A 268,278-nucleotide genomic window follows, 5' to 3' on the forward strand; every position below is an offset into this window, starting at 1 on the left:
GGATGCCAATTTATCTGGACGTTTCAGCGACGAAATGGATGAGCGTATACACTTTCTTTGTAAAATAACTTTTTATAATTTGTACCCCACCCTGTGCGCCTTAGAAGCGGACTTTTAAGTTTGATACTTAAATTGTATTACGAAACATTTTTTTAAAAGCATCGAAAATATTTTTTGCAGATACTAAATGACTAAGTTATTTTTGTTGATGTTTCAAATATTAATTGAGACCTACTTATTTAATACTAAGCATGTTTTGATTTAGAATATTTTGTACAATTTGTCAAATGCCATACGGGGCAAAGGAAAATAGTGTATTCCATTTATTCATTTATCCATTTATAAAATCATTCACGCATTCATTAATGAATTAATTGATTTACCTTCGCCTGTTTTCTTACTCTATCACTATTTTACTCACTCATTCCTTTCTCGTTCATTAACTAATTTGCGTATACTGTTAGCCGATTACTTGTAGTAATGGAATGGAATGAGATTCAAACGGTGGGATTTAATGCACCGATTTCACCGTTCATTGTTTTGTGCTTGAACCACTATGCCAAAAGGTACATAAATGCACATGAGAACTAAAAGCTAAATTTACTGCTTTGAGCTGTATGCCACAGCATGCTAGATTAACTTATTGTTTAATTCCAATCAAAACGGAAGGACTTGTTTGGTAGAGAGAGAACACACAACATTAAAAAGAAAGAAAGAAAAGAAAACGGGATCGTTTATTGCACGCTTTCATTTAATTTATGTGAATCTTGTTGCTCCAAAATCCGGGAAATTAATATTTGAAGTAACAGCAAAAATTGTTCATTCGTCTGTTTATTTCAATTTAATATGCATAATTTCTATAAATGAGTTGCGGCAACAGCTTGAAGTAATTTTCTAATTCATGTTTGGTTTTGTTTTATTCATTCCAAGAGTAATGAGAAATATTTCTCGATTATTTTGTGTGTGCGTTTTTGTGCGAATTATGAGTTCTACTCATACGGTCCACTAAATAAATCAAAATTATTTGTAAACAATGACTAAAGTCATGTTTTCGTGAAATTTCTGCAGTTATACAATTCCACTCATTAGTATTTTAAATGTTTCTTGAAAACAAAATTTAAAATGATGTAAAAACATGGAAATACGTATGACGGTTTATTTTTTCTCGTTGCAGATTAAGAGCTCTGACGTGGTCAAATCCTACATCAGCCGGATACAGGCAGTCCAGCCTCTAATCAATGCTTACGTGGACGAGAGGTTTGAAGAAGCCCTGGAGGATGCCAGGCGAGTCGATGCACTAGTGAGTTCAGGGAGACTGACGGTCGAACAAATGGAGAAAGAGATGCCCTTCCTGGGGGTTCCTTTCTCTGCAAAAGAGGCTGTCTCTGTAGCTGGTAATTATTTTTGCTTACTCTTAACGATGTTTTTGCAAATTAATGTGGCCGGATGTTTTTTAGCCCTCGAATTTAACCCCTTCAGTCGGAATTATGAAATATTGGACCAAAAATGTTGATATTTGGTACACAGTGTACTATGGTAAAAAGTATCTTATACACAAAATTTTGAGTTTGTAGGAGAAAAATTATAAGAGTTATGGCACGTCCAATATTCCGGACTTATATTTTTGAAATCAATATTTCATGTACAAAAATGATAAAATACCGAACAAACTTCATTATAAAATGTTCTACAAACAATTATAAAACATAGTATAAGCGTTTGAAACGATTAATTAAAGATTATATATTTTTAAAAAAATCAGGAAAAAATCCTCGCTTTTCAGATGAAAATCCATGGTTGGAAAAATGAGCCACTCTCTATCTCTCAATCCTTATATGTCAGTGTTGTCAATCCCAAAACGAAAAATTATTTCAGAGATTATAATAAGTAGAATGTAAAGAGTCAACTACAAAAAACTAATTAAATCAATTATTAAATGATTAGCAGCTGTTTAAAGTGTATGTCCGGTATACCGGACACCAGGTCTGAAAGGGTTAAAGTTAATAACGTCAGATTCCATGTAATAGAATGAAAACAGCATTGACGCAAAATTGCTCAGTTGTGAATCTTGCCTCATCGAATGCAAAAATCAACAAACGCTTGTTGAAAGTTAGGAAAGACATTTTAATTAGGAACTGTTAGTTTGAACGTATACAGAGTGCACTTAAATAACTTGTATCGAAAATATGGAGCAAAAGTCCATTAAAAGGAGTGACTATCGTCACATCAAAGTATCGAAATTCTGCATTCATCGACGGTAATTCAGTAGCGACTGAACGTTTGATTCGAGTTCACGCTAGCGAGCGTTGAAGGGATGTTGCCATTCCAAATCAAATAATTTTCCACAGCATAGAGACACGTAGTAAATATCAAGATTGAGAAAATTGCTCGTCTCCATTGGCGAATGCGTAAACTAATTAGTCAAAACTGCTTCTTTCTAGTCGTCATCCCGGTAGCAGAAACAGCGCGCTGCTGCGACTCCCATCTCAGATTCTTGAAGAAGTCTAAAGACTGTGTCCGAATTGGAAAGATTTTTTTTTATTATTATTTCTGGACGACTCTGTGGAATTTAAAGTAGAAAAATACAGTTTAGAATGTATCAGGAAGAAAAAGTAAAAACAAAAAAGTTTTTACATCTGAACACAAGTCCGCAGTGATTGATAGGTCAAAAGCATACATGGTCCGACAAGTACCTACGCCTCAGTTAGCTAGTTTAGTTTGAAACTTCTTTCCATTATATTTTTTTCTATTTTTTTTTTCAATCACTCCTTAGTGATTTATAAAATAAGTGCTACCACTAACCTAATGCCGCTTTACGTATTATCTTGTAGACTATTTTTTGGTTTTTAATCAGTGTCAATGACTGCAGAAAAAACTTCTGTTACCGAGATTGCTACTTTATTTTTATTTTTATCTTTTTTAAATTTATTTATTTATTTAATTTATTTATATATTTATTTATTTATTTTTTGAAATTCAAAAAAAAAAAAAAAAAAGTAGCTTAACAACAAATTAGCTTTCAAATTGCTACTATAAAGAACAAAAAGTTAATATGAATTAAGGTTAATATACCTAATTAAAAGCGATAATGTTAATAAATCGGCACAGGTGGGGTTGTAAGAAGTGGTGTCCTAGTGGTAACTGATACTAATATTTTTATTCACTACATTTTTTTTTCTTCAGCCATCGCGGGGCGAGTGGCCACTGCTAGTGTTGATCTATACCGTGTAGCCAAAAACTTCAGGAAAAGTGAGAGTAGATGAGAAAGTCTGAAATAACACAAAACGAGTAACTCGTGGTAAACATTTATTGGACATAAGAAAGGCTCGAATTTCGGATATAAATCCAACCTAGTTAGTAAAGTTTTGAGACACAGAACTTTGTCAGTACCCATACTGTAGCTCAAAAGACATGTTAAAGGTTCCTTGAGTGTCCATTTGGCTTGTATGATCTCAGCTTAGATGAACTTCCAATAAAATTTACATCTTAAGAGCCAAGGCGTCTTCCTCTGCTGGAAAATGGGCGTCAAAATTCTTAAGTGCTGATAACGGCCGCCGAACTTAAGCTAAAGGAAAGAATGGTTGCCATTTCTTTAATATTGCACTGGGTCTAAAACTGGTGAAGAGTCAATAAGCAGCCTCATTGAAAACAGCATCATCATGCTGAAAGCGTACAACCACGCCATCAACAACCTCACACAAATTGTTGGAAAAGATAGATAATGTTTCGAACGTTGACTATCAGCTCCGCTTCACTAGTCACACGTCTTTGATACACGTGAGTTTCGAGGAAAACCCCACAAATAGAAGTTAATAAGATTCAAATTTAGTCCTTTGTCTGGGAAAGCGTCTGAAAAGGTAGACAAGACGGCTCGTATTTCAGGGAAATTAGTTTCAATATTCTAAAGATATTGCCGCACGTTCCAACATTCATTGGTCTTAGGATAACTTTGATTGTCATATGACAAAACGTTCTTAGAAGAGCTCTTGTATGTTATACTTATAAGTGGACCATCTCTTCTACCAAAGGATGGACAGTGAAGAAGCTTGCATAGATACGATGGCGAAACATGTTCAAAAAGTAGAACTAAGCATTGCCGTATTAGCATTCTCTCTATTTTTCATGGAGGTTGCAGTGGCCAAAAGCATTTTTGTGAAACATGTTCTAAACATGAGTTTCTCATTACTGGTACATAAACTAAATCGTGGATTGATTTGGAAACTGTATTTCACTTTACGCTATTAAAACATGGGTACTTACTTAATGGCGTGTGGTTTTAAACCATAAATAAAATATCTTTTTCATATCAAATTGTACTCTCTATTCCTGATCAAACGCACAACATTACAAGGTTCATTTCTTTCCGCGACATTTTTTTTATTATCAAGTTATTATTTAGATCAATGGTGCCTAACTTTTTTTTACCCGAGGGCTGCGCTTCATATTAAGATGAATCTTGAGAGAAAAATCACATATAACCTTTTAATATATTTGAATTTATTTTTCCAAGATATCATGTTAAATTATCATTACGACATGCTTATTTTTACAATATGAAATTTCGATCTGTCTTCCAGAAACTAATTTTGGACCATTTGACTCCTTTGCAGAATCATTCTAAATACTTGTTGAAGATCGGTTGTTTTGGAAATTTTCAGAATATATTTTTCGATTCGTGATATTGTGCAGAACAACGGGCCACATGAATAAGCTTTGCGGGATACACCTATGGCACGTGCGCAGTGGATTGGTCACCACTGATTTATAGGTAGTAGTTGATGTGATGAAGTTTGTTGACATTGCTGCTCCCCCTTCGGCCGAAAGAAAATGTCTTTCAAGAAAAAGTTGGGCTTTCAGATGACCATTTTGAAACTTAATCCATACAATTTAAAACAGCGTTTATCAACCTTTTTTGACCCATGGACCGGTAGAATTAGCGAAAAAATGCCGTGAGCTGGTGATTTTATTATCTTCTTTCTTTTTTTACAAAAGAAATGTATTTTTCTTTTTCTGTCGTTCTTAAGAAAATTAATAAATCTAAAAAAGAATAATGAACTGTTACATAACTTAAGTGCAAGAGTTTTCATCAAGTTTTAACTCACAATAATATTTAATCGTAAAGATTACTACTAATTATATTGTTAGTTCTACATAAGCGAATTAATCTTTGAGAAAAACCCCAAAATGTGTGCAAAGTGATTAAAAGATGAACGCATAAAATATCACATGAAATGACTTTTTTTTTTTTTTTTTTTTTTTTTGAGTAGGAAAAAATATTTTTGCACTGACAGGAGAAATTTTCGGTCACTGATCAAATTTGCCAGCGGGCTGGTGCCGGTCCGCTGGACAAGCGGTTGAGAATCGCTGATTTAGAGCATTCACGACGCAAGCAAAAATGCAAAGGGACTATGCAAATAGCGTTAAAAGTCTTAAAATGAAGTAGCTAAAGCTGTTTTTTTCCATCTAGCAAGAACACTTAGATTTTTCTTACGTACCCGATAAAACGGTTAAGTACTTTATTTGATGAAATTGCCTCTAATAAAAGTTTTATACGAAAAGTGAGCAATGGAAAAAATTTATATCGCTCATTTAGAAGAAGAGTGCCACGATACGAAGAAATGAAATTTTACAGCAGAAGCGTTTGAATTTGAACTCTTCAGGCAATTTGCATTAAGAAAAGTAAGCTTGCAGTGCTCAGCAGTGATTAATATTAAAACGAAAATCTGTCATCATTTTCCAAAGAAAAAGTCATTTGAAGGCCTATACGCGAAAAAAAAAGGAAAATTTAAAATTTCGTATTGTGTGTTTTTCAAACGAGCGCTATTTGAGGCAGTGAGAAGCCAAGGGATGCAAGTGGCAAAATTAAAAATTTGGATATAACCAGCACAAATGGTAGGTGAACCCCTCCTCTATCTTGGGGCAAGATGTAGTACAAAAAACCCTGGTAGGTTCCGGTATACAGCTTGATTTAGAAAAACATTTCAATGAAAGCCTACCTAGGATCTGATCTTTAAACGCGTTTGACTCGAAACTTGAAATAGTCCACTTGCATCCCTTTGCTTCTCAGTGCCTCATATGTAGTTTAACTTTCTATCAATTTTCCAATGCTAAGCTTTTCATAGCACAGCCACTTATCATGCATGACATTGCAAGCTCTAATAACAAAAATTTCAAGTTCATTGACATATTCCTTTTTTTTTTTTGAGCAATCACGATTGCTCATTGCTTTCACTTGAGCGTCCTTGATGTCTGGTTCCTTTTTCAGAATGGACCAGGGCCCTCTGCAGCTGCTCTGGTCCTAGCCTCCACTAGCAGCACTGTCCACCGGAATCCCCTCCTCCTAGGCGGTGGCGTCCATGTCCCGCATACACACACTCCTACATACACACACGTCTACACACAAAGTAGTCCTTACACACATACACACACGTAACCGCCCAGGAGGAGGGGCAGGCTTGGGAGGACATGAGCCGTTTCTAGGAAACAATAGCCTCCAATGAGTGGGGTCCTGTCGCAACTCGTGATTGCGAAAAACATAATTTGAACTCAAAGTGTCAGAATTCAAATTAGATATATATGTACACACACACATATATATATATATATATATATATATATTAATATTTTTTTAACTTTCAGGTTTGTGTGCAACGGGAGGAGCCGTGTTTCGTAAAGGAGCCCGTGCAGAAGGGGACTGTGATGTGGTGCGACTCATTCGCCAGTCGGGAGCCATTCCATTGGTAGTGACGAACACAAGCGAGATGTGCCTATGGTGGGAGACATACAATAAGCTCCACGGAAAGACCAGGAATCCATACGACACGACGAGAACGCCAGGAGGAAGTAGCGGTAAGTCCGTTTTCTCAATATGAAGCACCATCAGATGCAACAGAAATCATTTTTTGAATCAATTCAAACTGATGGATTACATTACAAATTTCAAATGGGTTCCTTTCCTCTTTGTGAAATCAATTGTTGAGACCCTTACTGTTATTTTAATCGTTAATTTACACTTTAGATTCAGAAGAGAAAACTCCGAAGTAAGAGTCTTTGTCGACAATTGATCAACAAAGCGAAGAACAAGCTATCGACTTAATGGAATCATTCATTGAAAAATGGAAAAAGATTACTTTTTTGAAAAAGGGTAGATTTTTCGAAACAAGGAAAAGCAATGTAGGAGTATGCAAAGAATAAAACATGTTTCTCAACATCATTGTTTTAAGATATAGTTGTGAATAGTGGCGGATTTACCATGTCGCAATTACGAGGAGATCTCCCAGACATAGAGGCCCCGAAGGGGATCATAATACCTGTTTCTCAAACTCTTATTTTAAAATTGATAGAGTAAAGAGCTCCCATACCGCCAATGACTGTAATAGACTAACTTAAGTGAGATCCTTCATACAAATAAATAGATTATTGCCTTAAATTAATCGTACGGAATTACTGCTTAAAATTCTTATGCATTGGAGAAGAAAAACTAAACGCTTTTTTTTTTCAATGTTTTGCTTCATTTTAATATTTACATTGAAATGTGAAATTAAAGTATCCTATCACCAAATGTACAGTATTATAGTAGAAATAATAAGTAGTAAAAAACGTGCGAAGTACGCTAATTGAATAAAGTAAAATAACTCATCTAATTTTAAATTTATACAAAAATTTAAAATTAGATGAGTTGATTACATTGAACAAAATAATAAAAAAGTGTAAATGTTCAATCAAAGTACAAATTAAAGCATAGCACCACCAAAGAGTAATGTCGAAGAAAATAAATTAAGTAAAAAATGAACCAAATACAGTGAAACCTGTGTAAGTTGACCACTTGCGGTGCACTACTTTATTGGTCAACTTAAACACGTGGTCAACTTACAGAGGTTGATTTATACGATAAAGGCTAATTCCGTGCCTGAAAAAGGCGGTCAACTTAGACAGGTGGTTAACTTACAAGGGTGGTCAACTACAGGTTTCACTTTACACAGAACAAGCCATGAAATAATAAGTGTAAAAGTTAAATTAAAAGTGTAAAATGAAAGGTCAAATTACGCATTAATTTCATTGAGTAAGTAATAAAACAAATGCTAAATTTTCGTTAAAATGTTAAATTAATCACTACACCGTGCTCTAAACCTTGAAACAAATATAAAATTTGAATAGAAAGGAAAAATAAATCGGGCAATAATAATCCAACTATATCGCATAAGTCACAAAACAAGGGTAAAATGTGCATGAAAAAAGCCAAACTATGTACATGAAAAAATTAAAACTTTAAGTTAAAGCATAACATCGCCAAATACATACTACTATGGAAGAAAATCAAATGAGGTGTCCCAAATTCTGCAATTGCATAGACGTAGCCGTGTGATACAAGTTTAAAATGTTTTAATAAAAATTGAAGTTAATCCCCAAAATCGTATGCCAAATGCATGGAATACGAAAACAAGTGCAAAAATTTCATAAGAATATAAGATAAATCGCCAATTTTCAATTTTGTCAAAATCAAAGACATTTTTGCAGAATTTGAGCATGCTGTCAGGAAATTTGTTTATACCCAAGTTTGGTCACAGTTAGATAGTCAGACAGAAGTAATATTTCAGGCAAAGGTCTACCATAATAAGTTAAAGTTTGCCAATGCCTTAATTTGTGGTGAAAATTTTGTGTTTAACGCAATACTGGTTTATCAACATCATATCAAAAAGTAAAATCTAGAATCAAAATCAAATAGGGGAGACCGGGGCAAGATGACGAGCCGGGCAAGATGACGAATGACTTAATTTTTCCGTTTTAAACTAGGTAACTGCATCAACTGCATGCTACTGGCTCTCCTATCCGCTATTCGTTCAGCAATAGTATAGAGACGCTGAAATCGCCATATTTGTGTTAGTTCTGAAGCTCTGATTGTTTACCGTTGACACGATATAACTTTTATGCATGTGTAAATAAGCTCTGCTGCATATACATATAGGATATATCGTGTCTCTTGAGTATTTATGAGTAACTTAGTTTAAATACTACCTATTACCATGAATAAATGTCAATTAATCGCATTTTGTTATGGCAATGGAGAAAAATCCGTTCAAACAGGCAGTCTGGGGTAAGATGACGAGCAGCAACACGGGGCAAGATGACGAGCTTGTCTATTGCCCGTGTTCCGGAATTTATTAAACTAACTATGTTGTTCACTTTATTAAATTCCTGCAAACGCTGTCTGTTTGTCCACGCGACCTTGCCCTTCTCCTCTGGGGCTAAAGGACGCATTGAATCAAGGTAGGTATCGTTCGAAAGCGGGTGACCAGGGGCTATTTATAAACTAGTTGACCAAATGACTAGTTGAATGAATGAAACCAAGCAAAGAATCTCCTGCTCTGCTGATTATTGACAATCATAAATCTCACATAGCTTTGCAGGCTATCTTATATTGCAGTGAAAAAACATTATCGTGGTTGGGTTGCCATTTCACATATCACATCATCTCTAGCTCCTGATGCGTCATTTTTCTGCCCATTAAAAACCTACTATAGCCAAGCATGTATCAACTTTATGGTCATTCATCAAGAACAAACTAACACAGAAAAAAAGTATTGGTGAGCTTTTGAGCACCCACTTCAAAGCAGCTACAATTGGAAATGCCGATAAAGAGTTTAAAGAATGAGGTATCGAATCTCATCATTTTCTTGTTTTTTAGCGGACTATGACGTTGTTGGCTCTGAAACTGAGAATAATAGTACTAATCCTCTGACCTTGGGAGTAAAAAACCAACATATAAGCCCTCCAGACGAAGCAGAAGTTATGGCAAATGCTGATTCCGATACACCAAAGAAGCATGTTAGTGTTTTTGATTTCAATGCATTTCCTAAAGCAACACAATGCGAAAAAACAAAAACTGAAGTTCAAACATTCTTACAAGCATACCCATCAAAGAAATGTCAAAACAAGAAAAAAATTTAAAAAAAAAAAAAAAAAAAAAACAGGGAAAAAAAGCTCGTGAAGCTAAAAAGGGAGTAAAAAAAGAAAAAAACCTCAGACCAAGTTCCTGTAGGCCCAAGTCTATTACTGTGGACCCGTATTCATGCTAAGCAATGCAGTTGCATCAAATTCAAAGAATAGTGTTCTAAGATGCCGTGCTTGGAAAGTGGAATTTTGAGACCCTCCAACAGAAGAATGGATCCACAGCTGTAAAAGCCAAGAGTGGTGACATGAGGAATGTTCCAATCATGAAAATGATATTTTTATTTGTGTCTATTGTTAGCTGCACAACATAACACTTGAACATTACGCTACAACGCATTACGCTTAATTTGATACTTAGTAAGATGTAAAAACAGTTATCATTTGTAAAACTAGGTAACATATTCAAAACATAAAATATATTCAACCTTTTTCAACGTTGTCATATTGCCCCTAGGTCAAAGTCATCTTGCCCCAGTACTGGGGCAAGATGACGATTTGTTAAGGTTATGAAAAAATAAAAATATCCTTCGTTATTTTTATTTGAAAAAATTAAATGGCAATATATTTAATACTACAAAGGACTACTCTAACAGCTCATGTAAAATTAATTTTACTATCCTTAAAAATAAATGAATAAACCACGAAAATTGTTAGCATAGTCATCTTGCCCCGGTCTCCCCTAAGCCTTTAATGTTCTTAAAAAATGTAAAAACTTACTAAATTAAGCACCCAGTTAAAAAGTGAACTAAAATTTAAAATTACCATTATTATAATTAAAATTAATCGTTAAGCCTTATTTAAGTCAGTTGCTACATGTGTAACTCTGGCCAAATTTCCTTTAGACCCTCTCCGTTTGATCTTATTTATTGCGAAAATGTTTGCCCTATTGGTCTTTTCTTCTTTTAGAAGTTTCAAATAAATAATTTACAACGATAGGAAGATTAAAGTGATCCTATGTTGAAAGGGGAAAATATTCTAGATGAGCAGTGTCAGTGAGAAAAGAGGTTATACTAAAGAGAGATTTCATATGCATGTTCAAAAGGATTAATAATCTCATGTCTAAGTTGAGAAGCGATTACTTCATTTATTTCCTCTCCAGATCAATCAAGCTCCCACTCTATGCTTTTACAACAGTCCAATAGATCTGTTTTTATTCGTTCATACTTCAAACATGTTCAAGAAGCCCATCGCGGAAGGCTACAGGTGGAGAAAATCATTATTCCATAGTATCAATTATCCTGCCACTATTTCTCTGTGTTTGATTAGATTTCTTGTCAAACTAGAGTCTTGTCAATCAGATAATACCCCACATTTCAAACGTCTTTTGTAGCAAATTTGTATATTGAAGTAGATAGAAGATGGTGTCTTTAATCTCTCTTCAAACTTTGACCTTTTGTCCTATTTTCTTTGCTGTACATCGATATATAAATCGAAATGTAATAGTAAGAGAAATAAAAGAAAGTTTCAAATTGTCGAATAAGATCGTATAAAGAGTGATGCATAGCAGTTCTCTTCCGTCATTAATTTTAATGATTGATCTTCAAGTGGCTATCGTCCATAAAATAGTTGTTACCTGTTTACATGACAAATTATAACTTTCTTCGATTCAGTTTACATTAAATTATTACTATGAGTGTTCTTTTTTTCTTCTTCTTTTATCTTTGACGTACGGTTTGAACGTCTGCTCCAATTTCGCTCGTGTGTGTCAAATTTTTTTTTATTTCTTATGTCCTATCCCGGATTTAATTTGCATGGGAGCTCACGGGAGCTAAACTCCTGCACATAATTTTTATTTTAGTGAAGTCTTAGATATTTGACGAAATTCTGGCCTAGTTGCGCATTAAAATAAGTTCCTAAGACTACACTGTCGTCCTGAGCTCAGAAGTCGTACCTGCACTTTTCAACAAAATTGAGTTATGGTCACCAGATGGTTCTTTGTGACGTACTTTACCTAAATATAACGTTACAATGTTCTATAGCGATTTAAGAATGGGAAATATTTTTGAAAATTTTCTGAAAACGTGACTTCTGAATCAAATATATGGAGGCGTAATATTTGAAAAAGCAGTTTCTTAAATTAAGCAAATATAAAGAGACGTAGTACTTGAAAAAGCAGTTTCTCAGTTTGAGCTTGACTGCAGATGCCACTTTTGTTCTTAGCAAGACAACATAGGGCAGCGTTTCTCTACCTTTTTTGACCGGTAAAGCTATTGAAAAAATTCGCGGACCGGTGAGGTGTTTTTTCTTCATTTTTTTCATTTAAAAAAGTCTTTCACTCGCGGACAGTTAAAAAAAGCGATTTTTTTCTCGAACCGGTGTGGTTTTTAATCTTTTGTTTTGTATTTATTTATTTTATATTTTATTTTTATATATCTATTTATTTATTTATTCATTTATTTTTATTAACGTATTTATTTATTTTTATTTATTTATGTATGTATTTATTTATTTATTTATTTTTGTTTATATATTTATTTATTTATTCATTTTATTTATTTATTTAAAAAAAGAAAGGCAATAAAAACTTTTGACTCAGGGTCTATTAAAAAAAATTGCCGAAGGCTGAGGTTATTTTCTTCTTACATACTAATAATAATAAATGAATAAGGAAATACACAAATTGAACTTTGCGTTTATCAAGGAACTGTCTCTAAAAATGTTTAAATGTTAAGATAAGTAATGATTTTGTAATAATCGTACATAAGTAATGAATTTTACCAAAAAAAAGCTTATAAAATTGCGAAAATTAATCACAAAATTCATGTAAAATGTCGTAAAGAATTATTATTACTGTTATTGTTTTCCCTTACTATTTGTTTTTTCCTTTTGAGTAGGAAAAATTTTTCAACATGGGCAAGGAAAAAATCTCTGAGAACCTGTCAGTTTTTTTCACGGACCGGTGCCGGTCTGGCGGCTGATATAGGGTTCCTACACTTCTTTTGTTATAAACCAAGCCCTGCTCCTGGTTTAAAAAAGTAAAATAAACAATTAAAAAAGACTTGAGTCATAATTATGCTTAATAACAACCAAGAAATGAGATTCATGTCAATGCCAAATGATTTGAAATTTTTTCTGAAAACATTACTTTTTGTATGGCTACTTCACCTCACTCTATCTGAATTTTTGATAAATACTAGCATTTCTTCTGACTCGAGACACTGGATGTTTTTTAAGAAAGTGCTTCTTTTACCGAAATAAGCTAAACTTCTAGTACGAAATCTATTTCAAAAATTTACGTTCTTCCGCACTTTTTTGTTAAATTAAGATGATCAATAAAACATTTTCTTATCGAGGAGAAAAATGTACAACAAATTTATTGCATAAATTGCATCATTCATTAATGTGATCTTATGAGATGTCCTCTTCGCCTTTTTTGGTTCACTTTACTTGTTAAAGTTTTTTTCCGAAAGAAAAAGAGAAAAAAATAAAACGGTATAAACGAAGGCTTAAAGTAATATTAAAATCTCTCTAAAAACAAACATATATTTTTAAAAATTGGTTTATAATAAGAAATTTTCAAACATGGGGAAATGAAAAAAATGTCGACGTTCGTTATAACGCCCCTATCATTGAGAAGTACCCTATTCGTCCGAACAAAATCGGTCGCTGTAGCGAGAGATCGCTAAAACGCTACTGTGCAAGATAGTTTTTTAGATGTAAAAAATACTGGACTAATGCTTCATTTTCAAAGAGAGTATAGAAACTAACATGATAAATAATTACGGATGCAAAATAAGTAACATTAAAATTAATTTAACACAACTTTGAAACAATGCTTTTTAGCTACAAAATACACTAAAAATAATTGTCAGAAATCAGTTATTTTTTAATTTAAAGATAATGATTTTCACTTCTGCTTTGATTGAGATTTCTTTTAAAAACATTAATTTTTATCTTTAGTATATTTAAACGTTGTGGAAGCTTTTTACTTTTTTTTTAATTATTCTGAAAAATTCTTCCTTAATTTTTATTGTTCGTCCACAGTTCTTGTCAATTGTTTGACCCTTTCATTATCAAAAAACTCTTTTGGATAGAAATGTTTTTTCAGAAGCACGAAATGGTTACTAATGCTAGTTTTGAATACTAGTTTTTAAAATTACAACTAAGTTGAAACTTAGTTTTGGATGTTACATTGAAATGAACAATTCAGTTCAGACGTTCTAATGGACGTTAAATTAACAAACGGGACTTCATGCATCGGTTGCTATAACGGAAGGGTCGCAGTAGCTGGAGGTCGTCTTGTAGAGCGTTGACTGTGGTCGATTCAAACAATAATGGACTTCTTGCTATTTATTTATTTATTTGTGTTTGTTTTGTTTTTAAATTGATACATATATACATATAGACAGGTCCATTTCGCTCACATGTATTTACTAAATTCAAACAGTTTTCTGTTGCATTTTAAACGGTTAAAAAACTTAACATTCGCATCCATAAAAAAATTCGAATCTTATATAAATACTGATTCAACAGACAGATTAGTTCAAAACAAAGTTTATTGGAGCGAACTCTTGGAGTAGAACAATTTTCAAACAACTCATTTTTATTTATTTAACTATTTTCAGAGCATTTTTAAACGTTCTTCGTAGCACTTAAAGAGAGAAATTGAAATATTTTCAGCTGCCAAAATAATAACGCTAAAACTGCTTTTCGGTGTCAAAAAAAAAAAAAAAATACTGACGTTGACGAAATTTTGATTTTGTTATTTCCTTTTTTTCCCCTCCCAGAAGTTGAGAAAAGAATCAATAAAATATTTAGAGTAGCCCTCAGCAATGCATTTGGAGCAGCATTGTAGAGGGTTGTAGAGGGTAAAAATCTCTGCAATGCTACTCCAAAACAGTTATTTTACTTTTTTGATAACTGCAAAAAAATTGAGACTCTTTGTTTGTTGAAACATATAAATTATTTTTCTTATGCTATCCAGAATTTGAAATGAAACGCAAGTTCCAAAGCAGCTGAAATACAGAACAATACGTTCCCCCTAGCGGAATTGAAAATCGAAGCTTTGCGCATACGATTTTTACACACATTTCTGAAATTTATTCGCAGGACTGAAATTTATTCATAGTTTTGTATTTTTTCATATTACATACTGGCTGCGCTGCCCGGCGTTGCACGGTCTACCTCGAAAATAAAAGTTGTACCAAGTGACGCATGGTCAACACTCTATCTTAAATAATAACTTTTAAAACAGTGAAAAATTTTCAGTCAACGTGTAGAAAAGAGTAATCTTATGACTTGAGTTTAAATTTATATCTCTTTGGGTGCTTTTGTAATTCCAAAATTCAGTCATTGTGTTATTAATACGCATTAAGTAATCAGTTTCACGGATTTCTAAGCGAAACCCCAACCCCTCATGGAGAAAGGAGTTCACCCTCCCCCACAGAGAGCAAAAAAAAAAAAAAAAAAACCTATATGAATTCCTGAGCGTCAAAGCACCTCTGTGCTAATTTGGCAAACTAACTGGACGTAAACTGGATTTGCATGAGGAAAACCCACCTATGACAATTCCTGAACATCAAAGAACCTCTGTGTCAAATTTCGCAAAGATCCGAAACCAACTATGGATTTATATAAGGAACACACACACACATACAACCATAAAGAAATAAACATCTATTTTTTTAAATATAAAAAATATACGGGGAGATTTATTAGGGAGAAAATTTAAAACCATCATCTGAAAGACAAAAACGTTTAGCAAAATGCATTTTAAAAATATTTAAAACCATCTTCCACTCCATCCTCAACTTCATACACCATGTAAAGGGCAAACTTTTATCGAAAAAAAAAACATCTTAAAAGAATTTAAAACAATCACCCGCTCTATCTTCATACATCATGCGAAGGACCAAAATGTTTAGAAAAAAAAAAGAATTTAAAACCATTTTCCGCTCTATTCTCAGTTTAATACAGTATCTGAAAGACAAAAACGTTTAGCAAAAAACCATTTTTCAAAGGATTTAAAACCATCCTTCTCTCCATCCTCAACTTCATTCACCGGCATCTGAGACGCTGGAGCAAAACGTGCGTCTCTGCACGTGTGTCCGAGTCATTTCATGGACATCCAAACGATCAGAGGAGCTTTCTTCTCACGTGACCGACTGACCTTCCTCTAAACGAGGAAGTCCACCAGGCGGAAGTCTCGCAGCTAACTGGGGACGCCTTTTCGGAACGAAATCGAAAGTGACCACGCTTTCTAGTTGTTACCGGTGTCTTCGTTTTCAGATAACAGGTCACGAGATTCAATTAGTCTTGTGGCGTGCAGGCATCTCACATAACTTCTGACTGGCATTGTTGTGTCAGACCAGCATGTTCTTTCATAAACCTGATGAATGTGGTTGAAATTATTACTTTGTACCTTTCCCTCAAGTAAGCGAGATGGACATTTAGATCTTTTAACCGGAAGAAGTCCTTTTTCACATGACATAAGGCATATTAAATTGATTTTGGAATTCAGGTCTGTGGAAGTAAACAAATGGAAACGGTAATCTTGTTCTTAATGATAGGCCACAATTTCTCATTATCCAAGCAGACAACGCAAAAATTTCGAACAATACTTCAGAAAAATACTAGTTATATTCTTCCATGTGGGAGTGGGGTTTTTTTTTTCCTTATTTCGTCTCTTATTATTTCATGTGTTGTAATTGTTACCAACTCTTATGTATTGTTTGTTCAAATGCAAGAATCGGTAACAATAATCGTGCTAACCGCAAAAGTCGTATCTGCAGCTGAGTGAGTTCAAAATGAAAAATTTTCGTTTAAAGGCTTGCACATCCACGTATTTGATTCAAATGCAATTTTTTCAGTTTCTTTCTTTTTTTTTTTTTTTTAATATTTCCCACTCAAAAATGACCATAAATTATTGTATCTAGGCGGAATATGTGACAAAGAACCAACAGATGATCGCAACTCAATTTTGATATAAAGTGCAAAAACAACGACTTCTTCGCTTAGAAAGGCAAAATAGTTCTGAATATTTTGAAAAGGGTTCACCTTTTGAGCTGTGACAACACCTTCCAACAACAATAATTACATGTCCTAACATGCAAGTAGATTGAAATGAGAGAAAGAGAATCTCAGCCGAACCTGACACGACTGCTACCAGAGGTCTATTGTACTAACTGCATGTAGATTGTCATGCTTGAATTGGAAAACGGCTGCAAAATATTTTTCTATAGCTTTTATAAACAATGCCGTAATGTGTTACGATAAATAATTTGTTTTTCTACCTTTTTGTTACCATTTGTTTAGATTACTAGCTGCGTATCCCGGTGTTGCACGAGCTACCTAAAAAATTAAAGAGATTCCCAGTTGAAGCTTTAGTAGTACTCTTACATCAGTTTCTAGCGCGTTAAGATATAAACAAATGCAGGTAATGCAGGATCTTTAAAATAAAATTCTAGACAAAAAAAGTTGTTTTAAGATTTGGATTGCAGACAAAAAACTGCGACCTTAAAACAATTATGTATTAGAATTTTGTTTTCTAACCCAGATGTTAAATGGCAACAGGAAAGAAATAAGAGTTCCTAAGAACGTGTTGTTAATTGAGGCAGTGAGAAGCAAAGGGATGCAAGTGGATTATTTCAAGTTTCGAGTAAAACGCGTTTAAAGATCCGATCCTAGGTAGGCTTTCATTGATTTTTTTTTCTAAATCATACTATGCAGCAGCACCTACCAGGGCTATTTGTACATCTCTTGCCCCAAGACAAGGGAGAGGTTCACCTACCATGTGTACTGGTTATCTCCAAATTTTTAATTTTGCCACATGCATCCCTTTGCTTCTCACTACCTCAATTAACAGAGATTGGTCTTATTGTTTTATTTGGAAAATTTCAAATCGGTCGGTACCTCATTCAGCTCTCGACTCGCAGCGATTCTTGAGAAGATCAAGCTTCAGACAGACGGACAGACAGCGAACAGATTTTAACAGTACGGATGTTGTTCGAAGATAGTTTATACTTATTTAAATATTAATATTGAGGATGATGATAGTGGCGTTGCGATGCATATAAGTAATATCATGCACTAGTGGCAGGCTCGGTGGGGGCAGGTTGTTTTCTCTGTACTGACATTGCACTAGTAAAGAAACAACTTTTACAGAGTTCAAATAACTACTTTGAAAATTGAGGAACAAATTGAGTCATCCAATTGAGAACTTTTTACTTGAAAATTTTCGAGAATGTATTAATGAAGTAGATACAAAACTGCATTCGAGATAACTATTAATTTGAAAACAAAAAGGGGAGATTACTATTTTATATTCATATCCCTTTAATAGAAAAAGTCTATTGTAGATAGAGAAGCAGGAAAATGAAAATTAAACACACAAAACAAAATTTCAAGAATCCACTATCTAAGAATTGTAACTACAGCAAAAGTGTAATTAAAATTGTAAAGAATAAATAAGCAAAACCAGTAAAATTATTGTAAAAATTGCTTTTCACTTTCAATGGAGAATTGATAGTGCCAACTGTAACACAAAAAATGTAATTATTATATATGAAATGAAAATTAAAGTAAATTTCTCGTTTACATAAAACCATTTTGAAGCAAATTTAATGCAAAATCCTCCTAAGCACTAGTGAAATGAATCTTTTAAATGACGAAAATAGTGACAAATCATTTTTATTTTTCATAATGGATATGCTGTTTCCTGGAAAAAAGATCAATGTTTATTAATTTTTAAGTTCAGTATTTTGGGGTTTAGTTCTGTTAGTTTTACTGCTTTTTGATTCGTGGTGTTTACAGTTAAAATAAGTTTATTTCGAATCTTTAAAAACCTCTGCAGTGATTTAAAATTTTAAGTGCGCAAACATTTTCCCCTAGAGTTAATACGTTGTTTTGTAGTTAAAATACAATAAGAAATCAACTTTTACAAATTATTTTATTATTTTATCCTTCATTGCATTTAATAGAATATTTTCTTAGAAATACGATAAATTTAGATTTATTGTAACGCTAAAAGTAAAAAGAACGAGCTGATGGGAGCATCACATGACTTCCTTTTACTCCAATTTATGTCATTTCCCCATTACTGGCAATTTTAAGGTGATTCAATAATTTACTCTCTAAATATCACCAACAGTGGCCAAATTAAAATCAGATTTTTTTTTAAAAAATCGCCGAATTTGTCTCCAAGTTTGCGGCAAAACTTGGCGACCAAAAGACTGGCGATATATTGCCAAGTGTCCGCCCAATTATAACACCACTTGAGTTTACATCGAAATTAACAATGATTTCCCCCCCCCCCAAAAAAAGAGGCAAAAGACCCCTTTAGAAACACCCGAATGCAACCATTAGGACTCTGCGTACCAAATTTCAACTTTCTAGGACTTACCGTTCTTGAGTTATGCGACATACATACGCACACACGACATCCGCACATACATACGTACATACAGACATCACGAGAAAATTCGTTGTAATTAACTCGGGAATCATCATTATGGATATTTCGCGTGTCTATACGTTCTTAGGCACTTATCCACGTGTGGTCGAGTCGAAAAAAAAAACTCAATATTCATTCGGGGGTGAATAAAATGGAAATTAAGGTCGATTTTTGAGTGAAATTTTTTTGCGAATACAATACTTCCTTTTTTGTAAAAGGAAATAAAAAAAAGGACTACTTGTAATATTTCAGCCCAGTAGAATTTCATAATTAGAAAAATGTATCTCATCACTTACTTTCAATGAAATTCCTAGCTCTTAATTGGCCAAAGGATACCGGAAATGTCTATTATTTAAAATTAATTTTCAGAATATTATTCAAACGATCCAAATAATTGATCACCTTACTTCTACACTAATTTGGTTTGTTTTACTCACAATGTGTTTTTATGTGAACTATTTGATGATTGATTCGAATGCACAACTACAGGAATCTGAAAACCGCAAAACGAAAAAAAAAAAGGTTGGAAGCGAGTTTTATGTGTTCTAGTTTCACACTTTCTCCGTAACCTAAATATTCGTAATATTTTCAGTTAAAAATTGCTTTTGCTCTGCAAAAAAATATAAATAAGTAATTAAATAAATAACCTTCGGAATGCAAGAATAAATTTCCAGTGAAATGGTAATTAAAACTTCAGTTACGTTATGTAGGTATAATTTCACCTAGTCAAAATGAAATTGACTAACAAAAGTAAAACACCGTTATTATAACAGGAATTTTTGCGGAATTATAGGAATTTAGGACATAAAAAGTTTCGCTTTCGTGTAAAATTCTCACGATTTCTTTTTCTCTGAAAAGATAAAAATAATAATAATAATTTTCGACAAAATAAGAAAGGAAAGTAATTGCAATGCAAAACGTAATTTTGTATAGATTTTATTTCGTATAAAACAAGTTTATGTTTCTCAAAGTGGATTTTTTAATGTAGAATGACCTTATTAGTAAATCACAGTGGATTTCTAAAAAATCCTTTTTTTATATATATAGAAAAAACGCGCTAATTTCAAAATTTTTCATATTTTCAAATTTTTGTGTTTAGACAAAATTTATGTAAAAAATTATAAACGTAATCACGATTGCTATATGCATTTACAAAGAAAATTACACTTAGTGCTGAACTTGAAAAAAAAATATTGCTTGCAGTAAACTTCCGATTAATTGCTGAATAAAGTACATACATGGTAACCAAGGAAAAGCAAATTTCACGAATACTCTGCTAAATAAGTAAAAAAAAGGCATTTGTATACACACTAGCTTAAAATAGATCAATAACAGTCACACATGAATTTAAGCGCTTGGTAAGGACGATAGCATTGCATTTAAAAAATGTATGTATAAGCTGAACAAGAAGTTCCTTCCAGAACTAAACGAGCCTACTTCCAAATATACCAACATCAACTTTCTAGTATCTAATCAATATTCTTAAAATTAGCTATGACTGCAAATTATGTCAAACATACTTTTTTAAATATTTTAGCTGATTTATACTTCGTTCCTTTGATGAAATATATGCGTAAAAAAGAAATAAGCGAACTAATAAAGTAGCAGCACACTTAAAGCAATGCAGTTAACATATTTTATCCGCAACAAAAATCTTTAATCGCTCTCAAAAAGGAAAAGAAAAAAGAATTAATTGTAAAAAGCCAATCGAAACTCATTCATTGCATCAAAAAAACCGTTTTTTTAAAATCTTTCTTCCGGGTAAAAATAAAGCGCCTCAGATGTTATTTTACTCTGTTGTCACAAAATAACTTTTAAAACAAATAATAAATATACTTAAGAAAATTATTAAAAAATAATAACTAACTCCATTTTTCCTTTTATTTCATGTTGCCAAAAATAGAATAAATAAATTAAAACCTTAGGATGAAAATTAAAACAAATCAAGACTAATTTATCAAAAGGGAACATATCCATTTTCTAAAAATGTTCAGGAGGTGAGAAAAACGAATTAGGGTAAGAGCAAAATAGTTTTATCAACTTCTCTGGGCACAGAATTGAGCCTGAAAGCACAGCTAATCATGGCCTAGAGTAAGGCGCCATTCAGTAATTGCGTAAGGGTCCCGAGGTGGGGTTGGAAAAATCTCTACATACCCTTACTTGGGGGTGGGGTCAAGCTCATTCTTATGTAATGTTTTCCAAGTCAATGTTTTATATCAGAAATCGTGCTTTCATGTGGTTTGGCAGAGATCATATTTCATTTTCGTCTGGAAGGTAAAATACGCATTAGGAGGAACTGTTTTTTATTTGTTTTACAAAGAATGAATAGTGTAAAATATAATAAAAGAATCGCACTCTGTATGGTTTTATTTTTAATTAGTATCGCACCATATACAAAAAAAATATCGAATATACATTTAGTCTAGATTCCAACTTTTTAATAAATACTTCTTTACACAAAGAGGTTTAATTTAATAATAGTGAATTTAATAACGATTCCAGTGATTTAAGATTCGTTACTTTATTATTTTGAAAAAAAAATGGAATCTTACGTAAGAATGGGGGGGGGATAAAAATCTTACGTACCCTTACATGAAGGGAGGGGTGGTCAAAAATTACCAAAATCATCCTTACGTAATTAATGAATCGCCCCTAAGAAATGTTTGTGTAAAAAAAGGGAGATATTGCCCTTTTAATTTTGGATATGTGCCCTTTCGAATGAAAACCTGAATTTTGAGAATTCCAATTTCACCTAAACCCTAATATTTCACCTTCTCATATTCTCTTATCGAAGTACATGAACCTAAAAGTAGTGGATTACAATTTGAGGATATCGGACATGTGTTCCTTTGGATCTAAGAGTCTTCGAATACATATTCTTTCAGGATATGTCCCCTTTTGTTCAAAATAAAACGTGCAGAGGACGGATTTGTTACCTTTTGATCAAAAAGCCACACTTTACTCTTAAATAAAATAGGATTTTCCACGTTTGAACTTCTCGAGAGTATATGATTTGATAAATGTCATCTGAAATATTTAGAAAATGTCATAAAATGATTTTTTTCTAAAAAGTGGATGCGTTCCCTTTTGACAAATTACTCCTCAAATGACATCAGCAAAGAGCAAACAATCAACTAAATACACATGAAGTTAGGTTATGCCAAAAACGTCTAGGAGAGGGAAATTTTTTCGAAGAAAACTGGTTTGATCACTTGTTTACATCACATCACACCCGAGAGTCCCCTGTTCCTATCACAGTAAGTCACTTGTTTACACTAGCGTCCCTTCATGCAGGGACGCTTTTTTCCACGTTAACAGCATGCAGATGCAGAAATCAAGTTTCAACTAGTCAGATTTCGGAGATCTTGAAAGGTTCGAAAGAAGGGGGGGGGGAAGAAAATATATTACTGTAATTAGATTTTGCACCTGTAAGTTGAAATGTGCACATTTTTCTACATTCACTAAATCATCGGCCATCATCATTCTATTTTATTTTATTTTATTTATGTATTTATTTAATTATTTTTTTAAGAGGGAAAGACCGAGATAAATCTCAAATTAAATAAACGGGAGTTTACTATACTTTAATTTGTAAATGCTGTAAACGAAACATGCAAAACAAAAACTTTTGATGCATATTTATTTTTTTGCGGTTGTAGATCATTTTCCAAAAACAATAATAGTAAACACCATTGATTAAGAAATTTCATTTTATTTTTGGGATATCAATATCTTCCAAAGTGGAGAACTCAAAGCAGAAGGCGCGGATTTGTTGCAAATTGCAATGGGACCCACGACCATAGGAGCCTCAAAGGAATTTCAAAACTGTCATATGGGGGCTCTCCATAAATATGTAGGGGAACACGGGGCAAAGTGAAATGGTGAAATATTTACTCTGCTTTTAACTCCACATATCTGGTATTATTTTAACTATATAGTACCATATGTAGTATATTCAAGTCCGAAAAAAATATCTCCGAAGATTAAAGAATTCGGTAATACAGGCAATTTTAAAAAATTGATACTCATATTGTAACATTTTGTTGTAAGTCAAAAATTATTTTTGTTACTATAAAATGATAATGTTTTTGTTATTAACATTTTAAATATTAATTGAGACCTCCTAATATTTAATTCAGTAAAAAATTAGTTAATATTGTGTTTATTTGTATTTTAAATAAATTGTACAATTAGTCAAGTACATACGGGGCAAAGTGAAATAGTTTGTTTCATTTACTCACTCAATCATTTAATATAAATCACTTACGGTTTCATTTATTAATTAATTCACGTACATTCCTTCATTTAAGAATTCGCTTATTTATTCATTCATTCATTTATTTTCTTATTCATTCATATTTTACTCGCTCATTTATTTTTCGTCATATATTAATTAATTTATTCATTTAATTATTCGCTTATTGTTTCTTCTTTTTTTTTTTCATTTCTTTATTCAACCTTTTATTTACTGATTCTTTTGATAAAAAGTATGTTTTATAATCGAATAGAAAATATTCCATTAGAAAAATATTTTATTTTTCACTTTACCCCATGAAAAAAAAAGTGAATTTTTCCACTTTTCTTTGAAGACTCAAATTTACTGCCAAAAATAAAAATTACGGTTTCAGCGCAAGTTTTATTACAAAATACAATGTTCTTTCTTTATGTACTGCGATTTTCAAAACAGATTTCCGATTTGAATATTTTGAAAAAACTTAGTTATCTTAACCATTTTACTTTGCCCCACATTTCCCTACCTCAGAGCCAGAAGGACGTAAGTCACGTTATCGTAATTTTCAGGACAGGGAAAAAACTTTTTTCATGCAAAGGATGGGAGACGCGCTCTTTCAATTGAGAAAAAAATTTAAAAGGATTTTGTTTTAAAAAATACGTTAACAGGCTTCTACATACATAGCATTGCACTAATAAAGGAAAAAGTTTTGAACTTACGTCTTCGTTAGTCTGGCTCTGAGGTACAGAAATGATGTCACACTTTTTTTTCAGCATTTTTGACCCCCATCCCCCCTTTGTCACAAAGTGTCACACTTCATCTTACTCTTCGTTGTCCCATGTCATGCTCTTTTTCGATATTTTTAACCCACATCCCCCGTTTGTCACAAAGTACACTTCACCTTACTCTTTGTTGTCACTTATCGCGCTGTATTTCATTGACATATTCTTATTAAAAAAATGAGTGATGTCGCACTTCTTGTTACTCCCTCCCTCCCCCTTGGCACATTTTCTCACCTCCCCCCCCCCTTAAAGCGTGACATCATTTGTAAACAGCTCCATTAGGATTGGCAATCTGTGTTTGAAACAAAGTTTCTGGAGGTCTTCCCCTCTCACTGCGCCTCTCGGAGTTCGACGCCATTTTCAGTTTACAATGATAGCGCCACCTACATGCCTTTGACTAATATTGTAACAATCGAGAAAATAAATTTAATGAGATAACAATCAAAATAATAAAAGAAATAAGCATAAATCTTAAATAGTTTTCCCTTTCAATAACTTTTCTTAATCTCTCTCTCTCTTTCTCTAAGTGTTAGATTTTATGAACAAACAATTTGTATTTTTATTCTAATTTACGACTCCTTCTTCCTATTCTTTCGGCTTACTACCAGTGAAGAGGCTTTCGTGTGTACCTGAAATTCAATTACAACGAGTAAACAAAACGTAACTACACAAAACTCATTCATCAGCCTTTACTTCTGAAACGTCCTTAATTTTCATGGTAATCCACTTATTTGAAATGATGCTCAATTAGCTTCGCAACCATTTACTTCTTCTCCTCAAAAGATATCAACATGCAAGCATTCGTGCTTGAATCCTTTGTTGTTAACAAGTGTCTTATTATGTAATTTTCAAAAGAGGGTTGCAAAATTACACTTTTGCCATTTTGCGTGTACAGCTCGGCTTGTCCGGCTGGAACAAATAGTTCACGAGTTGCGTCCGCGTGAATCTACCACGAGATTTTTCTTACCTGCGGGGCTCGAAACAAAAACAAATATTTACTCTTAGGTTAGAGCTCGCGGAAGTGCTCTTATTCAACTTCCCCAAACATGACCGACCCTTCTGGTCACTTTCTAGATGTGATATACGCTTTAATGTAGAGTAAACATTCGTGTTTCGAAGATGGTGGAACTTAAGTGCGAGAAGCAGTGGTGTAGTGCGAAAGACTATTTCCAAAGTAGGGTAAATGACTAATTGGCATGCCTTTTTTCTTTTCTTTTTTTTTTTTTTTTTTTTTTTTTAATTTGGGTTGTTGTTGAAGAGTGATGCTGCCGTTCTAGTTCGTGGAAAAAACTAATTCCCACGGTGTTACAAGTTTGAAATTATAACTGTGAAATTTTCATTTACTTTTAACTACGATTTATATATTTTTTGACATAAATTGCAATCAGTGGCGGCAATTCGGGGGGAGGGCAAGGGGGAAGGTATGATTCATTTATATTTTTTATTTTCCTATTCAGGAGTTCATTTATAAAAAAAATTTCCTATTTTGAAATCAAAACTAAAAATAATAATAATAAAAAAAGCAGAAATGTCTAAATTTTCAAAACATAATTATTTGTTTTCCTTGTACAGTGAAACTTGTGTATAACGATACTGTCTATAACAATATAACCTGTCTATAACATTTTTTTTTTTTTTTGGCCCCAGCAAAATATCAGCATGAATAATCAAACTGTCTATAAGGATAACCTGTCTATTACGATATTATTTTTAGGTCCCAACAGTATCGTTGTAGACAGGTTTTACTGTATATCTGGTAACGAAACATTATTTAGCACAAGTAGTAACTTTTAGTTCATGTATTCATTGTTAAGATGTTAGTAAATCACTTTTTTTACTTAAAAACAAGCCATACTTGTTCAATGAAATAATTACCAAGTGTTTGTGACGTTTAAAAATTTTTCAGGGTAAATAATGTAAGTCTAATTCATGTCTTAAGTGTTTCTTCGGGGAAAGTTGTTGTGTATAAAATTCAACAAAATCTTGAGAAAAACGTGAGTTAAGTTGCTGGATTTACATCAGTTGCCACTCATCTGCTCTCAAAACCAGTCCTAACAAAATTGTGTACTTTTCTCTCTCTCTCTCTCTCTCTGTACTTTTTTCCTCTCTCTCTCTTTTCTTTTTTTTTTTTTTTTTTTTTTTTTGCAGCCGCTAAGGAGCCATTTATTAATTGCGTAAGGATCCCGAGGGGGAGAAGGGGTTGGAAACATTTCTACATCAGGGGCGGATTTACAGTCCATTCAAGGGGGTGGCGGTTGAAAACCGTAAAAGCCATTCGTCCGTCATCCCCCCCCCCTAAACCCGTCATGTCGGGGGGGCAGGGAGTAAATTGCCCACCCCCTTTATCCTGTCTTTTAAATACTAATAGCCCCTCACAAACTTATCGCCCCCTTGAAGTGTCAAATCTCCCCTTGCGGGGGGGTGGGGGTGGAAACCACTGTTCTTAGTCGTAGCAATGCATTATCATATCAGTATAGTGTAGTCCATGGAAGAAAAATTTTGAAAGACACATATAGAAATACAAAAATTATTAAAGCTCGAAAAAAAAGGAGGGGGTCAAACCCCACAAAGTGGGTAACGCTGTCCATCCTCGACTACATTAACTGTCTGCGCTTAATTTAAAGCAAAATTTGTGGAATGTACTTGATTGAAATTAGTAGCGATTACCAGGGCTAATTCCTTCAATTCTATGTTATTGGTTTTAGAAAATGACGGTCACGGAGGGGGCGGTCGCCTCCGCCACTCCCCCCCCCCCAGTAAATTCGCCACGGCTCTACATACCCTTACTTTGGGGGTGGGGGGTCAGACCCATTCTTATGCAATATTTTCCAATTCGATATTTTACATTAGAAATCGCGCGTCAAATGATTTGGCAGAGATTATGTTCCATTTGCATCAGGAAGGTAAAAAACGTATTGGGATGAACTGTTTTTATTTTTTTACGAATAATGAATAATGTTGTTCTTGTTGTTATTGTTGTCGTATGCCAGCAAGGCTGGCAATCTATGGTGTGCTGCTTCACTTTTCCAACTTTACTGTAATTTGGAGTGAAGTTCGACTTCTACAGTACACACATGCCATAAGGACCCGTTTATGCAACCATTCACAGCATAACAACACATTCACACAAAGAAACGACAACAACAGGAGAGAGAAAGTACGTCCATGCCCGAGCCGGGATTCGAACCTGGACCTTCCTGTCGCAGTCTACTCTGACCACTAGACAAGGAAGGCAAAATGAATAGTGTAAAATATACTCAAAGAGTCGCACTGTGTATGGCATGCTTAATTTTTTATTAATATTGCTTCAAAACAAAAAGCAAAAATGTCGAAAAAACATTCAGTCTGAATTCCAACTTTTCAGTAAATATTTCTTTACACAAAAAGGTTTAATTTAATAATAGTGAATGTAATAACAATTCCAGTGATGAAACGATTCCAAGATTCGTTATTTTATTATCTTGAAAATCGAAATGGAATCTTACGTAAGAATAGAGGGAGGGGGTGAAAAATCTTACGTACCCTTACATGGGGGAAAGTGGGAGTCAGAAATTGCCAAAATCCTACTTAAGTAATTAATGAATGGCTTCTAAAAGTTCTATGGCTTTTAGTTGTCTTTTTTTTTTTTGCCTCCCCCCCCCCCCCTCCTTTCCAGTCCCAATCGCCGCCTCTGATTGGAATACACTGGTTTGATTTAAATACGGTGCCACTCGCTTAGTTACGGGCATGATAAAAACTATTTAGCAATGGTCATGCAAGATTAATTCAATTATTTTCAGGAAATATACAAAAACAAAAAGTATTTAACAATATTGAAATATATTTTTCTTATAAGTCAGTCAAATTTAAAATATCTTGACTTATCAATTCGAGCAACATTAAAATTCAAAAAATAGATAGCTGATAAATTGCTTTTGAAAGGTTCGTCTGAGCAACAATAACAAAAATAAATAAATAAAACAAATAGATCTATTCTGCTGCTACATTTTTTATTTATCTTCTGTCAAATTTAGCTTATGTTTTACTACTAATTCGCAACTTCAGAGCTCCAATACGCTACCTTGCGGTGATTAACAATGTTACCGAAAAAGATAAAACATTCCATTCCACGTATTTTCTTTCGGGTAAATTACAAGCTTCAGACAGTTTGTGGTGTAATGTAATATCAGAAGAATAGAAAAGAAAGCTTCCAACAAACACGATGAAAAATTACTGTCATTCACAAAGCGTTAAAGCAAGTTATAAGTTACGCATTTGTTTGTTTTACCTTTTTCATCCGCCATTAGACAGTGGCTGCAGCGCCCCCTATAGTTTATTGGAGTCGCGAATTCAAGACAATAATTTTGAGTAAGAATGACCAGAAATTAATTATGATTATATGTGCCGATAACTAAAATAATTACTTTTAGTAAACTGGATCTTAAATATCTTAATTAATGAGAAAACTATTAATATACGATAGAAAAAAAGGCTGAAGAATAAGTACGTAGCAATAAAACTGCGATCTGCTAAAAACAGCAATTTCAGGTCTTTAAGAAAGAAAATCTTCACAAACTTAAATGCAAAGAAAATTCAATATTAATGACTGAAAAGAATTATCACACTGGAAATAAAAACTAATTTTTGGAAAAATTGTGGTGGGAGTGTCCTTAAAAGATGCTATTTTGAGAATACACTGTTGGGGCTCCTGGAATATCGGTTACAAACTTGATATGAACAATGCAAAACAAACTTTCTAGCCATTTACCCTTCGCCAAACGAAGATTTAAAGTCGGTAATAATTGAATCGATGAGAGCAAAAACCACTTCAGTCACAAAAAGTCGAAAATTCGTTTTTCATGGAAACAAGCTCTGAGAGGCGAGATGGGTGTTCCGTGCAAAAACTACGAAACTCAGATTAGTAGTTTAAAAGATACGGGGCCTCTCTTTTGAACGTTGTTTTGCACAGATTTAGTAGCCGCAACTCAATTTTTCACCTTCCATTGTCATTACTAGCATATATTCCTGAATACTGTTAAGTTTTTTAAATTTCTGATTCCTTATGATTTGTAATTTTTCATAACGATATATGGTAAAAAATGGTCTATTGTAAGAACTTGATAATTTTTTGAATTCCTGTGTGTTGTAATGGTAAAGCAACTGTTATTTCTGATGCAATCATGAATAAATATAAACTTTAAATGCGTGATAATTTTTTCCCCCCCAAGTCTAAAAATCAGTTAAATGACCAGTTTAGTGCAAAAACAGCATAAGTCCAAATTACATTTAAAATTTTTCTGACCCCGGTTTTGATAGAAGCTGCGTAATTTTCGCATGTCAGCAATAAAAATGCATGTTGTGATAGAGGAAAAAATTGCTCGATTATTTAAAAATTTAGAGGAGTTGTGGCGTTTTTTCTCTCTCTTTAAAAACTTGAAATTCTTGACTTACGTAGTTTTTGCACTCACCGATTCAATTAGTTCTTTTTTTTTTTCACTTTTTTAGTTATATAAAAGGAAAACTCTGAACTCACAATTTTTATCGCATTTATTTTTCTTTACTGAGTAATCAAGAGTGTTTATTGATTTCAATTGGTCATGTCTTGTCGTTTCTCAATCTAATGTCTTTGTGATTGATAGATAATGAGTCGCGTGAAACAATACCTTTTTGAGTTTAGTATATTTTTAATCAATATTATTGTTACTTTGCAGACGATAAATATTTTCATATCTTTTTGTCGTTACACTTATTTATTATTTAATTTTTTCCGGCGATAAATCACTTCGCCTCTTATTGATTCTTTTTTTTTTTTTTTTTGAAGGGGGGGAAGAGCCTTTTTTTTTAATTGAATGCTCTTTATTTTGGCAAAGATTTTTTTATTTATTTTTAAACGCTTAGATACGGTAACTATGAAGGATTGTTATTTAAATCACATTTAACTTAAGAATTCCTTATCCCAAAGGAAATTAAATGAATTAATTTAGAGTATATGTTTCCTTTTCATTATGTCTCTTTCAAAAAAAAAAGATTTTTTTTTCATATTTCATTTTCTCAAAAATATCTGTTTAACATTACGATTGCGCATGTTTTTTACTACATAGTTGTTTTTTTTTATTTATTGTTAATTTTGTATTTATTTATTTATTGTACTATAATACAACATTTAAAATACTAAGATTTATAAGGTCTCATTTTATATGATATTTAGTTGAACAAAATATCTGAAAAGAGAAATAGAAATTAATGCAAAATTATTACTTTTAGAAACACCGAGTATACACTTGACTGCAATTCTTGACTTTTTAAACATTTTTAGTTAAATAAAGTTTCGAGTTGACTAAATGTTTAAACATCTGCAAGTTATTTATTATCTTACAGGCGAAAACACTCTCTAATATGGTCAAATTAATGAATTCTTAAACAACTTTCTTCGGTGATTTCAGTGAGATAAATGCATTCAGGGGCGCGCACAGAAATATTGGGTCCCGTCACAAATGACTTTTTCGCCCCCCCCCCTCATATTGTTTATTTCTATATTTCACGCCTAATTTTTAAAATATTGGGCCCCAATTCAGGCTCGGGCCCAAAGGTGTTCCTTCTCCCCCCCCCCCCTAGTACGCCCCTGAATGCACTCAAGCATTTAGGAGTTATATTTAGCTATGTACAGTTATTCATTTTTCTATTTAAGAGCGTTAGTCTTAGTTTCTGTTCTTTTTTGGAGAAAGAAAGAAATAAGTACTGTTTAACACAGTTGATACTAAAAAGCGTTCCCCCCCCCCCTTTTTTTTTCCTTAAAGAAGGAAGAAAAATTTTATTGTTTGTATTATTATTGTAATAATTATTTACTGTAAACGAAAAAAAATATGTTCTAGTTTACAAATCGGTGAAGATTATACTCTTATCTGCCTTTCACTCATTCCCAATTTTTGATTTTACTTCATGTCATCGTTCATGTCCTGTACCACACATTTATTAGAAAACAGAGAAAAAAAAATCCTTTTGGACAAGCTAACTATTCAGAAAATGTTGCCGCAGTTTTAGTTAGTAAAACCGATGCTTATAATTTTTTAAATCTTTGTTCAATAATGTTTTTTTAATTTTTATAATTTTGTTGTTTATTCGAGCAAAAACCAAACGTTAGTAGATTTTTAAAGGAAGTGCATAAAGTCTAGTGACAAATTGGAATAAAAAAGTGAACTTCTCTGCCAGAAGTGATGAAATTTTCAATGTCTTTTCATGTTACGAGGAAAACTGGAATGGAATTGAAAAGGAAAACAATTGCTGTTACACGTCCCCCCCCCCTCCCCAATCCCTCTCATCCCTCTCACATATCTTCTCAAGTTCATCCAAAAGGAAGTTTAGCTTTGCTTCCGGAATGTGGAAAAAAAAAACTTTTATGTCTTGACAGATTACGATTCACTTTTTATGCCTCCTGGGCAAAGCTGTCCTTATACGCAGAACACGCTCTTCAAGCACTATACTTCAAGCTATAGTGAATCTTGTTGAATGGCGTGATAAAGAAACTGTAGAATACATGATAAATTGAAGAGAATACGTGTGTCGTGGAAAATCTTCACTGGAATATTACGAGAATCGTTTGGGCTATGGGAAGGGATTTTGATAATTCCTTTTCTTTTCTAAAGGCAGCTCATTGACAGCATTCTTAGCTAGATCTCATACTTGAAGGGCTTTAATTACCGGTGTTATAACTTAAAAACCGCGAAAATTAGCATTTTTCCTCAATTTTGGGAGTGAAAACTTGCACAATTAAAAAGTCGAAACAATAAATCGATCGAAAGAAAGAAATTTGTTTGGAACATCCAAGTTATATAGAAGTCAAATATATTCCTCACATTTTCCATCTTTTCACGTTTATTTTCATTCCTTCAATTCATAGGAAATAAATTCGCCTGATCTATACTTTGAAATTCATTTTCAATCGTTGAACTAACATTTAAAATACTTTGGCAAAAGTCTTCGACAGATTCCGGTTTTTTACCGATGACAAATTTTCTGTCCAGTAACGGTACGAAACATTTGTTGCCATCAGAATATTCAACGTTTTTTGAAACTTTTTAACCATATTTTTTTTTCTTAATACAGTTATCCAATCTATTTATTCGGTACTCCACGTATACACTTTTTTTTGTCTTTGTATCCAAAAATTCGAACAGTGTCCCCAGTTTGGAACGTATTTGCAATTTTTCACATTTATAAATAAATAAGTTAAACCGGATTAGCTAACTGGAAAAAAATCTGTACAAATAAGTCAGAAGCACATATCCAAGAAGTATAACAAAAATTAAAATTCATGCTGCTCAAGTGACGTCGGTAAACAAAATTATTTCCATACATAAACACTTATAATTTGTCAGAATTTTCAAATTTATTAAATTTACTCAAAAGGCTGAAGCTTTGAAGTTTCTCACATAGCCTCAAAACGCAACCATCCATCTACCCTGTAACACCATTTATTTCTTACTGGTAGAACACTGGCAGGTGTGAAAGAACATAAAACAAAATTTGTCAAAATGTCCCAAGTTAAGGTATTGTACCAAGTATGTGCACTTGACCCTTTCTTGGGACAGTACCTTAACTTGGAACCTCGCGCTTTTGTTGCAAGGTAATAAATAAAATAATGGAGTTGTTTCCTTCAGTCAAAAGTAGTACTTTTTGTCACTGAAATTGATAGAATAAGCAGAAAAAATAACATGGACTCAGAAAATACTTTCATTTTCTCAACAGTCATTTTTTAATTATTTTTTTAAACTGTCTTATTCTTCAAACAAGGTGTGGTCTTTATGACGTCACAAATGATGCACTATGGCGCATCTTTCTACCGCATTTCCACGTTATGATAATCAAGAAGCGAATTACAATTGCGCTCTACGCTTGCTATCAACCCTATCGTTGCCAATACACGTGAGTAATGATGCGAATTAAATATTTTGGACCATGAATGGCAACACTGAATCGTATTTCATCATTTGTGATGTCATCCGCAGAAGCGTTAAACGAAGAAAGAACACCGATTTAAGTAATGTTTTTAAAATATTAAACTTAAAGAAATTATTTTAAAAATGGTCAGATTCCATGTTTTTAAGCATGCTCATTCAGAAAAAAAATACTTTTAAAATTTTGGAAACGACCTCATTGTTTATATCTTGAAAACAAAACACGATTTTATAGCAATATAAATTAAAAATTTTTAAAAAATCTTCGGATGTCAAGTCTAATCAGCAGCCATAGCAAGTCCCACAACTGAGGATAACTAAATGTTTTGAATGAACTTAAAACAATAGGAAGAAAATGATTGACCAAACAATGAAGTTGAATGTATAAAAAAAAAAAGAAAAACAGGCATGAATGCTCTCTATTTACATTTTTGCAAAACATTCTGCATCAATGACTAGTTACCGAGTATAAGTTTAAGGATGCCAAGCGCGATGCCAAGCACTCGCGCTTTTTTAATTTTTTTTTACATTAAAGGTTATTGTTTGATCATATATTTTACTCGTATTTTTTTACGCTCATTCAAAAAATTAAGTTATACTTAGTTATGAGACATCCGCTGACTATACTTTACATTCAAAGAACTTTTTTTACTGCAAAAGCGCGTGCTTAAAGTTTTTTAAGCTATCATTTTATTTCTTTCTTATCTACATAATTAAAAGAAATAGTTTTCTCCCCCCCCCCTTTTTTTCCTTTCTTTCTCTCTCTTTGTAATTTAAATAGTTATCAGGGAAAGATTATAACAATGTACTCCTGTTTCGTATTTTAGTTCTTCTTAACATTCTAACTAATTATTCTTTCTAAGCTTCATTCTATTTTTTTTTCCCTAAATTTGTTTCTTAAATAGTTTTTGTTCTATTTTTTCATTGAAAAATTGCAGCGCAGACAAGCAGCAAATTGTTTATCTGTTTTTTTCCCCTACTGTCATTTCATAGACGTTTTACCTCTTTCAAAGAGGGGGTGATTGATTTTTATCACTTACCTCTTACCGAATTTAAATATGCATGGTAGGAGGGAGGCTCAAACAGAATTTTTATCTAGAAAATAAAATGCAGAGATGTATCCAAGTAAGAGGGAGTTGAGTGAGGTCCCCGAACCTATTTCCTTCCGTTTTAGCCACCGAAAGTATCCTAAAACTTACGTTTTTAGGACTTCAATTTTGGAAAAATTGCGGGAGAATGTCTCGTCTGCTTAGGACTTGAATTTCGAAACATTGCCGCTTACAGAATCCCTCCAAGGGCGGTCATCCCCATCGCCCCGCCCTTGTGTCCGTCTTTGACATCAATTTTGTAAAAAAAAAACACTAAGAACGCATGTAATTGATACCTTTTTTTTTATTTTATTTTTTTATTTTTTTTGTTTTTCGAGCCATGGGTCCCTCAGTGGTATGGGTCTCTGCACTGCGGAGTCTGCTGGTACGTAGATCCGGTTCTGATTCAGAGTTGTTTTGAAATTCAAAAAGCTTGTGAGTTATCTCTCTCTATCTTTTTTTTTTTTTTTTCAAAAGAAAAAATAGCTTTCGACACTAAACTTTTTTTTTTTTTAGTTTTCATATTAAAAATTGTGGCGTCTGTAGTGATTTCAAAAAATTTAAAGTTTCGTAAAAGATTTAAATATTTTTTGCATCAGAAGTTAAACTTTTTTCTGATAAAATTTGTCCATTAATGGTACTTCGACAAAACTACCAGGTCAACGTCAATGCAATCGACTGTTAATGGTCTCAAGGAGCCGCTCTACTTGTTTTTCGCTACTGCTGCCATCTATTGCATTATTTCAAATATTTTCCGTATAGGGAAAATGTTTTTTTTTTTTTTTTTTTTTTTTTTTTGGTCCCTTTTGTTTTATTTAATACTTTTTCCTAAAAAAAAAAAAATCTACTTGAAATGGATTTAAAAACGCTGCTTGGTTTCCTGGTATGATTATGACGCCCCCCCCCCCTCATCACCTGACTGACGGGCCTGGTTCCAAACTACTTGACTGTAAAGTAAGACAGAACAACGTTAGAAGAAGCACAAATTTGCAAATTACAGCTGTTTTGTCTTATTTTACTGTTCAGCACAAAGGTATTTATCTTACTTCACTGTAGTTTTCAATTTCTGCGGGCTGGTTTTTAACTTCGGTAGCTTTTACAATGCACTGGCGCAGGAAAATCAGAATTAATAACCAAAGATGAAATATTTGAAATAAAATTGAAGAGTACATTTTTGGAGGGTGCACATTGCTCATTAGTAGTATTTGAATAGCATAAAATACTCTAATTCATGCGGTAACTTTTCTGGATTCGATACATCTATTTTTACGTACAGTTACACCAGCATCAAAAAAAAAAAAATTATACAGAGCCATTTGAGGAAGCATACTAGCTGAGATTAAGTTCATAGATCTAGAACTTGAGGGATCTTTACTCTTTCAGATTTTTTGAAGAAAGTGTCAAACCCATTCATTTTATTTATATCATGTTCTAAACCGCATTGGAATGTGATTTGAAACATTACTTGTGGTTTGGACTCGGAAATAAAATAAACAAAACTGTACCCACTTGTGACATTTCGGTCATTGAAAACACCATTTAAAGAAAACGCTAAGGCAACTATCTAAAAACAAAAATTCACTTTATTTGGATTCTACACACTAAAGGGCTCCCAAATTGCCCTTGCTATTCGAACTGCCACGAGGTGACCAACATCAACAAAAACAAAGCTATCGAATGCCACGAATCCACGATTCATTAACAAAAAGACAGCTAACTAAATTGAACCGACAGGTGGGAAATTTGCATATCGAAAAGCGCCCTCTGGCGCACAGGTATATTCGAGGATTTTTATGGAGATTTTCCACAACATTCAAACGAAAGATTTTGCACTTTAAAAAAATTGCACTATCTAAATTCGTTACTTCGTAGTATACTACAGAAATGAAATAATTTAATTCCGTAAAATTAATTATAAGCTTCTGATATGATCGGTGCAGTACTCACTGGACATACGAGTATAACTGAAAAAAAATAAATGAATTGATAAAACCTCGAATTTAGATGAAGGCAGTTAATTTAATGCAAATGTTTTAGAGTTCCCATTTAAAAATAACATTCATTTAAGTTACTTTATTTAAAAAAGGTTGTTTTGAATCGCATGAGAACAGAATAAAAGTAGAAAGTTTTAGTTTAAGTAAATCGTGACTGTAATAAGCATAATAACTTGAGCAGCTAGAATTTACCTGCTGAGGAGGAGGCGTTCATAACAGTCTCAAAATAGCAAGCTGAGCACCACAGACCTTAAACTACCTGAAGTTTTTACCTTTCATTTTACAAGCTTTTCAGCTCTCGCTGCTGTGCTAAATTAATTTTAGCTACCAGTTCGAAGGTAATCTCATCTTCAGTGAGAAGACATCGAACTCGAGCTTGGATATTGACTATTCCAAACTGATGAATCCATAACAAGGACGAAATTACAGTCCCTGGATGTCATAACCGAGCTGTCGGATATGCTTGTAAAAAGAAGTTGTCAGCGTCTATTGGCAACTGCTGCTATTTTTGCTTCGGTTTTTTTAACAACAGTTACTTCTCATTTTTCTGTTATCTTTATTGTATAGTTAGTTATCTTATGTAGGGGGAGCGAAAAAAATGGGATAAATTTTTTATTGCGAATTGGCAATGAATGACATCTTCTGTTCACTGTTTAGTTCCTGTTTATGAATGAGATACCTGATTTCGCCAATACCATCTAACTGCGTGAAGAAACGGCTAAATTTTTTATCGCCCATTCGTGATGAATGGAATATTTTCCCGCTTAATTTTAACAAAAGTACGCCTCATTTCGCTGCTGTCTATTTATTTTAATAATTCCTTTATGCGGTTCCCCAAAAATAGTTTATCTGTTATCTGTTAACATCTGTTTAATATTATATGTGGCGTTATTTATCTGTAAGCATTGACAACAGGAGGAATTCAATTTTATCAAATTATCCTGACAGGTAATAGTTAAAATGAGGGCAAATCAAAAAGTCTTTGCGCCAATTTTTTATTCGCCAAAAACAGGTACATATAGGTATTTACAAATATGCGTAGTGTACAACTTTCCTTGCATTATTTCTCCACATAGTCAGCGCACCGGTTCAGACATTTGTCCCATCGGAGCACTAAATTAGCTATCCCCTGTCGTAAATTCTTCCGGCTGCCTGTGGAACCACCGTCAGACCGCGTTCTTGGCTTCTTCGTCCCATGTGAATCTCTGTCCTGCCAAAAACATCTTCAGTGGAGCGAAAACGTGAAAATCACGAGGGCAAAGTCTGGACTGTAGGTGCCCCTGTGAATTGCTACGGACTTTTGCCCGTTGCTCCATACAAAACGAATAACACTTCGCTGCTCATAGGTTGTGGACGTATGAAGAACAACCGTCATCTTAAATGACTGATAGCAGCTCCGCTCTTCCGAGCAAAAAGCAAATACAGCTGATACGATTCAAGGAACTGTCACTGATGGGAATGTATATGTTTGCTTTGAATTCACAGCCTATTTTTGGCTTAAAAAAAAAAAATAGGCGAAAAGACTTTTTGATTTGCCGTAGTAATTTAAATGTTAGTACTTTATATAGATTGAAAACTATATCTATGCAATTACAATGTCTTCCCAGCTTTGATTAATCTATTATATAGAAACTGATATTATGCACTTGTACATATGTATGTATGCATACATGTATGTACATATAGGGTCAGCCTAACTCCTTAAGAACACAAGAGACCATCGAACCAGGTATCGATTGATTCGTAATTTTTCATATTAGTAATTTTTTAATTTTTGTGTTGCTAATTTACGCAATTGAACTGAAAAAAATGCCAAGGAGCATTTTCAAGTCTGGAATAAAGCAACCATCAGAAAAACTGACCATCAGAAAAACAGCAAACCTTAAAACATATTGGATCAAGATTGAAATAGAGGGCGGATCCAGAAATCTTTTTTGAAGGAGGCATCTGAGAGTAAAAAGTGGCTTTCTCTCGAAAATCCTTCAATCACAAAGTAATCAGAAGTTGTTTCTGTTACAGTGGCCGCCGCTTATATGAATCACGTTTGTTCTAAGCAGTTTTGATTCATTAAAGCGGCTGATTCAATAAAGCGGCAAGTTCAATAAAGCGGCAAGTTCAATAAAGCGGCAAGTTCAATAAAGCTGGATTCTGTTCTGTTTTTGTCGATTTGATTCATTAAAGCGGCTGATTCCATTAACCACTGATTCAATTAACCGGCGTTCACTGTATTAACTTTAAATGCCTTTTCAATTAATTTACTTTGAAGTGCAGACAATCATGTACCAATTCACTTCTAATAAAGACGTATGTTATACTAGCAAAAATACCCGGCGTTGCCTGGGTCAGTAATAATTATTAGAAAAAATCGTTACTTGCTTTTGTTTTCTGTTTTGAGTGAAAGAATTTAAAACACATCTTTTTGACGTGATTAAAAATCGAGTTTCTTCCTTACCCATAAAACTAAAATAGCAATAAGTATAAAGAACAAAGTAGTATTGATTTAGAAACGAATGCACTATATTTAAGCATATACAAATTTAAAAAACATGAAATTAATCTTCTCATATTTAAAAAGATTAATTTGTTGATACTTTTTTTTTAACATGGAGTCTAAAACCTTCTCTATATGGCTAATGAAGTACGAAGTGATTAAAAAAAAGTAGCTGCGCTCGTAATCCCCTTATACTTACTTTAGTTATTTCGGGAAATTTCAATCATTGTGGCTCTTGGTGCGATTTTACCGAATTTGCGAAAGTCGTTTCGGGTTACCTTCGATGATGCTCCCCCATTCTTTCCTTACTTTGTAAAACGATATGATATTAATTTTCGTTACAGAGATATCGTCGCCAGATGCTGAGATATTTTTGGTCACCATAAAATGGCGCTAAACAGTTTCATCCGAAATGTTACCAAAATAAGTAATACAATTTGGTGATTGTTTGAAATTGTGCAAAAAGGAAAATTAATGAAAGTTTTTGTGCTGCTTATGGATTTGCCTAATTTAGTTGCTGGATTATTTAACACAGTAAAAAAAGTCTTTTGAAAATTCTTTGATTGGCGATATTTTGTTTACATGGTGAAAGCTGAGAAACATTATGACGTAGTCTTCGGCTTCAAAAACAGCAACGTTGAAAAAACTGCCAAATGCATCAGCTACGGAAATCTTTCTGCAAAAATTTTGGCGATCTGCTGGTTGTTTGGATAATGAGTAAGTGTTCAATCAGCATAAATAATAATAAAAACCATTAATTACATTAAAGTTCCGTTTAAATGGAAAATCATCAGCCAAATCATGTATTATTTGCCAATCTTGTGCAAAAATCTTACTTCAAGATTTGACTTGAGAAAAGCCTTGAACAATCACGAAAAGCAAAGAAAGTCAACAATACAACAATTGTCGCTATCGACAGGGAGTTGAGATGATACACTAAATACTGTATTGAGTTGAGGAAAGCCTTCGAACATGGATCTAAAAAGCTCATAACTCGTTTTTTATTCTACTTAGAAATTTCGAACAGGTGCCATCTTCAGCAGAAAAATCAGAGCTTTCGATGGACATATAATGTAAATATGTGCAAGTATTTTTTCATCCCAATATTAGAGAATTTATACAAAATTGTGTTTTATTGCCCCCCTAAGGGGGTTTTGCCCCCCATAACGGGACGAAAACTACCCTATGTGTTATTCTGATGCATAAGCTATATTATTGTAAAGTTTCATCAAAATCCGTTCAGTAGTTTTTGCGTGAAAGAGTAACAAACATCCATCCATACATCCATACATCCATACAGACAAACTTTCGCACATATAATATTAGTAAGATATTTTTAAACATTTTAATTCATACCCTTGTAGTTATTTTTCAGGGGTGAACACTTAGGGGGACTTCGCCAATGGGGGGAGGTTGAGGACAAGGGCGCCCATATAGAGGGGTAAAGGGGGGCTCGAGCCCCCTTTGGAAATTAAAACTTCCTTGCTTTTAGTACTTTTTTCTTTGTAAAAATAAAAAAATATTTCTTCTCCAGCCATTAATGAATAAATAATTAAGAATGTCAAATTTTAATGACTCTAATATGTCCTGAAATCTGCCTCCAAGGGGAAAATATCCTGCTAAACTATAATCAAAATTTCTGAGCCCCCCCCCCCCCCCCATAATTTTGCATATTGGGTTGAGGGGTATTTTTCACTATGGGCGGGGGCTCTTGCTTTTTGGGGGTCTTTGCGATATTTAGAGGTGCACGCCTTTGATCTTGGGGGGAGGGGGCATCCCCCTGTATTTTTTGCGCATTTACTTCTTTTTTTTCCGCGCGAAAGTCTGAGAGTGTTTAGGAAACACCTTCTTCCCCCCTCTCAAACTGTAAGCCCAGCCTTAGACTTATTAGACTAGCGTCTTAAGAAGATCGATGCATATCAGTTCTTTTGTCATCAGTCTTCAAAAACTATTATTTAAGGTTGAAATCAAAACAAATGAATGAAAATAATTATCGGGGGAAAGCATTTTTAAAACCTTTTGGGAGGGGTACGTATCCCCCCCCCCCCATACTTACATAGGCTACTGATTTGATTGAATCAAAATGTGGCTAACTCCATCTATTTCTGGATTTTTGAAATCATTTCTTTTAACATATTTTTCTTTCCCCAACATGATCTCTTCCTTCGCTCTCATTTTGTTACTGCTGCCATCTATTGACGAATTTCTTACTGTTTTCAGAAAAAATGTACTTATTCCTGTTTGAACTAACTCTATTTCTCTACCACACAAGTTGATCATCAAATTCTTTCAAGATTTAAAAAAAAATTCAACTACAACCTGCATTGCATTACACGCAAATAATTTTCTCTTGCTTGATATGAACGATCATTTACGAAACGTAATCATTTTATTTGCACAGAATAAAATGTGCGAAACGTAGACTGCAAAACAATGGTAGTGATTCATTTTAATATGTATTTTTTACTGTTTATTATCATTTTACATCTTATTATAACTCCATTAAAAGGAAATGTTTCATGGGGAACGAGGTTCACTTATAAGCAATACAAAACAGCGTCGGATGGTCAATTTTTTCGGGAAGTGGGGTAAAGACTTCAAACCCACTTGCCAATTTTCCCCCTTGTCAACTCACCCCGACTATTTTCTTTCTGCTACTTTGCATTTCAATTTTTACAAAAATTTGAGTGAATTTATCCCTGAGACATTCGTTATATATCCCTTCAGTAAACTTACTGTTGCTCTGATGCGACGATACGCCATTTATTGCTTTGAAAGAAAGATACCAAAAGTTGCAAGTTCAAAAAATGCAATTTTAGGGTGGTTTTGATGGTGTCGGAGAAAGAAGGACAGGAAGTTGGTGGATAGGGGAAACTCCCCGCAAAATGTTTCGAAACTGAATTCTTAAAGCCACTGTTTTGCCAATCTTTGGTAGTGTTAAAGGGAAGAGAAAGCCAAAGGGTCAGAAAGGGAGTCAAGTCTGGTTCCTGGAAAATTTTGGAAAATGAAGACAAAAAATGCTATTTCAGGCCCTTCGTTAGGAGAAAGAAATTGTTAAGTTTTATTCCTTCCCGATTTATTTATTTATTTATTTTTATTATTATTTTTTTCACATTGGATGTCAATTTCAGGTTATATCAAGCGTTAGAGGTCGGGGGCTCTTCTGGAAAATTTCTCCAAATTGAAGTTTTCGTCGGAAATTTTTCGACATGGAAGCTTCTGGTGACGATAAGAAAAAAAGAAGTGGCGAAAGGTTCATGGCTCCCTGGAGAAATTGTTTTCAAAGCTGAAGTCAATTTTAAGCTACCTTTGAAGCGAAGGATTTGGGGCTTACTAGAGAAAATGTCTGAAAACGAGGTTTTAGGCTAACTCTGGTGATGTTAAGTGGGGGTATCAGGTCCCCTCTGGAGGAAATGTTTCGAAAATGAAGTTTTACAAGCGCGATTTTAGGTTATCTTCGGGAAAAATTGGTGAAAGGGGATCTAGGGGTCTTCTTCAGAAAAATTTTAAAATCCAAATCTTAAAGACACAATTTTAAGCTGCATTTGTTGGTAGCGTTAGGAAAGAGTATGGATGGCCCTCTACCAGAAAATTTTGGAAATTGATGCTTTAAAAACGCATTTTATGCCATGTTTTCTGACAGCAGGATAAGAGTCTGGTGTTGGAAGGAAGGGGGGGGGGTAGGCAACGCTACTTGGATGAAGCATACGGATTTTTATGAATTATTACCATATAGTATTACTTATTATTACTTATAAGCTATTATGCCTTTTACGCATTAACGTATTAATACTTTACGACAGATGGCAGCACTAGAGAAGTTTTAATTAAATTTAGAAATTACTTCTGTTCGAAGAAATTACTAATATTGCACTTTTTCAATGCATCTCAAATTGTGAAACTAAGTAATGCTGAAGCGACAGAAAAGTAATATCAAAAATTAATTTTTATCTTATATCAAAGAAAGCCGTCAGCTACTGACATGAAGAGATGATAGAGCCCAAGGTCGTGAGGTTATAGTATTTTCTACTCATTCCTTTATTTAAAAAAATGAGTTTTAAAAATTGACACAAATATTAATCATAGACTAATTTCTTTCATTTCATCAATTGATGACTATAATATTTATATTGCATGCTCAACAAGGCATTTACCAATATTCAAAAATAGTCCCATGCTGTTCAAGTTATGATATTCATATCTGGAGGGTGGAATTTGTCAAACATTCAGAAAACATTCAATCCAGGCACCATCATTGTTAAGGACGGTCCTAAATTTACCAACTACGGCAGGGCACATGAAAAGGCCTTCATCTCTCGCCCCTCTTTTCTGCAAATTCTTATGAAGCCGCTCTCATTCCGTTGGTGAGTTTGTTGCTGACGCTGCCATTTCTTTTTCTTTTTTTTTTTTAAATCGTTGAAAATGAATTTCAACAATAAAGCAACGGCTCTCGTTGTCACGAAAATTTAAGAAGGATATAACAGAGAGGGTGGGATCAAAAATACATCCTCATATATATAATACCCAATGATCGAGTAACGCTCCTGACGTCATCAACAATGAAACTTTCACTACGGCATGATTTGACAATATTTTTTGGTAATGTTTAAAATGCAGGGAAAGACTTTATTGTGATAAGGCTGAACTGGATCCGGTAACTTAACTGTTTTGTTGGTGAGACTATGGCCGTTCAGGGGAATGAAGAAAGGGAAAATTGGTCAACAATGATCACTATCCACTAGAGTGAGGGTTAAAATTTCAACCATCAAAATATCACCAAACGGGCAATTGCTTCGTTCAAATGTAGAAGCAATTTTCACCCATCATATCTTGACGGGCGATTTTCTAGTCAAGAATAAAAAAGTTTCAACAGATACTTAGATCTTCTGATACATCCAAGTGATATGTTTAATGACTTAGTTTATTCACTTTGCGAATTTTTTTTCAAATTTTAATGTTTCGTTTTGTCTTATTTAATGGATTGCTGGGTTTGAAAATTCATCAAATTTTAACTTTCAACAATATTGATTTTGGCAAAGTTTGAAGAGTAAATAATCTTTTTACGTGAAAACTTGTCATAAGTTTTGAGCTAAAATATTATTCGAAGCAAGAGTTCTCAAACTTTTCCGACTCGTGGCATCCTTTGCATCCTTTGAAAAATTAGAATTTTCTCATTGCACCCTAGTCCATCTCTCTCTCTCTCTCTCTCTCTCTCTCTCTCTCTCTCTCTCTCTCTCTCTCTCTCTCTCTCTCTCTCTCTCTCTCTCTCTCTCTCTCTCTCTCTCTCTCTCTCTCTCTCTCTCTCTCTTTTTTTTTTTTTTTTTTTTTTTTTGAGAGAGAGAGAGAAGCGCATAAGTGTGCCAAATAAGGTTACTCTCAGGTTCAAAAGCTATTTCTATGTTATCAAATAACAGAAAAAAAGCACGGTACACAGCGAGATTTATCTTTGTGAAATCGTCAACTGCATAAATTAGGCTTACAAAAATAATAATTAACTTTTTTTTATACTAGTAAACTACAGTGAAAAAATGTAGAAGCAAAACTTGCAGCAAAATAAGATCAGGAAGTGTTTACATCACTCTTCTATGCAAATTTATCAAAAATTGCTTGTTGATAATGCTTTATCATCAGTTTGGCTTTCTGATGACCATGAAGTCACAATCTAACGAACTTGTACTATGCTACATCAAAGAAAAAAAGGGGGGATAGCCTTATTGGTCTGTATGACCTTATTTGGCAAACCCATCCAACATATATACATCGCGGCACCACTCACCTCTTCCTACTGCACCCCAGGGTGCCACGGCACCCACTTCGAGAACCCCTGATTCAAAGGGGAAAACAGTGTAAATAAAACAAACTGTCAAGAAAATACCACTGAACGAGAGTAAAATGGTTACTAATTCTTACTTTAAATAAAACATAACATATAGCTATTTCAAGGCTACAATAGAGTCTCTTCATTCAGTACATAAATGTTCAACACATAGCAAAGAGTTGTGAGAGAATCTCACGACTTTCCTGTAGTAAGAACCTAGGTTCTCTCACGACTTTTTTTTTTTTTTTTTTTTTTTTTTTTTGTATGTATTGAGCATTTTTGTGCTGATAAAGACACCCCATTGTAGCCTTGAAATAGCTGCATGCTGTATTCAGTGGTCTACTGCGGGGTGTAACGCCCTGGCGAACTTTTGAAATTGTACCATTCCCCACAGGGCCGCTCCGATGGGAGGTCACGAGAGGCCTCCCAAAAAATGTCCTTGAGCAGAAAATTTTAATTGATTGAAATTCTTCCAGGGAAAACTCGTCGATTTTTTCTAGTACATCCAGAGGTTTTTTTCTTCCCCTTAATCAATTTTTTAAAAATGCAATACACACATTTTTTTTAAATAACTTTTTTTTTTCAAAAACTTTTTTTCCTTTTTGAAATTGGTCGAAATGCCGATACCAGACTGTTGCGCCCCTGGCGAGAGTCGCTCCTGCAAACCACTAGGTACGCTACTGGCTGTATTTTCTTGACAATTTGTGTTTTATTTATGTTGTTTTTTCCTTTACATCAAGAGATCGTTTTGTTTTGATCAGTTTGGCGAGACTTTTTGAAAATGTATTATAATTATTTCCCAAAATGTTTTGTAGTCTTTCGTTGTTCATAAAAAAAAGTACATATTGTTTTCCACTAAAATTTATTCTTCAACCTTAATACAATAAAATTTGCAAAAATCATAACTTTGAAATGATTTATGTGATACGTTGCATTAAGAATTGAAGTTTTAAAAGTTTTATTTAAAACTTATTTTCGTTACAACCTCACCTTAGGTTAATTGGGGGCTTAGTAAGGGGCCCCAAGAGCTGGAGTTAAAACTAAGAGCTTCGGGGGTGTGGTTGAATCCCAAACCTTCCTTACAGCGCCCCTGATAATAAGGAATAAATATATACATTTACTATGATTTGAAAACATATGTATAGTTGAGCCGTGGAGAGATGGCGAGTATGAACATGAAGCGGAGGCAGAACACTTCAATCTGCTCGAGAGAAATCGAGAGAATTGAGATTTGACTGCTTGCGAGCTCTTGCTATTCTTACTTATTACAAATTGAAGTAGCTTCCAGTTCATCGGCCATCTCTCTATGGCACAATCATACTAACCAGACTAAATTGCAGTAAAAAACATACTTATGTACTTTTTTCTATTTATTGGGAAGGACTCTAACAATGATTTTAGACCCAATACTTTCCATTTACATTTTGTATAAAAAAGAAGTTTGTAAACCTTCCTGCAAATGATATGTACTTCTTTATCAAAATCACTGATTAACAGTAACATTCATTATAACTAAAGCTCGGATTTTTAAGACCTAAAAATACATCTAAAAATGACCTTAAAATTATAAGCAGCGACTTTAAGATAATTTTAAGGTTCAATGTTCAGTAAAGTTTGAAACAAATGCAATCTTAAAATAACTAAACACTAAAGAAGAAAGAAAACTGTTTATTAATCCCTGCACTTTTTCTTTTTTGAATGATTTAAATGTACCTTTTAGTAAATTACAAGAAACTAGAATAAGAGCATTAAATGCATTGGAGTATTAAATGCTTTTCCATATTTTCATATGTATAAGAAAGTCTCCTTCTTGAAGTAAATGTTTTACTGGTGGAGAATAGGGATTCAACGCCTAGATGTAATTTTTCTCTCAGAAAATTGAATAGTACAGCTTAGTTGACATTTAATTAAGTTTTACTATGTCTTAGTTTTTCTAAAGAATTTTTGTCAGCAACATATGGTACTAAGAAAGTTGCAGGCAGTGGTGTAGTCGGAAAAAATATTTAGTGGACTCTCACTCCGTTTTGAAACCAGTTTACATTACATTTGCAATATTAAACCAAATATTGGGGGGAAGTGCACCCCCCCCCCCGAAATATTTGGCACTAGTTTGCAGGAGATATTGGGATTTGCAATGTAAAAAGAAGAGCTTTGATTTGAAGATCTCCTCCGCTCCTAAAAAATAAGCTATGGCTCCGGATGTACTACAGTTTCTACAATTTTACTATACATTTACGAATTCTTTTGAGTTTCAGATACTAATTTGCATTTTTTATTGCAACAAGAAGTTCCATCCAGAACTAAACGAGCCTACTTTCCCGTATACCAATGTCAACTTTCTAGTACCTAATTAATATTCTCAAAATTAACTAAAATCGCAACTTATTCCAAACATATTTAATATTTCAATCTTATTTCTAGAAATAAAATATGCCTCGTTTATCTGAAAAAAACTAGATACGTAAAAAATAAATAAAATAAAAAATAAAGTAATAGCACCTTTCAAACAAAGCAGCTAATGCATTTTTTTCCATAAAAAAAATCTTTAATCGCTTTTAAAAAGAAAAAAGAAAAAGAAAAATAACAAGCTAAAACAGTAAAAAAAAGTAACAAGTAAAAAAAATTGTTTGCATTTCCCCTGTTCCTAAAAAAAAAAAGGAAGTCGGAATCGAAGACTTTAAATTTCCAAGACTCGGAGTCAGTCATTTCCCCTCCGTGTCTAAATTTTTGCCAAAAATACGTAGTCGGAGTCGTGGAGTCGGAGTCCGACTAATTTTCGGGTACAGGAACCAGATTCGGAGTCGGCTGCCCTAAAAGTCCCGGGTCATCAAGAACTATTTCTAACAAAATTTGTTTAAAGTAAATCTGCCTATAAATTCTGGATAGTTTCGCCGTCTGCGCTAATGTTAAGGGACTTGAACTGTTCAAAATTGAAAGGAAAATTGCTCAAATCAAAAAGACAATTTCTATACATGTGTTCTTTAAAAACTTTTATCCTACACAGTTTGTTTGAAGCAAATTCGCATATCAGATGAGGATTTATGCCTTGAATTTCTCCACAAGCGCTAATGTTAAGTTTTTTTGAACTGTTCAATATTGAACGAAAAAATGTTCAAATCAAATAAAGAAATACGGGGAATGAGGTGCCTGTTCCGAGATCTTTCGAACAAAAAAAAATTGTTCGAGTCAGACTATTCACTCAAAAGGGGAACAGACAGACAGACATTACTCCCATCTCCATATCCTACTTTCTAATTTTTAATTATTCGATGTTTATTTAATTATTTTATTTATTGACTCTTTTTTTTTTTTCGCGATATTTCAAAGATGCATTAAGCCTTCTTACATGCTTTTTCTTCTTTGTCTGACTTTTACTGGGAAAGTTAGCTAAAAATGAATGTTTAAAAAAATAACTAATGACAGAATTTCAATAGTGTTCTGTTTTTTAGTCTTCCTCGGGACACTAAGTCGTGGGAGCTCCTCGCAATTGCAACATTGTAAATCCGTCACTTGTTTTCCTTGTGTTGTGGTAGTATTGCGTAAAGCTTTAACTTTCTCCAATGCTCTTTTTTTCCCATGAGTTGCGGCACTTCTGTTGCAGAGGAGCGATATGTAAATCGAAAAGACAGATTAAGTGTTTTTTAAATTCTCTGATTACTATATTACAGTCGAGCTCGCTTATAAGGAACCCTGATTTAACGAGAACCCGCATTTAGCAAGGAAATCTTAAAGATTTGGTTGGTACAATGTTAAGTCTATAGGAGCTAGGAGCATAACTCGTTTTCAACGAGCAAATCCCGCTTAAAGTGAGCAATATTTTTTGATTCATAAAATTTCTTTGGACTTTCAGCTCAGTTGATCCTATTTTGAAAAAAATCCAAGCATTCCGAAGTCAATTGAAAGTTAGTGATAAATCATAAACCCTGTGAACAAGGATATTGTAACTCAAGGATAGTTATTTTTGATTTGTGTACTGTATCAGTTGATGATCTTTTCCGATAGTATCAATACTCAACGTTGTTTCTGTGGTAGAGAATAGCATATGATACAGAAAACATATGTACAGGGATTAAAATAAATGAATTGCTTAATTACTAATATTTTTATCAATGAATACTTTTTATTTTATTTATTTATTTATTTTTATTTATTTATTTTTTATTTTATTTATTTATTTATTTATTTATTTATTTATTTTGAAGAATTGTTTTATGTTTAATAAATACAATAAAGGATTTAAACAAGCTTCCGAGGATATTGTAACTCAAATTCAAGCTAATTCTGACGAAAAAAAAGATTGAAAGCGACGAAGATAAACGACAAATGGGAAAAACTACAAAAGAAAGAAACCTCCACATACACTACTATAGCTTTTGATCTATAGAAATCATTTTCAAAATCAGGGGTGCAAATGACAATGGTTTTCGGGCGATGAGCACTCCTCGGACACAATAACACAAGAAAAGCAATAAGTCAGTTCAAAGCAAGATAGCCGAACTCTTTTGGTACTATACTGAAATTAGAAAAACAAATCATGCATGTCCTAGCTCTTAGGAGCTTTGAGTGAATTCGTTTTTTACGAGTACTCGGTAAAACGAGAAAATAACGCGCCATCGCTATAACCGAATTCGACTGTATTTTAATTTAGTTTAAAACATGCTTTTCGAGTTAACTTTTCTGAAGTTGAAAGTGAAAGTAAGAGAAACAAAAACATGTTTCTGCGAGAAGAAAACGAAAATTGATTACATTCTCATCCCTAATTTGTCGTGAATCATATTTTAAGACAAAACTAGGGTATCCTATCTTGCCCCAACGCCGTGACCAACATTTTTTTTTCCACCGAAATACGAACTTCACTATGTTTTGAAACTCCGAGCTTTTTTGGATTTGTTGTTTGCTTTTCCGCTAATAACACAACGCCACTTCCCCTTCGCCTTCTCTAAGCCCCCTTTTTCCCCCTTTTTGACCTACTTTTCAGTTATCTGAAAATTTTGTCGTGTCTCGCTTCCCGCAAGCGCTTATTACCTGTCTGCAAAGGCTCACAGTTTGGCGGGGCAGCTAAAACAAAACTCCCCGAAACCATTTTCTTCTTTTCTTCGTGCAGGGATGAGTTTTTCGACGAACAGAGGGGCAAACAATAGCACTTTCTTTTCTTTTTTTTTTAATTTGGAATGAAAAAGAAAAAAGGCGCTCTGTGAAATGATTGTGAAGTTCGTTATGGAGAAAAGGGATTTTTTTTTTTTAAATCCGAGATTTTCTTTTGATTCTATAAGTTGTGTTTATCGTAATGATCCAAATTATTTATCCCTTCATTTCTAACGAAAAAAAGGGAAGGAACCATTATTATTCTTCAGAATGCATATTCATGCGTAAATAGTATGAAATTAGTCGGAATTTCAACTAAACGGGGGGGGGGGGGGGGAGAGAAGTACACGAACTACTCTCAACATGTTTCTTGGAGGGGCACCCAAATTGTTCGGTTTCCGAACGTATAGTTTTTTATAAGGCTATGCGTGCAACAAGGGTAAACTCGACTGGTGGATGTGTGGGTGTTTTTTTTAACCATTTTTTTCTACATTTAACCCTTTTCATGACGAAGCGTTTAATTTTTCTATTTCTCCCTTCGTTTTCTAGTGCATGATAAAAAAAATAAAAATTTAAGCGAAGCACAAATTATAAAGAAGAGGCTGCGAGTAGTTATTTCAAGGGTGGCAATTTGGGGCTGTGGGGTTCTATTGTAGCCTTGAATTAGCTGTTCTCGGTAGTTTCTTGAAATTTGTGAGCTTCATTTGCGGCGGTGGAGGTGGGAGGGGGATATGCATTTTATTCATGTAATGCATTCATTTTACTTAATGAGCAAAACAATATCGCGGAAAAGCACTTCGTTTAAAAGCGCGTTTCTTGCATTGAGATAAAATGCAACGTTTGCCAATTTCCTTCATTATTTTTAAAAAAAAAATAGTATTTTCGCAACCTTCAAACTTTCATTTTTCTTGAAGAAAATTCCAGAGCGGAAATAAAGCACAGGATGTCGATTAAAAGAAATAAATAAATTTAAGCAAAAAAAAAGGAGGGGGGGGGGGGACTTTTTTGTATCTGAAAAATTTGATTTCAGAGTAAAACAGTCTCTGCGAGTACAACACATGAGTCTAAGATAATTCTTAGAGGTTGCAAGAAATCGTCATAACTGTTAAAGGGAAAAAAAATTTGAAAAAAAATAGAACCGACTTCAAAATTGCTCTAAAAAGTGAAAAATAATTTTATTCTTTAAACACCATCGATAATACTTTTAAACATAATTTTTGAAGTTGGCGCAAAAACAAAACGTAAAATCCAGTGTAACCATGCTTCGTCTTTTTCAGAAAAGCATCCAAAGTTACGAACGAAACAAACATATCTTATTCAAATATGCTGTCATCAATGCATAATGTATGTGATAGTGAAGAAACTGGGTCTGTTTAAATTTATAGTTGTAGTTAAGTTATGGCTGTGAATGATTTTATCTATCGTTTTTGCGCCAACTTCAAAAATTATGTTTAAAAGCATTATCGATGGTGTTTAAAGAATAAAATTATTTTTCACTTTTTAGAGCAATTTTGAAGTCGGTTCTTTTTTTTTTTTTTTTCAAAAAAAAATTTTTTTTATTCTTTTTAGTGTAAATGTAGGAATTTAAGAAATAGTAAGCAGTTACCATCACGAAACTTCACCTTATTTTTTTCATAAAAATGCTCCATACTAAAAAAAAAAAAAAACTATAAACACGCGTTAAACTTTAAGCGATTGGCACTGAAAACTTATCTTTATTCCTCTTTGAAATTCATGTGTAGTTAATTTAATTATAACCACTTAAGTATTACGTTTTCCCTAACTAGTTTACATTTCACAGCAGCTAAGTTGCTCATGATGCAATCCTGTATTTTCTTACTTATCCCCGATCATCTGTTATTGGCATATAGATGATAACGATAAAAATACTTCTGTAGTTGAGGCAAACCTAATGGTAGCATTGTGAATGCTAAGCAGATCCTAATCACTGCAACGCATCGCTTCCAAGTTAGGTTTATCCCCACTATGGTGCAATAGCACTGAAGAAGGGAAGATTTCAATAATTCACATAGGGTTACTATAAATCAGCAGGGTTACCAAAATAAAATAATTTACGCCAAAAATAAGACGACAGCGCCAGATTCCCGATTATCGAAATATCTCCCTAAAGAAACTTGATGCTTGCTTCAGAGAAGCCTTCATTCAACATTGTTGTTACAATTACTATTAATGTCGTAATTACTGTCGTATGGCACCAAACTTTCATGACAATGGGTTTTAAATTTAATCATTTAATAGGGAAATTGCATGAAATTTATTGTTTTTTGCCCATAACTTTTTTTCTAAAGGACAAATATGGTCAAACAAAGTAATGGGACCTAAGTTGAGCCATCCCCTATCCATTAAAAAAAGAATCATCAAAATCGGTTCAGTAGGTGAGACGCTGTGAGTGGACAAGAAAAAAACATACATACGGTATGAACTGATAACCGCCTCCTTTTTGAAGTCTGTTAAAAATGATAGTGAGTTTTGCTCCCATAGACTTAACATTATACCAATCAAGTCTTCCAGATTGCCTCACTAAATCCAGGTTATCATTAAATCAGAGATCATTATAAACGAGCTCAACTGTACTTAGATTTTTTAGAGTAACTTGTTTTTTGACTAGAATGAACCATATAACTAGTAGCACAGATAAAATAGTTACAGATAGGTGACACTACTAACTATAAAATATTTTACCGTTTCATTTTGTTTCACTATTTCACTTTGCCCTACATTCAACTTAAAAACAAACGATCTTATTCGCTATAACAAAGCGTTCTATCGCCAGGGCCGCCAATGGGGTGTTTCGCAAATTTCGAGATTGGACTTATAAAAATCCTAAGATCTAAGCAACAAATCCAAGATCATGTAGCTAATGATCCTTAAAATGTCTTTTTTTTTCTTTTGTAATTTTCTGTGTTGTAGTTGGTCAATTACAAAATTTATTTTTAAAATGGTAAGTTAAACAAAATGTAACATTGAGAGATCAATTTTACTCGTAGGTTACAGCAGACATATGTTTCGGCGTTTCAGGGAACGCCTTTTGTCGGATGTCTTTTCATCCATAAGCTCACTACGTTTTGAATTGAAAAAGGCGTTCCCTGAAACGCCGAAACATATGTCTGCAGTAATCTGCGAATTTGTGCTTTTTTGACGTTATTACTTTACGTTACTTTACTGTTCAGCACAAAGGTATTTATTTATCTTATCAATTTCACTGTTTGATAATTATTTCTTTGGAACAATATCTTCGAATGTGGTTCAAAATCATTTACTACAAAAAAAAATAAATAAATAAAGTTTTATTAATATCCTGACTGCCAGAGCAGGGAAGTTTTTTTTTTTTTTTTTTTTTAGTTTCTTTCCAACGCATTCTTTTTTATGTAGTCAAAGCATGTGCATTAAAGACACCTCTCTCCTAAATTGATAGATTGCTTGCTGAAAATTTATATTTTTGCAAAAATATTATGTTTTACAGTTAAATTATTTAATGTCTCTTTTCCATAAATTAAAACCCAAAAACCCAATAATAATAACAAAATCTTTCTCGCTGGATGTAATTTCCCATGTCTTAAACTTTTCCTGCCTAACTGTCTTCTACAGTATGTAAATTGTATCAGCATTTTTTTTTCTTTTTCTTTTTTTGCAGACGACGCTTTTACACAATTTTTTAAAGAAATTGTTTCAAATAAATTATTAGTGAGAGATTAAGTTTAATACTCTTTGTCTTTATTGTCTTTTTTTTTACTTAATCAGCTTTAAGCAATGAACCAAATATAACAGTAGCAATGACCAAAAAAAAGTGAATTAACTTTTGTCAATTAAAATAGTGAGTTAAACTAACTTTGGGTTTTTTGAAGATTTTCTAAACTCAATCTTATGTTGGTTATGCGAAAACTCCCATTGGAACCCTGGTTCTGATACCTTAAACAATTCAGTGAAAAGCAAAGGGATGCAAGCGGACTTTATAAAGTTTCAAGTAAACCACGTTTAAGTTTCGTTCAGAAGGTTGGTAAACTTACATTGAATGTTTTTCTAAATCATGCTGTATAGCACCACCTACCAGAGCTACTATCACCATCTCTTCCCCTAAAACAGAACAGGATTTCTCCTACCTTCTGTATTGATTATCTTCAATTTTTTAATTTTTACCCTTGCCTTTGCCTCTCACTGCTTTAAATGAGAGTGCACATCCATGTGTCAAAAGTTAGCTGTATTGAAATATCAGAAATACAAATTCAAAGCTCCACAGATTAATGTGCAATTTTTAATGAATTAAAATGACTAAAAGTCTAGAACCAGAAGTTAGCCATCCAAATCTCAGAAATAAACATTGTACATTAAAGAAGAAAAAGACTAAAAGAAACATGCCGAAGGAGCCGCATCAAAATTCGGGGCATGAACAGCTTTCTCTTGTACAGGTTTTTAAGGAAGAGAATTTTTTCGACTCTCCCTTTAGGGGCCCCTCGCATTCGAAAGCCCTCCCAGCAAACGGAGGGCGTCCTTGACACAAAAGCACAATTTTCCCGTTAAAATCACAGTTATCATAAGCCCTATTTCCCCATTTTTCTACATCAACTATCGTCCGAACCTGGTTGACCTTCTTCTGAAGCATAGACGAGTTTCCTGGTAGCTTTGCCCGGTTTTTTTTATCCAAGAACTGAACGTGAGGCATAATTTAATGAACTACCACTCCAAGTTCGAAATGCTAAAAGAGTAAAAAAGTAAGAGGGGGTTATAGCAGTCAACGATGCGTTAAGATTTCTTGTTAATAGAAGCAATTAACGGTCATTAGAAAAAAACAGCTGTGCATGTACTGAGACATTTCATTGTATTGAGAATTTTAACTGTATGGTGTGTCTATTCTGTGGTTAATTTATAAGAATAGTGTAAAAACTCAACGGAAGCAGTAAGGAATGAATAAATAAAATACCTTTGTGCTACAAAGCAAAGGGCAGGAAAAAAACGCTATTAATGCACAAATTAGTAAAAAATTTCAGGCACGGGTTTCATTGTTTCAAGATACCCCTTTTTCAATGCAGAAAAGCTCATGGATGTAAAGTCATCCAACAAATGCCTGTTTAATTTTTGATAATATCGCTCATTTGGAGGAAGAGTGCTACAATACGAAGAAATGAAATTTTACAGGAGAAGCGTTTGAAGTTGACCTCTTCAGGCAATTTGCATTAAGAAAAGTAAGTTTGCTGTACTCTCCAGTGGTTAATATTTTGACAAAAATCAGTCATTATTTTCCAAAGAAGATAACGCCCTTTGAAGGCTTTTAAGCGTAAAAAGAAGAAAATTAAAAATTTTGTATTGTGGCACTCTTCTTCCAACGAGTGATATATATAACTATATTTTCACTTATTACAAAATCCAGTTTTTTTTTTTTTTTTTTTTTTTTTTTTTTTTTGTAGTCTCGAACATTACAGTTTCGAAGAACACAAAACGAATTAATCGTGTTTTTCGGGGGGTCTAAATCGTGTTTTAATTGGCTTACCTGCCAACTAAAATGGAAAAGCTTTGCTGTTAGATTACAAAAAAAAAAAAAAAAAAAAACCATTTTCTTAAGTTTTAATACTTTTGAGGCGACTGAGTAAACTATTTTAGGAACTCAGTTTTTAGTATCTACGTTGAGGTCAAAGCATCAGACAGCGTGACAGACAGCTTGGAAGCTCAAAATGCAAATACTGTTTGAGAAAATGTAAACAGTCCGCGCTCCCTCGTCTGTTCATCATCTACTATCGAACTATCTCACACCAGAAACACATGGCTTTTAGTGGATAGATTTACAAGATTTTTAACTTCGTACCAGAAGCAGACGCTTTCACTTATGAGTAGACTTGCAAGATTTCTGAAATGTTCAACCGGGACACCGGACCCCCCCCCCCCCCCCCAGCATCGCGAGTACTCAGTCCTGGTTGGTTTTTAGGGTGTTTTATAGGGAAATTCATTCTCAATGTTATGAATAAATGTTTACTAATCATGAACCTAAAATGTGGGGGTGCTTAGAAATGACAAAAGCAGATTAAATTTCTTACATGTTAATGTTTAAGAGTTCTTTTAGTGAGAAGAAACACTTTGAAGGAGGAATAAAAAAATTGAACAGTATTTACATATACTTTTTATTGGCTAGGACATTTTTTAGAAAGTCTTTTTTGTTTCTGATCTTGCTGTAAAATCATTATTACAAGCTGGTCCGATACTAGTTTTACACATCAATGTTCAAATGAGAAATTAATTATGCTAAATATGCCTTCCCAGTTAATTATTTTTCATTTATTTATTTATTTATTTTTTGTTCATCTATAATCAAATTATTTTTTTTCCGGGCCGCGAAGTAAATCGGCCGGGGCCAAGCATACTTATGAGCTATAGAGCATGGTTTGTCAACCTAGGCGCCTCCTGGGGAGACATGGAAGAATTTCTGGGAAGACAAAAATATAAAACATAAACAAAAACTAACTACGTCAGTAGACAATGTTGCATATATTTAACAGCGAGAATTTAAAAAAAAAAAAACGGATTCGAAGAAATAACTCAATTACATAAATAAAACAATTTGCGCCAGCCAAATAAAACAATGAAATATCATCTTCCTCTTTTGATATTCAATCATATAGTCATAGGTATTAAATATTACTCTTGACAGTCTTACGGTCGCGTATGTGCACTATGTGACAAAAATGTCATCAAATGCCGGATATGTCATGAAACTGGACATAATAAGTACCAATGTATAGAAAACAGTACAAAATGAAAATGTTGTTTGATGTGAACCAAAAATTTATGAATATAGAATTCAACATCGTGAAAATGACTGCTTCATGACAACTTACTGTGAGCTTTACATTAATTTCTTACTTTTGTAATACTTTTTGGTTTCTCATCTATTTTTACATGGTTCAGAATAACCAAAAGACATTAAAAAATCTTTTTAAAAGACAAAAAAACATACATACGAATAAAAATTTCTGTCATTTACTAAGCTTAGAAGCAATTTATACGTTGCGGCGTGCGTTTGTTTTACCTTTTTCATCCACCATTAGACAGTGGTTGCAGCGACCCCTATAGTTTGTTGGAGTTGCGAATATAGATTAACTTAAACAGCAAAACTTCATCTAAATACAAAATTTCCAGATTACTAATCACTAATTGAAGTACACAACGTTTTGCGCTATAAGTAATCTTTATAATAAGTGTACTGGTGGATATCGGCAGAAAATCTATCTATTTTACCGCATCCTAATCACCATTTCTTTTTTTATGGACATGCTTCGCATTACCTATTCTAGAAAATCACCAGTCATAATATGACGGGTACAAGTTTTTCGGCCATTTCTATTTTATTCAATTTGCAGAAACAATAAACCCAACGAGTAGAATCCTGACGCAATTCGTGATTGCGAAAAGCATTATTTGAATTCAAGATGTCAAAAATTCAAATTTAATTTTTTTCACTTCGATCATATTTTAGCACTAAGCTAATTTGATCATTTTTTGTTTAATGTCCGTTTTTGTTTTAGGAGGAGAATCATCTCTGATCACAGCTGGAGCATCTGTCATCGGCATCGGAACTGACCTCGGAGGAAGCATTCGGATCCCCGCTCTGTTCAGCGGCATTTTCGGACACAAACCAACGAAAGGTGATGAGAATAATCTTTGAAAGTTTCTAATGTTAATTGAACTTATGATAATAGCATCCAGTGCTACTTGAAAAATCAGCAAGATGTTAGGGGAACTATCGATCTTGATTTTCTTGATATTTGACAATAGTCGCGAATACACGTATTGAGAAATTATTTCCATGTCCAAACGGATTATGGAAATTCATTGTTGGCAATTATCCATTTTTAAAATATTTCTCCAATGAAATGATTTTCAGTGTTACATGTCTTTGTTTGCCTCTGCTGGACTCGTGAACATCTGAGCTGACTTAAAAACGGAGCTTGGCTTCTTGGCCAAATTAAAACCCCTGATCGTAGCTCTAAGTAGCAACACGTCCGCCATCTTGGGGCTAAATGCCGCTTTCTTCCTATGTCAGCTATAATAAAGTAGCGTGCTTTGCTTCATGATTGTGGTGCTTCTTGATTGTAGATTAACTTGGAGTTATTAAGAAACCAAAATCAAGAAGCAAAACACGCTACTTTACCAGAGTAAACTTAGGAAGAAAGCATCGTTTAGCCCCAAGATGGTGCACGTGTCGCTACTTGGGGTTTTAGGCCAAATGAGCTAGTTACGAATCCATTTAAAAAATGATGGTAGAATTCGACTTCCAGTGAACCATAGACCCAAGTTGTCAATGATGGCCGTTTGCTGGCTGGTTCTCCAATGATAATGAGAGTAGAACTTTCATGACACGGATCGGGTACTCTGGTCAGACTGAACTAATGCATGATTAATTCTTTAAAAATATATCAAAACCTTAGCGGTTGTTTATTTCTTCCCGTATTTCACATTAGGAGCATCCATTTCTAAATGTCCAGCAATAATTGGCAAACAATTATTGCTGTGGCAAACTTGAACAAGAGGAGGCTATGCAACGATGCCTGCTTTAAGCTTTAAATCAACTGATACGTGAAAATTCTGGTTTTTAAGTATTCAAATCCAGCACTAGTTCACTAAGTTTTTGAAAGGCCTAGTTTCATATGATAAGCAGATGGAACAACGGGGGTCTTTTTTTTCTGTTATTCTTACCATTGCGGCCCCATTCACAGACGAAACGATAAAACTGTATAAAGCACAAGCAGTTTATCCTACAATTACTTCATTTTATGTTAGAATAAATTTTAGGTCAGAAATAGTTGTCCTACAATGTGCGTTGTACAAAATTTTATCAAATAACACTTTCATGTTGCCTATATGACACACCCGTGACACATTTTTCAAGTCAAACAGATTATGAATCTTAATTTTATGTTATGTGATTGCTTTATGAATCAGGTATAACTTGAGAGGTAGAAAATTATTTTTAAAACACTTTTCTTGATTGAAAATTATTTTAATAAACTTGTTAGTATGATTTTGTCTTTGTTCTAATTTTATTCTTTTTCGATTTTCTCCCCATTTTTTCTGAAGACATCGTTTCAAATGGAAACCAGTACCCGGTGGTAAACGAAGCAGTCCGACAATTAATCGGCACTGGACCGATGTGTCGTTACTCGGTAGATCTTCTGCCTATGCTCAAAGTAATGACCAGGGGTTGCACCCAGTCGCTAAGACTCGAAGAACCAGTAAGTATATTGTTCCAAACTACGTACGGTTTTAACAAAAAAAGAGCATACAGTTATCAGTAGATATGTTCCATTAAAAGCTAGAAAATTACCATCCTTTTCGAACGTATGATCTAGTTGTGTGTTTTCAGATTCGGTTCTATCTCTCTCTTTTAAAAAATCAATTCGAACAAACCATTATTTAATTTCCTGAAATATGTAAAAATGTTTCACTAGCTGATAAAGTACATTCATGGTGAAAACAATTTTTGAAATAAATTACGTTGATTCTATATCTATGGATATCTATACTATAAAAATCTGTGCGCATCTGTCTGTGGGTGTATCTGTCACCCTATCTCCTCCCGACTGTCAATGCCTACCAGGTCAATACAGGTACCTTTGGACGCTCTTAAGGTGCCAAATATGAAATAGATTTCAGGGGCAGGATTATGATTACTATGGGCAGCATTGCACCGCCGCGCCGCAGACAGCGAACCGGGCTTGCCGAGCAGGGGAGGCTGAGTAATAACGTAGAGTGATTTAAGAGTTTAACTCTAATACAGCAATCTTCAAATAGCAATGATTCGACCTTATTTTACAGTCCCATTTTGCTTTAGATTACTATTTTGGAAAACAAGATTTTCTAAATGAGAATCATAATAAAAAAACATGGAAATTTACAGATGCTCAATAGACCTTCCTCCGGCTGAATGGAGAACATCTAAAAACGATAGCCCAATTCATCCCACACTCGACAACGAATATCTTGCGTCATTGAATTCACCGCCTCTGTATTTGGTTTCGTCAGTCATTTTATTCTGTGGGAAGACGTGATATGCCAACAGCTTTTTTCATGAATCCCACAAAAACAAATCGCAGAGTATGAGATCAGGTGACTTCGGTGGCGAAAGCTGAAATACTAGTCGTAATTCCTCATGTACGACCTACCCATCGTTGAAGTACAACTGACACACAGCACAGTACGGTTTTGGAGCACTCTAGAGGTAGTATCCAAAACTTTACAGCATCCTCTTTTATATATACCTGACGAATTCAAGTACAGCATATAGTGCAAGGAAATATAGCTATTTGACATTGTGTCCATCTTTTTGAATCACTCAGTATTTGACCAGACCAAAAGAAGTCATTTCTCCTCTCAGATCTTACTGTAAGTGTGTATTTAAGTGTAGTGTAAGTTGTGCACAGTGATAGCTCCACCCATTTGATTGTTTCGGCTGGTTTGTTTGGTAATGTCTTAGTCGGACCGCCACAATAATCGTATTTAATATTTACCTCAGGAAACATAGGTGTTTTCGAGTGTGTCCGCCAATCTTCCATCGCTATATTACGCCTGCATCTTTTGAAATGGTGGACACTTAAACCATCTTTTATAAAATTTTGAAGTGATACAATCTGTTACAACAGACGTAATGTTTATGAACAATGAAATTCAAATTTTTATTTATTGCTCTGTCTTATGTTCCTACATTTCTTTTACTTCTCACATCACTTTCCCATGACGTGTGCGACCATTAGTAGCTATAACGACCTGAATCCTTTTATATTCGCTGTTTCTCCTTAAAAATTGTCCCAATATTTACAGGTTACGAACCTTAAAAAAATATGAATGTCAGTTTCTTAAACGAAACTGTAAGTAATTTGGTTGAATGAGTTTAAATCTATTTTTTTTTAAAATGTTCTTAGCATTTAAAAATGTTTCCACTTTAATTTCAAAATGTATTTTTAGAATAAAATCGCAGATTTTTTTTACCAGCTTATATGGCGTAAGTTTTGGCTTGTTTAATTTTCGTCATCTTGTAAAACACGAAGAAATCCTGAATTTCGTGTAACAACGCATCTGAATTGATTAATATGTACAGTGATGTAGGTAACAGTAACTTGCATGTTGTTCTTGTAACATTAAAGTGTCAACCAATCTGATAAGGAATTCTAAAATTGTAAAATGCGGCATTTAAAGCTTCAAAACTCAATTGTTAAAATCAATAAAGATAATTTACGACTACAATATTTATTATGGATTTCCCTTGAACCAATGAAAATGATTAAGAGTAGAGATGCATAAATATCTTTAATTGCAACTTGTAAGCACAGTTGTTGAAGAAACTGAACATTTTACTATTATTATTTTATTCGAACATGAAAAGCATTATGTCCTTAATAGCAGATAAGTCTGGATTAATCAACTATTAATACGCGCTTTCTCACTATTTATATAGACAATGATTAACACTGTGCAATTTTTAATGATTACATTCTGAACTTGCTAAAGCCTTCGTCATACAAGAATTATTTGCTCAAAAGTAACTGTTCTTAAAAAAATATGAAAAAAAAAACTGAATTATTGCACATAATGTGTGGAGTAGGATCGTCGAATGTGGTGACGAAATAGCTTACTTGATATCATAATTCTTCAGAATTAAAATGAATTGGTTTTTATTTCAATGTTTTTTGTTGTTTTTTTTCGATACCTTTTTTTTCGCAGAAACAAAATAAATGGTTTCACTGAAAAAAAAGCAAGACACATTTTAAACGAGGTATTTCTGCTTAATGGTGAAATTATGTATGAATGATTAATGATTGACTGCATTTATTCATGTTTGCCAGAGGCATTTAGTTTCTTTTTAGATGAGATGGATACAAAAAAGAGCACCAGTGGATGAGAGGATGTATGTAATGTATGTTGTTAAATATTTTTCAATATCGCACAAACGAAGCAAATAATTTTTCATATTGTAGAGGAAACAGCCAACTATTTTACGTACCTTACATGAATTACAATTTACACGCGTTCAATGTCCACATCGGAGTTTTTAAAAAATAATGGAACAGATTATGAAAGCTGACAAAATTTAAAGTTTTCAATCGAAAAATTTTAACTCCAAAAACTCAAAACTACTACGATTTTGAATTAACAACTTAAAAATTATTTCATTATTTGATAATCGTACTTATGTTATTGAATAAAACATCGGGGGAGGGAGATTTTTGTAAAAGACAGGGGTCAATTTTCTTTCTCCCAACTTTTACCGTGTTTAGCAATCATATACAGAACCAAAAAACTGAGAAAATCATGCAAATTTATCAAAGAGAAAATTAAACAATAAATTGGGAAAAACACATTTAGTATGTCTCAACACGGTCGAAGTTCATGTACTGACCACTATACCGAAGTTCTCAAATGCCTTACATGAAAAATTGCGTTTTAACATTTCAACGTATGATATCTTTTTTTAATTCATATTTTACTCAATATTTTTTGATTTAAACAGCAGTATTTACCTTAGACGTAAATTTCCTTGTCTCTCACACATTTATCATACATATCTTCAAAAAATCAGAGCAAATAAACTTGGCTCTTTTTCAACTGTCTTATCTGCATCAATTATTTTCTTTCACGTGTACACATCATTTCAACATAAAATTAGAGCTACTGTTTTACTAAAGCAATCCGAAAATTCCTTTGTCTATTAACTTCTTATTCTTATTTTCTTGTTTGTAAGTGCGTCATATCCTTATTATAAAGGGTGTTTCCCCCCCCCCCCCCCTTTTTTAGAGGTATAGAACTTTAAGTTGGTAACACTGCTTGATATGAGCGCCATTTTGATAGCTGCCACCTGTTTTGTGTTTAGTTTGCTATTTCATCATGAATAGACTGACACCTGAACAACACCTACAAATTGTGCAGATTTTTTAGGAAAAAAATTTTTGGAAAATGTTTTAGGAAGGCGCGTTTCGTCCATTTTACGGTCGGCGTAATCGTCCATCAGAGTAATTAATTCGAGTAACCATGGATCGTTTGCGTTGCTACGTGAAGTCTCTGGTCTACACCGATAAGTCACAGACAATTGAAGCCTTGGAAGAGAACATTTGCCACGTTATCACTGACATACGACCTTCATTGCTGCAAAAAGTGACAGAAAATTGGGATTCCCGATTGGACTTTCTCAGAGCCAGCTGAGGTGGCCATATGCCGGAAATTATGTTTAAGTAAAAATGGCAAAGAATTATGTTTCAAATAAAGCCAAATTCATGGCAATTAACACCATTTAACTGTGTTTTATTTTAACTTTAAGTTCTATGCCTCTAAAAAAAAAAACCCTTTAGTTCTTAACAAAACTATTCTAAAACTATTTCTTTTTCTTGTGGGTTTTTTTTTCTACTGAGTTTCAAGGCAACGTGTAATGTATCTTTTTTTCTTTTGAATTTCATAGAGTTTTGTTTTAACTGTTCCTGTGTGTATGTGAAAATGCAAAATTTCAAACAATACTTGAGGACAAGCGTTCTGGAGGTCTTTAACACTAAGTTTCACTTTGCTTACAATTGCGCCCCTGATCCATTGATTGCTATTTACCCGTTGGGGAATCTTTGTTGCTAATCTTTCAAAGTTTTTTTTTCTACCTTGATGCAGGAGAAGAAACATCAGATTCTTCCTTTGCTTTATTTCAATACTTCAAATGCTATATTGTTGCATATCTTTCTATGCATATGTAATCTATCATTTATCCTTAAGATTTAGAATCTGCATCTCTTTTGTGTCTTACTTAAAGAAATGAGAGTTTTTGTGATGTTCTCCAAAATCTCTTTCATGTATTTGATAAAAATTACAAACTACAGCCTTATTCAAGCATATTATATCCTAATATTTTGCTACTTGGAAAATCCTAAAGAAATTCTTCTCTTAACTCATAAAATTGCTCAAAAATGTGAAAAAATAAGCGAATTCCTCTTTATAGGTACTATTGAGGTAGTAAGAAGCAAAGGGATGGATGAAAGTGGGCTTTTTAAAATTTTGAGTATCACGCGTTTGCAGATCCTAGTTGAACTTGCATTGATTTTTTTTTCTTCATCCTGCTGTACAGCAGCACCTACCAGGGCTACTAGTTCCATTTTTTGCCCCTAAGCAGAGGCCTGCAAAGGGGGGGGGGATACACCTGTTGACCCGGGCCCGAACCTGAAGTGGGCTCAATATTTTTTAAAACTAGGATTGAAATATGGGGGAGAACATTATGGAGGGGGCCCGGCAAAGTCATTTGTGACGGGCCCCAAAATTTCTGTGCACGCCCTTGCCCCTAAGCAGTGAGGAGGTTCTCCTACTATTTTTACTTTATCTCCAAAATATTGAATTTGGTACTTACACCCCTTTGCTTTCCACTGCCTCATTATCTCTTCCACTTCGTTAACAATATTCGATTGATATTCGTCTTGTTTATCTGGTCGAGCTGTATGCACCTTCACTTTGGTTACGCTACAATATCATACTTTTTTATTTGTAGCATTACGGTATTATTATAAATCTCAAAGTTCAGCATAACATTTTTTTAAGTTATTCCTCAAGATTAAAAAAAAAAAAAAACCTGCTTCTATATTGTGGCCAACTTTCATACAACAATCCAAGAGAATTAATTCGTTCTTCGAATCTTCGGTGCACCAACAGTTATATATTTGGCTTTTATTATAACATAACTTTCATTCCTAGGTGAATATTAAAAAACTGAAAGTCTACTACATGGAAGATGACGGAGGTTACCCTTTCCGTACACCTGTGTCACGGGAAATGAAGAAGGTTCTGCGGAAAGTATGAATTTGAATTGTCCTTTTCTAAAATAATGTTTTAAAAAATAAATTACTTTTTTTTATTTTTTATTTTAAAAGTTTTATGTTCAGAAAAAAAAACTGATGTATTATTTTTATAGAGAAGTTTTGCGAGTTTTTTCGCCGGTATTTTTCTTACCTATTACTCCACATCTAGTGCTTGATTTAGAAATTTTAGGACAATAGACCAGACGCATCTGCAAGAGACACTTTCAACAGTACATCGACGAAGCTACTGTAGAGTTGCACGCAAGCTTTGTTTATTTATTTGTTGTTTTTTTTTTTATCTGTCATTTGAAATGGTAGCTACCTAAACGAAGTACTAGATGGCAAAAAATAACGATTTTGATGTTAAAAGTCACTTTACTATGCAATATATGTATATATTTCTTCATTTCAAACACTATAACAAATTAAAGCCATATTTTGGTGGGGTTTTTTACATGGTCTGTAATTTAAGGGGACGTTAAAGCTAGGGGACCTTCAGGCCGGGTCTCATGCGCCTAATGGGAATATAAAGCTCTGTTCGCATCGTGTTTCACGTGAATATTCGTTGGTTGAATCTAGTTTAAAAGGTAAAGTAGAACTTGTGATTACAAAATTCGCATTGTTCTTCAATTAAATCAAAAAATTTAAAATAGAATGAACATTTTCAGTAAATGTATGTGCTGCGAATTATCATGGTACTGATCAAATTTTAAAGGAAAAAGGTTCAAGATTTGCAGGAGGGGGGCTTTTGCAGGGATTTACCGAAGTACTTTAAAGGACGAACCCGGTGTTTCAGATTTTTAATTGACCATTCTTGGAATTCTGAAAAGAAAAAAAAAACTGATGAATAATTTACTATAATTTGTTGACGGACTTCCGGTGACCATATTAAAAGTATAATTTAATACTTTTAATATAAGAAAAAATAAGTAATCATTCTTTTCTATCAGCCACTCAGAATGGTTCTTTTTCGTGAAAAGTGCTGAGAAAACGTTTTTTAACCTTCAACTTCGAAATATGGTTTCAAAAATAAAAAAAATTAGAAGAAGGGTAGCAACAAATTTCCAACATCCCTTTTGTAACTATTCTATCCTAAGTCAACGTGAACCAGCGCTTTTTAGAGTTTTGAGACTCAAAGTCTGTTCTATCCCTGATAATCGTTTTCTTTAAATAGAGGCTCTTCAATCCATTTGGAATTTTACACAGTTCACGGCAGCTATTGTTGCAAAAGTATACTTTTGATATGGATAACAAACTGTGAAACTTCAGAAAATAAACGTACTCAACCATTATTCCTTTATTTACAGGCAGTTGCTCATTTTGACGGCATTTGTGAGCTGAAACCACAAAAGATCTTCAAAGAGCGCCTGCAAGATGCCGTTGAAACTTGGGTTTGCGTCATTGAAACTCTCAATGACCAGCTACTGTGCAACGAGATTGTCGGCTACCAGAAGAATTTGAACCTCACGAGGGAGGTCCTCAAGTCCATGGCAGGCAAGTCCAAGCACACCTTCCCCGTCATCTGCTTAGCCATCCTCGACAGATACATCAGGAACTACGACCCGAAACTGGCAGAACCTTTCTTTCAAATGCGCGAAGAACTTCTAGCAGAATTCAATGAACTTCTTGGCGACGATGGTATCTTCCTTTATCCAACCTATCCGGATGTGGCCCCATACCACATGGAAATGTTCTTCAGGCCGTTCAATGTGGGCTACTGTGTCATATTCAACATTTTGGGATTGCCAGTCACGCAGTGCCCCATGGGTCTAGGGTCTAAAGGACTACCGTTGGGCATTCAAGTAGTGGGAGCCCAGAACAGAGACAGATTAACAATTGCAGTAGCGCGCGAGTTAGAGAAAGCTTTTGGCGGCTGGGTTAGTCCATGCGACATTAGAAAATCGTCTATCAAGTTAACGGAAATTGTATAACTGTCTATATGTACGTCTAATAAGGCCAAAAGCAACAACTTTTACTATTCAATAAAACCCCGCTGTTGGATAGTCATTCAGAACACTTTTGTTTAACTAGTTCAATGTGAAAGTTTTTGTTTTACTATTTAATATTATATAGTAAGTAATACTATCCCTCCGCTTGAGTGAGTCAAGTTCTCAAAAATGATTCTTTTGACGTCACAAGAACTGCATTTCTTGTTTAAATCGACAGTGACTCCAGGAGAAAGTGTTGATAAACGAACGTTCGTCACTAAAAATTCAAAGTAGAAGTGTTTAAATTGTTACTAAGATTAGAAAAAATGTTCGAATTTTCGATAATTGCAATGTATCTTCACAGAAGATGAACTTTATTGCAATCAAACTGCTGGCAGCAATGATTGATGTTTCATATCACTATTGCAATCAGAAAATGAATGTTCCTTTATTAGTTTTCAGAAGATGGAAGTAAAAGGTCTGTTGTTTTCTTTGTATTTTATGTTTTGATCGGATCATTAGTCCAGTAAAGAGTTATTGGTGCTTCTATTCGAATTTGAAGAGAGTTGAATTCTACGGAGAAGAATCTATGTGATATTAGCAGTTATATCAACTATGAACTTGTGTACATTTTCAGTGCTTTCATTTTGAGACGCTAAAGAACTACGATTTTTTCCATCGAACAGTTAGTTGCTAATTCGGAAAACGATTCAAGTTGTTTCAAAGTGTGTCAGCTTTGATTTGTTGAGTGCAGAAATTTTGTTTTCTGTGATATCCAATGTCAAAGATCAAACTACAAAGATAAGGGATCCTGAGAATAAAAAAACTTAACGTTGAAGCAGCATGCATAAGACATTTCAAAAAAGAAGAATTCTTAAATTATTGTTTGGATGACTTAAAATTAAAATAATTAGGGTAGTAAGGAATACAAGAACAGTTTCCGTGTTTTAACTTGTGCCATCGTCTAATGAATAAGAGTGAACCATCAAGTCACAAAAAATGTTCATTCAGAATGACTTTAACACTTTAGGTAAGAGCCTAGGTCACACATAACGTTTCGTTTCATAAACGTTCTAAATGGACGTCTCAACGTTAACAACCATTTAACTACGTTTATGAAACCAGTGTCTTACCAGAGTGATCTTTCTGAGTACTGTTAATTGCTTTACTCTTAGAAGAAATGAAAGACCAGTGCATTTGGGTGCATTTCTTTTAACAGGCAAAAAGAGATAAAAATGGAGAAATGTTTTACGTATTATAAACAAAGATCATGCACATTAAAACATGATTACTTGATCACATAAAGGAAGATTACAATACGATACATTGTAAGGGATGCTCCGAAACTACATTTTTGAAAGGGCAGAAACTGAAAATTTGACGAATGGTACTCCAAATTTTGCAGCAAGTGATTAATTTTTTCCGGACAGAATTCCAAATTTTGCCGGATCGTCAGACAAAATTTGCCGAATGATGGTAATTTTGCCGAATCATCAGACAAAATTTTCCGAATGATGATAATTTTGCCGAATAATAGCATAAAGTTCGCCGAATGATGAAAATTTTACCGAATCGCCGGACAAAATTTGCCTAATAAGGAAATTTTTGAAAGGTCATAGTGATTTCCCGTGACTTTTCATCAATTAAAAATCATTTCGCACTTTTCAAGCTTTAATTTAGGGCAATTAACCTAAACCTTGTGTATACAAACTACTTCCGGATTATAATTAATTAGGCTGAGAATTATTTTTTCGGACTTTAATCTTGAATAATCGATGCGTACATTTCTCCATTTTTAGTTGCCTCAAGCCATCATGCATAATAAAATATGCTTATTATGTAAATTGCATTAAGTGTGTTTGTTTTATAAGTTTGTACTCGTTACTTTTCATGTATAGTTTTATATATAACTTAGTTATTGAATTTACGTTACTTGGATCCAAAGTAATCTATTTAAATGACGTGTTATTGTTTTGTGAGTATGGAAAGATTATCAGTACCGAACAAATTTGTATATTTTGAGTTGTAAATTTGAATGTCGAACTAATTTAAATATTTCTGTAAGTATACATCTGAATTTAAAAATAAATGCTATAGTTAAAAACGTGTACTTCTTTCTACAGCATAATATTTCTGAATTATCTTAAAAATTTATCAGCACAAATTCAGTTGAAAAAACATACATTATATACAGTAAGAACACTTATTTTCGAAAAAATGAAGATATGGGTTAATTCTCAAGTTGAACATTTCGTGAATTTTATACAAACAGAATTGCTATCTCAATTCTTATCCAGTTGCCTATCAATCCTGAATAGTATATTTAGCACGTCGTAAGAACAATACATTCTACGTAATGGGTATAACTCAAAATTACTGATATTATTTCAAACTGTGCTTTGAAATGTTTCTGGGTGAATCTATGGTAAATGAATTTTATGCGTTCCCGAAGAAAAATTTTCTGTTCAATTTAACATTCATTTTTTCACTATAGTTTTCGTTATTTTTGTATTTGCAAAGATGAACGCCAGATGATGTTTGAACTTTTTTGAGTTTTATAGACACCAGTGCATTGTACAAATGTACATTTAGGTAACAATAAAATTAAAAAATATACACTTACCAGGGGAAATACTGAAACGACTGGCACAAGCACGCTTTGTAGCAGCGCAAAGAGAATTTATGCAATATTATTTGAATTTTACTCAACCCCGTTAGCTTGAAATATCCCATTAGCTTGCTTTCAACTTTAGCATGTATTACGCTGGTTATTGGCGATCAAGGATATCTTTTAGCAATTTTAATGCTAAATTAGAGTCTTTGAATGTTGCCAGGCGAGACTGACATAATTATTATGTCACGTGAAAATGAATAATTTTTTGAATGTTAATAAACATTTTTACAATGTTTTTGGACAAAATACGTTTTGATGTTTATTAAGGAATATGATTATTTATTGTAAAATACATTATGCCAGGTTATTTAAAAAAAGAACGTTGAACGCGTTTGTATAAAAAGTAGAAAAAAGGGAGGCCAAGGGAATATACATTTTTATCTATTTACAGCTATAAATGCTAAAATAAAAAAAGTTATCAAGAGCTGACAGTTTGCGTCACATAAAAGACACTATTCTGTGTTAATAAAGCATACGATAACATAATTTGTTTTACCTGAATAAATTCTATGCGTCGTTTAAATTCAAATAGCGTATATTCACCCTTCTAAACAAACAGATAGTGTAACAGGAAATATTCAACGTTGTTTAGCACAAATAAACAGATTACAGAATACACGGGTTTCGGGGTTTCAAGGAACCCCTTTTTCAATTCAAAGGTGTGAGCTTCTGGATGGAAAGACACCCAGTAAAAGCGTACGTTGAATATTTCCTGTTATTCCTCGGGACAAAGGTATTTATTTATTGCTTAAACAGATAGTGCAACTAACAATATTTAAACACTTTGCAAAGTTTAGTTTTTATCAACCAAAGCCAAGAGATAGCTGTGAACGTGTAGCTCTTCAACTTTGAAAATTTCTCAGTCCGAAAGTTACCCCATGAAAAGATGAAAATTTACAATGTAAAAATTATAAAACATAAAAAAAAATTACTTATTTATCAATCACTTGTGGATATATTTATCAATGTGTATACAGAATTAAATCTAATTTGGTGTGCGCATTTCTTGAGGCACAAGCGAAAGTTTCACAAAACAAGAATTTTGAGGGGGAAAAAATTTAATGGCGCGAATAACTTTGCTGTCACAACGAGTGCAGTGGACTTAGATTCTGACAACTGATGTCTGGTAGCAGCACACTACAAGTTTGACAGAGAACCCCGTAAACTAAAAATTATCTACAGTCCCATAGTTACCCCGTTTTACGGTAGATAAGGGAGTATGATCGAAATTACAAAATAAAAATTTGAGTTAGATTAAATTAAAAAAAAATATTGTCGCCTGTAGTCATAAATCTAAAACGTTCACACAATGGCAAAATTTTCGCATCAATGGCTTCCTTGATCTTGCGTTTATTTCATTTGAAAGTTTTTCAACATTTGGCTCCTAAGAGGTCAACGCCAGTGGCCAATCTCATTGGAGCGTTCAAGTTAAATAGACAGTTTCGATCATTTTTTATGAATATATTCAGAATGCTGTCTCACAAAGGTAAGTGGATTGAAAAGGAAGAATTAGTTTTAGCGCTTTTTCACAGAGCAGTAGACTTTCATCAAGCAATCCATTAAAAAGTCTGCAATGTTTCAACACTGAGATTTATCACTTTAAGATAATCATTGTACAAATCAAGGTCAAGAATACCAAATATAAATTTCGGTACAATTGCAACTCACTACTAGAAAATCTTACTGTCGAACGGAGCTAAAATCCCCATTTATATAATTAGCAGTACCTGCACGGCGATGCCCGCGCTAAGAATTTAAAGGAAGCCCCCCCCCCTCCCCTTCTGATGTGTAACGATCATTTTTCTTCAACTAAAATGCGTACACACCTTTTCAAAAACCTATTAATGTCTCTTTGGAATTTAAAACTATTCACGAAAACGACCAGCTGATTCGCTTTTCATGCAAGCAGCCCAAAGGAGTGATTGATTTTATACATATATTTGGGCTTCATGGATTTTTTTTTTCTAGGTCATAGAACTTAAGTCTAAAACAATTTCCGAAATATATTCCAAATGAGTTCGTGCAACATTTTTCAAAGAAGTTATTTTAGATTACTTTTATTAGTTTTTATGCACATTAAACTTTCATTTTTTAGTTTAACCTAACGTGCATACTGCAATAAGAATTTTTACAAAAAAGAAAAATATATTTTTAATAAATGTTTAAGAGGAGGGGTCCCACTTTTACCCGCAAATTTTCGCGGATGCCCCCATAATAGTGATAATTTCAAAATCTAAAGCAACTCCGATGAAATATGTCTATTAATGAAACAAAAGGTAACTATGAAGACATAGTAGGAATTGATAGTTCAGCTTCAAAAACTGCTATTATGTAGCTCTAAGTTGATAATGCATAGAGAAAAATACTGGTGAATTTACTACAACGGATAGAAACAGCGACACTTTTCATTGGCCTGGTGCAGATGATGTTGGAATTATTACTGAGGATGAAGTGATAATGGTTCACCCTTAGCTAACTTTAAATAGACGTCGCCATTTAGTATTTTCAATTTCTTTTTCAACCTAAAATTTTGGCTAATTTACCAAAATTAATCACAATCAACTATATTAAGTTTATTCAACATCCTTTTATATGTTGTTGTCTTGTACCAGCTAGGCCGGCAATTTGGGGTGCGCTGCTTCACTTTTCCAACTTTACCGTAATTTGGTGTGAAGTCCGAATTCCAAAGTACACACATGCCATAGGAACCCGTTTATAGGGTAGGCAACTATTCACAGCATAACAACACATTCACACAAAGGAAGAACAAGGGCAGGAGAGAGAAAGTACATCCATGCCCGAGCCGGGATTCGAACCCAGGACCACCTTATCGCAATCAGCCTCCACTGACCACTAGATTAGGCGGGCACACCCTTTTATATGTAAAAGTAAAATATATATACCTATAGGCTTTCAATTAATTTTACAGATGCAATTAATTTGTTTTTTGTTTTTTAATTTTGCGTCATACATATTTAAATGATAGTAAATATCTCATAAACGGAAGCATTTACAAAACAATATTCCATACTAAAAATTTACATACTTTATCATGTAAGACGATACCACTCGTTTAGATGCGCTTGCTTTTAATTTTAATAAACGTGGAATGACCCATTTACCCCTTCATATGGGGTAGTTGAAACACCCTTAAGATTCTATAAAAAATGAAGTCGTTAAGAAAATTTAAAACATTATTTCAGAAAATAATGATGAACTTTTATTTATTAATAATGTCCAAGATAAAATAAGTCCGTAAGTTTAATTTGTTTTGCTTCAAAATATTTGTTATTGGCTCCAAAAACGAACTGTTCTAAAAAGGGGTCCCACTTACCCCAACCAACCCTATTTTTTCCCTCGTGTGAATGAAGATCCAAACTTCCAAGAATATACAGGGTGTCCGAAAACTCATTGACAGATTTACAAAAACCATAGAAAAGCAATAAATTGTCGTATGAATATGCATTTGCGACATAATACTTTACAAGTTCAAGAGTTTTTTTTTTTTTTTTTAATGACATCATAAAAAAAAATGTAATAATAAATATTTAGTTATAAATATTTAATAGTAAATACTACTACCGTTTAGATATTTTTCATATTTTTTTTTTTTTTTTGCTCTTTATACATTCCTATAATAGCAATTATGAAGAACACTTTCAACAACCTCAAAAATAGCTTACAAACAGTAACTTCAGAATTATTGAATGCTTAACTATGCACAGCAATGTCAACCTTTTTTTCTTTTTTTTTGTGTAAAATACAAAGTACGAAACGTATTTCGTTGCCTTACCCGGAGAGTATAGCACTAGATCTTTTATTATTACTTTTTTTTATGATGTCATAAAAAAAAAACTTTTGAACTTGTAAAGTATTATGGGCCAAGCTGCATATTCATACGACAGTTTATTGCTTTTCTATGATTTTTTCAAATGTGTCAAGGACTTTTCGGACACCCTGTATAATCTAAACTCATTGTAGGATTCCAAACCGCAACTGAGGCAGTGAGAAGCAAAAGGATGTAAGTGGATATTTTCAAGTTTTGAGCAAAACGCGTTTAAAGTTGCGGTCCTAGGTAGGCTTTCATTCATTGAAAAGCTTTCTACGTCATGCTATACAGCATAATCTACCAGGGCTGCTAGTACTATCTCTTGTACCGAAACAGAGGAGAGATGTGTACTGGTTATCTCCAAATTTTTAATTTTGGCACTTACATCCCTTTGCATCTCATTGCCTCAATGGGTCGTTTCCAAAATTTTAAAAGTATTTTTTTCTGAAAGAGCATGTTTAAAAACATAGGGTCTGACCATTTTTTGAATAATTTATTTAACTTTAATATTTTTTAAAAAATTACTTAAATCGGAGCGCTTTCATTGCTTACGGCATCTGCCTATGGCATTACAAATGATGGAATGCCATTCCGTGTTGCGATTCACAGTGCAAAATATTTAATTCGCATCTTTACTCACGTGTATTGGCAACGATATGGTTGACAGCAAGCGTAGAGCGCAATTTTAATTCACTTCTTGATTATCATAACGTGGAACCGTGGTAAAAGATGCCACAAAGTGCATCACTTGTGACATCATCAAGACCACGCCTTGTTTAAAAAATCAGACATTTTGAAAAATTAATTAAAAAATAACTGTTGGGAAAATTAAAGTATTTTCTGGGTCCAAGTTTTTTTTTTTTTTTTGCTTATTCCATCAATTTCAGTGACTAAAAGTACTACTTTTGACTGAAGGAAACCACCCCATCACAAACAGAAAATACAGTTAAGCACCGTTTATACGTTTTTAAAGTGACTGAATGAAAAAAGCGTAAAAATGAAAAAGCGTTTAACAGGTATACGTTACATTAATGTGTATTAGACTGTGCAGGGACCAACTTAAAAAACGTATCAAAGAAAAACGTATAAACGGTGCTTCACTGTAAAACAATTATCTTAACACTAAATCGCAATATCATAAATAATATTTCAAGGTTTTTTTAAATTATTTTTTTGCTTATTTTCTTTTTTTTTTTGGGGGGGGGCTTACTTAATACTTCATAACACTACAAAAGTAATAAGTCATTTCAAAGTTAATACGTAATTAGATATACAATACAAACTGAAAACAATTTACTAAGCTATTGTTGACCTTTATTTTGTCTGCAAACTAAACAATTATAACAAATATCAGTTGAATACAGTGCTCGATCTAAGAGGAGCAAAAGCCAGGTCCCGGGATGCAACTTCTGGGGGGTGGAAAATCAACTTATTTCTGAGAGTTTTTTTCGTTGAACCTCGATGTAAAAACTTGAAGAGAGATGAGTAAGGGTAGTAGCTTCAAATTTTTGTTCCGGTTCTGAAAAATCGAATATCCGACACTGGTTGTGTAAGATAGAATAGCGGCTGAGTAGTGCGTTTTTGATTTCTAAAAGTTTTCTAAAAATATTCCTTTTCACCTTAAAGCATGCCTTAACAATTTTCCAATTAGCAATAAATCTTTCAGCCAATTTGTACGTCTAGATATCGGAAAAGAATTTGGTCGATAGCTCTTTCGTCTATAATTTTGTATGCGGCAAGCATTGGGATAATTTAAGGTGTTCTTACCATATCTCAAATGCTTTATTCTTGGAAAAAGTTGATAGGATTAAGCAATTACAGTAAATATTGGTAGAAATTCTCTTAGAATATCATTTTATAACTTTAAACTAAGTACAATAACGGTAAGCTAACTGCAAATGCTAGAACTTAGGTCTCAAACATCATTCTTGGATATGAGTACAATGAATGTATGACCAATATAAAATGCAAGTTTCAGTAAAGTGCATCTGGGCCATTCCACGAAAAAGCAGACATTTTTTCACGCACGTGACAGATCTATATTTCGTTTCAAGACATGTAATAAGCCAACTGTTTTTGCCTAAGAAATGACGCGTGTACGTTTGGTTTCTTAGATAAAAATATTTGTTTGTCACATTTTGGCGTAAAATATAGAGCTGTCACTTGTGACACAAAATATCTGATTTCCTGTGTAATGGCCAACTATACTTGTATCTCTTTGAAATTATCACTAGAAAGTAATTAGTACGAAAGCAAACTACTAATGTAATGTGAGAGACTAACTAAATGTAAAAGATTTTCAACAACAGAATTGAAGGGTATATTGCTAGAATCAAGAACTCTGAACAACTAATGTTCAAAAGTGTGTCCCACACGCGACAGGTAAACTTCATCAAAAAAAAATACCAATTAAAAAAATAAATGTGAAAAAAAATTTGTCCAGCAAATCACACGAGTCTAGTACTTTCATTGGGTCAACAAATTTTTAACCCTCATTAACTTGTGAATAGATGAAATCAAAAGCAAAATTTAGTCCGAATTCTCGCACACGTGTCCGTGGAATCACCCATCTGCGTATATAGGAGTAAATCTAATATAGGAGTAAAATTTACGGTTGCTCAATTCTAAAATCAAAGGTCATTCAAATTCACTTTCGAGAGATCAGAATTTTCTTATTGATGAAATGCCAATTAGTTAATCGGTTAAATTGCAACACTTGCATACTTAAAAGCGGTCGACAGTTCCCAAAACGTTCACTGCAAGGACAAAATAATTATAAATTAATTGTAAATACGTCCCCTGAATAATAACAATAAATAGTAATCCCTGAATAATTACAATGAATGTATGATCTGTATGAAATCCAAGTGAAATGTTTCAGTAAAATGCATCTACGTATAGATCCATAAGTGAAAAACTACGGTTGTTCACTTCTAAAATCAATCAAAGGTCAATCAAATTCACTTTCAAGAGATCGAATTTTCATACTGATGAAATGCTAATCGTTTAACGATCTGCTAAATTGCAACACTTGCTTAAAATCAGTCCATAGTTCCCAAAACTTTCATTCAATGAAAAAATAATGGTAGACTCATTGTAAATACGAGAACTTAGACTTTATACAGCATCCCTGAACAATTACAATGAATGCACGACCCTTATGAAGTCCAAGGGAAATATTTAAGCAAAATGCATTTGCGAACACATAGATCTAAAGGAATAAAATTCACAGTTGCTCAATGTCTAAAATCAAAGGTCAATCAAGTTCACTTTCGAGAGATCAAATTTTTATATTGATGAAATGTCAATCGTTTAACGATCTGCTAAATTACAACACTTGCTTGAAATCAGTCCGTAGTTCCCTAAACTTTCACTGCAATGAAAAAATAATGGTAGACTCATTGTAAATACGAGAACTTAGACTTCTTACAGAGAATCCCTGAATAATTACAATAAATGCATGAAACGTATGAAGTCCAAGGGAAATATTTAAGTAAAATGCATTTGCGTACATATAGATCTATAGGAATAAAATTCACAGTTGCTCAATTTCTAAAATCATAGGTCAATTAAGTTCTTTTTCAAGAGTTTGGAATATTCATATTAATGAAACGCCAATCGGTTAACGATCGCTAAAAAGCAACATTTGCTTACTTTAAAGCGGTCCACTAGTAACCAAAACTTTTAATGCAAGGATAACATAATGGTAAATCACTGTAAATAGGAGAACTTCGACTTCAAACATGTTCACTGATTACTATTACAATGAATGTATGACAGTACATCAAATACAAAGTGAAAATTTTCAGTTAAATGCATTTGTGTATAGATCAATAGGAGTAAAATTTACACGGTTGCTCAATCTATAAACTCAAAGTTCAATCAGATTCACTTACCTTTCAATTTGTTGATCCATCGTATTCTTTTCGTTTCTTGAACTGCTTCTAGTTAAATATCCTGACTGGGCTTTCAGATCCACATTAAAATGTTAATTCAAAATGAGACTCATAAGAAAGAGCTAATAAAAAAGATTTGCTGGTAACAACAAAGACGTATAAATAGTTAATACACTATTTAGGGCATATTATGTTACAGTTTTAAACATAAAATATTACAGACACGCCTATCTTGGGCGCTATTTCATTTCGCACTGTTCCTATTCCTATTCAGAGTCACAACTGACTACAACTGTATTTATGTCGAGGACTGCATACTAAGTGCCTTGCCTCCATTATTTTATATACCGATAGATGGCAGCACCATCACCGGATCGAACAGTTAATGAGAATTTAGAACTAGTCTAGGAGCTAATAGCTACCTAGTGCTAACACCCCCAGAGGTATCGTTTCACTTGGAGGACATTGAGACCACGAGCATATTTAACGTCGCCCAGTCCCCTTTAATGACGACGGTGGATCTTCGACCATCGAGGTTCGAACCCAGGACCCTCCGGCCCCGAGTCCGACACTCTGCCGATCGCACTGTTCCAATGTTCGTTTTGATAGAAAGAAGCTCAGTCACAAATTGAGTTAAGAGTTTTCGTGGTCAACTGCACAGGCTAAATTCGGAAACAGGCACCGGTCGCACCGGTGCCTACAGGCACGTAGCTAGAACTTTGTTAAGGGGGGGGTCCAAGGTTGAGCGAGCTTCAAAAGAGGAAGCATGCTAAAGCAAAATTAGTAGCTCATATTCACGTTAAAAAAATAAATCCAATTAAAACTAATTATTAAAATATGATAATTAAGTAAAATTAATTAAATAATTGAAATTGATGGAGCAATTGTTAAAATTAGTAAACAGAAATTTTACATTAAGTGGCAAAGAAATTATTGACAGTTTATAAAATTAACGTTAAACTAAAAGTTATCCCATACTAAGTTTCCAAACATGGATAGAAAAATTCCATCACATAAGCTTCCTCTGTTCTGATGCTTTGAAAATGAGGGATAGTATAATAATTCCTATTAATAAAAAAGTCACAATAAAAAAAAATCGGAAAACGAAAACTGTTCTAGGGATTACTTGGAAAATGCAGGTGATAATTTAATAAAATATTAAAGCTTTGTAATATATTTCAACAAAATATGTACAAGTCATTTTATTTGAAAAAATAAGTAAATCTATATCTATCGCGTCGAATGTATAACTGTATGAATGCTAAATAACGTAATTCCGCCACCCTGCCCGATTTGATCAAGATTTCTGGCAAAATTCAACCACCCTCTCGACGAAAATATTAGCAAGGTTTCATTTAAAAAGCTTGAACTAGTTCTTTATTTATCTACGTTTATAACATTCTTTTGATAATACGAAATTGAATGAAATTTCTAATTTTATCCGTTTTCTAATTATCATTTCTAACCATCATTTAAAATCTTGAACAAACAATTGTATCTCTTTGATGGACGGAGACTTCCTTTGCTGGAATCATTTTTTTTTAAAAAGGCGTATTGCCGTTTCTTTTTTTTTTTTTTAATCGTTATTATTATTTTTTTTTGCAACGAATTGGTAAAATAAGCTATCTTAGGATCCGCTATGGTATTATTTTTTCTAATGGGGCTTCGTTAAGAGGCTTTAGCCTTTTCGGACCTAGTGCGAACCACCGATGTGGCATCTAGTCTTTCAAATGCTACCATTAAGGCGCAGATGTGACTGGCACAAGAAATTTTGATGCCGAGTTTCCACCAGATGGAGACACTTGAGCTCTCTTCGATGCGAAACTGCACTAGGGGTTCAATTTTGTCAAGCCAAACGACTACCTGAGAGATCTTTTACCTATCGAGTAATGGAATGTATAATGAATGAAACTAAGCATCTGTGTATTTTTATTTTAACAACATTTTGGAAAAAATGCAAATGATTGCTTTTTATAAATGTTTTTTATAAGGTCATGAATGATTTGAACATTATTGGCGATTTTCCTCTGATGTTTTCAATTTGATGCTTCATTTAAAAGATCAAGAGGAGGCATCGCACCCACCTATCTCACCACCAAACACGAGTTCTGTTTATTCTGCTGATACAAAACAACTTCTGTACTTCAGTCTTTTTCAAATTAAAAATATAATTGTAAACAACTACAGGGAAAATGGCAATATGCTCTATTACGAATTATCGTGACAATATTTGATTATAACCTGGTTACTTTACTGTCTTTATTAGCAGTAAGCAAGTGTCAGACTCGAAAATTTCATAAATTGGAGTCAAACGTCAAATTTTGATCATTAAGGTAATCTTCGTCCCGTTTGAGATTGCTATAATACCGTAGCATCAACTTAGATACATTTTCAACTATATGCAATGAATAAAGCTAGCCAATTTTTGGAATCAAAACTTATAAGTTTCTTATAGCCTCTGTTTGTAAATTTTTTGCTCCTCAGTCATCTGATGTTCCAAAGTCTAAAACAATCTTTTGTAAAAAATTCTTAGAATGATTGTGGTTAAAAATCCAGTAATGATTTAAATCTACCTTCCAAAATTCAAATAACAATAATAACACTTCTGATTCTCTCATTTTCAAATTGGCATAACTTCCATTTTAGAAGCAATTTTGTAATCATCCTGTATTCTCGAAAGCATATCATATTTTATAACGTAGGTATTGACTTTTTTTTCTTTCTTTTATGTCATGTTAGTAAAACATATTCTATTGCAAGAAATAGCAAAAAATTTTAGAAATTAAGAGTTAAAAAGAAATCTAATATAGAAGTGAAAAACACAAGAAAATTTACCTCGCATTCACCTTTTTTAATTATTTGCTTGTAACTCAGTAAATAGCAGAAATTTTCACCAATTTATAGTTAAATGCACATGTCCGTTTTTTGTTACATTTAATGCTACCATCGCAATTTACTAATGATGGATGTATAGATGCTTAGTAAATAAATCCTCAGTACAATGGCGGTAAATAACGATTAGATAATTTATTCCAATGAAGCAAATACAAATATGCTTCTCTTGAAAAACGGAACAACATCGAAGAAAGATTTTTTTCTTCAGTTAAAAATGACTAACCGCTCTTCTCTTCGGACCATAGACTCACAATTCAGTAAGATTTAAAAGTACGAATTTCAAATAACTACTTTTAAATTACATGTGTTTATATGGCCGAACTTGCAATTTCATAAACTGATCACAGTAAAATATTTGAGTAATTTTCAGTTTCATTCTTCGCTTTATAAAATTTTGATACAGCGAAAAGTAATTTCGTTGCAACAACTTCAAATTTTATTTATTCACTTATTTTACCTTCAAACAAAAATACTTTTTGGACATTTAATATGTTTCACGGTCATGTTTAAATATTGAGTGGAAAAACATCCGTAAAAATCTAGTTTGTGCTAAAGATAAGACACAAATGTTCAAAAAAAAAAAAAAAAAGAATTTTTCAGGATTACAGTTTAAAAGTTGTAAGCTTTCGGGGAGATAATTAATCTATTATTGTTAAAAATAAACTAAAAGTTTAAATAGGATTATTAATCAAAATATAAAATAAATCTGAAATGAATCATACCAAAAATATAAAGAACAAAAATTAGTTAATTAATAATTAATGTTTATTTTTTTCTCATCCTCAGACACGCGAAATGTGTAGAATTTCTTTTTCGTTGCTGTCTGAACTTAGTTTTTAAATGGGAAAACAAATTAACACATAAAATTGCTCGTATTATTAAGAAAACTTTAAAAGGAAACACTACAACTTACCTAGTTTGCGTAAACTTAATTTTCTTCTGATTACAATTTCGTTCAAGATATGTTTCCTGTAAGTGTGTGGTAGAAAGATACTGTGTGTTAAAACAGAAAATAATAGGAATTTCAATTACTGATTCACCAGGGATGCACCTCACTCTGGCTGTCCTTCGTGCAGCATGTGTCTAGGAAATCAATTCCAAACGGGAAAGGAGTCGAAACAAAAAAAAAAAAAAAAGAAAGAAAGAAAGAAAACCACCCCTAAGAGACTGGGGAATGTTTGTTGACAATTACTTAGCCGATGGCAATCTGGTGGGCTGAGGGAAAGGGGCCGAATTTCAAGGTCACAACCCTGCTGGGTTGAAAGAATACGGAAATTCTTCGTTTTCGGACGCAGTACGCAACACAGTAAAAGACAGGCGGCAACTGGGAAACTGCAGTTATTGCACGAGGTTCTCGTGTTCTGAATTGACTCGGATGCGGGAAAACTGCTGATTAATGGGAATATTTAAGGGGAAAATACCGGGTTTCATAAAATTTCTCTCTTTGGAAAATTTTTGTTGACGTGAGGTGCAACAACCGAGAAAAAGCAGACAGTGTTCTTTCGGGAAGGGGGGGGGGGGTCCGGACCCCATGGACCCCCCCCCCTTGGCTACGTCCTTGGGTGCCACCACAAGCATTCGGAAACGATTGAGTCGCAATTCGTTTTCGACTGCTTGCGGTGGCACCAGCGCAACCGGTGCCTATTTCCGAATGTACCCATACTTTTCCTAACAGTTATTGGAATTCTTTTCGTTTCACACGGAAAAGCACAAACCCATAGTCTGCATCAAAATGAGAAGCGATAGATAAATTAAATTCAAGAAAGTAGTAGGTTTCCAACTTTAAAAAAAGCAAAAAAATAACTAAATAACTAAACTGAATATGATTCAGAAAATTATTTCTTCGTACTCCAGGGCTGCATTCGGAAAACGGTTCACCGGTTACACCGCGTGGTTGGTCAGGTTGCGGTTACGGCATCAGTGATAGTTTTCTGGTAGAACAGCTTTGTTTCCGAGCACTCGTAATTACAACGCGATTAGTTCTAGTTCAGCAGCAGAAGACGCTCCAATCAAAGAGGGGGTAAAACGACCGGATTCGCCAAAACTATCATGTGATCTCGCTAACCAGTTCTAGACTGTGGTGAGAGTGGTTGCAACCAGATCCATTGCCAGAGAGTGACCGCAAGCATTTTCGAACGCTTGTAGGTGACTTCAAAGAAGAGCCGTTTGCCGTTTTTCAGCGTTTGCGATGGCACCGGTGCGACCGTTCCCTGTTTCCGAGGGTACCCGTAATAGTTATTCGTGAACCGTTTATTTTATTCGTTTTACCGGTTGGTTAACAGATCCGGTGCTAAAATACAACTTATAACTGTACAGTAGGGTGGGCCGAAATAAGCCGAAAAAATTTTTTTTTCAAAATCAATTTTTGGATGGTGCGCAAAAGTTGCGTGATGAGCTAGTTAGCACTCACAAAAAATTTCTTGGATATTAAAAAATATCTAGCCGGCGCTATTCGACACTAAAAAACCGAAAAAAAATGAGAAAAATGCATTTTTGTCGAAATTTTTTTTAAAAAACTAAATTCCAAATATTTTGATGGAATGCACCGAAAATGTTTTATAATGAGCCAGTTCGAGCCCATAAAATGTTTCATTAATTTTAAGGAGCATTTAACCACTCCTTTCGGACATCAAAAAATATGAGAAAAATGAAAAAATATTGAATTTTTTTAAAAACCATTGTGAAAATTATTTTTCAAAATTAAATCATAGACTAATTAATTAAATAGCACTATTAATCATAGTAATTATTATCACGCAATAATATCATACATTTCCTAGAATTACATATAAAGATAGTAAAATTTTGAAAAAGAAATATCCAAATTTGATTTATAATACCTCATGCATAATGAATATTATTTTTTGGAATAATATTGTCCCTTGTTATCAAATGATGGAAGCTCTTTCCTAGCTTGAAGTTTGGCAGGAATGTATCCATCTTGTGCAGTTTCACCACGAACTTATATTGCAGCTTCGTTTATTAGTTTCACACAACGTTTCACAGCTTCCGTGTGACAGGGAAATTTCTCGAAACAGCTGTAGGCTGTTCTTTGTACATTTCTTTCAATTGTTGGTCTTTTAGATGCATTGTAAGAGGTGGCTCTGCTGCAACACAGTTTGCCCAATGGACTAAATCAGCATAATCAATGACTTCAAAATTGAGTTTAGGACGCTTAAAAAATCGTAACCATCCGAGCTCTTCGTCTTCTTATTTCTAGAGTTCAGAATGCACCTAACAGCTAATTCCCGAATGCATTTTCTTGAGTCAAACAACATTGTCAACAGTAGCTGTTCAGGATGAGCGAAATATGCATTATTTGTTACCTTATCCACTTTTCCAATAGCCATTTTCCTTACTGTCCTTTGATCAATTAGAAATTGTTTTTCTCTATCAGGGACTTTTGCTTTTTTTCTGCAATTACACGAATATAAATCTGCGCATTTGCAGGCACAAATGTCAAACAAAGTTGTTTCCTCTGCTTTAAATTTGCCTAGCTTTGATTGTAAAAGTTGCGTCTTTATATTTTTAGCATTTTTTGTTGCGCTATTATATTTAGAATAATAAGATAAAATCATGGCAATCACTCTTCTTATCGAAACAAGGGGAAGGGAAGCACGCCCCCAAATATCAATAACTTTTTTTGCAACTACAGCTGCCACACTTGCTGAAGATGGTTGCTTACTTCCTTCTCCCTTTATTTGCATCTTACAAGGAGAGGTTACGGTCTCGGAAATTCAGATCGGGATGAGATTTGGTAGATTAGTAGTATCCTTTAAGGGTACTCTCAGGGTAAAGTAATAAAGCGCACTATCCATAAAATTCCGAGAAAACAGCCTTTAAAGATTTGCGCGCAACTTATAAACTAGTAGAGGTTGTTCGTAAACAAGCGCCTGGTGGTCATGTGGGCAGCGCTCTGGGGTTCCATGCGTCCGATCCGAGTTCAAATCCACTGCAAGTTTCTTTTTTGTTCATTTATAAAGTGACTGTTACAGCTTTGTGCAATTTGAATTGAAGATAATGCGAAATTTTTGAACACGTAAAGCACTTTAATAGAGAAAATGGAGATAAATTAAATCGATACAAGTTAAAATTTGAATTACAACGGCTACAAAATCACTGTAGAGCTTAATTTATAGATGATTTTTAGCAATATAGTTGTTATTTATATACATACACCAGAATTATATTTATCATAAAAACATGGAAAACAAAAACTGTTTTGACATCTCGCACAATTTATAAAGGAAGATTGCTTACAGGAACAACTTCTTTGTAAAAGAGTCGTTGGAACATACTTCATTTACATTCAGGAAAATTTCTCTTTTGTCAGAAAGTTTAGAAGTATACCAGGCATCGAATCATTTTATCAAAAATTGGTGATGACAGTTGATGATGGACAATTGATTGTATTTTATGCAGTCTTCACGGGTATTCATTTCTCTATTATTTTCAACGAGATACGCGCAATTTTGTATACGTTTTATTAAATTCTTTACCTGTCTATAAAAATGGAAGCGAGAAATTGAACTTGATATGATTCTGATGCAATCAAATGATTTTCAGTAAGCAAGCTCTCGTAATAAACGACAGCATCTTTTAATCTCTGCTTCAACATTTCACTGTGCAATGAATTTTTATCCATTTTGTTAACAGATTTTATTCGTTTCAGGGTTACTTCAATAACCGACCATTTCGATTCACAATATTTAAAAAACTCAAATCCTTTTTCACGGTATAGAATTTTCCAGTCTAATATACAGCACAGACGATAAATAAATTTAATGATGAAAACAAACATGAACATTGCAGACGATAATTAGATGGAAAATAAAGAGTTGAATATTCAATGTAAAATACAGCAGACGACAAATTTACAAATAACAGAATCAAGGAGCCAAACCATTGCTCGATAAGTGTGGTTAGGGTTTTTAAAATTTGACTACCTGCTTATATACAATAAAACAACATTCTTCTTACTCATCCACAAAGAAACTGATTATGCATTTATTGCAAAAATCATTTACTTCGTCAAAGTTTATAATATCTAAAAATGTGTAATCACTTGTTTGTGAGAATAGTAAATAGAAATTTAATGTACTATCACACATTAAAAATACATCATATTTTTTAAATTAAGTATTACCTTCAATTCAAACTGCAAAAAGCGGTAATAGTCACTTCATAAAATGAACAAAAAAGAAACTTGCATAGGATTTGAACTCGGATCGGCCGCATGGAACCCCAGAGCGCTGCCCACATGACCACCGGGCGCTTGTTTACGAACAATCTCTACAAGTTTATAAGTTGCGCGTAAATCTTTAAAGGCTGTTTTCTCGGAATTTTATGGATAGTGCGCTTTATTATTTTACCCTGAGAGTACCCTTAAAGGATACTACTAATCTACCAAATCTCATCTCGATCTGAATTTCCGAGACCGTAACCTCTCCTTGTTAGTGATTTGATAACATCTGATAATGTCCTCATATGTTGGAAGAAATAAAGCATCGGGAGGAGACAAATCTCTTCCAGGTCCAAATAGAAGACTACTTGTGCTTGCTCGCAATACTTTCTTTTTCGCGCGTTTCTACATAACAGTCGTGTTGTATACTAAAACAAAGATAATAATGCAATGACATTCGAAATGTCAGGCTCCCGTTTAAAAGACTTCCGAGGATTCACATTTTTTTAATACTCAAGGGCTCTATTTGTCAAACATATATAAAATAGTTATAACATAATCTTAGCAATAATAGAAGCAGTTGAGCGCCGTTTATTATCCAGGAGAAACAATTGGAACCGAAGATTAAAAAATTAGCATCTTATGTAACTATTTTTTATTTGAGTGTATGCACTTTTTAAAATTGGCGAACAAATGTCGCATAGAATTGATCGAATTTTCACTGTTTTTTCTAAGTGACGTATTGCGTAACATTTCAGTATTTACTTATTTTGAAACTACTTAAAATTTTTTTTTTTTTTTCATTTTTCCCATGTGTCAGTCTTAAAGGAGCGTAGCTAAATATTCTACGAAATGTATAAAAGTCTTTGAGGATTTCAACTAATTCACTGACAGATACTTCTAATGTTTGCTGAAACTAGCTTCAAGTTTTTATTTTTAACCCCCCCTCCCCCCATTTTCTTTTTTTTTTTTTTTTTAAGTGCATTTTTGCTCTTTTTTTCAGTTTTTCAAGGTCAAATAGCGCCGGCTAAATATTAAACAAATTTAGCGAAATTTTTTATGGGTAATAACGGGCCCATATAACAACTTTTCCGCACTATCCAAAACCAGATTTCCAAAAAAAGTTTTTTCGGCCCACCCTACTGTACAGTATGCAAGCAAATACCAAACAGCTCGATTCGGCATCCAAAGACTGCAGTTTCATCCTTGTTAGTTATCATCAGTATGACATATAGCAGAGCTGGATGTTGCAAACTTCTCATAGAAGCTGAGATAACCTTTAAACTGGTTACTGGCTGCTAAAGTTTTCTAGCGCGCAACTGTATTATGGATATTTTTTGAAGCAAGTGACAAATAGATTAGCCTTTTTTTTTTTTCTCGTGGGCGTGTGTTTATACGTTTTGGTGTCACGTGTTATACCAGACAAAATCATAACAATGAGCTGTTCAGTTGCTGAAACTATCCAAAGAAACTTTTCCGAAGAAATTTTAATAGTAAGGTAATACAACAATACATATTTGAGAAAAAAAATAATAAAATTAGGAAAAGGTGGAACCAACTCCATACAAAAACAGGGACTGATTTTTTTAGTTTTATTAGCTGAAGATTTATAGCTCTGGAACAAATAGAGATATTTATTTCAAATTAAGAGCAACAATGCCTTGGGAAGGCAAAGGGCAGTCTCTGCAAAAATGAGTTTTTGAGTTCTTTGAAGAAACGGGTTTCGGATTAAATACTAACAGGGAAATGTTTGAATATGAAGTTTTTTTCCGTAGTTTCTTTTCAGCGGAAACCAAATAAGCAAACTTGTACAATAAAGCTGAAGTACATAGATCACAAAAAAAAAAAAAAATGTTGATCACCTTTACTTCTTCCCACGGCAGAACAGGTATATGAATTTCCAAAATCAGTGAACACATATTGCCAGTAATTTTTTCAATAGGAGAGATACTGCATATACTTGATGATTTCAGACTTTTTCTTGCAAAACCCATAGGGGAGAGTGTTGTACCTGGGGACGTTTGTACCTTGGGACACTGCTTATTTCTTAGAATCTATTTTTAGCAGCCATGTTTTTGTAATCTCTAATAGTAACCTTCATCACTAATGGTGCCATGGTAAAAATCAGCATAAAATGAGTAAAATTGACGATTTTGTGAGAGAAAGAAAATTTCATGTCTCCAAGTAAATATTTTCTTCATTTTTATTTCATTTTCAGTCTTTGTATTTGTAAATTTAATCAACTGAAGTTTATTTTGTTATAAAAGAGAAGTGCTTTAAATATTTTGCTTATGAGAAAATAATGATAGTGCATCCTGATTGACCATCATTTTAGTTTTTCTTAAACCACGTGGTGATTGTACCTTGGGACAGCCAAGCATTTTGTACCTTAGGATGTGTTCCAAGGTAAAATAGAATGTTGTACCTTGGGACAGCTTGGAACTGGCTTTAAATGGCTGGCAATATTTTATTTTCAAACTGTCTGAATTTTTAAAAATATACTGCATAGAAGTATGCTGGGGTATTTTAATGTGACTTTCAGATCTTAAATTTGATTCAAATAATTGACGATAAAAGTTAAAATTTGAAAAGTGTTCCAAGGTACAACACTCTCCCCTACTCTGTAATTTGATGCCACACATGGCTTTTTCAAATTTGAGCTAAAAATTAAAACTCCGTCTTTATGGGAATTAGTTTCACCTAAAAACCTATTAAAAACCCTATTGTTTATAGTGATAGGCCTTTCTGGAAAAAAAGGACAAATGACCACGCTATTCGGAAGAATTTACAAAACGTTATAACGTACCCAGTGTCGCACCAAAGGAGGGTGCTAGGGACATTTTGCATCCTCCAAGACTTGATAAGCAGAGGCATCAAGTTTTGAATATTAGTGAGAATGTTCACTTGGAGTTAAAAACAGGGCTCCCAAGGGCCATGGCCTCCCGCAACCTTACCCTCTACAGACTAAATTGTTTCAGTTTTGTGCAAAGCCTCCTCCTAGGCCGGATTCCTAGTTTCCGACTAGGCTCACATTCTCGGCAGCCCTACATAAAAAGAGGTAACATTTCAAAATGTAAGTCTTGAAAATGAATTTCTTATATTTTTAATGAGAATGCTCAATAGGAACTATTAAATATTATTTTATTTGGATTTTTTTGTTTTCCTGCTACAGAAATAAAACAAATTTTATTCATGAAAATGTTTGATAAAACCCAGCATCTCACAAGTATTTTGTAGGGATGAGCTTGATCATATCAGCTACCTATGCCGTTGGCATTTAGAATTTCAGCTTTAAACTTTTTCCCAACTTTTCTTCTCTTTGCAAATTTTATAACCCCATTTAAAAAAAAAACTCATAACTTTGCTTAGTAGAAGAAAACGTGGAAAAATAGCTTTTTTTTCTCTTTAGTTTTTATCGCGGGATTCCTCTAGAAATTGCGTTTTAACCGCAAAGATCATTTGCACCCCCCAAAACTAGTTTCTGGGTACGCCACTGACCCTTCCCAAACTAGTGTTTAGTGATGGCGAGTGCAGGAGGAAAACCAACCATTACCACCTATTGAGGCTCAGACAACCTTGAAAAAGGAGAAAGAAATTCTTACTACACAACGACTCCGTATTTTACCGAGATTTTTATTTTTTTATGAATGTGGGTCGTCCCACCCAAAAGGATAGCGCTAGACAAAGACAAGAAAAAAAATCAAGACTTCTGATGATTATGGTTTTGGTTACGTAATTGACCACTCGCTGTAAATTTTCTACCACCAACCGTCGTATGTTTATGTTCAGAAGAACCCTGCAAAAATCTTAAGTATAAATTCACACACTGCATGTCAATGGAGCTCTTTAAAAGCTATTACAAGGTGATCGAAAAATTCTTGACAAAGCTAAAAAATTCATGAAAAAGCGATAAATATTTGTATGAATATGCGGTTTGACAAAGAATACTTCATAAGTGAACAAGTTGTTCACTTGTCCATTAGTTCGGATTTCGTGAACCATTTTTCTTTTATGCACTGATGAAGAGACTTGTTTTTATAGCTTCGAAACAGCTGTTTGCTGATTTTTAAACTCTTTTTTTTATTGCTCTTATTTGTACATGTGCACAAGTTGTCGTATTTTGCTCAATTAGTTATCTCTCAATTCATCCGAAAGAAATAGAAGGACCTGAAGTTGAAACATTGAAATTATGTTTCTTTTTACCACAACTAGTCCTACAATATTCATTAGCACAAAAAGTAGCTCGGGTTTTGTTGGATAAAAAGTGACCTTTTTCCTAATTAATTTAATAAAAATGCCAACAGGGTGTAGTATATCGTCTGTAAAAACTTCCGGACATTTTTCAAGGCTCGGCCCTGAACTGTTTGTAAAATCTGGACTATCCGGACATCTGGTAACTCTAATTATAGTGTCTGCTATAACAGCACTGCACCCATAAAGTCGGCAATAGATTTCATTATCATTATCACGGCCTCAAAGCCATTTAAACCTAAATGGAAAAAAAGTTTGTCGGTGTTTATCACTGAAATCGAACGTGCAGAGGCACCCTGATTTGAGATCACTCTGACCTCTCAAAAAATTAACTTTTTCAGATAATTTTCTGACGCTTCGGCAAATATGGAGACAAAATTGCGATACAGTAAAGTGCCCATACTTGGGACACTATCCTAACTTGGGACATTTAGCCGAATTTTGTTTTGAGGGCTAATACACCTGTTTGTATTTCACCAGTAAGAAATAAATGGTGTTACAGAATAAATGAATAGTTATCTTGTGAGGCTATATTGAATTGAACTTTGATGTATCAGCTTTATGGGTTATTTTTATGATTTTGAAAATTTCGAAAAAATATACGATTTTTAAGTATGGAAATAACTTTGGGTTACCTACGTTAACTGAGCAGTATTAGCTTAAATTTGCTTCACAATTCGTCTCGGGCTACGTACCTGTGCCTTATTTGAACAAATTCATTTCCACCCAACTGATTCAGCAGGATTTATTTATTCAAAAAGTTTCAAAAATTGAAAATACGCTCCAAACTTGGGACACTATTTTAAGTTGGGATACTCAGGCATAAAAAGTTTCTATAAAGAATATTGAAGAAATAAAGTGAATAATTGTACTAACAAAAACGTATAGGTACGAAATTTTATGAATTGAGAGGCATTCTCATGACAATAAATGTGTCATACCATACATAACAGGACAGAGCAGTAGTCATTGTTAAATATTTGAATCTATTGATGAGTAAAAGACGTTTTGCCAAAATACAACTTAAATATATAGATGAGGCTAATTTATTTGTAGTGAATTTCACGTATTATGAAGGAAGGAAAATGAATCTGAAAAGATGTGAAATAAGGAACATGGAGAGCTAAAAGAAAAACTACGGTAATAATTATTTGGGTTCACCAATTGCTTTTATTCTCTCTTCTAAATATAGAAGAGAAAGCCGAAATATTACATTCAAAAGAATTAAGAAGGATGGTGAGACATTCAATGATTTCAGGGGCAAGTTTACTTTCTAAAATCATTGAAAGTTTACAAAATAACATTATTTCTATCAATAGTCCAGTCAATGAGTGCTCAAAATAGGGGTGTAGCGTGCATGGAATATGCGATAATTTTTGACTTCAGAATATTGTTAGGGGTAGTTAGTAAGTCAACATACTGAAAGTCCCCGCCCCTAGGGAGTGAGCTAAAGGTGGGAGGGAGGGGGGAAGCAAATTTTGGGTTTTTCGAATACGTGTCAGAAACGGTAGAAAAAATGCGTTTAAAATAATAATTTAAACTAAATACCCTTGTTATTTAATTGTTCCTTCACATCTTTGCAAAATTTCAACAATTTTTCGGGTACATGTAATGAAAATCGATAATTTTCGAAGAAATTCTCTCCCTTTTTTAAACCTTTACTCTTAGTGCCTCCTAGTATCAGTATTCAGAAAAATTGTCAATGACAAAGTTTTAGAGCATTAAATTACCTTGAATTTGATATGCTACTTTCTTAACTTTTCTTAAACCAATCAAAAGTTATAGAATTTCTAAGCTTCCTGTTCAAAAAATTGAAAGCTCAATAAACTTTTCTTTACAATCGTCTCCGTAGAATTATCAACACTTTTCGAGGTAAATATATGTAAATGAACGTCCATAATGTTTGAAAGCGTACTAATACCTTATTCATATTAAAATAATACTATCCATAGGCAGCTCGTGCGTGTGGGCAAGGGAGGGGGGGGGGGTAACTGCTCCCTCACTTCCAAAAGTAGACGGGCCACGCCCCCTCACTTTTCAAAGATTCATGATCGATTGAAAATGATTTTTTACATTGTGGACTGATTTATTTCACGAAGGTAAAAACTAAAACTGTCAAAAAAGGAACTTTTCTCATCTTATTTCATTGGAATTTAACTTTAAAATGGAAAGTGTACAGTTACGATTCGTCCCGATTTTTGAGGCCATATTTCACATTTTTAGAAGAAATAAAATCAGAAATGTTAAAGTACCAATAGTATAGCCCTATTTTACAAAAAAAAAAGCTTTATGGGCCACACCCCCTTACCCCTACACTTCTTTTGACCCCCACTTTTTTGGCACCAGCCGCCTAAGATACTATCGAAACGTTTTCAGTTACTTGCAAGTTTATTCTTTCATAAATTATTTTATATAAATAAGAAAGAAATGTTTTGAACAAATATTTCGCAAATGGAATTCTGAAATTGTAAAAAGAACAGTGTACGATTTGTCAAGGTCACTGGCCATCTGGCATTTTTTCAAAAGATGGCGTGAAAGGGGTGAGATTAAAGTGAGGCGCCCACGCGTCTTATGTCATAAAGCAGTTAAAGTTGGCAAACAAGCAATGGCAAAAATAGTAAACTTGCCCTTCGCAAACATCAAACTAACACGGAAAGATCGCGCACTCCCTGTTTCCTCGATGAACTCAACAATTCAGATTAACGATGAAAAGGTTGTGGTGGATCCATTCATGCTTTTTCAGCGAATTGCCATTAGCAAGAAATCGGACGAAGATTTGAAGATTTACATGAAATGTGAATTAGCTCCCTACCCCTTAGAATCATTTAACGAAAGTGAGATGAGGAAATGCAGAAAGTCAGCCTTATACACCTTATTTAAGGAAATCATGACATGGATTTAACTAAGTTTGAACTTGTTGTTGATGGGGGATTCTTAATCCACAAAGTTGTTTGGCAGAAAGATACAGTTGTATCAACCATTTGCGATAGGTACGTTAATTTTTAAGGACCCATTACAACGGGAGGGGCCGTACAGTGGTTTTTGATGGGTACACTGACACATCAGAAAGTACAAAAGCAGCAGAACTGAACCGACGATATAGGTTAAAGAGATGTGAGGACATCAATGTAAGTTTGGAAAGTGAGGTGAAAGTTAAACAAGATGATTTTCTTTCAAATGTCCACAATAAGAGTCAGCTGATAAATCCGTTGAAGATGAATCTGTTGAAAAACGGGATAAATACACTCCAAGCTTTAGGTAATGCTGATTTTGATATTATGACGACAGCTATCGTCAGATCGCAAAATTCTTCCGTCGCTGTTATTGGAGAAGACGTCGACTTAGCTGTTCTCTTGGTTGCCGAAACCCCAACTGATCGCGACATTCTATACTGATAGAACATGGCAGAGGAAAGGTCAAGACTGCTGTATATTCCTCACAACAGTTTCAACAAGATTTGAAAATGAAGGACAATGCCCACTTGTTATTTTTACATGCAACCACAGGCTGCGACTCAACATCTGCAGCGTATCGCAGGAGTAAAGTGAGGTTTGTTAAATTATACCAGAGATCTAAAATCGTACAACATGCATCTGAGGTATTTGTCAGCGGTTCTTCTTCTCCTGAATCCATTGAGGTCTCTCATAGTATGGTGTTCCAGCCACGGGAAAGTCTCTGAATGAGTTCCGATACAAATCTTTCATCAAAATAGCTGCAAACATGAAGCCTGATCTTTCCAACTCTCCCTCCAACTGAAAGAGCGCTTATGCAGCACGTATTCCGGACATACCACCAAGTACACCTGTGCCTAGGGGAAGAGCCCAATGGCGATCGAGTCAACGAAATGGGTTTGGGACCAAAACTCTCGGAGTTGGACGCTGCTCCTGACGAAATCTTAAAAATGATTTTTTGTCGATGCACGAAAGGATGTGACAGCGGCAGGTGCAGTTGTAGAAAAGCATCGCTAAACTGCTCTGTCGCATGCCTGCATTGCAAGACCAATTGCAACAACGGCACCAAAATATGTATTCATGACGAAGGCAACGATGATGACATCCGATACACTGCCAATCTCTGTGGACACCGTTTCCAATGCCGATGAGCCTCGACATTTCCACCTCAAGAATACCAAGATTTCACCTTGTAAAGTTATATTTTCATTTTTTAATTACTGTCATTCCGTATTCATTTGTAAAATACTTTTAAAACGTGATTAGTAATGATATAATAAAAAGAGTACTGCAAAAGATTATTTTTCGACAATTGCAAATATCTAATTTCTATTGTTAAAATGTTAATTATAATAGTAGCGTCACCATACTCATTCAAGAAAAACACCGACATTGAGTGTACATGTTAGAAATTCATAACTTTTGATAGCTTGTCTGCTGGATGTCGTAGTGGTTAGATACTAGCTTCATTAACTATTACTCGCAAGTTTAAACCCGTAGTTTAAGTGTTCAGTCGATGGATTTTCGAAATGAAAAAATCGTCAGTGGACATGTCGCATGATTTCGACCTGTTACCGATCCCTTAAGTGCATATTTGGCTTTGACACTCTGGGAGAAAAAGAGTCAGTTGAATTTTTTTTTTTTTTTCGAAAATTAACTATTTTTAGTAACGTATACATCGAAATCAACTTGATATTTGACAAATATGTATAAAAACAATTTCATTGAAAATTCAGTTAACTTCCATTTTTATTTGGAACATATTTTTCGCTCTTTTGGAGATTTCATGGAAAAACCTAAAATTTGCAACCCCCCCCCCCTCTACCTTTAGTTCTCCTCTCAGGGGCGGGGACTTTCAATATGTTTACCTACTAACTAAGCCTAACAAATTTCTGAAGTCAAAAATTATCGCACATTCCATGCACGCTCTAATGTATTTATTGACTGGACTGTTCGAGTCAGTTTAGTGTTTATGAATGGCAATTGCTGCATTTTTTGCCATGAAGGTGCGGGTTTGAAGTCCTATGACTTTTGATTGGTTGAATAAAATGCTACAATGTAACATATCAAATTGAAGGTAATTTTACGATCTACAACTTTGTCATTGACAATTTTTATGTATATTGATATTGGGAGGTACTAAGAGTAAATGTTTGACAAAAACAGAGAATTTCGTCGAAAATCGTCGAGTTTTCATAATGTATACCTAGAAAATTTTAGAAAATTTGGCAAATATCTGTAGAAGCAGTTTCATAGTAAGTTTATTTAGTTTGAATTTTTATTTTAAACGCATTTTTTTTCACCGTTTCCGACGTTTTCTCGAAAAACCCAAAATTTTCTTCCCCCCTCCCTCCCACCTTTAGCTCACCCCCCAGGGTCGGGGACTTTTAGTATGTTTACTCACTAACGACCCCTAACAATATTCTGAAGTCAAAAATTATCGCATATTCCATGCACGCTACAATGTGTTCATTGACTGGACTACAAGTAATATTTTTTTTTCTTTGATGGGTTGTAAAATAAACTTCTTTAAAATGGTAGTTGGTGTCCCAAACTATAATCTTATGCTGAATACATGGAAGAAATATCAAAATAATAAGTGTCTCAAGTTAGGGAAGAGGGTCCCTAACTTGGGACAATAAACATTTTCTTTTATTTTATTTTGAAAGGGACATATCTACACATCTATACCTTGTCTTGAGGTGAAATACTAAGGTACATCCTAAAAATAGAATACATCGTTCAAATGGGAAACATTTGACTAATATTCTACTAAAGGTAAAATTTCAAAATTGCCCCAAGTATGGGCACTTGACTGCATTAGAATTTTTTAAATGCTTGAATGTCCTTTTTCGTTAGATGTATTTTTGTGTGCATACCCGTATTTTAATAAATTTATTTAATTTGGAATTCCATTCAGCAATTTGAGAATTTCCGACCTCCCAAAAGGTACGTTCGAGGTGCCCCTGAATGTATGTCGGTTCCATCAGCAAAAAACGACCTCTTGCGCGAGTCAAACCAGAAATATATACCTGCAGATGGCTCTTACTTTTAAGTGATGAATACACTGATAGATGCTTTTAGCACCCTGCCTGGAAGAGAAAGATCACCTCGAAGAAAAACATATTGCCGGCCTTATCCGGTCTTGCGTTCTCTCGGCTTCAGAAATCTTTCATTTTCTTTCATGATAAGTTGTGTTCAGTTTGAAAAAACGCAATTGAATTCGTTATTGTGTGTGTGAAAGGATATTTTCGCGATTTTAGCACGGCTAAAACTTTTGGTGTGGCTCTAAAATGAATTTAATTACATTCATGAGTGTCATCGTATTGTGCTTTGTTAATACAAGACAACAAAATACAACCCAACCCAGGCGCAGCGGTCACCACAGAGGTAAGCTTTTAAAAATTGAAACTCGATTTTTTAAAAATAAATTTAACCACTAATTAGAAGTAATTTAATAGTACTCATTGAATGTTAATACAAATGTTGTTTGGGATGCTCCGATAGGCAAATAGGCCAATTGTACCAAATAACCGATTAATCAGGAAAAAAATAATCGGCCGATCGGGATTAATTATAATAGTGTTTAAGACTAAAATTTTTGCTTAAACTTTTTTTAATTACAATATCAGCTCTTCAGAATTCGTAAATAGTGTCTTCATATCTGTCAGCGATGATTTACTTTTCTCCACTTTCATAACTTCTTTTAAAAATATTCAAAGTTTTATTGAAGCCCTGTAAACTAATAATCTTATTATTGTGGACAAAATCATAATCTGTGGGTAAACCCAGATTATGATTTTGGGGTTGTTAATACAAAAGTAGTTTGGGGTGCTCCGATAGGCAAATTGGCCAATTGTACCAAATAACCGATTAATCAGGAAAAAAAATAATCGGCCGATCGAGATTAATTATAATAGTTTTTAAGACTAAACTTTTTGCTTAAACTTTTTTAAATTATAATATCAGCTCTTCGGAATTCGTAAATAGTGTTTTCATATCTGTCAGCGATGATTTACTTTTCTCCACTTTCATAACTTCTTTTAAAAATATTCAAAGTTTTATTGAAGCCCTGTAAACTAATAATCTTATTATTGTGGACAAAATCATCTGTGGGTAAACTAGACATGAAAACTCAAATATTTAATTAGTAGAGTATTGTTTATAAACACTTTTAGTTTAGCGTCGACGTTTTTATTATTAGATGTCATTTAATGCAGACCATTTATTTTCATGACAATAATAAAGTAATCCGAAAGAACGAAGCTGAAGGTAGGGTGTGGAGAAAAATATTGGCATATGAAATGTGCGTAACATTGTATGCACCCAAACCTGTTTTTATGCGCTTTTTTTTTTTGTGCGGTGTATTAAAATTTTAATCAGATTGGGATTCAATTGACGAAATAATTTTTAAACGAGTGCGAGGTAGTATCTTCAAGTGACGACATAGGCACCCCGATGGGAAGTCACTGTGACCTCCCAAAGTTCCCTATTCGGAAAATTTTGTCCGACTGCTCGGCAAGCATTATCATCACTTGATTTATTTTGATTTCGTTTAAAAATTGTTTTGTAAGTTTTTGGATTATTTTCTATGTGACTTATGTGACACTTTTATGTGGTGCCTACCACCGCATTTAAAAAACATTTTTTAACTGTATTGCGAAAACAACTTTTTAAAGCTACTCGTCAAGTTTCAAACTTTTTTTTTTTCTTTGCGATTTTTTTATGCGGTTTTTATACACTGCATAAAAACAGGTTTGGGTGTATATGATAGATAAGCAGATCAATGTAAAATAGACAAATTCAAAACATTTTTTCAAGTGCTCACAAAACATTTTTAAAAAATTTAAAATATATTTAATAATGCTAAAAATTTTACTGACTGAAAATGGTGGTGATTTTTTAAGAAAATTATAAAATGGATGTTGTGATTGTATGCAAAAACAGTGAATAAAGTAACTAAATAATAGAATAAATAAAAAATAAATGGTTTGAATCGAAATATTCCCTCATACGTGTTGGCAGAGAGGTAAAACTGACAGACGTACATGTAGCCACATCGATTTAATCTAATACAGATTTTTTATGAATGATTTGACATTTTTTAGCTCCATACATACTTTTATTATTATCATTACCAAAACTGTGTGACACGATGTTTCTAACATGAATACTAGAACGTGTTTTGAGCTAGCCATTTAATTGTAACCAAAATCGCCAAATGCTATGGGTGTCTAACACGTCACGTACTTTTGGTTATAGTCTCTTCCATAACATTTTCACGCACCCTCGCTTAGAATGTGATAAAAAGAATTTAATTTCATGTATATTTCAAAAATTACAGTTATAAAACAGCTTATATAGTAGTGTACTATAGTATATATTGTGAAAAATATCATCTCTGCAAAAGTTATTTTTCAATATAATATTTTATTTCGATTAGAATTGTTGTAAGTTTCTAAAGTGGCAACAACTATTTCTTTTTAAATTTACCTTATATTCCGCAAGGAAATGATTGTTCCACCCTTTCATGTAAAACTCGGTTTGACGAAAAATTTTGTGAAACCAGTTTTGACGGCCGACAAATAAGAACGCTTATGGAGAACGATGACGTTGATGAAAATCTCACCTATAAAGAATTAGCGGATTGGTTGTCTCTAAATGAGGTAGCACAAGGATTTTTAGTCAGTCAAAATAAATCTAAGAATGCCAAATTTTTAGTGGAAAACTTGTTACAAAAATTTGAAACAATGGGGTGCGGAATGGCATTGAAGATAGATGCATTTCTTGCCTCTTAACTTTGATTTTTTCCTTCGTAATCTTGCAACGGTGAGTGATGAGCAAGGTGAACACTTCCATCAAGATATTCAATGTATAGAACAACGTTACCAAGGAAAATGGAATACAAAAAGGCTGGGTGATTACTGTTGGTTTCTAACTCAAGAGGAGAAGTTAATTTTTCATCATTTTCTTTCATAACATATGGCTTATTTTTATACTCAATGATAAAACCTGTGGTATTTCTCCTCAAAATGTATGTATGTCTCACTATATTTGCATTAATGTTCAAAATATAAATAGAAAAACATGTTTAGATTAGATTCAAAAATATAACTTTTTACCCTCTTTTGGAAATTAAATCTGTCATAACTTTAAAATGGTACGTGTTACAAGAATTTATTTTATATATTTATGTTTAGCAAGCCCAACCTGACATAAATCGGCTATTTTTCTCAGTATTATAGAAAAAAAGTAAATTTTGTCACACAGTGTAATTTATAACGATATGTTACCTTTTAAGGCAGAAAATTATATTTGTTTATTGTTTTTGAACTCCTTCAACACAGTTTCTAAGTATGGGAATACTTGAAATTATTTTAATTTAAATAAAATCGACCCATTAATGAGTGAAATTTGAATGATTATAAATAATCGGCAAACGGGCCGATTATGGGCAATAACCTGTTACTGCCGATTGATCGGTACAATCCTAATTGAAGTGAAAGATGTTCTGTGTGTTCGGTAGCAGACAGTGTGACGCTGCGACTTACGTCGCAGATTCTGATGAAAGTTTGCAGACTATTTCTTAGCAAAAGCGAAAAAAGCCTAACATTTCTAAAGAAACGAGCTGCTGTACACATGACTTCTTTTTACGCCAACTCAATGATAATTGTGCCCTGGAGTAAGCAAGGAAGCACTTTAAATATTTCCACCATTAGTTTTGTCTCGAGCCGAAGTAAAAAAAAAGATTTGCAGAGATTAATTTCCCTGCTCTCAAAAAATTGCCAAATTGAAACCAGATTCTAAAAATAAAATATTTCGCCAAATTGGTGACCAAAAGCTTGGCGATGTGTTCACCAAAATGTAACATCACTTGATTTTGCATTAAAATTCACACTGATTTTAATTCAAAAAGGTGTGAATGACCCCTTTTGTAACATCTGAATGTAACCAAAAGGAGAGGTGCACAACCTGACCCCACTAAGAGTCTACATACGAAATTTTAACGTTCTAGGGCATTCCGTTTTCGAGTTATGCGAGATACATACATATATACAGACGTCATCAAAAAACTCGTGGTAATTAACTCGGGGAATGTCAAAATGGATGTTTCGGACGTCCATACTTTTTTAGATACATATGCACGTGCTTACAACCCAACATTCATTGGGGGTTGAACAAAATGGAAATTTAGGCCAATATTTGAGGGAAAAATTTTTCGTGAATACAATATTTTCCGTTTTTCACGTGAAGGCACTCGTCACGTGTTAATAGATGATTCTATTTCACTGTTTTCGGCAGAAGGTATATTTGGATCACAGCATTTTGTTGTAAAAGCAGCAGTATTTTAAATGTAATAATAATTAGATGACAACAGACAAGTGATGTAAAGGACACTAAGATTTTTCGCACATTAAAATGCACGCCCAAAAGGCTGTCTGGTTGTCTCCATAAGAAGCGCTTGGATTGCGTACTGATCACCGCCGCGTAAAGTGGAATTCTGCGCTCGAGGCGGCGTGGCGAAGTGCCTTCTCGTGAAAAACGGACAATACTTCCTTTAGTATGTAAAAGGAAGTAAAAATAATCTTTAATTTAAGCGAGCGAATATTTGTGGCGTAATTTCTGGGATATAATCCACAGTTATCATGTACTTGGTATTTTGTTAGTTTAGCATATCTTATTTTTAGGCATAATAGCAGCGCCTGGTCGACGGTGGTACTGCAGAGGCAGAGGGCCACAGATCAAAGGACGCGGATGTCATTCAACGGTCAGGTGAAAACAATAAGCAATGTGTGATTGCTCAAAACAAGGGAGATTAAAACTTAATTTTTATGTGTGTTTCAAAGTTTTACAAAACTGATTTGGTGAAACGGGCTTATAATAAATGCGAGACCCATGTGCCCTTTTGGTCCTCGGTGCTAAAAAAAAAAAAAAAATGTAGAAACGTTGTCGGTAGCACAAGTGATTTTGCCAAGAAGTTATCTTAAGAGATGAATACAGCAAAACAGGGAGCTGCCAGCCGACCCATGCAGTAAAGCGTGTTAATTCTAAAACTTCATGTTAACGTAGAGAACAGAAGATAAACGTGTAACTTACTTAAATCACGTATTTGGCGAACAGTTATGAATCGTACAACTGTTTCTTCTTTTGTGCCAGACCCTAATTTGATGAACGCTGTTCAGCAAATTCAGCAACAACTGACCACGTTAGACAGCGAGAACCAACGTCACATCGTCCGGTTCCAGGAAATAACCCGAGCGACCACACGCCTAGAGACACAGAGGCAGGAGATCATCGCCACCCTGGACAGAACAGAGTCCCGGATAGCTCAGAAGTTGGATGACATCAAGGGAGATGTCGGAAAAGTAAGTTCATTTGCATTTTTTGTCGTCTATTGCTGACAGGGCCGGATTTAGGGGAGGGCAGGCGGGGCTACTGCCCCGGGGCCTCCACAACAAAGGGGCCCCCACAATAAAATTTTTACAAAATATCGGATATATACATGTATCAAAATATTCGGGTATATATCAAAGTATCGGATATTTTCGAAAATATGATCTTTTCGAACCCTGATTAGGGGTCTCAACTCCTTCGTTGCCCCGGGGCCTACACACTTCCAAATCCGGTCCTGATTGCTGAAGGTTTTATAACTTTGATTGACCAAAGAAACATTTAAAATACTTGAGTTGATTATTACAGAAAGAGAGCAAATCCTACGGAAACCCATTGAACTTACACCCTCGGCCCTTTCTGAAACAATGGATTTATAGCCCAGTCAAAAAAGGCCAAAAATGACCAAATGTCAGAACAAATTAGGGACAAGCTGAATTTTTGTCAGGTGTTAGCACTTGGGGAGGGGAGTATTTTCCCAAAAGTCCCCGCCTCTCCCCCCCCCCTTAAGTATAAAATTATAGTTTTTTAAACAAAAGCTTATTATATCTCCGTTAATTATTATTCAAATCTTTCAAACTTAACATATTTTTAAGAGTTATAACATGGCAAATGAGAAATTACCTTTAAATTTTTTTTATACAATTAATACTTTTCTTGTAATTTGAGCAATTACATCATTTTTTATCATTTTTCGTTTTTAATGATGTAATCTCGGGGGCATCTCACTTCTAATATTTATTATTTGAAAAACAATGTGCAGCGTAGTTTTTTTTTTAGAGCAGTCTCTAAGCTTTCCAAAGATATATACATATATAGAATTATACAGTCAACTTTATACATAGAACGCACAAGACGGCAAGCACCAACTTGCCAACGCACTAGAAGCTTTCTCACACCAGTCAATAAAAGGTTTCTGTTGGAAGAAATTAGAGACATACTGATTTTTTGTTCGTAATTAGTACCAATGAGAAGAGTATCAACTCAGAAATCCCCCCTCTCTTTTCGTTCCCTATGACCAGCCCCTCCCCCCTCCCAAGTTGGTTTTTCACGCGTTTCTGATTATGACTTGGTCACTGTTCACTCGAAATGCATCAACATTAAACTATTTGATTCTTAAAAATCTATTTTCAACCTGAATTTTTCGGCAGAAATCGCATTTGTTCAATAAATCACTAAATTACGAAAAAGATTTTGTTGAAAACGTGTATTTTCTATTGGTTTTAGAAAACAGCGCCTACATTTTGATAATATCTCAAAATAGTTGGAGAAAAGCAGTAAAACATAATTTAACTTTTCTAACTATATACTACTTATACGTATCAAAGTTTTTTTCGTACCCCCCCCCCCCCCCCCCCCCCCCCCCCACCGCTCCACTTAAACGTCCGTTTTGAAAGCATTTCTAATGATGACCATGTTTCAGTCACTTTTTATTTTGAACTCATTAACTTTGCATCATTTTACTTTTGAAAATCTATACTTTAAAAGTAATATATTTAGGACATTTTAGAAAGCATATTTATTTTTAAATAAAATCTCCTATTTTGAAAATAATTGAACAGAAGTAGAAGCACTGTTTTTAACTCCTGTAACGGGGATTTTACTAGTGATGTGCCGGATCGGTAAAAAAGTAAATCCGCGGAAACGGATCTCAATTTTTTTTTACCAAATTCAACTATCCAAGCGTAAAATTTGTTACGGAAGGTATTCCCGTCATAATAATGGCAGTTTCTTCAAAAAATGTCAACTGCGGCAAAAATATAATCAAGACTATGATTTACTCTTTAAAGAAATTTCCGTTAAAATTGAGGGAGAGTTGGAAGGAATGCGTCAGCGCTGCATTAATGCTTAGATGGAATGTGAAAAATTATTTCTAGTTTATTCGGTAGATTTAGGATACAGGAGCAAGAGTGTAAAGCTGCTACTGGACAGGCTAGAAATAATTTTTCCCATTTTATTTCAGCACAAATGCAGCGCTGACCTATTCCGCCGAACTTCTCCGACCGACGAAATACAGAGCCGGGAACACCTTTACAAACAGTAAATAGAGAATTTAGTCTCCCTTTTTATAAAGGATGCCGAGAAAAACAAAAATTAAGAATAACAGAAACCCAAAATCAATAACAAAAACTAATATTAAATTAAAAATTAAAAAAACAAAACATGTCCCAGAGAGCCGACCTCATATTAAGATGAATTTCGCGGGTCAGAACACACATTTATTAACAAATATGAACTGACAGCAGGTATAAATTTTAAATCATTGAGCTTTTTCTCCCTATCTTCCGACTATGAAATCGCTACCAATCACGCGTATAAAGGCTTAGAATTGCATTTAAAATTTACTTAACAAGATTATAGCGCCTACTGTATATAAGTTGGAAGTTTCAAATAAATATCAAATGCAGAAAACTTCGTTCTTTCAATTAGGGCCAAAATTTTTAACGTACAGGTAAATTTTTATTACCATAATTATGAAAAACGTTAAATCGGCTTTTAATTAATATCTCCGGTAATGAAAGTTCTACAAAAAAAAACAAGGCCAAGCTAAGAACTTTCGATCAAGTCACCTTTTGAACGAAAAATGAACTATCAAAATCAGCTCATCTGTTTAGGAGCTACGATGCCACAAAAAGACACACTGATACACACTTTTAAAACTTATTTCCCCTTCCCTTTTGCAGGGGGGGGGTACAAATCGGCTTCTGAAATGATGCCTTATAATTTAAACAAGGAATAAAACCTACTTTAAACGGAATTTAAGAGTCTTTTATTCAAATATTAAAAAAAAAATTTTGAATAGAAATGATCCGTCAAAAAAGTAACGGATACGGATACAGATCTTTATTTTCCCTCAGATATCCGGAACATCACTAGATTTTACACACCACTTTTTGGAAATATCCACGAACTCTAACAGATACATACGGACTAGGAATAACATACGAACAAGAGTATAATACTAAATGTGCAACCGTCACTGTGGTATTATCATCACAAACCTAACAATGACCTCCAATTAGTGTAATTAATTTTTTTTCCATTGTTTTTAATCAACGAAATTTGAAGCAATAAAATTCTTTAAAGCAATAAAAATCGGTACACTTAATATTTTAAACGAGTGGAGGGGGGGGGGGGGAGATACGATTTCGTTTAAGTTCAGAAATGTGGAGGTGGGTCGTTAATCTCGAAGTTAGACCTAGGGCGTGAATCCACGTTCATCTGGCACTGGAGATGACCATCTACTCGATCCCCCCCCCCCCCTTTTCTTCAATTATTTGTGTATTAAGCTTTTAAAAAATGCCCCCTTTTAACGATTCTGTATTTATGAATTATTAATTTCAGATTTAATGGCGGAATATCCTCTACATTTTTATACTTCAGTTCATGGGCGCCCATATGCAAAATTGTAAGGGGGGGGGCAGATATTTTAACCATGGTTTAGCAGGATATTTTCCCCATGGAAGCAGATTTTAGGACAGATTAGTCATTAAAATTCGACATTTTAATAACTTATTCATTAATGGCTTGAGAAGTAATGTTTTTACATTTTTGAAAAGAAAAAAGTACTAAAAGCAAGGAAGTTCTCATTTCTAAGGGGGGGGGGGCTCGAGTCCCCCCCTGCCCCCTATGTGGGCACCCTCGCTTCAATTTAGAAATAAAATCAGTACTCTGTCATAATTTCATAGGCATAATAGTATGGATTAAGAGCCATTGTCTGTAAGAATCAGGCAGTTTAAAGCATTTGTGATTGTTGACATTTTTAATTTTTTTTATTTTCACATATGTTGTTCTTTATCATAAATGTAATGTAAATCCGAAATTTGAGTTTTGTCTGACTCACCATTTTTGAGAAAACAATTTTTTTTTGTTTAGGGGGCATGGCACATTTTTGCCGGTTTTTCAAATTTGCAGATTTTAATGTGCTTGTTGCTTGAAGCGCCCTTATAATGACATGGATTTTTTAATTCCATATTACTATATGGTCTTGTTAGATACTGTTACAGCTGTCAAATCGGTGACACTACGAGGGCGACGCCCACAAACTCCTTTTAAGAATGACCGAAAATGAATTTTTTTCTATATTCAAGGCCAATTTTCTCAAAGCGCCTTCATGATGACACCAACATTTTTAGATCATTTTCTAGCCACACTTACATACATCAAAAATATGTATCGAAATCGGCGTCACTATAAGGGCGCCAGCAGATTGGAACTTTATTCATATATATATTGGAACTTTTATTCAATAAATTTCACAAAAACACAAATATTTAGAATCTAATTACAACTGTCGCCCTCATAGCAGATATCTGATACTACATTAGGTTGATAACCAACATGTTTGTCTAACATTTGCACAAAAAAAATCGTTGTCACTCCTATTATTTTTGGAAATATAATCGTTCCAAGTTAGTACGTTATGACGTTTTTTTTTTATATTTATTTATTTAATATTTTCACACCCAGATTTTTTTTTTGTACATATTTATTTTCAATTTAATACAAAGAAGTGTACCTTATAACATAAACAGCTTTGGGCAGCAAGAGAGTCTTTTTCTTGAATAGAAAATGCCCGTTTTGATATAGGTACCAGGTGGATCTATTGTGCATAACATATCTAGACTATTATACCAATACTCGTCTTGTTTTTTCCGGCCAAACAAATTTATTTATTCCAATTGTTCTTGACATGCATTTGACATAAACTTGCAAATGGTCAATTTCTACTCTTTTTCTGGGATACCATGTTTTCCCATGCTTTAGTGCTACAAAATTAGCAGTTTTCAATAAGAGATGATCGTCTTTCTGAAATTGGTTTGACTTGATTCTTAATGTTTTCTTCGTTTTGGTCTACGTTATCCTCAAATTCAGTTTCAGATTCTGAATGTTCGCTTTCTTCAATATTCTCATTTGATGTATTGAGAATGCATTCGGTTTTTTGTTTCTTCCATCGAAAAAAAAGGATAGGATTTGTTTCATAGTACAATACTCTGAAGCAACGAACAGTTTTTTCCCCGTTACGAACTGCATTTCTCATCTAGTGTGCAACTTGACAGGAATGTTGTTTTTTCCCAGTATTTTCACCAATCGTAAATTGTTCTTATAAATACTCCTTCTGCTTTGAAGTGAACTTGAACTGAGCTCGTAAAGATAGGGACCATCCAATTTCATTAAATTAAACTTTTGGCAATGCAGGGGTATTTATTAGTTGAAAATTTGAAGCATTTATATAAGATGTTTGTAAGAGCTTCTCTCTATACATCTTTCGTATAAAATCCATTTGCAAGTTGAGGTATGTCAAGAACAATTGGAATAAATAGATTTGTTTGGCCGAAAAAACAAGATGAATATTGGTATGATAATCTAGACATATTATGCACAATACATCTGCCTGTACCTATTTCAAAACGGGCATTTTCTATTCAAGAAAAAGACGCTCTTACTGCCCAAAGCTATTTATGTTAAAAGATACACATTTTTGTATTAAATTAAAAATAAATATGTTCAAAAAAAACTATCTGGGGGTGCAAAGATTAAATAAATAAATATAAAAAAACGCCATAACGTACTAACTTCGAACGATTATATTTCCAAAAATAATAGGAGTGACACCGATTTTTTTTGTGCAAATGTTAGACAAACATGTTGGTTATCAACCTAATTTAGTATCAGATCTCTGCTATGAGGGCGACAGTTGTAGTTAGATTTTAAATATTTGTGTTTTTGTGAAATTTATCGAATAAAATATCTTCTGGCGCCCTTATAGTGACACCGATTTTGATACATATTTTTGATGTATGTAAGTGTGGCTAGAAAATGATCTAAAAATGTTGGTGTCATCATGAAGGCGCTTTGAGAAAATTGGCCTTGAATATAGAAAAAAATTCATTTTCGGTCATTTTTAAACGGAGTTCGTGGCCGTCGCCCTCGTAGTGACACCGATTTGACAGCTGTAATAGTATCTAAGAAGACCATATAATAGTATAGCATTTAAAAATCCATGTCATTATAGGGGCGCTTAAAGCAACAAGAACTTTAAAATCTGCAAATTTGAAAAACACGCAAAAATGTGCCACGCCCCCTAAATTAAAAATTTAATTTCCCAAAAACGGTAAGGCAGACAAAGCTCATATTTTGCACAAACATTACATTCATGATAAGGAACAACATTTGCAAAAATAAAGAAAATTAAAAATGTCAACAATCACAACCTGCCTGATCCTTACAGACAATGGCTCTTAATTACCATCAATTAGAGATTGAAGAGATATTTTTGTTAAGCGTTTAACTTTGAAATTTAAAATATTTCCTTTTTCCAAATCGCATTAGCGAATCAGAGGAGCTATTGAATTTGAAATAACTTCGAGAAATGAAGAAAAAACGTACACTGTACTCCAAATTTAAATATTTACGTTTTGTTTTTAATGAATTAAATGCGGAACGTATTTTATCCCATTTTATATTTGTCTACAAAACCGCACTCCGGGTGGTAACTTTTTTTTTTTTTTTCAGAAACGCGACTGCATAAAAAAGCTCAAAATACATTTGCACGACGGCGCCGAACAGGCTTGCGCGGGTCTGACTATGGGCGATGTCACTTTCAAAAAATCATAAAACATTTTCTGAGAAAAATCACGGGATTTGGTGCATATCCACTTGTTAAGCATTAAAAGGGGTTCAAATGAGCCAATTTTCGGATTTTTAAAAAAGATTAATGGGTTAGAAATTAAATTAGAAAGTAAATTAATGGGTTTGAGGAATCGCACTTCAAAAATCGCTTAGTTTTTGAAAATTTTAAATTTTATTTCCATAGCTGTATGCATCTAAGGGTTATAATAAAATATGTTATGAAACTATTATATATAGGTTATTCTTCAAAAAGGGTAATTTTTCAGTCACGCGCCTTTTACAGTAAAAACTTTAAGGAACAATTCATCTAACAATGTTTAATTTCATCATTTAAACCTGCCAACAATTTTTTAATAATTTTTATTTTAGTATATTTTTGGTTCACAACATGTGAATTCTCACCTCCGTGGCATGTCACACACCTTGTGTCACTGTTTATGTAGCTTAACAACTTGTTTAATTAAAAGTATATACTTATTATTCCTTTCACAAGTGTCTCAAATACTAATTGTTTAAGTATATTTAATTTTTTAATATTGTGTTTTAGTTCGTTTTAGTAGGACAAGGAGTCACGTCACACAATAAATTCTCACTTCCGTTACCTAAACACAAAATGCCATTCCTCAATAACACATAGCAGTAATGACATCAAATTTTATTTTCCATGATACAAGGGAGCCCCCTTGTTTATTTTCAGCCATAGTTGAAGTTGTGAGATTTTTTGCGAAAAACAAGATAGATTTTGCTTTAAAAATTTAGTGTGGTTATTCCGACTTCTCACCTCCGTGAACTTGAATTTCAGGAAAGTAAATTAATGTAAAAGAAGTGAACATGTTTTCATATGCTTAACATGTGCAGATTGTAGCAACAAAGAGAAAAAAGAAATTCCTGAAAAATGTATCTATTGGGCCATTATTAATGGAAAATTCCTCACCTCCGTGACAGACCTTATCAATGTCATTATTTCTGAGGTGAAAATAAATGATGGAAAGGAAATACATCAATAATAGGCATTCTACCAAAATTATAAATTGCCAGTATATCCTTAAATTTACTAAATACTATTTTTTAACCTACATTTGAAACTACTAATTAAGCCGTACGTTAATTAAGAGAGCTTAATATTATATTCCCACTAATCATTAAAATAGCCGATTGTTTGCACAATTCACAAAATTACTACTTTCATATTTGTCCTCGCGATTTTTAAATATTAAAAGTTTTTTTTTTATTTCTGTGAACAAGGTTTTTTTTTTTTAATTTATGAGTAAAATAACTGGAACTTAGCTGGGCCATTGTTTATGGTTACTTCTAGTAGGTAACACTTTCATGTAAGAATAAAAAAAAAAGATAACAAAAGGTTTCGAAATTGAAAAAATTTTGCGTTCAAAAGTTACATTTTCCGAAGAATGACCCATTAGTGTTTCAAACTACCATCTCCGTTTGGTAAAAAAAAAAAAAAAAAACTTTTCTTCATGGAGAAAAAAGCCATTAACTCTGTAAAAATGCAGTTTTTTTCACAACTTTTTTTCCCCTTTATCAATAGACCCGACTAAAATTTCAAAAACAATGTCTAGATGATATATGAGTAATTAATTATTTTTAGAAAAAATGATTATTCAAATAGGTTTAATACTTTTGAAAGGGTTGAGTTTCAAATCGACTGTTTAGCTGTTTTTTTTTTTTTTTTTCCTTTTCCAAAATTGCCGATTTTGTAATGAATTTCAGTAGGCTGTAACTGAAGGAAAAAAATTCTTGCAAAATTCTTTTGGGATATTTCATATGCCTTAGTTGAATCGATTATTTCAGAAAGGGCGAAAGTCCAATGGGTACCGTAGGACTTACGCCCTTTCTGAAAAAATCGATTCAGTTGTTGCTGTACTTTTTTTTTAATTCGGTGATGGTCATGTGACAGGCCCAGCCTGATCTGAAATGAAATGGCTCAAATGCATGTCAGTCTCTAAATTAAGCAAAGTCACATTGAAATTAATGGAGCACGAGCATTAAATTTTTCAAATTAAAAAAAAAGGTTTTCTGTTCTATGAAAAAATGAAATTCATACAATTTTCAGCACGTTACGAAATTTTTGGGTTGATGAACAAAACATAAACATAAACTATGAACGTTTCTTGAAAAATTTGCCCTAGGTGCAGGGCAGTTGCGAGGTAGGGGATTTTTTTTTTTTTTCAATTTTTGGCTGAAATAGAGGAAGTAACTAAATCCATGATAAGGGGCCGGTGAAGGGGTGGGGGGACTTTTTTAAAGTGATAGTCTTAAAAAAGCATTTCAGCTTTATATTTTTCCAAAACTTGCAATTCCACTTAGGGTGTCACACCCAGACGGGCGACACCCAGGGCGGATCCCTCCCCCCTCGTAGCAATTTACCTCACGGGAAACAATAGCTGATTTTTAGGAGTGAGGGAGTATATTATTCTATCATTTTGGGGACCTAAAAAAATTTATCAAAAACTTGAGCTTTTTTTTTCTGGATTTTGTTTTTCACAATATTTTTACTTATTTTTCGGGGTAAGATCAGAGTATCGGCTTTACTCTTATGAGCCCTATGTCCGGAAAAAAATTCATGTTGTAAAAAGATTCAAAAAAAAAAAAAAAAAAAAAAAATTAGGAAGCATCGCATTTTGCATACGAGCCTCTGAACAGATCTTTAACAAAAAAAACTTCTCGTATTATTGATAAAGGTACCAGTGCAAATCCGTAAAATAAATTTTCTTAATTACAAATTTATTTTGAAAATCCATAGTCATTCTAATGAAGTAGGAATGATGTAGGTTTACCTCTTTTCGAGGAGAAACAGGTTTTTAAAACTGTTTGTAAGGTGAAGTAACTTTAGGACACTTTTCAAAGTTTTACTCTGCTCGTATCTTTATTTTAAAAGTTAAAAAAATCATTAATATGACAGTTGAGCATTATTATTACAGGATATAGCAAAAGAATAACGCAAGTTGCTATAGCATATTTGTTCAATCTTTCCCACATTGATTGGGGTAACAGTGAGGCAGTGCTTTATCCCTGTTAAAAACAGTATTAAACAAGACTTTGTACCAATGTTACTCCACTAGTATAACACAGGAGCATTATCTACATCAGATACAACAAAGGAAAAATGAGTTCATATCAATCCTAGAATATTCTATTTAGCAGGTCATAAGAACAATAAATTAATGGATAAGACTTAAGACTACAGTTGTCTTTAAGGTGTGACAAAATAAACAGATACTCTTTGCAACGTTTAGTTTTTGTTAACCAAAGTCAAAAATTAGCAGAAAACATTTTTTTCAAAAATGTGTTTTCTTTTGGAAAAACTTCATTGTTTTCCTGCAAATGTTTTCATGGATTTTACATATTATTGCAATAAGTAAAATCTAATTGAAGCGAAGTAACTAGCAAAGCTTTCTAGATAAATTAGATTTAATAAATTTAGAACCATATTTTTTAAGGTGATGTAAGTTTGCTAAATAGTTTTTTTTTTTTTTTTTTTTTTTTTTAAAGCAATGCAGCTTTTCTATTTGGTACATAAATATACAAAGGAGACCCACTAAGTTTTTCTAAAATTACCTGGAGAAAAATCCAAGTAGCTCTTTTTTTATTTATTCAATCATTATTATTTTTCAGCCCTTAGCATTTCAGAAGTCCAAAAAGCATGTTTCAACCAAAACTTTATTTACAATCTAATTCGCTTGATTACTTGAGATTTATTGTTAGAATATTTAAATGACAAGAGAAAAAAGTAACTGAAGAAGTCCAAGAACACTTAGAGTAGGCATAAAATTGTGCTAATACCTGCACCCTTTTTCCATCCCCGATAGACGATGCAGTCAGGGCAAGAAAAGAAAATACCTAAAATATTCATGTAACTCTGTGCTCTTATTGAAAAAAATAAAAATAAAATAATAATAATGCCTAATTTATTTATTTATTTATTTTTTTTCAAATATAATAAAAGAAGTCTCATGTATGAATGGTGGAAGAATCAATAAACATTAATTTTTATGAGTCTTCATTATTAAAATACGTTAAAAGACTATTTTTATACTGAGACTTTTAATTATTATTTTATTTGATAAAAAAAATGTATTCCTAAATGCATTAAACCAGGAAAAATAATGTCTGTAACGGAAAATAATTATTTTCTTAAAACCTACTTGTCCTGTTTCTATAATTGTTGTCAGTGATACATTAGGTAAATAAATTACATGATTTGTAGCTTTTTTTTTTTTTTTTTTAAATCTTTAAACAAAACATATGTTGATCTTTTGATTTTTAAAGTTCTGTAATGTACATCACACTTGTGATTCATTAGTAGATACTGCAAAATACATTTCATGTTTAAGAATGAGTAATTTTAACTTCACTTTTATTTTTTATTTATCGTAGATAGCTATGATTATGAGGAAATTATTTTAAAAGAATTTATTCTTGGTTATTTGTAGTAGTTAATAGAGACGTACCGAGTACTCGGTAACTACTCGGTACTCGCCAATATGCCGAGTACTCGGTACTCGGCCAAATTTTGATCAGATACTCGGCCAATAGAGAGTAGTTGCAAAAAATTGAATATATAATTAAATTTACAAAAAAGCTCAAGCATATATAATTTTCTGCAACCATTTACAATTCAAATTTAAATTTTGAGAATAATGAAGTTTGAAATACTTCAATGGAATAAATCTTGGTTCGAATGTCTCGAAAGTTAATAAAACTTTTTTGTTAAAAATTGTGCAAATATGGAATTTTTGCTACACAAACTAAAATTAGTTATAAGATATATAAAAATACCTTAGCTTTAAAAATAAAAGGAAATAAAACGTTAGAAGCACAGTGCAGGATCACTGCAGACACGTGTTTTGGCGTTACGAGGAATTTCTTTTTCAATGCACAAAATGTGAGCTCGTTGATTTAAAGGCATCCGGCAAAAGTCGAATTTTTTGTCGTATGCCTTTACATTCTTTAGTTAACATGTTATGCACTGAAAAGACGATCCTTGTAACACAGAAAAACGTGTCTGCAGTGTTCCTGCACATTTGTTTTTTTGCTTTTAAATATTATTTGTTTATCGAACTAGACCTATAATGAATAAATTTGTGTAATTTGTTTTAATTCCAACTTGATAAGTCATATCTTTTATTTATTCATTTTTAATTTAAAAAATATTATTTTTGCAAAATTTTGTAGTTAAATTTCAGCAGGAATTTAGTTTAAAAACTATTATATGGACAAGGAGGTCTATACTACTATTTCAATAAGTTCAAAATTCATCGATGTGTGTCGGTGGTCCTTCTTTCAACATAATTGGTACTGGGAAACTTGGCCGAGTAGTGAAAGGCCGAGTTACTCGGTACTCGGCCGAGTAGTAAAAGGCCGAGTACTCGGTTACTCGGCCAAAGTGCTACTCGGTACGTCTCTAGTAGTTAATAATGTCTGAACTATCACAGTAAATTAGTTCTTTGATTATTTATACCGAGACCCATTTACGTAAATATTTTCAAACAATTTTCTCCCATAGAAATCTCTAAGTATGAGGAAAAGAAATTACAAGATTTTACTCTTCATTATTTAATTAATTACGAAGAAATTAGGTACTAATACGAATATTAAACATTCCTTAACAATTAATTGATAAAATCTTCATGATTTTCCTAAAATAAAATTGTTTTTCTTACAAATAGTGAAAAAATCAAATAAACCCGGTTTAAACAAAACAAAACTGTTTTAAACCAAAAAAAAAACTTTTTTTTTTTGTTTTTATCAAAAAAAAAAAAAAAACGATTCTTTTTACCAACCCTGAAAATTACCCATTGTCCCAGTCTCAAAGTTACCTAGCCTTCAGTACTTGCTTTAAGAATGAAATAGCCAGGACAAGCTTAAGTGATATTATAATTTTATTTTTTTCTTTAGTGGCTAGAATCTTCATTTTTATGGTTTTCCCTGAAAACGGTATAAAAAGAAAAACGCGAATTGAATGTTAAATTGTCCTCAAATCTCACTCTACTAAAACGGGAAAATAGATTTAACAATTAAAAAAAAAATCACATTATTAATGGCTGATTGATTATCTGCTTAGTTTGGATAATCTTTGGTTTTGAATTTAAAAAAAAGCTACTGAATATTTTTTAAAATCTAGTATACGCTTATGTACAGCACTGTTGAAAAGAAATAATACCATGAAATACATATATTTTTAAATATTTAACTTTGTTCTCTATAGGAAAATATAGGAACTAAATTGTTTTCAACGCCTAATGAAATCTATTTTCCATTTTTTCCAGAGAAAAGTCGTTCTCTCTTCTCCACCCTCCCTCCCCAACCGCATTAAAAATTTAGGAAATTTTGCATAACTAGTTATGTATCAGTATATTTTCTCAATGAATGCAAAAACAAAATTCAATGAGGCCTCAGATAAAATACATTAAATATTTGGCATTTTTATTTTGCTTAGTTTTAAACAATACAAAAAAGAGATGAGAGAAGAAAAGAAATAACTAAACACAATGGATCAATGTAACACAATAACATTGACAAATGCTTTTAAATATCTCACTGCAAATAACAAGAAATACCAAACTTACTAACACAATAGAACTTAAAAACAATTTTAAATGGAAAAGCAATAAAACTACTGGGGAAGGAGAAAGGAATGCATAAATAGTAGTTGTAACTTTCGATTATTTCCGACAGAAACTAAATTGCTGATGAAATTTAAAAATCAAAGCAGGCCATGAAAATTACATTCAAAAACATTATATAAAAATCGTAAAACTTGGTTACATTGGACATCAAAATGTTTCAATAATATTACATCTTTCAATAAGAAATATTCCCCATTTGAGGTAGATAAATAAGAGAAAACCATTTGTGTTTTTATATTCTTACAGTGCTAAATTTGTTTACACTTAGACAACATAAAAACAAAATGCACATTTAACAGAAATGTAACTTTACACGCAAAATTTCAAGACAAATGGAAAGAATTCTGGCCTTCATTGATAGCAATTTCAAGTTTTGCTCGCATAATTTCAAGGCTGGAATAATCGGGAAGTTTTAAATAATTAACACAAGTCATCACAGACGGTAGGTAACAGTCTCGATTTGCATCATCATCCGAAGTTTTCTTAACTATAGTGAGCAATGGGGATAGAGCTTTGAGACCACCTACAGGCAAACGAGGTGACCCAGTAAGAAATTGCAAAAACTTTCTTTGTTGTTCTTGATCGTATGTGGACAAAATGCTAAAGAAAAATTTGATCGCTGGACTGTCAAATGTAAAACCATGATCTGGTCGACAACACTCTTTAAGACTTTTCACATCCCATGGAACATACTTGCTTCCACAAAACAGAAGTTCCATTTCATCTGCATAAAATATCTTTAGATTACTCAGAGGAAAGACAGATTCAAAACCTTCTTGAAAAGCTTTCATTTGCCTCGATATTCCTTCTTTCATTATCCAATGTTTAAGAAGCTTAAGATATTCTTCTAGGTTGTGAATCGTAACCAAATTATCTTTTCCAGATTTTTTCATTTCTATGTGAGGATATCCAGGAAGTGTAAAATCTAAACTCAAATCTTCCAAAGAACAACCATCGAGACTTAAATTTTCCAAGGCACTTTTCAAGTCAATTGCACTAAGGGACTTATTATTTTCAAGTTTCTTCTTTTGGATGACTATCTGCTCTAATTTGAAAACTGTTTGGGCAAAACTTTCATCGATGAACATTAAATCAGCAAGGGACAAATCATTTTCTTTATTTAGCATCCATTTATAGAAGGCAAGACTTAATGGAATATCTAATAATCGAAAGTCCATTATTGCTTTTGCCAAAACATTTCCCAATAATCTGAATTTGTTGCAAACTTTGGTTAAAGTGCTAGATTTAACATTTAGAGGAAGGGGAACAGGGAAAAGACCAGCACAATTATATACATAATTTACTACTGATCCTTTTCCGTTTTGAACAGCTACCTTTTCTCCTCTCCACATTTCAAGCTCGGCTCTTTGAAGTTCTTTTGAAACTAAAGCATAAAACTCTAAAGTGGGTCCAAGACCCGTTCCGACCTCATTTTTATACTGAATTTCAAGCATAGCTTTGGATTTCCCAACATCTTGCAACACAGCTTCAGCCTGTTTTAAAATGCTATCCCTAGAAACTGTTTTCTTTTTACGGTCAAGCTTAGGAACAATTTTCTCCGAATTTCGCATTTCAGGGAAAACATCCAAAAGTCTTTGCAGGGCACGTTCTCGATCAAATGATATAACATAGAATAATAAATACCTGGTCTGAAAAGGAAACAGGAAAGGAAAATCACGAACAACATGAGATAACCAAGCAGGAACATTGCCTGTCATTACAGCCAGAACATCTTGAAGTTGGCGATTAGCTTTTAAAGTCAATTTAACATTGATGAAATCTGCTTGATGAACAGCTGGTTCCCAACTATTCATTAAATATAGTGAACCCCAATGGCTGTTTAAAGCATGTATAACCCTGAGTAAATAAATAACTTCAATTGAGGGATCCTGTATTGCATTAGATTCTGAAAAATTCGAGATAACTGTGAGGAAATTAGTCTCGTTACAGCTTACATCATTCAAGTTTTCATCACGATTTCCTTTACTCACTTTACTATTTTTATCAGGTGTGTTTCCGTGAGAACTAGTAGAACAATCAGAAGTTCTTTTCTTCTTGTCAGCTTTATTTTGTGCATGCAAGCTTGATTTCACTTCACCAGTAGCATTGTTGTCATTTGTCTCAGCAGGAATGGGACGATATAAAATAACATGTGTTCTATCCCAAATGGTAGTTGATGCTACAGAATCTTCTCCATCCAACTCTTGTCCATCGGAGGGCCTACTTTCTGCATTACTAAACTGTCGCAAAGCTTGATATACAGTTAAGTTGTAAGGAAGAACGTTATCTCCAATCAAAAGTTGTAACTTATGAGAAACTTCTTCCTGATGAATTCTTATTGCACTAGCAAGATCATCGATCTCTTCATCCGAATTATCTTCATCACTTGGATCACTTTCATCTTCTTCATCCTCATCCTCTTCATCATCATCATCATCATCTTCTATAACAACACCATAGCCATGGTTGACTAAGTATCTATCAATACTCTGAATCAACGCTAAAGGATCCACCATAACAGGACCCCCACGCCACTGTCTTAAGGTTGAACAATCTGGATGTCTTTGGAAAGTGCACTTCAGTTGATGAGCATTCAAGTACTTATAGCTTGTTCCTCTTCTACTAACAAAGCCATAGGAAGGATGATCATGCACTTTTACAGCAAACTGTTCAAGATGACTAATACAGGCATTTAGTTTGTTAATAAAAATTGATAGGGATGAAGAATTAAGTTTTTCAATAGTTTCGTACTTGCTCAATGGGCTTCCAATAAATACATGAAGAAATGATCTCAAATGATGTTCAAGCTCATTATTTCCTTCACAAGAAGTTAAATAAAGACGAAGTTTCTTAATGAGACCACTGTGAATGAGTTCAAATGTTGAAATATCACTTTCCATAATTAAAGTTCTAATGTTAAATAGAGCTTGTAAACCTCCATCAGAAGCATCCAACTTGATAACAGCAGAAGACAACTGATTTAATACGTTGACAGCTGGGTGGGTGGAATGAAGCTTTTCAATACTAAAGTGCTTAGATTCAAAACTTTGTGCTTGCTCCTTTATCCATGTATTAATCTTTAAATTGAAGTCTAATTTATAAGATGAAATGGAACTCTGGCCAACACAAGTTTCTTTGGCTGAATTATTAGAAGAGGTCAAGCGTTTTTTCTTAATATAATCACCTACCTTAATTGATATGCAATTATGAGCTCCTTCATCAGATCGAATGCTGGTGCTTGAAGATGAAGCTTCTTCAACAGGCACAAAATGAATAGGCAAACGTCTGCCTTCTGATAAACTGACCGTTCTACCAGATAGAAATTCAGATGAATCATAAAGGGTAGGATTATAAATAGAATTTTCCTCCACAGATGTTTCTTGCTGCTTTGTTTGCAAATCTTTACTTGACAGTAGCTTTATTTCATGCAAAACACCTTCTCTAATAAAAGATACTCCAAAAACATCAGGAAGCTTCAACATGAGAATTTCTGCCATTTGAATGGTCAGAACCACTACTTTGTAATCAGAAGAAGCAAGCATTGCAGCAATATGCCTAGATATCATTTGGCTTTTTAAAACCTGAGACAAAATTTCAGGAGGAGCAAAATGAAGCATGCGAAGCATTGAACGCAAACAATTATATCTCACAGTGGGACCAGCAGTACTAGAATAAACTTCATATAAAACAGGAAATAAAGACTTAATACATGAATTAACCAATTCGGCATCATTTTTGAATGGTTCGATTTTCGGGTTTAAATTACTTGATGCATCTGATACTATACCAACTTCAAGAGCATGAGTTAATAAGCGAAGTACTGGCCGTTTTGTATTTGAAGAAGAGTTAACCAGTTCCATTGTATTGAAATCTATAGTTGAAGATTCTTCATTAACTGAAATGACAAAAGAATTTTTACCAGCTTGATAGGCAGTCTCTATAGCTCTGGAGTCTCCCAATTGATATAAATGCCATACACCATCATCATCTCTCCACTTCCACACAACTATTTCTTTATATTTGTTTTTTGATCTCATAAACATAGAATTAATGCTATATATTCCATCATTTGGCAAAGGAGGCATGAGCTCACATATTAGGTATGATATTTCATATAGCTCTTGAGGTGTTCTTGATGATAACTCAAAGTCATGCGAATAATCTGAAGTGCCAGTCAATAAATAGCAAATTGTATTAGAAATATTATGCTTCAACAGTAGAACAGCAAGCTCAGAGCATGAAGCACACATTAATGCTAACATTCTGATGATAGATGTAAATGTTTGTGTACTTATTACAGTAGGAAATATAACCAAAAGTTGCTGAATATTGTGTATCAGATCATTACTCGCAATTTCTTTCAAACATTTGGAATCATATTGAAGGCAGTCCACAAGCCGGGAAAATGCAAGACAAATGCTTTCCACAGATTTTTCATCTTGATGTCGAAGCCAACCACTTAAGAGAGGAAGTGATTCTTGGACTAGACTAAACTCATCATGCAAAATATTTTGACAGCAGTTAGCTGTGATTGAAAGAGCAGTTCGCTGTGCATTAATCGAAAAGAAATCCAAATACATCAAGCAAACTGCAATTCCTTTAGCATGCAAAATTGATTTACTGTGCCATTTGGATAGCATTTCTAAAGCTGTGAGAGCCTGCTCAGCAACATCCATGCATTGGATAAATTGGAGCTTGTTTAAAAAAGCTGGTACTGCTTCTACAACAGCTGATGAAGACCGAGGTAATGCCTCCATTAAATATGTCAAAGCACGGCATGCGTTGTGCATTATTTCAAAATTATGTTCCATAGACAAAAGATCAATCAACACTGGAACAACTTGTTTGAATGGAAAGCCAATTAAAGTATCTTCATTGCCCATGACTAAGAGCTGACACATTTCTATTACAGCTTGTAATTGCCTACCTTCATCTCCCGCAGCTTGAAGCCCCTGAAGCAACTGTTGTGCACGGCTGTTTGAACTGCTTCCCAATGATCTATTGAAAAGATGTTGAACCCTGTGTCCTAAAGAGCCAAATATATGAAGAGGTATTCCTCTAGCTTCTAAAAGTGCTTGTAACCTACCTAATTCACTTTCACTTGACACATTTTCTCTACTGGGGGTACTGGTTGTAAAACCTTCACCAGCACTCGATGACGATGCACCTGAATCAGAAAGGAAGCTCATTTCAGATATTACAGGAACTCTAAGATTAGACATAAAGTCTACTGTATTGCTGGCAACACTTTCTTTCTTATTTTCTGGAGCTCCACAGGTTTCCATCTGCTCCGACACTGATTCACCACCACTTTTCTCACTTGAAGGAACTTGTTTTTGACGTTTTTTATTGGTGTCACCAGTTTTGTGCCCTTTCGTTGTTTTGGTCAATTTTGAGCTACTAATTGATTCAGCATCATTTTTTGCTTTAGCATCTAATCGGAGAGTTTTAGCTTCTAATCGGAGTGCTGATCTCAGACCAGATTTCAGACCACTATTTGTACTAGAATTACACGTAGATTGTTCTGCACTATCACAATTGTTAATATTTACAACCGAGTTGGATGCAGTCCTACTCGATTTTGCACGCTCTAGCTTTGGTACTTTAATAGAAATCTTCCTACTGTCTGGTTTTGATGTGCTAGCTTTAGAATTCAATGAAGACTCTCCCAGTTCTTCACTAGTTAAATTTCTCAGGGAAGACTGTCTTTTGTAATTCTTATCATTTGACTTTGCACAAGGATAAGCAACATCAAGAAACTCCAAGTTGTGTGCTCCTACATCAATAGTCTGACTTGCATTGTTCAATAAAGTTTCACACTGAAAAACTTCTGCTTGGGCTTCTGCTATTTCGGAATAACTCACAAAAGATCTACATGGTAAATTTAATGAATTTTCTTCCACCATTGATGAGTCTGGACTAATACTTGAACACATAATTGCACATGGCAGAATTTCTGAATTATGACTATGACTTAAATTACTGAAGCTACATTCAGATTGTGATGCTGCTACTGGAGGAACATTGCCAACATCTACTTGTGAAGATATATGCAAAATCTCACGAGATACATCTGCTGTGCTATTAGCATCATCACAGGAGCTTTCATTGTTACGTACTGAAGATGAGTTGTTATTCATGTTTGTACAGTCAACAGTTTTGTATTCTAAATTTGAATTTTTATCTGCACTACGCTTAGATTTTAGTCTTTTCTCACAGACGTCTTGTCTTTTGGGTTGTTTCCTCTTTGAAGAAGTTGGTAAATTTAATACTGTTGCATTAGAATGACAGCTATAATTTGATTCACCAGAAGCATCAGATTCCTGAGATGCTAAGATTTTGCTTCTAGACCTTGTTAACACAGATGATGTAAAGCTTTCCTCTGGACTATTCCCAGCTTGATAATTATCTTTTTGATTATTAAAATGAGCAGCCATAGAATTACTTTTAATGTAGTTTATGCCATTATTTGTGAAGGGTATTGTTGCAAGGAAAACCAAACAAATTTACAGGTTAAGACCATGGATATAGCAGGACATTTACCTGAAATGAAATAAAAGGAAATTAGAATAAAAATTGTTGCAACACAAAGCTAAGTATTCAAAATCAAATTCAAAATGATACAAGCAATTTGCAGACTCAAATATCAACGGACTTTTCCAAGTCCAGACCCTGGGTAGGTTTCCATTGAAAAGTTTTTCTAAATTATTTTATACAGCAGTGTCTACCAGGACTAATATTACTATCTCTTGCCCCAAAACAGATAGAAGTTTATCTATAACATTTGTACTACCAATCTCCAAATTTTTAATTTTAGCACTTACACAACTTCATTTCTAGGTGTCTAAAATAAGAACTGCAGATATTTGAGGCAGTAATAAAACATTTTTTCTTTTTTTTCTGACCAATGTTTAATATTTAACTAGGCACTATTAATAATTAAAATTGTTACACTACTAATAATTTTATGAATATAAATAAAAAGTAATATTATATTACTTTCAGGGTCATAATCAAGAGGGGGTTCTTATTGTTCAACCCCCCCTAAAAAGTTTGGTTTCACATTTAAATGTTCATTTATATTTACAAAAATTTCCAAAAATATTGTTCCAAAACTCAAATGTCTTTCATATGTATATTAAATGCATAAAACGCTTTCGGGGCATTCCAAGGTATTTTTGACATTTATGTAGAGTCCGTAATGTGACCTTTTTTGCCATAACTTTTTAATTTACCGTTTGATTTGCAAATTATTTTAATATTTGAGCTGGTGTGTTGGTAGGAAAAGATCAAAATAAAATAATATACTAATCAAACAGTAAATTAAAAATTTATGGCAAAAAAGGTCACGTTACGGACTCTACATAAATGTCAAAAATACCCTGGAATGCCCCTTTCATAATAGATAACTCAACGACTTGAACATCAGCTCAAATAGCGCAAAGCTCCGCGTGAAAGTTTTAAAATCCTCCCCGAAATTTTTTTCTGGTTACGGCCCTGATTACTTTGTCATATTAATGATGTATTAATACATCATAACAATATAGTACATAACTTCTTGGTAATTTTCAATACTAAATGAGAAATATTACTATGACCAATATAGTTTTTATATTGAAATTACCAAGGTTGAAAAAATAAATATCAGATATATATCATAATATAAATTGACTGATACTAATCAGCAAACACTGTTGTAACCTACCAAAAACTTCCTCAAACACTTTTTTCTGACGATTCGGTAAATTTGGAGACTTGGCTTTTTAAGAAATGACTATGTTTAATGTCTCTTTTCAGTAGATATATGTTTGTGTTCATGCTTGTATTTTATCATTCGAGAAAATTAAAAAATTCCTCCCTCCCAGAAATTTAAGTTTGCAGCGTATCTGGGTGGAAGTATCATATGCGAACAAAAACTCAAAACTTGCAGGAAATGCATTTTTTGCTCTTACGGAAGATATAATGAAGCAATGCTTAAAGCACTAAATACCAAATAGGATTTCAAGGAACCACTTTTTAAAGGCAAGAGAAGAAGAGAATGCTTCCTTAAGCTCACATTTTTTTGCATTGAAAAAATAGGTAAATTGTTATCCCAAAACAAGACTGTAATATTTACTGCTATCTTGCACTTTCAACAATTTTTCTTCTGACAATTTCTTGGCTGGTGCTAGAATCTGTTCGTAAGTATCTGACGTAATTTACATTTTTAATCTTGAACATATTTTGTAAAATTTAAAAAAGCTGTTACTTGAGAAGCTCTTTTAAAACATTGTGACACATCGCAATATCACGATGTAAGTTTGGCGATGCATCACGATGAAAAAATTCCTACATTGCCCAGCCCTACTGTATATATGTGTTCCGGCTTCCGGGGTTAGAAGGAACCCCCTTTTTAATGCCTTTTTTAAGAGTTGGGCTTATGAATCAAAAGACATCCCACAAAAGCCCAAACACAACACTTTTGGTTGAATGTCTTTTGACATGGTTCATTAAAAAAAAAAATCAAAATATTTTTCAAGGAGTATTCAAGGACTTTTTATGCATAAGTGACTTTTACAAAAATTAGTTAGACAGAAGTTTTTGTTGAGTTAATTTCTGTACAAAACCTGCTAAAGTTTGATATTGATTACAAAAATACATTAAAAAATTCATCATAGTTTCATATTTTTTGATTTCAGACACTAGAATAAATTTTTGGAATTTTAGAATTCTAAAATAATGTGCAGTAAACAATCCCAAACATAATTTTGATTCAACAGGCTTCAACTTGTCTGTAGAAAAAAAAGAGAAATAAATGAAAAAGCTATTATAATTATACAATAGAAAATAATTATAAATAGCTAAAATTAAACTTAATGACTATTAATTCCTTTCGTTTTCTAATGCTGTAAGTAGATTGCTCATTTATCTAGTATACTTTCAGACTGACTTAATAAAATAGACACCTTTATTTAACAGTCACAAATTTTATTTAGTCTCATTCTAAATATTGTTTCCCTTGCAGCATGTGGTATAAAAAGCCTTTTGTATACAAAGTTTACTTCTAAGGTTAGAATGGATCAATCCAAAACTAGAGAAGACTTTCTCAATAAATGCTGAACAACATGGGCTTGAATGGAAACGCACCATGAGTTGTTCAAATTTGAAAACAATATTGGGTTTTCTTAGACCTTTCCAACCTTATTGCTGCAGAGACATTTTGAAAAGAGAACTAATTTCCTGGCTATGATGCAGATTCAGTTTAAAAAGCTATCATTTTTTGTGTTAAGAGTAGTTTTTAATACATACAATGGTTCCCAAAAGTGTTTGTACACCTACGACTTTCAATGAAATAGGACCCTATCCAGGGGCGGACTGGCCACGTGTGAGATGTGGAAAATTCCACATGGGCCGTCCTTAACTCGGGCCGTTTTCTGTGCATTCAATGTGTACGTGCCGTTTTCCTCAATTTTATTTAAAAAAAAAGTTCTTAGCTAGGCCGGCCGTTCTTGTGTCGAGGGCTGCAGCCAGAACTGCTCTTTTTTGGGTGGGGGAAGGAGAGGAGGACAGCCGCTCCTTTTCCAACGGTCACTCTCTGGACGTTACTCTGTTCTTGCCTAACTATTACCGTATCTTGTTACGTAGGGAAAACGAAACAATGTCTTTGTTGGGTGGTCTTCGTCCGAAGCGAAGCCTTCAGGCTTTTATGGGTGCACATGGGTGTCTCTCGTATCTGTTCGGGATTGATGTTTCCTGGAATTCTGGTAAGGAGTTTTATTGGGGGTGGGGATCTTTTTTGTGGCCATCTGAGACGATTTGAGACTGTCTGGGAAACGATTACATTGAACCTTTTTCAAATGAAATAAGAGAAAGGCGCCATCCTAAGAATAGAATGAATAGGAGCAAAACGTCTGCTAAAAAGCTTTTTTTTTTTTTCCCTTTTCATCCTTCGTTTTTTTTTTTTTTATGTTTCCCAGCACTTTGCAATAGATAGATTCACGACTTTCTCAACCAATTAGATAATTTTGAGAACTCCTCAATTTCGTCTCCGAGCAAAAAAACGAGTCATTTGTTATACACCGTGTTGACTGCTCAATGGGATTGCATGTGTTTTAAATCCAACGGTGACAAGAATTTTTTTTAGGTAAGTTTAATTTTTTTAATCATCATGTGTTTTTTAATTTTTTTCATCAGCACTTTAAATAATAAGCGCTTGAACTATCGGTTATAATTATAACAAATTGACGGTGTTACACAAAAATGGGTCAACCCACCAAGCAGTACTTTTCAGTAAATTGAGTTCTAAATTGAACTTCATAGATGGCTATTAATAGAATTTGACTTAAATCGTCTTTGTGTCCCCGTAGTGTATCAGTTTATCTGCCAACCTATGTGAATAACTCCTTATTTTTTTGAAAATTTTTGTTGGATAACTCATTTTTGTATAACACCGTCCAATTCATCTATTTTCGTTTAGCAAAGATAAAATTTATAAAAGTACAAACAGTATAAATATTTAAAACAGTGATTTCCAACATTTTTTTATCCGTCGCCCCCCTTACCTTTTTCCTTGAAAAAAGCAAATTTTAAGTAAAAGTTAACTAAACAAAGTTTTAAGTAAAGTTTTAACTGTGTAAGTTGACCACTCGCGGTGCAGTACTTTTGTGGTCAACTTATAAAGGGCAGTAATAATTTTTTTAAATATTTTTTGTCATTTCTCGCACCGTATATTCATTTTTCGAGGAATTCACACTTATTACTCTTTCTGTTCAACTAACTTTCATTGTTTAACATTATTGAAAGTGAAACCATAATTAAAAATACTATTCAAATAGTTTTATTATTTTTTTCCTTGTTTTAAACTTAGACGCCATAGTTTTAGAAATTTCATATGTGCCAGCTAATTTTCTCTGGCCTTCTCCTTTTTCAATTAATTTTAATGTTTTATACTTTTTATTAATTCCAAGTTCAAAACTTTCTTTTTGAAGCCTTTTTATGTAACAGTTACAGCCCAAAGAGCAACAAGCTCGACTCTCTCAGTTCATAAACATATCTTAATCCCTTGCACCCGAAATAAGGCAGAAGGGCTCTTTAGCAAGCCCATATCTGCGTACCCGCAGTGCGGGAGGCTCACTTCCTCAAAGGGGCTGACGGCCCTAGAAATTAAAGAAAAAAAAAAGAAAAACTAGCATTAAGACTTATTAACTTTACAAATAGATACTGGGCCACTAGGGAGATGCCCTACCAATTTTGTTGCAGAGGGCCCAAATTGTACAGATCCGGGCCTTAGCGCAATTCCAGTATTGCCACAACCTATTGCAACTGAAAGAAAACACTTTGTACTTTTCTACTGACACCTATTTTTATTGAACAAAGTACAAAAAACTATCTCAAATAGAACAACAAATGAAAAACAAGTTTGGAGAATAAAGAGCAGCATAAACTTTATGCTGATGGTTTAGTAAAATGCTAGTCCGTCATCAAAGCATTAAAAACATTCTTGGAAAGCTATCAAATAATAATAATAATACAATAATAATAAATTAGTAAATAATAAAATAAAATAATTTACTGAAGAAAGTTTTAAAAAATAAACCAAGTGGTAAACTTACAAAGGTTTTTTTTACAATACTCCAATCCAAACCAAATTTAGCGTACATTAGTGGTCAAGATAGACAGGTGGTCAAGTTACAGAAGTTTTCCTTCATTATATAAGATAGGACTAATTCCGTTCCTGACAAAAGAGGTCAGCATACACAGGTGGTCAACTCTACAGGTTTTACTGTACTTAATTTTAATTTAAAGCCTAAATACTATACCAATTTTATCCACTTATTGTTACACACATTTTTTATGTTTTTTTTTTCTCAAGAGTAATTAATTTTTGAAGGGAAATAATAAACTAAGATTATTAATGTACTTCTCAAAGACAGCAGAACATTTTTCTTCCAGCCCCCCCCCCCTTTTTTTGGAATAAAATTTAGGATTTGGAAGAATAAAAAACTTTGGCAGTTTAAACTTGAAGAAAAAAAAAGAGAGAGAAGGGTTTGTTCCAGTATCCAGAACCTGCCCTGAGTACAATTCGTATGTTTGTCCAAGATATGAGGATGTGCATGACCCTCCTGAACTTAATTCATTTCTTTTTTAAACTCATGATTTTTTGTCTAACCCTTTCTCAAGAAAATTTAGAAGCTCTCATGTTGATGTCTGTAGAGAAGGACATTTTAAATGAAATAGATTCAGAGGATACCATTGATGTTGTTGCTGAACAAAGTAGACTTTTTGTAAGAAAGATTAATGTTGTTCAAATGTGTTTTTTCTCCCGATTTCTTTTATTTTTATCTTTAGTACCAAGTAGTCATTAACGGATATTCGTAATCTATTACTTTTAAGGGAAAAAATATAAGTTACATGCTTTGAAGGAAATGTTTTGATAAAATTAAAAAGGAATGTTGAAAAATTTGAGTAATTATTATGTCTCGAATAGTGTAAAATTTTGTTTTCCTACCTTTTAAAGGGATATACTAAGTTATAGAAGAAAAAAATTATTAGGTTCTTTAACCATATTTTAAGTATTTAATAATATTTCATCAAATAATCTTTATTTTTGAAGTATTTTCCTGTTAACTGATTTGTGATGCTTGTTTATAGATTTTTCTTTCTTAGCTAGATTGATAAGTGTGATTGCTTTAAGTGTTTTTGCCCATTTTAATCATAAATAACGTATCTATTTTTACTTATATTTTTAATACAATCCTAAAAGCAAATCTTAAATTTCCGAATCTGAAATGCAGTATTCCCGGAAACTATTATTTTTTAATTCATTAGTAGCACTACCATATTGCAACTAGTACGAAAAGTACATTTTTAAAATTCTTATCATCATATACTTTCCAATTTTAATGTTATTATTCAGTGTCAAATTGATAAATGCAATGTTTAAATTCGTTAAATAGCATACTTTCAAATTTCGGATAGAATTTTTCCGGATAAAATGATAAGATTTAGCACTAATTTGAAATTTACAAAGTTATTATTAGATTTTTCAGTTTGGCGAAATTAAGGCCTTGTATGAAAACATTTTTACTGGTTCTTGAAGAGTAATATTATTTTTGTCATTTTTAGTTTATTACTCTTGAGTAACTTTTTTTTCAAATATTATTTCGTTTTCATTAATTTCGTTTAATTTATGTCATTAAAAAGGTTTAAATCGGACCATTTCTGTTTTGTGCTTTCTTTCGTTACTCGATTATTATTTATTTTCAGAAAGCATGTAAACTCGTACAATAGAAGTATAAATAGTTATATTTTTGGTTTAAGCGGTTGAGTTTCACTTTGTTGAACATCTTCGTAGGTTAAACTCTAGTTGAACATATTTACTCACGAAAAAGAATACGCACATCTTATTGCTTTTCCCAATACATTTCTTAGTTTTCACTTTAAATCTTGGAAGCTGATAAATGAATTGTTCTTACTTGAAAACGTTGTGAGTCAGTGGAATATTATTATTAAAGGCAAGTTAATATCTAGCATAGGCCACACATATACCATAAAGCACAAGCGCTGCCAGAACTTGCCTTCTGTGGAGAGGGGAGGGAAGTTTGGTCATAACCATCTTTACGTGCATATAAACTACCGTCTTAAAATTATTGGTAATCTAAATCTACGTTAAAACCAAGGGCCCGGGGAGGAGACCGCAATCCCCCACCCCAAGTGTATGTCCCATGATTTTCACTTTAGTTCTTAGAACCTGACAAATAAATTTCATTCACTAGATAACATTTTGAGAGATACATTCGAAAATCAGTTTTCTCACTGAGACAAATGGCGACTTTTTCGGGCGAAACTCTTTTTTTTTTTTTGTAGATTAATTCGGGCTTATCCGATATTTCCGATCAGTTCTCACTGTCTCATGATCTGTGATGTACCTATTCATTCTGAACGAATATATTACGTTTGGTTTACATGAAATTTTTCATTAGTTTGAATACGTACAATACAATTTTAAGAAAAGACTTAAAAAAAAAAAGAGTTTTTTTCTAAAGGGTAAATAGTACCGCTCATGGCCATATGAGGTAGTGAGAAGCAAGGGATGCAAGAGGAAAAATTGAAAATTTGGAGATAACCAGTACAAATGGTAGGTGGACCCCTCGTCTGTCTTGGGGCAAGAGATAGTACCAGCAGCCCTGGTAGGTGCCGCTGTATAGCATGATTAGAAAAAATTCAATGAAAGCCTACCTAGGATGTAATCTTTATACGAATTTTACTCAAAACTTGAAAATGTCTACTTACAACCCTTTGCTTCTCACTGCCTCAAATGTATTACGTTTTGTTTTAAATAATATTTTTATTCACTTTTAAATAAACGAAATACTCTTAAATGCGGATTTTCAAAGAAGCCACACAGTTTTCACAGTGGTTTTTTATTGCGTAGAGCAATTTAAGCTTGCAAATATTTTTGAGAAAGTTAGATCCTTGAAATATCATCTGTATACTATGGGCGTTTGCTGTATACTTAGTTTAAATCAATCTGCCCACTAGTTTGCTTGAAATGAAAAGTTAAATAAGGATTTCTGAAAAAAAAAAATAAATAAATAAAAATAAAATAAATCTTGGTATTTTAGCGGGGGGGGGGGAGGTGAGGGCTGTTGGAGGAACCTTTTTTTTTTTTTTTTGAGAAAACAAAAAACATTTTAGGTTTGGAAAACTACAACCAAACTTTTTTGGATGGGGCCGGCATGAATTTTTTTTCCACATTAAAAGTTTAGGGCCAGTCCGCCCCTGACCCTATCCATTGGTTAGAATTAATATTTTGGAACAGGTATTTAATTACAAGATCTATGATCAATTTTCAACAAAACTACATGAATATTTTTTAAAAAATATTAAAACTTAATTTTTTAAAAATCAAAAACCAAAAAGTGCCAGAAATTTTATCTCACAAAAGTCTTTACATTTTAAAAAATGTCTATATATTATTGAATACTCTAACTTTTTATTAAATTAATATTTAATAGAATATCATGCAGTATCAACAACACCTATTAAACGTCTGGGAATATAAATTTTATTCTCTTTTCTTTCTTTTTTTTTCGTAATTTCTGAGTAAGTGTTCAACCACACTTCCAGTCTTACTGTTTCTAGCTCTATTTTCGTTTTGAAACCGTATTTTCGTAGTCTAGCCTCCAGATATCTCTAAATATGTTACATTGAGCTCAAATCTGGAGATTGAAGGAGTATTTTCTAAAATTTAGGACAATTTTTGAGGCATTAGACGCAAACGTTGAAGACCGTGTGCTTCTTATCGTAATCTTGATAAAAAACAAAGTTGTTTCCGATAACCAAATTTTTGGCTAAGAGTTTAAAATTGGTTTTTAAAATATTTAAATGAACAGCATGATTCATTATTTCATCAAAAAATTCCAAATCACCAAGTCCTGATGCTGAGATGCACCCTCACACAAAAACACCTTCCCCGACCTGATTAACTCGTCCAACTAAGTACTTAAGATTAAGTTCCTAATTTTTTTCTTCTATTTGCAATTGTACAACAATTTGACCAAAACTGTTAAATTCATTTTTATCTGTAAGGAAGACTTAATTCTAAAACGTTTTGAGCTTATTTATCATTGATTTTGTGACGAAAAGCGTAAGCCTTCTGTTTTTCGCACGGCCAAGAAAATTTCTGAGGGAAGAGATCCCATTTAATCCAGCTGATCAGAGATCTTTGTGAACAATTTTAGGTGTAAATAAAATGTAAAAATTTTCATTTAACTCTGCAGAAACTTTTACAGCACTCAAATGTGTATTTTTCATAAATTTTTTAACTGTAAATCTCCAATCATGCTTTGTCAACTTTGCCGGTTGACCTTTTCTTACCTTGTTTTGGGTCTGGCTCTTTTCTTTAAAGCATTTTATCAAGCAGTTTATTACACAAACAAATAAATTAACTAATTTAGAGACATTTCAAACCAATTTACCACTACTGTGAGTAAAAAATTCAAATTTTGAATGGTGGTTGTTGTGGTTTTTTACGAATACCTGCCATTTTACAGTGATAAGCACAATATTAAGGAACAAATAAACAAAACATTAAAGCCAAATGACTTTTAAGGGTCAACACAATTCAAAAATATTAATAAAATGGCATATGATAATTTTAATCATGAATTTATTCGAAAATATTCGAGTGTATGATGACTTTTTGTGACCTGTTATTTCTCTGTCTCTTCGTTTTTTGACCCATTTCAAAAAGAAAATCCGTCAATATTTTGAAAAAACTACAGGGTTTTAATTAGAATGACATAGGAATGATATGAAAAAATATTGGAATTCATATTCGAATTCAGTTTTGCGTTATTTTGGTTTCACTAAAAAATTTCAAAGGGTACAAACACTTTTGGGAGCCACTGTAGTCATCTACAGGGTGTCCAAAAATAATTGACAGCAAAATTTATTAGTGCATGATTTGTATTCAAGGTGTTCTTTAGTGTTGGCACGACTTAATAGTTTTAGTTTAATTCTATGAACAATAGCACAAATGATTTTTTGAATTAAAAGCCATTTTATTCTTTGCATTATCAAGATGGATGCTAAACCATGTTTAATTCTTGAATTGCAACCAAAAGGTAAGTGAAATTGTGATTTTTTAAAAAAAAGTTGAAGTATTTAAATGTGTCAAAGAGATTAATTGAAAAAAATTTAAAATGGTTTAAAGAAACAGGTTGTGTATAAGTAAGGCATGGTGGTGGAAGAAAACGCAGTGTACGAACAAAAGAATTAATAAAATGTGTCCGTGAAAGAATTCAAAGAGAACCTGCACAATCTGCCAGAAAAGTTTCACAAGACCAAAATTTAACAAAAAATAGGGCTGGAATCATTATAAAACAGGACTTAAAGTTAAGAGTTTACAATTAAATGACAGTCCATGGATTAACAGAGAAAAATAAAGTTGAAAGACAAAGAAAGTGCAAAAAGCTGCTCAAAAGACATGCTGCCAATGAGATAATTTTTTCGGATGAAATTTTTTTTTTTGCAACAAGCATTTCATAATAGGCAAAATAACAGGATTTATACAACATTAATGCAGAATATCAGTTCAACTAAAAGAATTGTTCAGAGGTTCCAGAAACCATTATCAGTAATGGTTTGGGATGCTATAAGAAAGAGAGGAAAATTGCCATTTTTATTGAAAAAGGTGGGAAAATTCACAAAATTATTATTTACAAAAAGTATCAAAATCTCACTTGATTAAAGGATCCCAAAATTTTTAAAATGATTCATTCACATTTCAGCAAGATTCGGCACCCGCCCACAAAGCAAAGATTGTTTAACAATGGTGCAATCAGAATTATCCATCCTTTATTTTTAAAGAAGAATCGCCTGCATTCAGTCCTGATCTCAATCAACTGGAATATTGCGTATGGGGATATATGGAGAATAAATTGAAAAACCTAAAACCCATGTACACAATAAAATTAGGAATTCACTAGTACTAAAGATATGGAATGAAATTCCATTCTCTGTAGTGCATGGCGCTGCAGAAGCCTTTCCAAAAAGATTGTCATATGCGGTTACAGTTAAAGGCGTGAGAATAGAAACCATTATTTAAACATTGATCAACAATGATGTTACTTTTATTTATCACTAGCCACCTACGGCGACCAGCTGGTCCACATTTTTACGCCATTCGCCTTTTTGCGCCAGGGTTGCCGCCTTCGGTGGCTGCTTTGACAATTTAGCGACCGTATTAATCAATGTTTTTCTCTACATATCAATATTATCATTGGCCTTTTTACGGCCAATGTTGCCGCCTTCGGCGGCAGCTTCAATAAATTTTGTTGCGGTATCAATCAATGTATATCTATCTATATCATTAGTAGTTTGAATAAAATGTCTTCTAGATCTATCTCCAGTTCCGTCGTTTGGAATGTTTTTATAGGAGGGGGAGGGGAGACACAAACGACGTACTCTTAATGCAAATTTTGTCGAAAAATAACAAAAAGCACTTCCACTTTTATGTGAAAGCATTGTTTTTTCAAAGTCATGGTGTGGGGGGAGGGGGGGACATTGACACCCTGTTGAAGTTCCTTAAATGACGAGCATGTCTCTTTCTTGCTGTCCATCTACTATATTGATCTCTATATTTGTCTATCTATCTATATATACGATCTATGCATGCCTACCTCTGACAGTAATTAACAATCTTTTTTTATTTATATAAGTATTAATTCGAAAAAAACATTTTTGTCCACTCAATCTCTATCTATTTCTGTATCTACCTAACCTAACCGCCGATCCGTAACAGAAACAAAGATCATGCAAAAAACCACAGGCTTTATTTATTTAATTAAAATAAAGGCTCTATGTTCCCCCGTAGTGTGCAAAAAGTAGCGCTTGCAAAAAAATAAAAAACTAAAAAAAAAAAGGTGAAGAGAAGGCAAACGATTTCAGTTAGATCACGTGATGAGGTAAGTTCGGAACTCAGCCGGCAAGCGAACAGCTCGCGTTGTGTTCTGCATTAAAAAAATTGTAAAAAAAAAAACTATTGCGTATTTTTAAGAACTTTTTTCTTCTGAAGGGGGCGAAATGTTTTTACTATTACCAACTAAAATTTTAGAATTGAGGGTTCAATACCTTTCGTAGGATGGGTTTCGAAAAAAACTAAACCCAGAAAAAAATGTAAAATAAAGGTTTTTTCAAAAATCTGTAAAAAATACAAAAATTGCTCTATCCTCAAAATTTTTTCATTCATGATATTTAAAATTAAATTTCCTACACTATGTACGAAAAATTTCCACCTGGCGCGATTGGTTTGGGGTCTGTGAGGTTAAAAGTACTAAAAAGTGCTAAAAATAACAAAACATTAAATAACTTTTTTTCTAATTAAAATATAAAAAATCGAAGCCCGAGGTGCATTTCTTCGGCAAAAACTGCACCTGTATACCAAATTTCATCTTTCTAGACCTTACCGTTCTCCTGGGATACGCGCCACAAACACACACACACACACACAAACATCTTATTTTATTACTAGCCGCCTTTGGCGACCAGCTGGTCCGATTTTTTACGCCAGGGTTGCCGCCTTCGGCGGCTGCATAGACAATTTAGCGACGGTATTAATCAATGTTTTTCTCTCTATATCAATATTATCATCTGCCTTTTTACGTCAGTGTTGCCGCCTTCGGCGGCTGCTTAAATAAGTTTCGTGGCGGTATCAATCGATTTATATCTATATCATTATTAATTTAAAAAATATATTTTCTAGATCTATCTCCAGTTCCGTTGGGAATATTTTTAAAGGAGGGGGAGGGGAGACACAAACTGCTTGCACTTCATGCAAATTTTGTCGAAAAATAACAAAAAACACTTCCATTTTTACTTGAAAGCATTGTTTTTTCAAAGTCATGGTGTGTGTGGGGGAGGGGCACTGACACCCCGTTGAAATTCCTTAAATGACGGGCATGCCTCTTTCCTGCTGTAAATCTGCTATATCGAACTCTATATTTGTCTATCTATCAATCTATACGATCTGCGCATATCTACCTCCTGACAGTACAATCTTTTTTTATTTATATAAGTATTAATTCGAAAACAAAAACATTTTTTGTCCACTCAACCTCTATCTATCTCTGTATCTACCTAACCTAACCGCCAATTCCTAACAGAAACGAAGATCATGCAAAAAATCGCGGTCTTTATTTCTTTAATCAAAATAGCCCTCAAAAATAAAGGCTCTATGTTCCCCGTAGTGTTCAAAAAGTAGCGCTTGCAAAAAAAAAAAAAGGTGAAGAGAAGGCAAACGATTTCAGTTGGATCACGTGATGAGGTAAGCCTCGGAACTCAGCCGGCAAGCGAACAGCTCGCGTTGCGTTCCGCCATTAAAAAAATTGTAAAAAAAAAAAACTATTGCGTATTTTTCAAAACTTTTTTCTTCTGAAGGGGGCGGAATGTTTTTACTATTACCAACTAAAATTTTAGAATTGAGGGTTCAATACCTTTCGTAGGATGGGTTTCGAAAAAAACTAAACCCAGAAAAAAAATGTAAAATAAAGGTTTTTTCAAAAATCTATAAAAAATACAAAAATTGCTCTATCTTCAAAACTTTTTCATTCATCATATTTAAAATTAAATTTCCTACACAATAGTACAAAAAGTATCCGTCTGGCAGATCTGTGAGGTCAAAAGTACTAAAAAGTGCTAAAAATAACATTAAACATTAAATAACTTTTTTCTAATTAAAATATCAAAAATCGAAGCCCGAGGTGCACATTTTCAGCTAAAACTGCACCTGCGTACCAAATTTCATCTTCCTAGGCCTTACTGTTTTCCCAGGATGCGCGCCACAAACACACACCTTGTTTTATTATATGTATAGTATAGATTATAGAAAAACTTGTATTACAGTAAGAATTTTTTTTTGAACCGTCAGTTATTTGCGGGCACCCTGTACATAATGTTGCTGAAGACGAACTCTCTTAAGAATCGCACCTTTTGATGAAAGACATTTTCTTCAACAAAAGAGATATTTTTTCACTTCCAGATTTACAAAAGAAAAAAATCATTAAAAATATTTAGCCGACTTATAATTAATCATTGTCTGCTAATCAACTTAGTTTTGCTTTTTCTCAAAAGAAAAAGGATATTACACAAGTAATAACATAGAAAGATTTTTAACTAGATAGAATTGCTTGTAATTAATTGCTAGTTATTTAAAAGTTTGAACAGAACCACTTTAAAAACTGGATTTTAAGTTTTAATGTTTGTAACTATTTTTGAGGCATACAAAAATTATATTTAAGAAATTCATTTTACTTAATGAAATTTTTTAATTTTTATTTTACTTAAATGATAAGATTTTTTTTTTTTTTTTTTGATGAAATCATGTTTTAGAGAATGAAGAATATAATATTTTTATTTAAAAAATGTTAATAACAGCTGTATTTGAGATTTCGACAGGTTTTCGACAGTTTGACATGTCATGTCAAAAACCCCAACCCTGCCATTAGCATCTATAGCTATGAAATTTGGTACAAGTTAACTTGGGGAGAGAGGTCTGTTATGAATTTTTTTTTTTTTTAATTCCTTTATACATTGGTGGGGCAGAAATGCAGCGACATTGTCGTAGAAAGAAAGTAGAGACGTACCGAGTACTCGATAACTACTTGGTACTCCGCCAAATTTTGATCCGATACTCGGCCAATACCAAGTAGTTGTAAAAAATTTAATATTGTTCAAGGCAGATTTTGCAATTAATAAAAAAGTACTAACATATAATATACTACAATCATTTACAAGTAAAATTCAAATTTTGAGAATAAGGAAGTTTGTTATGCTTCAATGTAGTAAAATCTTATATTTTAATGCCCCAAAGTTAATGAAACTTAATTTTTTATTAAAAACTAGCTGTACCCAACGCGCGTTGCTACGCCAACAAAAAAATACATCATTATACTGATTTTCACGACAATCGGTTGAACGGGGCAGAAGTTGCTACTCTGCAGTGCCACCTGGTGGCGAGTAGCTTCAATGAGCATATTATGCACCTTCTCCGTTGAAAAATACATATATATATATAGCAATTTTTATAATAATCGATCCAGATATCAAGTGAAGCCGTGACTATACTCAAATTTTGTACTCACACAGTTTGCAAGATCAATCAATCGCTAAAAATATCAAATAGAAAAAGTTTTAAATCCCCCCTTTGCATGAAAAGTCATAAAACAATAAAGAAAGAATTTATTTGTTCAAACTCAAGAAAAATGGCAACAGCTAACTTCTTATCAATGAGATCTTTCACGCGAATTAATTTCTGCAGCCGATAATTTTATTCGTATTTATCCAATGAATTGTGACTTCAATTGGAATAAAAAAGGAACTATCGATCAGATTTTTTTCGAACTGGTCTATAAACATTCCCAGTACCAAAAATAACAGAAAGTTTCCGCCAAATCTGTCGGGTAGTTTTTGAGTTCATGGATGACATATACAGACAAACATTCATTTTTATATATATAGATGGGCAAAAAAGGTAAGTACAGAAAATATGAAATTTTTATATTAATAGATTTTCACCACTAACAATATTATTTATAAGAAGCATAAAAATACCTTTTCTTAAAAAAATAAATCAATGTTAAAAGCACAAATGTGCAGGAACACTGCAGACACGTGTTTTGGCATACAAGGATTGCTTTTTTCAGCTTATGGAGTTAGAGACATCCGACAAAAGTCGGAAGTGTTTTTACATTCATTAGCTCACATTTTACGCACTGAAAAAGACTTTCCTTGCAATACAAAAACACGTGTCTGCAGTGCTCCTGCACATTTGTGCTTTTAACGTTATTTCAATTGCTTTTAAAAATTATTTATGTTTGGCAGACTAGAAGTATAGATTGATATAATTTGTTTTAATTCCAACTTGATTAATTCTACCTTTTATGTATTTGTTCACTTTTAATTTAAAAAATAACTTATTTGTAAAATTGACACAAACAAACTCTTTTAAATAATGCATAGTTAAATTTCAGCTGGAATTCTGTTTTAAATACTATTATTTGGACATGGAGGTCTATACGACTATTCCAAAGAGTTCAAAATTTGTCACGTATGTGTCGGTGGTTCTTCTTAAACATAATTGGAACTCGGTACTCGGCCAAAGTGCTACTTGGTACGTCTCTAAGAGAAAGTCTGTGCAGAAAGATTTTTTTGGCTGGTGATGGGAGGTAAAAAGTCAAGGAGGAAAAAAGAATAACACACCCAGCCCCTAAAACAATTCTACAGAACAGTTCTGAAAGATTCCCGTTTTGCCGAACAATCCATGCTTGCAGTATATTTAAGCACATTCACTAAGATGCTTCTTTATTTTGAGATGCTTAATGCATAACTTTCTTTTTAGATAATTACATTACAGGATGTCACGCGAGAAGATGTGGATAAGATGGAACAAAATCAATTGCTACTCAAAGTGTGGTTAGATGAGCAACTACGACAAATCATTAACTATCCTTCGATTGCAAGACATGAGCAGACAACTGATCCAGCAGCTACTCTCTATGCTAATGCAGACATACTGGCAAATCTTCAAATACTACAATCTACCTTATACAGTTTACGGAGAATGGCCGACACTTTACAATCAAATCTTAACTCAATCAAAACAAATTTAACAGATTTGACGAATATTACAAGGTAAGTTTTTAAAAATGTCAGTTCAATGAAATAAATATTACAGTAGAATGTCAGAATTTAGAAACGCCAAAAATTCAAACGTAAGCCCAAGAAGTTGACGATAATTTTTTTTCTTTATGACAGTAAATAATGCAAGGTAGTATGAGTTTCGGCTAATGGTGAATTTCACCATGGATAAAACCAGCTTGAATAAAATCAGTTTCGTCTAGTTTGGGCGTCTGGAATACTTGGTTTTCTTTTATTCTAAAAATTTAAATGTAATGGAAATTGGTTTCAAACCACCTTTTCTTTTTGTGAGTCCTTCAAACCAAAAGGCGAGTTCTTTCTAGTGATGCAAAATGACCAGATACAGTAAAAATTTAAATAACGACCATGTGTCTAAGTTGCCTGCATTTATAATAGAGACGTACCGAGTAGCACTTTGGTCGAATACTCGACCTTTCACTACTCGGCCGAGTTACCGAGTACCAATTATGTGTTAAGAAGAACCACTGACACACATGATAAATTTGGAACTCCTTAGAATAATAGGGTCCATATAATAGTTTTAAAACAAAATTTCAGCTGAAATTTAACTATGCATATTTAAAAGATTTTGTTTGTGTCAAAAATTTTACAAAAAAGTTATTTTTAAAAGTAAAACTAAACAAATAAATAAAAGGTGTGATTAATTACGTTAGAACTAAAGCAAATTATATCAATCTGTTATAGTTCTAGTCCGTCAAACATAAATAATTTTTAAAAGCACATAAAACAATGTTAAAAGCACAAATGTGCAAGAACACTGCAAACACGCGTTTGTGTTACAAGGAACGTCTTTTTCAGTGCATAAAATGAGAGCTAATGAATGTAAAGACATCCAACAAAAAAACTCCAACTTTTGTCGGAGGTTTTTAAATCAGCTCACATTTTGTGCATGGAAAAGGTATTCCTTGCAATGCCAAAACTCCTGTCTGCAGTGTTTCTGCATTATTTATGTGTTTAATATTGTTTTATTTGCTTCTATTTTTTAAGCAAAGGTATTTTTATATTTCTTATGAATAATTTTTGTTTGTAGCAAAGATCCATTTAATAATATAAAAAGTATATTTTTTATACTTTCTTTTTTTGCCACCCATTTTTAATTAGTTTTATTAACTTTGAGAACATTAAACTAAAGATTTACCCCAATGAAGCATAACAAACTTTATTATTCTCAACATTTTATTTGACTAGTAAATTTGAAGCGTAAATGATTACAGTACATTATATTCTTGTACTTTTTATTAATTGTAAAATCTGTCTTAAACAATTCAATTTTTTACAACTACTCGGTATCGGCCGACTATCTGATCAAAAATTGGGCGAGTACTCGGTACGTCTTAAGATATAAAATTAGTCCTATATCATGTATATCAACCTGTATGAGTTGACCACAAAAAAGTACTTTACTGTAAGTGGTTAACATACACAGGTTTTACTGTATATATTTTTCAGGGAAAATAATCAGTGTGTATACCATATGAGTCATTCCAAAATTAATGTAACATTTAGTGTCCGAGACTTCAGGATGTATACTAAATCGAACTTTATTCCAAAATTAATTGTCATGATAGCTTAGACATATTTTTCTTTGATACATTTCTAAAATTTTACAAAAAATGCATTTTTTATATTTTAAAATATGGTTTTAAAATTATGTCCTGTAAAAAAATCCCAGCAGAACTTTTTAATTTCTAAACCATTATTTTTTGATGTTATATATTTTCCAAAAATATGTTTTTTCTTTTCAACTTCTTGTTAGCATGTTATTATACTAACATATTTTTAAAATAAACTTTAAAATTTTCATTTTATGGAAGAAATTCTTGTAGCCCTAAATTTTAGACCAAGGTGTTTTTTTTTAATGTGACCTCTATGTTGTTATTAAATTAGGTAAATGTTAATTATATTTTATTTAATCCATGGTTAAACTTGAAGTCTGAATTAAAAGAAAAAAAAAATGTGCTTATGCATTATCTCAATAAAAGCATAAATATATGGGGGATTTATAATAATTTTGCTTAATAGCTTTTAAGCTTGTCATGTAGTTGAATTTTAAAAGAAAAAAATCTTAAAATATAAAGAACATGTAGAAATCGTTTTAAATTATGTTATGCATAATATCTATATATGAGGCAGTGAGAAGCAAAGGGATGTAAGTTAGACTGTCCCAAAGTTGTATGGGGATTATTTTTTTTTGGGGGGGGGGGGAATTTCAACTCTCATACCATGGGTAATTGTGACATTTGATGTAAATAATTGTTTTGCAAAACTTTAGACCATTTGAAGGCTCAACATCCTTAAAAGTTTTAAAAACCTAATTTACTGAGAAATATTTTTGTTTCTGTAAGTTTTATAAAATTTATGCAACACAAAAACATTTTCTCTTATACTTTTCTATTAATAATGAACAATAATTAAAATTTTAAATATTCTTTTTCTGAAATTACTTTTTAAAAAAATTTAACGGGAAAATCCACCAATTTTCAGTTTATTTCTGCCATTTGAAAAATAAGTTGACGCTGTTTATTATCATTAGTAAGTTGCAAATTGAAATTTCTTGCTAATTTTACTGCTCACAACACCAAGGGTGCCCATATAGAGGGCAAGGAGGGGCTCAAGGCCCCCCCCCCCTTTGAAATGAGAAATTCCTTGCTTTTAGTGCTCTTTTCTTTGCAAAAATGGTTAAAAAATCTTTTTTCCAGCCATTAATGAGTAAGTTATTAAAAATATCAAATTTTAATGTGTCTAATCTGTACTGAAATCGGTTTCTATGGGTAAAATGTTCTGTTAAACCATGAGGAAAATTTTTGAGCCCCCCCTTAAAATATTGCATATGGGCGCCTTTGCTCAGCACAATCATTTACTACCTTCAAAGCCGATACTATACAGTAGAACCCTGATAATTCGAAACAACTGGGATCCGATCCAATCCGGAATATTGGAAATAGGAATTGTCCGGAGAATGAAAAAAATAAATAAATAAAACATACTTACTGAAAGATATCTTTATATGAAACACGTAGAATTACACAAACAGTAAATATGTTTACTTTGTTATTATAAAGTCTAAAATCTGTACAACTTTTGAATCAATTTTTTTCCCTACTGAGGTAAAAAAGAATGATTCAAAAGTTGCATTGCCAAGAAAAGGGAACTCAATCAATGACATAACACAGTCTTGCCCATGAGAGAGTTAAATAAATCAATGTTATGGAAATTTGACGAGCGCCTCCTCAAATAAAAAATCAAATCAATTGATCCGGATTATCGGAAAACTGGACTAACGGGGTCCGAATTTGCGGGGTTCTACTGTACTTCCTTAACTTGGGAGTAATCATTTCCTTTAGCACAGATATTAACATCAGCTTGTAAGAAATTAGTATAAAATTTTTTTACAGTAAACAGATTCCGAGTCTGTTCTGTAACGAAATCCCACAATGGTTCACTCTGAAAAAATTTAATATCATTGACTTCTAGTCTTCTAAAATCCTTTCCAGATTTTGGTTGCTATAAAACTTTAACCATGGTAGCTTTTTTCGTTGGAGGCACGAGATCTGAGAAAAAACCTAATCCAACTAAATCCACACTTATAGATGCCAAAAGTTGTCCTTTAAATTTTTTAAGTGCTATAAGAGTCACTTTACTATTAGTTTGTTTATATTGGGTGAGTGCAAAAGTTCGTGCAGAGTTTGTGAAAGAAAGTCATACAGTGATTAGGCAAGCAAAACTCTTTATTCAATCAATGATATATTCTCCATCGTTGTCTATAATCTTCTTCCAACGTTCTGGCAGCATACGGATGCCCCGATCATAAAAACTGCGTGGTTTAGATTCGAAGAACGAAGACACGACGTTTTGTAAGGCATTCAAAGAGTCAAGTTTTTTTCCATTTAAATGATTTTGCAATGACCGGAATAAGTGATAATCCGATGGTGCGATATCAGGAGAATACGGTGGATGAGTTAGGACATCCCATTTCAGGCTGTTCAGTTTGCGTAGCGTCTGTCTTGAAACGTGTGGTCTAGCGTTATCTTGATGAAAGACTACGCCTTTGCGATTTGACAAACTCGGACGTTTCTGTTTGATTTCTCGGTTCAGATTAGTTAATTGACGACAGTACTTGTCCGAATCAATCGTTTGGCCGGCGGGGAGAAACTCAAAATAAATTATACCCTTGCAATCCCACCAAACACAGAGCATCACCTTCATCGGGTGCAAACTGGCCTTTGCCATTGCGTCATCATGTTCACCTGCCTGTTTCCATGTGTGTTTGCACTGAACGTTGTTGTACAGGACCCATTTTTCATCGCCCGTCACTAATCGATCCAAAAACGGCTCGTTTTGGAGCCACCCGAGTAAAGATACGGCAGCAGAAATTCGCTGGATTTTGTTGCTCTCGGTCAACAAATGGGGCACCCATATATCGAGCTTTAAATCAAATCCAATTTTTTTTAAACTCCGAAAAGCGGTTGATCGGTCAACGTTAAGTGCTGTAGCAACTTCTTCTGTTGAAATTCGTGGAGTATTCTGAACTAAAGAACGCAAAACGTCGACATCAATGTCGGAAGGTCGACCTGAGCGTGGCTCGTCTTCCAGCTTAAAATCTCCGCAACGAAATTTTGTAAACCATTTTTCCACAGTTCGTTTAGCTGGTGCTTGATCTTGATAAACGTCTTGAATGTTTTTTACGGCTGCTGCAACGTTTATTCCCTTCCGAAACTCGTAAAGCATAACATGCCGTAAATGCACTTTATCAACACTCATTTTAAAAGTAATCTTTCTCGAAGCAGTTTGTATCTGCACAAATTATTTTGATTGGAATGAAAGCTGCACGTCACCTTTCCAACGATCTGACTTACGTAGATAGTGGTATTAATGACAACACGTTACGCCCGTTCTAACGCCATCTATTGCAACTCCGCACGAACTTTTGCACTCACCCAATAGTTCTGTTATTTGTAGAAGATGTAAGTCCAGGGTTCATACTCTATTTGGATGAAAAAATTCCATGACTTTTCCAAGACTTTTTCATGACTTCAATAAAAATTTCCATGACCTTGTTCATGAAGAGCTACTATTTAACCTCAAATTTGCTAATTTTTGAAAATGAGCTTTAGCAAAACGTCTACATGAATGCCACAGCCTCATTGAAGCACTTACTCGTGTAAAAAATATAAGTGTACACTTAAAAAACTAACTGTTCTTATTTGTCTGCATCATTTAAATTTAAGTAAAGTAAAAATGCAGTGAAACAAAAATTATGAAATGCTTAAATGTGTATTTCTTTTTTCTTATATATAAACAGGCAGAATAATAATGAATGGGGCAAAGGTTGAATGAGGCATCACTAAGTTTCAATAAATTTGTTTCAAAAGTTGCCTTTTTAAGGTGTCAACATTTAATCATCCATCTATCTTGACAGTATTTTGGTTCTTTAAAGTAAAGCTACATAGTTTAATTTTTTATGCTTCTAAACCAGAAATTTTTTTGAAAAAACCATTCAGTAATAAATCAATCTTCTGATTAAAAAATACTTGTTTTGTTTACTTATTTGCACCTTTTCAAATGCATATAAATTATAGATTCAGAAATTCCAGAACATGTGATTTCTGACATTGAACGCAGCAGTGGGTCCCATGGATTAGTTTTGAGAGCTGTATGCTGTGCACTACTTTTTCAGTATTAAAATTCCCCTTTTCTGTATTCTATCGCCTGACTAAAGATCTAAAACCTTCAACAAGTTAAGTTAAACTCTGATAAATTTAATAACAAAGTTCTTACGAGCAGGGTTGGGTATTTTTGCCGGGTCAGTGGAAAAAACCATGGCAAAAATGGAAAAAAAGGCAAAAATGGAAAAAACGGCAAAAATCTAATTGCAAATAAAGTAGCATTATAGTGTTAATCAAGAATCAGTGACAATATAATATAAATAATGCACTTTAATATTTCAGTTATGTCTCTCCATGTTACTTCTAATTTATAAGGTAAAAAATAAATAAAAAACAAATGTTGAGATTGCAAACCTTAAGATTTTAAATGTTTGCTGAAACAATTTTTTCAGAATGAGCCAATTCCTTCAATGCTAAAACAAAGAATGTTTACTTAAGCTTTTAGTAAATTAATTAAAAAATTGAATTCTAATTATATATATTTAATTAATCACTTTTTTTTTGGCACTAAGATTTTTAAGTTATTTAATTAATAACAGAATAATTACTTGAATATAGAAAAATATTAACTTTTCCTCACTAAAGAAATGATGCATTTTTTCTCACTTACTGGGATAATTGGCTATACTTGGCTATTATCTTACTTATAATATTATAATACTTATAATATTATAAGTAATATATAATAATATATATAATACTTATAATATTATAATACTATTCTTATAATACTTGGCTATAAATTTTTATAGCCAAGAGAAGAATTTAAAAAGAAAAAAAAGCTGATCAATATGTGCATTCTATATTCACTCTACTTTTTAGTGATACTAGCTCACTCTACAGAAAATGGCAAAGCCTTTTATCAAAATATTTTCATGCTTTTACTTTTATATAAAAGGAAAAAAACTGTCCTTAAGTTGTTAACACAAAATCTATTTTTGCCACTTTGGCAAAAACCTATTTTTGCCGGGCGGTAAAAACCGTGGTTTTTCCCATGGTTTTTTCCGCCTCCGGCAAAAACTTGCCAACCCTGCTTACGAGTGATGGAATCGAACTCGGATGCAATTGATATGCTTTTTTTGACTGGGCTTTCTGCGAACAGCGAACACAAATCCTAACTGCAAAATTTTCTGCAAATAATTATTTTGCCTAACTTACCCTTGAATAAAGAATTAAATTTGTATTCAAATATGAAAGAGACAAAAAAAAAAGTGCTTTGAATCATTTAATTTTTTTTTACAATAACATATAGTTTGTGCTTATTTTTCACCAACTGAAGAAAACTGCCAAAACCATTATTTTTTCACACACATGCACTCTAAAAGGCTTTTGGAGAAAGGCTTCAACATAAATAAAGTGAGATTTTTCTTAAAAATTCCCTGGGGATTTTTTTTAAAATTAACGTTAGCAGTTTAAAAAAAATTCCTGCGAACGCCGTTTGGGCGTTCGTCTATATTCTGCAAGACTGCATGACAAATATGCTCCATAGGGCATTTTAAAATGCTAGCATAACTGATCTGAAAACGTAACTGTCTTAACCATGAAAAGTGAAAAAATGTTCCGATTGCTGTAGAGGTCAATCAAAAATGAAGTATATAACAATCAAACTATGCTTTTTTCCAGGACAGGGGATTTTCAACTGACATGAGATTAGAATTTTTCGAACCTTTTTGTATAGAATGCAACAGAGGCCTTATTTGTAGCGGGCTAAATGCAGTCAAAATTGTCAAATTGAGTTAAGTCAAATCAAACTGCTTTCCATTTATTTAATTGTGCAGTGAAGATGACAAGAATTGATCTGTATATTGAAGCAAATACTGTCTGAGTGAATACCGTTTGCAAGTTGGAATTAATGAAGAAATGAAGTTCAGAGAAATGACAACTTTTGGGAAAATAGCTCTGATAATGTATTAGCTGAACAGACTCGAAAATTTACATTGTAAAAATAAGGCTATCACTGAAACTCAAATGCTATATCTTACTCCCAGTCAGATTATATCAGCACCTGACGTAGCTTTTATTTTTCTTTTCACTAACCACTAAAGGCAATGTAGTAAAAAGCACTACTTTATTAGTATTATGTTACTGTTTTACATATTAACTTAAAAAGCTAACATAAAAAGCTACAATTGACAAAATTTCGTCGTACATTTAGTTAGCGGCCATTAAAGACCTGCTAAACTAAATGTACACCCAGTACTAGCTTTTTTTTTCTTATGAATTGTAATTTATATTCACTACTGTCAAGTTTGTCATCTATACTGATCACTATTCTTTTAAAAATTGCTCATCTAACAGGCAGATTTACACAGTATTACACCCGTCACAAATTTTGTCACAGCCATCACAGCAAAAAAGAATATCCTAATACAGCATGATTTAGTAGTAAAAACTTTTCCATGAAAGCCTACCTAGGACCTTATCTTTAAATGCGTTTAACTAAAATCTTGAAAATGTCCACTTACATCCCTTTGCTTCTCACAGCCCCATGTGTATATTTAATGTAACAAAATTAGGAGCTTGTAAATTTATATCTTTGATTATATTTCAAACCTTGTCAGCAATTAAAGCACAAAACAAAGGAGGGGGTAAAAGGTTACTTTTTTCCAGCTCTTGTTAGTCCAGTCAATGAGTAGTCAAAACAGGGGTGTAGCGTGCATGGAATATGCGATAATTTTTGACTTCAGAATATTGTTAGGAGTAATTAATAAGTAAACACACTAAAAGTCCCTGAAAAGTCCCCCCCCCCCCCCGTTGGGAGGGAGGTCGTGAAATTGTGACAACGGGAAGGGAAAGAGTAAGAAGTGTGGCATCAAGCATTTTTTAACACGAATGTTCATAAAAATTAATTTATGAAAAGTACTTTGTGACAAACGGGGAGGGGGTCAAAATGTTGAGGAAAAAGTGTAACATCATTTATAAACAGTCCCTGACGAAGAAATCGAACATTTGCAGAACTACGTTTATTTAACTACGTATTCAACTCCTGAGTTCTTGAATAAAGCGGTTGATGGAGCCAGAGTTCAACTCGGCTGTTTCACTCAATAATATCAATATTATATATATTTTTTTAAGGGGGGGGGGGGGGTGAATATTTCTTTTACAAAAAAAATTTGAAAATAAATATATATATATATATATATATATATATATATATATATATATATACAGTGAAACCCCTCCTAACGGACACCCCTTTAATGCGGACACCCCTCTTATGCGGACAGTTTTTAATTCCCCGGCAGAGAGACATTAAACCTAATGTATAAGGAACCTCTCTCGTACGGACACCCTCAAATACGGACACGGACACCCTTTTCGAAGTCATTTACATTGATATATCCTTTTTTGCGGATAGTATTTAAAACTTGAGAATTAAATAGCTACTCCGTTGAAAGGCTTCATTTAATGCAAAGTCGACCAGCTTATACGGAGATAAAAAAAAACATTTCTTTGCAATTTTACTTTGCATCTACTGCGTAGCAAAAAATTTTCAGCTTGACACCGAAATGCATTTTTCATTCCAAAAAACATCATATAATTGTCAAAAATAAAAGAAAAGAAAAGAGAAAATGATTATTCTGCAAGTTTCTGTCTGTATACCCCCACCCTCCCCCGTTGCCTTGTTCCTTTTCAGATGACTAACAAGCAGGCGTGTTGTGTCTAAGTGGAGCCGAGTTGACGCGCCATCTAACAAAAATATTTTATAGAGAGTAAAAGTAAAGCCAATGCAATATCATAAAGTAAACTTAAGGGTAAAAGCATTCAGTTGTTTCATCGTTCTCATTGAAATGGCTCTGAATACTCATCATCAGCGTCGTACTCTTTCTCTTAAAGAAAAAATTGAAGTTATAGATTTCGCAGAAAAAAATAAAATTGGAATACGGAACATTGCTGAAAAGTTTGGTGTGGGACGCACACAAATTTGCTGTATATTAAAAGGAAAAGAGAAGTTTAAGAAAGAATGGTTCATAAATGGAAACCAAGAGAAGAAAAAAGATTTTCCTAAAAGTAATGCCCTTGCAGTGGATGAAATTGTGTTTAAATGGTTTGTGTCCGCAAGAAGCAAAAATATTCCGATTTCTGGCCCTATTTTACAAGAAAAGGCGAAAGAAGCAGCTACTGAAATGGGTATAGAAAATTTCAAAGCTTCCAATGGATGGTTAGATCGTTTTCGAACGAGACATGATATAGTTTTTAAAAAAATATGTGGTGAATCCATGGATGTGGATGCTGACGCTTGCGAGAAATGGTTTGAGAAAGTGCCTAGTTTGATTGAAAATTACGAGCCATGTGACATTTATAACATTGATGAGACCGGTTTGTTTTATAGAGCTCTGCCAGATAAAACCTTAACTTTACAGAAAGAAAACTGCTCTGGTGGCAAAATCTCCAAAGAACGCTCAACAGTTTAGTTGGGTGCCAGCATGGATGGTACAAAATTAAAACCAGTTGTCATCGTAAAAGCAGCCAGACCTCGGTGTTTTAAAGGACTGGATATAAAAAAATTACCTGTAGACTGGTATTCAAATAGAAGAGCGTGGATGACAACCAGTGTCATATCTGATTGGCTTGTAACTTTTGATAAGAAGTTGGGGAGAGAAAAAAAGGCATATTGTTATTTTTATGGACAACGCGCCCTCCCATCCCAAAGACTTTCACTTGAAAAATATAGAAATAGTCTTCTTGCCAGCAAACACAACATCGAAATGCCAACCTATGGATGCTGGGATAATTCAAGCATTTAAAATTCAATACAGACAACTAGTTATGAAGCATTTAATCAATAAAATGGGAAGAAACTAAAACAAGTAGCGAATTGTCCAAAACAATTGATGTGTTAGATGCAATCAGCTGGGTTAAGCACGCATGGAAGGAAGTTAAAAAAGAAACAATAGTAAGTTGCTTTAATCGCGTTGGATTCAAAAAAGGATCTGCCACAGAGGAAATTGACAACGAAGTTGATTGTGACAATAATGGATCCGATTTGCAGTCGTTAATGCAACAAGCAGGGTTCACAAATGTGACCGCTGAAGACTATGCTCCCATCGACGACCAAGTTTTCACTGAAGAAAGCGAAACAGAAATTGCAAGCATAGTGCGCGAAATTAACGAAGATCATACAGTTGAGGATGACGATGAAGATGAACTGTCCGTAAAAGAAGACGTTAAAACAATTAAAAATGTTAACGAAGCTTTAAGCGTATTAGATGGACTCAGGGAATTTTCAATTAAACACAACGATCCTAAAGGACTAGACTTGGTACAAGAACTTAAGATACATTTCGAAAATGAAAGACTTTCATCGATCAAAACATATCAACAGACATCAATCGAACAATTTTTTAAAAGTACAAATTAGATATGTAATTTTTATGCGAACCTGTTATTTAAATCTCTTTGAGTGTGCAAAACTGTAATATTTGAATTTAACCTGATAAAATAATTGTTTATTATGTATATGTTGGTAAAAACTAGTAAATTAAAAAAAATCTATGCATATGAAAGAGAATTCACACATATTTCATTTAAGATTTCAAAAAACATAAACAAATAACTAAAGTTAATTAAATTAAAAAAACCTCTGTAAAGCGGACACCCCTCTCTTACGGACAAAAAAGTTTGTCCCGTTAGTGTCCGTAATAGAGGGGTTTCACTGTATATATATATATGTATATATATATATATATATATATATATATATATATATATATATATATGATTTTTTTTTTCCTTGCAATGGAACTCATAGTTTAAAAAATTTCATAATATATTTCACGATTTAAAAAAAAATGAAGTAATGAAGTTCTTTATTTAATCTTCAAATTCCAAAAAATTTTACAGGCTGTAAAGCCTAACCAAAACTTTTAGAGATTCACCATAAATATATTGAAAGCTTTTTTAAATACATAAAAATAGTAACCATGACAAGTTTAAATACAATCAGATTAAATACAATCCATATTTTTTCGATAGTCTTTTGCATTTTTTCTAAAATAAATTTAAGAAATAAAAATATTATTGAAATAATGAAAAAAATAAACAGATATAAAATAGCATATTGTTAAAAAAACCTTCCAACATTTAAAAAGATTGAAATAATTGCAGGATGCAAAAAGATTGCAATCTCAAACAAGGCAAGCAATTTTCGGCGAAGCACGTGTTTAACGTGGTTGGTATGTCTCCAAAACATACGTTTTCGGCAGATATCGCGGATTATAAAGATTTGAAGGGGTAAAAAAGAAAAAAATAAGAAAAAGGGGACCAAACTTGATACAGTGGATAAAATATTAAGGAAATTTTCAGAAAATTAAGGACTTAAGTGTTTTTTAAGGACTTTAATTTTGCTTGATGAAATTAAGGGTTTCTTAACCCCTTAAGACCGAGGCCGGCCGTATACGGCTTTGTAGCTTAGATCCGAGACCGCCCGTATCCGGCCGAGTTCTGCGAATTCAGGGGTGGTGGGTAGAAGAAGACACCCTACTGCGAGATCTCCCCGAAGAAGACCCTTTCTTCCAGCCGATAGCTATTTAGCAAGTGATAGCGACAACTGCATGAATGGGGAGCTGCTAATGACTTGATGTAGCTTGCCTTCCTCAAAAAATGAGAAAAGATGAATGCGTTGTACGATTTTGTTTCAATTTCCTCCACTTCTAATTCTCACTTTTTTGTACCACTTTTTTAAAAATAAATTCTATTCTAGGATTTATAAATTAATGTTTTGTATAATTTTTATGATAATTCGTACAACATTAAAGCACAAACTTTGCAAATAACTGCATATACATGCTTCAGGGTTACAAGGAACCTCGAAACACGGGTGTGCAATTACTACTTGCAATATTTCGCCATCTATCAACCTTTTCTATTTTCATTATTTTTATTTTCAACCCAAATGTAATTATTTCTTTCCAGTTTTAGAAACTTAAAAGTAGTACTCAGCAAATCAGAGCTTGGAAGGCATCTAAACAAAACAAATCTGCCCAGAGCTTTAACTTGCTCGTGAAAATATACTGCACCCCACCACACAACTGTTACCCAAACAGTAGCGCCCCACAAAAAGTGAGATAGGAGGTCATAATTCCATAAAGACTTAAAACACACATAATATGTAAAAATGTATGCATGGGTCAACCAACTCCAGTATTCAGGTCGCACGGGTGACTAAAGAAAATGCCTTAGATACTAGTTCTCTTAGAATGGTCGAAAGAAAAGAATTTTGTTACAATATTAAACAATTTACAAACTACCGTATTATCCACTTTACCTTCAGAGTTAAAAATTTTGAGTAAAGTGATACTTGCTAGCAATATAATATATATTTGCACTTATAAAAATTTAATCACAAAATAGCATTTTCTAATTTTCTTCTGAACATGTTATTCATTAATTTGGGAAATTCAGTCAGTTTGTCAACATGTAAATTCAGAACCATGATTTACAAAAAAAAAAAAGGTGAAAAATAACAATCTGCTTAAATCTTCAAAAACAGTTGTCTCTGAAGTGCGATAAACAGAAATTTCTAATGGCGCTAAGTCACACTGAATATTCCTTTAACGATTGTAGTGTAACAAACACCAAAAAATCGGATTTAATTCTTTCCTAAATTCATTTAATTAATTTATAAAGACATTATCTCTTGCTTTCAGTAGCACATCCCACAACTTTGTTTCCTTGAAAATATAAATTAATTGTTCAATTCTTCATACAAATTAAAGTACATATTTACTTCTGTGTAAATGGCATTAATCAGGAAAACATCATCAGAATAAATTGTAGGGAATATTTTTTTTAAATCATGTCATACAGCATTTTACTTACTGATAAATATAAAGAAAATCTAAATCTGTGCTTCTACATCTGTTGCATTTACACTTTGAGCACTAATTTAGAATTAATTGATTTTTTAAGAGAAAACAAATGTCATCTCCTTCCCCCAATATGAAATTGCTGTCAATAATAATTAAGCAATTTCAGAGGTACATCAAAACAAGAAAACTTTCGTTCCTTACAGATTTATCTATCTTGCATTTCTATGTTAAAAAGTTGTATGTTCTCATCTTTATCATATTCGATTTGCTAGTTAGATACGATAACCATGGCAACTTGTGTGTTTGTGGGTTGGGGGGGGGGGGGGGCAATTTGACCTTACTTTTAAAAGTAAAGGGGCCTTGCCCTCTCACTTTTCAGAGTTAAAAATTAACAATCGACTGAAAAATAATTTCTACTCGGATTGATTTTACGCGGATCAATTTATTTTGAGGGAATAAAACCAAAAAACTCCAAAAAAAAAAAAAAAACTGAAGTTTTATGTTATTTCATTGGAATGAAGATTATAATTGGAAGAGTTCAGGGCCGGATTTGGAAAAGTGGAGGCCCCGGTGCAAACGAAGGAGTGGAGGCCCCTAATCAGGGTTCGAAAAGATCATCATATTTTCGAAAATATCCGATACTTTGATATACAGTAGAAGACCATTATAACGCCGACCTATATAACGCAATTCTCAGTAAACCGTACAACTTTCCAGAAGTAAGCAATAGGTTTTGAAGTTTAAAAAATACCTCTGTTTTGTTATGCAAACATAAAAATTGTCATTTTGAAACAGTTTTTCAGCTTTCCATCTTAATCCAAAGCTTTTAAATGGAAATTAGTACCCCCCCCCCTTACAGTAAACAGAAAATATCAGATGACTCTTGTAAATGCAGCTGTTATGCAAACCAAGGAGCTAGCAGAAGTGCAGGATAATGCACTTTCTTTTGATTGTGAAACATATTTATTTGTGAATAACTAATTGTAATGTTGGTGCTTTAATACTCATTGCAGATAAAACTCATTCTGAAGTGCTAATATAGAGACATATTCTGAACATTAGTTTCAAAATTTGTGAAATGATCTATATAACGCAAAAACCTGTATAACGCAAAAGCTCTGGTCCCAAGGTGTGCGTTATAATGGTCTTCTACTGTATATCCGAATATATTGATATATATGTATATATCCGATATTTTCGACACGTGAAAGCTAGGATCTTTTGTAAAAATTTTATTGTGAGGCCCCCCGGGGCAGTAGCCCCGCCTGCCCTCCCCTAAATCCGGCCCTGGAAGAGTTCGTCTACGGTGGCTATTCATCCCAAATTTTAACGCCTAACTCCATTTTTATCTGTCATTTAATAGGTAATGTCAAAATCCAATTACATAGGCTAGTTTTATTTTAAAAAAGGAAAAAAAAGGGGGGAAATAAATAAGATTTCGTGGCTTCCCCACTAACCATTTTCTTAACCCCTGTTTTTTGAGGAAAATATTTTTTTTTTCATTATTAGTCTTGAAAAATTATCTTTCTATTATTTTCTTTTAACTTTCCTTTTTTTTTCTCCTGACTGGGATAGCTTTTATTACTTGTTTGTAGTATACTCAGAAATGGAAAAGAGAAGATAGGGGATTTCTTCCAAATATTTGAAAATATTTTCAAAAACATTCTTTCAGTAATTATTCTCATCAGTTTGTGCAAATTTAATTGATTGAAATTGGAAAATTTAAATTATTGCATAATAAATCTTAAGCTTGTGCTTGAACTGTAATGTTCTTATTTATGATTAATATATTTTTTTTCTTTGTTTACCTACTCTAAAAAAAACCAAGATGACTGTTATGCATCTCGACATAAATTTGAATGCCATCAAAGATACCATTAGAGCAAAAGTGAAGAAGTCCGCGCGCCCGAAGCGTGAGTGATTAAGGTGACAGCTAACCATGCCTCGCCTCTTGCAACTAGCAAACAGAAGAACGGAAGAGGAACGGTCGAGGGGTCTTCAGCGTGGACGGTTCCATTTCTAAAATAGCTTAGGCGAAAAAGTCAGGACTTAACTGTGGCAAAGTTTCCTCCCCGGCTCGGTCTTAAAGAGTTAAGGAAGTACGAACCCTGCATAAACATATTCGTATTAAAAAATGCTTGATGTCACACTTTTCACTCTTTTCTTCCCTCTTGTCACAATTTCACGACCCCCCTCCCCACACACACACTTTAAACATCATTTGTGTTGTAGTAATCCACAAATACTTTTTTATTGTCCATCAGGATTGTCGAATTCATTGAAGAAAGAGGAAGTGCGCGATCTTTTCGAGTCGGTTTGAAATTTGTGAGTGGCAAGTGTTCCATTTTTCGCCATGAAAGTGCGTGTTTGAAATTCTGTAACTCCTTATTGGTTGAATAAAATATTGCAAAATAGCATATCAAATTGAAGGAAATTTAAAGCTCTACAGCTTTGCCATTGACAATTTTCATGAGTACTGATCCTGGAAGGCACTATGAACAAATGTTTGACAAAAAGAGAGAATTTTTCCAAAAATCATCGATTTTTCATAACAAATACCCAGAAAATTATTGGAAATTTGACAAATAAGTGTAGAAACAATTTCATAATAACTTTAGTCAGCTTGAATTTTTATTTTAAACGCATTTTTTCCACAGTTTCCGTTATTTTCTCGAAAAACCTATAATTTTCTCCCCCCCTTCCAACTTTAGCTCACCCCCCCAGGGTCGGGAACTTTTAGTATGTTTACTTACTAACTACCCTTAACAATATTCTGAAGTCAAAAATTATCGCATATTCCTTGCACGCTACAAGGTGTTCATTGACTGGACTATGTAGACTATATTTTGATTGATTTAAAGGCATTTTTAACATCTCTTTCCTAATTATTATAAAATAACTTCAAGTTTCAGTATTTAGGAAATGATTTAATGGAATTAGCAAGCACAATAGTTTTTTTGTTTGAATAAGTTGTAGTTTCTTAAATTAGAGGCAGGTTGTTAAAATGAAATAACTTTCTTAGAGCCTTGTTCTTACCATGTAATGTTGCGATTGCTAGTTAATTCCCCCCCCCCCCCCTCCGTGCAGATAAAAAGTATTAAAAGCTGCTGAAAAGCAGCATCTATAGAGAACATAGGAAACTAAATACAAGTACAGAATAGTCCAAACAAAGCACAGGACATATAAATCACGAAACAAAAAAGATTAAAATGTGACCTGCCTGTAAGAAAAATTCGAATAAATAGCATAAAATGATGCACAGATAAGGTAAGAGAAAAAAGCTTAAGAGAATTTCATTTTCTTCTCTCCAAATAATGTGATAAGTAATTGCAGTGGAAGCGGAATGAAGAAAATGAGACGTGATGGAATAAAACACTAAACAAATACAAAAATACTTAAACTACAAAAATTAAAAAATACCAAAAGTAACAAACTTAAAACAAGCATATACAGAGTAGTAACCAGAGTTCGTGATTTTTTTAATTAAAAAAAAAAAAATCAAAAAAGTAGAGACGTACCGAGTAGCACTTTGGCCGAGTAGCCGAGTACCGAGTACTCGGCCTTTCACGACTCGGCCGAGTTACCAAGTACCAATTATGTTTTAACAAGAACCACCGACACACATGTGATGAATTTTGAACTTATTGGAATAGTAGTATAGACCTCCTTGTCCATATAATAGTTTTTAAAACTAAATTCCTGGTGAAATTTAATTACGCATTATATAAACAATTTTGTTTGTCAAAAATTTTACCAAAAAATGATTTTTAAAATTAAAAATAAATAAATAAAAGGTATGATTAATTATTTGGAATTAAAACAAATTGCAGTAAAATCCCTCTAATGCGGACAGTCACAGGACAATTTTTTTTGTCCGCAATAGAGAGGTGTCCGCAGGACAGGGGTTTAATAATGTTATTTGCATTGGAACTGGGGAATTAAAAATTGTCCGCATAAGAGGGGTGTCCGTTAGGAGGGGTTTCACTGCATACCAATCAATTATAGTTCTAGTCCGCCAAACATAAATATTTTTAAAAGCAGATAAAACAAATGTGCAAGAACACTGCAGACACATGTTTCCGCCCCCCCCCCCCCCTTACAAAGAATGTCTTTTTCAGTGCATAACATGTGAGCTAGAGAAGGTAAAGACATTCAACAAAAAAATCCAACTTTTGTCGGATGCCTTTAAATCCACGAGCTCCCATTTTGTGCATAGAAAAAGGAATTCCTCGTAACTTCCAAAACATGTATCTGCAGTGTTCCTACACTGTGCTTTTAACATTGTTTTATTTCCTTTAATTTTTTAAGCAAAGGTATTTTTATATTTTTTATAACTAATTTTTGTTTCTATCAAATATCCATTTTTAATATAAAAATTCCATATTTTCTATACTTGCCTTTTTTTGCATAATTTTTAATAAACAAGTTTAATAAACTTTGGGGGCATTAAAAGAAAGATTTATACCATTGAAGCATTACAAACTTCATTATTCTCAAAATTTAAATTTGACTTATAAATTTTAATTGTAAATTATTGCAGAATATAATGTTTGCTTTTTTTTTAATATAAATTTTGGTATCTGTCTTGGACAATATTCAATTTTTTGCAACTACTCGGTATTGGCCGAGTATCTGATCAGAATTTGGCCGAGTATCGAGTACTCGGCAAATTGGCTGAGTATGCCGAGTACCGAGTAATTACCGAGTACTCGGTACGTCTCGACAAAAAAGTGAAGTTTTTTTTTATTTAAATCGGATTTTCTTGATTCAAATCGGTTTTTTTTTTTAAATCTTCAAAAATGTGTAGATATTAATTACTTTACAGCTATAAAAACGGTATATTTCATACAATAGATGAATCCATTCAGCTTACTTAAAAAAATTAAGAAAAATTCTCTTATTATTCAATAAAATTTTAAATAAAGTATGTTATGATGCTCAAACAAGATGTGATTTTGTTTTACGCTGTGCTTAAAGATAAAGGTTTCCATCATCATGTGCGTTTTTAGTGTAAAATAACATGTTGAACAATTTTCTTTAGTTCTAGAAAATTATTTTGTTGTAGAACTTTTCTAAACTATATATTAGTCAATGGGGTATAGGAAAAATTTGTTTTTGAACTATAATTTTGGAGTAAAAGCAATGTTGCAAAAGTAAAAATCTGTTGCACACACAGAAAGAAAGATCTATGTAGTTTTGCCTGTTGAAGTTAAGATAATGCAGTATAGTTTTTTAAAATTAGGGCAACACATTCTTAATTATAAAAATAAAATCAACTGATTTTAATTAATGATTTTTTTTTAAATCACTTGATTTACATCATGATTTTAATCATGATTTAAATCAAGCTGATTTCTATTAACAAACATTGGTAGTAACCCTCAGTAAAACACATGAAAAATTTGTTTATTAGAATAAAATCCCACTTTTGAGATTGTTGCATTCAATGTCCACTTTGTTAAATTAATGTCTCTTAAGTTACTGATTAGTTGTTTTGATCTGGGAGAAATTAAAAAATTTAAACAAATTGATTAATATGCAATCTTTACTAATAATAAAGCTGAAAGTCTCTCTGTCCGGAGGATGTCTGGATGTCTGGATATCTGTAGGATGTCTGTGACGAGCATAGCGCCTAAGCTGTTAGGCCGATTTTCATGAAATTTGGCACAAAGTTAGTATGTAGCATGGGGGTGTGCACCTCGAAGCGATTTTTCGAAAATTCGATGCGGTTCTTTTTTTATTCCAATTTTAAGAAAAAAAACCTATCATAAATTACGAAATTATCATAACGTGGAACCGTAACATGGGCACAAGTCAATTGGCGCGATACGAAATTATCATAACGTGGAACTGTAACGTTCACTGTTATCATTCAAGCTCTTACTCTTCACTTCTAATTTGTTTTAAAACTGGTATTATTTAATTAATTTGTAAAAATTATTAATAGATAGTAGACATACGCAAGCGCGTAAGGTGAATATATTCGTTGATGTGCGGATACATTCATTGCGGGCACGCGCATCTCGCAAAAATCAATCAAGTTATCCTTCTTTACTTCTGATTTGTTTAAAATTAATAGTACCTGAACGACCGAGCCTCGCTCGGCTTTAAAAGAATTATTTGTCAAATTGTGTTTTTTTAAGGTTCAATACTTTTCCAAATATACTTGAAAAGCTTCATGTTAACGAAATGTTACGTACTCGACCTTCTTATAACACTAAAGTACCAAACAAAGAAGATTCTGAATGTAATTAAAACAACACTTTGCTTTTAACTATCTGTTACGTTTGTTTCCACTATACAATTTTCTTGTCAGTAATTAAAATATTTTGACCTTAGTTTTGCTATGGTGAAATCGGTTTTTAACCGAAAACTTCCTTTCATACTATGATGCATTTCACGATTTTATCCCAATCAAGATTTTCTTTTTGAATAAGTACTTATAGTTTTTACGCCAGAAAATGCTACATACAGCATGATATCCATCAAAAGTGATGATCCACAAACCATTCCAACAAATGATAACTGTCTTAACAAAACATAAACAACCTCAAGACATACACTTCTTCGAAATAAAATTTAGATGTGTGATTTAAAAAATATGTTTAACTATTTGAAATGTAAAAAGAAAATAAATAAATAAAATAAAATAGGATGGTCAAGCAATAGTTTCACTTAAAAAAGAAAAAACGCCTTACATCGACTTACATAATGCTTTTGAATTTGTTTTCAGCCAAGTGTGTTTGAAATTAGCCAATATCAGCCAAGCCTGGCAACCCTAAGCAAATATAAAATTTTAAAGTGAGAAGAGACAAATTTTCATTGTTATGGTTGCAAATCGTCTGCCTGATGCGTCAACTCACAGTTTATTTCAAGGCTTAACTCAATTTGACTTTATATTAAAAAATCGTTATCTCGTTTTTACAGAAAAAAACACTGATGTAGATGAACTTAGAATGCAAAACTACAATTAAATCCAAAATTTAATCCAAATCGTTAGAGCCGTTTCCGAGATAAGAAATATATATATACCCACAAGAATTGCTCGTTTAAAGATATAAGATTGGTAATGTAAAACGTAGTGATCATAACTGGACAATATAGACGGACGCAGATACATTCGCTGCTGTAAGAAAATAATTGGTGCTGTGCGGATACATTAATTGCGGACATGCGCATCTTGCCACATATCGCGAGTAATGTTCGAGTTTCCCACCTGTCCTTTTTTCTTTGTTAAAAATTACTAAAATGCTCTCTTTTTTCCCCCCTATTCATCAGGTGATGATAAATGCTAAATTCTTTTCATGTGGCTTAGTATCTCTCTTTTTTTTTCCTTTTTTTCGGCGCTCATATCAAATCACAAAAGCACCTGTGGCTTTAAAGCTTATCATATGGGGCCAGCAAGTTCGCACTTGCCATATTTTTCGAAGTTTGCACCACACCCAAGGTAAGCGGCGCGCTTTCAGTTTAACAAACAGAGTGTGAAAGAAAAGTTGTTTCTGTTAGTTTTTTCTTTTTTGAAGATATCTGGAACGCAATTTTAACAGATTAAATATTTCAAAAAACGAATTTCTTAACAACTTACTGATAGTTAATTACCCTAAATCCGACAACCACGGACTTAGCCGAATTTCAGATCGTTGCTGAAAATTTTGACACTGTGCATGAAAAAAATTTTGAACGATCACCTTTATGAATGTTTAAAAAAATTATGAACTTACTTTGAAATAACTACAGGATAAACTCGCTTAAATTTCAGCACCTTAGTCCAAAAAACAATGCTTAAAGCAAGAGACTCGGACTATACTGCGAAATAAAAATTTCGCAAATTTTCCCGATCTATACTCGAAAATTTGGACATTTTTTCCGATTTTAGCTCAATCCTTTTAACTAAAAACGAAAGCAATAAAACACATTCTAGCATAATTTAATATTATCTTCTCGTTAATTTAAGACTTAAATTACATTAGAAGCAAAACTGTGTGAAAAAAAGCGGGACACTCCGAATGTGAATTAATCTTTCTTTTTCCTTGTTGATCGCTTGGGAAAAAAATGTGTTTAATAATGCTACCAGAAATTCAAAACGAAATTTTTGCCACTTTTTACTCAAACACATTTTGAATACAATTCCTATCATTTCGAAGAAAGTTCCTAACATTTTATTTTCCTTCTTTTTAAAATAGTTTATTTTCAGTAAAAAATTTTAAAAAATAGTATGCACCGCATCTGCTGTATCCGCCACATCGGCAATTTTTTGACTTTTTCTTCTCGTAAGCGCCGCGGCGCTTAGGTCCAAAAATATGGTATAGTTTTGGAATCCTTGTGCGCATTGGGCTATTAAGGGACCAAAGGCAAATGGGGGGACTTGCTCCTAGTGGTATCTCTCATCTTCATAAATAACAAGCTTGCTACTAGAGTTATTGCACTTGTTTTTGTCTCCTCCCTCAACAGAGCATTTCCAAGAAGCAGAGAATAGCTAGTTTTTCCTTTGTTCTCAGAAACTCGGGTATCCTATTGATTTCTTGATTTGACAAAAGTAGCTTTTGCTTAAGAAGAGAAAGGTCTCACCAATGTATGTTCTGCAGTGGAGATAAAATTCCCAAAAATATGTGATTTTACTTATGGAAAGATATTTGCTAAAAGAAGCTTAGTTTTAAAATTTTGAAATTTAACCAATGTCTTTGCATTCCATAAGCTCACGTAATTGGCCTGAAAATTAGTTCTTTGTAACCTCAAAACATATAGCTGTTTGCAATTTTGTAAAATTGTTGCAAAATTGTTTGCAATTTTGTGCTTTATAACGTTGTTACAACAGCAAACTTTTACAAAATGTATTTATTTCTTATGATTAAAAATGCTTTTTTTTTTAAATAGAAATCCGACGCCCCCCACCCCCCTCTCCCGTTTATTTTATTTTTTTACGTGATAGACAATAGACACGTTTAGTGTGACGTCAGGGGTTGCCAGAAACACGGGGAAGTTTCCAATCATGCCGTTGCTATGCGCGTTGCTAAGGGAGAATCAGCATAGGATCTTCGTAGGAATAGGGTTAGAGCGATGTTTAATTGATAGTTTTTTGGCAATTAAATGGTCTAAATAATTTTTTTAGTGGTTTCAAGTTACATATAAGCCACCTGTAGACATCATTTGACGAGTATCGATAATTTTTACATGTGAATCGGCAGTCTTGCATAATATAGACGAACGCGCGAACGCAGAAAAATTTTTGCCTCTGCAGAAATTTTTTTTCAAATTGCTAACGTTAATTTAAAAAAAAAAAAAAATTTTTTCTTTTTTAAAGGGAATTTTTAAGAAAATCCCAGAGTTTGTTTCTGTAAAAGCCTTTTTCCAAAAGCCTTTTAAAGCACACGTGTAAAAAAAATAATGACTTTGGCAGTTTTCTTCAGTTGGTGAAAAATAAGCAAACTATATGTTATTATAAAAAAAATTAAATGATTTAAAGCACTTTTTTTTGTCTCTTTCTTATTTGAATATAAATTTAATTTTTTATTCAAGGGTGAGTTAGGCAAAATAATTATTTTCAGAAAATTTTTCAGTTAAGATTTGTGTTCGCAGAAAGCTTTTCAATTTATCTAAGTCTGTGAATCGGGTTAAAATTCGGCAAAAAATAGAATTATGTGGAATACAAGTGTGTTTTCTACAGTTATACACTCTTCTTATTGTTATTTCTTTTTCGTTGGGGGAGAGGGGGACAGGTCCGACATTTGAGAGGGTCAAGAGAGGTATTGCCCCTCTCATGCCTTTTGGAAAATAACTGTATTTCTATAAATTTGGCGTAATTTTTGCTGTTTTTCGACGCAACATACTCGTACATTGACTTTTTCCTTTTTGCATGTACCCTTCTAGGAAATTTGAAATATCATGACTTGGGGGGGGGGGGGGGAGATTTGTCTTTTAAAGTTTAGAGCGAAATTTAATTATTATTATTTTTTTTAGGAAGAGGAGTAGTTTTAATTGAATTGTATGCATTCAATTTCTTTTCTTTAGAAGACGAGAGACCATGTCAGCCTAGTCAGCGATACCTGGAGGGGGGGGAGAATTTTTCTGAATTTGTTCCAGTAATAATGCATATTTTAATGAAACTCCATTCCTTCGGGCTCTTTGGGGGAAAGGGAGAATTGCGTGTTTTCTTCAAATTGTCACGAGTATTTTAATCATTTTTTTTTTGTATTCCGAGGCGGGGGATTTTTACTTTACTCTACTTGTTATACATATTTTTTGTATCAATATACATAAATATACATTGAAAATTTCAGTTTGTTCTACTATTTGCAATGCATAGTTCAATTAAATTCTTTTTTTCTTCGGGGAGAGGGGATATTTCTTCTTGCTGCGCGTAATTTTAAGTAATTGCTCTTTGGGGGGGGGGGGGGGACAAGGATATACATATTAGTTTTTTTCTAGGTTCAATGGGAATTTTATCAATTTCTTCAAGCTAGTTTTTATTCCTATTCAGAATAGAGCTCAATTGGAGTTTAACTTAAATTACGTGTGTGTTCTCGCAGAAGAAAAACTTTTAAACTAAAATATCCCAATCAAACTCGCATTAGAATAAGGACAATGTAACCTAACATCCCCCCTCCCATTCGAAAAAAAAATAATTTCAATGCAAACAAGCATCACAATCTAGAAAAGTGAAAAATTCTCCTTCCCCAAACAAAAAATTACTTATACCATTAAAAAGAAAAAAAAAATCCCGCCCGAAGAAAATAATTATAATCAAAATCTTAGAAAACTTTAAACGGGATTCAAAAAAAAAATATCGTCATTTCAAATTTTTCTGCAAAGGAGGGGGGGGGGGGTAAATCATATACAGTAAATGCATATTGCATTGAAAGACAAAAAAATGCGCAAAATTTATAGAAATACAGCAATTTTCCGAAAGCGGGGGAGGGGGGCAATGTCTTTCCAGACCCTCTCAAATGGCGGAGCTGTTCCCCTCCACCCAAAGAAAAAGAAATAACAATAAGAAGAGTGTATAACTCTAGAAAACACACTTGTATTCCACATGTCTATGTTTTGCCGAATTCTAACCCGATTCACATGTAAAAACTATCGATATTCGTCAAATGATGTCTACAGGTGGCTTATATGTAACTTGAAACCACTAAAAAAATTATTTAAGCATTTAATTGGCAAGAAACCATCAATTAAACATCGCTCTAACCCTATTCGTACGAAGATCCTATGTTGTTTCTTCCTTAGCAACGCGCATCGCAACGGCATGATTGGAAACTTCCCCGAGTTTCTGGCAACCCCTGACGTCACCACTAAACGTGTCTATTATTAGCTTGCAGATACTTTTGAGTAGGGATGCACCGGATATCCGGTAACTATCCGGTATCCGGCCTATCCGGCTGATTTTTTAACTATCCGGAACTATGAGGTATCCGATCCGGCAAGCCACTCCGGATCCGGATATCCGACAGTTTTTTGCAAGATATCAGGGCAGTTATCCGGTAAAAATGTGAGAGATATCCGGGGTTGATGTCGGGTTATCCGGTACGAAATGAGGGTTTAATTTTGAATTTATTTTTGCAAAAATTCCAGTTAAAGCTTTCACTGTTTCATAAACTTTTCGATGATGCTTTCTCTTTTAATTGCTGCTTCAAAAACGACCATTCCTCTTCAAACTTATAGCTTCTGGCATTCCCTCGTGTCCCCCCCCCCCTCTCCTTCGCGAATCTGCTGACTGACGGTATGTTGCCAATAATTTCTCCCTCCCTCACTCTCTTTGCTTTAACACGCTGAAGTGAAAAGTCGACCTTGAAATGGTTCATATCAAAGCGCTTTAAGTTGGAGGAGCGGCTGTGTTGAAAATTAAAATACAGTCAAGTTCCAATTTGCGGGAGGAATGCATTCCACTACTCCTCTCGCGTCAGTTGAAATTTAGCGTAGTAGAAAAATGTATGAATTCGGATTATTAGAAACACACTAAAAAATTTTAGGCATTTGTAAACACCTCTCACACTATTTTGAACCATTTCTTAACCAGGGTTGGCAAGTTTTTGCTGGGGGCGGAGTTATGGTGCATTTTTATTTCTAAATTTTTAAACATTAACACAAAATTTCACTTTGTAGAAGACAAATAATTAACTTACATTGAAAATGTAATTAGTTTGTTTATTATAGCATTTTTTACAGAATACTAAATATCTATATAAAGTATACTTAATCTAGATACGACTATAAAATAAAAGAAATAAAAGTAATTAAAAAGCAAAATACACATTTCTTTAGATTGAAATGTCACTTAAATCACCATAGTCTATACTATCTTCATCAAAACCTATTTGTTGTTTAAGCATGGCATAGCAATAAACTAGTTTCATGAGAGAAGCAACTAACAAACGGTTTCGTATTTTTGATTGTACAAAATAAAAATTTGAGAAATATCTCTCTATTGCAGCAGAACTTGCAGGACACATTTGAAGAGTTGCGACTAGTCTGCAGAAATCTTTAGGTACTGTACTGCATGTAAATGCAGTATTTCTTTAGTGAGGAAAAGTTAATATTTTTCTATATTCAAGTAAATATTCTGTTATTAATTAAATAGCTTAAAAATCTTAGTGGGCTAAAAAAAGTGATTAATATACCGTATATACTCGCGTATAAGTCGAGAAATTTTGTCCAAAAAATGAGATCAAAGAAAGGGGAGTCGACTTATACGTGGGTCAAATTTTCCGAAAAAATTTTTCCGATCAACGAGAGCTGGGAAGCTACGAGAAATGCCGATGTGCGGTTACAGGTAGTCGCTGATAAGTTGCTCGTGTGAAAAAGTAAACTTATTCAAAAATAATAACTAAAAAAACCTAAATAATACACATAAATAAAGATAATTTTATTCCTCTTTATTAAGGATCAAATCAGCAATTAACAAATATCGTGAAACGTATTAAAATATTTATCGTCAACAGTCACGCCATTCAGACTGAGAGTGCGTTCGACGAGCACGACCGGGAGCGACCGGTGAGTTAATCACGGGACAGCTAATGATTCGGTGCTCAAATCAACCAATCAACTGCTTAGAATGGTAACCGCTGCGGTAACCGGTTGATCGTAGAACGCCGCGTTTAGTAACTGGTTACTTACCGGTTGACCAGTGAGGTTCGTCGAACGCATCCTCTGATATCATTGACGATTCTGCAGCCGCCGATGTATACGATGACGCGGTGATGACGGAAGCGGACTTTAATGAACTTTTTTTTGCGTCCGACTCGGAATCCGAGTTTGAAGGCTTTTAGAAATGTTTTCCTATTTAATTCCTATTTTATTTGTAAATAAATGTGTTCATTATTTTGAAATTTCTTTGAAAATAATTCGCGATGTTTTTGGAAAGTATGGGGGTCGACTTATACGCGGGTTTTAGATTTTTTCTGGATTTTTTCTCTGAAAAAGGGGGGGGTCGACTTATACGCGAGATCGACCTATACGAGAGTATATACGGTATGTATATATATATATACAGTAAACTCCCGATTATCCGCAGAATAGGGTGGCACGGTAACCGCGGATTAGCGAAAACCACGGATAATCCAAATAATAGGTAAAAGACGTTACTACCACATACAATCGCTAAAAAATATGAATAACACTCACACTTACATTTAAATTATAGCTAAAAACATTGCTACATTCCATCTACTAACATGGAATGTAAAAAATATACATATGTAAAAGCTAAAAGCGAACAATAACCCAATCAAAAGTTTTAAGAGCATTTAGTGACTGTTAAAAAAAGTAGTGAAAAGACCCGCGGATAATCCGAACCGCGCATAAACTGACCGCCGATAACCGGGAGTTTACTGTATACATATAATTAGAATTCAATCTTTTTATTAATTTACTAAGCTTAAGTAAACATTCCTTGTTTTAGCATTGAAGGAATTGGCTCATTCTGAAAAAATTGTTTTAGCAAACATTTAAAATCTTAATTTTTGCAATCCCAACATTTCTTTTTTGTTTATTTTTCACCTTATAAATTAGAAGTAACATGGAGAGACATAACTAAAATATTAAAGTGCATTATTTATTTAAGTCCGGGATGGCTTTTTCCAGGTTTCTTCCGGGGTGGACAAAATAGGACAACCCTGATAGAGATAGCTCTTCACTTTCATAGGAAAAGCAGATTATACTTATGGTAGCACAGTTAACATTTTTTAACTTAAGAATCTACGTTTCAAAGTTTTGCATTTAATATATTTAAACAAGCTGATATTCAAATTATATTCTTGAGTACAATCTTCTCAGCCATATTTTTGATTCAAATCAAAAAAATATTTTTTCTATTTTTAAATTCTTAAACTTCTGTAACCGTGATAAGAAGTATTGAAACTGTTCACTCTCTATCACATTCAACCTTTATTTCCATAAAAGAACAAATTTTTTAAGCACATCCTTGATTTTTGTTTCAAGCCTCTTTTTTCTCAATAATAAATACTGTGGGTTTATTTTTGATGATAATAAAAAACACAATATCAAAAAATGCTGAATTCTGGGTCCTATGTTGTAGACTGCAAACAATGTAATTTTAAAAATGAAATTTTTATTACCGTGACTAATAAGCTATTGAATTTCACTCCTTTCAACAATCTTGCAATGAGAGAAAACAAATATCAGTTTAATAGAATAAAATAGTATTTTTTATGCTAAATTTTGATTGTACTCCATTACTTGAGCTAAATATTATGTTTTAAACTAAATTAAATTTATTTCAGATCCATGCAAAAATTTGAGCAAGAATCGCTTGTAACTAAAACCTATTTCCAAACATCACTCAACATACTTACAGAAGAGAAACCTAATTACTACCCAATAGCTGGATTAACTCAACTTGTGCAACAAGGTAAAATTTTATACTTATAAACCAGGGTTCGTTGATTTAAATCAGCTAGATTTGAATCATGATTAAAATCATGATTCAAATCAAGTGTTTTTCTTTAAAAAAAATAATTGATTTAAATCGATTTGAATCACATGATTTTAACAAAATCATTAAAATCAATTGATTTTTTTTTTATAAATGAATTTTACATTTTTAGAATGTATCTAAATTTAACCACACTGTATTATACTAGCTTAGCTTTAACAGGATAAACTACATAGAATCCCTCTTTCTGTGTGTGTGTAACTGATTTTCATTCTTGCAATATTGCTTTTACTCAAAAACTGCAGTTTGGAACAAAATAAAAATTTGCATTTTCTTTTATACACCATGACTAATATAGTTAAGAAAAGTAAATTTTCAACATATTAATTTAAGCAAAAATGTACATGATGATGGAAACCTTCTTAAAGCAGCGTTTCTTAAATTGTGTTCCACGGAATCCTAGGGTTCTATGGAGATCATTCAAGGGTTCCATGAAACTCTTTCCCTAACGTTCAAATTAGTCATTTAAAAAATAAAATATATAACAAATTTTAAAAAAAGGAAGAAAAAGAATCGCCCCAAACAACCCTCGGTCACTGATCTACATTGGTGTTTCGATGCAACAATCAACAGAAACAAAGAACTCATTTTTCGAAAAAAATCTTGCAATTTTCATTACATCAGGACTCGCATCTTTAATTGAATTTGTTAAGTACCAGTACGAAAATGCATTTTTAGAGGATCCTCTGTTAGAAACATCAAAACAAGAGATAGGATAGGAAATACTTATTTTCTTTGAAGACAATAAAATTCCATGACGCAACTGATGCATTGATATCTTTAGTGATGAAGTAATGCCACGTGTGGCAAATTAATAAGGTTGAGAAACTTACTGAAAATAATGTTAAAAAAAAAAAGAACTCTAATTTGAATTCCGAAACTTTGAATTCAAATTATGTTTTTCGCAATCACGAGTTGCGACAAGACTCTACTGGTTAGAGTTCTTGTTTCTAGAAATGGCTCCCCCGTCCAAGCATGTCCCTCCTCCTGGGTGCTTACGTGTATATAGTTGTGTGCGTGTGTTTGTAGGCTTACGAGTGTGCACGTAGGCTTGTGTATGTGTGTAAAGGCGTGCGCGCGTAGGTGACTGTGTATGAGCATGCGTGTGTAGGACATGGACGCCACCGCCCAGCAAAAGTGGATTCCGGGGGACAGTGCTCAGGACCAGCCGCGCCGCCGCCGGTGGTGCTGCAGGCCTGGTCCAAGCTGAAAAAGGAACCGGAACATCAAGGACTGTCAAGTGAGAACAATAAGCAATCGTGATTGCTCAATAACTTTTCTGGAAGTTACGATATGATTCATACATAGGCACTTGCCCCCCCCCCCCCTCCCCCACAAAAAATTATCTCCTAATTCTAAGACGGCTATTGATGAGGTCGTCAAAATCAGTCACTTTACTAAAATTTGGCCTGCAAAATCATTGTTTATCAGGAGAATGTGGAATGTGCAGTGCACTAAATCTCCCCTTTAACATACTGAAATAAGATGGTGGTCTCAACGAAAGATGCTAACCAACTTATTCTAGCTAACAAAGGAAGTGGGGCCTTTTTTCAAAACTCATTTGGAAGGTAAATTTGACTTTTTGACCAGCATTGACTAAAAATTGGCTGTTTTTACTGACTTTTTTACCAAAAGTAATGAACTTAGTATTAACCTTCATGAAAAAACTATAAAGTGTACTTATTGCTCAAGTGTTTATGAAAGTATTGTACTTTAAAAGAGGGAGGGGAAAAAAGGAATCTTTGAAATTGTGTATATAATAAAAGACTGATTGTTTCCCTATAATAAAAAGTTTTAAAAGAGGAAGGAGTTGAAATAGGAGAAGGATATCTGATTTATCCTTGCAGTGGTGCAGCGAGGGGTGGGGATGGAGGTAGAATAAGTCCATCGAATAATTGATTTTAAGCTGTAGTTCCAATCTTAATACGGTAATATTTGTACATTGCAGATCTGTTTGCACCAAAAAACCTTCTACCAGGAGAAAAACCTAGCTGCACTATTGCTATCCTTGCAATACAAATTTATTTTTAATGCCGCTTATATAATTCTGGTAAAATTTAGAAGATGAATATCCTCGATTGTCATAACGTGTGTAGGCACGTTTACCACTAGCAAATACATATTTGTTCCAAACGTGGTTCTATACTTATGAATGTGTCGACAGAAATAAATATTCCAAAGGGCTTGATTCCGAACCAACCGAAGAAGAATAATATTAATCATGTTTGCGATAATAAAAAATAGTGTCACTCAGTTCTTTTAAACAAGAAGTCTTTTTGTTATTTTTTGTTTTTTCTCGAAGTCAATACATTTTATTTGGTGTAATTTTACTTCTTATATTGTAAATAAACTTCTATGCACTCATGTGCACCTTTATTGCAAACAAAACTATTTCCAAAATGTTGCCTTCAAACTATACTGTTGAAAAAAAATCTGGGGTTCTACGAAAGAAAGTGGCATAAAAAAGGGTTCCACCTATCAAAGAAATTAAGAAATGTTGTGTAAAGCAAAGCATAAAACAAAATCACATCTTACCTAAGCATTATAATGTATTTATAAATCTAAAGAGGTTAATGAATAGTTAGAGAACTTTTCTTAATTTTAAAAGTAAGCTAAATGGATTCATCTATTGTGGCTGTTCCCTAACTTTTTAGGCACTGGTACCCTAAATGCTTCACTTTTAACTTAAGGAATTTCATCATTCTTTATGGCTTAGATACCAAAGGCTAAAGATCTAGAGTCAAATGATAATGATGAAAATTCATTCAATACCTTCCTCTACACAGAAGAAACTATTAATCACGGGAAAATTTCATATTTTAACATGTTAACTAGTTTTAAAATGTGCTGAACGCAGAATGTTTTGAATTTTAAAGATCAATCTAACATATTAAATTGATTTTTTGATAAATCACCTTTATTTAAAAACAACAATAAGCATTCACCATTATTTCGCAATTTTATTTTAAAAATCAAAAGAAAAATCATAGAAAATTGTTATAAATATTGAGATTTAAGAGCAAAAAGAAGTTTTTAAATTGTGTGGAAATCATGTTGGTTGGGTCCAACATGTCCCACAAAGAGTGGACTAACCTACACCACCTTCATGGTCTGAAAAAGTGATGACAAAATTTTTTTCTTTTTGACAAAAAATGAAAACATTGCCAATTATATCGAACTAAAGGAATTTACTTTAAGAAAGAAGTTCAATTTTTTCCCTGCAATCTAGATGAAAACCATTAAAAAAAATAACGTTATAGTTTTCTGAAAATTACTCAGGACTACGGAAATAACACTTTCTGGAATAACATTCGATCAATATAAATGTACCATGTGATTTCATTATAGAATTTGTAGGACCATAGGTGCTTTTTGTTGGTCATAAAATAAAAAATATTAATAGCATTAAAATAATCGAGGAGACCGGTCCAACGTATCCCACCTCTTCCTACTGATTTTTAACTTTTTTTTCCATGCTAAACAAAAAAGAACATTTAAGTTAATTACATTATTAGATTATAAAAATTGTTATAGAAGTTTGCTGTAATGCAGACCAATCTACAAAAAAGAGCAAATGAACTGAACATTTTCAAGACATGGTTGTAAAAATTTATCAGCTCATTTAGTTTTTTGGTGAGATAAAAAATGAAAAGTAGAAAAGCGGATCAGTGATGTGCCCCATCTCCCGCTAGTTTTAATAAATGCCTTTAATAACTTGCATAGTACCCAACAATCATAAAACGAAGAGTGTATTCTATCATATTTTTAAACTCTGATTTTTAGCCGACTTGCTACACAGGCATACAAAAACTTTTCGTTCTTTTTGCACAGTAGTTAGAACATTTAATAAATGCAAATACGAGTACATTTCTTCATCCAAAAGCATTAACATAATCGTCATTCTAAAATATAAGGACATACTAGTTTCATGCTGCAACTAGACTTAACTTTTATACTAAATTGGTTGCATTCTTACATTCTGCGCATTTAAACACAAATCAATTCAATTATTAGAACAAAACGTTGAAAAATGGAACATTCTCAAACATTGGAACAAATCCTCTCGTAATAAGCATTTTCATTCAAAAATAAAGCATAACTTCAATTAATCAAAGAAAAATTGAATAAGAAACGGTTAAAACTTACACAAAGGATAGAATTCCATGAAACTTGACAACTTTCCCCTCACTCCTGACTCCTCACTTGCAAACACCTCACGCCCGTTCATCTGCTGCCAAAACCATTTACAATCGTACATGCAACAAGCAGCAACCACTTCACGAACTAAAAATTGAATGCCATTTGAGAGACAAGAAAAACTATCACGTGACTTTAAAAGTTTAAACTATAAAATGTGAATCTCGTGCATATTACAATATAAGAGAATGGAAATTTCTCATTAATAACTTCAATTTTTTTTCAGAGTTTCTGAAGAAATTCTATTATTTGTCAGCTTAACTTTGGTTTTGATATTACATTGTAGGTGACGCTACTACAGAAGCAACACCAAGCTTACGTTCGAAAAACTTGACTGGTAGCGACCGGTTGGTTGATCACGTGACAATGACGTCAGCTACTGCTTAAGCATTCGAGGTGAAGTCATTATCTCAACCGGTGGCTACCGAAGGCTCATCGAACGTACACACACGCTGACACACACACAACCTAAAGGACAAAATAATAACTTTAAAATAAATATTTGTTGCGGACGAATTCAAGTTTTCTCTAAAACAGAATGCTGTTTCGAAATATTATCAAAGGAAAAACAACTAATAAATCGTTACACTTTAGATGTTAAAAGCCCCATCAATATGCGCAATTATAATATTAAATAAAGCATATACAATGCAAAAAATGAAAAACTTTTAGTTTAAAAAATATGCAAAACCATTAATGAGCCATGAAACCATGATTCGATTGTGAATTGCTGATATTCACAATTCAAGTAAGCCCTGTTGGGCAGCTGCAGTCTATTTCCAATGGTTGCTGAAAGAGGTAAAAATGGCACACTCGGGTCATTTTTCAAAAAGTAACTTTTCTGTCGCACGCCTTTTACAGAAAACATTTTAAGGAACAATTCATTTAATAATGCTTTTTAATTTCATCAAAAATATATCTATTTAAACCTACCAACAATTTTTTAATTAACAATTTTTACTTTAGTGTATTTTTGGTTCACACCTTGTGAATTCGCACCTCCGTAGCATGTCACACACCTTGTGTGACTGTTTATAATGCTTAATAACTTGTTTAATTAAAAGTATGTATTTATTTATTTATTATTCCTTTTACCAAGTGTCTCAAATACCAATTGCTTAAGTATATTTAATTTTTTAATATTGTGTTTTAGTTCGTTTTAGTAGGACAAGGAATCATGTCACACAATAAATTCACACCTCCGTTATCTAATCACAAAATGTCATTCCTCATCAACACGTCGCAGTAATGACATCAAATTTTTTTCCCGTGATAGCAGAGAGCCCCATGAACTCTTATGCGAGTAAACACCGCAAACAAGCATTGTAATGCTAATTTTGTGGTTTAACGATTATAATTTATAAAATTTTATTAATTACTCTCGTTTTATGCGGGTTTATTTTACGCGGTTTCGATTATACGCAGTTTAAGATTTAACACCTACATTTTATTTTACGCAGATGAGTTTCGGTTTTACGCGGAGGTGGCAATGCAAACAGATAAAATTTTCCCCTCTTTCAAAATTCAACTCATAAAGATTGCAGATTACGCGTAATCAACTGCATTTTGGCGGGCAAATAATCGAGCTTGGGCCACTGGAGACATTTTATGCGATTGGTTGCAGAGCTCTTTCCAGAAGTAAAGTTATAAAACTCACACAGTTCAGAATTTATTGGAAGAAGAGCTTTTTGGGAGTGACAAAGGAGGCCAAAACCAACGAGGATACCGACGTCGGTGACGCACAACCAGAAACGTTCACATTGAAAATTTTGAGCCATTCCTAGCCAATAGAAATAATCTTTCTGATTTGTCAGTGAAGGAAGATCTATCCTGGATATGACGCAAGTGATCACGGATGCGTTAATCCTCTGCAAAGAATTACACAGAAAAATTCTTAATGACTGCAAAAAGACTATCATAGCCAGCTCCTCTTCATAAACAGAACACGAAATTAATTTATGTTTTCTTTCTACATGTTGTGCATAGGTCGATATAAGTACACATTAAACTTATTGTACAATTAGTCATCACTAGATTGAAGTATTTTGTTATCTACGGATCCAAACCCATATTTTAACACTAGTATTAGGTCTCAATTTACGCGGTTTCGATTTACGCTGCATTTCCGTGGAACGTTGCGAAAAATGAAGGTCTACTGTATATCATTAGATGTATAATCAATAGAAAATTAATTTTTTTCATGTTATGTCCTTTTAAGATGATTAAACATGAAGGGGAAAACATATTTTAAGAAAACCAAGGCTTCTCTTCTTCTTCTTTTTCTTTCTTTTTTGAATTATTTTAAAGTATGCAACTAAATTCTAAACAAATGAACAAAATGGTGAAATATTAAGTGCATAGGTATCAAAGAGAATAAAATAAGCTTATTTTTTTAATCACATTTACTAAATCCTTTGTTAAGATTTATGTGTACTTTGCAAGAATTAATAGCTGTTCAAATAATTGAAAAACTTTTTTGTCCTGTGAGGCTTATTAAATTCTCCTCTGGGATTTCGACTTTCTTTTCAGTTTATGTGCTATGACATAAACGCAGTTCCAGGGACGTAACTAATTTTCGAATAGATGCAAGACCTCTGCTCGGCGCCCCCCACCCCATCATGCACGCATTTAGAAACATCTTTTGAAAGGGGCCAAAGCAGAATATTATGAGAAACTTCGAAATTTAAATTTTAAAATATTAAATCCTTATTCACAATGAGTGGTTTTAAATTTATTTTGGGAAGGGGCCAGGTTTTACAAGGCCCCTTCGTCTCCTCCCTTAAATACGTCCTTGCTCCCCATTCCAGTAAGAGAAAATATTCTTCGAGAAAGTGTGATGATCACGAGCTTTTATTATGTTGCTGAGAAAAAAAGGTTCGATGCCCACAAGGAAAGATTCGACACCTTTATTTTATTTTACGCGGATGACTTTCGGTTTTACGTGGATGCTTCAATGTAAACAGACAAAATTTTCCCCTCTTTTAAAATCCTAACTCCTCAAGATTTCAGATAACACGTAATAAACTGCATTTTGGCATGCTAATAATCGAGTTTGGGCCATTGGAGACATTTTATACGATTGGTTCCAGAACTCTTTCCAGAAATAAAGTTATTAAACTTACACAGTTCAAAACTCACTGAATGAAGAGCTTTTACGAGTGACAAAGGAGGACAAAACAACGGGAATACCGACATCGATGACACAGAGCCAAAAACAAAAATTTTTAGTCATTCCTTGACAATAGAAATGATTTTTCTGATTTGTTAGTGAAGGAAGATTCTAACATGGAATATTCTTTCATGGAAATGATCATGGATGCGTTAATGCTCTGGAAAGAAGCAGAGCATAATGGGACACCCTTCAATATTTTTAGACTTATGGATAGTAATATACTGGAAAAAATTTAGTTTCCTTTTTCTACTGAAAGACGGTGCTCAACCCCCTCCCCCAAACTTCGTAAGTTGAGGGGGGGGGGGGGGCAAAAAAATAAATTGAACTGAAAAACAATGCTACATATTATAATATACACTAGTAATATGCGTATATATATTGCAATAAAATAATTATTTCTAAAAAAAAAGCTGGAGAAATTGAATGTTTCGAAACATGTGGCATTTTCTATGCTACGGCTAATGTTGAATTAAGGAGTCATTGAGCACCCTCTTAAAGTTTGAGTAAGAAGCTAAAACTTTTACAGCATAAGTCTATTAGTAACTCTAAAAAAATGGGAGGTGTCCTATCCTCTAGCTAAAGAAAAAGTTTTTTTGAACCACCCTAAGCCAGCTCCTTTTCATAAACACTAAATTAATTTGTGCTTTCTTTATACGTGTTGTGCATAGAAATCGATATAAGTACACGTTAAACTTATTATACAATTAGTCATCCCTAGAATGAAGTTTTTTTTTTTTTTTTAAATCTACGGAACCTAAGCCCTATTTTAACACTAATATTAAGTCTTAATCTTAATTTACGCGGTTTTGATTCACGCGGAATTTCTGAGGAACGTAACCCCGGCGTACAACGAGGGTTTACTGCAATAAAAAAAAAAAGTAACGTCAAATGAATTGTGAAACAAAGTCTGTTTGCGGACCTGCGTCCAGGAGACCCCATTGCCTTGAAATTTGGTACAAAATTACTTCGAGCCCCGAGGGTTTGCACATGGGGTTTTTAATTTTAAATTTCGAATAAGTTTTTTTTATAAATAATATTTTAAGCTAAAATTTCACGTAAATTGCTTATTAAAGTGATGAGATTTCCCCCACACCCATTAACGCTCTATGTCGTCCGAAACAGATTTTTTTTTTTTTTTTTTTTGCATCAAATGAGAAGCTTGTTACAACTTCTCAGTTAATTAGATTAGCAGGGTTTATATTTTAACGGAAAACCCTTGTCTCATCTCAAGTCCTTAGCTAAAGAGCAAAATATATTACTAGAGACCACGAATTTGAAAGCGACTTTTCAAACTTACAAACTGTTGTTTTGCAATATTCAGGAGCCCCGCAAGTTAGTACATGTTAGTTTAAAACCCAGAAAGGGGTGCAGCTTGTTCCAAATAGAACTCGTAAAGCGTTTTTAATCTGATTCTTTCAAATTGACGATTTAAATCTTTGCAAATCAAATTTAAAATTACAATTTTGCAACTATGTCTCGAAATTTTCCGAATCTTCAGATAAAATTTGCTGAGCAATTATTTTTTGGGAGGTCATCTCTCATCGGGCACCCCTAGTTAAATAATATTCTTTTTTGTATTATTTTATTGTTGTATGTATCTGAAAAACACAATAATGCGCTTGATTTCAAAACTCGTTATTAAACATTAAAATATGAATTATTGAAAAAAAGGCACATCTTTCCAGATTATTTGCATTTAATTATAAATATGCATCAAAAGTACCGAAACAATATTCAAGTTTGAGAGCTGTGATAAAATGTAAAAAATATTTTCAATTCTAAGTTCACACTAAAAAGTATAAAATAAAATAAGTATATGGTTTCTTAATTACAACACTGAAAAATTGCAGTTAACCTTAATATCTTTTGTTTAGGGTAATTCTAAAGCAGTCAATAAAATTTAAATTAAAAAATTCAGAGAAGAATAAATAGAGACGGTATAATATGAAACTTATTCATAAAAAGCTGCTTACCACGTATAGTTCTTTTTCTCTCAAATTTGTAATTTAAATTTTATTAGCTGCTTCAGAATTTCCCTAAACAAAAAACTTAAGATCAACTGCAATTTTTTTTATTTTATGTTTTAATTAAGAAATCATACACTTATTTTGTTTCATACTTTTTAGTGTGATCAAGCTTATAGAAATAGTCTTTATATTTAAAAGTTTTTACGTTTTGAAATTTATTTGATGTGTGCCTTTTTGAAATTTAAAACACATTTACTAGTTACCTATCCTTTTTTGGAGAGAAAAGAAAAACAACGATATTGACTTTCGTTTTAATATAAATATGTTCCACTTAAAGAGAGAATAGCTTAAAATTTACTATTCATCTTTTTTCAATATTGTTGATTTGTATGCTCGAATTTAAAAACATTTTGAACAAGTATAGCGGAAAAAAAAGCGCTTTTAAAAACACCCACAAATATCTAGTTTCTTAAATTCAGCTTTGAAATTAATTTGTTAAATTTATTAATAATTCATTTATTCATTAATTTTTGGCAACAATTAAAAAGCAGAAGTATGATAACTTTATAATTACTATTATTCATTGCTTTTGACAACGATTAAAAACCGGAAGTAAATCTCAGGGTTAAACTGAGTAACCTGAAAAATTGTCTTGAACAATAAAAATAGCTAATTTTTAACATGCATTGACATGGGTGTTTTAAGCATATTATTACATCGTTCAAATTATATAACAATGACTTACCTGCTCTGCTAACATCTTTAGCTATGGTGCTAAAAAAGATGAAATTTATGGGAATTCTTTTTCGAAGTCTTTGGCTCTTTTTCTAAATACTGCTCTTGATTTTTTTTTTTTTTTTTTTTTTTTTTGACATATCTTAAATTTGATTTTAAACCATACATGATGAGCAAAAAATATCCAGGGAATAATCAAAAAAGAAAGGGCAAAACTATCAGAAAAAAGTAAGTGATATGAGCTAAAGCAGAAGATACTCTTTAGAGAATGATTCTGAGGTTCAGCCTCTTCACAACGCGCAAAAAAGACTTCACCAAATTTCGCGGCAGTTGATGGTGGGAGGGGGGGGGGGGGGGCTTCCAATTCCGGAAACAGGGACTATGGCCAATGGAACAGTGATTTTCCCCTAGGCAGTGGGGACACAAGCTTTCGTCCGTTTCTTCAAACTGAGAGAAACACATCATGTTGACAGCTTTATGGCGTTTAATTGTAGAAAAGGGATATTTGAGCATTTCCGCTGTTTTGTATTCCTTCTCTCGAGAGGGAGATCAGATATAACAAGTACTTGTCAGTCTAAAATGAGTATTTTGACAAAAAACCATCGTAAAAAAAGTAAGCTAGCATGTCTTTAGATGAATGGGGAAAAGGTTACTTTTGTTGCTTTTTAAGTGAACGTCGAGAAATGTATGTTACGAGACGATAGGATCGCCCCACCCAATTCCAGGTTTCTTTTTTATCGTTTTCTTTCTTGTCAAGAGGAACGTCTTTGGTTAACTCCATTATTTTCTTAGCAGGGGCAATCCCCGCTAGAAGGAGAAAGTTTAAAGTGCTAGATTGTGCATTGATCTGAAGCGAATCACTAGGCCACACACAGATGTGAAAGGATTTAAATATTGAACCAGAGATTTTTCTTACTTTCGACACTAGAAAGAGGTTCTAGTTTTATAAAATAGTAAGCTGCATTTACTTTGAAAAATAAAACATGTGGCAATGGATAATTCTTGGCCAGCCTTTTTCCGTCCAGGAAGGACTGGGAATAAAGCCACCGTAAGCTTAACCAGGCCCCAGTGGAAATTACATGCAACCTCCCCCTCCCCCTTCTTCATACACAACCTTTACTAAAATAGCAGCGTCGCGAAGAGAATGAGAGGAGATCAAAACACTCATTAAAAATATCATAAAACCACTCTATGTCATACACACACACACACATATATGTATGAAGATGTGTTATAAGGGGACCACGGCCGCCAAAAATCGAGGCGAACCCCCCTTCATAAAACTTGTAAAATTTATACTGCTTGGACTCCAAGCCAGGCCCCTTGTTTCCGCAGGATCGACGAGAGGCCATGTTAGCTCAGTTGTAAAATAAGGACAGGGCACTTGAAAGGGCTCGGACTGAAAATGGAGTGGCATAAGTTTTCTGCGGGAGGGGGCCCGGTGATCAGACTGACAAGGAGCCGCGCTGGGATGCCCTGTGGTTCCAAATAGGCTAACGTGGCCTCTCGTCGGCCCTGACCCCGGCCCTAATGAAAAGTTTTACGGTACACCACAATGCTCTAAAAACCTTTCCTCGAGCTATCGGTATCCCTTTGGGGCCGTGGCCCGATAATTTCGCTCCTGCATGGTCTAAGGCTCTGATCCCTTTTCGGCGGCCCTCGATGGAACCGCCCCTTCTGGCATTTGCCCAAATGCCCACATAGCCAGTCCGCCCCTGAGTTGAATTGCGAGATTTTTATCGAAAAACAAGAAGATAGATTTTACTTTAAAAACTTATGTCACTCTGACTTCTCACCTCCGTGAACTTGAATTTCAGGCATGTAAATTACTGTTAAAAAAGATTGGCAGATCAGGCATGTAAATTACTGTTGAAAATGCTTTCATTTGCCTAACATTAGCAGATTGTAGCAACGAAGACAAATAAAAAAATCCATAAAAAATGTATCTATTAGGCCTATATTAATGGAAAGATCCTCACCTCTGTGAAGGACCTTATCAATGTCATTAATTCTGAGGTGAAAATAAATGATGGAGGGGGAAAAGATCAATAATAGGCATTCTACCAAAATTATAAACTGCCAGTATATCCTCAAATTTACTAAATGATATTTTTTATTATACACTAGCTGTACCCGAGATGCGCGTTGCTACGCCAACAAAAAAAATACATCATTATACTGATTTTTGGACTCGGGGCCGGAGGGGCTCGGGTTCGATCCCCGCTGGTCGAAGACCCACCGTCGTCATTAAAGGGGACTGGGCGACGTTAAATATGCTCGTGGTCTCAATGTCCTCCAAGTGAAACGATACCTCTGGGGGTGCTAGTACCAGGTAGCTATTAGCTCTTGGACTAGTTCTAAATTCTCATTAACTGTTCGATCCGGTGATGGTGCTGCCATCTATCGGTATATAAAATAATGGAGGCAAGGCACTAGTATGCAGTCCTCGACATAAATACAGTTGTAGTCAGTTGTGACTCTTGAATAGAAATAGAATAGAAATATACTGATTTTCATGACAATTGGTTAAACGGGGCAGAAGTTGCTACTCTGCAGTGCCACCTGGTGGCGAGTGGCTTCAATGAGCATATTATGCACCTTCTCCGTGGAAAAATACATATATATAGCAATTTTCATAATAATCGATCCAGGTATCAAGTGGAAGCCGTGACTATACTCAAATTTTGTACTCACGCAGTTTGCAAGATCAATCAATCGCTAAAAATATCAAATAGAAAAAGTTTTAAATCCCCCCGTTGCATGAAAAGCCATAAAACAATAAAGAAAGAATTTATTTGTTCAAACTCAAGAAAAATGGCAACAGCTAACTTCTTATCAATTCGCAACTCCAACGAACTATAGGGGGCACTGCAGTCACTGTCTAATGGCCGGCCGACTTAAAAACTAAAACAAACCCATGTGGTAACGAAGAAAATGCTAAAAGTGTTGTGATTTTTGCTCGTATGTATGATATTTTTCGCTTTATTCTTTTTAAATTAATTTTCAAAGTCTTGTGGATATTCTGGCCCACGTAGAAAGAAACGAGAATTCGAGAAACATTACTAAACGTCAAAGATTAATGCAAACTACGTAGTTCGTAGTTCTAAGCAGCTATTTCCACGATGTTGAATTCGATATTTATCAATTCTTGATAAAACTAAATAATAATTGTGGCCTGACAAGGAGAACAATTAATGCTAGAAAATTCAATATGACATTACAAATTATTATCGAAAGAAGATGATACTTCTTTGCCTTGCTTGGCTAGCGCTTATTGTTTTGCATTTGTTGCTGAGTTATTTCTCTCGAATTCCCGAATCGGTTAATTTAAAATTTTTCTGTTTCGATTTTTCTAATTTCTGAGTTACGATTTAATTATGTCAAGTTATGAAAATCATCTACAGAATTCTTACGGATATATGGTGGTAGTTTTCTTTTCAGTTGATTGACCATTATTTCTTTTTACTTATCGAATTCTGTAATCTTACTACCATTTTATTCCACTCATGATAAAAATTAAAAATGGTTTAACTAAAAACGCGAAATCTCGCCAAGGTTACTTTGCTCGCACAATACTAAAACTATAACCCTAAACAAATTTGGCGAAACCTTTCAGCTGAGAATAAAAGGAATAAAGTAAATTCTTTCTCGGTGAAACATTTTTCATTTTGTTCTACGATACCATATTCAAGAAAATATTTTGCATACCGTCCATTTCAACTAAATGCTGCTGTAAAAGATGGTTAGTTAAATTAATTTAAGATTAAAAAAAACTCATATTCTTACAAATTCATACAAAACAATGGAAAATTTTACCTGGTATAACGTTATCCAATTTTGTTAATCCAGAGTTTTCTTGTTTACGCTTCCACCATTTAATACTTTTTTGAAAGAAATAAGGAAAACTAACATTATTTTGAGAAGCTCGAGAATACTACTAAGGGACGAATTAATTTCTGTAGCTGAAAGCAAACTAAGACTCATCGATTGCGTTAATAAATACTCAGAACAAACTGCCTGTGTTTACGTCAACAGACACACGTGGAACGCAACGTGGCAATGTTTTAGTTTCAACGGCAGTTTTGTAAATCACCGCAAGGTAGCGTATTCGAGCGCTGGAGTTCCGGCAGCCAATAATTTTATTCGTATTTATCCAATGGATTGTGACTTAAATTGGAATAAAAAAGGAACTATCGATCGGGTTTTTTTCGAACTGGTCTATAAACATTCCCAGTACCAAAAATAATAAACGGTGAAAGTTTCTGCCAAATCTGCCGGGTAGTTTTTGAGTTCATGGATGACATATACAGACAAACATTCATTTTTATATATACAGTGGCTCCCAAAAGTCTTAGTAAACATATGACTTTCAAAGAAATAGGCCCCAATCCATTGGTTAGAATTAATATTTCGGAATGGGTATTTAATTATAAGATCTATGATCAATTTTTAACAAAACTACATGAAATTTTTAAAAAATATATTAAAACTTAATTTTTTAAAAATCAAAAACCAAAAAGTGCCGGAAATTTTATTTCACAAAAGTCTTCGTACACTTTATAAAATGTCTATATATTATTGAATAATCTAACTTTTGATTAAGTTATTAATTAGTAGAATATGATACAGTATTCATAACACCTTTTAAACGTCTGGTAATAGATTTCATTCTTTTTCTTTCTTTTTCTTTTCCGTAATTTCTGAGTAAGTGTTCAACCACACTTCGAGTCTTACTATTTCTAGCTCTATTTTCGTTCTAAAACCCTATTTTCATAATCTAGCCTCCAGATATCTCGAAATACGTTACATTAAGTTAAAATCTGGAGATTTAGGGGGTATTTTCTAAACTTTAGGCCAATTTTTGAGGCACTAGACCAGGCCCGCGCCAAGCTTGATCAGAGAGCGCCTTATGCGGTGGGGTTTGGAGAAAATATAGTTTGCACCTGAGGTGAGGTTTTGTAGACAAATAAAATATGGAAAGAGATACGAATCTCATTAAATTTATGAAAAAAACAATGTGTAAATTGTTAATTTTGGAATCGAGTTCAGTAGCTCCTCTATTTTGGCATGCGTTTTAGAAAAAGAAAATATTTGAAACATCAAAGTTAACGCCTCTCTCATCTGTAATTGGTGAATGATGAACCAAACTTTTATGCCTGTCATAACATGACAACAGAGTACTGATTATATTTCTAAATTGAAGTATAATATTTCTAATTGAAGTAGTAAGCGCTGATCCAGGAATTCTTCAAAAGATGCGAAATTGCGTGTTTTTAACTTCTATTTTGGAAAAACTACAACGGAGAGTTTCCGAACAATCTCCCTCTAACATCATCGAACATCATTTAAAGTTGTATTTCTGGAACTGCAGTTTCGAGAAAATGGCAAAGGGTAGTGCTAACTTAATTTCCTTCCTCTAACGTTACCAAAGACGGTTTAAAATCGCGTTTTTAAGATTCAGTTTTGCACAATGTTGCAAACTCCCGAACCTTTTCTTTCCCTAACACTCCCATGATGAATTTCCATTTTTAGAGCCCCACTTTGAAAAATTTGAGAGTGGAGAGTTCCGAACCTCATCCTTAACGTTACCAAAGATTGGCCAGCAACAGCTTTTTTAGGACTTCAATTCCGAAACATTTCTGGTTTAGAGTTCCTTTAAAATCATCGAAAATTGTCTCGAAACTTTTTTGGCACTTCAGTGACGATAAATTTCCCGTACAGTCCCTCATGGGATCGCACCTCTATCTTACCCAAGAGTAAAATAATGAAGCGATATTCCACCTCTCTGACACTGCAATCCATTTCGGACAAACCAATTATTCTGAGATAGGGAAACGTTAAAAAAGCAAATTTGAATTTAATATCTAAAACAAATACATTTTCAAAGCTCTTTTAAATTTAATACACAAAAAGTTAAAGAAAATGGGGCGGGGGGATGGAGTAACCATGGTCAAGTAGATTACTTTTCGAATCTAAAAAGTTAATATAATTTACTGTTTGCAATGTCTAAGAATTATATGCACATGCAAATGTGCTTGGCTTTTTTTCTAATGTATGATAACATGAAGCAGTCGAATTACCACGAAAGATAATTAAAAGTCACAAAAAGACCCCATTGCACAAATTATAATACAACATATTCGCCGCAAGAACCAAAATGGGGAATAGCAAATTTCTTGCGCCTGATATGCTCATGCTCAACCTTGTGTGCTGTAATAGACATACCGAAATAGCATTCACGGCTCCAGATGAGGAAGAAAAATGCGAAAGTCTGCATTAATTAGCATCATGTATTTTCAGTGTAAAATATTGCGCTTTTGAATAGCATGTTTAGACACAACGAGGCAATAATTGTTCCTTTTAGATGGGCCGCCCGGATTGCTTGTTTCAATTCGCCATCATTAGATAAATGGAAATTTCAATAATATTTTTTAAGTTGGAGTTTTCTCCCCGTTTGGATAATTTTTGATTTGTAGAGCTAGGCGCCTATTTGACTCTGGCGCCGTCGTGCTCCGCACGACCTTGCACATAGGGACGGCGCGGCCCTGCACTAGACGCAAACGTTGAAAACCGTGTGCTTCTTATCGTTATCTTGATGAAAAACAAAGTTGTTTTCAGTAACCAAATTTTTGGCTAGGAGTTCAAAATTGGTTTTTAAAATATTTAAAGGAACAGGATGATTCATTATTTCATCAAAAAATTACAAACTATCAAGTCCTGGTGCTGATATGCACCCTCACACTAGAAAACCTCCACCGTCCTGATTAACTGATCCAAATAAGTTCTTAAGATTAAGTTCCTAATTTTTTCTTCTACTTACAGTTACACAACAATTTAACCAAAAATGTTGAATTTATTTTTATCTGTAAGTAGGACGTAATTCTAAAACGTTTTTAGCTTATTTATCATTGATTTTGCGGCGAAAAGCGTAAGCTTTCTGTTTTTCGCACGACCAAGAAAATTTCTGTGTGAAGAGGTCCCATTTAATCCAGCTAATCAGAGTACTTGGCGAACAATTTTAGGCAAAAATTAAATGTAAAATGTTTCATTTAACTCTGCAGAAACTTTTACAGCACTCAAATGTGTACTTTTCATAATTTTTTTAACTGTAAATTTCCAATAACGTTTGTCAACTTTGCCGGTTGACCTTTTCTTACCTTGTTTTCGGTCCGATTCTTTTCTTTAAAGCATTTTATCAAGCACTTTACTATACAAACAAATAAATTAACTAATTTAGAGACATTTCAAACCAATTTACCACTACTGTTGGAAAAAAATTCAAATTTTGAATGGTGTTTGTGGGTTTTTACGAATACCAGCCATTTTACAGTAATAAGCACAATATTAAGGAATAAATAAACAAAAAATTAAAGCCAAATGACTCTTAATGGTCAACACAATGCAAAAATATTAATAAAATGGCATATGATAATTTTAATCATGAATTTATTCGAAAATATTTGAGTGTACGATGACTTTTGTGGCATGTTCTTTCTCTGTCTCTTCGTTTTCTGACCCATTTCAATACGAAGATTAGTCAATATTTTGAAAAAACCAATGGGTTGTATTTAGAATGACATAGGAATGATGTGAAAAAATATTGAACTTCATATTCGAATTCAGTTTCGAGTTATATTGGTTTTTCTAAAACATTTCAAAGTGTACGAACAATTTTGGGAGCCACTGTATAGATTTGAAAATTACTAATTAAGCCGTACTTTAATTAAGAGAGCTTAATATTATATTCCCACTAATCATTAAAATAGTTGATTGTTTGCACAATCAACAAAATTCTTTTTTGATAACAACTTGACCTCGATTTTTAAATATTAAAAGTTTTTTCTTTTTTTTTATTTACGTGAACAAGGCATTTTTTTAATTTTTTCTATTTATGAGTAAAATAATTGGAATTTAGCTGGGCCATTGTTTATGGTTACTTCTAAACGTACCCCGGGGGTGTGCACCTCGAAGCCCGAATTCTAAATTTTGAATTGGTTTTTTCTAATTAACTAATTATTCTAAATTTCAGCTAATTAGCGAATAAAAAAATCAACCTCACCCTCCAAACATTATGCATCGTTGGAAAGGGTTTTCCTTCCCAAACAAGTTGATGTTTGTTCCATTTTTCTCAACTTAATTAGAACAGGAGATATAAACGTTTCTAATTGAGTCAATTTTCAAGGCTTCTCTTTCGAGAAATTGCTATAGCACTAGGTTCATTTTCCAGACCAGTTTTCAATTATATTACTAGATCCATTTTCCAGACAATTTTTCAATTACTTTCTTTTTAAACATTTTGGAGGAAGTTGCTTTTGTTGCTTATGAATATTTTACTGTTATTACTTTATTTTAAATTCATTGTGCGTATGTTAATTGATTTTCTTTTTAATTAGAAAGTCACTTGGTGAACTCGGCGATGAATTATGGAGTTTTTTACATCTGAAAGTTACTGCAAATGTAACTTTGATGTAATTTGGTTTTCTTTAATTCAACTGATTTTCTTTAAATTTTTAGCCCAGGCATTGCTGTGCGGGTACTGCTAGTCTTAATGTATAAAAACAAGGCTTCACTCGATGCGCGTCTTATCAGGCTCAGTCATTTCTCAAAAGATCAAAGGCGCCGACTTGCCTGCAAGAGTGCGCTGTAGTATAACCGGGCGATCCTTTGTTTACATTAGTTAACGTATTATTTCTGCTGTTAAAAGAGACGATTTTTCTATCTTTAACCTAAAATTTCATTGATATGGTTAACCGATGAGTAGTACAGGGCGAATTGATACCGAAACGGCGTATCAGTTTTGTTTTTCAGGGGAATTTTCTTTTTCTTTTCAGGTAAAGCTAATCCCAACTCACACAATATTCAACTATTTCTCATTGACTTTCGCTTCTGGCAAAATATACGGGTTCATCCCTGAAGCTTATGTCCTATTTTAAATTAAATTAAATAAATACTATTTGCATTTTTTGGGATTACGCAGGGCCTGATTACCGAACAGGCATAATAGGAATGGGCCTCTGGCCCCCTCTTCCTTAGGGGCCCAAATGTTTTTAAAAACTTATGCATCGCAATGAAAAATTATGCATTTTTGTGAAAATAATCAAATTCCTCTTTTGGATAAATGTTAAACATTATTTTAACATTATTTCGCTTTGACTGAAAGTGATGAATACAAAGGCACCTTCAAAGTATTGTGAGCCTTAGGCCTCACGTTTAGTTAGTCGGGCCCTGGGATTACGTCTAACATTTTTGAGACATTTAATGTGAGTTAATATCGAGAACGGTTTAAACATTACTCTTCTAGGAAAGAATCCTTGCTGTTTATAAATTACATTGTCTTTTACAGCATATTTAAAAGAGGTATTTAATGGCACAATCGCAAAGATTTTGACAATAATCATTTTATTTCACAATATCGGTATGAGTGCAACACATTTGGATATTATTTCGTTATAGGCACGTCACTTGACTTGGTGAGTTTTCTCTCTACCTTGGCGAAAACTGAAAAAAATTACACTTACATCATCGTCGGCGAAAATTAAAAAGTAAAGCTTGCATCGTCATTCCATGTTATGATTGCTCCTTTTTCTAATTTTAAAAATTAACACACTTTCAATTTCTATTTATGACTCGGTTAACTTATTCAGCTGATTATGTTACATAATGATGGAGAACTTAAATTGATTTGGCGAATTATTTTACTTCGTTTTGATCAAAAATCCAAGAAAAAGACAAAATAGCATATTGTTTCGACAAATAAATAAATTAGATCATCGAAAAGCATTCAAAGTTTTATTCGGAACTCCAGCGCTCGAATACGCTACCTTGCGGTGATTTACAAAACTGCCTATGAAACTAAAACATTTCCACGTTGCGTTCCACGTGTGTTTGTTGACGTAAACACAGGCAGTTTGTTCTGAGTATTTATTAACGCAATCGATGAGTCTTAGTTTGCTTTCAGCTACAGAAATTAATTCGTCCCTTAGTAGTATTTTCGAGCTTCTCAAAATAATGTTAGTTTTCCTTATTTCCTTCTAAAATATGAGTTGATTGAAAATGGTGAAAGCGAAAACTGGATTAACAAACTTGGATAACGTTATAAAAGGTAAAAAATTTTATTGTTTTGTATGAATTTGTAAGAATATGAGTTTTTTTTTAATCTTAAATTAATTTAACTAACCATCTTTTACAGCAGCATTTAGTTGGAATGGACGGTATGCAAAATATTTTCTTGAATATATTATCGTAGAACAAAATGAAAAATGTTTCACCGAGAAAGAATTTACTTTATTCCTTTTATTCTCAGCTGAAAGGTTTCGCCAAATTTGTTTAGGGTTATAGTTTTAGTATTGTGCGAGCAAAGTAGCCTTGGCGAGATTTCGCGTTTTTAGTTAAACCATTTTTAATTTTTATCATGAGTGGAATAAAATGATAGTAAGATTATACAGAATCCGATAAGTGAAAAGAAATAATGGTCAATCAACTGTAAAGAAAACTACCACCATATATCCGTGAGAATTTTGTTGATGATTTGCATAACATGACACAATTAAATCGTAACTCAGAAATTAGAAAAATCGAAACAGAAAATTTTTAAATTAACCGATTCGGGAATTCGAGAGAAATAACTCAACTACAAATGGAAAACAATAAGCGCTAGCCAAGCAAGGCAAAAAAGTATCATCTTCTTTAGATAACAATTTGTAATGTCATATTGAATTTTGTAGCATTAATTGTTATTCTTGTCAGGCCACAATTATTATTTAGTTTTATCAAGAATTGATAAATATCGAATTCAACATCGTGGAAATAGCTGCTTAGAACTACGAACTACGTAGTTTGCATTAATCTTTGACGTTTAGTAATGCTTCTTGAATTCTCATTTCTTTCTACGTGGGCCAGAATATCCACAAGACTTTGAAAATTAATTTAAAAAGAATAAAGCGAAAAAATCATACGTACGAACAAAAATCACAACACTTTTAGCATTTTCTTCGTTACCATGTGCGTTTGTTTTAGTTTTTAAGTCCGCCATTAGACAGTGACTTCAGTGCCCCCTATAGTTCGTTGGAGTTGCGAATGCATTTGGCAGTTTTTTCCACTGTCGCTGTTTTTGAGCCCAAAGACTACGTAATAATGTTTTTCAGCTTTCACCATATAAACAAAATATCGCTAATCAAAGATACTTAAAAAAAAAAAAATACTGTGTAAAAATAATTCAACAACTAAATTAGGCAAATTCATAAACCGCACAAAAACTTCCATTAATTTTTCTTTTTGCACTATTTCAAACAATCGCCAAATGTTACTACTTATTTTGGAAACATTTCGGATGAAACCGTTTAGCGCCATTTTATTTTGACCAAAAGTATCTCAGCATCTGGCAACAATATTTCTATAATAAAAATTAGTAAGGAGGGGAGTAGTATCGAAAGTGTCCCAAAATGATTCTCGCAAATTTGGTAAGATTTTAAACCGCACCAAGTGCCCACAAAAATTGAAATTTCCCAAAATAACTAAAGCAAGTGTAAGGGGAACACGGGCAGCTTCATTTTTTAAAACTGTTCGTACATCATAGGCCATACGGAAAAGGTTTTAGATTTAAATAAAAATTACTAACAGATAAATCTTTTTAAACATGTAAAGTTTAATTTCATATTTCGGAAATTCTTCAAATTTGTATATGCTTAAATGTCGTGCTTTCGTTTCTAATTGAATACTATTTTGTTCCTCATACTTATTGCTATTTTAGTTTAATGAGTAAGGAAGAAGCTCGAATTTTAATCGCGTCAAAAAGGTTTGTTTTAAATTCTTTCGCTTAAAACAGAAAACAAGGGCAAGTAACGATTGTTTCTCATAATTATTACTGACCCAGGCAACGCCGGGTATTTTTGGTAGTATTATGTAATTAAACATTACATCTTAGGACGAAACCATACTGTCTATTAAACGTAAGAACAATGCTTAATAATTTGTATCAAAAAAAAGTATTTTTTTGGTTTTATTATGCAAAAATTAATTACATATGCTTCATCAAGCACAACTGATAAATATATTTATCAGTTAAAACATAAAAAAATGAAAGTAGCGATTATTACTCATAATTATTACTAACCCAGGCAACGCCGGATATTTTTGTTAGTTGATAAATATATTTATGGAAACATTCAAAGAACTTTTAGTATTTTTTTTTCCTTATACTTGAAAGTTTAATTCAACATTAGTTATTTTTTAAAAACATATTCTGAAAATGGTGAATAGCTCAATTTGATATCTTTAGTTTTTTTACAATAAGAACTATTAAAATGCACAAAAAATGCATAGAGATACAATTTTTCTGAAGAAAAGTTAGCAGAAAACATATCAAATAAAAATTTTGCCATAAAACTGATCGTTAGTATCGATCATTATAAATTACAATTTATATCATAAAGGAGTACGTTGTATGTTAAAAAACAAGAAATTTAATTCATTTAAAATTACATTGAAACAAAATAATGAATTCACCCGGAAAAACATGCCAATAAAAATTTCAAAAAAGGAAAACATGGCAGCTTTTCATTCAAAGATTTTTATAAACCTATACATTCCAGCCTTTAAAAAAATAATAATAAAAGTTCCTTCTTTTTTTTTTCTTGAACAAAACTTTTGGTTGTTGAAAAAATAAATAAATAAAAATAATAATAACAGTTAAAAAAATAAAAACAAGCCTGTTAAAAAGGTAAACGGTATTCCAATGTTTACGCATTGTGAGGAAATTTAAAGGGGAGAAACTTCGCCACATAAATACATTATTGCACAAAAAAACATGAAAAGTTCCACAAATTTTTAAATTATTTGTTAAAGATCAAATTTAAAAAAAAGCCATTAAGTAGCATAAAAAGTTACATTAAAATGAAAAAAAAATTAAAAAATGGAAAATTAAATTAAGCTATTTCGTAATCTGCCAAATCAAAACTAAACAGTATTAGGAAGCAACCATGTTACTGTATTCAGCCAAGGATCCATTAAAGTGTAAAATAATTCGCCAGATAAATGTATTAATTAATTAAAAAACAATAAAAGTTCCATCAAAGTATCAAAAGAACAAACATTGGCGACAGCAATTTTAGCAATAGAAAAAGTTCTCTCCAATTTCTCATGTTCCGAGACTTGATAATTCCACCATGATTTTAATGTGAATTTTAAATGGCAAGAAATATAATGCTGTCAAATTTTGTGACGCCAAAGAATTACATGTATGTGCGTCACGATGCATTTCAACTCTTGGCGATTATTGAGCAATCACGATTGCTTATTGCTTTCATTTGACAGTCTTTGGCGTTGTGGTTCCTTTTTCAGCTTGGACCAGGGCTGCAGTACCACCGTCCACCGGCGGCAACCGGCGGCGGCGCGACTGGTCCTGAGCACTGTCCACCGGAATCCACTTTTGCTGGGCGGTGGCGTCCATGTCCTACACACGCATGGTCATATACACTCCCCTACATGCGCACGCCTTTACACACATACACGCGCCTACGTGCACACACATAAGCCTACACACTTAACCACCCAGGAGGAAGGACATGTTTGGGGGGGGGGAGCCATTTCTAGAAACAATAACTCTAATCAGTAGGGTCTTGTCGCAACTCGTGATTGCGAAAAACATAATTTGAATTCAAAGTTTCGGAATTCAATTTAGAATTAATTTTTAAAATTTTTTTCATTTTGTTTGTTGTCCCCGTATTCGGTTTTTTGGTTTCAATATAAAAAAATTTTGAAAAAAAAATAGAACCGACTTCAAAATTGCTCTAAAAAGTGAAAAATAATTTTATTCTTTAAACACCATCGATAATACTTTTAAACATAATTTTTGAAGTTGGCGCAAAAACGGCTGATTTTTTGATAAAAATATGAACGAAGCATGGTTACAATGGATTTTACTTTTTGTTTTTGCGCCAACTTCAAAAATTATGTTTAAAAGTATTATCGATGGTGTTTAAAGAATAAAATTATTTTTCACTTTTTAGAGCAATTTTGAAGTCGGTTCTATTTTTTTTTCAAAATTTTTTTATTTCATTTTTTTTAGTGTAAATGTAGATATTTCAGTAAAAGTAAGAAGTTACCTAGTAAGAAGTGCGGCTCTATATCACTGTATTGCTTTAGAAAAGCCTTTATTCAAAATTATCATTACAATTACTATTAATGTTACAGTTATATGGCACCAAACTTTTATAACAATGAGTTTCATATTGTCGCGTAGATGAAGATAGCGAAGACAATGTGAAAGCCAAAGGAAGCGAATACTCGTTAGTCTCAACTCGAGATCTTTATTCAGAACCACGAATGAACGTTACATCTCCTTATATACAACTTGAAAAAGTGCTGGAGCTTTCCAAACTTGAAAAGATACAGAAATTAATAGAACATTCGAGAAAATACGGGAAACAGTAGAAACGAAATTTTAGTAAAATTCACTTTGTCCTAGTCGGGACTTGAACCTGGCTTGCTCGTGTGGGAGACGAGAATTCTACCACTGAGCCACCGTTATCCACGGATGAAAAGAGCGAACTTCGCTACAATATGATTTTAATCATTTAATAGGGAAATTTACTGTTTTTTGCCCATAACTTTTTATCTAAAGAACAAATATGGTCAAACAAAGTAATGGGACCTAAGTTGAGCCATCCTCTATCCATTAAAAAAAGAATCATCGAAATTGGTTCACTAGGTGAGACGCTATGAGTGGACAAACAAAAAAAAAAAACATACATACGGTATGAACTGATAACCGCCTCCTTTTTGAAGTCGGTTAAAAATGAAGCTTTTATTGTTGTCAAATATAGTTTGTTCAGCGGATTTTTTTTATATTTTACTGAAACTTTTAGTGTTGTTTCGTGGGTGGTTTCATTTCCTGAGAGGATTATTGAAACTTTTAATAAATATATAGGTAGTAAAATTATATGTAATAAAACTTTAAATGCTTTCGATTATCGAATTTATTTATTTTTCGAAGTAGTATGTTATTTTGTTTTTTTCGCGGTTTTTTAATCAAAACAAAGTAAAATAATTCGCCAAATAAAAAACGAGATGTTAAAATAATATGAGAAATCTCGTTAAAATATTTCGCTAAATCAATTTCAATTCTCCATTATTATGTGACATAATCAGCAGAATAAATTAACCTTGTCATAAGTAAAAATTAAAAGTGTGTAAAAATTGTAAAATTAGAAAAAGAAGCAAATACGACAATGTAAGCCTTATTTTTAAATTTTCGCCGACGATGATGTAAGTGCAATTTTTCAGTTTTCGCCAAATAAAGGTAAAGAGAAAATTCATCAAGCTGAGCGACGTACCTGTAACTAAATAATATCAAAAGAGCAAATATGTATTACAGTCTTACCGATATTGTGAAAATAAAACAATTATTGTGGAAATCTTGACGATTGCGCCATTAAATACCACCTTTAAATATGCAGTAAAATACTATATAATTTATAAACAACAAGGTTTCCTAATCAGATATTTTTTTTTTTTAAATTTAGAGGAAGGGTAATGTTCGAACCCTTCTCGATATCAACTCACATTAAATGTCTCGCGGAACATGTGAATTGGCGAAAACTTTTTCTATTGCTAAAATAGCTGCGGCCAATGTTCGTTCTTCTGATAGTTTGATGGAACTTTTGTTGTTTTTTAATTAATTGATACATTTATTTGGCGAATCATTTTGCACTTTAATTGATCTTTGTCTGGATTATAGAAACTTTGTTGCTTCTTAATAATGTTTAGTTTTGATTTGGCGGATTACTAAATATCTTAATTTAATTTTCCAATAAATATTTTTTTTCATTTTAATGTCATTTTTTATGCTACTAAATGGCTTTAAAAAAATGATCTTTAACAAATAATTTAAAAGTTTGTAGAACTGTTCATGTTTTTGGGGGGCATAATTAATTTATGTGGCTTCCCTTTAAATTTCCTCACAATGCATAAAAATTTGAATACCGTTTAGCTTTTTAACAGGTTTGTTTTTACTTTTGTAACTGTTATTATTAGTTTTATTTATTTATTTTTTCAACATACAAAAGTTTTATTATTTTTTTTTTAAAGTCTGGATGTAGGTTTACAAAAATCTTAAAATGAAAAGCTGCCATCTTATCATTTTTTGAAATTTTTATTGGAATGTTTTTCCTGGTGAATTAATTCATTATTGTTTCAATGTATCTTTAAATGATTTTAATGTCTTGTTCTTTAACATACAACGTACTCCTTAGTGACATAAATTGTAATGTATAATGATCGATACTAACGATCAGTTTTATGGACAAATTTTTATTTGATATTGTTTTCTACATAATTTTCTTTAAAATAATTGTATCTCTATGCATTTTTTGTGCATTTTATTATTTCTTATAGTGAAAAAAAATAAAGGTATCAAATTGAGCTATTCACCATTTTCAGAATATGTCTAAAAAAATAACCAATTTGGAATTAAACTTTAAAGTAAGAAAAAAAATTACTAAAACCTTTTTGAATGTTTCCATAAATATATTTATCAACTAAATAAAATATCTGGCGTTGCATGGGTCAGTAATAATAATGAAAAGAAATCGCTACTTTCATTTGTTTTCTATTTTAACTGATAAATATATTTATCAGTTGTGCTTGATGGAGCATATATAATTAAATTTTACATAATAAAACTAAAAAAATATTTTTTCTTGATACAAATTATTGAGCACAATTCATATGTTTAATAGACCGTATGGTTTTGTCTATAAGATGCAATGTTTAATTTTATAATACAAGGCATAATTTCATTCGGAACAAAATTTCCATTTTTTTTTTAATTAATAGGAAGAAGAAATTACGCCCCCCCCCCCAAAAAAAAAAGTTTTTCCAAAACATTTTATTCACATACGTTTTCAAACAGAAAACTTCTTTTTAAGCTCGTTTGAAATTGTTATTCAATGTATAAATTGCAATAAATGCCAACTCCTATTTATATTTATTGAAGGTTTGCAGTTAGATTACTCACATAATTTTGAAAATGCTTCATTTCGAAAAGTTGGAATAATTTATCACAAAATTTTTCATACACGGAATTTACATTGATTTAACTAGATGAACGTCCTCCTCAGCTTCTTTTCATGTGATTTTGTTCCAAAAATAAATTTTTCTTGAAAACGAAGCTTCATATTTTTTCACTTTTTACCTAAAATATCTTTTGAAACACTTTTTTTCAGGAAGAAAAAATCCGCTTTTAATTTAACTCAAATCTTTTGAACTCAATTTTGAATACCTATTCTGTCTAAAAAATAAACTTATCTGATGTTTATACGTTAAAAGTTGCCACAAAATCTAACAGATGTCGCTGGAGTCTGACCGGGTTTTTTGTTTGATTGATTGATTATTATACTACAACTTTTATTGAAATGACTGAGCCTAAGACGCGTATCAAGTGAAGCCTTGATAAAAATCAATGTCCTGAGATAACATATATATTCGCAACTCCAACGAACTATAGGGGGCACTGCAGTCACTGTCTAATGGCCGACTTAAAAAACTAAAACAAACGCATGTGGTAACGAAGAAAATGCTAAAAGTGTTGTGATTTTTGTTCGTATGTATGATTTTTTCGCTTTATTCATTTGAAAAGATTTTTCAAAGTCTTTTGGTTATTCTGACCCATATAGAAAGAGATTAGAAACCAAAAAGTATTACGAAAGTAAACAATTAATGCAGAACACACAGTAAGTTGTTCTGAAGCAGCCATTTTCACGATGTTGAATTCGGAATTCATAAATTTTTGGTTCGCTTCGAACGGCATTTTCATTTTGTACCGTTTTTTCTATACATTAGTACATATTAAGTTCAGTTTCGTGACATTTCCGGCATTTGTTGACATTTTTGTCACATAGTGCACATACGTGGCAGACTGTCAAGAGTAACATTTAACACTATAGATAATTTATTTCTATGACCAAATGATTGGATATCCAAAGAAATCATGCATTCAATTCATTCGCCATGGAAATGATTTACCTGATATGCGAAATCTTGTCAAGATACATTATTATTTCACGCAATTTTAAAACCATAACCCTATAAACAGATTTTTGGCGAACTTTTATTTTTATTGTTCAAATTCTTAACGTTCTTTCTGGATTTTTCAATCTGTTCTGCGATAAATATTTTCAAGAAAATTTATTTGCATACTGTCTATTTCAGTAGGATACTGTAGTAACAAAGGTTATTTAAATCATTTATGTGGAATTAGGTTAAGGAAAAGTGTCCAGTCAATGTTGTTAAGTTCGTTTTTTTTTTTCATCGAATTGAAAAACTGATATTTATTCAAATTCACTCAGAACAAAATAAATAAAATGTGTACTCACAGTTTATATATGTTGGTAGTTTTCTTTTCAGTTGATTGACCATTATTTCTTTTTACTTATCGAATTCTGTAATCTTACTATCATTTTATTCCACTCATGATAAAAATTAAAAATGGTTTAACTAAAAACGCGAAATCTCGCCAAGGCTACTCTGCTCGCACAATACTAACACTATAACCCTAAACAAATTTGGCGAAACCTTTCAGCTGAGAATAAAAGGAATAAAGTAAATTCTTTCTCGGTTAAACATTTTTCATTTTGTTCTACGATAATAAATTCAAGAAAATATTTTGCATACTGTCCATGTATGCTTCTGTAAAATATGATTAGTTAAATTAATTTATGATTAAAAAAAACTCATATTCTTACAAATTCATACAAAACAATAAAAAATTTTACCTGGTATAACGTTATCCAATTTTGTTAATCCAGAGTTTTCTTGTTTATGCTTCCACCATTTAATACTTTTTTGAAAGAAATAAGGAAAACTAACATTATTTTGAGAAGCTCGAGAATACTACTAAAGGGACGAATTAATTTCTGTAGCTGAAAGCAAACTAAGACACATCGATTGCGTTAATAAATACTCAGAACAAACTGCCAAACAGACACACGTGGAACGCAACGTGGCAATGTTTTAGTTTCATTTGCAGTTTTGTAAATCACCGCAAGGTAGCGTATTCGAGCGCTGGAGTTCCGAATATCAACGCACAGCCAACCGCTGAAACCTCAGACTTGAAATTTCTCAGGCATGTCCACATGATTACGAAAGTATCCACTAAGAAAGTATTTTTCGAAATATCAATTAGTTCGGGAGAAACTAATTAAAACCCATAAATTTCTGTGAAATTAAAACCTGTAATTGAAATTTAAAAATCCCTTATTTTCTCGAAAGCTTTCTTCCGTTCAAATCATTATTCAGTACTTCATCTCAACTTTTTGTCGATAGCGAATTTCAAATTTGATATTGGTTTAATTTCTCACGTGATTCTTAGAGGCTTTTCTCAATTCAAATAATAATGTTGCTGTCTTTTGCTTTCATTTTTTCAACATTGGAAACGAAGTTTTTAAGAACATCATCACAGACGGACTATCCTTTTGAATTCAGAAGAGTGCAGTTTCCTGTAAACGTTTGCTTTACAATAACCGTTAATAAGTCACCAGAACAGACATTAAAAGTAGCAGGGATCTATTTAAGACAGGACTGTTTTTCACACGAACAATTTAATGTAGCTTGCTCCAGAGTGAGTTCAATAGTTTTCATTATTCTTTTAAAAAGTTATTTCGCAAATTAAATATGATAGAAACAGAAAAATATCTTGTTTTGGAAAGAGGCAGAATAAGATGTTTTTTGTTTCTCTCATATTTAATTTTCTAACCAACTTTTCAAAGAAAAATAAAGAACTATTAATGACTAATAATAGTTGTATAATTACAATAAACCGGTTTCCATGGAAGTCACCCTCCATTATACATTGTAGAACGAGCTTTTCTCGTGAATGACAGGCTGTATTTCATGCTAATGTTTTTCATCATTATTTAAACGAACGCCATCGAAAAAAAAAAAAAAAGAAACTTCTTTGAAAGAAAAAAATTTGTTCTTTCTAGTGGTGCTAACGAAAACAAGATGCAAAAGGTGACAAACTTGAGCTACAGCGCTTTGAAAAAGGCTATTTTTCACTTGAGCGATTCTGATAGTCGCTTTCAAATGACAAAATCTTTTAGAAAATCAATATTTACGCTCTGCATCTTTAAACCGTTAAAAACATGTATTTTGACAATACAATTACAAAGTAAGAGCTTTTGAATTATTTTTGTTTAAAATTAATGACGTTCTAAAAAAAAAAAAAAAAAACTACTTGCTGCGTTTTGTCAGGACTTCGCATGCATGCTACACAAAAGTTAATGAACTCAAACTCACAAATATACTAAATTGTATAAACGAAACGGACAAACAAGAGTACTTTAAGTGCCCCTAAAATTTCAGGCTTCCAGTGTTTTCAGCAACCTTAGCTGAAACATGTCAATTCGTTAAGACAGACAGAGTTTTAAGATCATTTTTTCATCATTATCTGAAAGGACACCATCGAAATAAAAACATATTTTGGTTGGAAAAATATGTTCTTTCTAATGGTATTAATGAAAAGAAGATGCAAGGTGACAAGCTTGAGCTACAGCGCTTTGAAAATAGGCTATTTTTCACTTTAACGATTTTGATAGCCACTTTGAATGACAACATCTGTTTCAAAATAGAAATTTAGGCTCTGCAACTGTAACCCATTAAAAACTAATTTTCTAAAAATAGAACCTTCGAATATTTTTGTTTTGATTTTATGACAATCTAAAATCCATTCTTGTAATTGAGGTAGTGAGAAGCAAAGGGATGCAAGTGGCAAACTTAAAAATTTGGAGATAACCAGTACAAATGATAGATGAATCCCTCCTCTGTCTTGGGGCAAGAGATAGTACTAGTAGCCCTGATAGGTGCTACTGTATAACATGATTTAGAAAAAAAAATCAATAAAAGCCTACCTAGGACGTAATCTTTAAACGCGTTTTACACAAAACTTGAGAATGTCCACCTGCTTCCCTTTGCTTCTCACTGCATCAATTGTACTTTATTTTTATTAGAAACTAGCAAAAATACCCGGCGTTGCCTGGGTTAGCAATAATTATGAGAAACAATCGTTACTTGCATTTGTTTTCTGTTTTAAGTGAAAGAACTTAAAACACACCTTTTTGACGTGATTTAAAATCTAGATTCTTCTTTACTCATAAAACTAAAGTAGCAATAAGTAAAAAGAGCAAAATAGTATTCATTTAGAAACGAAAACACAAAATTTAAGCATATACAAATTTGAAGAATTTCCGAAATATGAAATTAAACTTCACATGTTTAAAAAGATTTATCGGTTAATACTTATTTTTTTACATAGAGTCTTACCTTCTCTGTATGTCTATTGAAGAACGAACTGTTTAAAAAAAATGTAGCCACGCGCTCCTGATCCCCTTAAACTTGCTTTAGTTATTTTGGAAAATTTGAATTATTGTGGATTCTTGGTGAGATTTAAAATGTTGCTGAATTTGCGGGAATCGTTTCGGGATACCTTGGATAATGCTCCCCCTCCTTACTTTGTAAAACGGTATGTTACTAATTTTGGGATATTTCGATAATTGGGAATCTGGCTATCTTTCTTCATTGGCGTTAATTTTTGGCTCCAGCGCCTGCGCGAGAGGTATTTTTCTTTGCAAATCAAAACAAAGAAATCGGAAATATCTATTCACATAGGGTTACTATAAATCAGCAGGGTTACCAAAATAAAATTATTTACGCCAAAAATGAGACGACCGCGCCAGATTCCCAATTATCGAAATATCAGCCTAATTTTTGTTAAAGAGATATTGTCGCCATATGCTAAGATACTTTTGGTCACCATAAAATGGCGCTAAACAATTTCAACCGAAATGTTTCCAAAATAAGTAGTAAAATTTGGCGATGGTTTGAATTTATGCACAAAGTCACATTAATGGAAATTTTTGTGCTGTTTATGGATTTACATAATTTAGTTGCTGGATTATTTTACAGTAAAAAATGTTTTTAAATATTCTTTGATTGACGATATTTTGTTTACATGGTGAAAGCTGACAAACATTATTACGTAGTCTTTGACTTCAAAAACCGCGACAGTTGAAAAAACTGCCAAATGCATTCGCTGCTGAAATCTTTCTGCATAAATTTTGGCGAGGTTTCTGCTGTTAGATTGGATAATGATTAAAAAATCCGATCAGCACAAATAATTAAAAAAAACATTAATTACACTAAAGTTCCGTTTAAATGGAAAATAATCAACCAAATCTAGTTATTTTCAGCCAATCTTGGGGAAAAAAGAAAAAACGTTACTTTAAGATTTGACTTGAGAAAAGTCTCAGTCAGACGAAACACATAAAAATTCAACAATTCTAACTATGAACTGGGAGTTGAAATGATACACTACATAATGAATTGGGTTGAGGAAAGCTTTCGAACATGGAACAAAAAAAGCTAATAACTCGTTTTTCATACAACTTAGAACTTTGTAACAGATGCTATCTTCAGCAGAAAAATAAGCGCTTTCGATGGACACATAATTTTAATATGTGCACGTATTCTTTCACCGTCATATTGGGGCATTTATACGAAAATTTGGACAAATTAGAATAAAAAAGGAACTATCAATCGGATTTTTTTCGAACTGATCTACAAACCTCCTCAGTACCAAACAGAACAAACGGTGAAAGTTTCAGTCAAATCTACCGGGTAGTTTCTGAGATCTTAGGGAACAAATTTACCAACATTCATTTATATATATAATATAGATTATCATTATATTATTATTATATTGTTATCATTCCATTACATTAAAATTAATAGTAAAAATCTTCATTAATACAGCTGAAATCCATGTCTTCGGTCGGCTAACAAAAATTGTAAAACGGTCTGTTACTAATTTTCGTCAAAAAGATATTGTCGCCAAATCCTGAGATACTTCTAGTCACCATAACATGGAGCTAAACATTTTCATCCAAAATGTTTCCAAAATGAGTAGTAAAATTTGGCGATTGTTTGAAAATGTGCAAAAAAGAAAAATTTATGGAAGTTTTTGTGCTCTTTAATGGATTTGCCTAATTTAGTTTATGGTGGATTATTTTACATCTTGAAAAAAGTTTTAAAGATTCTTTTTATGGCGATATTTGTTTACATGGTGAAAGCTGAGAAACATTGGCTTCAAAAACAGCGACAGTTGAAAAAACTGCACAAATGTATTCGCATAAGCTATTGCGAAGAAGCGAGTTAAATAAATTTTGAAAATATCAACAACAGAACGTGTAAGAAAATAATTACATTTTTGGCAAGGTTGATATCAATTTGAGTGTCCCATTCAGCGTTGAATTTATACCAATCCGGGCAGCATTAAAATAATTTTCAATATTGCTGCATATTATGAAAAACAATACGGGTGTCAAGTATTTTTAAATAAGACTAAGCTACTATACTTTTAAACACATAAAACGTTCAAAACCTGAATACTTATGAAGTGGAAAAAACGTTCAGATTTGAGTTAGAATGAGGGTTTCAGTTTTTAAATATCGTCAACAGTCCCTCTAAAAATATGTATCTGAATAAGGAAAGTAGTCATCCCCCTCCCTCCCTTCGGAATAAGAAAAATTTTCAAAATAACATCAACATTCTGTTTTTGGTTTTGGTTTATCCCAAGTTTTGCCGACATTTCAAACTTCCTCCCGCCTTTAATATTTTAATATATCAAAAGGTATGATTAAATAAGAAAACGGGGGGGGGGGGGGGGAGACGAAATGTCGGCTAAACTGGGAAGACACCCTTTTTTAACCCCAACAGAATTAGCATAATAGCTTCAAAAAAATTCCCTTTTCAATGAATTCTCGAAACGTCATCTTCGAATATCGACGTCAGTCCCTCAAAATCAACATCAGCATCAACCATTCTGAAATAACGATAACGGCTCATCTAAAAATCTCCATTACATTAAAATTAATAGTAAAAATCTTCATTAATACAGCTAAAATCCATGTCTTCGGCCGGCTAACAAAAATTGTAAAACGGTCTGTTACTAATTTTCGTCAAAAAGATATTGTCGCCAAATCCTGAGATACTTCTAGTCACCATAACATGGAGCTAAACATTTTCACCCAAAATGTTTCCAAAATGATTAGTAAAATTTGGCGATTGTTTGAAAATGTGCAAAAAGAAAAATTTATGGATGTTTTTGTACTCTTTAATGGATTTGCCTAATTTAGTTTATGGTGGATTATTTTATATCTTGAAAAAAGTTTTAAAGATTCTTTTAATGGCGATATTTTGTTAACAGCGGCAGTTGAAAAAATTGCACAAATGTATTCGCATAAGCTACTGAAATCTTTGCAAAGAGTTTGGCGAGATTTCTACTGGTAGATTGGATCATGAGTCTGATCGCACAAATAATAAAAATATAACAATAATTTCATTAAAGTTCCATTTAAATGGAAAATAATCAGCCAAATCCATTTATTATCAGCCAATCTTGTGAAAAACGTTACTTTAAAATTTGACTTGAGAAAAGCCTCGAACAGTCACACGAAACGCAAAAATATTGAACAGTATTAAAATTCTAGCTATCAACTGAGAGTTGAGATGATACACTAAATAATGAATTAGGTTGAGGAGAGCCTTCGAACATGGAACAAAAAAAGCTCATATCTCGTTTTTCATACAGCTTAGAACTTTCTAACAGATACCATCTTCAGCAGAAAAATAAGCGCTTTCGATGGACACATAATTTTAATATGTGCACGTATTTTTTCACCGTCATATTGGGGCATTTATGCGAAAATTTGGACAATTAGAATAAAAAAGGAACTAACAATCGGATCTTTTTCGAACTGGTCTACAAACCTCCCCAGTACCAAAAAGAACAAACGGTGAAAGTTTCAGCCAAATCTACCCGGTAGTTTCTGAGATCTTAGGGAACAAATTTACCAAACTCCATTTTTATATATTAAGATCTTTTAAAAATGTATTATATCTTAATATATAAAAATCTTTTGTGCGGACGTTTGTCACCATAAGGCTTTTTAACGGCTGGACCGATTTTGATCAAACTTTTTTGTGTGTAATTAAGTTGTGGCAAGCATGGTTTCGAAGCGCGATGAATCGAATCAGAAACGGTTTTGTTAATTAATTAATTAATGTAAACATTGGATGGTTATGTCTCCCAAATGAATAATATTTATTTTAACCTATTGTTGAGCGAGAACTGAAATAAATATTTAACCCGTTGCCAAAGGACAATAAGAAAGCCAGCTCTGCTTTTTGTAATGAAATTTCCTACTGAGATATGTCAATGAAGAATAAATAAAACGTAGAGAAAGAGAGTGAAGCCTTCATTTCCTGAAAGCAACGATTTTAGTTCCCGTGATATACTATTTTAAAGTTAAATACTGGAAGAAATCGGGTTTCTTACAGTAACCAAAAGTAAGGCCCCTATATATACGAGCCAACGCATTAGCTTAAGATTAACCTTTCTGGATCGGAGCGCGTGTTTGAGTGGTTGTCTTTTCTGGCAAGTTATCGCGTTTGGTGATTGTTCACTGTGAGCAATTATTAGCGGCACGTGAATTGTTTATTAAATAAAATTTTATTTTCGGCAAATTTGGCGAAATCCGAAACTTTGCTGTGGTAACCCTAGCAGTGCAACAATGCGAAATCCGATCCAAAATGTCTTACCTTAAGCTGATGCGTCGGCCTGTCTATATAGCGACTCTAACCAACTGTACACAAAAGATCAGTGCAGTGGAAGATTTTTATCTTTGGCGGAAAGAACAAATTTGGCAATATATGAAGATTATTCAAGCACGCAGAGAAAGATAGGGGGATATTTCGATAGTTGGAAATCTGACGCGTTCGTCTCATCTTGGCGTTAATAGTTTTATTTTAGTAACCCTGCTGATTTATAGTAACCCTATGTAAGTAGATGTTTCCTTTCTCTTTGTTTAGCTTTGCAACGAAAAATACCTCTCGCTCAGGCACTGGAGCCAAAAATTGACGCCAATGAAAAAAGATCGCCAGATTTCCAATTATCGGAATATTTCTAAAGATAGCAAGTGAGAATACTCAGCGAGAGAGCGGGATTTAAAAGTTTTCGTTAAAAAGATCGGACCGCTAATCGGTTAGATGTCGCTTCCTCACTGATCGGCTGGAATACAGTGACGTGGTGGCTTGGCGATTTTGGCCATTAACAATCGAGTTGCGGGATTATTTGTTTGCATTTTAAAGCTACTGTTAATGTAATTTTTGTATTTTTTGTTTATTTCGCGAAATATTTTAAAATGCAAAGAATTGTTTTTGGTTAGTCATGTAAGTTGAACAATATTTGTATTATATCAGGGGGGGGGGAGGGTGAGTGATTTTCGCTTATACAGGGAACTGTTTTTACTTTTATCATTCTTTCAAATGATATTCTTTCGATTGTTTTATTCTTTTTCATATGGGGGACGTTGCAGCGCGATTTGCCGTTTGTTTTAGATGGGTAGTTAGTTTTTTACACTTAATATCTGAGAAAATTTTTTATCCTGAGTATGGCTGAAGGAACAAATCATAGATTTTGTAAAGATCTTTCAAGTATACGAGAAAAAATATGTAATAATACAGCTGCTCAGTGGGCATTAGATAAATCAAGTTGTAATAAATATACGCATTCTGACACCAAGCAGCTTAAAACATTTTCTTTTCACTCTTTTTTGTCAACAATGAAGTTCAAACACTTGATAGTTAATTGAAATTTTTCAACTTTTCAATTTACAGAGTTTGAACAGAGCAACGTCTGTCGAGTCCTCTAGTAATATATATATTGCAAAGAAGTTTTAAAAATATAACAAATTTACAATTGCTAAATGCATAAATATTTCATTAATTACATCATTTTTTATGTAAAAACACAGAACCTTAAATTAAATAATAACTAAAACTTCTAGATAACTTTTATGCTTTTTCAAACATAATACCTTTGAACCAGACTCGGATCTATAATTTTTGGGCCCCCTGCAAAAAGGGGGTCTCTATTCACTGGGGTCCCACCATCTGCCGGGTTGCTACCTATCAAGTCACTCGGGGGACCCTACTCGTTGGGTTTCTTGTTTCTACAAATGAAATGGAATGGAAATGGCCAAAAAATTTGCACTGGTCATGTTATGACTGGTGATTTTCTAGAATAGGTAATACAAGGCATATTCATAAGAAAAGAAATGGTGATTAGGATGCGGTAAAAAAAGGTAAGATTTTATGACCGATATCCACCAGTACCCTTATCATTAAGATTATTTGCAGCACACAACGTTATGAATTTTTATCTCTTCCCAATTTTGAATGATGGGAATTACTAATCTGTAAATTTTGTAATTAGATGATATTTTGCTGTTTAAGTTCATCTATGTAGGTGTTTTTTCCTGAAGAAACGTAATCCCCCCCTCCCTCAAAAAAAAAAAACCTTTTTTTTAAAGTCTGCTTTAGTTAAGCCCTGAATAAAATATGAATAAAGTGAAACTGCAGACGATTTGCTACTATGCGACGAAAATTTCGTTCTCTAAACAAATATTAAAAACAACCGTAGTCGTGGCATTCTGAAAAATCAGAGTAACATCAACTTTTGTTAAGTGAAGATAATAAGCAATTGGCAACTCCAGGGCTCGAATACGCTACCTTGAGGTGATTAACAATACTAAAGAAAAAGGTAAAACATTCTATTCCACGTGTTTTCTTTGGGGTAAATTACAGGCTTCAGACAGTTTGTGGTGTGATATAATTTCAGAGGAATCGAAAAGAAAGTTTCCCACAAACACGATGAAAAATTATCGTCATTCACTAAGCGTCAAAGCAAGTTATAAGTTACGACATTTGTTTGTTTTACCTTTTTTATCCGCCATTAGACAGTGGCTGCCGTGTCTCCTATAGTTTATTGGAGTTACGAATTCGTGGTTTCTCAAGGGAAGAAAAAAATGAGAAACTGGTTGCAATTTTTGACTGCGATAACTTTAATTAGTCAAAAAGAAATTCATGTCGTCTTTATTTATTTACTTTTTTTTTCTTCTCCTCAATAGAAGCCGAAGAAACTCTACCAAGGGATTGCTACGATGTCCAGCAACACTTGCGGAACCAGTCAGGCATCTACAGAATCCGGATGCATTACGCTTCGAGGCCAATATTCGTGTTCTGTGATATGGAGACCGACGGAGGAGGATGGACGGTAACTATGACAACAATCCCTACTCATCAATGAAGGCACGGAGAAAGCATGAGGGGCGGTATATGGGAGATGGAGCAGGGAGAGTTAAATCAATTCTGTGGCACAAGTTTCTCAGCCTAGGCCTACAGTCAGGCCCGACGAGAGGCCATGTCAGGCTAGTCGGAAACTAGGGGCCCGGGCCTGGGGGAGGACAACCGAATTTAGCTCTACGCCGCTCCTAGGCAGGGGAGGGTTGCAGATTTAAAACCCGCACCCCCCCCCCCTCCTCCTCAGAAAAAAAAAGATGCAAAATTTTCGTGATTAAAAACAACATAAAAAATAGTTTCTTCGAAATTTTAACTGTCCAGCTTATTAAGGAACTAGTGGTACCCGCACGGCTTTGCCCGTAGTTGAAGATTAAAAGTTCATTCGCTTCGCTGTATATTTACAAATAATGGATGACGAATTTCTCGCCAATTGGCTATGTTCATTCGCTCTCCCATTCCACGTCATGATAATTTCGCAATTTACTCGTCAATCTTATGATAATTTTGTTCCGGAAAATGTTCTTGAAACTGAAAGAGAAAAAGAATAAAATCGAATTTTCGAAAAATCACTTCGAGGTGCACACCCCACCCTACAAACTAACTTTTTGCCAAATTTCATGAAAATCGGCCGAAAGGTCTAGGTGCTATGCGCGTCACAGACATCCTACAGACATCCAGACAGAGAGACTTTCCGCTTTATTATTAACTAGCAAAAATATCCGGCGTTGCCTAAGTCAGTAATAATGGGGTCGTTTCCAAAATTTTAAAAGTATTTTTTTCTGAAAGAGCATGCTTAAAAACATAAGATCTGACCATTTTTTAAATAATTTGTTTAAGTTTAATGCTTTAAAAAAATTACTTAAATCGGTGCGCTTTCATTGTTTATACTTCTGCCGGATGACATCACAAATGATGAAATGTCATTTAGTGTTGCCATTCACAGAGCTAAATATTTAATTCGCATCTTTACTCACGTGTATTGGCAACGATATGGTTGATCGCAAGCGTAGGGCGCAATTATCATTTGCTTCTGGATTATCATAACGTGGAAACGTGGTGAAAGATGCGGCAAAGTGCATTATTTGTGACGTTATTAAGACCATGCCTTGTTTGAAAAATCTGACATTTTAAAAAATTAATTAAAAAATAACCGTTGGGAAAATGAAATTATTTCTGAGTCCAAGTTATTTATTTATTTTTTTGCTTATTCTATCAATTTCAGTGACTAAAAGTACTATTTTAGACTGAAGGAAACCACTCCATTGTAAAAAACAATCGCTACTTTCTTTCGTTTTCTGTTTTAACTGAAAGAATTCAAAACACACCGCTTTGACGTGATTAAAAATCGAGCTTCTTCCTTACCTACAAAAGTGAAATAGCAATAAGTATAAAGAACGAACGAATATTCATTTAGAAACGAAAGCACGAATTTAAGCACAAAAAAAATTGAAGAATTTTCAAAATATGAACTAACAAAAACAGCGAACACTAAAAAAAACCGTGCGCTTTATTTAATTAAATAGTACATACACACAAAAGAAAAAAAGCTCTCTACTATGTTTCTTTAAGGGTGCAAAAAGTAGTGTTTCCAACTGTTTAAGTGACTTTAAACTCATGTTTACTCCGGAGAAGCCTTGATTCAAAAATTTCATTATGATTACTTTTAATATTGCTGTTGTTAAGCAACAAATTTTTGTAACAATGAGTTATATATTCTTCACTCCAGAGCTCGAATACGCTACCTTGCGGTGGTTACCAAAACTAAAAAAAAAGGTAAAACATTCCATTCCACGTGTTTTCTTTGGGGTAAATTACAGGCTTCAAGCAGTTTGTGATGTTGTAATGTAATTTCGGAGTGCAGTAGTTTTGAAGTTTACCCCGGACAACCGGACAGAAGTAGCCCTTTATGTATAAAGACTAGCAAATGTACCCGGCGTTGCCTGGGTCAGTAATAATTGTAAGAAACAATCGCTATTTTTTTCGTTTTCTGCTTTAACTGAAAGAACTCAAAACACAGCCGCTTTGACGTGATTAAAAATCGAGCTTCTTCCTTACCCATAAAAGTAAAATAGCAATAAGTGTAAAGAACCAACGAATATTCATTTAGAAGCGAAAGCACGAATTTAAGCGTATTAAAATTTTGAAGAATTTCCAAAATATAAACTAACAAAAACAAAGATCACTAAAAAAACCGTGCGCGTGCTTCATTTAATTAATTAGTACACACACACACACACAAAAGAAAAAAGAAAAAAGCTCTCTACTATAAGCTTTAACTCTGAACTAAAGCTCTCCTACAATCAGGTTGCGAAAAGTAGAGTTTCCAAATGTTTAAATGACTTTAAACTCATGTTTACTACGGAGAAGCCTTGATTCAAAATTTTCATTATGATTACTTTTAATATTGCTGTTGTTGGGAAACGAATTTTTGTAACAATATGTTTTATTGAATAAAATATGACAACGTATATAAAGTACAAATTCAAAATAAAAAAGGTTAAAAAACCAGCAAACAGCTGTTTCGGCACTCTAAAATACAAGTGCCATCATCAGTGCAATTAAAAACGAAGACAGGTTCAACCCGACTAAAACACCAGTCGAGGCGAACATTGGAATGAGAGACGAGTTGTAAAAGATATGAGAGCAGTACCGGAAACGATGACGTCAAGTTTACGTCAGAACTACAGAGGACAGTTGCACTCAGGAGAAAACGTCACGGACAAAAATAAATCAAATAACAGACTTCCAAACATTAGGAAAAGGGGGAGTGCTAGACAAATCATTGACGATTAAATTAGCATTTTTCCATATGTAATATGACTCCCAAAAATCTAAATCATGAATGGACGAACACTCGTGAATAACTTTGGCGGAAGAAAAAATAAAATTATGGCCACAAGACCAACAATGTTGAGCAATAGAGGAGCGTTTGAGATCCTGTTTTTTGACGTAATTTTCGTGTTCTTTTATCCGGAATTTGAGGGATCGTCGAGTCTGCCCAATGTAGGCCAATTTGCACTGGCAGGAAACACTATAAATGCCCCATTTGTCAAGGTTCTGAACAGGGTGTTTAAGCTGTGAAAATTTTAATTTATTAACAGGAGAAAAAGTGACGGAAAAATGAAACTTTTTTAAGATTTTGGCAATTTGTAGACTGATTTTAGGAAAAAAGGGTAAGACAACGGAACTCGAATAGTTCACAGGAGCAAGTGTTTGATTTTTGTTAGCTGAGCTACATAGCTTCTTATAAATGGTATCAATAATATCTGATGTGAATCCCCGATCAACCGCAATACCTCGTAGGTAATTCAGTTCTGATGAAAGTAAATTGGAATTTGAACAAATGGCTAAAGCACGGTAAATAAAAGATCTAAAAGCAGCCAATTTTTGTTTAGGAGGGTGAACGGATAACTTGTGGGGGGGAAGAGAAACAGCAAAGGGTTTACGGAAAACAGAATGGAAAAAAAAAAATTTCCATTCCTTTCTTCTGTTTGTTTCTGTCCTTGATTTTAACCATGTCTGACATTAATAGGTTTTGTAACCTACGGGTTAAGAAATTTAAATTTTTAGATCATTTATCCTTTTTGTGTGAATGTAAAAGGAGACGAGTTATTCCTAATTTTATTTCACTTGAGTGCAATTTATCTCGGTCAACGAGAATTGATAAAACTTTGTTCAACTTTAAATTGGCTCTGTTAAGAGCTGTCATCCAAGATACGCGACACAAAGTTGCAATGATTGAGCAGGAGCTTTTTGATTTACATTTACGTGTTGCTAATTCCAGTCATCATTTTGAATTTTTTGACAGGAGGTCTTGGCAGAGAGCTGCTTTTTATTCAAACAAACACAAATCAGTATTTAATAAAAAGTTAACCAGTTTATGTCAAGTTTCTTCTAATCTTACAACTTATAACTTACCAAAAGTTAATGTTAATGCTGTCGTCAATCTTTCAGATGTTTCCTTAAATTCTGTTCAAGTTAATGCTTTAAAATTCAATAGTAATTTTGCGGCCCCATCTAAACCGTCGTTTCCTCTTTTAATTGCTCCGGTCGAAAAGGCCTTGAAATTTAGTGCTTTAACTTCAACACAGAAGGATTCAATCCGTCATCTCATTTCCAACAACATCAACTTCAATTCACAGTTCCATAACAACAAGCTATATAATGTAACTCGTACCGTAAGAGATTTATGTGCTAACTCTGATTTAGTCATTACAAACGCTGATAAGGGGGGCCAAATTGTTGTTCTAAACAAAAAAGATTATATCAACAAATGCAATAACTTAATTTTAGACGGGCCATATGAAAAAATCAAACAAGATCCTTGTGGTAAAGAATTAAAAACTATCACTAACGCCATTAAGTCATCTCCGTTGATTCCAGATTTTCACAAAAAACGCTTGATTCCTTCTGTTACACAATGTTCCAGATTCTACGCTTTGCCTAAAGTGCATAAACCACTCATTCCTCTCCGTCCCATTGTTTCTAACATTGGTAGTGCTTCTTACAAATTGGCCAAATTTTTAGTTTCCGTTTTTTCACCTCTTCTTTCCAGCAATTGTTTTACTGTTCGGAACTCTCTTGACTTTGTTCGCAAACTTCGAATTTTTCAGCTAAATAACCATAGAATGGCCTCTTTTGATGTGAAATCACTCTTCACTAACGTGCCTGTTGAAGGTGCGTTAGACTGCCTTAAAATGAGATTAACTGAACATCACTTTTCCGATTTTGAGATCAATGAAATATGCAATTTAACACGTTCTTGCTTAAAACTAAACACGTTTGTTTTCGACGGTAATTTTTTCCGTATGACTGAAGGTCTTGCTATGGGCAACCCTTTGAGTCCAATTCTAAGTGATTTGTACATGCACTATTTCGAACTTAAATTATTTAAAATTATACAATTTGATTTTTACGTCAGGTATGTTGACGACATTTTTGTGATTTTGGACTCGTCTGTCAGTGTTTATCCATCCTAAATACTATTGACCCACATATTCAATTTACTGTTGAATTGGAATCTGGAAATCATCTTTCTTTTCTTGATGTGTCCATCACTAGTCATAACAATATGTTTACAACTACTGTTTTCCGTAAACCCTTTGCTGTTTCTCTTCCCCCCCACCCCACAAGTTATCCGTTCACTTTCCTAAACAAAAATTGGCTGCTTTTAGATCTTTTATTTACCGTGCTTTAGCCATTTGTTCAAATTCCAATTTACTTTCATCAGAACTGAATTACCTACGAGGTATTGCGGTTGATCGGGGATTCACATCAGATATTATTGATACCATTTATAAGAAGCTATGTAGCTCAGCTAACAAAAATCAAACACTTGCTCCTGTGAACTATTCGAGTTCCGTTGTCTTACCCTTTTTTAATAAAATCAGTCTACAAATTGCCAAAATCTTAAAAAAGTTTCATTTTTCCGTCACTTTTTCTCCTGTTAATAAATTAAAATTTTCATAGCTTAAACACCCTGTTCAGAACCTTGACAAATGGGGCATTTATAGTGTTTCCTGCCAGTGCAAATTGGCCTACATTGGGCAGACTCGACGATCCCCCAAATTCCGGATAAAAGAACACGAAAATTACGTCAAAAAACAGGATCTCAAACGCTCCTCTATTGCTCAACATTGTTGGTCTTGTGGCCATAATTTTATTTTTTCTTCCGCCAAAGTTATTCACGAGTGTTCGTCCATTCATGATTTAGATTTTTGGGAGTCATATTACATATGGAAAAATGCTAATTTAATCGTCAATGATTTGTCTAGCACTCCCCCTTTTCCTAATGTTTGGAAGTCTGTTATTTGATTTATTTTTGTCCGTGACGTTTTCTCCTGAGTGCAACTGTCCTCTGTAGTTCTGACGTAACCTTGACGTCATCGTTTCCGGTACTGCTCTCATATCTTTTACAACTCGTCTCTCATTCCAATGTTCGCCTCGACTGGTGTTTTAGTCGGGTTGAACCTGTCTTCGTTTTTAATTGCACTGATGATGGCACTTGTATTTTAGAGTGCCGAAAGAGCTGTTTGCTGGTTTTTTAACCTTTTTTATTTTGAATTTGTACTTTATATACGTTGTCATATTTTATTCACTATGCAGTACAAAGTTTTCGACTACTTTTTATGTAATATGTTTTATGTTTAATCACATAGAGCAAAGAAATTCGGAACTCCAGCGCTCGAATACGCTACCTTGCGGTGATTTACAAAACTGCAATGAAACTTAAACATTGCCACGTTGTGTTCCACGTGTGTCTGTTGACGTAAACACAGGCAGTTTGTTCTGAGTATTTATTAACGCAATCGATAAGTCTTAGTTTGCTTTCAGCTACAGAAATTAATTCGTCCCTTAGTTGTATTCTCGAGCTTCTCAAAATAATGTTAGTTTTCATTATTTCCTTAATAATTGGTGAAAGCGAAAATTCTGGATTAACAAACTTGGATAACGTTATACAAGGTAAGAAATTTCATTGTTTTGTATGAATTTGTAAAAATTTGGGGTTTTTTTTAATCTTAAATTAATTAAACTTACCACATTTTACAGCAGCATTTAGTTGGAATGGACAGTATGCAAAATATTTTCTTGAATATATTATCGTAGAACAAAATGAATAACCGAGAAAGAATTTACTTTATTCCTTTTATTCTCAGCTGAAAGGTTTCGCCAAATTTGTTTAGGGTTATAGTTTCAGTATAGTGCGAGCAAAGTAGCCTTGGCGAGATTTCGCGTTTTTAGTTAAACCATTTTTAATTTTTATCATGAGTGGAATAAAATGGTAGTAAGATTACAGAATTCGTTAAGTGAAAGGAAATAATGGTCAATTAACTGAAAAGAAAACTACCACCATATATCCGTGAGAATTTTGTTGATGATTTGCATAACATGACACAATTAAATCGTAACTCAGAAATTAGAAAAATTGAAACAGAAAATTTTTTAAATGAACCGATTCGGGAATTCGAGAGAAATAACTCAGCTACAAATGGAAAAAAAATAAGCGCTAGCCAAGCAAGGCAAAAAAGTATCATCTTCTTTCGATAACAATTTGTAATGTCACATTGAATTTTCTAGCATTATTCTTGTCAGGCCACAATTATTATTTAGTTTTATCAAGAATTGATAAATATCGAATTCAACATCGTGGAAATAGCTGCTTAGAACTACGAACTACGTAGTTTACATTAATCTTTGACGTTTAGTAATGCTTCTTGAATTCTCATTTCTTTCTACGTGGGCCAGAATATCCACAAGACTTTGAAAATTAATTTAAAAAGAATAAAGCGAAAAAATCATACGTACGAACAAAAATCACAACAATTTTAGCATTTTCTTCGTTACCATGTGCGTTTGTTTTAGTTTTCAATTCCGCCATCAGACAGTGACTTCAGTGCCCCCTATAGTTCGTTGGAGTTGCGAATTACATAGAGAGGCCCTGCTATACTAAGAAATTGAAGCAGGAAGTTGCACCGCTCTATCCAAACATCCTTAGCTTCTTGCTAAGTATTTTATGATACATCTTGATTCCAAACATTCCATTACTGAATCTCAATTGGTTGTTAATTTAAACTTAGATATTGTTGCAAGTTTATGAGGCACGTTTTTGAAATTGCAATAATACATGAATTAAAATGCAAACCAATCCGCCAGCTATTTTATACGGTCTTTTTGCGAGATTGGTGAAAACTATACTCGCGAAGCGATCACGTTATCATAACCCCGCTAATCATTGCACCGCTGTACCCCACAATTCCGGCTTCAATTTCATCTCCTTTTTACCATAGACGGGGCCTCTCTATGCATATTTCTTTACTCTATGTATGGTGATGTAACTATCTATGGTGAAAAAATGGTTAAAATCCCTCCAGTAGTTTTGAAGTTTACCCCGGACATCCGGACAGAGATTAGCCCTTTATGTATAAAGATGAGGATGCAATTCCTAAGAAAGAATGTCATGCTTGCTCCTGTGAGGCCTTGATTCAAAATTTACATTATGATTACTTTTAATATTGCTGTTGTTAGGCAACGAATTTTCCTAACAATGGATTTTATACTTAATCATTTAATGGGGAAATTACATGAAATTTGCTGTTTTCCAACACAACTTTTTAAAACTAAGTTTTTAAGGAACAAATTATGGCCTAAGTTGTTCCCCGATTATGTAGCTATCTATGGTGAAAAAATGGTTAAAATCCGTCCAGTAGTTTTGAAGTTTACCCCGGACATCCGGACAGAGATTAGCCCTTTATGTATAAAGATAAAGATGATGGCATTTTATATTCAGGGGTGCGATAATGGGAGATCACTATGATCTCCCAAAAATTAATTATGTGGAAAATTTGGAGACAAAATTGCAAAACGTTGAGATTTTTTTTTCTTTGTTGTTGTTTAATTATTGTTTTTAAAAATTATTGTTTTTGTTGTTTAATTATTGTTTTTGTTGTTAAAAATTGTTTTTTAATTATGCTTAACGTTCCTCCCGATTAGCTATTATGAACGTATGATATTCGTGCATGGCCGTACTTTATTGTTCGGCAAATTGAGAATTGTTTTTATCTATGAATCAACGATTTAAATGATTTTCTCTGTGTTATGACGTTCAGTCACTTTACGTTTCTTACCACTCCTCATTGCTCGATAGTATTACACTTGTAAATTGTTACTGAATTACATTACAAAAAGACCAAAGATTCTGCTTTTGAAAACTGCCCATTTGAAAAATATGTATCACTTGTTTTCGCTCGTCACTCATTTTCATTTGCCACCCAGACTTAGTGCTATTAACAGAAAAGTTTTTAAATATTAATAATGTAGAAGGGAAAATACACGTCTATCACTGAAGTAACCATAATTGAATAAACTTTACTATGGCACTAAATATCTTAGTCAAAATTCCAAATCTTGTTGGAGCTTCTGGTCAAACGCAAAGACACTTGCTTTTCTTCAATCGACATCGCTTGTCGTTTTCACACTTATTGTTTAGCACTATTCTAATTACAATTCTTAAAATATCTTTCATTTTCATAAGATGAGTGAAAATAAACATTATTAAATTGCAAGAAAAGGATACCACTATGGAAAATGAAAGAGTGCCAGTTCACTTTAAGAGTAATAATTTAAAAAGAAATACGCATCAAAATTTGTCGCCCCTGAAAATTTTGCCGCCCTAGGCAGCTGTCTACTCTGCCTATTGGAAAAATGGGCCCTGGGGGGGGGGGGGGGAGGAGGACGACACTGACGCAAAAAAAAGGGGGAAAAAAGAAAAAGAAAGAAAGAAAAGGGGCAAAACTCCGAATAAGTGGAAACGCAAATATAAAGTAAAATGTACTCTTTTGGTATTTACTGTTGTTGCACTTATAGTAGAGTTAATCATTTTCAAGTAAACAGTTTTGTTTTCTTTTTCTACTTTTGATTCTTCTTTTCTCCCCTCCTACCTTTTTCTCTCTTTTTCTCTTCTTTTTTATTATATTTTCCCCTTTTCTCTTCTTTTCCTCATCCTTTTATCTTTTTTTCTGTTTTTTCTCTTCTTTTCATCTTTTTTAAGGGGGGGGGGGGGAGGGCGACGACAAAACTAGCAAAGGGGCTCTCTGCTGCCCTGCCTACAGTATGGGGTAAGTTCGAGGTACAGTCAGGGGAGCTCCGATGGTAAGTCATGGGAGGTAAGTGTGACCTTTTAAAAGTTTCCATATTCGGCAAATTTTGTCGACGATTCGGCAAAATTATCATCATTCGGCGCGTTTGGGAATTCCGTTCAGCAATATTATGAACATTCGAAAAATTTCGGCAGAGGACACCTCTTTTGAAATTTCACGTTTTGATTTGAACAATTTTTCGTTCAATTTTGAACACTTCAAAAAAAAAAAAAAAAAAAAAACCCCTCAACATTAGCGCCTACGTGGAAGTTTAATGCATTTTATACAATTAAGAATTTTCATTTACTTAACTTTCAAAATTGATTACATGCCACACGTCTCACACCAGTTTTACATGGAAGTCTCAGTTGCTCTTTATTTTCCCGTTTTATATAATCCTTTTTCCCCTGATAGATAGGTCTAAATCATGTTTATGTCATGTTACAATAAAAGGGATCGGGATCGTTTCTGAAATTTTAAAAGTATTTTTTCTGAAAGAGCATGCATAAAAATATAGGATTTGACTATTTTTTAAATAATTTGACAAAGTTTATTATTAAAAAAAATATTTTAATCGCTGCGCAGATTCAATTTCCTTTTTCACGCTTCTGCAAATGCTATTCACTGATGCCATCTCCGCAGAGTGCAATATTTAATTCGCTTCAGAATTATCATGATCTGGAAACGCGGTAGACAGCAAGCGTAAACATTCAGGCCGCCAGTGGAGTGTACGCCAAAGTGCATCACTTGTGACGTCATAAAAACCACGCCTTATTTGAAAAATCGGACATTTAAAAAATTAATCAAAAATTAAATGTTTTGAAAATAAAAGATTTTCCTCCCTCCGTATTTTTTTTTTTTTTTTTTTTTGCTCATTCTATCAACTTTAGTGTCTAAAAGTAGTGCTTTTGACTGATGGAAAAAAATAGTTCTACATTATAGTTCTACAAACAATAAGAGTTTTTCCACACCTACGGAAAAACTTCAAATAAGTTTGAGAGAAAATTCGAATAATATTTAGTTAACACGCGCATTGTTTTTTGATAAGATTGAGAGAGGCCCCTTTTAGGAACAGCAGGCTCTTCGGTTGAGCAATTGCCATGCGAGGTCAGCCTTTGAGAGAGTAGTTCAGTTACGAAACCTCCGGCAGGGAAAATATTGGGGCACACGTGTGCTTGATCAGTCTTAACTCTTTTTTTTTTTTTTTTTTGTTCAAACAAATAATTTTCCGGAAACAAAAAATAAATAAATAAAAAAAAAAGAAAAAAATCAAGCGAGATTTATTCATTTTGGTTGGAAAAAATATTAGCATATTTTTCTAATTTCTGGATGTACATATACAGTAAACTCCTGATTATCCTCAAGCGGATTATCCGCCAGTCAATCATCAATCGCAAGAACATGCATTTTCGCAGCAAAAAGCAAATACCAATGGATGTTTTTTTGTCGAAAAATTGTAAATTTTAACTCAGTTTTTTTGTTTTACTTATTTATTTATTTTTTGAAGTTCTCTTCATCTCATACATACACTTATTCTATAGTGATATTAAGTTCTGTTGTGAAGAAATACAAAACATTTTTACTGTCCTGCATACATTTTCACTGTTTGTAGAAAGTATTATGTATGAGCAGTCAGTTAAATTTACGACCATGTTTAACTATTTTTCTTCAATCAAGATTTTTTTATTTTTGGAAGTGAACACAACGTCTGGGGCAGATGTGACGTGAACAGTTCCCATACCCTTTCATGATAATAATATTAGTGCAAAATATTCTAGTTTTTAAAAAAAAATATATAGATATTATTACTATTCTACAATCAATTTATGAGTAAATTGATAATTAGTTCAAAGAAATTATTATATCATCGCATATTTATGTCATAGTATAAAATGAAGTCTCCAAAAAGTGTCTGTTTGTTTGTTTGAACGCGCAAAACTCAAAAACTACCCGGCCGAATTCGCTGAAATTTTCACAGTATCTTTATTTTAGCCTCGGAAAGGTTTGCAGACCAGTTCGAAAAAAAAAAAATCTACAAGTAGTTCTTTTTTTATTCCAATTTAGGCCCAATTTTCACATAAATTCTCGAATATGGGGGTAAAAAATTACTTACACATATTAGTATTACATATCGTTAGAAAGGGTAGAATTTTCCGCGTTCTACGCAATTTGTTCCAATGCTCTAACTTTATTACGGCGGGAGTTATTTACGTTTTTTGCTCGAATTGTTTTAGACTCAGCTGAAATTTAGGCACTACTTTCTTCATTAAATAAATCAATAAAAAGTGAAGGACAGTTTTCTTTTTGACACCATTGGAAAAAAGGGACATTTTTTACTCCAGATCTTACTCGACCTTTGGCAGTGCCTTTGGTCGAAAAAGTAAGCTTCTAACTCCAAAGGAAAAAAAATAATGGGAAATTTTGCATGATGTTTTTTTTTTCTTTTATTTAAGCCTGATTGTTGAGCATGAGTCACTTGACACAATGGGGTTGTTTCCTTCAGTAGTACTTTTAGTCACTGAAATTGATAGAATATGCAAAAAAAAAAAAAAAAAAAAAAAAAAAAACCATGGACCCAGAAAATTCTTTCATTTTCCCAACAGTTATTTTTTAATTAATTCCGATTATTTCAAACAAGCCGTGGTCTTGATGACGTCACAAATGATGCTCTTTGGCGCATCTTTGTACCACGTTTCCACGTTATGATAATCAAGAAGCGAAATAAAATTGCGCTCTACGCTTTCTATCAACCATATCGTTGCCAATACCCGTTAGTAAAGATGCGAATTAAATATTTTGTTCTGTGAATGGCAACACAGAATGGCATTTCATCATTTGTGATGTCATCGGCAAGAAATGTAAACAATGAAAGCGCTCCGATTTAAGCAATTTTTCAAAAATATAAAACTTAAACAAATTATTTAAAAAATGGTCAGATCTTATGTTTTTAAGCATGCTCTTTCAAAAAAAAAAAAAAAAAAAAATTCAAATTTTGGAAACGACCCCATTTTTATTTTAAAGGTAGAGCGGGCAACGCCGGGCAATGCAGCTAGTTGTTACTAAATAGTTGTCCAAGAAATTAGTGTTATGTAAGTTACAGGAAATAAAAAGACACAAAATATATTTTAATTTAATTAGAAAATTAAGTTATTAATTTTTGAATTGATTAAATGATACTCTCTATGAAGCTAAAAAGCAATACACACATAACAAAAATACTTTTTATACAGTGAAATGTTATATGTACAGTGAAATCTTGTAAGTTTTTTCTCGTCTATCCAGTCATCTAGTGTTTAGAAAATGCTAAGAGACTTTGAAATTTGACTGTGTGCTGGGCTATATATTTTCAAAAATGTATTTTCTTACTGACACATTACAGAACAATTTAAACTAGTGTTCGCCCAGTGGTCGAAATTCGACCATATTCATAAATGAATATTTGAGAAAACTTGTATGAATTTAACTAATTCTAACATTTTTATTTCTATTCTTACTCATATTTACTGCATATCTGGAAGCATACAATTTTTATGTGTACACAAAAGAACAAACAGTAATAATTTATTTCAATTTTACTTTTTGTCTGTTAATCTCAAAATAAATGGATGAAAGGGGATATTCCGGTAATGGGGTCGTTTTCGAAATTTTAAAAGTATTTTTTTTTTTTTTTTGAAAGAGTATGCTTAAAAACAAAGGCCATAAAACCATTAAAAACGTTATAAACAGAACCATTTTTTAAATAATTTGTAAACATTTCATATTTTTTAACTATTATTTTAATCGATGCGCAGATTGAAATTCATTTTTTACGCTTCTGCACATGGCATCAAAAGCGATGAAATGCCATTCACTGATGCCATTAGCGCATAACGCAAATTATCATAACTTGGAAACATGGTTGAGAGTAAAGCGTAAAAATTTTGCTCGGCTATGGAGTAGCACGCCAAAGTACGTCACTCGTAAAGTCATAAAGACCACGCTTTTTTCCAAAATCAAACATTTAAAAAAAATAATAAAGACTAACAGTCGGGAAAATAAAAGTTTTTTCTGGCTCCACGTTATTTCTTTTGCTTATTCTATCAATTTCATTGACTAAAAGTAGTATTTTTAACTGAAGAAAACAACCCCATCAAGAAAGTGGTGTGGTCGTCAAATTCCTGGCTTGAATAATTTTATTTTGGATACCATGTTGAATAAACATTTCCCTACTCTTTGTTTACGTATGCAAAGGAAATTTTTTTTTCTCGCTGGCATTGGAAACATAAAATTTCGTACCAATGGATAAAAATCGTCAATCATCCAATTTTAGAATAGAATGAAGCAACAAAACTCAGTTTATAAGTAAAACTTCTGCATGAAAAATGCTTCTTTTAATAAGTTTAATATTATTGAGTAAGTTGCCTTGACCTTTGCCGTTAGAATTATTAAGTTCCAAACAGTCAAATAAACGAATCCTACTTGCTACATTAAAAATTGTCCATTCAAAAACACTGGACGTCGCAATAAATGTGCTATTTAAAAAAAATCGTGTTTGTGATTTGTTTAGGGGAAAACTGACAAAAGTACTTTTCAAAATTTTTGATCTCTCTACCCTTTGTCGCAAAGTTTCACACTTCACCATAAACCCTCTTCCCTTTGCCACATGTCACACTGTTTTTCATAGACGTTCTTATAGACAAAAAAAAAAAAAAAAAAAGCTTCATGTCACATCCTCCCCATTGTATGTTCCTCTTGTGATTTATTTCCTCCTCCTTGTCGCGAACGGTTAAGACTTAATGAACCCCACCTTAAAGAGGGACTTGATTCGTAGTCAGTTCCTTGCAAATAGACATTTCTGTACTCCTTTTTTAAGAATGCAAAAGAAAAATATTTCTCGCCCTGACACTTTGGCACATCCTTCTACCACGTTTCCACGTTATGATAATCAAGAAACGAATTAAAATTGCGCTCTACGCTTTCTATCAACCATATCGTTGCCAATACATATTAGTAAAGATAAGAAAAAAATATTTTGCTCTGTGAATGGCAAAATTGAATGGCATTTCATCATTTGTGATGTCATCGTCAGAAGAGTAAACAATAAAAGCACACCGATTTCAGTAATTTTTAAAAAATATTAAGCTTAAACAAATTATTTAAAAGATGGTTAGATCCTATGTATTTAAGCATGCTCTTTCAGAAAAAAAAAATACTTTTAAAATTTTTGGCATTGGTGCCAAAATGGATAAAGTTCGCCAATTTCACAATGGAGTCGTTTCCAAAATTTTAAAAGTATTTTTTTCTGAAAGAGCATGATTAAAAACATAGGATCTAACCATTTTTAAAATAATTTGTTTAAGTCTGATATTTTTAAAAAATTACTTAAATCGGAGCGTTTTTATGATTTACGCTTCTGCCGATGACATCACAAATGATAAAATGCCATTCAGTGTTGCCATTCACAGAGCAAAATATTTAATTCGCATCTTTTCTCACGTGTATTGGCAGCGATATGGTTGATAGCAAACGTAGAGCACAATTTTAATTCGCTTCTTGATTAACATAACGTGGAAACGCGATAGAAAGATGCGCCAAGGAGCATTATTTGTGACGTCATCAAGACCACGCCTTTTTTGAAAGATCGGACATTTTAAAAAACTAATTAAAAAATAAATGTTGGAAAAATAAAAGTATTTTCTGGATCAATGTTATTATTATTATCTTATTTATTTTTTTTTTTTGCTTATTCTATCAATTTCAGTGACAAAAAGTACTACTTTTGACTGAAGGAAACAACCCCATTATAGAAGTCGTTCTGAATGAAATAATGCTGCAAAACTCCCTTAATACGTAAAACTTCTGTACAAACAATATTCTTTGTAAAAGTAGGCATGATCTTGCAGTTAAATTAAAATTTCCAACAGTCAAATGAACGAACTCTACTTACGGCAACACATAATGGGGTCGTTTCCAAAATTTTAAAAGTATTTTTTTTTCTGAAAGAGCATGCTTAAATACATAGGATCTAACCATCTTTTAAATAATTTGTTTAAGCTTAATATTTTTTAAAAATTACTTAAATCGGTGTGCTTTTATTGTTTACTCTTCTGACGATGACATCACAAATGATGAAATGCCATTCAATTTTGCCATTCACAGAGCAAAATATTTTTTTCTTATCTTTACTAATATGTATTGGCAACGATATGGTTGATAGAAAGCGTAGAGCGCAATTTTAATTCGTTTCTTGATTATCATAACGTGGAAACGTGGTAGAAGGATGTGCCAAAGAGCATCATTTGTGACGTCATCAAGACCACGCCTTGTTTGAAAAATCTGACATTTTAAATAATTAATTAAAAAATAACTGTTGGGAAAATGAAAGTATTTTCTGGGTCCTTGTTATTATTATTATTTATTTTTTTTTTTGCTTATTCTATCAATTTCAGTGACAAAAAGTACTACTTTTGACTGAAGGAAACATCCCCATTGTCCAACTGGACGTCGTAATAATACGCCAATTTTATCAAAAGTTTCACCTTGAGATCTGTTTGTGGTGATATCAAATGCAGGTATTATTGGGAGCTGGAACTGAAAGTCGTCCCTCACTCCGTAAAATAATTTATTTAAATATTCGCAACTCCAGCGCTCGAATACGCTACCTTGCGGTGATTTACAAAACTGCGGATGAAACTAAAACATTGCCACGTTGCGTTCCACGTGTGTCTGTTGACGTAAATAGAGGCAGTTTGTTCTGAGTATTTATTAACGCAATCGATGTGTCTTAGTTTGCTTTCAGCTACAGAAATTAATTCGTGTCTTAGTAGTATTCTCGAGCTTCTCAAAATAATGTTAGTTTTCCTTATTTCCTTCTAAAATATGTTGAGAAATGGTGAAAGCGAAAACTCTGGATTAACAAACTTGGATAACGTTATACAAGGTAAAAATTTTTATTGTTTTGTATGAATTTGTAAGAATATGAGTTTTTTTTAGTCTTAAATTAATTTAACGAACCATATTTTACAGCAGCATTTAGTTGGAATGGACAGTATGCAAAATATTTTCTTGAATATATTATCGTAGAACAAAATGAAAAATGTTTAACCGAGAAAGAATTTACTTTATTCCTTTTATTCTCAGCTGAAGGGTTTCGCCAAATTTGTTTAGAGTTATAGTTTTAGTATTGTGCGAGCAAAGTAGCCTTGGCGAGATTTCGCGTTTTTAGTTAAACCATTTTTAATTTTTGTCATGAGTGGAATAAAATGGTAGTAAGATTACAGAATTCGATAAGTAAAAACAAATAATGGTCAATCAACTGAAAAGAAAACTACCACCATATATCCGTGAGAATTTCGTTGATGATTTGCATAACATGACATAATTAAATCGTAACTCAGAAATTAGAAGCATCGAAACAGAAAAATTTTAAATTAACCGATTCGGGAATTCGAGAGAAATAACTCAGCTACAAATGCAAAACAATAAGCGTTAACCAAAGCAAAGCAAAGAAGTATCATCTTCTTTTGGTAATAATTTGTAATGTCATATTAAATTTTTTAGCATTAATTGTTATTCTTGTCAGGCCACAATTATTATTTAGTTTTATCAAGAATTGATAAATATCGAATTCAACATCGTGAAAATGGCTGCTTAGAACTACGAACTACGTAGTTTGCATTAATGTTTGACGTTTAGTAATGCTTCTTGAATTCTTATTTCTTTCTACGTGGGCCAGAATATCAACAAGACTTTGAAAATAAATTTAAGAAGAATAAAGCGTAAAAATCATGCATACGAACAAAATTTACTAGGCTTATTAGCATTTTCTTCGTTACCACGTGCGTTTGTTTTAGTTTTTTCGTCCGCCATTAGACAGTGACTGCAGTGCCCCCTATAGTTCGTTGGAGTTGCGAATTAAATTCTCGAAAACAATCAAAATGAAAATATTTTAAATGCCCGTAGTTACCCAAAAAGCCTCAATAATAAAAACCAAGGCTTCACTTGATACGCGTCTTATCAGGCTCAGTCATTTCAATAAAAGTTGTAGTATGAAACCAATCAATCAAACAAAAAACCTGGTCAGACTCCAGTGACATCTGGTGGATTTTGTGGTAACTTTTAACTATGTAAACAACAGATAAGATTATTCTTAAAGAGAATAGTTGTTCAAAATTGAGTTCAAAAGTAATTGAGTTAATTTAAAAGCAGTTTTTTTTCTTCTTGAGGAAATGTGTTTCAAAAGATATTTTATGCAAAAAGTGAAAAAATATGAAACTTTGTTTTCAAGAAAAATTAAGTTTGGAAACACAATCAGATGAATATAAGCTGAGGAAGACAAATCAATGTAAATTCCGTATATGAAAAAATGTTGTGAATAATTATTCCAACTTTTCGCAATCAGCATTTTCAAAATTATTTGAGTAATGTAGCTGCAAACCTTCAATAAATATAAATAGGAGTGAGCATATATTGCAATTTATACATTGAATAACAATTTCAAACGAACTTTAAAAGAAGTTTTCTGTTCGAATACGTATGTGAATAAATGTTTTGGAAATGCTGTTATTTTTCTTTTTTTTTCGGAGGGGGGGGGGGTAATTTCTGCTTCCAATTAATAAAAAACAAACATTGGAAATTTTACTCTGAATGAAATAATGCGTAATATTATATAATTAAACATTATATCTTATGGACGAAACCATACTGTCTATTAAACGTATGAACTATGCTTAATAATTTGTATCAAGAAAAAGCATTTTTTTGGTTTTATTATGCAAAAATTAATTACATATGCTTCATCAAGCACAAGTGATAAATATATTTATCAGTTAAAACAGAAAATCTGAAAATGGTGAATAGCTCAATTTGATATCTTTAGTTTTTTTACAATAAGAATTACTAAAATGCACAAAAAATACATAGAGATACAATTTTTCTAAAGAAAAGTAAGTAGAAAAGATATCAAATAAAAATTTTGCCATAAAACTGATCGTTAGTATTAACCATTATAAATTATAATTTATATCATAAAGGAGTACGTTGTATGTTAAAAAACAAGAAATTTAAATCATTTAAAAGTACATTGAAACAATAATGAATTCACCCGGAAAAACATGCCAATAAAAATTTCAAAAAAGGAAAACATGGCAGTTTTTCATTTAAAGATTTTTATAAATTATAAATACATTCCAGCCTTAAAAAAAATATAATAATAAAAATTCCTTTTTTTTTAACAAAACTTTTGCTTGTTGAAAAAATAAATAAATAAAAATAATAATAACAGTTAAAAAAATAAAAACAAGCCTGTTAAAAAGGTAAACGGTATTCCAATGTTTACGCATTTTAAGGAAATTTAAAGGGGAGAAACTTCGTCACATAAATACATTATTGCACAAAAAAACATGAAAAGTTCCACAAATTTTTTAATTATTTGTTAAATATCAAATTAAAAAAAAGCCATTAAGTAGCATAAAAAGTTACATTAAAATGAAAAAAAAAAAAATCGAAAATTAAATTAAGCTATTTCGTAATCCGCCAAATCAAAACTAAACAGTATTAGGAAGCAACCATGTTGCTGTATTCAGCCAAGGATCCATTAAAGTATAAAATAATTCGCCAGATAAATGTATTAATTAATTAAAAAACAATAAAAGTTCTATCAAAGTATCAAAAGAACAAACATTGGCGACAGCAATTTTAGCAATAGAAAAAGTTTTCGCCAATTTCACATGTTCCGCGATTCGATAATTCCCCCATGATTTTAATGTGAATATTAAATGGCAAGAAATATAATGCTGTCAAATTTTGTGACTCCAAAGAATTTCATATATGTGCGTCACGATGCATTTCAACTCTTGGCGATTATTTTTCATTTTATTTGTTGCCCCCGTATTCGGTTTTTTGGTTTCAATAAAATGAAGCTTTTATAGTTGTCAAATATAGTTTATTCAGCATATTTTTTTTATATTTTACTAAAACTTTTAGTGTCGTTTCGTGGGTAGTTTCATTTACTGAGAGGATTATTGAAACTTTTAATAAATAAATGGTAGTAAAATTATATGTAATAAAACTTTAAATGCTTTCGATCATCGAATTTATTTATTTTTCGAAGTAGTATGTTATTTTGTTTTTTTTCGCGGATTTTTAATCAAAACAAAGTAAAATAATTCGCCAAATAAAAACGAGAAGATAAAATAATGTGAGAAATCTCGTTAAAATATTTCGCTAAATCAATTTCAATTCTCCATTATTATGTGACATAATCAGCAGAATAAATTAACCTTGTCATAAGTAAAAATTGAAAGTGTGTAAATTTTGTAAAATTAGAAAAAGAAGCAAACATACGACAATGTAAGCCTTATTTTTTAATTTTCGCCGACGATGATGTAAGTGCAATTTTTCAGTTTTCGCCAAGTAAAGGTAAAGAGAAAATTCACCAAGCTGAGCGACGTACCTGTAACTAAATAATATCAAAAGAGCAAATATGTATTACAGTCTTACCGATATTGTGAAAATAAAACAATTATTGTCGAAATCCTGACGATTGCGCCATTAAATACCTCCTTTAAATATGCAGTAAAATACTATATAATTTATAAACAACAAGGTTTCCTTCTCAGACTTTTTTTTTTAATTTAGAGGAAGAGTAATGTTCGAACCCTTCTTGATGTCAACTCACATTAAATGTCTCATAAAATGTATACGTAATCTCTGGGGCCGACTTACTAAAAGTGAGACCAAGGCTTAAAATGCTTTGGAGTTCCCTGTGCTTCAGGGATGCATTTTACCAGAAGTGAACGCCAATGAGAAATAGTTGAATACTGAGTTGGGACCAGCTTTATCAGAAAAGGGAATTTATTTTCCTTGAAAAACAGACCTATTACGCCGTTCCGGCATCAATTCACCATGTACTACACTACTACACATCGGTTAACCATATCAATGAAATTTTACGTTAAAGATTGAAAAAACATCACTTTTTACAGCAGAAATAAAACGTTAACTAATGTAAACAAATGATTTCCCCTGATTATACTACAGCGCCATCTTACGGGCAAGGCGGCGCCTTTGATCTTTTGAGAAATGACTGAGCCTGATAAGACACGCATCGAGTGAAGCCTTGATAAAAACAAATGCAAGTATTTCATTTCTTTATGCTCAAGCGAGAATTGGCAACACCACAATATTATTCGGCAATTTCTTCACGCTATGTCGCGTGAAAAAGCAAATAAAAATGAATTTTCACTAACTTTTACTTGCTTCTAGCGCGTTTTCTAGCCATTTCAACGGATTGGTATTTTCGAACGGTAAACCGGGTAGAACGTGTTTTATAGTATTTTGCACGAGCTTTCCAACCATACCAAGCTCAAAGCGCTAAAATGCATTTTTCATGTAGAAAGAGCAGTTTAATAAACCAATTAAAACTTAATGTTTCACGCTTCCAATAATGAATTTCAACAATGGAAAAGAGATAAAATTAAAATTTTTGATTTTCACTAACTAAAAAACGATTATAACTTTTTTTCTAATGGATTTAGGTTATTGGACCTTGGGCGCCGTGACAATTTCTTCATTAGGAGTATTTTTAAAGACCTTTCCAACCATATCAAATCCGAAAAAATTGGACCATCCGTTCGCGTAGAAAGAGCAATTTAGGACGAAAATACGTTTTTTATTAATATCTCCCTTAATTAGCGTTCTATTTCAAAAAATTTTATTGATGACACTAAAACTCGGCAATAGCTACCGAACAAAAAAAGAATGAAGGAAATCGGTTCACAAACAGAGGAGAAATTGGTACCGAAAGAAAACGGCTTGCCTATTAATATATAAAGATAGACATAGTACAGGTTAAAAATCCTTCACTGTATGTATGTAATGTTTAACATTCAAGAGTTTATCATTGAAACATGATGATTGTCTTTTTTTTTTATTATTTTTTTAAATCTTGTTCATATGATACCTAGGCTTACTCAGATGTGCCTCCCTAGAGAGACTGGTGTAAACTACTGAAGACATTTTTTAAAAATATCATAAAGTTAAAAAAAAAATATTTAAAAAAAATCTCAAAAAATACCATGACACAAAGAAAAGGCTTTTCAATCATGGGGAGATTTTTGTTCTGAGAAATTGATAATATTTTTTGTAAAACAAAATCGTTCATACATTCCCCTCTTTCCCCCTACTTCCAATTATACAAAAATGGTCAGAATAAGCTGCAGAGTAACAATATTAAAAGCTTACAGCGAAAAAAACATTTAGTGAAAAAATACGAAATCTTACTTTTAATATGCCCCCTAGGTTCTATGCAGTCATATTTAGAGAAATCAAAAGCGTGAAAAAACAATTCGATTACAAAACATTTGACATTATTAAGACCAATATTCACCGAGATATGAAACGCAGCGTTTAGTAATTAATACCACTTTACACTCGAGCTTGTTTAAATCTTTTAGTGGTAAATATAGCGGCTAAAAGGATGTAAAATTATTTGTGTGTATAGAGTGTTTTTCAAACTGCGTGGGTTTTTTTCTGTGTTTTTTTTACCTTTCATAGCATAACATTTGAATTTATTTTTCAGTAGCATCGGAAAAAATAAATTTTTTTCAAGAACATATCATTCTTTCGAAAGGGCGATATGTTCCCATCTCATTTCCCGCACGGTCCCTCAGAATTTTAAGTTCGATTACCTCCTTGAATATCGGTCTTAAATATTACAAATTTTTGTGCTAATATTATTTTTCAACGGAGATTATTTCCCTAAATCTAGGAATGTAAAGACGTAAAAATCATGCAAAAAGCTTGATTTTGTATTTTTTCATTATTATTATTATTTTTTTTTCACTTCAAGCTTATCTTATCCTTACCATTTTGTTATCGGAAGTATGCATCTATAGGACTAACGGTTGCGAAAATAGCAGTCTTAGGTAGGGCTGGGCGATAAACCAATTTACCGCATTATATCGGTAGACATTTATTACCGCGGAAACTATATTCAGATTTCAATCTGTCTGATATATCGACGAACCGGACTTAATTAAGAAGTAATTGAAATAGCGACTTAAAAATATATATTCATTCATAATTCTTTGTGCTTAATGAGTGGATCATGTCTGCAATTCCTCCAGATTTCCCAGAAGTTTTACGGATTTTCACGCCTTTTTCCTTTGACTTGATCACGACCAAAATTTTCGAGTATTTTCGTGCTTTGCTTGCATTTCTAAACTTGTATGGTTTTTGTAAATTATGTAAAGGAAAAAAAATTGATGTGCAGATGATTTATATATGAATGTTCCCTCCCCCCTCGAAAGGCTACACGGCCTCTCCCCCCCCCCTCCCAAAAAAAGTGCGATTCCTCATTAATGACGTCTGTTTCATAAAGACTTGAAATTTTTCAAGTACCCTTTGTAAAATTTTCAACAATTTGGTCTATGTTGCTACTCCCCTCGCCACATAAGCGGGGGTAGGGTCGCTGCAGCGAAAATTATTAGAAACAATTACTGGAATATTACTTATCAAGATGTCCGAGGACTTTTATCGTCCAAATCCCCCCCCCCCCCAAATGACCGCCTCCAATTTTAACGAACATGCCCCCCCCCCCCGAAAATAAACACGACTTCTTATAAAAGAGACTAAAATCCGTTTAAAATAACTTCAATAAAAATTTTAGTGGTAAAGTATCAGGATCTCTTGCCCCCCCCCCCAATCCCACGTTTGTGCACCCCTACTCTTCAGCTGTATTAATATTAGAATAAATTACTGAAATATTTACTGATCAAGATTTCCGATGACTTTTCTCTATTTTAGATTTTAATATGTTGCTGATATAGCTAGGGGTGCCAATTTTCTCCAAGTGCGTTGCCCCCCCCCCCTCAATTTTACCATCCACCAAAACAAAACAGGATCCTCTCTTAAAGAGACTAAAATCCTTTAAAAATAACATCTCTGATAATTTCAGTTAATGCCTCATGCTTCCCCCCCCCCCCCCCGCCACATTGGCATCCCTGCTACAGCAATTATTATTGGGATAAACTATTTTACTATTCACCCTTTCAAAATATTCGATGATTTTTCTCTATTGTAGATCTGAATATACAAAAAATATAGTTAAGGAAGTCCACACCCCAAGTGCGAAGCCACCCCTCAATTTTACCGAGCGTACCCCCCCCCCCCAAAAAAAAACGGGCTCAAGGTCCCCTGCTTTTGCTATTATTATTCCATAAATTGCTGAAATGTTGTAGATGTTAATAAAGAGATGATATATCTAGAATTGCCTCCCCCCCCCCCAGGGCGATGGAACCCTCAATTTTTTTCGTGCTTCTTCCAAAACGCGACCTTCTAATAAAGAGACTAAAGTCTTTGAAAAAAAAAACTTCTCCGATAGCTTTAATGGTATACTCAACATCATGACCCCCCCCCCCCATGTGCACGTCTGTTTTCGATATTATTATTCGAATAAATCAATGAAATATTTAATAATCTATATGTCCGATTACGTTTTTCTGTTGCAGATCGTAATATGCAGATGTGATGGAACTAGGGGTGCTCAATCCCCCCAACTGCGATAGCAACCCTCAATTTTACCAAGACCCCTTTTCCCCCCTTTTTTTAAAGAGACCCCCTTTTTTTTTTAAAGTAATGACTCCAAAAGTTTGAATGATCTGCCTCATAATCTCCCCCCCCCCCGCACACACACATGAGCATCCTGACTGTAGCTATTATTATTAGAGTAAACTGCTGAAATATTTATTCACCACAAGATGGCCGATGGCTTTTCTTTGTAGCAGATACTTACTTAGGTAACAGGCATTGCATTTTCTGCTTTGCAACCCCCCCCCCCCCTCTCCCCATAAATGTTGAATTTAACGACCGAAATATATCGATATATCGAAAATATCCATATTTGGAGAGCGATATATCGCGGTATTAAAATTCTGATATTGCCCAGCCCTAGTCTTAGGTTAGATGGAGACATACATGGATATGTGTGCGTGTAGGTGCGATCATATGAGAGCTTTTTTTCTCTGAAAAAATTTGAAATGGCAGGTTTAGTATAATATTTGAAAGAGAAGATCTCAATGATAATTTGAAAATTTAATAAATCATTTGCCTAGGCATTTTACCTGTGAAGCTACATTACTCATTCCAAAACTCTGTTTCACCATTGGTAACTATCCACAAAGGTACGACGAAAGAATTATTTCAATATCTAGCGACAACGCACATTTGATTCGGCAGCCGCAAATACAGTTCTAAGTTTGTCTTTGCTGCAGATCCAGCAGTTTTTAATTTCTGGGTCGGTAGGAAATGTAAGTGAACCTTTTTTGGAGTAGGATCAGACTGTAGTTGCGCAATGGTACCAGGGAAAAAGGTTATTTTTCACTCATATATCGAAGGAAATACTTTTTAATTTTTGCAATGTCAACATCTAAAACTTATTGTTTTGAATTTTAAAAAGGTGCAAATGAGGAGTCATGTCGAAGTTTTGAATAATTCTTCTGAAAAACATTATTTTTCCCAATGCATAAAAAGAAGGGTGCCGAGAAAATCTCACGCAAAAAAGCCGAGCGAACGACTTGGGTAACGTATGATTGACGTCAGATTGCAAGCAACTTCACAAGATTATTTGCTATCGACAAAGTTAACAAAAAGTTCCGCCCAGAACTAAACGAGCCTATTTCTCGAATACCAATATCAACTTTCTAGCATCAGATCAATATTCTCTTATTTGGCTGAAACTGCAAATTATGTCAAACACACTTTTTTAACATTTTGAAATCATTTCTAAAACCAAAATATGCCTCTCCCTACTGAAGAAATAGAAACGCAAAATAAATGAGCAAATTAAAAAATAAAAATAATAAGAAACGAATAAAACGTAAAAGCATAAAAAGTAAACGAATAAACTAAGTAGATAGTAGCACCTTTTAAACAATGCAGTTAATACTAAAGATACAACTTTTTTTCTCAATAAAAAATAGTTTTATCGATCTCAAAAGAAAAAAAAACCGTTTTAAAATAAAAAGTGTATCAAAATACATAAATACCTTTTACTAATAAAAAAAATACTCGTTTGTTTTTCTTTCTTCTGGGTAAAACCAAAGTGTCTCGAGTTTTATTTCCCCCCTTTTAAAAATTAAGAAAAATAGAAGAAAAAAGAAAAAAAATGAACTTCAGAAAACAAAATAAAGAAATAAAAAGGAAAATTAATTTGAATTTTTACATCTTGAATTCAAATTATGTTTTTCGCAATCACGAGTGTGTGTATGTAGGCGTGTGTGTTTGTGTGTAGGGGGTATGTGTGTGTAGGCATGTGTGTTTGTGTCTGTGTGCTGGCATAAGTGTGTGGGTAGTTGTATGTATGTGTGTGTATGTTTTTGTGTGTGTATATGTGTACGTGTCTGTATGTATGCGTGTGTATATGTGTATGTGCATGTGTGTGTAGGTGTATGTGTGTGTTTGTGTATGTGTGTGTAGGTGTATGTGTGTGTGCAGTTGTGTGTGTATGCGCGTGTGTGTAGGACATGGATGCAACCTGGAGACGGCTTTCGCTATAGGAGCAGCATCGTGAGGAGCCGGTCGACGGTGATGGTGCGGAGGGTGGCGGTGGGAAAATAAAATGATAGCACGCCAAAAACAGTCAAATGAAAGCAATAAGCAATCGTGATTGCTTAATAAAATATCCTCTTAGATAAATAACTAATCTTTCTTTCTATTTAAAAATCAAGCACTGCGATTTTTCCTTTATTTTTCGTTAATAATAAAATAATAGTTTATAAAACTAAAAAAAACACGCTTTCGTAGCAAAATGAACTAAAAAGTGAAAAATAATCTTTGGATGATAGTAGTTGACCAATCACTTAATTTTAATGGAATACAAAAAAGCGTGGGGTGCTGTCTATTTACATTTTTGCTTGGACATTAAATGGAAGAAATTCAAGACAACTGATAAGAAGCCCCCCCCCCCACGCTTTTTTGTATTCCATTAAAATTAAGTGATTGGTCAACTACTATCATCCAAAGATTATTTTTCACTTTTTAGTTCATTTTGCTACGAAAGCGTGTTTTTTTTAGTTTTATAAACTATTATTTTATTTTTCTGTTTTTTAATCTTATGTTGGAGAATTATCAGGCAAAGTTTTTTTTTTTTTTTTTTTTTTTTTTTTTTTTTTTTTTTTTTTTTTGCGGTATATGAAAATTTGAATCAGATTGGGACTTAATTGACGAAATTAATTATGAAACGAGTGCGAGGTAATATCTCAAAGTTAAGACAAGGGCACCCCGATGGGAAGCTACTGTGAGTCATCGATGTATGTTTGCGGAAATCATATTTATATTACTTTGAAAATTTGAGATGTATTTGAATAAAAGTTTTGTTCAACAATGGTCTCATCAGCAATAAATTTCCAATTGAAGGCTCACCTCAATTTTGGCATGAAATTAGTTAAAAACAGTTATATTTCATGTTCTAATTACCTTGGAACATTGGAACAAATTTTGTCTGATGCAGAAAAATTAAAGGTTTTTGTAGATATTTTTTAATAATTTTTGCGAGTATTTTTTAATGTATTTTTTTAAATTTTTCTTTTTTCACATTGTTGGATTTATGCCAAAATATTGATTAAAATTGGAGGAAACTCACAATTAAAAGAGTTAATTAATTAGTTTGATTATAGAATATTGCATTGTCATCGGGTCTGAGGTCGCGTGCCAAATTTCAAAAGAATCTGATCGCAGGAAGTGGGCGAAATTTGAGCTGCAAGATTCCATTACAAGATACATACATACATACATACATACATACAGGTGAAGCTAATAAAAGCGTGTTAAAAATGAAATAAATCAATTACAACTTTAGAACGAAAATAAATGTAAATCATCTCATCAATCAGTATTTCACAGAAAAACCAGGGCTGCGGAATCGGATTCAGAGTCTCGAAGGGAGTCAAAGGGAGTCAATGATTTTAGAGTTAAGGAATCGCTGTTTTAAAATTATAAGACTTGGAGTCGGTCACTTTCTTCCGAGTCCCTTTTTACCAAGACTGCGGAGTCAAAATTGAAGTCGGACTGATTTTGGGGTACAGGAGTCGGAGTTGGAGTCGAGTCTAGGAGTCAGAATCTAACTCAACAGCCGTGGTAAAAATATTTGCACATTGAATTCAGTTTATTTTGATCCAGTTGTATTTATCTCTGACTTGAGTCCATGTTAAGTCTGCAAGAGACGCTACTTTGAATTGTATTCCTAACTTTTTCGTATTTCTTGTAACTAAAAATTAGGAACGTATTCAAAATCTGCACAATTTTTTCAGTATTTCAATACCTTCCCCTATAGGCGTCAATGTTAAAATTTTGAAATTGTTCAAAAATATAATTACCTGAAAAAAGATCATCTACAAAATTCCAGTACATTCTAGAGGTTTACTAGGGGTGATCTACGAGGTTCTACTTGTCTGTTAGGTTTGAAGTGCAAAAATTTTAAATTAGACTCGAAATGACGCCAAATGTACTCATGCAATTTCTCACCAACTTTAGCGCAAAAAAATAAGTTGCCAACAATGATGCCAACTTGGCGATATCTTTTAAATTCATCGCCAATACCGTAGACGCAATGTTGAGCGGTGCACAGCAGACAAACCCAAAATACAGTTTCAACAACTACGGTAATTTTGAGTAAAACTTAATGGGATAAACGCCAAAATTAGAAAGATTACAACTAATTAGGAACATAAAAGCGTTAAAATAATAACTATTTACAAAGTTTGACACCATATAAAGTCGACCTTACTAACATGCCATTTAGCCACCTGTGTTCAAAGCGATTGCTAAAATTTGGGTCTTAATTGACTCCAATCAAAATATTTTTTGAGTCAAAATGCAGAAAAGGAAAAATTAAGCAAACCAGAATGTATTACATATCTCTGCAAATGTTCACTATTGTTCTTTATTTGGTTACGTCTTAGAAAACTCAGGAGCAATGCGGACTACGTAGGTTGCAATGTAATGAACATTGCAAGTACTACTGTCAATAGAATATTTATTCCACGGGATTTATTGATATTTCATTTGTTTTTTATGCTATTATTTAATGGTTTCGATATATTTTTTAAGGTTTTCCAACGTAGAAAAGATGGAACTGTGGACTTCTTAAGAGAATGGCAAGACTACAAACATGGATTCGGGAATGTTGGAGGGGAATTTTGGTTGGGTAAGTGTTATGTTAATATCGGATGGCCCATGTATTTTCTATAGAAGCTGTTCCCAACAAATTTGTGGGTTTTCAACTCCATCTACTTATTTTATTTCCTGGCTGAAAAGAAAGCATCTAATGTTAAAGCAATATTTTATTATGAATATTGCTCTAAATTAAAATGAAATCATAAGATTTTCATATCTGTATTCAATTATGTGTATCTCATTGACTATTTCCTATTCTCTCCACTCACAATGTATTTGTGTGAAAAAAGGTTCTGGTTAAATGAAATTAACTAATCACTAACATTCAAAAGAATCATCCGAAAAGAAAAATTAGGCTTTTCAGTTGAAAAAAAATTAAGTACCAAAATTGACCCCCCCCCCCCCCCCCTCCCTTCCACCCTCGTCAAAGTAATCTGAAAACAAGAAGCCGGTAAAAACGAGGCTACGACATTTGAAAACAAGCCGCTAAAAATTTCAATGCCACGGTCTGCGCCCTTTCTCTTGGGGGCACCTTTGCCTAATGTGTATCTTCGAAAATGCACAACTTTCTTCTCTTAAAAAATTAAAAATCTATTCATTCGGCGAAAAATCTTTGCAATTTTCCATACTAAAAGCCATAATTATTTCAGCTCTCTGTAGTGACAAAATGATAACCGTAAGTATGTAGTATCTCAGGCAGTTTACAGACAATTTAGCTGTTAAAGTTGATGTATATTTTGTGATAAATTACTTATTAGGCTAATTCTCAAAGATGGTTTCAACAATTTGGTATGATATGAAAATGTTAATTGTGCCTGGACAGGATTTTCTCTACATGCAATATACCAAGCAGCCCGGTCATCACATTTCGACTGCAGTTTTGTTCTTATTAGAATTCATCAATCTGGAGTAGTAAATAACCGAGCTAGAAGCAGATGTCCTCTTGAAACTGAGAGTGTGATTGAAAGACTCTCATTCAAGCCGAGACTTGTGAATTGAGGGCAAACTTTGAGGCACAAGCTTTGCCTTCAATTTACGAGTCGAACCGCACCATGCTGCGAGCACTCGCTGGTGAGATAAATTTAGTTTACCTACCAGTTTGTTGGCAGAACTTGTTCTCAGCTTCAATAAGATGTCCAGCTCGGTTATTCAGTAATCCAGACTGATGAGTTCTAATAAGGACGAAACTGCAGTCTCTGGATGTAATGACCGGGCTGCCTGGTATATTGCATGTAATTCTGGGGGGAAGGCTTAGCCTGGCTTAGGGGCGGTAACTTACTGAGGATTATCTCTATTTAGCCACAGAGAACTCACGTCTGAAGGAACCTCTTTTGTACCAAACTTTATTGAAATGAACTGGATATTGACATAAAGCATGGATAGGAAATTTGCTTGTATAAATAGATTAATTATTCCTCTATTTGTTGAGATCTGCAAATGCGGTTTTCTGTTTCCTTCTTAATTTTATTCGGAAACTCTAAATTTTACTAAATTTTTCATCAGAAAACTTGTGACTTTAAGGATTTGAAAGAACTCAACAGAGAATGGCAAGCATTTGCAAAATCTTATTGAAGATGTGTAATATTTTCAATATCTATGTGTAGTATAATCTATGTGAAGATATGTAAAGTTGTTTCGTTTTGAACTAAATGCTTACGTGCTTGGTGGTGGTGAAAAACAAAATTGTGGTTTCTCCGAGAGCTTCAAAATTTTCTATTGCAAGTATTACTCACAAAACTTGGCAAAATTTTATGCACAGTATAATTTTAAACGTTTGAATTTTTCCTTCAGAGGCAATGGAATCTGGGGAAAATATTCTTCATTGTTTCCCTCCTCTTCCCTTCATTCTTTTTGATTGCTTTTTCCCTCTACCTTTTTTACGAAAAAGAAGAACATCTTCCTTTCAGGGAACGAGAACTTATATCTGCTCACCCACCAGGATCTGTACGAGCTACGAATCGATTTGGCAGACTTCGACGACGGAACTGCTTTCGCAAAGTACGGAGGATTCGCTGTCGGAAGTGAAAAGGAAAAATATATGCTAAAGTTGTTGGGACCGCTGACTGCGGGAGACGCAGGTAAGCTGATGCGGGAAAAAAAATAAAAATTAAAAATAAAAAATAAAAATCATTGAAAACGAAAACCCTTTCGAAACCATAACTCGTATCAGCTCTCTTTATATATCCTTACAAATAGTACAAATGAGAAAGTGAGTTCATATTTGTTTGTTACGTTTTCAAGCTTTAACTACTCAACTGATCATTTAGAAATTTTGTATGACGTGGTCAAAGGTGCAGAATAGAACATAGAATTTCATTCAAAAAAAAAAAAAAGATATTCCGAGATTTTTTATTCAAATCATAAATTTGAGAGGATCTCATCGAAAAAAAGATCATACTTGCTCACTTTTTGCAGCATATTTTGCAGTAAAGCCTTTAAAAAGCTTTACATGAAATTCGAGGGATAATTAGAACCTCCCTTGATTCGCCATTCTTTGTTTTCAAGCTCTGAACAGTTCATATTTTAATTTTTGGACCGGAAAATGGCGTAAAGTAATTCTTTTTCTACCCGAAATAACGTTCGTATCCTGTTGAATTAAGTTTCATTGGAAAACCCTTGAAAAATACCCCATTGGGAGATTTTCTACCAACGGATTTGAAAACTCTAAAATCCTAAATCAACTAGGAAAAAAATTATAAGCATTTTTATCTGAGTAATATAAATTTTAAATTGGATATTTATCGTCTGCAAGAACTAGGCGAAAACTAGCGTGGGGAAATCATTCAGAAGAAATTTCTGAACATAAATCGTTTGCCATTTTGTGCTTGACTGTGAACAAATAAAATTCTTGCTTTTGCTTTGAAGCTTTTGCTGCAACAGGGGGAGGGGTGGTGTGGGGGGAGAAAATTTTTCATGTTTTGAGATTTTTTCCGCAATTTATCTTTTTTTTTGTACTGCTATCAGAAGATTTCAGAAGCATTAATGAAGACTTTTACAATTCATTTAATTCTAATTGGGACTTTTAGATTTATAGTTGACGGTGTTTAAGAATAGTTGATGTTGATATGGATTTTGAGGGACTGACGTCGTTTCTTTAATGCATCGGTTCCCAACCGGTTGTTCACTAACCCCTGGGGGTTCGTGTATAAAGGGAGTTCGCGAAAGTAATATCATAATGGCAGAATTTTAACATGCTTGCTGTTTGAGATCAAGGGTTAGGTTCAAGTGTTTTTATTCACCGTTTATTTATTTGTTTTCTTCTCCAGCTAGGTACCCTTCAACGATAGGTTTTAAGTCATCAAAGACCACCAGGAAGAGAACAAGTTGTAATAGCACGCCTTAATACTGGTCATACCAGATTTACTCATAGACATTTCGTTTAGACATCTCTTGTGTCTGTCATTGAATTATCTTGTGTCAGAAAAATACTTTTTAAATTTTATTACCTATTTGGACAACGTTTTCATGTGAAAAAAGATAAGTACAGAAGCAAATTAAATGCTGAACTTTTTGTTAGAGTAAAACTGGCAGATATTTGAGCCTAACTTTTAGCTTCTTTTTTCTGCAAGTATCCCATAAAGAGTTGCTCAAAAGAATGCTCAAAATTATCCCAAATTTTGTTGGGCGTGCAATTATTATTATTATTTATTTATTTTTTTTTGCTTGTTATTTATTACTTACTTTATAAGGGGCTCTCCAACTTCTTTCGTATTTTGGAAGAGGTTCGTAAGGGTAAAAAGGTTGGGAACCGCTGCTCTAATGAAAACTTTTAAAGAATATGGAACTTATTCAAAAGGGACTTTTTTGATGCGATTCATCCAATCATGAAGGGTTTGGAAAAAAAAGAATGTTACTGTTTTTTAAATTATTTTCTTATTCTGAAGGGTTTTTTGGAGCTATTTTACTTATCCAGATAGATATTTTTAGTTGGACTATTGACATTATTTGAAAACTGTAACCCTTATCCTATTGGGGATTTTTAGAAGCTGATGCACTTATTCTAATGGGGAATTTTGTGTATACTATTTTTCGTTTTCTTATGGAGACTATTGTCCTTATTCTAATAGACATTTTTAGGGAATGTTGTCCTTACTCTGATGAGTATTTTTAAGGACTGTTGTCCTCACTTAATAAAGGATTTTTTGGGTGCTAATGTCGAAATTATACTGGGGATTTTTGGAGACTGTTGTACTAATTCTAATGAGGATTTATAAAGTCTGTTGGCACTAATTTGGGACTCTTGAATTTATTCTAATGATCCTTTTAGCTATATTTCTTTCTATTCACTCGGGCATTCGGATTTTTAGGGGAGTGTTCACTTTACTTACGAAGTTTTCTCATTCGAATTGGAATTTTTGGGACCAATAACCAACTTTTTATGGAAATTTTTAGGACTATCGTTTATTATTCTGACTCAAATTCTACGCTATTTTTTTTTCTTTTACTTTGTCCTGACTGTTGAACACGTGTCACTTGACGTAACTTTTGTTTTTGAAATAGATCGTGGAGACGCAGCTAGTTTATGCGTATATTTACTCGTATAATGCATATGTATCATATGTTCGATAAAAATAAAGGGAAAACAAACTCAGACATACTCTAGCCCCAGCTTTTGACCTCCCAACGGAAGAAATTTCTAAAAGCCCCCGCTCCCCTAACTCAAAAAGAAAAAAAAAAAGAAAAGAAAGAGATTACTTAATTATTTTCTGTTTGCGCCACTGACTTGGTCCCCAGTTTCCTAGGACTTCAGTCATACTGATCTTCTATTTTGGTAACACTTTAAATCCCTGGTTAATATAATCCATCGTCCGAGCATCTGCTACACCTTTACGCCTCCTTCAAAAATTTTTTTTCCGCAAGGCTGCGATTTCAAACAATTCCCACAACGATTTTTTTTTCTCTCGCATTTCTAGCCGTCCCTTTTTGCCATCAAACTTTTGCTTACACTTTGTGTTTTACTTACTTGTGTACTACTCTCTCGTCATCATACTTTTTACAATGTTTTTTTTTTTTCCTTTTCTTCTTTTTTTTTCTTTTTGGAAAATTTACTCACAACATAATCATATTCAATGACAATCTTATTTACTCTCTCTATCAACCGTCTTCCTTTGCCAACAGTGGAACAATTTGGAAGGAAACTTTTCATTTCTCTTTCTTGCGTTTTTTCTCCAGATTTGAAAGGGAGGGGCTTGGAGCAAATTCTCGAATATTTAAAGCGTTAAATTAAGATCTACAGTCTGACTACCGATGAGATGGAAAAGCAAACATCCGGTTTATAGGTGGAAATGGACGCATCTATTGGTTTACAGGGGTGGTAATTTGTTCCTTACAAATCTGCGCTTTTGCCTCTTAATTATTCAGACGCATATTTGCAAAACTGAGAGTTTGTTCGCGGCACTAGTTTTTTTTAATTCTAAACTATATTTAGTGTTAATTCTCACTACAAAAATTAATGGATTTATTTTTTTTACAACATAACTTCGAGTTTACCATTTTGCTTTTACATTTAAAGACGAAATGAAAACATTTTATTTTCTTTTAGTTGTTCCTGTAGAAATTTTTTGTTCCCATTCATTTTCAACAAAGAGAATTCAATACATTAATATAGCCCTAGTAACATTATAAAACGCGTGTATCAAAATCCCATCGCTATTTTTCCTTCTCCTCGTAATTCATTCAGATGGAATCGTCTTAACTTGGCTGATTGCCAAATTCCATATCTTTCGTGGTCAGACTGTACTCTTCTCTAGTTTCTTATTGCGTGGAGTAACAAAATGCTCATCTAAAAATATATTTTTAAAACAGGAGATGGAATGTCATATCATGCCTCTATGCCCTTCTCGACCATTGACATGGATAATGACCGCTGGGAAGGCGGACATTGCGCCAAGGATCACACAGGAGGCTGGTGGTACAATCAATGCGACGCCAGCAATTTGAATGGACAGTATCTGAGAGGACTGAACCAGAATGAGTACCAAGGAATTTATTGGTATGAGTGGCAAGGACCTAGTTACTCCCTCATGACGTCACGAATGATGATTCGACCAATGCAGCAGCAGTATGAGAAAAGAGTTAAATCTAACGCAACCGATGTCGACAATGACGAGTTTGGAGAATTAGATTTGTAAAAGTTGCCTTAGGGGCTGTCTACAAATGATGTCACGCTTTAGGGATAGGGAGAGGAGCTGGTAAAGTTTTGAGTTTGTATATGACAAGGGGGTAAAAAGAAATGTGACATCACGTATTTTTTTAATGAGTAGGTTAATAAAAAATAGAGCAACATCTGACAAATGGGGTGGGGGTAATGATGAAGTGTGACTTTTTGTGATAAAGGAGGGAGGGGAAATCAAAGAAAAAAAAAGAATGAAAGAATGTTTGACTTCATTTATGGACAGCCCCTTACCCGTTTGTAATGACTGCATCAATTTTTGCCACATTGCATTTCCTTCTATATTTATAGTATCAATTCAATATCAATTTTATTAATTATGTAAAACTGAAGATGTTATCATACAAGTAGACTGATAATGTTATTTAAATTACTTTTATAATTATGTGTGTTGTAAATTGTCCTAATGCTTTTAACTGTCTGTGAAATAAATTGCATACGTAATAAAAATGTTACTGTTGGCAAAATATAAACTGTTTTAGCGTTTGGCTCCGTTTGGTAAAAAAGATACTTGAGCTTGAAAGTGTTCATTAAATTTTGGGTTGAAAGAAGAAAAACTCTTACGAGGAAACCACACGGTTTTGTAATAATGAAAAAAAAAAAAAAAAGTAGCAATCGAAAGAGCATCTTGACGCACAATTTATTTGCCCTCTTATCCTCATTATCGAAATATGTGGTCTTAAATTTTGCCTAAATTAAAAAAAAAAAAAAGGTGCCAAATTTAGCGAGTTTTAGTGAGAAATAGAAAACAGCTTTCAAACGATTTGCAAATGGATGCAGGTAATGAAATTGCGTGATCAATTTCTCGCCAAGACTTCAAATTTGGCCCTTTTCTTAAAATTTCAGCAGAATTTAAGATTTCATATCTCGATAACAGGAGGACGAGGGCAAATAGCGTGGTTCTCTGATTAGATTGACGCAACAGCAATTATCGTCGGCGGCAACACAAAATCAAAATTTAAAAATAAAAAATTAAAATAAATAAATAAATAAAATAGAATCTTTCCTCACCCTACTTTAGCAAATGTAATCGTTTAAGCATTGGCCGATCAGAAGTCAACTTTATCATAGCTAGACTATTGAGTGTATTATTTAAAATTGTGTTGAGTCAGTGAAAATCACAAAACATTTCAACAATGTGTGATGTCGAGTTCAAAGGAAAAGAAGATGATGTCAAGTCCATTCTTGAGTTCATTCCCTTTTATTTAAGTCCAGTAGCAAAATGAATAATACCCTGGGATAGAAAGCGGGCGCTATAAGGCAAGTCTAGTCGACACCTATTTACGTTTCATACCTGTCACTTAGGGTAAAGCGAAAAAAAGCTTTTTTTTTTTTTTTTTCTTTTTCTTTTTTTTTTTTTGTGAGTTGCTATAGCGCGAAAAATTGCAATAGGTGAAGACTTAAAAAACACAAAGAAAATTTATTGAAATCGGGTCATATCTTCCAATCGCGCAACAAGCCTGAAAATTCGAAAAAAATGGAAAATTTTATGTTTTTTTACGGATTTTTTAAAAATTTTGTGTCAATGAATTTTTTAATGCTCTAAGACGAAAAGGTTGAAATTGGTGAAGCCTTGCGAAATTAAAAAGAAATGATGAAATCGAATCATACCTTCTAATTCAGGATAAGCCTAAAAAATCGAAGTAATTGAGAACTTCAGCTTTTCTTTGAGATTTTTAAAAAATCTAATTGCTGCTTCGTAGTTTTTTTTTTTTTTTTTTTTTCAGTAATACAAGGGAGGACCCAAAAAGAAACCGGACTAATAGTGCGATGCCAATCCTAGATGTAGTAGACTGTTCTCCAGCTAAATGGTTTAAGTAGAGACCTTCACAAACCAGCTGTGCAAGTGACGTCAGTTTAATTGTTACTGTCTGATCGTAGGGTTTTTTTTCTCAGGTGCTGTTTCTTTCCGCCTGCGAACTCATTACATGACAGATTTAAAAGAACAAACTAAACTTGAAATTTTGCTTCTCCTGCTTGAAAAGTCGGCAACGGATTAGCTTACCAAATGTTTCAAAGCTTTCAAGACCGATGCTATGAGCCGTACGTAAATTTTCGAGTGGTTTGAGCGCTTTATTCGCGGTAGCATGAATGTTGAAGATCATGCTCGCTCTGAGCGCCCTTCAACGTCTCGAAATGATGAAAACGTTGAAAAAATTTGCCAAAAAATCAACGAGAGTGGTCGTTTTACGATTGACGAAAATTTAGAAGAAACAAGAGTGAGTTGGAGCTTGCTAGGGCGATTGGAAGGATGATTCCTTCACAATGATAACGCTCCCGTACACACAACCTTTACTATTAATCGCTAATTGGCCTCTCAGGGGTAGCCAGTCGTTTTTCGACCCCCCCCCCCCTATTCGCCAGACCTAGCTCCCTGTAATCTTTTTCTGTTCCCGAGGATGAAAAAAAAATCTGAAAATGAAGCGTTTTGATGATGTAGAGACTGTAAAAACTACTTTGCAACAGACACTGGACATGGTCAAAGTTAGAGAGTTCCAGGGGAGCTTCTAACAGTGGAAAAAAAAATTAATTAACAAGTGTATTGCATCTAAGGGTGAACAGAACACTTTAAAGGAGACAAAAGAAATTTTGTGAATAAACTAATATATAAATATTTTAGAACAAAAATCCGGTTGTTTTTGGGTTCCCCCTCGTATAAGGAAAGCCCTTTTAAAAAGCTATATATTAAAGCAATATATAAAAGCATGAACATTAAAGTATTCCTTGATTTTGAAGGTATCTTCTAACCGTTCAAAATTCCCATTTTTTCCAGTATTTAGCCATTTTCAGAAGATTACAAAGTACTAGAAAAACACCCGACTTTGCCTAGGTCAGTAATAATTATGAGAAACAATCGTTACTTGCATTTGTTTTCTGTTTTGCAGGCCAAGGAGGAAGCTGTACTTGCTGCGAATCAAGGTAGGATTTGACAGTCCTGGCGACATGTGGACGGGCATTATCCTGCGGGAATACAGCCCCTGGCAATCTATGCAGGAAAGGAATAGCTTGGGGTTGTAAAACTTCGTTTATGTATCGGGTACTATTCAAATTGCCCACAATTCTTAGCAATTGTGATCGTCCATAATATGCTATGGCACCCCACACCATAACTCCGGGTGTTCGTCCACTGTGGCGTACGATAATACACTCTGGAATGTGCCGTTCACCGGCATAGCGCAATACACGAATTCGGCCATCATGGTGCCACAAATTGAAGCGGGATTCGACAGAAAAGACGACCTGCTGCCAATCAGCACGCCATCTCCTATGCACATTGGCCCGTTGTAGCCGCAGGCGGCGATGGTTTTGCGTGAGCCCTGTGTAAAGGAATCCTTGCGCGCAGCCTACGCTGCAGCAGACGTCTCCAAATTGATGAAGCGCACAATGAAACTCCTGTAGCTATTGACCACTGTGCTGCCAATTGTCTAGAAGAAGCTGAGCGGTCCGTCAGCGCTTTACGCACCAGGTGTCTGTCATTGCGAGCTGACGTCACATTTCGGGGTCCACTCCCGGATTTCCGAGTTGTCCGACCCTCGTCCGTCCACTGCTTCCAAACACGCATGATTGTGCTGCTGTTACACTGCACACGAGCGTCTACTGCACGATAAGACAATCCAGCTTCACGAAGGCCGACGATTCTGCCCCGTTCAAACTCCAAAATTTTCTCAAATTTCGCTTTCTTTCGTCGAAGAGGCATAGTAAAGATTCAGTTAACGTTTACTCTAGCGTATAACCACCGATAATCATACACGCCTCGCTACAGCCGTCTATTTATAATCGGTTCGATCCGCCGTTCAGAGAGCGTTGCTCAGCAGACGCATGCGCTACCGATCTGCAATTCTAATCATTTGCACATCATGCCCTACTTTACATTTCCTGCAATTTTCAGTTAACTCGCGTAAGTCCTTCGTGGTGTTGCAATTTTCACAAACAGAAGTGTACATCTTAGAAATTTCTAACAGATGCCATCTTTAGCAAAAAAATTAGCGCTTTCGATGAACACATAATTTTAATATATGCACGTATTTTTTCACCCTTATATTGGGGCATTTATGCGAAAATTGGGATTTAAATTGGAATAAAAAGGGAACTATCGATCGGATTTTTTTCGAACTGGTCTATAAACCTTCCCCAGTACCAAAAAGAACAAACGGTGAAAGTTTCAGCCAATATATATATATATATATATATATATATATATATATATATACTAGCAAAAATACCCGGCGTTGCCTGGGTCAGTAATAATTATCAGAAACAATCGTTACTTGCCCTTGTTTTCTGTTTTAAGCGAAAGAATTTAAAACAAACCTTTTTGAAGTGATTAAAAATCGAGCTTCTTCCTTACTCATTAAACTAAAATAGTAATAAGTATAAAGAACAAAATAGACAATTAGAAACGAAAGCACGACATTTAAGCATATACAAATTTGAAGAATTTCCGAAATATGAAATTAAACTTTACATGTTTAAAAAGATTTATCTGTTAGTACTTTTTTTAAAAAAATCTAAAACCTTCTCTGCATGGCTATTGATGTACGAACTGTTTTAAAAAATGTAGCCGCCCGTGTTCCCTTTACACTTGCTTTATTTATTTTGAGAAACTTCAATTTTTGTGAACACTTGGTGCGGTTTAAAATCTTACCAAATTTGCGAGAATCATTTTGGGACACTTTCGATAATACTCTCCCTCCTTACTAATTTTTATTATAGAAATATTGTTGCCAGATGCTGAGATACTTTTGATCAAAAAAAATGGCGCTAAACGGTTTCATCCGAAATGTTTCCAAAATAAGTAGTAAAATTTGGCGATTGTTTGAAATCGTGCAAAAAGAAAAATTAATGGAAGTTTTTGTGCGGTTTATGGATTTGCCTAATTTAGTTGTTGAATTATTTTACGCAGTATTTTTTTTTTTTTTAAAAGTATCTTTGATTGGCGATATTTTGTTTATATGGTGAAAGCTGAGAAACATTATTACGTAGTCTTTGGGCTCAAAAACAGCGAAAGTGGAAAAAACTGCCAAATGCATCAGCTACTGAAATTTTTCTGAAAAAATTTTGGCGAGCAAGTGTCCAATCAGCATAAATAATAATAATAAACCATTAATTACATAAGTTCCGTTTAAAAGTAAAATGATCAGCCAAATCCATTTATTTTTAGCCAATCTTGTGGAAAAACGTTACTTTAAGATTTGACTTGAGAAAAGTCTCAAAAAGTCAGACGAAACGCAAAAATATTCAACAATACATCAGTTCTTGGGAGTTGAGATGACACACTAAATAATGACTTGGGTTGATGAAAGCCTTCGAACAGGGAACAAAAAAGCTCATAACTCGTTTTTTATACAACTTAGAAACTTCGAGCAGATGCTATCTTCAGCAGAAAAATTGGTGCTTTCGGTGGACATATAATGTTAGTATGTGCACGTTTTTTTCCACCCCCATATTGGGGCATTTATGCGAAAATTGGAATAAAAAGGGAACTATCAATCAGATTTTTTTCGAACTAATCTATAAACCTTCCCAGTACCAAACTGAACAAACGGTGAAAGTTTCAGCCAAATCTGTCGGGTAGTTTCTGAGATCTTAGGGAACAAATTTACCAAACTCCATTTATATATATATACTAGCAAAAATACCCGGCTTTGCCCGGGTCAGTAACAGTTATGAGAAACAATCGTTACTTGCCCTTGTTTTCTGTTTTAAGCGAAAGAATTCAAAACAAACCTTTTTGACGTGATTAAAAATCGAGCTTCTTCCTTACTCATAAAACTAAAATAGCAATATGTATAAAGAACAAAATAGTATTCATTTAGAAACGAAAGCACGACATTTAAGCGTACACAAATTTGAAGAATTTCCGAAATATGAAATTAAACTTTACATGTTTAAAAAGATTTATCTGTTAGTACTTTTTTTTACATCTAAAACCTTCTCTGTATGGCTATTGATATACGAACTGTTTTAAAAAATGTAGCCGCCCGTGTTCCCCTTACACTTGCTTTAGTTTGTTTTTTTTGGGGGGAAATTTCAATTATTGTGGGCACTTAGTGCGGTTTAAAATGTTACCAAATTTGCGAGAATCATTTTGGGACACCTTCGATAATACTCCCCCCTCTTACTAATTTTTATTATAGAAATATTGTCGCCAGATGCTGAGATACTTTTGGTCAAAATAAAATGGCGCTAAACGGTTTCATCCGAAATGTTTCCAAAATAAGTAGTAAAATTTGGCGATTGTTTGAAGTTGTGCAAAAATAAAAATTTATGGAAGTTTTTTTGCTCTTTATGGGTTTGCCTTATTTAGTTGCTGGATTATTTTACACAGTAAAAAAAGTTTTTTTTTTTAAAGATTCTTTGATTGGCGATATTTTGTTTACATGGTGTAAGCTGAGAAACATTATTACGTAGCCTTTGGCTTCAAAAACAGCAACAGTTGAAAAAACTACCAAATGCATCAGCTACTGAATCTTTCTGCAAAAATTTTGGCGATATTTCTGTTGATTGATTGGATAGTGAGTAAGTGTCCAATCTGCATAAATAATAATAAAAAAAACCGTAATTACATTTATGTTCCGTTTAAATGGAAAATGATCAGCCAAATGCATTTATTTTTAGCCAATCTTGGGGAAAAAACGTTACTTTAAGATTTGACTTGAGAAAAGCCTCAAACAGTCAGACGAAACACATAAACATTCAACAATTCTAACTATGAACTGGGAGTTGAGATAATACACTAAATAATGAATTGGGTTGAGGAAAGCCTTCGAACATGGAACAAAAAAAGCCCATAACTCGTTTTTCACACAACTTAGAACTTTCTAACAGATGCCATCTTCAGCAGAAAAATAAGCGCTTTCGATGGACACATAATTTTAATATGTGCACGTATTTTTTAACCGTCATATTGGGGCATTTATGCGAAAATTTGGACAAATTAGAATAAAAAAGGAACTATCAATCGGATTTTTATCGAACTGGTCTACAAACCTCCCCAGTACCAAAAAGAACAAACGGTGAAAGTTTCAGCCAAATCTGCCGGGTAGTTTCTGAGATCTTAGGGAACAAATTTACCAAAGTCCATTTATATATATATATATATATATATATATATATATATATATATATATATATATATATATATATATATATATATATATATATATATATATATATATATATATATATATATATATATATATATATATATATATATATATATATATATATATATATATATATATATATATATATATATATATATATATACCTCTTTTTACATGGAAACGGGGAATTTTTCAATCGTTTTTTTTTTGCGGAGCCGGAGCGGGGATTTACGGAGTCGAAAAGTGTGTTGTGAACGCGGCTAATGGTGAAAAGGCTGATGCTCTTTAACCTGCAGAACTTTTATTAATTTTTTGTGTATTGTAGAGAGTTTTTGAACAATGCTTTGCTCTATCAAAACATCTTTTATCCGCTAACCTTGATTTTCGGACTGTTCAAGCTTTAGTTCAATTTACAGCTAAAACTGTTAATAATTTTTAGAGATATGTATATTTCAACTAAGAGTGGGACTTAAAAAAAAAAAAAACTTTTCTAGTCAATTTTATAAAGACGAAAAAAAAAAAAAAAAAAAAAGAAAGACAGAATTTAGAAGATATCATTCATATGATGATGTTAAGTCATAACATTAATTTGATATTTTGTATAAAATAAGATTCAGTTTCGAATGAAATTAACACACGATTTGAAGTTAAAAATTTTTGCTTGGGTGATTTTGAAAAGCAGAATGTGAAAGGTTTTCTTGCATAAATTTGTTCCTTCAACTGTTTTTTAACTATTCCAATCCGCTCTGCTAGTAGAGAAAGATCATATTCGTATCTTGGGAGATAAGAGAATTATTTTCGAAGAACAATGGGCAAAAAAAAAAAGGCTTTCCCTTTAGCTGTACTGGAAAAAAAGCACGACACCGGCATTGATGGATTAGTAACAGGATTTCGTGTTCTTCCGAATTCCAAAAATCATACATTAAAACTTTACTGAAATTTAAAATCTGTAGCATCAAGAAATTTTAGAATGATAACTTATAATGAAATAAATAAAACATTTTGGTCATTCAAGTTGTTCTTAAACCCTAATTTTCATTAATATTAAGATCATTTTATGATTCATTCCCGCTAGCCAATATGTGTTTTGCTCCACACTGAGGTAACTCTTTTTTAAGAAACTCGACCCCACAAGTGAAATGTTGAAATGCCACCCCTGATGTGTAGGAAAGCAGCATAATTTGGGTTCATTTGAAAAACACCGAATTATCAGTTTGTCTCTCAACACCCCTCTCAACACATCTTCACCATCGGTTCGATCTGCAGCACATGACGATGTGAAAGTTGCTTTGTCATGAGATGTCATAGTACGCATCAGGATTGTTGGTGATCTTTCTTAAACGAGTTCACTGCAAAACCAGTTGAAACAAGAAAAGCACGTGTTGCTATTATCTAACGTTGGCGAAACAATTTTTTTTTTTTTTTTTTTTTTTTTTGTAGCACCGTGGTTTGTTCCCCATAAGAACTATATTTCAATTTAAACTCTTGCCAAACCCCGCGTTGAGGTGCGTATATTCTGGAAATCTTGATTTGCTTATTGCCCTCCTTACCCCTTCCGATATAATGTTTTCGACTCTTTCATTGAACGCCAAGAGTGCTGCGGAGCACTGTACTTCCTTTCCGTCTATGCCAAACAGTGTTTTATATTCTTGTTACATATACTGTTAGACCATTGATGAGATGTAAAGGCGACAATCCAGTTTACCGACGGAAATGGAAATATCTATTAATTTGCAGGGACACCAGTTTGCCGAATTCGAAACAGAGACACTTCCAAGTGAACGAAACACGCATCAAGATTTTCTTTCTCCTCCCTTATATTCATTGAAATAAATCGTATTCTCTCACCTTTTGCCAATTTTCCACGGTAAACATTGTCGGACAGCAGCCATGTTTTGTATGGTTTTAGCATCTCCAATGCGTTTAATCAAATCTAACAGAGATTTTATAATAATCATCGCCGAAGAGAAGAGCAAAGTAGAATGAAAGTCTCCTCCCGTGCATCTCCACAACTTCTTCAGATGCGTCACTATTTCGAGGAATTTAAAATATGTGTTAAGATTGTTGCACAACACAAAATCGAATGTGCTATTCTTACCATTAAAAATAAATCAGAGAAATACTAAGATTAAACGTATTTAAACTGCTTATGGAAATATTCTACCCTTGCTGCAAGGGCGGATACAAGGGAGGGGCGATGGGGAAGGTCGTCCCCTCCCTGAACAGAGATACAGGAACTTTGTTTAGGTATATTTTCGATATTAAAGTTCCAGAAACGTGATTTTAGAAAGCTTCGATGCTGTTAGCAGAAAGGGAGCTCTTAACTGTATTTCTTCTGTTCTGTCTGTAAATACCTTAGCTTTGCCATCAATCTTTGAGTTGAACCGCACCATTGCTGCGGTCGCTCATCTGGTTTGTTAATTCTGCATTAGCTACCAGTTTGTTTGGCTCTCTTGGCTCCCTTAAGAGATTTTTAGCCTCCAGCTCATGTGGTTCCTATTCCGGACTGATGAGTGCTAAAAAGCACGAAACTGCAGTGCTCGGATGGAATAACTGAGCTGGCGACTGTATTTATCACCGTGTCTTATTACTCCATCAGAGATAGAGATTAAAACTTTCTACTTGATTTTTTTTTTTCGAAATTGAAGTTTCAAAATTAATTTTAGACGATCTTTGATGATATTAGACATAGGTTGAGGGACTTCCCTAGATATTTTTCGAAATTGAAATCAAAGAAACACAATTGTAGAACACCTTTGATGTCATAAGGGTAAGCCATGGAGTTCAGTACACTCCTCCAAACATTGTTGGAAATTGAAGTTTCAAATAGCAAAGAGTAAAAAACAAGCACCTCCTCCTTGAAAATTTTCTGGATCCGCCCTGGCCTTGCTGCAAATGAATTGACAATAATAATGTTTGAGACGATTTATTCGGTATATATATTTTATACATGATGGCAGAAAACACGAATGAGTAGTATAGAACTCAGTTCGTCGCTTTGGATATCCAATCGACGAAAGAAGCTACTTTGGTATAGACGCCAGGATAATACATTGTGCCGCATCCGGCACCATGGGAAACGATGCCGATTAGAGTAGCGACACCATCAACAATTTGAAACAAGGGACCCCCGGAATCATTCTGAAAGAGAGGGAATAAAAATGCATTATTGTCAATTGTCCTAGTGAAATATTGTTTAAAAAATACCGAAAAAGGAGTGGAAACTGAATCAAATGTATAGACCTATATACAATGTTTTGTAGTCATTTGTGAGCGGAAAATATGTTTTTTTTTTTTTAATTCGGAAAAAGGGATTCGAAACTGACTAAATCAAATGTATAGAGGAGTAAAATTTTAAAAAGCAGTTTCTCATCTTGAGATCAGATTTTGGGATCGGATGCATAAGTAATTTTTATCCCTTCAAGTGAATTAAAACATGATGATTTAAGTACCTGGCAGGAATCTTTTCCCCTCGAGCCGGCACAAATCATAGTTTCGGTAACTGCATCGAAACCATCGTAAGGATCTTCATCATAAGCTGAATTGCACAGATCTCGTGGAACAAGAGGTACTGTCACTTCCAAAAGAACATCTGAGTTCGCACCGTCTGCCGAAAAAGAAATTAAAATGTCGCAAAAGTGAAAAAATATATGAAAGATCGTGCAAAAAAGTTTTAGTACCGTCAAAGAAGTTTAATTACTAATTATTCTCGTGAATTTTGAGTGTACAGAAACTTAATTGCACTTAATTGACGGGGAATATAATATTCATATTGATAACGAGGAATCTTTCGTTTTGGCATTGAAAACTAGAAAACATTGGTTGAATAAATCTTCTTTTGAGTTATTAAGTATAAGAATACAGATTAATGTATAAAATTGATGTTGAGACATGCAACAGAATTGAAACATGTGATGGCCTCTATATCCTCAAAAAGTAACAAATAATTGACAGTTATCATAATTTTCATTTAAAAATAATATATTTAAGAGCAAAAATATTTTTATATTTTAAGTCTTTTATTTCTTCTAAGGCAAGGGTTCTTAACCTTTCAGTTTCTGCGACCCCTTTTGAGTATTGTTGTGGAGTGACGTTTCCCGCATCACCCATATATGTTGTCAATACAAGTAGTACAATTAGAATTTGAAACTGGTAATGGTTAAGATAGCTTAAGCTGGTTATAAATGAAAATTATTCGGACACAAAATTTAACATTAACATAGAACTTAACTTTATTTTGGATAATATTATTAGAACATACGAAATTAAAGAATCAAAGGACGAAATACAAATTAATCTGATGCAATCCAGGGTGGTGAGGTTGGCACGCAAACTAGTCACTTTTACAATATCCATGAGAGAGTTGCCACTGCTTTTGTTCTTAACCGGTTTTTGATTAGAGGAAAACTGCCTATATTGGTCCCCAGCCATACGAACAAGAGGTTTGTAGCAGTAAATATGAAGCAATACGAAAAAGAAAAATATGGAATCGTAAGCCAAATTTTATAAAAAACGTGCTAAAGTAGATGCAATTAGGCTTTTTTTCCCTACAATGTCATGAAACATTCTTGCACCTATGAAGTATTATGGTACAAAACGAATATTGATATGACAATTTTTTTGCTCTTCTGTGAATTTTTAAAATGTTTCAAGGACTTTTCGGGCATCCTGTACTATTAGGTTCCGGCAAATATCCATAAACTAGAAAATCACCCGTAAAGGTATGACGTGTGAAAATTGCTTCTTCATTTTAAGTGATGCAACGGCCTGTTCGGGGATATTTTGATCGTTGAAATTTCGGGTCGCATAACTTTGGGCAGTTGTTCCTTTCTGGCAAAATCTGCGAGGTAGAAGTATATCAACTCTTTTGTTCTGCTGCCAAAAAGTTGGCAACAGTTGTTGTTGTTGTGTGCCAGCTAGGCTGGCAATTTGGGGTGCGCTGCTTCACTTTTCCAACTGTACCATAATTTGGTGTGAAATCCGACTTCCACAGTACACACATGCCATAAGGACCCGTTTATAGGGTAGGCAACCATTCACAGCATAACAACACATTCACACAAAGAAAGGACAAGGACAGGAGAGAGAGAGAAAGTACGTCCATGCCCGAGCCGGAATTACTACTGACCACTAGTCAAGGCAGGCGGCTTGGCAACAGTTGGAAAACAAAAATGTGAAGAATCTCAGATAATTTCTCGTAACAACAAAAACAAATTTCAATAACCATTCTCAATAGTAAAATAATTCATGCTTATAAATAACTTCATTGCTGGTGACAGTCAGTGGTACTCGATCAGTGGTTTTGGATATTATATGTATGAGGGTTGAAATTAAGACGTCAAACATAAACCGGTGTTTCTGTTATAACTCTTGCAAACTAAATTTACCGAATAGTTTAAAGTTTTAAAAGCCAAGTGCTTACCGGTCATAGTATGGCCCCAGCCAATCACAATTGCATTTCCATCAGGATCTTTAGTATCCGTAGGAAGGCATATACCGTTAAAGTATCCATTTGAGCGAGCAATGTCAATTGGTTGCTTGGTTTTCAACAAAGCAATGTCATTCAAATAAGAGTCGTCATCTTTGTAATCTTCATGGAGGATAATCTGCGAGAGCTATAAAATAAAAGCAAAAAAAGAACCCGCTTCATTTGTAAATATACAAGAGGCAGGACAACTGACTTTTAAATTTTAAACTAAATTTAAAGTTCATTTCTCTTTTCTTTTGAACTTCTTATACTAAGATTTCTTTATCTTTATTTTTACTAATAATAAAGCTGAAAATCTGTATGTCTGGATGTCTGTTACGGGAATAGCGCCTAGACCGTTCTGCCAATTTTTATGAAATTTGGCACAAAATTACTTGGCAGCATGGGGGTGAGCCCCTCGAAGCAATTTTTCGAAAACTCGATTTTGTTCTTTTTCTGTTCCAATTTTAAGCCCATTTTACCAAGCAAATTATCATAACAGGGACGAACAAATTACAATAACGTGGACGTGCAAATTACCATAACATGGGCAAGCAAATTAACATTAGCGAATCGGCGAGATATTCATCATCCATTATTTTTAAATACGCAGGCGGAACAAATGAACTTTTAATTTTCTACTACGGGCAAATCCATGCGGGTACCGCTAGTATATTCATAAAATTACATGTAAAAATCTTTTGAATATATTTTTTTCATATATATATATATATATATGAAAATATATGTTTTTTTTGCATCATTTTTAATTTTTTTAACATTCATTATTCTTCTTCATACAAAACAATATAGTGTGACATGTACAGCCATTCTACTAACGTATTAATATTTCGTTGTATTTCGTTGCTGTTAGCAACTTTACTTCCACAACGGAAGAACATGATATGGGTTGAGTTTTTATGCAAACGTATTATCACATGTTGATTAAAAGTTTGAAAAAGATCCGTACAACAGTAAACAGTTCCCAATTTTTTTAGCTGATTTGATGTTCTGACAGGTTAAAAAAGTCAAAACTGAAAAAGCAAATTTGGAAGATGTAGAGAGAGAAAACTTTGAAGGAAGTACAGAGTTAAATGTTTAATTCGATATTTGCTGGTATTAAGGCAATTCTCGTATCGGTCAAACTGCTTGCGCTGTTGTTTTCTACCAGTCACATGACCGACACAGCATATGATTCACCAGTCTGATATCACATTTGTCCCACTACCGAATCGAAAAGGATACCGAAGTTAATCCGTAGCATACGAGAGCTAGGCCGGTTGCTTCTTTTATTATAAAAACTGATATGGGCTTGTTTGCTTTTTATTATGGTGTTGATTATGGAGCGAAACCTAGTTTTCAAAAGAATAGCAAGAAACTGTCAATAATGTCCCAAGTAATACCAGCTATTGGTCCCGTAATGTGTTGTAAGTATATAAAACTACTTGGGAAGTTCATTAAAAAAGTTTCAATTCGGCAGAGATTTTAATATTCGATAAAATATATTAAAACAGCGATGCACTCTCAACATATATTATATATATGCACGCTCAACGATAGCTACGTTTTACTTACGGATCAATTCCCCTGTTTTTGAACATTCAAAACAGTGGTGCACTTGATCTCTTTTTACCACCCTTTTAAATACATCTTTCTAATATAAATCTAAAGGTATCTTTCTAAATTTTTCAAAATAATTAGCCCTTCAAAATGCTTTTGAGATTCATTCTCAGCTCCCCTATCCCCCTCCCCATCTGCATCTCTACTGTACCTTACCTAATATCTCGCTTTTACATGTAGACACTCCCAGATAGAAACTCAAGACATTTAGTCAAATTAAGTATGATAAATTTGGGTCAAAATTTCTAATTTACCTGGTATGTGCAATGGTTGAAGCAAAAAATAAATCTTACCGAACGTAGTCTATTTTGAAGGTATTTTCAGAAAATCAACAAATCTTACCTCATAACGTCTGACGGTATGCGCATTGGCTGTTGACAATCTATGTAATCCAGCGTATATGAAGTAGGTCTCTGGACGTCCGACATAGACCCTATCCCGTAATTGAAAATTAATGTTAACATATTTAATACATAATTACACAATGAAGAAACCTAACCATAAATAGAGTTGTAGGCATTGTAAATAGTTTTAAATCTCAACGTTGCACCATAATAATTTTATTTTACTATTAATTCTTTTTTTCCTTATTTATAGTTCGGTGTTCTTTGTCTAAAATATAAAAGTCTCCTGTCGCAATGTTAGTGTTTGAACTCCTTCGAAATGGCTCGATCGATTTTTATGAAATTTTTTATGTATATTTGGTAGGTATGAAAATAGGTCGTAAAGTATATTTTATACTGCTAGGTAATCAGGGTGTCACTATCCAGCACTTTTTCTTTTTCTGAAAATCATTGTAAAGACCATTGTTGAAATTCATTGTAAATACCATTGTTGAAAATCATAGTAAAAACCATTGTTGAAAATGGTTTTAAAAACTATTGTTGAAAATCATTGTAAAAGCCTGGCTTGCATTAATTACAAACATTTTGTTTGTAGACAAACAGAAGATGGCAACAAAATTTTTAAAAATCATTTCCGACGTTTTGCCGGAGCTTAGCATTATTTTGACAGTTTGTTCTGCATTTGTTTTGTATCACAAAGCAGTGCACGCCAAATTTTGAGCGATTCAGAAATTTTGTTTATGTGTGTGTGTGTGTGTGTGTGTGTGTGAGTGCATTACTGAATTGAGAAAATGAATGGTTAGTGGTTATTATTATTATTATTATTTTATCGGTTATCATCATCTATAGCACTACATTCCTCTTTCTGACCAAGATCTCATTCTCACAAACTTGCAATACATTCGTTACTTTTTAATTAACAACCAAAATATTCACTAGAAAATATTTATATGACCAACGCTTGCTGGAACTGCTAGTTTTGGAACTACTTTGATATACACCCCCCCCCCCCCCCCCCCAAATCGGAAATTTGGCGACTTTTTTTAATTTTCCAAAAATTGTTGCCACAAAACTTTTTAAAAAAACTCAAAAAATGGTACAAAATACAAGAAAAGACTAAATTTGGCAACAGCAAAAAACTAAAAGCTGAAAAAACCTAAATTGGCAACACCAAAATAAGAAACAGCAACCCTAAAAAGTCCGTAGAGAGTGCCAGATTTGGCGCGTATTTTTTTTTTTTTTTGGGGGGGGGGGGGGGTATATCAAAGTTATACCCTAGTTTTTTTATATAATAGGGTGGGTCAGTTGAGGAAAAAAAAACATAATTTCAATGTTTCAACTTAGTCTCTTTGCTTTCTTTTGAACGAATTGAGACAAAGTTTAATGCATTGTGTCCAAGATTACACTCTCTGGGCATAGGGTAACTGCACTAGTAACAGACATGCTTAAGACACTGCTCTCGGGTTAACTCAAATTTCTGAGCCTTGTAATGTATTTAGACTTTTTAAACTATTTTTCTTTCGGGCAACTTTCATCTCATTTAACGTTTGCCAGCTTCTGGTTCCTCTGCATTAGTTAATTCTATTTTTATCTGCTCCATTTCGAAAAAAGGTCCGACCCCCAGTAACAGACACCGAAAAATCTGATGATATCCAGTAACAAATAGAATGAGGAAAGGATGAGTAATGGAAAGAATTCTTCTTTTCTCTTCAAAATGTGCAAAAGTTCTTTATTTTTAGAACTAAGCCTTATTAAATTAAAATGAGCATGAAACACCTGCCGACCTCGTGGTTACTGTTCATAACCTTCCTCCACTGCCTTGTAAATACCAACTGGCTCATAAAATTCACTCTGATAACATTAGATGGATGCACCGTATTCATGGGTCATAGCAACGTCAGTTTTACTCGCCTAAAATTCTTATTATTTAAATATAAACTTATGACTGTCTATTACTGGTGCCGTTACCCAAACTGGGTATGAAATATTCATCATTTCAGCTTCGTGATCATTTATTACAGAGATTCATCAAACTTACGTATCAATGCAGTGTGCAGCTGTTACAATCCAATTTTCATTCAGAATGGCTGCTCCGCAGATATGGTACGAACTTTCCCCAGCTTCCAGTTGCAAGGAAACCTGCATTGGAACGAAAAAATCAAGTCAAATAAGCAGAATACAGTTAGTCTCCTTTCTGATCTCATCCCAATGTCTTGTGTGTTCAACAGCTAATGTACAGTTTCCCAGGAAAGCACTTTCTTTTGACTTTAGCTTAGACTTCTTACTTAAAGCTTAGAGCTTGATGATTAAAAACGATCGGCAGAGTTTTCAAAAAGTAAAATCTTTCCTTATTTTCTTTTTTTTTTTAAGGTAAAGACAGAGGGCAGGGACCGACTAACTAAAAGTAATGCCCAATGCGCACAATTATCTTGGTGGTATCCTGAAGACTATATCAAAATGCAGTGTCTGACTTACAGATTTGGGGCGCATCGAAGTGCCTTATTAAGGACCTTTGTCCATCACAGAACTAAGTAAATCCTTTATTATTTTGAATCCTCTTCGGTGTCCCTATGGCAGTGGCGGCCCTACGCAATTGCAACGTGGTAAATCCGCTACTGTTAGAATTAATAACAAGTTTCCTTTAAGGAAGTTTTTTCCAATTAATAAATCATTATTTTTAAAAAATACATGTATTGTTCGTCTTATTTTAATGCTATGCATAAATAATATGGATATGCTATGAACAGGAACATGCATAAGAATGTTTTAGGAATAGGGAGTCCCAGGCCCAAGCCCAGGCCTATAGTCTGTCTTTGCGGTAATCAGACCCTGGCTGGGGATCACCAATGCACACTCCACTCCACAACTTTAAGTTATCTATTAATTTCGGTCTTCATGCGTTTCAAGGTACAGAAAGTGGCTAACTTTAGGGTGTTCAAAAAATAACGGTTCATTTTCATGTAAACCCTAATGAATGAATTGAATTCTTTTTCAGGTGTTTGAAGAGGTGCTCTCCTTAGATAACTGAATAGTCCTCGTTTTTTTGAAACTGTGGTAAAACATATAAAGAGGTGTTTCCGCTTTACCCGCTAAAATACGGAAAACTGGCACCAACAAATGCCAATATGAGATGAGGGTATTAGTGAACAAATTCAGATTAACCACGGTAATCCTGAACGGTCGTCCATGACGTTTTATATTCATTATGCTACTGGTTCGTCTGAACAACGCACAAGTAACCTGATACAGTGGATGCCGGTGAATTGAAACTGGAAAATTAAATCAACCGCTTTATTGAATCCAATCCCCCCCCCCCCCGCCGTCAAAATGAGAAGAAAGTAGCACGAAAGAAAAATAGTTTAAAAAGTCTAAATACATTACAAGGCTCAGAAATTTGAGTTAACCCGAGAGCAGTGTCTTAAGCATGTCTGTTACAGAACAAAAACCAGTTTTATTGAATTAGATGCTTCATTGAATCAGCTGCTTTATGGAATCAAAACTGTTTAGAACAAAAGTGATTTATATAAGCGGCGGCCACTGTACTGGCAAATGAAATCAAAGCTTAGCGCTCTGCTGATTGAGTCACTGTAATCGTCAGTCAGCGTGCACTATGCAGCAATATTCGTATGATACGAAAACCGCGTTGAAAAAAATTGTTGCCTAAACTTCAGACGGGTAGTTTGATTTATCTTTGATTGCTTCAGTTAATAAATGAGATGATTTTATTCTTTCACATTTTTAACAAGTTAGATATAAATGTTGGGTTCTTAACGGGAAATATACTTTCCGAGGAGCTACTATTATTTATTTTAAGAAAATAGTTGCCTAGATTTGCTGAAAGTGCGGTTTAGTTACTATTTCATCATATAATTTTACGACATAGCAACAGCGACTACAGTAATGTGCATTTACAAGTATACTTGAAGCAAGTCTGGAGCCAAAGAGCTCTTAAAACCAGACTGAAGGATAAGTTGGTCTGTCCTCTGTAGAGGTTCTAGGATGAGTCAGTGGTTTATCGAGTTAGTCAAACAGACAGTCAGTACAACTGTCCCCCTCAGTTTAGTGCTTCCCTGCAATACAAAAATTTCTATTCTAAAAAAATATGTCGCTTTCAACTTAAAGAAAAAAAAAACCTTACAAGTTGTTTTTAAAAATGTATATAAGTTATTTGTAAAAGAAATTACATGTTTACAATATTATTCAATTGTTACAATAAATGATCATTGTAACTATCCTCATATATATAATAGAAAATGATCGAGTAACCCGTTAGTTTCAACAATGAAACTCGCGCCACGGCATGATAATTTGATAATATGTTTTGGTAATGTTTAACATGCAGGGAAAGGCTTTATTGTGACAAGGCTCGACTGGATCCGACAACTTAACAGTTTTACTGGTAAGACTGTCATTTCAGGGGAACGAAGAAACGAAAAAACGGTCAACAGTGAACGCTATCTACTGTACTTTAGGGTTAATCCACTGGAGTTAGGGTTACAATTTCAACTATCAAAATATCACCTAACAGGCAATTGCTTCGTTCAAATGTAAAACCAATTTTCAACCGTTATACCTTGACGGGTGACTTTCTAGTTGTAATATATTTTTGAGAAAAATAACAGATAATTTTGAAAATTAACCACAAAATTAGCATAAAAAAATGCTGCACAAAAGGAAATCATTATTATTTTTTTAGTACGGAATTTTCTTAATGCAAATCTTAGAAAATCTCTGAGGACTGGTCAAATTTTTTCGTGCACCAGGGCCAACCCAGAGAATCCACGTCCTAGTTTTTAACCACTATATGTATTCTAATTTGTACATTCTTTTAGACCAAGTCCAAATTTTGCTACACCCTGCATTTAGTGAAATAATCAAAAATTAATTAAATTTCACCATCCATGGATACTGCCCAGGATTTGTAGGATTTCCACCAATTATACGATTTGTACCACTGCCATGTGGGAATAATTGGCTTTTGCCGCAGTTTTCCACCGTTATCCCATCAATCACGTCGCTTTTTCCTCTACCTGAAAAATAAAGATGTAATTATTGAAAAATTATCGAAACACAAGTGCACATTTAATACCATTTCTTTATTTTTCAAAAAATGTTGTCGATTTCTCAGAGCAATAACGTTCAGATAATTGATTAGGCTTTTCTGTGCGTCATGGCGGCAAGAAGGGGGTAAATTCCCTGAAGTACACCGCCGTAGGCGCCTTGCACGAGCCGGGTGCCGAAGGTGGCTAGTAATTAATGAATTTCTTTATCTTGATGAATATTAATAATACGGGATGGTTCTTTACTGAAGATGTGTGATGCAACTCATATGCGAACTTGCGATGCTTTCATGATTATTATTTACTTAATTATTATTAATATATTTTTTTTGCAGCATGAAATTTTCTTTCGGACAATGGGGGTTCATAATCAAATGGGCTCATATGAGTGAATCCGAGTTTTTCAAAGAAAGAAAAGGGAGAAAAATAAATAAACTAAATAAACCCCTTGAGAAAAAGATCGTTTTTGTCCTTTTAAAAGTATTCTATGGAAGGGGGAGTGATACCCCTCCCCCCCCCGCATTAAAGCTACAAAAAGCCCTTGCTACAAACGCTCATGCTTTCGAACTTTTCACCAACATTTTCTTCTCCCGGAAAATTTTCAAATTTGTAGCCTTAAAATTACATTCTAGCTTCATATTTTTCAAAAACTTGCAATTCCAGTTTGTGTGTCAGCCCCCAGACGGGTGGTATCCGGGACAGACAGCCCCACCTGACCCGTGTAGTGACGCCACTATATATATATGCACAGACATACAGGGTGTTTCTGAACTCTTGGGCAACACTTTAAGGGGGGATAATACACATCCGTACAAACAATATAATGGCAAAAATAAGGGCGATAAGTTTTCCAAAGGAGATAATCGCCACTGAAGTTCAGGGTCCAAAATTTAAAATGATCATAAAAAACGGAAAAATTGGTCGATTCGTTTGTGGTTTTCGCTAAAATTATTCTTTTTATCAGCATTTTCTTAAAGATTAATTTTGAAGATCTAGTTTAAAAAGTGTCGATGGAGGGTGCTTTAGATTTTGAAGTAACGAACAACTATTTTTTACCTCTATTTTTGAATCTCATTAAATGTTTTCTAATACTTGGACTTAAACTTACATTTTGAGCTCAAAATCTGAATTGTTGGAAGTGATTAAGTTGCGAAAACTCAACTGTCTTCAAAGCTTGAAATACACTTTGTCATAAAAAAATATATGCATCAAGAATAAATTGAGCTGTAACCAACAAATTCGGTAGGAATGCAGTTTTGTAAGAGATGATTTAAAGTTCGTTGCCAGTGACGAATGGGTAAGCGCGCTATGCGCATGCAAGGTGCGTAGATAACTAAGATTGAAAGTGTGAAAGCTTGTGTCAAAAGGGACTTCAAAAGAAACTGTCGAGTTGCAAGGACGCTATTGTGACTAGGACGACCTTTTAGAAGTATACGAACAATTGTTGGACTTTTTAAAGGGACGTACAGTAGGTCTCAGAGAAGCAGGTTGGTTGTACGCGCGTATCTGGCACCACCTCGGTCGGAGCGATATGGTAGTAGCTTCGTGTAGGTAAAAATAAATGAATCACTCCATTGCGATCGGTTGAGACTCTCTAGAAGCAGAAATGAGTGCGAAGATCTCACATCATAAGAGCGGCTACTACCGTATCAACATAGTTGCTAACATCTAACTAGTTCCATGCCGTTCAACACCTTCTAAGAAACTGATGGTTTCAAGAAAAACAATCCTGAGTGGGCTGAAAGACGCTAGTATCTCGAACCGGCATTTCCATTGCGGTGATATTGGATTTTCGCAGCACTTGATTAGCTGGGGTGTGACAGATAGGAGGCATGTTATCTTCAACGATAAATCACGATTTAGTACCAGTTGTCATAGGTAACTTATTTCACCCCATACCACGCCGTGTATTGTCTTACATAGCTGCTAAAGGAGGCTATACAACTGACGGTTTTGTAAGTTTTATTGTGTCATAACTTCTTAATAAAACAATCTTTTGTTCTGAATTTCAAATCATTACCTTATATTGACATAGGCCACATTCATTTTAAGTTTCGTAAAGATCACTCGCCCAAGGACTCCGATTGTGAGCTGAAAATTTAAGTTTAAGTCCAAGCATTAGAAAACATTTAATGAGATTTAAAAACAGCGGTGAAAAATAGTTGTTCGTTACTCCAAAATCTAAAGCGCCATTTTTAAAACCACATCTTCAAAATTTGTTTTCAAGAAAATATTGATAAAAAGAATGATTTTAGCAGAAACAGCAACCGATTCGAACAATTTTTCTGTTTTTTTATGATCATTTGAAATTTTGGACTCTAAACTTTCATGGCGCCTATCTCCTTCGGAAGACGTTTGGGACCCTTCTTTTTGCCATTATGTTGTTTGTCCTGATGTTTAGTATCACCCCTTAAAGCTTTGCCCAAGAGTTCAGAAACACCTTGAAAATAGTCAAATAAAGTATTCTTTGTAGGTACGATTTCCTCACCTTTTACAGCTTCAAGTCCAGAAAAAAGCAAAATGATGAAGACAGTTTTCCTGTAAAGAAGATTAAAGTTTAATCCTCGTTTTTTTATGCTCAATTTTTAATTTAATTTACGGTAAACAGAAGAATAATGACATTGTAATAAAATTTTTGATGAACATGTAGATTTAGTAGCAATAAAAAAGTCTTGAAAAATGTTTTGAGTGTATTTTCATAGATTAAGCGATCAAGAATAACTTGAAGAAATGTGTTCGTAAATACAGGGTGTCCTGAAAAACACTGAATGTTTTCAAAAATTTATAACAGGAGAACGGTTAATGATAAAAAAAATTCTTGCAGAAAATTCATGTGGTGGGCCCTAAATTTTTTCCCTCAGAGTTCCAAATTTTAGTTCAAAAATGTTTCAACAGATGGCGCTGCACATAGTAAGCCGGTAAGTCAAAAAAGAAGAATTTCACCGATTTTTCCTCCGACTGTGCCATGGGACTACAGCCGACAATTGTTTAAAAATATTTTTCTGTTCTTTTATTCATTATTTTCGAAAAATTATGATGTAATTTTCTATATATTTTTTGACTTACGGGCTTACTATCAGCAGCGCCCTCTACTGGAAAAATTTCAACTAAAGTTTGGAACTCAGGGGGAACAAATTTACGACCCACCACATGAATTTTTTGCAAAAATTATTTTTTTACCACTTACCGTTTTCCTGTTATCAATTTTGAAAAACAGTCAGTCTTTTCAGGACACCCTGTACATTTTGTTCAAGAAATAAGGGTAATGTGCAATGTGCATCTCGCAAAAATTATTGTACATAAATAGTCACATAATACAGCTGGTGCTGGTAGTCACTTAATACTAAGTATTAATTTTACCCATCATGACATGCAATATTTACCTACTATGAAAAATGGAATGTAGAATCACACTAAACTCATTGTGGATTGGTCACGCTGATAATCATTTTAGTGTGTGTACGAAGTAATTTTTTTTTAACTCCCTGAAATAATGGCGCTTTTTCTCCAACCCATAATTTATGACCAGAGAAAAATAGAAGAGATTCTCAGGAATAGAAAAATATAAAACGCTCTCAAAAATGACGGTTGGCTTCATTCAAGTTATTGCCAGTGATCGAATCTTTTTTCTTTTTCTTTTCTTAGATAAATTGCAAAAAAAGCAACAATTTCACGAAAATTTTAATCTTAAATAAACTTTATAGGGTGATGGGTGTGCCAAAAAAGGCCATGTAGACCATTGGGGTCAGCCCCCCCCCCCGTCATCCCCTTTTTCTGCGTAGAATGGCAAAAATTCGATAGATCTTGATTTTATTTTGGTAAGAAAGCCTAATTGATGATAAAGCGTTATCAACAAGCAGTTTGCTGACAACAGGAGAATCTAGCGATTAATTATTAAAATGGAACAAAAAGCAGTTAAAACCATAATTGAAAAAATAAGTTAGCAATAATTAACCAATTTAATTATTAGGACCTTTAATTAAATTACCAGAAAGCACAATAATTTACATCTTTACTTTTTTCATAATTCAAACAAGAGTCAGTCAAAATTTCGAGACACGTCATTTGCGGCACACCGAGAATCTTCTTTCACTGATAGAATATTTTGTTTTTCTTTTTCACTTTCGTCTTTCAAAAAAGACAGTAATGTGACTTGTTTTCTTTTGCGATTTTATCACTCATTTTTACGATATAATTTTAAAATCATGTTTCACAATTAAAACTCAAATGGATTTACGCTGCATTGGAAAAATATCCGCGTTACATCCATGTAGAATAATGAATTACAAATAATAAAAGAATTTTTCACTTTCCTGCCCCTCTATGAAGTAGCAAAATTATAGTACAAACACACAAGCCTAAAACTGCGCTTTTTGGCCTTTAATTTCAAAAATTCTTCTGATCCCCCCCCCCTCACGAAAAATAAATCGCTAAGCCACTGACTCAATAACTAAAATGGCAGAATAACTTTGAAACAGGCAAAAGCGTCATCCAATAATAATGTCACACTTTAAGATGGAGGCGCGAAATTGTGAGTTTGTGACAAGGGGGAGGGAGGGGGTAACAAGAAGTGCGACAAAAACATTTTTGCGACCACAAAATGTTTAGGTAATATGGCCTAACATGTGACAAGGGGAAGGGGAAGACGAGGTGTGACAATTTGTGACAAAGGGGAGAATGTCAAATATGATGAAAAAAAAGTGCGACATCATTTCTGTACCTCAGAGCCAGAGTGACCTAGGTCTAAAAATTGCATTTTTGCGTTTATTATTGCATTGTATGTAGAAGTTCATTCTGCATCGAGCCATGTGAACGAAATTCTTTAGAAAAAATCATTTTAAATTTTTTACCAGGGTTAAAAGAGCGCGCGTCCCATACTTAGTATGTGCCATAAAAAAGATTTTCCCTCTCTTGTAAAATTATCATAATGTGACTTGCGTCCTTCTGGTTTTGAGGTACAGATTTGTTGACAGCCCCCAATAATTCATTTTGAATGGTTTTAGGCAGTATCACTACTTAATTGTGGACAAAAAAAACTATACTATTAGGTAATATTTGGATATACTACTTAAACTTAAACTGTGCAATACTTCAGGAGTTTTTCATTCGTTTTATGTCCACAGCTACAATAAAGCTCATAAAAGATGAGTGGCATAGTTTGAAATAGAGAAACTGCAGGTCAAAGTTAGAATAAACTGGGCGATTCTCGAAAAAATGTTCCGCGCGTAACACTAAGTTTTTTATTTTATTCAAGTAACTATTAATTAAACATGGGATTAACTGTTATGCTTTGATAGTATATTAAAGCATGTATTATTCCCCAACAGCATTATTTTTTAAAGGCTTTGGTTAGCAGGAAAGAATAAAAAACTTACCGTTATTATTTTTTCGAGAATTGCCCAACTATTGTCTTCTTTTTGAAACCAACTAACGCTGAAAAAAACTTACCTCATATTATATTGGCGCTAAAGCAGAGAATAGGTTCAATATTTTTGAAACATTCTTTACTTTTACCACACGTTTATCGATCATGAGATAATGGTTATCACTTTTTGTACGGATTACAGGTCTAATATGGTAACAGAAGCTTCAGTTCTCAAGGAAAATGAATCCATAAAACACAAATTGCTCATTCTTAATGCTTTTCGGGAGACAACAGAAAAGCGCTATATATCCGAAACCTCGTTTTAACGAAGGTTATAAAAAGTAACTACAGTTGACCCTCGTTTTACGCGTTTGTTACGTTCCACGGAAATGCCGCGTAAATCGAAATAGCGTTAATTGAGACTTATTATTAGTATGGAAAATAAGGGTTAGGTTCCGGAAGAAGAAAAAAACTTCATTCTAGTGATGACTAATTGTATGATAAGTTTAATGTGTACTTATTTTGATTTCTATGCACAATATGTATAAATAAAACACAAATTAATTTAGTGTTTATGAAAAGGAGTTGGCTATCATAGTCTCTTGGAAGTTAAGAATTTTTCTCCGTAGTTCTTTGCAGAGCTTTAACGCATCCATGATAGAATCTTCCTTCACTAACAAATCAGAAAGATCATTTCTATTGTCAAGAAAAGCTCAAAACTTTCAATGTTAATGTTTTTGGTTCTGTGTCATCGATGTCGGTATCCTCGTTGCTCTTGTCCTCCTTTGTCACTCCTAAAAGCTCTTCTTATACAAATACAAATACAAAAGTGACGACCAGCTACAGGCTCTGGGCCCAGCCAGACTGGTCCTAGTCAATTTACAATCCCCAATGAAGATCAATGGCCCTCTTAAAACTATCTACTCCCTTGCTCGTTACCACCTCTTCCAGTAAGCTGTTCCAAGGTTCCACTACCCTGCTAAAATAATAATTTTTCCTAATATCCATGTTAGCCTGAGATTTAAATACCTTAAAACAATGACCCCTTGTCCTGTTTTCAGTGCTTAACTTCAGCCCCGTAACTTCTTTCATTTTAATAAATTTAAACAGCTGAATTATGTCCCCTCGGTCTCTTTTTTGCTCAAGACTACATTTTTAGCCTTCTAAGCCTGGAATCATAATCTAAGTGAGAAAGTCCATTTATTATCCTTGTAGCCCGCCTTTGAACCCTTTCCAATACATTAATGTCTTTCTTAAGATAAGGAGACCAAAACTGAACAGCATATTCCAAATGAGGTCGTACCAAACTTCTATATAAGGGCAGAATAACTTCTTTCGATTTGTTTGAAATAGATCTATTGATAAACCCAAGCATCTTATTGGCTTTGTTACTAGCAATGCTGCACTGCTGGTTAAACTTTAAATCCTGACTTATTAAGACCCCCAGATCAGTAACTTTGTCTGCCTGAACTTCCAGTGAGTTCTGAATTATATGAGTTAAATAACTTTACTTCTGGAAAAAGCTCTGGAACAAGTCACATAAAATGTCTCCAGTGACCCAAGCTCGATTTAGCACGCCAAAATGCAGTTTATAACGCGTAATATGAAATCTTTAGGAATTTAGATTTTGAAAGAGGGGAAAATTTGAGCTGTTTTCATTGCCGCATCCGCGCAAAATAAAATAAAGGTGTCAAATCTTGAACCGCGTATAATCGAAACCGTGTAAAAAAAACCAGCGTAAAACGTGGGTCTACTGTATTTATTTAACGTACAAATAAATGATGTGTACGTTTGCAAAGAATTTCGTTTATTATCATATCAAGACAATTTCCTTAATACAAACTACAGAAAAAATTATTCTACAATGGAGTTGTTTCCTTTAGTCAAAAGTAGTATTTTTAGTCATTGAAATTGATAGAATAAGGGGTACCCGATAGACCATCTCCGATTTCAATGAAATTTTATAGAGGTGTAGAGATGCCTTTGAAACTAATTTATGCAAATTTTCAGCTTTCTAGATCCAAATCTTGAAGATCTAGGATCTCCATAAAATGGTCCAAAATGGTGGATTAGCGTGCCAAACTACCAAGTTTCGACTAATTTTACAGAAAATATTATCACACTGGAAGCCTGAAATTTTTGGCTCTTAAAGTGCAATTAGCTTTTAATACATTCAAGTATTTTTGGAAATTTGAGCTTATTAGATTTTTTATAGCTCGCGTGTAAACTCGTGAAAAAGCACGGCGGGGAAATTTTTTCCTGGATTTTAGGTTGTCATAAAATCTGAACGAAAATGATTCAAAGGCTCGTACTTCGTGATTACATTGTAAAAATTCTTGTTCTTAATGGGTTACAGTTTCAGAGCTTAAATATCTATTTTCTAAAAGATATTGTCATCCGAAGTGGCTATCAAAACACTCGACGTTAAATCCCGGTTATCACAAATTTGCCATTTCAACTGCGCTTGCGCGCGAACTTAGCTGATTTCTAAAATCTTGCTAAAATTAATTACAAACATTTTAAATTTGGAAATAAATATGAGATGGAAACAGATAAAAATTAGAAATCACAAAGTTTTCGCTGATTTAGTTTTTAGGCCTTGGTAAAGATTTAATTTTGCAGCTTAATTATTAATGGATTCGGTGTCTGATTTGTCTGTCCTTTTTCAGGACCAAATTTTTAACCTCAGAAGAGCGTACTAGAATTGCAGCATTACTTCTAATACAAAACCGAACCCTCAGCCTAAATAAAAATGTATAATACTAAGTTGTTTACGCCTAACGTAAAATATCCGCAAAAGACGGATTTCTGTACTAATATTCCAATTATTTTTGAAGTACACAACGTGTTTTTACATTTATGTTAAATAAATATTTTCAAACTAATAAATACTGAAATCTCATATTTTTCTTAAGATTATCAGTTATTCATATCCGTTGTTTCATATAATATATCATGAAATCGCTGTGAAAATATTCTAATCGCATTCATAAATTTAGTGGGACTCTCACTCAGCCTAAATATAAACAAGCAACACGAAATCTTAAAACAGAAAGCCCAAAAAGCTGTCCGCGCGCAAGCGCAGTTGAAATGGCAAATTTGTGATAACCGGGATTTAACGTCTAGTTATCAAAACAGTTCAAGTGAAAAATAGCTTATTTTCAAAGCGCTGTAGCTCAAGTTTGTTATCTCGCATCTTCTTTTCGTTTATACAATAAAATCCTTCTAATGCGGAAACAGACAGGACAAATCTTTTTGTGCGCAATAAAGGGGTGTCTGCAGGACAGGGGTTTAATAATGCTAGTTGCCTAGTAATCTGGGAATTAAAAATTGTCTGCACAAGAGGGGTGTCCGCATTAGAGGGGTGTCCGTTAGGATAGTGGTTTTTCTGTACCATTAGAAAGAACAGATTTTTTTTTCGAAAGGGTTTTTTTCGACGGTCTTCTTGAATAAGGATAGAAAAATGAGTTTTAAATTCTATCTGTCTTAACGAATTGCCATGTTTAAGTTCAGATTACGAGAAATTTTATCACACTGGAAGCCTGGAATTTTAGGAGCTCAAAGTACTTTTGGTTGTCAATACATTCTAGTATTTTTATGAATTGAATTCATTAACTTTTGTGTAGCACGCATGCAAAGTCACAAGAAAAACGCAGTGGAGAAACTTTTTCCTGAATTTTCAGAATGTAATAAATTCTGAACAAAAATGATTCAAAACCTTTGTAATTCTATTTATACATACTTTTAATAGGTCATAGTAGCAAGAGCGTAAATATACATTTTCTAAAAGATATTGGCATCCAAAGTGGCTGTCAAAATCGTTCATATGAAAAACAACCTATTTTTAATGCGCTGTAGCTCAAGTTTGTCCCATTGCATCTTCTTTCCGTTGGTACCATTAGAAAGAAGATATATTTTCACAATATTTTAGCTGCCCCTTAACTTCAAAATATTTTAGCATCCCTGTGCGGTCGCACAGTTTGCCACCCCATGCACGGTCCTGGTTGTGTGACCGGTTTTTTGTGACCGCCCTAAAGCAAAATTACTGCATTAAATCGAACGGAATTGGTGCACATGTGTGCCCCCATGTGAATCGGTGCCCATTAGTTCTTAGCGCCGATTCTTCAGTCATAACTAGAAAAAAAAAAAAAAAAAAACCAGTAAAATGAGGGGTCCAGAGGTTCTCCGAAAAATTTTCGAAATTGTAGTTCTAAAAACGCCATCTTAGACGATCTATGGTAATGTTGAGGATAGGAAAGGTTCGGGGAACTCAATAAATTTTTTCGAAATTTGTCTTAAAAACGCGATTATAGACCTATTTGTTGACATAGAGGAACTAATGAGTCGCAAAGATCCTTGATCGGTTTTCCCCAAAGAGTTTCTTTGGTTTTTCCCCAACGACCAATGTTTTGAAATCGAAGCTCCTACGCAAAGACAATAGATAAAACGCAACTATAAACAATTTTCGATGATTGAGAAATAAATGAATACCTTTGTGCTGAGAAATATTTGGGGAAACCTCTGGACACATTTTGAATATAAATTTCGTAGCAGGTTCAACAGTATGAGACATATCTATACATTTCTATGAGACATATCTGTACAT

The 268,278-nt window shown here is 33.4% G+C and overlaps 4 protein-coding genes across 4 annotated transcripts; 2 read left to right on the plus strand and 2 right to left on the minus strand.

Moving 5' to 3' along the window:
* The first annotated feature begins 1,315 nt into the window (after window positions 1-1,315).
* LOC129224721 (fatty-acid amide hydrolase 2-like) lies at window positions 1,316-66,587 on the plus strand. Its single transcript, XM_054859268.1, has 6 exons — window positions 1,316-1,394; window positions 6,640-6,849; window positions 57,297-57,416; window positions 58,849-59,003; window positions 64,483-64,581; window positions 65,894-66,587. The coding sequence occupies exons 1-6, from the start codon at window positions 1,331-1,333 to the stop codon at window positions 66,515-66,517; spliced, it is 1,272 nt and encodes a 423-aa protein (XP_054715243.1). The 5' UTR covers window positions 1,316-1,330; the 3' UTR covers window positions 66,518-66,587.
* Window positions 66,588-95,404: 28,817 nt separating this feature from the next.
* LOC129224098 (techylectin-5B-like) lies at window positions 95,405-239,108 on the plus strand. Its single transcript, XM_054858505.1, has 8 exons — window positions 95,405-95,582; window positions 100,350-100,558; window positions 136,743-137,035; window positions 165,278-165,405; window positions 203,580-203,725; window positions 232,473-232,569; window positions 234,446-234,616; window positions 238,344-239,108. The coding sequence occupies exons 1-8, from the start codon at window positions 95,486-95,488 to the stop codon at window positions 238,667-238,669; spliced, it is 1,467 nt and encodes a 488-aa protein (XP_054714480.1). The 5' UTR covers window positions 95,405-95,485; the 3' UTR covers window positions 238,670-239,108.
* LOC129224097 (E3 ubiquitin-protein ligase TRIP12-like) lies at window positions 113,645-169,710 on the minus strand. The gene is made up of 2 exons (XM_054858504.1): window positions 169,636-169,710; window positions 113,645-120,406 (listed from the first exon to the last, which is right to left on the minus strand). Exon 2 carries the CDS (start codon window positions 120,298-120,300, stop codon window positions 114,187-114,189), a length of 6,114 nt encoding a protein of 2,037 aa, XP_054714479.1. The 5' UTR covers window positions 120,301-120,406; window positions 169,636-169,710; the 3' UTR covers window positions 113,645-114,186.
* Window positions 239,109-248,726: 9,618 nt separating the features above from the next.
* On the minus strand, window positions 248,727-263,766 carry LOC129224631 (venom peptide isomerase heavy chain-like). The gene is made up of 8 exons (XM_054859116.1): window positions 263,756-263,766; window positions 260,796-260,845; window positions 258,144-258,277; window positions 255,286-255,386; window positions 253,246-253,336; window positions 251,239-251,431; window positions 249,269-249,423; window positions 248,727-248,957 (listed from the first exon to the last, which is right to left on the minus strand). Exons 1-8 carry the CDS (start codon window positions 263,758-263,760, stop codon window positions 248,802-248,804), a joined length of 885 nt encoding a protein of 294 aa, XP_054715091.1. The 5' UTR covers window positions 263,761-263,766; the 3' UTR covers window positions 248,727-248,801.
* Between the last annotated feature and the right edge of the window lie 4,512 nt (window positions 263,767-268,278).

Source organism: Uloborus diversus, chromosome 6 (genome assembly GCF_026930045.1).
Source record: "Uloborus diversus isolate 005 chromosome 6, Udiv.v.3.1, whole genome shotgun sequence".
Classification (NCBI taxonomy): Eukaryota; Metazoa; Arthropoda; class Arachnida; order Araneae; family Uloboridae; genus Uloborus; species Uloborus diversus.

Excerpts from the sequence above, each read along its gene's own strand:
- LOC129224631 (XM_054859116.1), bottom strand. Across the intron at positions 255,387-258,143 it reads CTGGGCAGTATCCATGGATG|GTTTCCTTGCAACTGGAAGC; the intron begins GTGAAATTTAAT and ends GTTCCAATGCAG. Across the intron at positions 253,337-255,285 it reads GCTGCACACTGCATTGATAC|GGTCTATGTCGGACGTCCAG; the intron begins GTAAGTTTGATG and ends ATTACGGGATAG.
- LOC129224097 (XM_054858504.1), bottom strand. The coding sequence starts at position 120,300 with ATGGCTGCTCATTTTAATAATCAAAAAGATAATTATCAAGCTGGGAAT.
- LOC129224721 (XM_054859268.1), top strand. The coding sequence starts at position 1,331 with ATGGAGAAAGAGATGCCCTTCCTGGGGGTTCCTTTCTCTGCAAAAGAG. Across the intron at positions 57,417-58,848 it reads CGGACACAAACCAACGAAAG|ACATCGTTTCAAATGGAAAC; the intron begins GTGATGAGAATA and ends TTTTTTCTGAAG. Across the intron at positions 59,004-64,482 it reads CGCTAAGACTCGAAGAACCA|GTGAATATTAAAAAACTGAA; the intron begins GTAAGTATATTG and ends TTTCATTCCTAG.
- LOC129224098 (XM_054858505.1), top strand. The coding sequence starts at position 95,486 with ATGAATTTAATTACATTCATGAGTGTCATCGTATTGTGCTTTGTTAAT. Across the intron at positions 137,036-165,277 it reads GATTTGACGAATATTACAAG|ATCCATGCAAAAATTTGAGC; the intron begins GTAAGTTTTTAA and ends AATTTATTTCAG. Across the intron at positions 203,726-232,472 it reads CCGACGGAGGAGGATGGACG|GTTTTCCAACGTAGAAAAGA; the intron begins GTAACTATGACA and ends ATATTTTTTAAG.